Here is a 288,358-nt window from a genome sequence, read left to right as displayed (position 1 = left end):
CTCCAAGATCTTCTTCTTTAGATGTTCCAAAGCAGTTTCAGGAGATGATCTTCAGGTGGTATGCTCTCGAGAATTGCGGTTCTAATAAGAATGAAAAGTACTGCAATCATACTATGCAAAATCTCTACCACAATGCTAGGAGTTCTTCAGTCCTTGGTGATCATGGTATCTCCCCTGCCAGGTACGACTCTGCATCAACTATGTAATTTTTCCATGGGAGTTTTGCCATGGATCCCCCTCCGGCATGCCACAGTCCAGGTGTTAGTCCCCTTGAAACAACTTTTCCATCACTATTGTGGCCAGAAAGAGTCCCTGTGGGTTTTAAAATTTGCCTGCCTATTGAAGTCTATGGCGGTTCGCCCGTTTCGCATGTTCGCGAACATTTGCGGAAATTTGCGATTGCCATTCGCGAATGGAAAATTTTATGTTCGCGACATCTCTAGTGCCAGGACATGTGAAAGAGTAGTGGCAGAGGCTTAAATTTATCAGGCAGAGGTTGCAGCAGACTAGGGGCGAGCGGCAGCAGGAGTCGCAGCGAGAGGCCTGAGCTCCCGGTATAAGCTAGCCGTCTTGTCTCGACCACGGTCATCCACTTCATCACAAGTAACATCTGACACCCCCAGTCAACAATTGGTGGGTTCCTCAGACACAATCCTTAGTTGGCATGGCCTTGCAGCAGTCCCTGTCCTCCCATTGCCTCTCTCCTATGCTGTTCCCTACCCCACAGAAGTATCTTATGCTGTGGGTTCAGCTCCACTATTTAGTAAGGAGGATCTACTAGAAGACAGTCAGCAGCTAATGCCCAGCCAAGAAGTGGAGGAGACCTCCGCAGTGTCTTCCACTAGGCGTGCAAGTAGTGATGAGGAGAGTGGCATGGGGGGTGGTGTTGCGAGCATTCGGGCTCCTGAAGCAGACACTGTTGAGGAACCTATGGAGGACATCAGTGACGTGCAGACACAACTTGATGATGATGAAGCCAATCGCACTTGGGAGCCGGGTGCAGAAGGGGCTTCATCATCATCAGGAGAATAGGGTTGCAGGTTGCCTGTGAGGCAGCAGTTGAGCCAGCAAGGTGGTAGCAAGGTTGGCAGTCAGCATGGTGGCAGAAATGGAATGTCAGGAGCCAAACTTGCCTGGAGTAGACCACCTGCTTCACTGCAGCCTACCATCCTGGGAGGTGGTGAAACAGGGGTTCCTGGAGTTGGCAGGAGAAGCAGTCAATCAGTGAAGACTGTTGGTGGGAAAATCAGCTACTCGGTGGTGTGGCAGTTATTCATCAAGCATCCAGAGGATGTTAATCTGGCCACATGCAAGATGTGTCGGCAGAAGGGGAAGTATGGCCAGGATCCCAATGTTAGCATCACGACCCTGCATCAGCATATGCAGCATCACCATAAAGCAGCCTGGGAGAACCGTGGTTGTAATGTGGTCGTCCAGCCTGCTGCATCACCTAGTGGCACACCACTCCTTGTTTCAGCAAGCTAAAGCTACACCACCTTAGCCAAAGGGAACATTGTGTCATACCCATCTTCTGTCGCTCCAGATGCTCCTACTCCTCCTACTTTGAGTCAACAGTATGCGCCCACTCATCCAATGGCGCAGAAGCTGAATGTGTTCCTGTCCAAGTTGCTGATGCTGCAGTCCCTCCCTTTTCAAGTGGTGGACTCTGCACCTTTCAAAGAACTGATGGCTTGTGGAGAGTCCCAAGCCATCATTTCTTTGCGACAGAGGCATTACCAGCCCTGCACAATTTTGTGGAACAGAAGGTGGGCTAGTCCTTGAGCCTGTTGGTGTGTTACAAAGTGAACCGCAGCACCGACATGTGGAGCTGTAACTACGGTCAGGGACAATACATGTCCTTTACAGCCCACTGTTTGAATGTGGTTCCTGCACCACCACATCAGCAACTTGGACAGGTCACGCCTCTTCCGCCTCCACACTCTCAGGCCGTTGGTCCTGTGACAGTGTGTGACCTCCTCATCCTCCACCATGTCCTCAGCATCCTCTGCACGGACAAGTCTCAGTGCCCCTCCAGCATATCATGGGTCCAAGGCACGGTGGTGTCACACTGTTCTTCACATGGTTTTCCATGGCAAGGGGAGGAACTGCAAATAGTCATTTATTAAGAAATCGAATCATGGCTTACTCCGCGAAAACTGGAAATGGGAACCATGGTGACCAACAACGGGAAGAACATCTTGTCTGTGCTGCGACAAGGAAGCCTGAGACATGAGCCCTGCATGGCAAATGTGTTCAATCTGGTTGACAAGCGGTTCCTGAAGTGTTCCCGCCATCTGCAAGACATCCTAACAATGGGAAGGAAACTTTGCATGCACTTCAGCCACTCGTACGCTGCAAAGCACACCCTCCTTGAGCTGCAGGGTCAGAATGGTATCCCCCAACATTGATTTGCGACATTTCCACATCCCTCCATATGTTGGACCGCCTATACGAACAGAGAAAAGCCATCACAGATTTCTTGATGATCCAAGCAGATGGGGGGACTCCCCTGTGTAACTTGAATGTCAACTAGTGGCAGCTCATACGTGACACATTATTAGTCAGTCGCTAGGATTACAGAATGAACAATGTCATTCCACTGCTTCATCTAATACAACACGTGTTGGAAACAATATCTGATCAGAACACTGTAGACGTGGCGCCTACATCTCATGGCCACATGAGCCTTGTGGGGGCTGAACTGGAGGAGTAGTAGGAGGGGGAGGGGCACAGTGGAACACAGCTTAGGTTTCTTGAGATGGGCGGTTTTTCTAGTCATCTGACAGGAGAGAAGGAGCAGGAGCAGCCAGAGGAGCTAGAGGATTATGAGGAAGGCGAGACAGAGAACCCAGACACACCGTGGCAGTATGCAGTGGAGATGGAGGCAGGGAGTCCCTCCGAGTCACTTGCACAAATGGCATGATGAATGCTCACTTGCTTGCGTAGTGACCACAGAATTGTCACCATTCGGCAGGGGGATGACTTGTGGCTCGCCACCTTATTGGACTCTCGCTACCAGCACAAAATGGGGGCCTGTTTTACACCCACTGAGAGGAAGGACAAACTGACCTTCCACAGAGACATCCTACGTAGTCAGTTGGCAGACGCCTATCTGCACCATCGTCCATCGTCTCGCAAGTCTGACTCAGGGGGCCCTCTGCGCTCACCTTCCACTGCCATGACTGCTTGGGAGGGGTGGGGTGGCAGGAGCAGTACCAGCTCCATTAGCAGCAGCCTGAGTCTACAGTCGCCGATGAGTAACTTTCATCACCCGCATAGTGAAGCAACTCATCAGCAGCAGGTAGACCTAGAGCAAGACCTGAACCAGGAGGTGGTGCCAAACCTTGTCATGACCATGCCACACCTTGATGATCTGCTGGACTTCTGGGCAGCCAAACTTGATTTGTGGCTGCAACTAGCAGAGTTTGCTCTGGAAAAGCTGTCCTGCCCATCCAGTAGTGTACCATCAGAGTGGGTGTTTATTCTTAGGATAAAATATATGTACAATTTTGTTTTTAAATCAAATAAAAGGAAAGGTTTGCAAAAAACACCATATGCCACCTACACCACCAAGTATTGATGTTCTACAAATACCTCTAAAAGATGGAAGGGAACGTATGGTCCATTATAACCAGTGGGGGGTAAAAACTTCCCCTGTAAGGCCCAACTCTGGCATTATTTATTCCCTTCTTGGCAAGTGTTACTCACCCTAAAAAGGGCGGCCCAACACAAGAACCTCTCCCTATTTCCACCTACAAACACTGCCATTTCCCAGGGTTTTTAGGTGGAAATAAAGAGAGTTTTCTGTGTAGGACCACACTTTTTAGGGCGAGTAACACTTGCCAAGAAGGGAATTAATGATGCGAGAGTATGGCCTAACAGAGGAAGTTTTTACCCCCACTGGTTACAATGGACCATATGCTGTTCCCTTCCACCTTTTAGAGGTCTTTACATCACATCAATACTTGGTGCTGTAGGTGGCACAAACCTCTCCTGTTCTGGACAGTTCCTGACATGGACTGAGGTGTCAGCAGAGAGCACTGTGGACAGACAAAAAAAGAAATTCAAAAAGAAATGAACTTCCTCTGTATTATACAGCAGCTGATAAGTTCTGGAAGGATTATGATTTGTTAACAGAAGTAATTTACAAATCTGTTTAACTTTCTGGCACCAGTTGATTAAAAAAAAAAAAAAATGTTTTTCACCTGAGTACCCCTTTAAGAATCGTTGAGAGAAATACATAGAACATGTCTAATTCACTTATGTTTTCTTTACATCTTCCTCCCTTCCCAGCCATTCAGTCTTCTTAGTGTAAATGACAACGGAGAGCTTAAAATATGCCCTTTATCACAGTGGCTTTGGGTAGAGTAACAGGAAGGGCATCCGCAGCGCATTTCACTCTGCGGATGCGCTTACAGCAGTCACAAGAGCGAGCTCTGTGCTGCGGCTGAGTAGCTTTGTGTGTCTGCTTGTAGCGACAGATTTCCTGCTTTAGGCACAGTGCCTGCCCATAGATAATGGGCAGCGGGACACACAGAGCTACCCGGTCGCAGGGAGCTTGCTCTTGTGACTGCTGTTAGCGCATCTGCAGAGTTGCATAGTTAGTATGGTTGAAAAAAGACATACGTCCATCAAGTCCAACCAGGGAATAAAAGGAAGAGTGAAGTATGCTTCAGATGCTCTCCATGTGACCCTAACCTTAAACTAAAATTTGGTAACTCTTTAGTCTGTCTATGTTAAAACCAACTATTATTTGGCTTACTTTATGCTCTGCATCACATGTAAGCCTTCCTCCTTTGCCAGAGATGCCCCACCCATTTCTGGTATGCCACATCCCATTGTTGGACAATGTGTAAAAGTGCACATGAAAAATGTGGTGTTTTTGTTATAAAAAGGGTGTTTGAATTTTGGCACATAGGGTTTGCAAACCTTTTACATACCATACACCTTGGTGCACCACACAGCAAGACATGGAGTAACAGTTATGGTACAGTTTTTTTTTTATTACAGTTCCATTTATTGTCAAAAAGGTGTGGGTGTTGGGGAGGGAAGGCATTCCATCCTGACTTTACATGGGGACCTATACATTCTAGTAATCTTCCATCCTTACAGATTGTATGCCCTCAGTACTGATTGGCCAGAAAGAAAGAGGAAACGGGGAGACCTGTTACAAGCACTCTAATTTGCCTAAACATTTCTGCTTGGTTCAAACTTTCCTATCTAACTAACAGACTAAAAAGCATGTTGGGCAGACTGACTGTGTTCTGTGACTGAGTGAGTTGTGGTGTCAATGGGAAATTAGAGTAATGCCCCTACTGTTCACTATATGGAGAATAAGAAACTAGAGAGAACTAGGCATTTCTTTCTCTAGACTATCAGTTTTTTTGTTTTTTTTTACTTTTCACTCTATTGTTTAGTTAAAGATAGTATTGGATAATGGATTTCACTGTATCAGAAGTAACTTCACACGCCCTGCAGATAAAGTGAATGCTGACTCCTGGCCGTGCCACCACTAAATGTACAGTAAGTCCCAGATTCAGGGGCATAACTATAAGGGTGCAGAGGTAGTTGCACTGGGTCCCTGGTGCCTAAGGGGGCCAAATGCACATCTGTCCCATAAGAGACCAGTATCATAAGTGGCACATACAAATGTCCTGTTGCAGATTTTGCATTGGTGTCCAGAAGCTGCAAGTTATGCCTTTGCCCAGATTTACCAATCTGTTGGAGACATAACTGAACTGACCAATCACCAGTGACTAATTCAGTTTGTATAGAGCTTGTTAAGATATGAAAGCTAAGCCGCAATTGGTTGCTATGGGAAAAATATTCACATTAATAAATGTAACCTAAGTTTATAATTTTTTTTATTTTCTTTTTAATTTTTTTTTAGAGCTCATTCATTTAAAAAGTACCTGTCACCAAATTAACTGTTCTGAACTCACTCAGACTATGTTCCCTAACTACCCCTAACACCCCTTCAGCCCTTAAAAAATGTCTGAGCTTTAAAAAGCTGTGCATCTTACCTTTTTTCTTGCTCACATAGTGCAATTTCTCAGCGGGAGAAAGTGGACATTTCCCAGCAGGCATGACATCACTGAAGCCTGCTGGAGGATCACTTCCGCCCTCATATGGTTGCAGAGCTGTGATTAATAGAAGACCTCAGGCTCTGTGCATGTTTTAGTCTGTGTTGTTATCAGTGAGGCTCTACTGCAGGTTTCAGTCTGATCAGCTTTCTGTGAGAATCTGTGGAGCTTTCACTTTCTGTGCAGCTGTCAATCAAGCTCAGTGCAGAGAAGCACATACTGAGTTTGGTCTCCTGCCAGGCCGGGAGGAGACCAAACTCACTGTATTAATTGTGTCAGGGAAAAGAACAGAGCCATCTAGTGGCCATTTTTCATATTACATTTTAAACATATTGATGTTGATAATTTTAAAAGCAAGTGAATGGAAAAGTGTCTGCTAATTACAAAAGGAACACTATAGTAAAAGTTTTATTTGGTGACAGGTTCTCTTTAAATTAAGTTGGAATTTTTTTTTACACTTTGCTAATCCCCTTGAAATACAAAGAAATGCAGTTGTAGTGTATGTATCTGCTTAGAGAAAGGTATTTATGAGAATTGTAAAGCTATAAGTAAGTTCCATATGGTAGGGGGTGCAAGCTTACAGATTGGGCTCTGACAGTTCTTAAAGGGCCATCTTCTCGTCTATTTAGTGGGGTCTGTGGTCTCATGGACATTTCACTCATTATTCCTGATTATTATCTAGTGTTTAGCACTGAATGATGTCTCATTACATGTAGCGGTTATTCCTGCCCTGACTTTCCGACACAATGTTATGTGCCAATTTATTTGTACATTGTTACACTTTTCTATGTGATACTTGGGGTTGTTATGTTATGCGCTCCGGACGTGAGCGAATGGTTCCGTTACCTGCTGCTGCCGGCGGGGCTGGGACCACTTACTATATTCCTGACTACGCTACTGTGCCACCTGCCCTGACCTTCTGCTATCCTGACCACGAGTTGCTGTATCCTACATGTGCCTTGAATTCCTTAGCCGCCTGTGTGGTCGAGCCATGCCAGGGGTAGCGACCTGGGTGCCCCTGCCGCAGCAAGTCCATCTCGCTTCGTGGCGGACTCTGGTGAAAACCAGCGGCACCTTAGCCTTTGCTCACTGGTACAGTCCGTGTCATCTGCCACACAGGTCCAGCAGATCCACATCCACCGGTGTTCCTGTCTGCGGAAATGTGTGTGTTACAGAGGTGTTATTATTATTTGCAAGCCTTATGACCATTTTGAAGGTTGGTGCATATGGACTTGTACAAATGGTGGACTATGGATGGCTTTGTTGGTGGGAGGGGTGGGGTAGGATTCTGGAAGAGGAGGGTTGTGTTTTTTTATTTTGATGTTAAAATGTAATGATGACATTTTTTTTTATATGTATCAAAATGTCCACCACAATTGTTGTCATATGTTATTTCACGGTTTACATATTATATTTGAAATAGTACTTTCTCACTACTAATAGTTTAGCTTTTTTCAGTGTTTAGTACATATATGATTGTTTATTGTATGCATTGTGTTTAACTTATAAATCAGGGTAAAAAGAAGTTGCTTTCTATTTGCAATGAAATAAATTAACCATGTAATGTATTGCAGAGTGTAAGCCGCTATGGGTCAGTTCACATTTATCACAATAGGAAGGGCAAAAACAACTGAACAGTAGTAGACAATGTGGCCGACATTTATCATTGTCTTTAGACTCTATTTTGTGTCTAGAAAAGGTGCAAAAAAAGGCACAAGCAGGGTTTATTTGCGCCTTTTTTGCGCCTTTTGGTTTACACATTTCTGCTGATTTTGAGTTGCAATCCACTGATTTTGGCAATACACATGATATGGAAGAGTTTTATGAACTGAGCCTTTTTGTGAAACGGTGCAAAAAAGGCGCAAAGCCACTGAAAATGTTATCAAATACTCTGTTACCCTTTAATAAATGTGGTGCTTCTACACATTACCACCTACAATGATAAATGCCGGCCTGTATATTTTAATATTTTATCTACTGCTTTATCTTCATTAGAAAGGTGTCAGAGAAGGATAGTAGTACTAGGGCATGTGAATTACTGTTATTCGTTAGTACTACTAACCCCTCACTGATTTTTCTCTAACTCACAGAGGCAGAGCTGTCATAATGTGCCAAAACGCTATGAAAGTGTGACCTGATACATTATATGTATTTTCATGTGGGAATAAAAGCAGTGTAAGCTATATGATAATTAAGTTGCTCCCATCACTTTTATTTGCACACTACTCTAAGTATCACTAGCCTTGTTCTTAAAGTGGTACTCCAGTAAAAAACATTTTTTTTAATCAACTGGGGTCAGAAAGTTAAACAGATTTGTAAATTACTAAAGTTCTGTTCTTTTTGAATTTCCTTTCTGTCTAACCACAGTGCTCTCTACTGACAGGTCCATGTCAGGTACTTTCCAGAGCAGGAGCAAATCCTCATAGCAACCCTATCCTGCTCTGGACACCTGACACGGAGGATCGGTTTGCCGCCATGAAATCCCCAGGTAAGGTGAAGGTGGAGGTGGATGAAGGAGAGAGTAGTGGCAGCGAAGAAAGTGAGGATGGTGGTGAAGAAGTAAAGGAGGAGGAGAGGGTTGCAGGAGATGCTTTGCCTGTAGCTGCTCCATGTGACAACCAGACCACCAAGACCACCCAGGACAGCTACATTGAGCCGCCCCAGGTGGCACTTCCTTCGAGTGAGAGCGAGGAGGATGATGTGGAGAGTGAGGCTGGGGGCTTATTGAGGGCTATAATCATGCAGGAGTCCCCAGCCCACCTCCAGAATTTCACCTTTGGTGATGATCTATGTAAGGATGTGGCAGTGAAGAGGAAAGCTAGAAAGCAAAAGACACATGAATCCATACAATATGTGTTTGTTCCTTTCCAGCAGTCTGGGCCAGCAGCAAAGCTGGTTCAGGCTTCTGGGTCCCAAAGACTGCCAGACCCCGTTTCTGTGGTGGAACGGGGCCAGCATGGGGGATACAGCATGGTGTCAGAAAAGGCTGCAGATGCAATAGATGTGAAGCCCACCCATCCTGCCGGTAGGGAGGGTCAGGAGGGGCTCATGGGGAGCAGTGGCCAGGTGAGTTATGTTGCCGTGTGCTCGGGGGGCAGTTCCCCGAGTGCTGTGAGCATTAACGGCACTGCAGGTCACTCCCCTCTAAGGGGGGTGGGGAGTGTCCTGGTGCCAGTGGCGGAGAGCGGAGTGTCTGTGTGCACGGGGGGGGGTCCCCCGAGTACTGTGTGTTCTGCGGGCGCTGCGGAGCACTACTCTGTGTGGAAGGGGTGTGTCCGGGCACCGGGATCACCTGCAGAGCCTGTGCGGTCAGGCAAAAAAGCAATGGCGCTGAAGGAGGAGCTGGGGTACGCTTGGAGGGGCAGCCCCAGACTCAGGAGGTGTCATCGTCAGCGTCGACCCCAGCAGCAACAGCGTCGACCCCAGCACAGAAAAGCATAATAAGACCAGCAGTACTACAAATCTTAGTCAGCCCAGAATGTGTTAGGCAGGTTTCTAAGGGTGCAAGATGTGTGAATGCAGGGTGTAGTGTTGTGGATGAGAGGAGTGTAAGTGGGAGAGTCAGTGGAGTGAATGTTGGTGGGAGTAGTAGTGGTATGAATGGGAAGTCTGGTTTGGATGGAGAAAAAGATGATGGGAGTAGTGGTGTGAATGGTGGTTCTAGGTCTGCTTCTGGGTCTCGTCTGGGTCTCCCCCCGGTAGTGACTGCTCCTAGGAGCTCTGCTTATGTCACTGCCGGGGGTTCTGGGGGGGGTTCCCGTCTCCGTCCGGCTCTGGAGGCCATTTGCAACAGCGCATTCCGTCAGCTGCCTTCCTTGGATGTGATAGGATCCAGGTCTTCTACCAGGGGCAGCCTGTACTGTTCAGGTCTGTGCTTTGTGTGGTGGGGTGGGTCATCTGGCCTGTGTGGTGTCCTCGGGCACCCTTTTAGCCGTTGTCCTAGCGCCTTTGCCCATGCAGCGGCCACTCCAGCTGAGGAGAGCTGTGAAGTTGCCTTGGCTGGGGAGGGTACGGGCAGGGATGGGGGTGCAACAGGGCTAGTGAGGAGGAAAAAGGGCCCTGCCAAACTAAGGCAGGAGGAAAATCAGTGAAGGAGTAGGGAGCTGGAGAGTGCCCAGGTGGCGGGGTAGCTTCGGTCCCTGCTCCTGAAGCTGGCCCTGTAACTGCTGAAGCCCTGGAGGAGAATGTGCTGGATGAGGAGATCAGGAGACTTCACAGAGAGGATGGCAATATGGCCGACCCTTCCGATTCCTCCCACTATGAAAGTGTTGATGAGGAGAGTGGGGTGAATCCCAAAAAGCAAGTTAAGGGAAAAAGGAAAGGTAGAAAGAAGAGGTCAGAGCCCTCTGAAGCTCCTGGTACTACGGGCCAGGTCCAAAATGGAAGCCTGGCTGCCCCCCCTCTGAATTACCTGTCAAACCGGTACCTTGTCCTCGATACCATCTCATCCCCCTCCTGGGGGGAACTGGGACCTGTCCTGTTGAGGCACCTTCCTCAGAGCGCAGGGCTACACCGGGGCCGGACGGAGACGGGGATAATATTGATCTATCTGAATAGAAAGAGTGGTCCTGCCCTCTCATCTTCTTCAGGGGAAGGGGGGCGAAAATGAAGGGAAAACAAAAGTAAAGGGTGTGGCCGTCGAATTTAATCACCCTGTATGGCGGCAGTCACCCCATTGAAGCTGGCATCTATTAATTGTGCCAGCATAAAGTCTGAAATGGCTAGATTTGCAGCCTTTGATTTTCTCGGCCACGTTAAAGCCAGAAGAGAGTGGAGGTGCGGTCCCTTCCACTGGTTTCTTGCAGCTGAGCCGTATAGTAGGGTGGCGGTCCTTGTTACTGCTCCTGTTGAATGCCGACAGGTTATTGAATTAGAAATGGGGAGGTGCCTGATCTTAGATGTCTTCATGAAGGGACAAAAGCTCCGGCTCATTAACATCTACGCCCCACAAGCTAAGCAGGGCCGTAAAGATCTCTTTATGAGGATTAAGCCCTTTCTTTTTACAAGTCGGCAAGTGATCTTTGGAGGGGACTTCAATAATGTCACGAGGTCCCAAGATAGGAGAGGCTCCAATGGTCCGCTGACTTGCGATAGTGGGGTGCTGAGTGCTGATTAGCATAGCTAGAGAAGCTTGCCTTGAGGATGCCCACATCCGGAGCCCCTCGGGCCACGCGGGTTTCCCCTATCATCAAGGTAGTCGCAGGTCTAGGATAGATAGGTTTTATTTAAAGGAGGAAGCCGTCTTTTCTGCAGTGTCCGTGGTTGAGGGGAGTTCTCTAATCACTGTATGATTTAGTTTTTCCAGAATGTTTCAGGGACCCCCCTCATGGGTAAAAGGTTACTTGTAGCTGAATTCGTCCCTCCTGAAGGAAGTGGATGTAAGACAGTGCTTTGAGTATTTTCTTCAGAGTCGGGTACCTTGGATCTTTGTAGTAATAAGCTGGAGTGGTGGGAGATATTCAAGAAGAGGCTTGCAGGGTTGTTCCGCCAGCTCTCGAGCCTCAGGTCGCTGAACAGGTACCGCTTTTATCAGGGTCTGAGGAGGAAACTCAAGCTTCTCGTTTCGACTGGAGGTATCCGAGAGGATATGTCCAGAGTGAAATCCTTGCTGATGAGGTGTCAGTACGATAGGCACACATCTTTAGTTTTTGAGAGGGATTACGGGAAGTACCGCTCGCCCGACCCTTACAGAAACTGTAAGATGTCAGTGAGTAGTAAAATCCCGTATCATATCGCGCCGGTCCCGGCGCTCATCAACGGGCGGGACCCGCGGCTAATACCACACATCGCCGATCGCGGCGATGTGCTGTATTAACCCTTTAGAAGCGGCGGTCAAAGCTGACCTCCGCTTCTAAAGTGAAAGTGAAAGTGACCCGGCTGCTCAGTCGGGCTGTTCGGGACCGCCGCGGTGAAATCGCAGTGTCCCGAACAGCTTGCAGGACACCGGGAGGGCCCTTACCTGCCTCCTCTGTGTCCGATCAGCGAATGACTGCTCCGTGCCTGAGATCCAGGCAGGAGCAGTCAAGCGCCGATAACACTGATCATGGGCGTGTTAATGCACGCCTGTGATCTGTGTAAATGATCAGTGTGTGCAGTGTTATAGGTCCCTATGGGACCTATAACAATGCAAAAAAAACGTAAAAAAAGGTGTTAATAAAGGTCATTTAACCCCTTCCCTAATAAAAGTTTGAATCACCCCCCTTTTCCCATAAAAAAATAAAACAGTGTAAAAAAAAAAAACATATGTGGTATTGCCGCGTGTGTAAATGTCCGAATTATAAAAATATATCATTAATTAAACCGCACGGTCAATGGCGTATGCGCAAAAAAAAACATTTTTGGTCATTTTTTATACCATTAAAAAATGAATAAAAAGTGATCAAAAAGACCAATCAAAACAAAAATCATACCAATAAAAACTTCAGATCACGGCGCAAAAAAATGAGTCCCCATACCGCCCCGTACGTGGAAAAATAAAAAAGTTATAGGGGTCAGAAGATGACATTTTTAAACATATAAATTTTCCTGCATGTAGTTATGATTTTTTCCAGAAGTGCGACAAAATCAAACCTATATAAGTAGGGTATCATTTTAACCATATGGACCTACAGAATAATCATAAGGTGTAATTTTTACCGAAATATGCACTGCTTAGCAACGGAAGCCCCCAAAAGTTACAAAATGGCATTTTTTCTTCGATTTTGTCGCACAATGATTTTTTTTTCCTTTTTGCCGTGCATTTTTGGGTAAAATGACTAATGTCACTGCAAAGTAGAATTGGTGACGCAAAAAATAAGCCATAATATGGATTTTTAGGTGGAAAATTGAAAGGGTTATAATTTTTAAAAGGTAAGGAGGAAAAAATGAAAGTGCAAAAACTGAAAAACCCTGAGTCCTTAAGGGGTTAAGGAGTCTTCATCTCTTTGATCTCCCGGACACCATTCCAGGGCCCCAAGAATCAGCAAATGTCTTAGGCATCACATTCGGTCTGGATGATTATCCCTCCAAAAACTGGGATGGTAAGCTCCAGCGTGCCGCTCAGAAGGTGGACCAGTGGAAGGGTTGGTCTATGACCATCAGGGAAAGGGTACACCTGATCAAATCATACCTGCTCCCCTTGTTTATCTTTCTGGTCAGCGTATGTGTCTTGCCGGAGGCTTACTATACTAGGATCTACAGCCTGTTTTTCCAACTGTTATGGGGGAACAGGATGAACCTAGTCAAGAGGGAGGTTACGTACCGCACAAGTAGACTAGGGGGTTTATCTATGGTAAACCCTGTGGTGTTCTAAATGAACACCTTTTTGAAAGCTAACATTTCAAACCTCTGGAAAGAGAGGGCTCCTCCGTGGGTAATGTCCTACAGGGAATGGTTTCGGCCTTTCTTCCAGGAATGGGAGAGAGGAGGGCGAGTGAAGGACCTCCGTACACCCCATGGACATCTTCCGGCTTACGCTATCTTGACTCTGAAGGCGATACGTCCGTGGAAGTCTGGGAATGTGGGAGATCAGGACCCAGTCAAGGCAGTTCCTTGACAAAAGGGTTCTGTTGACCCACTTCCAGAAGCCTCTGGGGCTCAGGGACTGCCCAGGTTGGGATCTGAGGTTGGGGTTGTATCTTTTAAACATGAAAAGGATCCCCCAGAAGTTTTGGGACTTGGCCTGGCGCTGCTTTCAGGGGAAGCTATATGTAAGGGACAACCTGAAATACAGGAACTCTGATGACTGGGGATGTCCCCGAGAAGAGTGTGGGAACACGCTGGAAAGCATGGACCACTTCCTGCTTCATTGTCCCTTTAATATAGTGATCTACAACCGGGTGGTGCTTCCATAGGCTGGAGTCAACTTGCCGGCCTTACCTACCCAGAGTGGGCTTATGGGGCATTTAGGAACTTGGGTTTCCGAGACCGGGGCAATTTATTCTTAGTTAGCTTAGTGGTTAGGTACTACACATGGAATGCACAGTGTTTAGTGTCGACCCAGCAGAAAATCCTTTCCTAGGTGAAGGTCTGTAGGAATATCAGCGGTGACCTCGGGAAGATCAGGTCTTTGGAGTATGGCAGTCTTGGTACCAGTAGGGCTTCTCTCCTGTGGAGAGGGTTTTCTTTTGATGTGCCCTAGGTATTAGACCTTTTGGGTAGAGTACCTTATTTTGGATGGGGGAAGTGTTATAGGGATAGAGATAGGGTGAGAGTAGGGTTAGTTTTAATGGAGGGATAGAATATCGGGAGAATTGTAGGGGAAGTTAGGGAAAGAGTTAAAAATTATTTTTGATGTATCAAGTCTGCCATCCTTCTTCCCGGTGGTGGGCTAATGTATGGGCACGCATGATAACAATAAATACAAAAAAATTGATAAAAATGTATAAATATAAAGGTGACTAAAAATAAGTTAGTTGAAGTGCATGTGCAAAGCACTAAACAATGATAAAAATTATAATCAATGATAAAACCATTTAATCATGTGCAAATTCTGCAAAAAATATATAAAACGTGCAAATACATACAATCTAGACCATAATCTTATAAATTGTAAAAAGTCATTATGTGAATAAAAGGAAAAAAAAAACACACAACATTATTGCATCTTGATCTTCACATCTTAGCAACTGTTGTCCCAATAAAAGCTGGTAAAGATGGAACACACTTCATCATCAACGGCCAGAGCATGTTCTAAAAAAAACAATAATAGCAAAAAAAAAAAAAAACACAGTAAGTAATTCATTCCAAATGAACCATTGTTACTTGAATTTATCGTATGTTGAGGGCTCCGTGCAATAATAATATACAATGTTATACTCACGTGTCCCCGTTACTCCGGACCGTCACTGCTGTCCTGGATCGTCGCTCTCAATCACCGTCACCACGTCCCTGGGATGTCCTCGCCACTCCGGACCGTCACCGTTGTCCTGGATCGTTGCTCTCCATCGCCGTCATCACGTTGCTGCACACGCCGCTCCTATTGGATGACGGGACGGCGTGCATGGCGACGTGATGACAACGAAGGAGAGCGAGAGCCGGAGCACATGGTGCATATTAAACGCTATCCGGCGGCAGCTGAAGCAGTCTGTTCTGCCAGATAGCAGTTTATGCGATGGCCTCGACATACAAAAGCATTGTATGTTGATGCTGCCTGCTACATACAATTGCCTCTGAGAGGCCATCGCATGTTGAAATGATCGTATATCAGGGCCATCGTAGGTCGGGAGATCATTGTATAAAATATAGCTTCCTCATAGCTATAACTATATAGCTATAACTATATATCCAATCAAACAATGTGTGAATAAAAAAAAAAAAAAAAAAAAAAAAAAAAAAATATATATATATATATATATATATATATACTGAAAGTGGTAAATCTAAAGAACAGGGAAATCTACATAAACCATGAAAAACTGGTAATTTCATTCAGTCCCCAGGGTGATGTGGTTTTCAATTTAAAAATCCACTTACATTCCTTTTGGCCAAGCATTTTCATGATGTCACCTCCTCTGATCCCCATATGGACATGAACAATCCCTCTAATGGTAAATTGTTTCCATTGGTAACCATGTACAAGCCTAAAGTGCTGAAGGAGAGACTCAGCCTCATGCAGAGCTTAATTGGCCTCCATAGCCATGACAACAAAGTCCATTGTCAGACCTCCATTTGCCATGGCTACTGTCGAGGTTAGAAGCGTTGATGAGAAGCAAAGGGAGCCTATTCACTCTGTCACCCTGATAGATGCTGCAGTCACACTGAATTAAAAGCGTTAACTCCTCTTTCAACCCCTTCACTGAGTGACGCATGTGAGGAGACACAACTCCTGGGCACACATTTAATTTCCATTGGTCTGTGATCGGCCTATTGGTTGCTGCCCGGCTTCAGGAATACTGGGCTGTGCAGCCGTGCAGTGGCAGTGTATGAAAAAGACATACATGTATCTCCTCTGCGGCAGGACAGCCTCATCCAGGATGTACATGTACGTCATTTTGCATGAAGGGGTTAGTGCAGGAAAGTCATTATGCACCACAGACTTTTAAGAGGATTCCAAAGAGTGTTTTAGAGCAATATGAATCTGTAGTAATGATGACATTAGTTGACAAACTCATACAGAATGGTTCTGATATTGATATAGTCATAAAGGTTGGAGTAAAAGTAGAGATATCACCTAAAGAGGAGACAATTAAAGCTAAGGAAAAAAATTTGCTAAATTTGAAGAACAAGGAACAAAGAAAATAAAAAGAAATTGGGGATACATGAATGGCCAAACATTTTCATGGGTCATAAAGTGTATGCTTTGAAATGGTGTGTGCTAGAGATGGTATATAGGATAATTGATAAGGAAATAAAGAAAGAAAACTGTTGCATAAAGTAGTTTTTAGTACAGTATATACTCTAAAATCACCAAGCCCAAATGGTTAACCCCTTAAGGACCAGGCCATTTTACACCTTAGGACCAGAGCGTTTTTTTGCACATCTGAACACTGTCACTTTAAACATTAATAACTCTGGAATGCTTTTAGTTATCATTCTGATTCCGAGATTGCTTTTTCGTGACATATTCTACTTTAACATAGTGGTAACATTTTGTGGTAACTTGCATCCTTTCTTGGTGAAAAATTTGAAAATTTAGCATTTTTCTAACTTTGAAGAAAAATAGTTATTCCCCCCAAAAAATTTTATTCTCATTTCCGATATGTCTACTTTATGATTGAATCATAAAATTGACGTGTTTTTACTTTTGGAAGACACCAGAGAGCTTCAAAGTTCAGCAGCAATTTTCCAATTTTCCACAAAATTTTCAAACTCACTATTTTTCAGGGACCAGTTCAGGTTTGAAGTGGATTTGAAGGGTCTCCATATTAGAAAAACTCCACAAATGACCCCATTATAAAAACTGCACCCCCCAAAGTATTCAAAATGACATTCAGTCAGCATTTCAACCCTTCAGATGTTTCACAGAAATAGCAGCAAAGTGAAGGAGAAAATTCACAATCTTCATTTTTTACACTCGCATGTTCTTGTAAACCCAATTTTTTAATTTTTACAAGGGGTAAAAGGAGAAAATGTATACTTATATTTGTAGCCCAATTTCTCTCGAGTAAGGACATACCTCATATGTAGAGGGCTCAGAAGCTAAGGAGCGACAAGGGGATTTTGGAGAGTACGTTTTTCTGAAATGGTTTTTGTGGGGCATGTTGCATTTAGGAAGCCCCTATGGTGCCAGAACAGAAAAAAAACAAAAAAAAAAAAAAAACACATGGCATACCAATTTGGAAACTAGACCCCTTGAGGAACATAACAAGAAATTAAGTGAGCCTTAATACCCCACAGGTGTTTCACGACTTTTGCATATGTGAAAAAAAAAAAATGTGTTTCCCCCCCAAATTTCACATTTTGCAAGGGTTAATAGCAGAAAATACCCCCCAAAATGTGTAACCCCATCTCTTCTGAGTATGGAGGAACCCCATAAGTTGGTCTGAAGTGCACTACGGGCGAACTACAATGCTCCGAAGAGAAGGAGTCATATTTGGCTTTTTGAGAGCAAATTTTGCTCAGGGGGCATGTTGCATTTAGGAAGCCCCTATGGTGACAGAACAGCAAAAAAAAAAAAACACATGGCATACCATTTTGGAAACTAGACCCCTTGAGGAATCTAACAAGAAATTAAGTGAGCCTTAATACTCCACAGGGGTTTCACGACTTTTGCATATGTAAAAAAAAAAATGTTTAATAAGTGGTGCAGTGAGCATTTACACCCCACTGGCGTTTCACAGATCTTTGGAACAGTGGGCTGTGCAAATGGAAAATTACATTTTTAATTTTCACGGATCACTGTTCCAAAAATCTGTCAGACACCTTTGGTGAGTAAATACTCACTGTAGCCCTTATTACATTCTGTGAAGGGTGTAGTTTCCAAAATGGGGTCACATGTGGGTATTTTTTTTTGCGTTTATGTCAGAACCACTGTAAAATCAGCCACTCCTGTGCAAATCATTTAGACCTCAAATGTACATAGTGCACTCTCACTCCTGAGCCTTGTTGTGCGTCCGTATAACATTTTACGCCCACATCTGGGGTATTTCCGTACTCAGGAGAAATTGCGTTACAAATTTGGAGGTCTTTTTTTGCTTTTACCGCTTGTGAAAATAAAAAGTATGGGTCAACACCAGCATGATAGTGTAAAAAATAAAAAATAAATTATACCAACAGGCTGGTATAGACCCCAACTTTTCCTTTTCATAACCGGATAAAAGGATAAAAAGCCCCCCAAATTTGCAGTGCAATTTCTCCTGAGTACGGAAATACCCCATATGTGGCCCTAAACTGTTTCCTTGAAATACGACCGGGCTCTGAAGTGAGAGAGCGCCATGCGCATTTGATGACTTCATAGGGATTGCATAGGGGTGGACATAGGGGGATTTTACACCAGTGATTCCCAAACAGGGTGCCTCCAGCTGTTGCTAAACTCCCAGCAAGCCTGGACAGTCAGTTGCAGTCCAGAAATCCTGGGAGTTGTTGTTTTGCAACAGCAGGAGGCACCATTTTGGAAACACTGCCGTACGATACATTTTTCATTTTTATTGGGGGGGGGGACAGTGTAAGGGGGTGTTTATGTAGTGTTTTCCCCTTTATTATGTGTTAGTGTAGTGTAGTGTAGTGTTTTTAGGGTACATTCACTCTGGCGGAGGTTTACAGTGAGTTTACCGCTAGGGGTTTGTGCTGCGGCGACAAATTTGCTGCAGCCCAAACTTGAAGCAGAAAACTAACTGTAAAACTGCCTGTGTGAATGTACCCTGTACTGACAGACCGTGCATGCTGGGAGTTGTACTTTTGCAACAGCTGGAGGCACACTGGTTGGAAAACCTTCAGTTACCTAACTCAGTATTTTCCAACCAGTGTGCCTCCAGCTGTTGCATAACTTCAACTCCCAGCATGTACTGATCACCGAAAGGCATGCTGGAAGATGTAGTTATGCAACAGCTGGAGGTACGCAACTACAAGTCCCAGCATGCAGAGACATGCTGTTTTTGCGCCGTGTTCTGAAGTTTTTATCGGTACCATTTTTGTATTGATAGGTATTTTTGATTGCTTTTTACTTATTTTTCCATGATATAAAAAATGACCTAAAATACGCTATTTTGGAATTCTTTTGCGCGTACGCCATTGACCGTGCGATTTAATTAACAATATATTTTTATAGTTCGGACATTTACGTACACGACAAAACCACATATGTTTATTTTTATTTTGATTTACATTGTTTTTTTTTATGGGAAAAGGGGGGTGATTCAAACTTTTATTAGGGAAGGGGTTAAATGACCTTTGTTAACTTTTTTTTTAAACTTTTTTTTTGCAGTGCTATTGCTCCCATAGGGACCTATAACACTGCACACACTGATCTCTTTAGCTGATCCCTGTAAAGCCCTGGCTTTGCAGGGATCAGTGAAATAAGGGCTCGATTGCTCAAGCCTGTAGCTCAGGCTTGGAGCAATCAAACCCCTATCGGATGCCACGGAGACAGGTAAGAAGACCTCCGCCTGCGTCCCAGTTGATCAGAACATCGCAATTTTATTGCGATGTCCCGATCAGCCCGACTGAGCTGCCGGGAAGCGTTTACTTTCACTTTCAGACGCAATTTTGACCGCCACGTCTGAAGGGTTAATAGCGCGCGGCACAACGATTGCCGCGCGCTGTTAACCCAGGGTCCCGGCTATGAATAGCAGCCGGGACCGACCCGGTGTGATGCGGGGTCACGGCGTGACCCCATTTTAAACACCGGGACTGGGCTCAGGGCGTACAGGTACGCCCTGAGTCCTTAGGAGGTTAAAATATAATGCCATGGACAGTCCAGATCTACAAAACATGTAAATAGCTGGAAGAACTGATCAGAATGGACATTTCACTGATGCATGCACTGACTGAATGTCTGGTAGCGCCTCATACAGTACAGGGAGGTACTACATGTTCTGTACTACTCTTTACCTGGGCCAGGGTAATCTGCTCCTTTGGTGTCCAGGTTAGGGACACTCCCATAGACTTTCATTGGGGGGGGCGTACCGGTGACATCACGAGTGGGGCGTGACAGTGACGTCGCAAGCCTCCACCCTGCATCGCCAGTCATCTGGCACAGAGCAATCAGACAACTTATCCCTTATCCTTTGGATTCTGTGTATTCTGACCATCAGGAGGATCAGTGCAAGTGATAAACACATTAGTAGCGATCCAAAGATTAATGGAGCAAACTTTTTTCTATGTCTTTACAATTCTCTTTGTGTATTTTAGGAATTTTCTATTATGTTTCTATGGAGTTGGGAGCTCCCAGCTAGCTTTATGTTTTGCTTGCATGCTCAGTGTACAACTCCATTGTGCCCATAGGAAAGTACTGGGCTCAATAGAAGGGAGAGGTCACAAGTTATTTCTGATGACACTGGGCACTCTAAAAAAAAAAAAAACTTTAACTAGTGTAGATAAGGAAATAAAATATATTAAAAGGTTTACAGTGTTTTTTTTGTTTTTTGTTTTTTTTTAAAGAATGCAAGAAGTAATTGCCACCTGCCAATGTTGGATTTATGAGCTGCTCATTATGCATTATTATTATATGTATGTATGTTGAGTGGAATTAGCTGTACAACTGTATTCTTTGTAAAGGAACATTGCTAGTACTTTAATTATATTCTTTAAATAGTTTTTAATGTCCTTTAATGCTTTAAGTGATTCTCTATTCAGAATGTATTGACTGTAAAATGATTCTAAATTGCTAGGTATTTAATATAATGTCCTTACTCTACCGATATTTTCATTTCCACTATCATCTCACAATGGTTTCAATATCAGCAGTACACCAAACGTCTTCATGAAACTACCAAGGCACAAAATGAATACTTCATAAGGGAAAGCAGAGTTGGTGCATAATATTTTAAAAGGAAAACTGTCAGCCAGATGGGTCTCTTGCTAAATTCTGCCCACTTCTTGCAGAGATATGCACTGCAGAAGTCCCGCTGCTCAATTCAGGGAATTGCGCACAGGAGACATGCACCGAGTCAGCTCGTAATGCCGGTCACTTGAGCACTGTGCTCTGTCGGTAGAGTGCATGCCTTGACAGATTACATACAGTTCTCAGGTCCTGAGAATGTCAGAGCTGTATATGATCTGCAGGCACATGCGCTCTACCGACAGAGCGCAGCACTCATGTGACCAGCAACTCAGCTGTAGCCGCAGAAAATGAACATGCAAATTCCAGGCGTGGCGTTACAAACTGACGGATGAAGGCAGGGGCAGCTGCCTCCTCTGTGAAATTCCCTGAAGCGAGCAGCAGGACTTCTGCATTGTAAGTGGGCATAATTTAGTAAGTTACCCATCTGTGCACTTCTGGTCACCCACTCTATAACCCATTGTTTTGGGTTTAGAGTTAGAGTGGGTGATCAGGCTGACAGTTTTTCTTTAAGCAGATAGAAGAGTCCAAAGCTCTATACAATTTTATATCATTATTATAAATATAATGCAAATATATACAAGAAAATGAAAGCCTGTTGTAGTGTCACAAATGGCTAACTGCATAAGATAGGAAGTCCTTGACCGGAGGTACACTTGGTGAGGTGTCTGAAGGGGTGTAACCATGACGTTGTATCTAGTTTACACACAGGTAACAAACTAGGGATACTTGGGATAAACTTTACTTAAATTCACCATGCAAAATGAAGACAACAAGTTTTCCTTACAGCACAGGGTTGCAAAGTCACATGTTTGAGGATAAATACATTTGGGCTACAGATCAGTTGGAGTTGATATGAAAGCACTTACAGAAAGTATATAAATATGTTTTACACACTTTAGTATTGCTATAGATGATGTATGTATAGTTCAATTAGAAGACTGTCTACTGAAGAAGGCCTACACAGGTTGTCTAACTGTGGTGTACATAGTTAAAGGGTAGCTCACACCATCCTATTTTTTTTTTTGCTAGCCCGTTCCCCCCCCCCCCCCCGCTACGGCATTAGCCCGCTCCCTCCTACCACCCCCCGCCCCGCATACCCCGCTCCCTCATTACACTTGCAGTTACTGCAGAGTCCGGCAGCGGACGTGCAGGGACAGCAGCGGCAACGAGGCATCAGCGATGTGCGGGAGGAGTGGCCTCTCAGCCAGTGGCCGGGGAGCCAATGCGCTCGCTCCCGCCTGTCTGATTGACAAGCAGGGAGCGAATGCAGCCTAACTGAAAAAGGACTGATTGCCACTCCAAAATCAGTCCTTTTTCAGTGGCCGGTTTTTAAATGTAAATTAAACCTTTTTAATGAAAAAAAAAAATAATAAAAGTATATTAGAGATATGTTGTAGTACATAAGTATTACAACATATCAAAAAATAAAGTTGGTGACAGTGCCCATTTAAGAAAAATGTACCCACAGTTAAGTGTTATATCCTATTGCAGGGTGTATGCTAAAGATGATCACAACAAGCCATACATCACTAACTCCAGAAAGAAGACGACAAAGAGTTAAGTGTTTGCAAAAGAGTTCTTGTTCAGTTATTCCCTCTTCTGACTAGACAATTCTAGTCAGAAGATGAGCAGGTACAGGATTTTAAAAATTAATGTCCTCTCAGCAAGGACTGGAGACAGTTTTGGGTAATACTTCCTGAAATGACACACAAGGCTGTGATAACCACGGCCAACCCATATCTCACTCAGCTTAGACTCTATTACCTGCAACTTGAGGTAGATTTACTGGCAAAGCCAAGGATTGGTTAGGTACTTGTAGCTTTAATTGGAAACAGGTCACTATTGCCTTAAAGGGGTACTCAGCCCACAGACATTTTATCCATTAAGCACCCATACCACACCGGGAATTTTAAAAAGTATGTTTAGAATGCTGGGTTTCCATGGCCAAGGACGTGATGTCACGGCCCATTCATTCATATCTATGGGCAGGGACATGACTCATGGACAAGGCTGCATGAGCAGACACACCAACCACCTCCCACCACCACAAGGTAAGGAAATACCCCTTTCCCTGAGAGAGTTTCTAACACTGTGATGTAATGAAAAGTAGGATTTTTATAAAAAATATAGGTGACAGGGGCATAAAAATTAGATGTACATGGTCAGGATTAGGTACTGAGTAACATTATGGCCCTCATGTACTAACAAGATTCCAACTCTTTTTGTCGGATTTTGCGCCTAAATTCTGTTGCACGGAAAGTGCAACAGATTATGCGACAGAAAAAACCCGACAGAATCTGAATCACTCTGAAGAACCTACAAAATGGGCATTGTTTTCGAGAAAGGGAGCGTGTTCTCTGCATTTTATCCAAAATCACTGAAAATCATGTGAATTTTCTGGGAAGAAAACCCTACACTTGAAAGCATGTTTAAAGTTTCAGATAGCAGAGTAAATTCTCTGACTGTTTGCTCCTTTGCCTGCCTCGTCTTTTTCAAGCAATTCTTACTTTTTTATTTTTTGCACAATTTAATTTTTTTGAGTCTTTTAACCTCTTCAGGACATAGGGCGTATGGATACGCCCTGCATCCCAAGTCCTTAAGGACCGAGGGCGTATCCATACGCCCGTGGGAATTCCGGCCCCCACCGCTAGCCGGTTGGGGACTGGAGCCGGATGCCTGATGAAATCATTCAGCAGGCATCCCTGCATATCGCCCAGGGGGGTCATTATGCCCCCCCATGTCGGCGATCGCCGCAGATCGCTGGACAATTCAGTCCAGCGATCTGCGGCGATTCCGGGTCAATCGGGTCTCCAATGACCCGGTGACCCGGAATTAATGGCTGTTCGGGGCCGTCTCTGACGGCCCCGAACAGCCAGAGCCTGCAGGGGTGAGGTGGCACTGGTGCCACCTCATGATCGCCCTGATTCGTCGGCCGGATTACCGGCCGACCAATCAGGGCGCCTGCTGCGGGTGTCACTCCCGCACCCGCTCCGCCCCTCTTCCGGAGGACGTGTGCGGGTGCGTGCACCCCGGGTGCTGGGGACCACGATCCCCGGTGTCAATGTTGGGATCGGGGCCCCAGGAGCAGCGGCGGCGGCGGCGGAACTGACACCATGCGGCTGGATCGTTGGAGGTGAGTGACAGCCTCCTGCTGTTGCTTAGCAACAGCTCCCAGCATGCAAAAAGGGCATGCTGGGAGCTGTAGTTATGCAACAGGAGGCAGGAGGCAGACCACCACAACTCCCAGCATTCCCTTATGGGCATGCTGGGACTTATGGTTTTGCAACAGCTGGAGGCACATTTTTTCTATGGAAAAGTGTACCTTCAGCTGTTGTATAACTACAACTCCCAGCTTGCACAAACAGCTAAAGTGCATGCTGGGAGTTGTAGTGGTGCATCTGCTGGTTGCATAACTACAACTCCCAGCATGCCCGTTGGCTGTCGGTGACTGCTGAGAGTTGTAGTTTTGCAACAGCTGAAGACACACTGGTTGTGAAACTCAGAGTTTTTTTTTTTTTACCTAACTCAGTGTTTCACGACCGGTGTGCCTCCAGCTGTTGCAAACTACAACTCAGCAGTCACCGTACACCATGCACCGTACATGCTGGGAGTTGTAGTTTTGCAACAGCTGGAGGCACACTGGTTGTGAAACACTGAGTTGGGTCACAAACTCAGTGATACATAACCAGTGTGCCTACAGTTGGTGCAAAACTACAACTCTCAGCAGTCACCGACAGCCAACGGGCATGCTGGGAGTTGTAGTTATGCAACAGCTGGATGTCCCCCCCCAATGTGAATGTACAGGGTACACTCACATGGGCGGAGGATTACAGTAAGTATCTGGCTGCAAGTTTGAGCTGCCGCAAACTTTCTGCTGCAGCTCAAACTGCCAGCGAAAAACTACTGTGAACCCCCGCCCAGGCGACTGTACCCTAAAAACACTACACTACCACAAAAAATAAAATAAAAAGTAAAAAACACTACGTATACACATACCCCTATACAACCCCCCTCCCCTCCCCAATAAAAATGAAAAACGTCTGGTACGCCACTGTTTCCAGAACGGAGCCTCCAGCTGTTGCAAAACAACTCCCAGTATTGTCGGACAGCCGTTGACTGTCCAGGCATGCTGGGAGTTTTGTAACAGCTGGAGGCACCCTGTTTGGGAATCACTGGCGTAGAATTCCCCTATGTCCACCCCTATGCAAGTCCCTAATTTAGGCCTCAAATGCGCATGGCGCTCTCACTTTGGAGCCCTGTCGTATTTCAAGGCAACAGTTTAGGGTCACATATGGGGTATCGCCGTACTCGGGAGAAATTGTGTTACAAATTTTGGGGGGTATTTCTGCTTTTACCCTTTTTAAAAATGTAAAATTTTTGGGAAAACAAGCATTTTAGGTAAAAAAATATTTTTTTTTACATATGCAAAAGTCGTGAAACACCTGTGGGGTATAAAGGTTCACTTAACCCCTTGTTACATTCCCCGAGGGGTCTAGTTTCCAAAATGATATGCCATGTGTTTTTTTTTTGCTGTCCTGGCACCATAGGGGCTTCCTAAATGTGGCATGCCCCCAGAGAAAAATTTGCTTTCAAAAAGCCAAATGTGACTCCTTCTCTTCCGAGACCTGTAGTGCGCCAGCAGAGCACTTTTCACCCCCATATGGGGTGTTTTCTGAATCAGGAGAAATTGGGCTTCAAATTTTTAGGGGTATTTTCTGCTATTACCCTTTTTGAAAATTAAAAATTTTGGGAAAAACAAGCATTTTAGGTAAAATATTTTTTTTTTTTTTTTTTTTTTACATTTGCAAAAGTCGTGAAACACCTGTGGGGTAATAAGGTTCACTTTATCCCATGTTACATTCCCCGAGGGGTCTAGTTTCCAAAATGGTATGCCATGTGTTTTTTTTTTGCTGTTCTGGCACCATAAGGGCTTCCTAAATGCAACATGCCCCCCAAAAACCATTTCAGAAAAACATACTCTCCAAAATCCCCTTGTCGCTCCTTCGCTTCTGATTCCTCTACTGCGCCCGCCGAACACTTTACATAGACATATGAGGTATGTCCTTACTCGAGAGAAATTGGGCTACAAATACAAGTAAAAATTTTGTCCTTTTACCCCTTGTAAAAATTCAAAAATTGGGTCTACAAGAACATGTGAGTGTAAAAAATGAAGATTGTGAATTTTCTCCTTCACTTTGCTGCTATTCGTGAGAAACACCTAAAGGGTTAAAACACTTACTGAATGTCATTTTGAATACTTTGGGGGGTGTAGTTTTTATAATGGGGTCATTTATGGGGTATTTCTAATATGAAGACCCTTCAAATCCACTTCAAACCTGAACTGGTCCCTGAAAAATACTGAGTTTGAAAATTTTGTGAAAAATCGGAAAATTGATGCTGACCTTTGAAGCCCTCTGGTGTCTTCCAAAAGTAAAAACACGTAAATTTTATGATGCAAACATAAAGTAGACATATTGTATATGTTAACCAAAAAAAAAATGTATTCGTAATATCCATTTTCCTTACAAAGCTTCAAAGTTAGAAAAATGCAAAATTTTCAAATTTTTCATCAAATTTACGGATTTTTCACCAAGAAAGGATGCAAGTATTGACAAAAAGTTACCACTATGTTAAAGTAGAATATGTCACGAAAAAACAATCTCGGAATCAGAATGATAACTAAAAGCATCCCAGAGTTATTAATGTTTAAAGTGACAGTGGTCAGATGTGCAAAAAACGCTCCGGTCCTTAAGGCCGAAATGGGCTCCGTCCTGAAGGGGTTAAATACAGTCATGGACATAAATGTTGGCACCCCTGGTTATTTTTTGAAAATTAAGTATTTATCACAGAAAATAATTTCAGTAACACATGTTTTGCTATACACATGCTTATTCCCTTTGTGTGTATTGGAACTAAACCAAAAAAAGGGAAGAAAAAAAGGAAATTGGACATAATGTCACACCAAACTCCAAAAATTGGCTTAAAAAAATTATTGGCATCCTTTTAAAATTGTGGAAAAATAAGATTGTTTCAAGCATGTGATGGTCCTTTACCTGGGGCAGGTAACAAGTGTGGGCAATATAAAAATCACACCTGAGACATATCTAGTACCTATTTGCACCCTTATCTATCTCCCTAACCTCCTCTCTCTTCACTTCTTCTCCCCTATTCTACTATCATTTCTCCCACTATGTCTTCCACTCATTTCTCTACTCATCGCCTCGTTCCATCCCTTTTGACACCAACCTTAACGGGTCTAGGAAATAGCATGACCTAGAGTTCTTCTTCCCATACATATAGTAATTGATAGGTTTTGTTACCACATATCTTTGTCCCCACAGATATTTGGTCCTCTCCCTATGCTGGATTATTGCAATTGGTTATTGATAGGGTGCGTACCCGTATCCGGTTGATACATGGGACGAAGTCAAGAGATGTGATAGTTTTTATGTACTTTTTGTGCTCTAGTTTATTGTAATCTAGATCCTGCTTCACTTTGATTTCAATATGCATACTATTCTGACACACCGTTAGGGTCATATTTTCATGGGTTGTTCATATGACAGTTGCACATCTCTTGCCTGTGTCCCTATACAATATCATTTACCACTGTTATGGAATTGTAGGTGATGACCTGTTTGACATCTGTTGTTGACTACTGTTTGAAACTTAATAACATTTTACCTTGAAAAAAATCACACCTGAAAGCAGATAAAAAAGGAGAGAAGTTCACTTAGTCTTTGCATTGTGTGTCTGTGTGTGCCATACTAAGCATGGACAACAGAAAGAGGAGAAGAGAACTGTCTGAGGACTTAAGAACCAAAACTGTTGAAAAATATCAGCAATCTCATGGTTACAAGTCCATCTCCAGAGATCTAGATTTGCCTTTCTCCACAGTGTGCAACACTATCAAGAAGTTTGCATCCCATGGCACTGTAGCTAATCTCCCTGGGCGTGGACGGAAGAGAAAAAATAAGGTGTCAATGCAGGATAGTCCAGATGGTGGATAAGAAGCCCCAAACAAGTTCCAAAGATATTCAAGCTGTCCTGCAGGCTCAGGGAGCATCAGTGTCAGCGCAAACTATCTGTCCACATTTAAATGAAATGACACCCCATGGCAGGAGACCCAGGAGGACCCCACTGCTGACACAGAGACATAAAAAGCAAGTCTACATTTTGCCAAAATGAACTTGAGTAAGCCAAAATCCTTCTGGGAAAAAGTCTTGTGGACAGATGAGACAAATATAGAGCTTTTTGGTAAAGCACATAATTCTACTGTTAACCAAGGCCTACTGAGGCCTACAAAGAAAAGAACACAGTGCCTACAGTGAAATATGGTGGAGGTTTAATGATGTTTTGGGGTTGTTTTGCTGCCTCTGGCACTGGGTGCCTTGAATGTGTGCATGATTACCAACGGATTTTGGATCGCACTGTACAGCCCAGTGTCAGAAAGCTGAAGTTGCATCCGAGATCTTGGGTGTTCCAGCAGGACAATGACCCCAAACATATGTCAAAAAGCTCCCAGAAATGTATGGCAACAAAGCGCTGGAGTCCAAATCTAAATCTTATTGAACACATGTGGAGAGATCTTAAAATTGCTGTTGGGAAAAGGTGCCCTTCCAATAAGAGAGACCTGGAGCAGTTTGCAACGGAAGAGTGGTCCAACATTCTGCTGAGAGGAGTAAGAAGCTTATTGATGGTTATAGGAAGTGTCACGTACAGCCCTCACGATCTAGCGTACGGACACGTCCACGCCTCTCTGAAACGAGTGAGTGGACAAAAAAACAAAACACAAAACCAGCAAAATATTTGCTCTAATATTCTAACTCTAAGCTGCCAACTTGGCACGTTCACTCTCGGCTCCCTTGAGCACGCTCTGCTCCCTTATGAGCCAGTGACACAACTTAAATACACATTGTTTGTAGGTCCCCGTGCCTTTCCTGCACACGTGACCTCGGCTGGGAAGGTATAGGGGTACTCTGCTTCCACGCTCACTTTCACACACACCTACCACAATAGGCCCTAGAAATTAGCTAAACACACCCCAAAACCAGTCCACACACCCACACACCAATACGCTGCCACCATTTATCAGTAGGCCGATAGAACGCCTCCGATCATACACAGATTCTTACACTCTGCCCTTTCACAGCAAAACTATGGTAACGGCACGAGCCACACTTATGCACTAATACAACTATATAAGCTATACGGCTATAGGTTCGTTAGAGCATACAAGGCTACGAATTAAAGTTATGGCTTTAATGTACATAAAGGGTACAGTACTTAATTACAAAAATAGTTAAAGAAATAGACATACAAAATGTGCAAAACAGTTATACAAAATAAAAGGGGAATAAAAATCAGAAGAGTTCCATTCTTAACGTCAGTAAGTAAAGTTCTAATCTTTCCTGGGGCCAAGGAAGAAAATAGCGGCACAAGTCCATACAGAATGGGCCCCGAACTTGTAACAACTAGAGGGGTTGGCCCATCACTTTTATGGGTGCAGCAGAGGGTTGGGTTAGAAGGGAGGTCTCCAGTTTCTTCTTAGATCAGCCCACATTATCCAACCTCTCAAATGTCCCAACCTCCTCTCAAACACAAACTCCTCTCGGACACAAAAGATGTGACATAGATAGCAGAACACTTATTGATATGGTGACATTATAATGCACATTTTGATAGGATACATGAAGGGGTTATACATAGGTATAGGATGCATACAGCTTAGGGATACATACAGCTTAATCTATGGGAACAATGGGGTCATGCTTGGGTTCTACATACAGCCTAATATTGAGGGATCATGATTCTGGGGAATTTTTCCCCCAAAAATGATATCCTCAGTTTATATTCACTACAGGAAGCCACTGATTTTTTCCAAAGGGTATGCAACCAAATATTAAGTTAAGGGTGCCAATAATTTAGTTATATGTTTCTATACATATATATTTTCACACACATATATATATATATATATATATATATATATATATATATATACACACCGTATTTATTGGCGTATAACACGCACCCCCATTCTAACAGGGAAATTTAAGTAAAAAAAAAAAAAAATTTAAATAAATGACTTGGATTAAATGCCACATCATCCCCCCAACTTTGATTTCTTCTGAACCTCAGTTTGGTCCCGTCCCCTCCAGTGCCACATCATTCCTTCCCTTTTATCACTCCCTGTGCCACATTTACCCCTCTCATCGCCACCCCCATGTCTCATCATCCCCCCATGTCTCATCATTTCCCCCTGTCATAGACCACCACTAGCCATACAGACATTAAGCATTTAGTGCCTCCCCACCATAATTTCCCCTGTCTCATCATCCCCCACCCTGTCTCATCATCCCCCACACTATCTCATCATGTCCCCCCTCATTCCCGCCCTGTCTCATCATGTCCCCCACCATCATTTCCCCCTGTCTCATCATGTCCCCCATCATTCCCCCCTCATCATCCCCCCACCCTGTCTCATCATCCCCCACCCTGTCTCATCATGTCCCTCATCATTCCCCCCTCATCATCCCCCCACCCTGTCTCATCATGTCCTTCATCATTCCCCCCCTCATCATCCCCCCCACCCTGTCTCATCATCCCCCATCCTGTCTCATCATCCCCCCACCCTGTCTCATCATGTCCCTCATCATTCCCCCTCATCATCCCCGCACCCTGTCTCATCATGTCCCCCATCATCCCCACCCTGTCTCATCATGTCCCCCATCATTCCCCCCTCATAATCCCCCCACCCTGTCTCATCCCTCCATCATTCCCCCCTCATCATCTCTCCACCCTGTCTCATCATGTCCCCCATCATTCCCCCCTCATCATCCCCCCACCCTGTCTCATCATCCCCCCCTCATCCCCCCTCATCATTTCCCCCTGTCTCATCCCCCCATCACCCCCCTCATCATTTCCCCCTGTCTCATCCCCCCATCATCCCCCTCATAATTTCCCCCTGTCTCATCCCCCCATCATCCCCCCCCCTCATCATTTCCCTGTCTCATCATCCCCCCATCATGTTCCTCCTATGGCATCCAGTGGTCTTCAACCTGCGGACCTCTAGACGTTGCAAAACTACAACTCCCAGCATGCCCGCACAGCCAACTGCTGTCCGGGCATGCTGGGAATTGTAGTTTTGCAACATCTGGAGGTCCGCAGGTTGAAAACCACTCTTCCCCTTTCCTTACATGGCTGCTCTTCGGCTGTCTTGTGGGCTGTGGGGTCAGTGAAGCAGATGAGTTACGTCCTCTCCCGGCTTCTCTGTGCGGCATCAGGGATGTCACTTTTCGGCGGCGACTGCAGGAAATGAAAAGTGACGTCAGTGATGCCGCACAGAGAAGCTGGTAGAGGACATCTGCTTCACTGACCCCGCAAGACCCGCCACCTGACCTGAGCTGCCGAGGTGCAGACAGGTAAGGAAAATAAACAAAACTATAAAAAGCAGGGAAAAGGGGGAATGATGAGGGAGGTAGGGAAAATGAAAATTAAAACTCACTTGTTTTCTCCCGCACTGTCCACAGGTACTGGTGGATAGTGCGGGAGACGCTGATTAAAAGGACAGATCCGGACAAGGTAGGGCTCATTTTAATCAGCGTCTCCCGTACTATCCACCACACCAGTACCTGTGGATAGTGCAGGAGAAAACAAGTGACAGAACGAGGAGGAGACGCCGCTGGTCACTGATTTAAAGGTTTATCGGCGTATAACACGCAGGCAGACTTTTTGCCTGAAATTTAAGTTTTAAAAGTGTGTGTAATACGCCGATAAATACGGTGTGGGTATACATATATATATATATATATATATATATATATATATATATATACATATATATATATATATATATATATATATATATATATATATATACATATATATATATATATATATATATATATATACATATATATACATATATATATATATATATATATATACATATATATATATATATATATATATTTTTTTTTTTTTTTTTTTTTATCTGTTGCACTGTGATAAAATTTTCATTGCAACAGATTTATGCATGTGCCAGATTTTTATGTGCAACAGTATTAACCCTGCAACAGATTTTACCATGCAACAGATGAACCCTGCAACAGAAATTACCATGCGACAGATCGGGAAAAGTGCGACAAAATAGAAAATACCCTAGAGAAAAAAACGTCAGAAAAGCAAAAATTTTATGCAAACCGACACTCTACTCTTAGTAAATGAGGGCCTTTTTTGTGGTGTGGGTCTGACAGGTACGCTTTAACATTGCACACTAAAGCTGGCTATGAGAATTAAATAAAAAATGGTGAATGGGTGAATGAATATTTGTCTGGTAAATGTTACTAATTCCAATAGAAGCATGTTAGATGATACTGGTTATTACAGTTGTTCAAAGAGGCCATGCATGTTCTATTACACCAGTGCATTGTTGGAAATGACATTGTGATAATGGAGTTGAATTTATTACTCTTGGAAATGTTCATCATAGAAGAAATCTTAAATATGCCATAACTATAGTTTAACACTCACAGTTAGGAAGGCAGGAACACTGGAGGTAGTGGATCCACTGAACCTGTGTGGCTGATGTCACAGGCCATATCGGGGAGCAGAGACTAAGGTGCCGCTGGTTTTCACCAGAGCCTGTTGCAAAGCGGGATGGTCTTGCTGCGGCAGGCGGCACAAAGGTCGCTACCCCTGGCACAACTCGACCACACAGATGGCTGCAGAGATTCGAGGCACAGGAGGGATGCAAAAACTCATAGTCAGGATAGCAGAAGGTCAGGTCAGGTGATACTGGTGCATAGTCGGGAATGTAGCAGGAGGTCAGTAGGCAGGCGGCACAGGAGCAAGGTCAAGACACAGAGCAAAGGGGTCAGAAACACGGCAAGGCAAATCACAGTAATGCGTTAACAATGGCACAAGGCAACAAAGATCCCGCAGGGAAGTATGGGAGGAGCAGGAATTTATAAGTGAGTGACAGGTGCTTAAAACTAATTATTGGCACACTGGCCCTTTAAACCTTAAAGCTCTGGCGCGCGCCCTAGGAGAGGGCGACACATGCGCCGGAGCTGAGAAGCAGAAGAGGAGACAGCAGAGGACCGAAGTGGGTGACGGGCTGGGACTCACATGTGGGCACGTCCCATGATGTGAATCCCAGTCCCGATGGCGGCCGAAACTTGGATCATAACAGTACCCCCCCCCCTTTGGTCTCCCCCTCTTTTTGTGGTGCAGAAATTTCTTGAGAAGGTCATGGTCCAGGATATTCTCCTCCGGCTCCCAAGATCCTTTCTTTTAGACCATAACCTTCCCAATCAACCAAGAAAAATTGTTTACCTCTCACGGTCTTGGTGGCAAGAATCTCTCTGACCTTGTAGGCATCAGAAGAGCCGGAGACAGGCGAGGGGACAAGATTCTTCAGAGAAAACCGGTTGATGACTAGAGGTTTGAGGAGGGAAACATAGAAAGAGTTAGGAATGCGTAAAGTAGCAGGTAAACAGAGTTTGTAGGAGACTAGATTAATTTTTTTGCAACACATGGAAAAACCTAGAAAGCGAGGACCAAGCTTGTAGCAGGGAATCCTGAACCAAATGTATTTAGTGGAAAGCCAAACCTTATCACCAGGAGAGAAGGACAGAGGAGGTCTTCTACACTTATCAGCCTGTGCCTTCATTCGTGTGAAAGCTTGTGATAATGATTGTCAAGTTTTTTTGCCAGATGGAAGAAAAGTCACGGACAAGGTCATCAACAGCTGGCACATCGGAAGAAACTGGAAGTGGAAGAGGAGGAGGGAGAGGGAGTCCATAAACAACAAAGAAGGGTGAAGACCTCATGGACTCGGTATCCTTGTGATTATCCTTAAGAATTCTGCCCAAGGACTAGGCAGAAAGAGGCCAAGCAAGTTATAAGAACTTCTAAAGCACAAGCAGAAGAAAAACTAGCTCAGTCTGTGAAAAAAGGGGATAAGACATTCTTCAGATATATAAATGAAAAAAGGAAATCAAAACAAGGAATAACTAAATTAAAAACAAAGTAAGGAAGGTATGTAGAAGAGAATAAGGGGCTAGCCGACTGCCTTAATGAATACTTCTGTTCAGTTTTTACAGAAAGAAAAAGAAGGAAAAGGACCTCCATTAGAGAGAAAAACTAAGGAATCGTTTGATGCATGTGTCTTTACAGAGGAAGAGGTTCTACGTTTGCTTTCTAAAGTGAAGACAAATGAATCACAGGGGGCTGACGGGATACACCCAAAATAATTAAAAGAGTTTAGTGGTGAGCTAGCAAAACCGTTAGCAGATTTATTTAACCAATCAATGGTAACAGGAGCAGTCCCGGAAGATTGGAAATGAGCAAATGTTGTGCCCATTCACAAGAAAGGTAGCAAGGAGGAATCAAGCAACTATAGGCCAGTAAGTCTGACATCAATAGTGGGGAAATTAATGGAAACCCTACTAAAGTATAGGATTGTGGAACATCTAAAATCCCATGGATTGCAAGATGATAAACAACATGGGTTTACTTCAGGGAGATCATGTCAAACAAATCTTATTGATTTTTTGACTGGGAGACTAAAATAATACATGGCGGAGGGGCAGTAGACATAGAAAATCTAGATTTTAGTAAGGCTTTTGACACTGTCCCACATAGAAGACTTATTAATAAACTACAGTCATTGAGCTTGGACTCCAATATTGTTGAGTGGATTAGGCAGTGGCTGAGTAACAGACAACAGAGGGTTGTAGTCAATGGAGAATATTCAGAGCAAGGTCTTGTCACCAGTGGGATACCTCAGGGATCTGTACCAATATTGTTTAATATCTTCATTAGCGATATTACATAAGGTCTCGATAGTAAGGTATGTCTTTTTGCTGATGACACAAAGATATGTAACAGGGTTGAGGTTCCTGGAGGGATCCGCCAAATGGAAAAGGATTTAGGCAAACTAGAAGAATGGTCAGAACTCTGGCAACTGAAATTTAATGTGGATAAGTGCAAGATAATGCACCTGGGGCGTAAAAACCCTCAGGCAGAATATAGATTATTTGACACAGCCCTGACCTCAGTATATGAGGAGAGGGATTTAGAAGTAATTATTTCAGAATACTTAAAGGTAGGAAGACAATGTAATAGAGCAGCAGGAAACGCTAGCAGAATGCTTGGATGTATAGGGAGAGGTATAAGCAGTAGAAAGAGAGAAGTGCTCATGCCGCTGTACAGAACACTGGTGAGACCTCAATTGGAGTATTGTGCGCAGTACTGGAGGCCGTATCTCCAGAAGGATATAGATACTCTAGAGAGAGTTCAAAGAAGAAATACTAAACTAGTACATGGATTGCAGGATAAAACGTACCAGGAAAGGTTAAAGGACCTTAACATGTATAGCTTGGAAGAAAGAAGAGACAGAGGGGATATGATAGAGATTTTTAAATACATAAAGGGAATCAACATGGTAAAGGAGGAGAGCATATTTAAAAGAAGAAAAACTACCGCAAGAGGACATAGTTTTAAATTAGAGGGGCAAAGGTTTAAAAGTAATATCAGGAAGTATTACTTTACTGAGAGAGTAGTGGATTCATAGAATAGCCTTCCTGCAGAAGTGGTCGCTGCAAATACAGTGAAGGAGTTTAAACATGCATGGGATAAGCATAAGGCTATCCTTCATATAAGATAGGGCCAGGTACTATTCATAGTATTCAGATTATTGGGCAGACTAGATGGGCCAAATGGTTCTTATCTGCCGACACATTCTATGTTTCTACGGAAGAAGGTCCACCCAATCGTCTTGGCGAGCAGAGACAAAATGACGAACATGAGTCTCCAGAATTTGATTAACCCTCTCCACTTGAGGGTGGTAGAAGTCCAGTTTTATGTCTAGACGGGTACAGAGAGCTCTGCAGAACTTAGAAACAAACTGAACTCCGCGGTCCAAAGCGATCTGTTGTGGAAGATCATGTAGACGGAAGATATTAAGCAAAAAGTACTTCGCCATCTGTGGAGCTGATGGGAGACCAGGTAGAAGAATGAAACAAACCATCTTGGAGAACCGTTCAACCACGACCCAATTGACTAAGTTAGTAAAGGATGGTGGCAGATCAGTGATAAAATCCATAGCGATATGGGACCAAGGTGTCTTTGGAATGGGCAAAGGCTGTAAGAGTCCAGCAGGTTTCTGTCAGGGAGTCTTGTCTCTGGCAAAAGTGATACAAGAACTAACAAAATCGGAGACATCACGTTCTAGTTGCGGCCACAAGTATCCTGACTATGAGTTTCTGCATCCCTCCTGTGCCTCGAATCTCCTTAGCCATCTGTTTGGTCGAGTCGTGCCAGGGGTAGCGACCTTGGTGCCGCCTGCCACAGCAAGACCATCCCACTTTGCGGCAGGCTCTAGTGACAACCAGCGGCACCTTAGACTCTGCTCTCTGGTACAGCCTGTGACATCGGGGCAATGCGTTCACAGCCAGCGTGAGCAGCCGGAGTGCGGATGATAACATATACATTACATATGCCATAAATATAATATAACTACTACTCTCTTTGTAGACAGGTCTCACAAAACTATCTTTCTTGTATGTATGAATATTGGACAATTATTGGTAATTTTGTGCTGGAAATTTACCTGAAGGTCTTTTTGACCCTTTTTAAAAAGTATGAATATTAAATCTTAGTTAAGGCTTGCATTCTGACCCTATTATATCAAAAAGTACAAATAATTAATAACATTTTCTATTTGGGATTTTTTAGTCTGTTATAGGATTTTCAGAATTCAAAGAGAATAGCACCATATTGTCTTATGACATCATTTTCTTCATAAGATTAAACCAGTTATTACTTTCAATATAATAGATCTCAAAGAGAACCTGTGCCTATTTTAGTGAATTAGCTATTAATTCTGAGAACTCTTTTCTTATGTATATCTGCATTGTGCTATTCCTCTTTTCTCTTCACTAGAGATGAGCAAATTTTTGAAAAATTTGATTCAGCCAATTCGCCGATTTTTCCGAGAAAATTTGATTCGGTCCGAATTTATTTGTGGCAAATCACTATTAAAAAACAGCTATTTCTGGCCTACAGAGAGGATCAATAAGGGTGTAGAACACTTTTCCTTGTCCTAACACACATAGGGAGTGTGCTGTGTTAGTGATCATGTGATAGCCCTGATCACATGACCGGAACCCGGCCATGGCGCCGGTGCACGGCGTGTGCTATGTGCCGGCGTACTTATAGTATTGTGACCCTACACCATGACATGCGTAGTACTGGGCCCGCCAAGCCACTAACTACCTTGATGCACAACTGACAGGTATCTGATTAATAATTTGGGGGTATTCAAGACACCATGTTTTTGTTTAGCACTACACCCCTGAGGAAGTCACATTTGGTGACAGAATGCATGGGGTTCTCCCCTGTGGACATGGGCTGATCGGGATATCGTCCCTACTTTGCATATCCACCATTGAAAAAGGGGACGTGGCTCCCCGAAACGCGTCTGGTCCAAGACTGCCTTTGCACAAGAAGTCGGGACTATTTGGATCATTTGTCCACCACCACTGGTCTTTTGCTGCCTTCTCAGCTTCTCCCCGCGCCATTGGGGTAGAGAGGGATCCAACACCAAAGACCTCCAGCGCTGCCATACGCTACAGACTAACATCACCTTTAACAGCGGACCCCGCACTAACCATCTGTACTGGACATCTTCACCTCTCCTACGCCTTCCCTGCGCTGCCGGGGCAGAGAGGCATCAATCCGGATCATCGATAAGTGCTGCCATGCACATGTAACTATTTTCGCCAGAGCCGGTAAGAGGCACTAAGTGCCTGATCTAATATCCCTCTTGTACTTTGTCCCCGTGCCGTTGGGGTAAAGAGGATAGATCTTTAGCGCTATAGCGCATATAAGTATACTCAGTAAGCTCGTAACTGCGAGCCTCCAGCCCTACCAAAAACTGTTTATTGGACATACCCTATTACATATATTGGAATATAAACCCCCACCATTGTCCCACCGTTTAAGTGCAATACCATTTTAACATCATGTTTTAAATGTTTATTACTAATTTTTAACATTCAATTTAGTGAGTAGCCTGCGGCAAGGGCCTTGCCCCAGATCTCACATTATTATTCAATAAATGTAATTGTATTTTACATCTATATGTTACGCCGAGCGCTCCGGGTCCCCGTTCCTCCCCGGAGCGCTCGCCTCATCCTCGTTGCTGCAGCGCCCCGGTCAGATCCACTGACCGGGTGCGCTGCGGTCCCACCTCCAGCCGGGATGCGATTCGCGATGCGGGTGGCGCCCGCTCGCGATGCGCACCCCGGTCCCCGTACCTGACTCGCTCTCCATCGGTCCTGTCCCGGCGCGCGTGGCCCGGCTCCCTAGGGCGCGCGCGCGCCGGGTCTCTGCGATTTAAAGGGCCAGTGCACCTATGATGGTGCCTGGCCCAATCTTCCAATTAGCTTAATTAGTTTCCACCTGTGCACTTCCCTATATCACCTCACTTCCCCTGCACTCCCTTGCCGGATCTTGTTGCCTTAGTGCCTAGTGAAAGCGTTCCCTTGTCTGTTCCTAGCCCGTGTTCCTGACCTCCTGCCGTTGCCCCTGACTACGATCCTTGCTGCCTGCCTCGACCTTCTGCTACGTCCGACCTTGCTTCTGCCTACTCCCTTGTACCTCGCCTATCTTCAGCAGTCAGAGAGGTGAGCCGTTGCTAGTGGATACGACCTGGTCACTACCGCCGCTGCAAGACCATCCCGCTTTGCGGCGGGCTCTGGTGAAAACCTGTAGTGGCTTAGAACCGGTCCACTAGCGCGGTCCTCGCCATCCCTCTCTGGCACAGAGGATCCACTACCTGCCAGCCGGCATCGTGACAGTAGATCCGGCCATGGATCCCGCTGAAGTTCCTCTGCCAGTTGTCACCGACCTTCCTACACTGGTCGCCCAGCAAGCCCTAAAGATCGCCCAACGAAATCAACAGCTGGCATACTTGACCTCCGTGACACTGCATCTTCAGTCACAGATACAGCAAATTCAGTCACAGCTACAGCTGCAACAACCATCTCCTCCGCCGGCTCCTGCAACTCCTCCGCAGCAACCGGCCGCTCCTAACCCCTGCTTGTCCCTGCCGGACAAATTTGATGGGGTCCGCAATGATCCTGCCACAGCCACAGTCCAGTCCTACTTCGCTGAGGTCCGTGGTGTCTTCGAGGAGCCTGCCCGAGCCTCTTCTGCCAAGACTGCCCTGCTGAACCTGGTCCAGGGTGTTTCTTCCGTTGGCGAGTACGCCATTCAGTTCCGTGCTCTTGCTTCCGAGTTGTCCTGGAATAGTGAGATTCTCTGCGCGACCTTTAAAAAAGGCCTATCCAGCAACATTAAAGATGTTCTGGCCGCACGAGAAACTCCTGCTAACCTGCATGAACTCATTCATCTTGCCACTCGCATTGACATGCGTTCTTCCGGATGGCGTCTGGAGCTCCGCCTGGATATGGACTTTGTTCGCACGAGGCGTTTTTTCTCCCCGGCTCCTCTCTCCTCTGGTCCTCTGCAATCCGTTCCTGTGCTTCCCGCCGCGGAGGCTATGCAAGTTGACCGGTCTCGCTTGACACCTCAAGAGAGGACACGACGCCGCATGGAGAATCTTTGCCTGTACTATGCCGGTACCGAACACTTCCTGAAGGATTGTCCTATCCGTCCTCCCCGCCTGGAAAGACGTACGCTGACTCCGCACAAAGGTGACACAGTTCTTGATGTCAACTCTGCTTCTCCACGCCTTACTGTGCCTGTGCGGACATCTGCCTCTACCTTCTCCTTCTCTACTATGGTCTTCTTGGATTCCGGATCTGCAGGAAAATTTTTTTTGGCCTCTCTTATCAACAGGTTCTACGTCCCTGTGACCAGTCTCGCCAGACCCCTCTACATCTATTGTATTAACAATGAAAGATTGGACTGTCTCATGTGTTTCCGCACAGAACCCCTCCTAATGTGCATCGGACCTCATCACAGAAAAATCGACTTTTTTTTCCTCAGGTTCTTTGGCCCCAAGAAGAGGGGGAGACCCAAGGGGGGGGGGTACTGTTACGCCGAGCGCTCCGGGTCCCCGTTCCTCCCCGGAGCGCTCGCCTCATCCTCGTTGCTGCAGCGCCCCGGTCAGATCCACTGACCGGGTGCGCTGCGGTCCCACCTCCAGCCGGGATGCGATTCGCGATGCGGGTGGCGCCCGCTCGCGATGCGCACCCCGGTCCCCGTACCTGACTCGCTCTCCATCGGTCCTGTCCCGGCGCGCGTGGCCCGGCTCCCTAGGGCGCGCGCGCGCCGGGTCTCTGCGATTTAAAGGGCCAGTGCACCTATGATGGTGCCTGGCCCAATCTTCCAATTAGCTTAATTAGTTTCCACCTGTGCACTTCCCTATATCACCTCACTTCCCCTGCACTCCCTTGCCGGATCTTGTTGCCTTAGTGCCTAGTGAAAGCGTTCCCTTGTCTGTTCCTAGCCCGTGTTCCTGACCTCCTGCCGTTGCCCCTGACTACGATCCTTGCTGCCTGCCTCGACCTTCTGCTACGTCCGACCTTGCTTCTGCCTACTCCCTTGTACCTCGCCTATCTTCAGCAGTCAGAGAGGTGAGCCGTTGCTAGTGGATACGACCTGGTCACTACCGCCGCTGCAAGACCATCCCGCTTTGCGGCGGGCTCTGGTGAAAACCTGTAGTGGCTTAGAACCGGTCCACTAGCGCGGTCCTCGCCATCCCTCTCTGGCACAGAGGATCCACTACCTGCCAGCCGGCATCGTGACACTATATTTTCAGACACTTCCTTTCTTATTTATTTCTATTTATTCTGCTTTATTCTAAATCTTCTTCCTAGTAGGACTGCTATTTTTCTCTTTTTTTTGAATCAGTATCTATTTTGGCACATGGGTATGTGCAACTCAGTATTCTCGGTTTAGGTTTCTTGTATTTTATGTAGAACTCTCACATTTGTATATTATATTCCTTGTTTTATACACCTACCATGTGGATGTTGGGTCAGTGCTGCATAAAACCAGCTATCCTTACAGGAATACAGGTGTCAGCAGAGAGCACTGTGGTCAGACAGAAAGGAAATTCAAAAAGAAAAGAACTTCCTCTGGAGCATACAGCAGCTGTACTGGAAGTATTATGATTCCTTTAATAGAAGTAATTTACAAATCTGTTTAAGTTTCTGGCATTTTCCACTGGAGTACCCCTTTAAGATTGCAGAGAAATTCCAATTACATTCCAGGAAAAGAGCTGCTTATGCCTGGCATCAAGTACAGCATTCACAGCAAACAGTTCTAACACATTCACATATATTCTTTTTACAGCTTCCTAAAATAACACCTTAATATATTGGAAATACTCTTTTAAGTTGAAATCAGGCATGAAGTAACAAAGAATGCTTTCCTGGGCTCTATAACAGACAAGGTGTGATCTCCTTTAATCAAAGACATTGACACATCTTGTCACCACTCATTTATTTGAAAGTTGTTCAAATCGGTTTAAATTATACTGTCACATAAGTTGAATTGAATAGACACAGCGGATGGAATGTCATTAACGCTATTATAACGGGTGTTTTTGACAAGGTACTGATTAGTTATTCATTTCATAAACAAAAGAAAGATTCCCTTTTTCTTTTTTTTACTTTTTTTTTTGCCTCGAGCTTGACAGCCCTACTGGGAGACAAAAGTTGAAATAATTTGTCTGCTATTGTATTTGGAATTTCATACTGTGCAAATGCAGAGAAATGTCGGTTATGGCAATTTAGCAGTTAATGAGTCTTGTACTACACACAGGCTGCATCTAAGCTTCCTCTGTGCAGTATAACTGGCATAAGACTGGAGCTATTCATGCAGTTTGCTGGATAAGCAGCCTTCTGAGAAATGGCAGACTTGGACCGAAAATATTATGCTTGAGGCTGGATTTCTGGTGTATTTGTCACAAAGCAAAACACTATACTTACAAATTGTTTTGATATCATGAAAACCTACAGTCTTTCTCAGTCTCTTGAAAGTCTGGCTCTCCCGTAAAAGTATATCACTAAATAACAGACGATATCCTTGCAGTTGACGTCTTTCATTTATTACAGGTTGTTGAGAAGCAGTGACAGCTGTAACTGAGGTCAACTATTGCTTGATTTAATACCCCGGTCCTCTGATTATATTGATAATCCTGGCACCATGTGAAGGACATTATCTGCATTTTCAGCTGATACAATAAATGGATGACAGAAAACAGTTACGTTTTTAATTGATAACATCATTAGTTAAAAAGAACTTAACTTTGGCAATATGATTAGTGAAGAAAACAAAACGTATAACCTACAGAAAAATGCCATTGCATCTTAAGTGATGGATGGTAGAGAAATAATAAAGGTCATGTACCAAATATCAATTATGTGAACCCACAAACTATAAATTGTGTTTTCTTTGTTATATTCTATTGTGTTCATTTAGTTAAAGAGATTGCTTTAGCACAACAAGCGCTGTCCATTGACACATATGGATATCCATTCCTTAAAGGCGTGATTTGTAACAAATGCAAATATCGCCGCGATTCGATCGCACAAATAGCTTCATTAAACCCCATTTAGTGCAGTCCAGGCTCCAGGGGCCAGGCATCTAAAATGGCGGATTCACATGTGAGGACATAGGGCAAGGAATCCTGGGAAGGCGGGAACAAGGGTCGGCAGGATGACCCTGAATCAGCCAGCCAGCCCTGTGATGTCACAGCCCTATATAATCGGCAGCCATCTTGCGGCCAGTCACATCAGCGTTCTATTAGAGAGAGAGAAGGACAGACAGCAGTGTGTGTTTCACAGAAAAGCATTTTTACAGCAGCGATTCACCTCCCAGTCACATCAGCGTTCTATTGCAGAGAGAGAGAGGGATATAGAGCAGTATAATGCACATAAAAGTTTTTATACAGCAGTGATTCACCTCAAGCCCAAATCCAGCCTAGAAGCACTGATAGGGAAGGGAGTGAGATTTAGAGAGAAAGTGCAATTTTGGGTGTAGTACACAGTGACTGTGTGCTGCAGCACTGTTGTGTACAACAATTGAAAAGCTTATAGTAGCCAGCCAGTTAGGGTGAGCAGAGCACTAAAGCATATTATCCTCTATTAAGTGTAACCTGTGCATACATCTAAGTGGTGTACCATTTTGTTCCTGTTAAAGTCTAAAGGGCCTAGATACTGTAAAACGCCAGCCAAAAGTACACACCTGCTGGAGTTGTAGACAAATGCTGTTTTAAGCTCAGTGGAGCATATTGTACTCCCCTCACATACACACGCATGTCAATCAGAGAAGTACCAGGATGTGCACAGAGGAGTCTCAGAGGCCTAAATTCATCAGGCTGAGGTCGCAGCAGACTAGGAGCGAGTGACAGCAGTAATTGCAGTGAGAGGCTTGAGCTCCCGGTATCAGCTAGCGATCGTGTCTCAACCAGCAACCTATCTGCCATCATCGATTGGTTAACGCGGTCATCCACTTCATCACAAGTGACATATGACACCCCTAGTCAACAGTCGGTGTGTTCCTCAGACACAACCCTCAGTTGGCATGGCCTGGGAGCAGTCCCTGTCCTCCCATTGCCTCTGTCCTATGCTTTTCCCTTCCCCACAGAAGTATCTTATGCTGTGGATTCAGCTCCACTATTTGGTGAGGAGGATCTACTAGAGGACAGTCAGCAGCTACTGCCCAGCCAAGAAGTGTAGGAGATGTCCGCCGTTTCCTCCACTAGGCGGGCAAGTAGTGATGAGAAGAATGGCGTGGGACATGGTGTTGTGAGCATTCAGGCTCCTGAAGCAGATACTATTAAGGAACCTGTGAAGGACATCGGTGACGGTAAGACACAACTCGATGATGATGAAGCCGATCGCATTTGGGAGCCGGTTGCAGAAGGAGCTTCATCATCACCTGGAGAAGAGCGTTGCAGGTTGCCCGTGAGGCAGCAGCTGAGCCAGCAAAGTGGTAGCATGGTTGACAGTCAGAATGATGGCAGAAGTGGAAAGTCTGGAGCCAAACGTGTCGGGGGTAGACCACCTGCTTTGCGGAAGCCTAACTTCCCGGGAGGTAGTGGAACAGGGGTTCCTTGAGTCGGTGGCAGTAGCAGTCAATCAGTGCGGACTGTTGGTGGGAAAATCAGCTGTGGCACATGCAAGATGTGTCGGCAGAAGGTGAAGCGTGACCAGGCTCCCAATGTTGGCACCACGGCACTGCGTCAACACATGCAGCGTCACCATAAGAGGTCTGGGGGAACCATGTCTCCGATGTGGCGGGCCAATCTGCTGCATCACCCAGTGTCAAGCTGCTCTCTATTTCAGAAAAACCAAGGCTAAACCACCTCAGCCAAAGGGAGCTGTCTGTCATACCCATCTTCTGTCACTCGAGATGTTCCTGCTCCTCCTACTTTTAGTCAGTCATTCCACCAGCAGTCCATCGGCAAAGCCATGTCCAAGAGACAACAGTATGTGCCCACTAATCCAATGGTGCAGAAGCTTAATGTGCTTCCGTACAAGTTGCTGGTGCTGTAGTCCCTTCCTTTTCCAGTGGTGGACACTGCACCTTTCAGAGAACTGATGGCTTCTGCCGAGTCGGGGTAAAGAGTCCCAAGCCGTCATTTAATTTCAATTTAAATGTTAAATAATATCTTTAATCTTTTCAATTGTGAGGTCCTATGGTCTTGACAGGCTGTTGCCACCTCCAGGCTGGGTCATTCAGCCACTATATGGTCTCCCCATGCTGCCGCCACCTCCAGGCTGTGTCATTCAGCCACTATGTGGTCTCCTCATGCTGCCACCAACTACAGGCTGTGTCATTCAGCCACTATATTGTCTCCTCATGCTTCTGCCACCTTCAGGCTGTGTCACTGTACTGCCATGTGGTCTCCTCATGCTGCTGGCACATTAATTAAAACTTTTTAGGTTCATCTATTTGAAATCTTCATTTTAAATATTAAAAATATGCCGAACCTCACTTACCTTCTTCGCTTCCAAGTTATTTCTGGACGTTACCTCCCCGAATTCCAAGGTATATCTAATCTATGCCTCTGAATTTGAACAAATTCCACTGCCCATTCTGTGCAATTCAAAAATGACGAGGAATAGGTTTTAGCTTTTGCATACAATCATAATCTATCAAATCGATCCTCATTGCGGCTCTAACATCCCACAGATGTTCCTGAATCTTTACCCTTATTTGTCTTGAAGTCATGCCAACATAGATAAGGCCACAGGGACAAGTCACATAGTATATCAAAGTCAATGTTTTACAGTTAATGTGATGCACTATCCGAAATTGTTTCACACCACTCGAGTCAACAAACACATCCGTTCTTACAAAGTGATAACAGATTGAACAATCTCCATCTGGGGCCTGTTAAAGAAAAGATATATGATGACCTTGGAGAAATGTAATGGCTCTTAACCAACATGTCCCTCAGTGGCTTGCAACGTTTAGCCGTAACTTGAGGTTGTGAAGGCACTACCTTACAAAGATCAGGATTCTGTCATAATATCGGCCTTTTTCAATGAGCACATCATATCCTGTGGTAATCTGCTGTGGTAATCGGTTATCATTCTGATGTCTGTGGAATCTCTTTTCTTCAGTCTTTAATGGAGTAATTGTGATCGTTGCTGTGTTTTGGCCCTCACATACCCGTACCAACTTCACGCTGTGTCATTAAACCACTATATGGTCTCCTCATATTGATGCCACCTCCAAGCTCTGTCATTGTGCCGCTCTGCGACAGTGATCCTAATAGAGACGCCTCTAATCTGCATGTCATACTGAATAACAGTATTATTTCACTAACCCAGCACACACCCTACGTGTATTACAGCAAGGAAAAGTGTTCTATGCCCCTATTGAGGCTCTCTGTAGTCCAGAAATAGGCATTTTTAATACAGATTTGCCGCAAATAAATTCGGACCGACCAAAATATTTTCGGAAAGTGGGGCAAATTGAATAAAAAAAAATAAATAAATATATATATATATATACATATATATATATATTGTTAGGATAATCTCTATTCTGTCCTGCCCAGTGGGTGAACTAAATTTTGTTATTATTTTGAGCAAAAAGGGATCTTAGTGTTTTTAAAAGTGCTTTAAAATATGGTGTTTGGCTTGAACTTTTGACATAGTGGCCCTGATTTACTAATGTCAACTCTTTTTCTCAAGTTGTGAGAACAAGTTTGTGTCGCATAGCCTATGCAACACTTTGTGCAAAAGAATCCTAGATCTGAATGAATAAACTAATCGTATGAAATACTTTTGTCTTTATATAGTTGAATGTGCTGACAACAAAATCACACAAAAATTATCAATGGAAATCAAATTTATCAACCCATGGAGGTCTGGATATGGAGTCACACTCAAAATCAAAGTGGAAAACCACACTACAGGCTGATACAACTTTGATGTAATGTCCTTTAAAAAAAGTCAAAATGAGGCTTGGTAGTGTGTGTGGCCTCCATGTGCCCGTATGACCTCCCTACAATGCCTGGCCAATGCTCCTGATGAGGTGGCGGATGGTCTCCTAAGGGATGTCATCCAAGACCTGGACTAAAGCATCCGCCGATGGAGCGAGACATGATGTTCCAGATGTGCTCAATTGGATTCAGGTCTGGGGAACGGGCCGGCCAGTCCATGGCATCAATGCCTTCCTCTTGCAGGAACTGCTGACACACTCCAGCCACATGAGGTCTAGCATTGTATTGCATTAGGAGGAACCCAGGGCCAACCGCACCAGCATATGGTCTCACAAGGGGTCTGAGGATATCATCTTGGTACCTAATGGCAGTCAGGCTACCTCTGGCAAGCACATGGAGGGCTGGGCGGCCCCCCAAAGAAATGCCAACCCACCCCATTACTGACCCACCACCAAACCGGTCATGCTGGAGGATGTTGCAGGCAGCAGAACATTCTCCATGGTGTCTCCAGACTCTTTTACATCTGTCATATGTGCTTAATGGGAACCTGCTTTCATCTGTGAAGAGCACAGGGTGCCAGTGGCGAATTTGCAAACCTTGGTGTTCTCTGGCAAATGCCAAATGTCCTGCACAGTGTTGGGCTGTAAGCACAACCCCCACCTCTGGACATCGGGCCCTCATACCCCCCTCATGGAGTCTGTTTCTGACCGGTTGAATTGAAACATACACAGGAAGCATAGGAACTGAGAAGCATAGGAACTGAGAAGTGGTCTGTGGTTACCACCTGCAGAACCACTCCTTTATTGGGGGTGTCTTGCTAATTATCTATAATTTCCACCTGTTGTCTGTTACATTTGCACTACAGCATGTGAAATTGATTGTCAATCAGTGTTGCTTCCTGAGTGGACAGTAGCATTTCACAGAAGTGTGATTGACTTGGAGTTACATTGTGTTGTTTAAGTGTTCCCTTTATTTTGTTGAGCAGTGTATATTAAGTTAGGAGGTGAGTAGAAGGCATTTTTCTTTAACCAGGATGGGCACAATAAATATTTACAATGCTCCTGCCATCTTTTAGCAGTTGATTTTTTCATCCTTCTGGAAAAAATCATAACTACATGCATGAAAATTAATATGTTTAATATTGTCATATTCTGACCCCTATAACTTTTTTATTTTTCTTCTTATGGGGCAGTATGAGGGTTAATTTTTTGTGCCTTGATCTGAAGTTTTTATCGGTACCATTTTTGTATTGATCGGACTTTTTGATCGCTTTTTATAACATTTTTCAAGATATAAAAAGTTACCAAAATTACGCTATTTTGGACTTTGGAATTTTTTTGCGCCTACGCCATTGACCTTGTGGTTCAATTAACGATATATTTTTATAATTCGTACATTTCCACACACGGCGATACCACATGTTTATTTTTATTTACACAGGTTTTTTTTAACCCCTTAAGGACCCAGGGCATATGGATACGCCCTGGGTTTTTGATCGTTAAGGACCCAGGGCGTACCCAGGGCGTATCATTCAGCAGAAATCCCGTGCAAATGCCCAGGGGGGCCCTGAAACCCCCCCCCCCCCATGTCGGCGATCATTTCACACAGGCGATTTGCTCCGATTCTGGGTCATACGGGTCTATGGTGACCCAGTGACCCGGAATATAAGGGGGATCGAGGTTGTCCACGACACCCATGATCCCCCAGAAGGGATAGGAGTGAGGTGGGAGGGGTGCCACTCCTCCCAATCCTGCTATTGGTCATCAAGAGGTGATGACCAATAGCAGATCGGGGGCGGGGGGGTTAACATTCGGTTCCCCTGTTCTGCCCACCCACAATAGTGGGGGCAGAATGGGGGAACCGTACTGTGACCGGCGGCGGAGATCACTTACCCATCGGCGGCGGCGATGAGGTGCGGCTGGCTCCCTGCTGCAGACTTCGGAAGCCGGTGAGTTGCCTAGTAACTCTAAACTGTAGCCCACCAGATGTTGCAAAACTACAACTCCAAGCATGCCCAAACGGCTGTTTGCTGTTAGGCCATGCTGGGATTATTAGTTTTGCAACAGCTGGAGGGCTACAGTTTGGAGATCACTCTGCAGTGATCTCTAAACTGTGGTCCTCTAGATCTTGCAAAATTACAACTCCTAGCATGCCCACACAGCAGTTTGCTGTCTGGGCATGCTGGGATTTGTAGTTTTGCAACATCTGGAGGGCCACAGTTTGGAGATCACTGTGCAGTTGTCTCTAAACTGTAGCCCTCCAGATGTTGCAAAACAGCAAATCCCAGCATGCCCAAACAGCTGTCTCGGCATGCTGGGAGTTGTAGTTGCGTACCTCCAGCTGTTGCATAACTACATCTCTCAGCATGCCCTTCGGCGATCAGCTGGCAGTTGTAGTTTTGCAACAGCTGGAGGCACACTGGTTGGAAAATACTGAGTTAGGTAACAGAACCTAACTGAAGGTTTTCCAACCAGTGTGTCTCCAGCTGTTGCAAATGTACAACTCCCAGCATGCACGGTCTGTCAGTACATGCTGGGAGTTCTGGTTTTGAAACAGCTGCAGGTTTGCCCCCCTATGTGAATGTACAGGGTACATTCACACAAGCGAGTTTACAGTGATTTTTCTGCTTCAAGTTTGAGCTGCTTCAAATTTTTTGCTGCATCGCAAACTCCTAGCGGGAAACTCACTGTAAATGCCCGCCAGTCTGAATGTACCCTAAAAACATTACACTACACTAACACATAATGAAGGGTAAAACACTACATATACACTGCACCCCCCCCCCCCAATAAAAATTAAAAACGTATTGTACGGCAGTGTTTCCAAAACGGAGCCTCCAGCTGTTGCAAAACAACAACTCTGCATTTCCGGAGAAATTGCACTTCAAATTTTGGTGGGCTTTTTCTCCTTTTACCCCATATGAAAAGGAAAAGTTTGGGGCTACACCAGCCTCTTAGTGTAAAAAGAATTTAAAATGCTACACTAACATGCTGGTGTTGCCCCATACTTTTTATTTTCACAATTGGTAAAAGGAAAAAAAGACCCCCAAAATTTGTAACACAATTTTCTCTTGAGCACGGAAATACCCCATATGTGGGCGTAAAATGCTCTGCGGGCACACAACAAGGCTCAGGAGTGAGAGCGCACTATGTACATTTGAGGCCTATATTGGTGATTTGCACAGGGGTGGCGGATTTTACAGCGGTTCTGACATAAATGCAAAAAAACATACCCACATGTGACCCCATTTTGGAAACTATACCCCTACGGAATGTAACAAGGGGTATAGTGAGCCTTAACAACCCACAGGTGTTCGAAGAATTTTCATAAAAGTTGGATGGGAAAATGAAAAAAATAATTAAATAAATCACTAAAATGCTGGTGTTACCGTAAATTTTTCATTTTCACAAGGGGAAATAGGAAAAAAAAAAAATTGTAACCCCATTTCTTCTGAGTATATAAATACCCCATATGTGGATGTAAAGTGCTCTGTGGGTAAACTACAATGCTCAGAAGAGAGGGAGCACTATTGGGTTTTTGAAGAAAAATTTTGTCTGGAATTGAAGGCCACTTGTGTTTATAAAGCCCCCATAGTGCCTGAACAATGTGACCCCATTTTGGAAACTACACCCGTCACGTAATGTAATAAGGGGTATAGTGAGCATTTATGCCCCACAGGTGTCTGACAGATTTTTGGAATAGTGGTCCATGAAAATTTAAAATGTAATTTTTCATTTGCACAGCCTACTGTTCCAAAGATCTGTCAAACACCAGTGGGGTGTAAATACTCACTGCACCCCTTATTTAATTCTGTGAGGGGTGTAGTTTCCAAAATGGGGTCATATGTGGGGGGGGGGGGGTCCACTGTTCTGGCACCACTGGGAGCTTTGTAAACGCACATGGCCCCTGACTTCCAATCCAAACAAATTCTCTCTCCATAAGCTCAATGGCGCTCCTTCTCTTCTGAGCATTGTAGTGTGCCAGCAGAGAACTTGACGTCCACACATGGGGTATTTCCATACTCAGAAGAAATGGGGTTACATATTTTGGGGGTCATTTTCTCCTATTACCCCTTGTAAAAATAAAAAAAATTGGGGAAAAACCAGCATTTTAGTGATTTTTTTTTTCATTTACACATCAGACCTTAACAAAAAGTCGTCAAACACCTGTGAGGTGTTAAGGCTCACTGTACCCCTTGTTACGTTCCTTAGGGGGTTTAGTTTCCAAAATAGTATGCCCTGTGTTTTTTTTTTGCTGTTCTGACACCATAGGGGCTTCCTAAATGTGACATGCCCCCCAAAAACCATTTGAGCAAAATTTGCTTTCCAAAAGCCAAATGTGACTGCTTCTCTTATGAGCATTGTAGTTCGTCTGCAGAGCATTTTACGTCCTAACATGGGGTATTTCCATACTCGGAAGAGATGGGGTTACAAATTTTGGGGGACATTTTCTCCCATTACCCTTTGTAAAAATTGTAAATTTGGGAAAAATCTGCACTTTAGTGATATTTTTTTTTTTCATTTACACATCCAAATTTAACTAAAAGTGTTCAAACACCTGTGGGGTGTTAAGGCTCACTGGACCCCTTGCTACATGCCTTGAGGGGTGAAGTTTCCAAAATGGTATGCCATGTGGGGGTTTTCTGCTGTTTTGGCACACAGGGGCTTCCTAAATGTGGCATGCCCCCAAAAACCATTTCAGCAAAATTCACTCTGCAAAATCCCTTTGTTGCTCCTTCCCTTCTGAGCCCTCTACTGTGCCCGCCGAACACTTTACATACACATATGAGGTATTTCCTTACTCGAATGAAATTGGGTTACAAATTTTGGGGGGCTTTTTCTCCTATTACCCCTTGTAAAAATTCAAAAACTGGGTCTACAAGAACATGCAAGTGTAAAAAATGAAGATTTTGAATTTTCTCCTTCACTTTGCTGCTATTCCTGTGAAACACCTAAAGGGTTAACACACTTATTGAATGTCATTTTGGATACTTTGAGGGGTGCAGTTTTTATAATGGGTCATTTGTGGGGTATTTCTAATATGAAGGCCCTTCAAATCCACTACAAAACTGAATTGGTCCCTGAAAAATGCCGATTTTGAAAATTTTGGGAAAAATTGGAAAATTGCTGCTGAACTTTGAAGCCCTCTGATGTCTTCCAAAAGTAAAAACATGTTAACTTGATAATACCAACATAAAGTAGACATATGGTATAAGGTAATCAATATATAATTTATTTGGAATGTATGTTTTCCTTACAAGCAGAGAGATTCAAAATTAGAAAAATGCTAAATTTTGCAAGTATCGTCACAAATTTACTACTAACATGAAGTAGAATATGTCACGAAAAAACATTCTCGGAATCAGAATGAAAAGTAAAAGCATCCCAGAGTTATTAATGCTTAAAGTGACCGTGGGTAGATGTGCAAAAAATGGCCGTGCCCTTAAGGTGAAAATGGGCTGGGTCCTTAAGGGGTTAAATGGTAAAAGGGGGTTGATTCAAACTTTTATTAGGGAAGGAATTAAATAATGTTTATTAACTTTTTTTTGCAATGTTACAGCCCCCATAGGAAGCTATAACACTGCACACACTGATCTTTTACATTGATCATTGTTATCCCATAGCATAACACTGATCAATGATACTGCCGCTTGACTGCTCATGCCTGGATCTCAGGCACTGAGCAGTCATACGGCGATCGGACACACAGGAGGAAGGTAGGGGCCCTCCTTGTGTGTTCCAGCTGTTTGGGATGCCACGATTTCACCGCAGCAGCCCTGAACAGCCGACTGGGCTAGCCAGGATATGTTTACTTTCACTTTAGACGCGGCGATCAACTTTGAACGCCGTGTCTAAAGGGTTAATAGCACGCTATTGTCCATGGGTCCCATGGCCCTGTGTTATAGAAAGGGAGCGAACTGAGGTCATACAGGTACCCCCTGAGTCCTTTAGTGGTTAAACAGGATTTCTGCTGGTAAAGAAACATCCTTATCCTGACCTCAGCTTTCTTACTGAATTTACTTCTGAATTGTTTTTCCGCGCTATCTGGTACCCGTTGTTCTACTTCCAATTCCAACTTTTACTGCCTAACTACATTACTATTAGGCTTTAACTTGTCTAATTATAATTGTTCTCCCGGTGATGTTCCTGACTTTGTGACTGCTTCTTCAGCACTACTGTTAATCCATGACTTTTCTGTGGTATGTAAACAGGGACCATATTTTCTTGCAAAGCATAAGGGAGGGATTTACTTAGACTTTGCATCTCTGTCTACACTGCATCCAAAAGATGGTGGCTTAGAGAATCCACATTCCATTATGTGACTGTAAAACTAACATTATCCTGTTGCACCACTTACAAAATAGAATTGAAGTAAAATATTGCAACAAAACACTGGGAACATTTATAACTTTGGTCAAACGAAAACCGGTATATACTCTCAGCAGTGTTCATGTTTTCAGCCTTTCTTCTTGAAGCCTATTATTTACATTCCTGTTGGCATGGTAGGATGATCACCCTAGTACCCTTGAGAAAGCATAGTCTTTTTCAATTTTTTTAAATTCAGATGAGGATTTTGAAGGTTTTTTCATTACACAAAGCTTCTACATTCTGGCAATACTTTTAAATGCCCCAGAGGCAGGCACTGAATAAATTCAATGAAGATAGAGTTGAGGAAATGAAATGATGTTAAACAAAAGAACAAACGTATTGTTGATAAGCTGAAAACTCATACATTTTTTGGAGTTTACATATTGCCACATCGTTGAATTATGCAAAATTTTTTTTTTTTTTATTACAAAGGATTTATCAAGGCAAAATTTGTAACACAATATAGAATAGGTTTAAATTGTTGAGGCTAAAAAAAGTGTCATGTTACCCTTTCTAGAAGTATTCAAACCCTATCTGTACAGCAATCAGTCAGTCAGACTGGCCCACCATGGGTAGGCAGGACCAATCGGAAAGCCTGCGAAACTGATTAGACTCCCACCAGCTCCGCAGAGCTACTATGATCTGTGTTAATGAAAGAAAGAAATAAAGCTAAAAGGGTAAGTACTGTACAACTATTTTTCTCTTAGCAATAGACTGGCCCACCAAAGCACCATGTTGGAGATTTATCAAAACCTGTCCAGAGAAAAAGTGACCCAGTTGCCAATAGCAACCAATCAGATCGCTTCTTTCACTTTTAACAAGGCCTCAGCAAAATGAAAGAAGCAATCTGATTGGTTGCTATGGGCAACTGGGCAACTTTTCCTCCTGACAGGTTTTGATAAATCTTCCCCCAAAAAGATTCTCTGATAAGCCCAGATTTCAGAGCCAAAGTCAAAATATGAAGATCAAATGGAATGCTAGGAACTGGAGTAAACCTCTTCCACTGGCAAACTGTCTTATATACCTAGCAACACAGGTGAGGCCTCAGCATGGTCAGCTGACCACAACCCAGATTGGCTAGGGCATAGCCACAGCAACCAAGCAGAGCCAGAAACCAGGTAAGTTTAAAGCTTCAGACCAGACCTTACACTATCCCTTTTCACTAAGACATATTTACTATGTGCAAATATGTCCTATATGCACAGCAATAGCAAAATATTCATTGTACTATTTCATTTTTACCTATATTATTGTAATTCTTTACTGACCCATCCTCATAATTAGAGATGAGCGAACTGTTCAAAAATTTGATTCGGCCGATTCGCCAAATTTTCCAAAACAGTTTGTTTTGATCCAAATTTTTTCATGGCAAATCTATATTAAAAAAGGCTATTTCTAGCCTACAGAAAGCCTCAATAGGGGTATAGAACACTTTGCTGTGTTCTAAAACGCATATGGAGTGTGCTGGGGTAGTGAAATAATACTATTATTCAGAATAACATGCAGATTACCGGCATCGCACAGCAGCACAATGACAGAGCCTGGTGGTGTCATCAGTGTGAGGAGACCATATAGTGGCTGAATGACACCGCTTGGATGAAGCTGAAGCATGAGGACACCATATAGTGGCTGAATGACACAGCCTGGAGGGGTTGGCAGCATGAGGAGACCATATAGTGGCTGAATGACACAGCGTGGAGGTGTTGGCAGCATGAGGAGACCATATAGTGGCTGAATGACAAAGTGTGGAGGTGTTGGGAGCATGAGGCCACCATATAGTGGCTGAATGACACAGCGTGGAGGTGTTGGCAGCATTAGGAGACCATATAGTCGCTGAATGACAAAGCATGGAGGTGTTGGCAGCATGAGGAGACCATATAGTGGCTGAATGACAAAGCATGGAGGTGTTGGCAGCAAGAGGAGACCATATAGTGCCTGAATGACACAGCGTTGAGGTGTTGGCAGCACGAGGAGACCATATAGTGGCTGAATGAAACAGCGTGGAAGTGCTGGCAGCATGAGTAGGCAGTAGGTATTCACAATCCCTAAGATTAAAAGATGAATTTAGAAATTTAAGCCGAAGATTTTGGATAGTGGGTGCTGCCTATGATAACATTTGAATTTCCCAGACCCTGGCCCAGCAGCGGCATCAGTAAACCATATATTGCCTAAATGACACAGCCTGGAGTTGGCTGATGCACGAGTACACACCAGGCCTTCACAATCCCAAAAATAAAACACAACAATTTCTGAAATTTTTGTTGAAGATTTTGGATAGCGAGTGCTACCTGTAATAAAATTTGAATTTCCCAGACCCAGGCCCAGCAGCGGCATCAGTAAACCATATATTGCCTGAATGACACAGCCTGGAATTGGCTGATGCATGAGTACACACCAGGGCTTCACAATCCCTAAGAAAAAACACAACAATTTTTGAAATTTTTGAAGAAGATTTTGGATAGCAGGTGCTACCTATGATAAAATTTGAATTCCCAGGCCCTGCAGCGGCATCAGTAAACCATATATTGCCTGAAGGACACAGCCTGGATTTGGCTGATTCACGAGTACACACCAGGGCTTCATGATCCCAAAAAAAACACACAACAATTTTTTAATTTTTTTGAAGAAGATTTTGGATAGCGGGTGCTACCTATGATAAAATTTGAATTTCCCAGACCCAGGCCCAGCAGCGGCATCAGGAAACCATATATTGCCTGAATGACACAGCCTGGAGTTGGCTGATGCATGAGTACACACCAGGGCTTCACAAAACCTAAGAAAAAACATAATTTTTGAAATTTTTGAAGAACATTTTGGATAGCGAGTGCTACCTGTAATAAAATTTGAATTTCCCAGACCCAGGCCCAGCAGCGGCATCAGTAAACCATATATTGCCTGAATGACACAGCCTGGAGTTGGCTGATGCATGAGTACACACCAGGGCTTCACAATCCCTAAGAAAAAACACAACAATTTTTGAAATTTTTGAAGAAGATTTTGGATAGCAGGTGCTACCTATGATAAAATTTGAATTCCCAGGCACTGCAGCGGCATCAGTAAACCATATATTGCCTGAAGGACACAGCCTGGATTTGGCTGATTCACGAGTACACACCAGGGCTTCATGATCCCAAAAAAAACACACAACAATTTTTTAATTTTTTTGAAGAAGATTTTGGATAGCGGGTGCTACCTATGATAAAATTTGAATTTCCCAGACCCAGGACCAGCAGCGGCATCAGGAAACCATACATTGCCTGAATGACACAGCCTGGAGTTGGCTGATGCATGAGTACACACCAGGGCTTCACAAAACCTAAGAAAAAACATAACAATTTTTGAAATTTTTGAAGAACATTTTGGATAGTGGGTGCTACCTATGATAAAATTTGAATTCCCAGACCCAGGCCGAGCAGCGGCATCAGTAAAACCCTATCTTGCCTGAATGACACAGCCTGGAGTTGGCTAATGCATGAGTACACACCAGGCCTTCACAATCCCACCCAAAAAACACAACAATTGTAGAAATTTATGAAGAAGACTTTTGGATAGCAGGTGCTACCTATGATAAAATTTGAATTCCCAGACCCAGGCCCCGTAGCGGCATCAGTAAACCCTATCTTGCCTGAATGACACAGCCTGGAGTTGGCTGATGCATGAGGAGACAATTGAAATGTCTTTTTTTATGTGAAATTTAAATAAACTTTGAGTGTCCCGGACCCCAGAGTGTGGGTACAAAGGACCAAATCCAACAAGCCCCCACAGGGCTCATGTGGTCGTGAGATGTAGGCGCAACGTCTCCATTGCCCTGACCGGCCATTATTTCCAAGACTTTTCGCCAAGGCAAACCATGTGAAGAACAGCGTGACACCGCAGTGCCCTGCACACATGGTATGCTGAAGGGCCACTGAGACTTGTCCGGGCAGTAGAGGCTTAGGACACATTGGAGAATGTGGAGGCGGAGTCACACATTGTCACAGGACCAACAGGCTGACAGAGTGGAGCAGGAAGCAGTATGAGTACACAAGAGGGGTTCACAACCACTAAAATTAAAAGGTGAACTTTGAAATCTCTATTGAAGATGCATGTTAGGTAGTGTTACCATCCAAAAATGTAAGGCCCAAGCCCAGAAGCATCAGTAAGCCAAGTAATTCCTGAAAGACACAGGCGCAGGCATCAGCAGTACACCCGAGGGTTTCATAACCCCTTTACATTGCAAGATCAATGTTGAAATTTCAATTAAGCTGGTGCTAAATATCATAAAATTTGAGAGCCAAGGCCAGAAGCAGCATTAAGTAAATTAGTTCCGGATAAAAAACAGTCAGGAAAAGGCATCTGCAGTACACCGGGGGAATTAATAAGCAATAAGATTGAAATATCAATTAATTCGAGGATTTTAATTATTTAACTCAAGATCACCTGATGGCAGATTCTAGACAATATGGTGTCTGAATCCCACATCCTTTAGGTGGCTGAAACAATGGGAAGCCATTATGGCTCACACACATAGAAAATAGGTACACCCAAAGAAGCAACAAGTAATTAATTAGAGGATTTTAATTAATTAACTCAAGATCACCTCATAGCAAGATTCTAGACTATACGGTGTCTGAATGCCACATCCTTGAGGTGGCTGAAGCAATGGGAAGCCAGTATGGCTCACACACATAGGAAATTGGTACATCCAAAGAAGCAACAAGTAATTAGAGGATTTTAATTATTTAACTCAAGATCACCTGATAGCAGATTCTAGACTATACAGTGTCTGAATGCCACATCCTTCAGGTGGCTGAAGCAATGGGAAGCCATTATGGCTCACACACATAGGAAATAGGTACATCCAAAGAAGCAACAAGTAATTAATTAGAGGATTTTAATTATTTAATTCAGGATCATCTGATAGCAGATTCTAGAATATACGGTGTCTGAATGCCACATCCTTGAGGTGGCTGAAGCAATGGGAAGCCATTATGGCTCACACACATAGGAAATAGGTACATCCAAAGAAGCAACAAGTAATTAATTTGAGGATTTTAATTATGTAACTCAAGATCAACTGATAGCAGATTCTAGACTGTACGATGTCTGAATGCCACATCATTGAGGTGGCTGAAGCAATGGGAAACCACTATGGCTCACACACATAGGAAATAGGTCCATCCAAAGAAGCAAAAAGTAAATCCTTCGAGGATTTTAATTATTTAACTCGAGATCAGAAAGTAAAAATGATAACCTTTAGACACTCTCATTAAAAGTGAATAACATTGTTGAGTCACATGACACAGCAGTTAGCTGCAGCCCAGTTACATCAAATAAAGGCTTGCACAAAATTGAGATTCCCACAATACAGAATAGACTTAAAGGGGTACTCCGCCCCCAGACATCTTATCCCCTATCCAAAGGATAGGGGATAAGATGTCAGATCGCCGGGGTCCCGCTGCTGGGGACCCCGGGGATCGCTGCTGCAGCACCCCGCTATCATTACTGCGCAGAGCGAGTTCGCTCTGCACGTAATGACGGGCAATACAGGGGCCGGAGCATTGTTATGTCACTGCTCTGCCCCTCGTGACGTCACGGCCCGCCCCGTCAATGCAAATCTATGGGAGGGGGCGTGGCGGTCAGCACGCCCCCTGCCATAGACTTGCATTAAGGGGACGGGCCGTGATGTCATGAGGGGCGGAGCCATGACGTCACGCTGCTCCAGCCCCTGTATCGCCCGTAATTACGCACAGAGCGAACTCGCTCTGTGCAGTAATGATGGCGGGGTGCCGCAGTGGCGATCCCTGGGGTCCCCAGCAGCGGAACCGCAGCGATGTAACATCTTATTCCCTATCCTTTGGATAGGGGATAAGATGCCAGAGGCGGAGTACCCCTTTAATAAAAAAAGGCTAACTTCAGTGTTTATTAAAAGGTGTACTAGAAGAATTCAATAGTTCTCTAAGTCAGAAGAAAATGTTAAAGGTGTTTTAGGTATGTTGTCTGACGAAATACCTGTGTTAGAACAAGTGCATATCCAAGAGTCCAGAAGACTCTATAATGCATGACAGTGGACCAAAAAAACACATTCTTCTCTAAAGTAATGTGTTCTGACATAAAGAAGCAGAGTTCATCCCTCACCGTGTTATTTTGCGAACATTTTTATTAAAAAATCACACACAACAAGCATTCCATGGTGTCATGGTTAGTACTCTGGAAAATTCAAGATTACTTCTGAGAAAATTATCAGAAAAAAAAATAAATAAACAGAACCCAAGAGGGTTTAATAACCCCTTATATTGCACAATAAATTTTGAAATTTAAATTATCATGTATGTATCTAGTCCAAAAATCCCAAAATTTAAGGCCCAAGCCCAGAAGCATCAGTAATCAAAATAGTTCCTGAAAGACACAGTCAGGAAAAGGCATAAGCAGTACACAAGAAGATTTCATTACACCTAAGATTGAAAGATCAATGTTGAAATCTCAATTAAGCATGTATGTAAGCTAGTGCAAAACATCCAAATTTTATTCCCAAGCCCAGAAGCATCAATAGGCCAAGTAGTTCCTGAAACACACAGTCAATAGCAGGCATCAGCAGTACACAAGAGGGCTTCATAACCCCTTACATTGAAAGATCAAAGTTGAAATTTCTATTAAGCATGTATTTATCTTGTGCTAAACATCCAAAAATTTAAGGCCCAAGCCCAGAAGCATCAGAAAGCCAAGTAATTCCTGAAAGACACAATAGCAGGCATCAACAGTATATCCGAGGGTTTCATAACCCCTTTACATTGCAAGATCAATGTTGAAATTAACATTAAGCATGTATTTGGTTACTGCTACACATCCAAAAAATAAAGGCACAAGGCCACAAGCATCAGTGAGGCAAGAAGCTCCTGAAAGAAACACAGGATGAGTAAGGAGCAGGCATTCGCAGTACCCAAGAGGGTTTCATAACCCATTACATTTAAAGATCAATGTTGAAATTTGCATTAAGCATGCATTTGGCTACTGCTAAACATCCAAAAATTAAAGGCCCAAGACCTGAAGCATCCGTGAGGCAAGTATTTCCTGAAAGACACAGGATGAGTCAGGAGCAGGCATTCGCAGAACCCAAGAAGGTTTCATAACCCTAATTGATAGCCCAAGAGGGTTTCATAACCATAATTGTGAAGTGTTGGTGTAGCAGCATGGTCAATCTACTCTGAGGCATCTGGCATTGGTGGCTGGAAATCCTGGCTGATCCATCCCTGATTCATCCTAACAAAGGTCAGTCTCTCGACATTTTTCGTGGCCAGACGAGTTTGCCTTGGGGTGACTATGGCCCCAGCCAAACTAAACACCCGCTCTGATGGCACACTACTGGCCGGGCAAGACAGCTTTTCCAGGGCAAACTCTGCTAGTTGCGGCCATAAATCAAGTTTGGCTGCCCAGAAGTCCAGCGGATCTTCAATGTTTGTTGGCATGGCCATGTCAAGGTATGCCACCACCTGCTGGTTCAGGTCCTGCTCCATGTCTTTCTGCTGCTGATGAGTTGCTTCACTATGCGGGAGAAGAAAGCTTCTCATCAGCGACTGTAGACTCAGGCTGCTGCTGATGGAGCTGGTACTCCTGCCACCCCTCCCCTCCCCAGCAGCCATGGCAGTGGAAGGTGAGTGCAGAGGGCCCCAAGAGTCAGACCTGCGAGTGGATGGACCATGTCGCCGATAGGCATCGGCCAACTGACTATGTAGGATCTCTCTGCAGTAGGTCAGTTTGTCCTTTCTCTCAGTGGGTGTAAAAAAGGCCCCCATTCTGGGACGGTAGCGAGGGTCCAATAAGGTGGGGAGCCAGAAGTCATCCAGCTGACAAATTTTGACAATTCGGGGGTCACTATGCAAGCAACTGAGCATGCATCGTGCCATTTGCACCAGTGACTCGGAGGGACTACCTGCCTCCATCTCCACTGCATACTGCCACGGTGTGTCTGGGTCCTCTGTCTCTCCTTCCTCATAACCCTCTAGCTCCTCTGCCTGCTCCTACTCCTCCTCTCCTGTCCGATGACTAGAAACACCGGCCATCTCATCAAACCTAAACTGTGCTCCACTCTGCCCCTCATCCTCCTCCACAAGTTCAGCCCCCACAGGGCTCATGTAGCCTTGAGATGTAGGCGCAACTTCTCCATTGCCATCACCAGCCATCTTTACAATCAATTGTTGTAGGAAATGTAGGAGTGGAATTATGTCGCTCATGCCATAATCCAGGCAACTTACAAATCATTTGGCTTCCTCAAAGGGCCTCAGCAAACGGCAGGTGTCATGTACGAGCTGCCACTGGTTCACATTTAAGTTACAGAGGGGAGTATTCCTATCTGCTTGGAACGTAGAGAAATCTGTGATGGCTTTTCTTTGTTCGTAAAATCTGTCCAACATACGGAGGGTGGAATTTCAACGTGTGGCAACGTCACAAATAAAACTATGTTGTGGGATCCCATTCTGATGCTGCAGCTCATGGAGGGTGTGCTTTGCAGTGTACGAGTGGCTGAATTGCTTGCACAGTTTCCTTGCCATTGTCAGGATGTTTTGCAAATGGGGTGAAGACTTCAGGAAGTGCTTGACAACCAGATTCAACATGTGTGCCATGCAGTGCGCATGTTTCACACTTCCTTGTCGCAGCGCGGACACGATGTTCTTCCCGTTGTCGGTCACCATGGTTCCCATTTCCATATTTCGTGTAGTAGGCCATACTCGGATTTCTTGACGAATGAATTTTAGCAGTTCCACCCTTGTGTGACTCCGTTCGCCAAGGCAAACCATGTGAAGAACAACTTGACACTGCCGTGCCCTACACACATGGTACGATGAAGGGCCACCGAGATTTGGACATGCAGTGGAGGCCGAGGACACGGGGGAGGATGAGAAGGCGGAGTCACACATGTCACACGACCAACTGCCTGAGAGTGAAAGCATGGAGGAGGAAGCGGTGTGATCTGTTGAAGTTGCTGTTGTGGCTGTTCAGGAACCACATTTACTCAGTGGGCCATAAAAGACAAGTATTGTCCCTACCCGTAATTACAGCTTCACACGTCGGCGCTGCTGTGCACTTTTGAACACACCGACAGGCTCAAGGACTGGCCCACCTTCTCTTGTACAAACTTATGCAGGGCTGGTACTGCCTTATTCGCAAATAAATGACGGCTTGGGACTCTCCACCTCGGCTTGGCACAAGCAATCAATTCTCTGAAAGGGGCAGAGTCCACCACTTGAAAAAGGAGGGACTGCAGCACCACCAACTTGGACAGGAGCACATTCAACTTCTGCGTCGTTGGATGAGTGGGCGCATACTGTTGTCTCTTGGACATGGCTTTGCCGATGGATTGTTGGCAGAATGGCTGACTAAAAGCGGGAGAAGCAGGAGCATCTGGAGCGACAGAAGGAGGGTTTGACACACAGCTCCCTTCGGCTGAGGTGGTGGAGCCTTGGCTGGATGAAGGAGGGAGCGAATGGCCACTGGGTGATGCAGCAGACTGGATCACTACATCGTATCCACGGTTCTAACAGGCCGCTTTATGGTGGCAAAGCATGTATTGACGCAGGGCCATGGTGCCAACATTGGGACCCTGGCCATGCTTCACCTGCCGACATATCTTGCATGTGGCTATGTGAACATCCCCCGGATGCTTGATGAAAAACTGCCACACTGCCGAGTAGCTGATTTTCCCCCCAACAGTCTGCACTAATTGACTGCTACCGCCACTGTCACCAGGAACCCCTTTTCCTTCACCTCCAGGGAAGGTAGGCTGGCGCAAAGAAGGTGGTCTCCCCCCGGGCATGTTTGGCTCCAGACTTTCCACTTCTGCCACCATGCTGATTGCCAACTATGCTACCACCTTGCTGGTTCAGCTGCTGCCTCACGGGCAACCTGCAACTCTTTTCTCCTGATGATGATGATGAAGCACCTTCTGCTCCCGTCTCTCAATTGTGATCGGCTTCATCATTATCAACAAGTGTCTGCACGTCACTGATGTCTTCCTCAGGTTCCTCAACAGTGTCTGCTTCAGGACCATGAACGCTGGCAACACCACCTCCCACGTCACTCTACTCATCACTACTTGCCCGCCTAGTGGAGGAAGCGGTGGATGTCTCCTCCACTTGTTGGCTGGGCAGTGGCTGCTGACTGTCCCCTATTAGATCATCCAAAGTAAATAGTGGAGCTGAACACATAGCTTAAGATACTTCTGTAGCGAAGGGAACAGCATAGGACCGAGGCAATGGGAGGAATCCACCAACTGTTGACTGGGGGTATCAGATGTCACTTGTGATGAAGTGGATGACCGTGTAAACCAATTGATGCAGCAGATGGGTTGCTGGTCGAGACACGACCGCTAGGTGATATCGGGAGCTCAGGCCTCTCGCTGCGACTCCTGCTGCCACTCGCCCCTAGTCTGCTGCGACCTCTGCCATATGAACTTAGGCCTCTGCCACTCCTCTGTGCACATCCTGGCACTTCTCTGCCTTACATACTTACTGCGTATAGGAGGAGAGTACAATACGCTTCACTATATTTAAAACAGTATTTGTCCAGAACAGCTGGTGAGTAGTTTTGTCTGGACTTTCACAGTATCTAGTTCCTTGACAGATTACCAGGTTTAAAATAGTACACTACTTAGTTGTAGGTATGTGGTATGCTCTTATGAGGGCAGAAGAATGCGCTACTGTAAGCTTAATAAACGTATTGGTTTAAAACACCAGCTGGGGATTTTTTTGACTGTCCTTTCACAGTATGTAGGCCCTTGACAGATTAGCAGGCACAAAATTGTATACCACTTAGATGTAGGCATGTGGTATGCACTTATGAGGGCAGAAAAATGCGGTACATTACGCTTAAAAAAACTTATTTTAGTAAAACACCAGCTGGTGATTACTTTGCGCTGGACTTTAACAGTATCTAGGCCCTTGACAGATTAACAGGTACAAAATAGTACACCACTTAGATGTAGGTATGTGGTATATACTTATGAGGGAGGAAAAATGCGCTACTTTACGCTTAAAAAAATTATTTTAGTAAAACACCAGGCGGTGAATACTTTTGGCTGTCCTTTCACAGTATGTAGGCCCTTGACAGATTAACAGGTATAAAATAGTACACTACTTAGATGTACGTATGCAGTATGCACTTATGAGGGCAGAAAAATGCAGTACAGTACGCTTAAATTTTTTTTATTTTTGCACCACACCAGCAGAACTCAACAGTGCTGCAGCACAAAAAAGCTATGTACTAAGCACAAAATTGCACTCTGTCAAAGACTATTAGGAATGGGCTACTGGGTATTATACCGTCTACAGACTAGTATAACCAGCAGATGAGTTGTTGTTGAACAAAGACACAGAATTGCGCTGAAAAATTCGTCCTGCCTCCTCTGCTAAGGTTTATGAATGTATGAGGCAACACACAGCTATCTGCCTCTCTCTGTAATACAATGCTGAAGAAAGTAACTGGGAGGTTAATGGCTGCAGTAAAAATCATTTTCAGTGAAAAAAGCACTGCTCTCTGTCAACCAGAACACTGATGTGACTGGGATGTGAAACACTGCTGGAATTAACTTTTCTGTGTAACGCACAAACAGCGATGCCCCTCCTATCTGTATGCATTGTAATGAATGATATGATGAGCCACAAAATGGCTGCCAATTATATAGGGCTGTGACATTACAGGGGTGACTGGCTTCTGATAGGCTGCATCCTGCGTGTGATTCAGGGTCATCCAGTCTACTTCCCTTCCCAACTTGCCTTCCCACCTTCCCTTGCCCCATGATCTGACATGTGAATTAGCCATTAAAGATGCCCTGGAGCCTGGACCGCAGTAAATTGAGTTTAATTAAGAGATTTGCGCAGTAGAATCGCGTCGATATAATCGCATTTGTTGTGAATCGAATATTTAATTAAATTCGTAACGAATTCGGGTTTGTCAGATTTGTATTCGCTCATCTCTAATATTGAGGATATGCAGTATGTAAAACTTAACTTTTAATAATAATATTCTTAGAATAAAATATATGTACCCAAATTCTTTTTTAAATAAAACAAAAGGAAAGGTGTGCAAAAAATACCATGTGCCATCTACACCACCAAGTAATGATGTGATGCAAAGACCTCTAAAAGGTGGAAGGAAACAATGTATGGTACACTGTAACCGGTGGGGTTAAAAACCTCCCCTTTAAGGCCTTACTCTCACATTATTAATTCCCTTCTTGGCAAAAAGGGCGGCCCCACACAGGATACTCTCCCTATTTCCTCCTACAAACACTGCCATTTCCCAGGGTTTTTAGGTGGAAATAGGGATTAGTTCCTGTGTGGGGCTGCCCTTTCTAAGATGAGTAACACTTTCCTCAAAAAGGTGTAAGGGAATAAGATATTGTCCATTGTAGCAGGTGGGGGTAAAAAAATTCCCCTGTAAGGCTCTACTCTCGACCTAATAATTCCCTTCTTGGCAAGTGTTAGGTTTTAGCTTTTGCATATCCTCAATACTTACTTGTTGTCTGATGCGGAGGAATGTCTGTAACTGGGGAGCAGCACCATAAATGTTTTGCACTATCCATATTTGTGAAGTGTTGGTGTGGCACCATGGTCAACCTACTCTCATGCATCAGGCATTGGTGGGTGGAAATCCTGGCTGGTCCATGCCTGATTCATCTTCAAAAAGGTCAGTCACTCCACATTTTTTGTGGACAGATGAGTTCTCCTTGGGGTTACTTTGGCCCCCGCCGCACTAAACACCCACTCTGATGGCACACTACTGGCCGGGCAGGATGGATTTTCCAGGGCAAACTCTGCTAGTTGCGACCACAAATCAAGTTTGGCTGCCCAGAAGTCCAGTGTATCTTCAAAATGTGTTGCCATGGTCATGTCAAGGTATGCCATCACCTGCTGGTTCAGGTGCTGCTCCAGGTCTACCTGCTGCGGATGAGCTGCTTCACTATGCGGGAGAAGAAAGGTACTCAACAGCGACTGTAGACTCAGGCTGCTGCTTATGGAGCTGGTACTGCTACTGCTACTCCACCCCTCCCCAGTAGCCATGGCAGTGGAAGGTGAGCCCAGAGGGCCCTCCGAGTCAGACCTGCCAGAGGATAGACAATGGCTAAGATAGACATTGGCCAACTAACTACGTAGGCTGTCTCTATGGTAGGTCAGTTTTTCTCAGTGGGTGTAAAAAAGGCCCCCATTTTGTGCCGGTAGTGAGGGTTCAATAAGGTGGAGAGCCAGAAGTCATCCCTCTGCCGTATGGTGACAATTCGGCAGTCACTATGCAAGCAAGTGAGCATACATTGTGTCATTTGTGCAAGAGACTCGGAGGGACTCCCTGCCTCCATCTCCACTGCATACTGCCACGGTGTGTCTGGGTCCTCTGTCTTGCCTCCCTCATAACCCAATAGCTCCTCTTGCTGCTCCTCCTCTCCTGTCAGATGACTAGAAAAAGCACCCATCTCGCTAAACCTAAACTGTGCTCCACTGTGCTCCTCCTCCTCCAGTTCAGCCCCCACAGGACTCATATGGCCGTAAGATGTAGGCACCACATCTCCAGTGTCCTGAGCAGCCATTGTTTCCAACACACGTTGAAGTAAATGTAGTGGAATGACATTGTTCATCCCGTAATCCTAGCGACTGACTAATAAGGTGACTTTTTCAAAGGGCCTCAGCAAACGGCAGGTGTCACATATGAGCTACCACTGGTTGACATTGAAGTTACACAGGGGAGCCCCCCTATCGGCTTGGATCATCAAGAAATCGGTGATGGCTTTTCTCTGTTCACATAGTCGGTCCAACATATGGAGGGTGGAATTCCAACGTGTGGAAACGTTGCAGATCAGACTATGTTGGGGGATACTGTTCTGACACTGCAGCTCAAGGAGGGTGCTTTGCGGTGTATGATTGGCTGAAGTGCATGCAAAGTTTCCTTCCCATTGTTAGGATGTCCTTCAGATGGGGGAACACTTCAGGAACCGCTTGAAAACCAGAATGTGTATGCCATGAACATGTATGCCATGCAGGGTGAATGTCTCAGGTTTCCTTGTCGCACCGTGGTTCCCATTTCCAGTTTTCATGAAGTAAGCCATGATTTGATTTCTTGATGAATGACTTTTAACAGTTCCTCCCCTGTCTGACTCAGTTCGCCAAGGCAAACCATTTGAAGACCAGTGTGACACCGCCATGCCCTGCACACATGGTATGCTGGAGTGACACTGAGACTTGTCCGTGCAGTGGAGGCTGAGGACACAGTGGAGGATGAGGAGGTCGAGTTGCACATTGTCACAGGACCAACATCCAGAGAGCGTGCAGGCAGAAGCAGCGCGACCTGTCCAAGTTGCTGTTGTGGCTGTGCAGTAACCACATTTACCCAGTGGGCCATAAAAGACATGTATTGTCCCTGACCGTAGTTACAGCTCCACATGTCGGCGCTGCCGTGCAGTTTGGTACACACTGACAGGCTTAAGGACTGGCCCACCTTCTGTTCCACAAAATTGTGCAGGGCTGGTACTGCCTTCTTCACAAATAAATGACGGCTTGGCACTCTCCACCTTAGCTCGGCACAAGCCATCAGTTCTCTGAAAGGTGCAGAGTCCACCACATGAAAAGGGAGGGACTGCAGCACCAGCAACTTGGACAGGAGCACATTCAGCTTCTGTGCCATTGGATGAGGGGGCACATACTGTTGTCTCTTGGACATGGCTTCACCGATGGATTGCTGGCAGAAGGACTGACTCGAAGTAGGAGGAGCAGGAGCCTCTGGAGCGACAAAAGAGGGGTATGACAGACAGCTCCCTTCGGCTCAGGTGGTGGACAGCCTTGGCAGGCTGAAACAGGGAACGGCGTGCCACTGGGTAATGCAGCAGGCTGGACCACCACATCGGGGCCACCGTTCTTCCAGGCTGCTTTATGGTGAAGCTGCATATGTTGATGCAGGGTCGTGGTGCCAACATTGGGACCATGGCCACACTTCACCTTCTGCTCACACAACTTGCATGTAGCCAGGTTAACATCCTCCTGATGTTTGATTAAAAAATTGCCACACTGCCAAGTAGCTGATTTTTCCACCAACAGTCTGCACTGATTGACTGCTACTGCTGCCGACTCCAGAAACCCCTGTTCCACTACCTCCTGGGAAGATAGGCTGCCGCAAAGCAGGTAGTCTCCCCCGGAAGTTTTGTCAAAAAAATTCTCCTTCTGCCACCATGCTGACTGCCAATCATGCTACCACCTTGCTTACTCAACTGCTGCCTCCCAGGCAACCTGCAACCCTCTTCGTCTGATGATCAAGCCCCTTCTGCACCCGGCTCCTGAACGCTGGCAACACCGCCTCCCACGTCACTCTCCTCATCACTACTTGCCCAGTGAGGGTCGTGTCTGAGGAACCCACAAACTGTTGACTGGGGGGTATCAGATGTCACTTGTGATGAAGTGGATGACCGTGTTAACCAATTGATGACAGCAGATGGGTTGCGGGTCGGGACACGACCGCTAGCTGATTCCAGGAGCTCAGTCCTCCTGCTGCCACTCGCCCCTAGTCTGCTGCGACCTCTTCCTGATGAATTTAGGCCTCTGCCACTCCTCTGTGCATGTCCTGGTACTTCTCTACCTGACATACTTAGTGCATTTATGAGGGGGATACATTATGCTTCACAACGCTTAAAACAGTATTTGTCTAGAAAAGCAGCAGGTGTGTACTTTTGCCTGTCCTTTCACAGTATCTAGGCCCTTGACAGATTAACGGGTACAAAATAGTACACTACTTAAATGTAGGTATGTGGTATGCAATGTGCTACAGTACGCTTAACCCCTTCCCGACCTATGACATACCAGTACGTCATGAGTGGGAAGGTGTTCACGACCCATGACATACAGGTACGTCATGAACATTTTTGCCGCTACTCGCGGCATCCCGCAGCGCCCGGTAAGATGGTGGCTATCACTGATAGCCAGCCATCTTACCATGCGACCACGGGGGGTTTCATCCCCCCCCCCCCCCCAGTGATCGCTGCTATCAGCTAGTCAAATCTGAACTATCAGAATACTTAGCAGCGCGGTGTGTGAGTCCCGATCACGGGCATCGGGACACACACGGCTCTGCTAAGTGTCCCTTACCCGTCCCCCAGCGTCACTTACCTGGCCATGCGGTGTCCCGAGTGGTCCCAGCGCGAGCGGCGTCCTCCAGGCTGTCGCGGAGGTGGTGCGTCCCGGCGGTGAGTTTCCGGCAGCAGGGCGGCATCTTCATTGGCAGCAGTGAGATCGCCGTAAAGCGATCTCACTGCTGCCTCTGGGAGTTTCAAAACTGCAACTCCCAGCATGCCCAGACAGCCTTTGGCTTTCTGGGAATGCTGGGAGTTGTAGTTTTGCAACATCTGGAGGTCCACAGTTTGGAGACCACTGTATAATGGTCTCCAATCTGTGCTCTTCCAGATGTTGCAAAACTGCTCAGTCTGTCCAGGCATGCTGGGAGTTGTAGTTCTGTAACATCTGGAAGAGCACAGATTGGAGACCATTATACAGTGGTCTCCAAACTGTGGACCTCCATATGTTGCAAAACTACAACTCCCAGCATACCAGACTGCCCAGGCATGCTGGAAGTTGTAGTTCGGCAACATCTGATCCTTCTGATATTGCCGAAGTACAACTTCCAGCATACCTGGGCAGTCTGGGCATGCTGGGAGTTGTAGTTTTGCAACAACTGGAGGCATACTAGTTGGGAAACATTGTCCGTTTCCTACCTCAGTGCCTCCAGCTGTTGCAATTGTTGCAAAACTATAACTCCCAGCATGCACTGACAGACCATGCATGCTGGTAGTTGTAGTTTTGCAACAGCTGGAGGCACACTGGTTTGGAAACACTAAGTTTGGTTGCAAAACACTTGAAAGTTTATCACTTAACTTAGTGTTTCCAAACCAGTGTGCCTCCAGCTGTTGCAAAACTACAACTCCCAGCATGCACGGACAGCCAAAGGGCATGCTCGGAGTTTGCAACAGTTGGATGTTTGCCCCCTCCCCCCAATGTGAATGTACAGGGTACACTCACATGGGCGGAGGTTTACAGTGAGTGCTGCAAGTTTGAGATGGTGCAAATTTTGAGCTGCAGCTCAAACTCCCAGCGGCAAACTTGCTGTGAACCTCTGCCCATGTGACTGTACCCTAAAAAAGCTACACTACACTTACACTAACCTAAAATAAAAAGTAAAAAACACTACATATACACATACCCCTACACAGCCTCCCTCCCCTCCCCCAAAAAAATGAAAAACGTCTGGTACGCTACTGTTTCCAAAACGGAGCCTCCAGCTGTTGCAAAACAACAACTCTTAATATTGCCGGACAGCCATTGACTGTCCAGGCATGCTGGGAGTTTTGCAACAGCTGGAGGCACCCTGTTTGGGAATCATTGGCATAGAATACCCCTATGCAAATCCCTAATTTAGGCCTCAAATGCGCATGGCGCTCTCTCTCTTTGGAGCCCTGTCGTATTTCAGGGCAACAGTTTTGGGACACATATGGGGTATCTCCGTACTCGGGAGAAATTGCCTTACAAATTTTGGGGGTCTTTTTCTTCTTTAACCCCTTATGAAAAGGTGAAGTTTGGGTCTACACCAGCATGTTAGTGTATAAAAATTTTATTTTTTACACTGACATGCTGGTGTTGCCCTATACTTTTCATTTTCACAAGAGGTAAAAGGGAAAAAAAAAACTCAAAATTTGTAATGCAATTTCTCCCGACTACGGAGATACCCCATATGTGGGCGCAAAGTGCTCTGGGGGCGCACAACAAGGCCCAGAAGGGAGAGTGCGCCATGTACATTTGAGTTGATTTGCACAGGGGTGGCTGATTGTTACAGCAGTTCTGACATAAACGCAAAACAATAACTATCCATATGTGACCCCATTTTGGAAACAACACCCCTCATGGAATTTAATAAGGGGTGCAGTGAGCATTTACACCCGACTGGTGTATGATAGATTTTTGGAACAGTGGTCTGTGAAAATGAAAAATAAAATTTTTATGAAATTCCATGAGGGGTGTAGTTTCCAAAATGGGGTCACATGTGAGGGGGTCCACTATTCTGGCACCATAGGGGCTTCCTAAATGAGACATGCCCCCCAAAAACCCTTTCAGAAAAACTCACTCTCCAAAATCCCATTGTCGCTCCTTCCCTTCTGAGCCCTCTACTGCGCCCGCCAAACACTTGACATACACATATGAGGTATTTCCTTACTCAAGAGAAATTGGGTTACATATTTTAGGGTGATTTCTCTCCTTTTACCCCTTGTAAAAATTCAAAAATTGGGTCTACACGAACATGCGAGTGTAAAAAATGAAGATTTAGAATTTTCTCCTTCACTTTGCTGCTATTCCTGTGAAACACCTAAAGGGTTAAAACACTTACTGAATGTCATTTTGAATACTTTGGGGGTGCAGTTTTTATAATGGGGTAATTTATATGGTATTTCTAATATGAAGACCCTTCAAATCCACTTCCAACCTGAACTGGTCCCTGAAAAAGTACGATTTTGAAAATCTTGTGAAAAATTGGAAAATTGCTGCAGAACTTTGAAGCCCTCTGGTGTCTTCCAAAAGTAAAAACTTGTAAATTTTATGATGCAAACATAAAGTAGACATATTGCATATGTGAATCAATATGTAATTTATTTGGAATATCTATTTTCCTTACAAGCAGAGACTTTCAAAGTTAGAAAAATGCAAAATTTTCAAAATTTTCATGACATTTTTTGATTTTTTACCAAGAAAGGATGCAAATATCAGTGAAATTTTACCAATAACATAAAGTAGAATATGTCACGAAAAAACAATCTTGGAATCTGAATGATAAGTAAAAGCATCCCAGAGTTATTAATGTTTAAAGTAACAGTGGTCAGATTTTCAAAAAATGCCCAGTTCCTGAAGGTGAAAATGGGCTGGGTCATGAAGGGGTTAAAAAAATATTTAAGTACAACACCAGCCGGTGAGTACTTTTTTTTTTTACCTAGCATTTCACAGCATCTAGGTCCATGACAGATTGACGGGTACAAAATAGTACACTACATCGATGTAGGTATGTGGTCTGCACTTATGTGGGCACAAAAATGTGCTACTATACGCTTAAAAAATTTATTTTTGCAGCAGAACACAACAGTGCTGCAGCACACAGTCACTGTGTATGAATCCCAAAATTGCACATCAGGAATGGATTGCTGGGTGTGTATTATACCATCTACAGATTAGTATAACCAGAAGAGCATTTGTGGTGGAACAAAGAGGGCAGAAAAATGCACTTTGGTACGCTTTAAAAAGTATTGAAGTAAACCACCAGCCGGTGATTACTTTTGCCAGGCCTTTCACAGTATCTAGGCCCTTGACAGATTAGTAGGTACAAAATAGTACACTACTTAGTTGAGGGTAGAAAAATGTGCTACAGTACGCTTAAAAATTTTATTTTTGCACAACATCAGCAGTACACAACAGTGCTGCAGCACACTGTTATTGTGTACTAAACCCAAATTTTCACTCTCTCAAAGACTATTAGCAATGGACTGCTGGGTATTACACCATCTACAGACTAGTATATCCAGCAGACCATTCATTGTGGAACAAAGACGCAGCTCTCTCTGTAATACACTGCTGTAGAAAGGGACTGGGAGGTTAATGGCTGCAGTAAAAAAAAAAAAATCATACATTTTTTTCAACAATTCACTGCTCTCTGTCCACCATGAGGTGAAACACTGCTGTAATTGTTGTATCTTATTTACACAATAATTAATTTTTTTTATCCATATGACCTCTGGAGTATAAATGGAAAACCGTTGTTCTTAAATTGAATTTACAAAGATCATAGATAGTTGTTTTAAGCCTTTATTTAAAATGTAGCATTGGTTAGAAAAACAGCAACAATCACTACAATGTGAGCGGGCTCAGCCACATCAATTAGAAAAGGGGTGCTGCTATACGTATCAATGTAATACAATATCCAGAAAGAAAAAGAAACACGCAAAACAGCGCACACCCATAAATATCAGAAAAGGTACTCTTTATTAATACATGAATCAAAAAGACAGACAAGATTCTTAAAAACATTTAAAACAGGCCTAAAGCAGCCAAAGCACAAAACAGGGTGAGCCCCCCTCAACAAGGGAACCCCACCCAGGGCACATGCCTATTACAGTACATCAATATCGTCCCTATGTCATACAAATAAGCTACCACATAGCACTAAATTCATCACAACAGCCCATATACAACCTGTATTCCCATGTAGCAAGTAGTGGTGAAGTGACACAGGACGGTTAATGGAGGTGTTACCAGGCAAGTGCCCCCCTAAAGACCCTTTCGGGTCTTTAGGGGGGCACTTGCCTGGTAACACCTCCATTAACCGTCCTGTGTCACTTCACCACTACTTGCTACATGGGAATACAGGTTGTATATGGGCTGTTGTGATGAATTTAGTGCTATGTGGTAGCTTATTTGTATGACATAGGGACGATATTGATGTACTGTAATAGGCATGTGCCCTGGGTGGGGTTCCCTTGTTGAGGGGGGCTCACCCTGTTTTGTGCTTTGGCTGCTTTAGGCCTGTTTTAAATGTTTTTAAGAATCTTGTCTGTCTTTTTGATTCATGTATTAATAAAGAGTACCTTTTCTGATATTTATGGGTGTGCGCTGTTTTGCGTGTTTCTTTTTCTTTCTGGATATAGAAAAACAGCAAGTCACGACAATGGATTCTATAAATACTTTTAAATAGAACCTCAAAAACCTTAGCAGAAAATTTATTGAAATTCTTTTTGGACCTGATTCTCTCAATTTGTATGCCCCTTTAGAGTCATAGTAAATAGCCATTTGTGTTAAAAGTATAAAAAAAATAAAAAAATAAAAAGCTGGGAAATGAATATTTCATTTCCTTTAACCCCTTAAGGACTGAGTCCTTTTTCGCCTTAAATGGGCACTGTCAGATACAAAAACTTTTGTAAATGAACAATTGGATCGCCCGCAGCGCTGCTGCGGGGATCCGATCATTCATAATGCCGCACGGAGGTCCCCTCTCCTTCCTCCGTGCGGCTCCCGGCGTCTCCTGCTCTGGTCTGTGATCGAGCAGACCAGAGCAGGAGATGACCGAAAACACTGATCTGTTCTATGTCCTATACATAGAACAGATCAGTATTAGCAATCATGGTATTGCTATGAATAGTCCCCTATGGGGACTATTCAAGTGTAAAAAAAAATGTAAAAAAATGTAAAAGTAAAAGTAAAAAAAAAGTGAAAAATCCCCTCCCCCAATAAAAAAGTAAAACGTCCGTTTTTTCCTATTTTACCCCCAAAAAGCGTAAAAAACTTTTTTTATAGACATATTTGGTATCGCCGTGTGCATAAATGTCCGAACTATTAAAATAAAATGTTAATGATCCCGTACGGTGAACGGCGTGAACGAAAAAAAATAAAAAAGTCCAAAATTCCTACTTTTTAATACATTTTATAAAAAAAAAATTATAAAAAATGTATTAAAAGTTTTTTATATGTAAATGTGGTATCAAAAAAAAGTACAGATCATGGCGCAAAAAATGAGCCCCTATACCGCCGCTTATACGGAAAAATAAAAAAGTTAGAGGTCATCAAAATAAAGGGATTATAAACGTACTAATTTGGTTAAAAAGTTTGTGATTTTTTTTAAGCGCAACAATAATATAAAAGTATATAATAATGGGTATCATTTTAATCGTATTGACCCTCAGAATAAAGAACACATGTCACTTTTACCATAAATTGTACGGCGTGAAAACAAAACCTTCCAAAATTAGCAAAATTGCGTTTTTCGTTTTAATTTCCCCACAAAAATAGTGTTTTTTGGTTGCGCCATACATTTTATGATATAATGAGTTATATCATTACAAAGGACAACTGGTCGCGCAAAAAACAAGCCCTCATACTAGTCCGTGGATGAAAATATAAAAGAGTTATGATTTTTAGAAGGCGAGGAGGAAAAAATGAAAACGTAAAAATTAAATTGTCTGAGTCCTTAAGGCCAAAATGGGCTGAGTCCTTAAGGGGTTAGAGCGCATAGCAAGGACATGTCAGTCTATTCCCGCTGCTCATCTTTGTCAGATACGGGAATGAGCACTGGGAAATAGACTGACATGTCCCCAGTGTGCGCTCTAATTTAAAAATTAAAGTAAAACACACTATATACATTGTGGGGATGCCGAGCATGCTGCCCACTCCCCTGGTTAATAACTTCTGATTGCATAGGGTGTCAGAAGTGAGACCCAATGCGACTCTGTTCCATGATGGAGGTAGTAATACAAACAATAATGTAGCCCTTTCCAGCCACCCACAGACTCTGGCAGCCAGGGGAACTACTGTTTCCATCATGAAAACAAGTCAATTCCATGATGGGAACAGTAGTAGTCGCACAGCACTGCAGGAGTCTGCTGATTTCATCTCTTCTGAGCATGTTTGTGAGACTCACCGCAGACGACAGGTACCCAGGGAGTAGAAGACCCGTAATACCATGGTAGTCTGGAGAAGGTGAAATAGTAGATCCGCTGGACCTGTGTGGCAGATGACGCTGGCCGTGCCAGGGAGCGGAGTCTAAGGTGCCGCTGGTTTTCACCAGAGCCCGCCGCAAGACGGGTTGGACTTGCTGGTCAGGCGACGCCCAGGTCGCTACCCCTGGCACGACTCAACCACACAGGCTGTGGAGGTGAAGCGTGGTACCAAAGGAATAGGCAAGACGTAGTCGGGCAGGCTAGAGGTCAGGGCAGGCGGCACAGGAGAGTAGTCAGTAAGGTAGCAGAAGCTCAATAGGATGGCGGCTAGAAACACAGTCAGGTCACAGAATACAGAGGTCTGGTACACGGCAAGGAAATAACTAGAAGTGCTTTCTCTAAGGCGCAGGGCAAACAAAGATCTGGCAGGGGTGTTAAGGAGGAGCTAGAACTTATAAAAAAAAGGTGCATGTGCAATTACAAATTACGGGCGCACTGGCCCTTTAATTTCACAGCTCCGGCACGTGCTCTAGAAGGCGGGAGGGCGCGTGTCGGAGCTGAGTGACAAAGGCCGGGGATGGAGGTGAGTGATGGGCTGGGACTCGCATGCGGGGACTGGGACACAGGGGAAGAATTGCTCATGGCCGGAATGTCCGTCCAGAGTGCCGATTGTGAAAGCACCCCCCCCCTTTGGTCTTCCCCTCTTCTTGGGGGACAAACATTTTTGGAGGAGATTACGGTCCAATATGTTTTCCTCAGGCTCCCAGGACCTCTCCTCAGGAGCAAAACCCCTCCAGTCAACCCAAAACATTTTTTTGCCACGTACAATTTTAGAGGCCAGGATTTCTTTAACTTGAGGAACCGGAGACAGGAGTTGGAGCGGAATATTTTCTTTGAAAATAACGGTTGATAACCAAAGATTTGAGGAGAGAAACATGAAAGGAGTTAGGAATGCGTAAAGAAGGTGGCAAGCAGAGTTTGTATGAAACTGGATTGATTTTTTGTAATACCTCGAATGGACCCAGGAAACGAGGACCAAGTTTGTAACTTGGGATTTTTAAACCGGGTGAATTTAGAAGATAACCAAATTTTATCACCAAGAGAGAAGGATGGATGAGATCTTCTTTTTTTGTCTGCCTGAGTCTTCATCCGGGAGGATGCCAGAGATAAAGATTGCCGAGTCTGTCACCAAATGGAGGCAAAATCTCTGACAAGTTCATCTACAGCAAGGAGACTGGAAGAGACTGGGACCGGAAGAGGAAACCTAGGATGATGACCCAAAACAATAAATAACGGAGATGTCTTTGTGGACTCAGAGTCCTTCTGATTGTAGGAAAATTCGGCCCAGGGAAGAAGATCTACCCAGTCGTCCTGACAGGCAGACACAAAATGGCGTAAATAAGTCTCCAAAATTTGATTTATCCTTTCCACCTGACCATTGGACTGAGGGTGGTAGGCAGAGGAGAAATCCAAACTGATACCAAGACAGGAACAGAGGGCTCACCAGAATTTGGACATAAACAGCACTCCGCGGTCCGAGACGATGTTTTCTGGAAGACTATGAAGACGGAAGATAAGAAGTAAGAAGTGCTTGGCCAGTTGTGGAGCAGATGGGAGTCCGGGAAGAGGAATTAAATTAGCCATTTTAGAAAACCGGTCTACCACAACCCAGATCGCTGTGTTATTGTGTGATGATGGAAGGTAGGTAATAAAATCCATAGCAATGTGAGTCCATGGAATCTCAGGGATGGGCAAAGGCTGCAAAAGTCCCGCGGGTCTCTGTCGGGAGGTCTTGTCTCGAGCACAAAAGGTACAGGAACACACAAATTCAGAGACATCCTGTTCCAGACGTGGCCACCAATAGCGTCGGGAGATAAGAAGAAGTGTCTTGCGTATTCCAGGATGGCCAGCCAATAAGGAAGAATTACCCCAGTTTAGAACTTTGCGTCTCAATCTGACTGGTACAAAAGTTTTACCAGGAGGCTGCTGTAGAAGATCGTCAAGGGCTGCAGAAATCAGACGATCAGGAGGGATAAAATGTCTTGGAGTTGGATCCAAACCCACCACATCAGAAGATCTGGAGAGGTCATCAGCTCCAATATTCTTATTAGCTGGACGGAAATGAATGAAAAGATTTAACCGCGAGAAGAACAAGGACCACCTTGCCTGACGTGGGTTCAAACGTTGGGCTGACTGAAGGTACAGGTGGTTCTTGTGGTCAGAATAAATACTGATTGGATGAGGTGATCCTTCCAACAGGTGTCGCTACTCCTCTAAGGCGAGCTTTATAGCAAGCAGTTCACGATCTCCGAGTCCAAAAATGCAGTATCGAAGAAAGAAGTCTAAGCAGAAATGTGGACATGTATGGAAATATTCAAACGAGAAGAGACGGTGCACACACCCAGAGTTCGGACGTTTTCCTGGATTCTGAGAACGGGCAGGGCAGTCTTTGAGGAAATGCTCCGGACTGGCACAGTATAGGGACAAATTCTTGCTGCGACGTTGGAATCTTTCCTCCTGGGTGAGGTGAGTAGGATCCTCTGGCATAGCCTTTTCAGAAAATCCACTTTCTTTAAGTAGCTTCTCCTGTCTTTCGGACAAACGTACATCAATTTGTGCGGCCAAATGGATCAGCTCACACAGGTTAGACGGAAGATCTCGAGCAGCAAGAGCGTCATTTATGCTACTAGAAAGTCCTTTTTTAAATATAGCACAAAAGGCCTCGTCGTTCCATGCCAATTCAGAAGCAAGGATATGAAACTGGACTGCATAGTCTCCCACAGAGGAAGTCCCTTGACTCAGGTTAAGAAGCGCAAACTCGGCAGAGGAAACACTTGTGGGTTCTTCAAAAACGCTGCGGAATTCAGCCAGGAAAGCCATAAGGTTGAAGGTAATTGGGTCGCTACGATCCCAGAGTGGAGTAGCCCAGGTCAGGGCCTTCCCTGACACGAGACTGATCACAAAGGCCACCATAGCACGCTCCGTAGGAAACTGATCCGCCATGAGCTCCAGGTGCAAGGAGCACTGCATCACAAAGCCTCTACATTGCTTAGAATCTCAGTCAAACTTAATGGGAAGGGGAAGACGAAGCTTTGAAGCTGAAGGAACTGCAGAGACCGGTAGAGGCTGCTGCTGCATAGACAGAAGTAACTGCGCAATGGTGGACAATTGATTTAATTGCTGCGACTGGTGGGCCAACTGCTGCGACTCATGGACCACTTCGGAGGAGAGATCCGAATCCTCAGGCTAGGGTACCTCAGCGGGATCCATGGCCGGATCTTATTGTGAGACTCCCCGCAGACGTCAGGTACCCAGGGAGTAGAAGACCCGTAATACCACGGTAGTCTGGAGCAGTTGAAGTAGTAGATCCGCTGGACCTGTGTGGCAGATGATGCAGGCTGTGCCAGGGAGCGAAGTCTAAGGTGCCGCTGGTTTTCACCAGAGCCCGCCGCAAGGTGGGTTGGACTTGCTGATGCAGGCGACACCCAAGTCGCTACCCCTGGCACTACTCAACCATACAGGCGGCTGAGGTGAAGCGTGGTACCAAAGGAATAGGCAAGACATAGTCGGGCAGGCTAGAGGTCAGGGCAGGTGGCACAGGAGCATAGTCAGTAGGGTAGCAGAAGGTCAATAGGCTGGCGGCTAGAAACAAGGTCGGGTCACGGAATACAGAGGTCTGGAACACGGCAAGGAAATAACAAGAAGTGCTTTCTCTAAGGCGCAGGGCAAATAAAGATCCAGCAGGTGTGCTAAGGAGGAGCTAGAATTTATAAAAAAAAAGTGCAGGTGCAATTACTAATTACGGGCGCACTGGCCCTTAAATTTTACAGCTCCGGCGCGCACTAGAAGGCAAGGGCGCGTGTCGGAGCTGAGGGACAGAGCCTGGGGACAGAGGTGAGTGACGGGCTGGGACTCGCATGCGGGCACGTCCTGCGATGCAAATCCCAGCCCCGCCAGGTGTCGGGACACAGGGGAAGATGCGCTCACAGCCGGAATGTCCGTCCGGAGCGCCACTTCAAAAAGAGATAACCATTCAAAAAGAGATATTAAAAACCGGTTGCAAAGGGATGACATTAAATGCTCATCCGTTTGCCATAGACTTCAATGTAAAATTTATAAAAATACGTTTCTATTCCATTATTTTTTACATAAAAAAAATACTGCATGCAATGTCTTTTGCCATAAAAAAATAACGGATTAGGAACCAAAGGGGTGCAAACAGCTTCCAAAGGACTGTAAAAAAAATCTCATTGACATCAATGGGATTCATTTACAGCCGCTTGCAAGCCGATTTTTTTTTTATCTCTGTGTGTAATTAACCCCTTAAGGACCAGGCCATTTTATACCTTATGGACTGGAGCGTTTTTTGCAATTCTGACCACTGTCACTTTAAACATTAATAACTCTGGAATGCTTTTAGTTATTCTGATTCCCAGATTGTTTTTTCGTGACATATTCTACTTTAACTTAGTGGTAAAATTTTATGGTAACTTGCATCCTTTCTTGGTGAAAAATCCCAAAATTTTATGAAAAAAATGCAAATTTTGCATTTTTCTAACATTGAAGGAAAATGAATATTCAAAATATATTTTTTTTGAGTTCACATATACAATATGTCTACTTTATGTTTGCTTCATAAAATTTATGAGTTTTTACTTTTGGAAGACACCAGAGGGCTTCAAAGTTCAGCAGCAATTTTGAAATTTTTCACAAAATTTTCAAACTCACTATTTTTCAGGGACCAGTTCAGTTTTGAAGTGGATTTGAAGGGTCTTCATATTAGAAATACCCCATAAAAGACCCCATTATAAAAACTACACCCCCCAAAGTATTCAAAATGACATTCAGTAAGTGTATTAACCCTTTAGGTGTTTCACAGGAATAGCAGCAAAGTGAAGGAGAAAATTCAAAATCTTCATTTTTTACACTCACATGTTCTTGTAGACCCAATTTTTGAATTTTTGCAAGGGGTAAAAAGGAGAACATTTTTACTTGGATTTGAAACCCAATTTCTCTCGAGTAAGCATATGCCTCATATGTCTATGTTAATTGTTCGGCGGGCGCAGTAGAGGGCTCAGAAGGGAAGGAGCGACAAATGGTTTTTGGGGGGCATGCCGCATTTAGGAAGCCCCTATGGTGCCAGGACAGCAAAAAAAACACATGGCATACCATTTTGGAAACTAGACCTCTCAGGGAACGTAACAAGGGGTAAAGTGAACTTTAATACCCTACAGGTGATTCACGACTTTTGCATATGTAAAATCTATATATATATATATATATATATATATATATATATATTTATATATATATATATATTTTACCTAAAATGCTTGGTTTCCCAAAAATTTTACATTTTTAAAAAGGGTAATAGCGGAAAATACCCCCCAAAATTTGAAGCCCAATTTCTCCTGATTCAGAAAACACCCCATATGGGGGTGAAAAGTGCTCTGCTGGCGCACTACAGGTCTCAGAAGAGAAGGAGTCACATTTGGCTTTTTGAAAGCGAATTTTGCTCTGGGGGCATGCCGCATTTAGGAAGCCCCTATGGTGCCAGGACAGCAAAAAAAAAACACATTTTTCTAACTTTGAAGGAAAATGGATATTCAAAATATATTTTTTTTGAGTTCACATATACAATATGTCTACTTTATGTTTGCTTCATAAAATTTATGAGTTTTTACTTTTGGAAGACACCAGAGGGCTTCAAAGTTCAGCAGCAATTTAGAAATTTTTCACAAAATTTTCAAACTCACTATTTTTCAGGGACCAGTTCAGTTTTGAAGTGGATTTGAAGGGTCTTCATATTAGAAATACCCCATAAAAGACCCCATTATAAAAACTACACCCCCCAAAGTATTCAAAATGACATTCAGTAAGTGTATTAACCCTTTAGGTGTTTCACAGGAATAGCAGCAAAGTGAAGGAGAAAATTCAAAATCTTCATTTTTTACACTCACATGTTCTTGTAGACCCAATTTTTGAATTTTTGCAAGGGGTAAAAAGGAGAACATTTTTACTTGGATTTGAAACCCAATTTCTCTTGAGTAAGCATATACCTCATATGTCTATGTTAATTGTTCGGCGGGCGCAGTAGAGGGCTCAGAAGGGAAGGAGCGACAAATGGTTTTTGGGGGGCATGCCGCATTTAGGAAGCCCCTATGGTGCCAGGACAGCAAAAAAAAAAACACATGGCATACCATTTTGGAAACTAGACCCCTCAGGGAACGTAAAAAGGGGTAAAGTGAATTTTAATACCCTACAGGTGATTCCCGACTTTTGCATATGTAAAATCTATATATATATATATATATATATATATATATATATATATATATATTTTTTTTTTATTTTTATTTTTTTTACCTAAAATGCTTGGTTTCCCAAAAATGTTACATTTTTAAAAAGGGTAATAGCGGAAAATACCCCCCCAAAATTTGAAGCCCAATTTCTCCCGATTCAGAAAACACCCCATATGGGGGTGAAAAGTGCTCTGCTGGCGCACTACAGGTCTCAGAAGAGAAGGAGTCATATTTGGCTTTTTGAAAGCGAATTTTGCTCTGGGGGCATGCCGCATTTAGGAAGCCCCTATAGTGCCAGGACAGCAAAAAAAAAACACATGGCATACCATTTTGGAAACTAGACCCCTCGGGGAACGTAACAAGGGGTAATTTGAACCTTAATACCCTACAGGTGTTTCACGACTTTTGCATATGTAAAAAAATATATATTTTTTTAACCTAAAATGCTTGTTTTCCCAAAAATTTTACATTTTTTAAAAGGGTAATAGCAGAAAATACCCCCCAAAATTTGTAACACAATTTCTCCCGAGTAAGGCGATACCCCATATGTGACCCTAAACTGTTGCCTTGAAATACGACAGGGCTCCAAAGTGAGAGTGCCATGCTCATTTGAGGCCTAAATTAGGGACTTGCATAGGGGTGGACATAGGGGTATTCTACGCCAGTGATTCCCAAACAGGGTGCCTCCAGCTGTTGTAAAACTCCCAGCATGCCTAGACAATCAACGGCTATCTGGCAATACTGGGAGTAGTTGTTTTGCAACAGCTGGAGGCTCCGTTTTGGAAACAGTGGCGTACCAGACGTTTTTCATTTTTATTGGGGAGGGGGGCTGTGTAGGGGTATGTGTATACGTAGTGTTTTTTACTTTTTATTTTATTGTGTGTTAGTGTAGTGTAGTGTTTTTAGGGTACAGTCGCACGGGCGGGGGTTCACAGTAGTTTCTCGCTAGCAGTTTGAGCTGCGGCAGAAATTTTGCCGCACCTCAAACTTGCAGCCGGATACTTACTGTAATCCTCCGCCCATGTGAGTGTACCCTGTACATTCACATTGGGGGGGGGGGGGGGGACATCCAGCTGTTGCAAAACTACAACTCCCAGCATGTACGGTCTATCAGTGCATGCTGGGAGTTGTAGTTTTGCAACAGCTGGAGACACAGGTTGTGAAACACCAAGTTTGGTAACAAACTCAGTGTTTTGCAACCAGTGTGCCTTCAGCTGTTGCAAAAGCTACAACCCCCAGCATGTACGGACAGCGGAAGGGCATGCTGGGTGTTGTAGTTATGCAACAGCTGGAGGCATACTACTTTGGCTGGGGATGCTGGGGATTGTAGTTATGCAACAGCTGGAGACACACTGGTTTGCTACTTAACTGTGCCTTCAGCTGTTGCAAAACTACAACTCTCAGCAGTCACCGACAGCCAACGGGCATGCTGGGAGTTGTAGTTATGCAACCACCAGATGCACCACTACAACTCCCAGCATGCACTTTAGCTGATTGTGCAAGCTGGGAGTTGTAGTTATACAACAGCTGAAGGTACACTTTTCCATAGAAAGAATGTGCCTCTAGCTGTTGCAAAACTACAAGTCCCAGCATGCCCATAAGGGAATGCTGGGAGTTGTGGTGGTCTGCCTCCTGCTGTTGCATAACTACAGCTCCCAGCATGCCCTTTTTGCATGCTGGGAGCTGTTGCTAAGCAACAGCAGGAGGCTGTCACTCACCTCCAGCGATCCTCGCCGCACAGGTCAGTCCCTCGTCGCCGCCGCTGCTCCTGGGGCCCCGATCCCAACATTGACGCCGGGGATCGGGGTCCCCAGCACCTGGGGTGCACGTCCCGCACCCGCTCACGTCCTCCGGAAGAGGGGCGGAGCGGGTTGCGGGAGTGACACCCGCAGCAGGTGCCCTGATTGGTCGGCCGACGAATCAGGGCGATCGTGAGGTGGCACCAGTGCCACCTTACCCCTGCTGGGTCTGGCTGTTCAGAGACGGCCCCGATCAGAGACGGCCCCGATCAGCCAATAATTCCGGGTCACCGGGTCACTGGAGACCCGATTGACCCGGAATACGCCGCAGATCGCTGGACTAAATTGTCCAGCGATCTGCGGCCATCGTCGACATGGGGGGTCATAATGACCCCCCTGGGCGATATGCCCCGATGCCTGCTGAACGATTTCAGCAGGCATCGGGCACCGGCTCCGCTCCAGATGGTTGCGGGGGGCCGGTAAAACACATGATGTTCTCATACGTCATGTGTCCTTAAGGACTCGGAAATGGAGACGTATGAGAACGTCATGTGTCCTTAAGGGGTTAAAGAAGGGGAAATTTACCCCCTGATTGTGTCTTGCTTTTTATCCTTATTTTAATCTTTATTTTACTTTGTTTTATTTTATTTTTTTCTTGTACACATCATTGTCAATAAGTTGGATCCTTTCATGGTAGTGCCTTGCATAGCAGTTACACTTTTTCTCTGGTTACGAGCATGAACGTGCATGAATTAACGGGGACAGACGTTAATGTGAACGAGCCCTAAATCTTAATAATAGCATGCAGCATCCTTTTGACCAATCACGATTCTGTAACCACAATTTGAATGAATTCTATGAACCTGTTTGGTGACAGTTTGCATTATTTTATCCCTATTTCTGTCCAATTTTATGCTCTGGCAGTTGCCTTAACCTTTAATACACCTACAAGATACTGCTGAAAAATAATCCTCATAAACAAGGTAATGAAAAATACCTCAATTTTATAAACATTTAAAAAAAACATAAAAATAAATAATTAATAAAGAAACCAAAAAACATAAACACATGGGACACATTAAAACATCACAATTTATCAATATATACATCCTAATGAATACTAATACAAAAATTGGACCTGATGCACCCTGCCCACAATTGGATGGGTCAGAAAACCCCTATTAGAGAGAGTCACAAAAATGGCTGCTGAGAACATGTTCTGCCCTATATAGGTAAATTGGGCAAATATTTAAAATTTACAACTACTGATAATACATAGAGAATACAAAAAGTGAAGGATTTAAATGCCTTCCAATGACAGCAATTGATAAGATTAAAATCTGAGAATAAATGAAGTGCAAGTGCCAATAGTATGTAAACTCAATAGTTGATATCTGGCCCCAGGGTCAGATAGGAGCAGCAATTAATATAAATGAACAATGCAAAAATAACACAAGTAAAAATGTGGATTTTTACTTGTGTTACTTTGCCTTAGTCCATTCATATTTATGCATTGAGTTAGTCTCTACTGGGCTACCTCAAACTAAAGTCAAGGCAAGGTACTGCCACCCATATCTGAGCATCAGGATAAGGAGGACCTACAAGTCATTGTGTAATCTATTTGAGATATATCTAGAGATCTTTCAGATCATCATTGTTATAATAATAAAGAGAAAATAGCAATTGGGGGAAAAAAGTGTAAATAATAACTAATACCATTCCCTAAAACCTTTAAGATATTTGGTATACTGTGCTTCCTTTTGATATCACAAGGCTGTAAGTGCATTTCGTACTGAACTAAACAATAAAGTCAGAATGGCACATCATCCTAGCTGAACAGTTATAAATCCTTTCAGTAATGGGAACCCTAAAGGCTTTCACTCCGATTCCCTAGAAACAGATATAACTCTTAATAAATTACATTTTAGCGTGATGGATCTGTTTTGGGGAACTGCTCTGTTATTTTGGTCACTTTTATTCTCTTTTAGAACTATTCAGTTTTGGATTTAAAATTATATATGTTTTCCTGTTTTCCACTTGGGGACATGAAGTGAATATAATTTAGGAATATCACTAAAGTAATGGACACCTATAAATATTTTTCAGTTTTATCTTCACAGACCAAATGCACTTATGCAAGTTGCAAAAGTGTGACTATTTACATACTGTAGGTGTAATACTTTACTTGCCTTACTAAGCAGTTCTGTTTATCATCAATTGCTCAGACATCAACTTGGGCAAGTCATCTTTTCTTTAATTGATTTTCCATTTATTTTGATTATCTTGGAGCACAGGCAGCACCTAGCACATGATGCTACTGCAGATAGTAGTCTGGGACTCTGGAGGATGTAAAAAAAATTTATTTGGTGTGTAAGTACCACATTTTAGCCAAATGCGGCAACTTAGATCATATAATACATTTAGGTTGTTAACATTTCTGAGAAAATAAAAAATTTTCCAGTGCTACTTAATGCACTATAAATATGTTCCTCTGTGAAATAAAATGTCCATGGTCCTTTGAACAGTAAAATGTTTTAATAATTGCAGAAATGGGAAAAAAAAGCTCTAAAAGTCCAATGACAACTGTGTAAAAAACCAATTAAGTCAGGTTTGACAATTTTCCTTTTTGGTCTTTGCACAGTTTTTGTCAATTTGTTGACACAAAGAGGGAGATTTATCAAAACATGTGTAGAGGAAAAATTGACCAGTCCCCCTTAGCAACCAATCAGATTGATTCTTTTATTTTTTAACCCCTTAAGGACTGACCCATTTTTTTACCTTGATGGCCAGGCTCTTTTTTTAAAAATTTGACATGTGTCTCTTTGAATGGTAATAACTAGAGATGAGCGAATCGAAGCTGATGAATCCGAATTAGTTACGAATTTCATGAAAAATTTGGTTGTCAACAAATGCGAATATCACCGCGATTCTATCACGCGAAGCGCTTCATTAAACTCCATTTAGTGAGGTCCAGGCTCCAGGGCATCTAAAATGGCGGATCCACATGTGAGGACATCGGGCACGGAACTCTGGGAAGGCGGAAACAACGGTAGGCAGGATGACCCTGAATCACATGCAGAAGGCAGCCTATCAGCAGCCAGTCACCACTGTGATGTCACAGCCCTATATAACTAAGAGCCATATTGCGGCCAGTCACTTCATTCATTACACTGCAGAGAGATAGGACACACAGACTGTGTGCGTGTGTGTGTTACATAGAAAAGCTTTTTCCAGCAGTGTTTCACCTCCTAGTCCCATCAGCCTTCTGGTGGACAAAGAGCAGTGCTTTTTTTCACTAAAAAGGATTTTTACTGCAGCCATTAAAGGGGTATTTCAGGAATAATTTTTATTTGACTGTGCTAAAGGGGCTGTAAAATTAGTGCAGTTCATAATATAGTGTCTGTACCTGTGTGTGATTTTTTTTCTCACAATTCTTATGTAATTTTCATCCCAATATTTATTTTTAAGAGCATACAAAATGATTGCTGTCTCAGATTTTTCCAAGGTTGCAATGTTTCCGAGACCTTACTCACTAGTCAGCTGATGACGGGGAGCCTGTCTGCTTCAATGTGTGGAGTGATCACTTGGTGGGAGAGAGATCAATCTGCAACTAATGCAACAGCTGTAGACACCCTGATTGAAAACCACAGGTCTTTTGAATGAATACAGCTTATTGATGTTTGAATGGGTAGGGTTGCTGATGTGTGGGAGGGAGGAAAATGGAATTGTGGTATTTGTAGTCAAAAACAGAAAAGTCAAACAGGAAATACCAGTTCACAAAAAGCTAGCCACAGTGTTAAGTCAATCTCACAACATAGCCATTTAGCCCCAAGACAAGCACAAATCCTTCCTAAGCATGTCCACTACTGTCTGCCAGGTACGTACTAAAATCCCCCTATGGTGGATAACCCCTTTAACATCCAAGTCACTTTCGACAGCATTGTATTACAGAGAGGGGCAGAGAGCTGTGTGATGCCTCATACATTTTAACAAGTTGCCTCAACTTCATAAACCTTAGCAGAGGAGGCAGGAATAATTTTTCAGCGCAATTCTGTGCCTTTGTTCCACAACAAATCATCTGCTGGTTATACTAGTCTGTAGACGGTATAATTCCCAGCAGCCCATTCCTAATAGTCTTTGACAGAGTGCGATTTTGGGTTTAGTACACAGCTTGTGTGTGCTTCAGCACTTTTGTGAACTGCTGATGTTGTGCAAAAATTCCTTTTTATAAGTGTACTGTAGCACATTTTACTGACCTCATAAGTGCATACCACATACTTACATCTAAGTAGTGTACTATTATGTAACTGTTCATCTGTCAAGGGCCTAGATACTGTGAATGGAGAGCCAAAAGTAATCACCAGCTGGTGTTTTACTCCAATATGTACTTTTAAGTGTACTGTAGTGCATTTTTATGCCCTCATATGTGCATACCACATACCTACATCTAAGTAGTGCACTATTGTGTACCTGTTAATCTGTCAATGGCATAGATACTGTGAAAGTCCAGGCAAAAGTAATCACCAGCTAGTGTTTTACTGCACTACTTCTTTAAGCGTACTATAACATATTTTTGTGCCCACATAAGTGCATACTATATACCTACATCTAAGTAGTATACTATTTTGTACCTGTCAAACTGTACAAGGACCTAGATACTGTGAAAGTCCAGGCAAAAATAATCCCTGGCTAGTGTTTTACTCCAATACGTTTTTTTTAAGTGTACTGTAGCACATTTTTCTGCCCTCATAAGTGCATACCACATACGTACATCTAATTGGAGGACTATTTTCTACCTGTTAATCTGTCAAGGGCCTAGATACTGTGAAAGGACAGCCAAAAATACACAGCTGCTGCTGTTCTAGACAAATACAGGTCATGCCTGCTGCATCACCCAGTGGAAAGCCACTCCCTGTTTCAGCCAGCCAAGGCTCCACCACCTCAGCCGAAGGGTGCTGTGTGTCATACCCTCTTTCTGTCGCTCCAGATGCTCCTGCTCGACTTACTTTGAGTCAGTCATTATGCCCACAAAGTCCATCGGCGAAGCCATGTCCAAGAGACAACAGTTTGCGCCCACTCATCCAACGGTGCAGAAGCTGGATGTTCTCCTGTCTAAGTTGCTGGTGCTGCAGTCCCTCCCTTTTCAAGTGGTGGATTCTGCACCTTTCAGAGAACTGATGGCTTGGGATAAGCCGAGGAGGAGAGTAACAAGACGTAATTTTTTTGCGAAGAAGGCATTACCAGCCCTGCACAATTTTGTGGAAGGGAAGGTGGGCCAGTCCTTGAGCCTGTCAGTGTGTACCAAAGTGCACGGCAGCGCTGACGTCTGGAGCTGTAACTATGGTCAGGGGCAATACATGTCCTTTACCGCTCATTGGGTGAATGTGGTTCCTGCACAGCCACAACACCAACTTGGACAGGTCACCCCACTTCCTCCTCCACGCTCTCAGGCCATTGGTCCTGTAATAGTGTGTGACTCTGCCTCCTCATCCTCCACCATTTCCTCAGCCTCCACTGCTCAGACAAGTCTCAGTGCCCCTTCAGCATACCATGTGTGCAGGGCACGGCGGTGTTACGCTGTTCTTCACATGATTTACCTTGGCGAACAGAGTCACACAGGGGAGGAACTGCTAAAAGTAATTCATAAAGAAATCAGAGCATGGCTTACTCCACAAAAACTGGAAATGGGAACCATGGTGACCGAGAAAGGGATTAACATCTTGTCTGTGCTGCGACTGGGAAGGCTGAGCCAATGGGCCCTGCATGGCACATGCGTTCAATTTTGTTTTCCAGTGGTTCCTAAAGTGTTTTCCCAATTTGCAAGGCATCCTACCAATGGGAAGGAAATTTTGCATGCACTTCAGCCACTCATACACCGCAAAGCACATCCTCCTTGAGCTGCAGTGTTAGAACAGTGTCCCCCCACCTATTCTGATTTGAAAGGTTGCCACGTGTTGGAAATCCACCCTCCATATGTTGGACCGACTATATGAACAGAGAAAAGCCATCATCGATTTCTTGATGATCCAAGTGGATAGGGTTACTCCCCTGTGTAACTTCAATGTCAACCATTGGCAGCTCATGAGTGACACCTGCCGTTTGCTCAGGCCCTTTGAGGAAGCCACATTATTAGTAAATCGCCAGGATTACAGGATGAACAACTTCATTCCACTGCTTCAGTTGTCACAACACGTGTTGGAAACAATGGCTGGTCAGGGCAATGGAGACGTGGCACCTACACCTCACGGCCACATGAGCCCTGTGGGGGCTGAACTTGAGGTTGAGGAGTAGGGGGAGGGGCACAATGGAGCACAGTTTAGGTTTCGCCAAATGGGCAGGTTTTCTAGTAATCTAACAGGAGAGGGGGAGCAAGAGCAACCAGAGGATATAGAGGATTATGAGGAAGGCGAGACAGAGGACCCAGGCACACTGTGGCATTATGCAGTGGAGATGGAGGCTGGGAGTCCATCTGAGTCACTTGCACAAGTGGCACAATGCATGCTCACTTGCTTGCCGAGTGACAGCCGAATTTTCACCATTTTTATTGTCACCATTGTCACGCTATTGGACCATCGCTACCAGCACAAAATGGGGGCCTTTTTCACACCCACTGAGAGGGAGGACAAGCTGACCTACTACAGAGACATCCTACATAGTCAGTTGGCCGATGCCTATCGGCATTATCGTCCATCCTCTCGCATGTCCGACTCAAAGGGCCCTCTGCATCCACCTTCCACTGCCATGGCTGCTGGGGAGGAGTGGGGTGGCAGGAGCAGTACTAGCTCCATCAGCAGCAGCCTGAGTCTACAGTCATTGATGAGTACCTTTCTTCACCCGCATAGTGAATCAACTCATCAGCAGCAGGTAGACCTGGAGCAGGACCTGAACCAGCAGGTGGTGGCATACCTTGACATGCCCATGCAAACACACCTTGAAGATCCGCTGGACTTTTGGGCAGCCAAACTTAATTTGTGGCCGCAACAGAGAGGGTGTTTAGTGCGGCGGGGGCCATAGTCACCCAAAGGAGAACTTGACTGTCTACAAAAAATGTGGAGAGACTGACCTTTGTGAAGATGAATCAGGCATAATTCAGCCAAGATATCCACCCACCAATGCCTTATACATCAGAATAGATTGACCATGGCGGCACACCAACACTTCACAAATCTGGATAGTGCCAAACAGATTTAAGGTGCTGCTCGCCAGTTACAAATATTCCTCCGCATGAGCCCTTTTTTCACCCACCTTCGTCACTGGGTACTGGTATTGCCACCCACCGAAACACTGTCACCAGGTCACTTTCAGGACTCCTGATTCTGCTGCTTCCACCTCCAGGCTGTCACATTCAGCCACTACATCACCTCTTCATGCTTCAGTCAACTCCATGCTGTGCCATTTAGCCACTATATGGTCTCCTCATGCCTCAGCCAACTGCAGGCTGTGCTATTCAGCCACTATATGGCCTACTCATGCCTCAGCTAACTCCAGGCTGTGCCATTCAGCCACTGTATGGTCTCCTCATGCTTCCGCCTACTCCAGGCTGTGCCATTCAGCCACTATATGGTCTCCTCATGCTTTAGACACCTCCAGGCTGTGCCATTCAGACACTATTTGGTCTTTTCATGCTTCACCACCTCCAGGCTGTGCCATTCAGCCACTATATGGTCTCCTCATGCTTCAGCCACCTCCAGGCTGTGCCATTCAGACACGATATAGTCTCCTCATGCTGCCACAAACTCCAGGCTGTGCAATTGAGCCACTATATGTTCTATTCATGATGCCTATAACTCCAGGCTTTGCCATTCAGCCACTATATGGTTTCCTCATGCTGCCACAAACTCCAGGTTGTCATTCAGCCATTATATGGTCTCCTCATACTGATGCTACCTCCAGGCTTTGTCATTGTGCAGCAGTGTGACGTGTGACTCCTTGTTAGATTTGGTCCTTTGTAACCACACGCTGGGGCCCGGGACATTAAAACCATGGAGTGTCATCTTAACTTTAAATTTTGAAATCTTTAATTTAAATTTAAAAATTCATCTTTTAATCTTAGGGATTGTGAAGCCCTATTATCTACTCATGCTGCTGCCAGCTCCAGGCTGTGCCATTCAGCCACTATATGGTTTACTGATGCTGCTGGGCCTGGGACATTACCTAAAAATATTTTATGGTAGCAATAGCTACCATAAATCTTCAATTTCCTTTAACCACTTTAGGACTCAGGGTGTACCTGTAAACCCTGAGTCCGTTCCCTTTCTATAACGGGGGGCCACGGCAACGGCCAGGACCCGTGGCTAATAGCGCATGGTACTGATCGCAGTGCCGCACGCTATTAACTTTTTTAGACGTGGTGTTCAAAGTTGATCTAAAGTGAAACTAAACTACTCCCGGCTAGTTCAGTCGGCTGTTCGGGACTGCTGCTGCGAAATCGTGGCATCCTGAACAGTTGGAACACACAAGGAAGGCCCCTACCTGCCTCCTGCGTGTTCAATCGCCGAATGACTGCTCAGTGCCTCAGAGATCCAGGCATGAGCAGTCAAGTGTCAGAATCATTGATCAATATTCTCCTATGGGATAACAACGATTAGTGTAAAAGATCAGTGTGTGCAGTGTTATAGTCCCCTATGGGGCTATAACATTGCAAAATAAAGTTAAAAAAAAGTTAATAAATATCATTTAACCCCTTCCCTAATAAAAGTTTGAATCACCCCCCTTTTCCCATTAAAAAAATGTGTAAATAAAGATAAACATATGTGCAATTGAATTGATTATATAATGAAAAAATTAATAAAAAGCAATCAAAAATGTTGATCAATACAAAAATGGTATCGCTAAAATCGTCAGATCACCGAACAAAAAATGAGCCCTCATACCGCCCCTATGCGGAAAAATAAAAAAAAGTTATAAGGTTCTGAAGATGACAATTTTAAACGTATACATTTTTTCCAGAAGTACGACAAAATCAAACCTATATAAGTAGCATATCATTTTAATTTTATGAACCTATAGAATAAAGAGAAAGTGTCATTTTTACCGGAAAAAAAATTCCGCGCAGAAATGGAAGCCCCGAAAAGTTACAAAATGCCTTTTTTTTTCTTCAATTTTGTCGCACAATGATTTTTCTTCCATTTCGCCGTAGATTTTTGGGTAAAATGACTGATGTCATTACAAAGTAGAATTCGTAGTGCAAAAAATATGCCATTATATGGATTTTTAGGAGCAAAATTCTAAGAATTATGATTTTTTAAAGGTAGGGAGGAAAAAACGAAAGTGCAAAAACAGAAAAAACCTTAGTCCTTAGGCTAGGTTTCCACTTGTTTTTTTTTCTGGCAGTTTTTGGAAAAATGCCACTGCAGTTTTTAAGCCAAAGCCAGAAATGTATTCAAAAGGAATAGGACATATAAAGGAAGGACTTACACTTCTCCTTCCTTATGGATCCACTTCTGACTTTGGCTCAAAAACTGCAGTGGCAACTTAGCCTCAAGGGGTTAAGGTTCACAGACCAAATATTTGGGGAACTATGTTTAAACTATTTTACAAATAAAGTAAAGCTGATAATACATATTGTGCTTTGTGAAATGTTCTTGCAAACCAAATATACATATTTATAAACCCAGAACTATATTAACTTCATTTAACATCCCCCTTTCCCCCCAAAAAAAGAATAAATAAATAAAACATAAATAAATAAAAGAACTGATGCAGTTTACTAAGAATGGGACTTAAAAAAGGCCATGTATGAATTTCTTCATGCAGATTAAAATTAGAAAGTGTTAGGGAGAGATTTTAATGGCTCCTTGAGGGCAATACATGAACAGCCCATTTCCTTTCTGGAGACCTGATTTCTCTGAAATGCAATTTTCTGTTTATAGCAGTTGCGATAGTCACTGCTTTACCCAAGGGGCATTTGGAGCATGACACAAGATAGTACTGATACAGACTGTGTGTAGGTGGGAATTATGTATCAGCAGTAGACTGTGTCATTATGGATAACCCATGAGTATAAAAGTGTTGCAAAGGTCTGCTATATAAATTATATTTCACAAAGGCTTGCTCTGCTCATTGGGACTGACCTATTTCCATGGCGTGCAACATGATTCTTATCTTAGAATGTTATTTTGTGATTTGAGTTCTTAATCATTATAGTTTCATACAATGTGAGAGTGCCATAAGGTTCTAATTAGAATCTATTTATACTTGCATACGCAAATATAGCTGTAATAAGCATCGGTATACAAATGAATCATAAGTTAAATCTCTTCTCTAATGAAAGTATACTTAAATTATATCATAGTCGTAATTCTAGATGCTAGTGAAATTTAGTATGCAAGCTGCCACACATTGTTTATGGATCTCTTATGTTTTCCCAGTCCTGTTGGAGCTTTCTCCGATGCCCAGTAATTGATTGTTAAACTGCTGTAGTCGGCACAATGTGAGCGGTGCACTACAGTGAGTAGCTGATAATTACCCAGCCATGCAGCTGACAATTATGAACATGGAGACAAGTATAAAGCTGAAGTTAATGTTGGAGATTTAATGGAGGATGAAGGACACTAACGTATGCCATTCATCAACGCTCTACTTCTTACTGCCATGTTTTTTTTTATACCATTTAAGCATCATTTCTATTCCTCTTGCCAATGTCCATGTAATGCACTTATCAATTGTCCAAAGTAGTTCTCTGTTAGGATGTCAAGCATTAATGAGCTTGAATACGTAACGCACTGTAGCCAGTCTGCTAGTAATAACAAAAATGTGTGTTTTATTAAAATTCCCACCAAGCTCTATACTCATCCCATCTGCTTTGTGTCAGTCAAACGTACAGAGTTCTCCACCACTGACTTAAATAAATGCAAATGTCTATTTCTAGCACATGAATTCCATTTCACTCATTACAACTGGCTGATGGTTGATTCCATCACACTAAAAGGAATGGTAATGAGATGGATTTGGTCTTATATATGTTATTGAAAAACATCACCGCTGGTTTATAGGACTCATCATGAATCTGTACTGCGTGCACACTGACTTCTAATGTTTTTCATAAGCAGATTTCTAGGTGAAATGTCTGTGTGTAAATTATGATTTGTGGTCCATGTGTGATTGAATCATATTTATTTTGTTTACTATTCATAAACTAGATTTTTGAAAATAGGCAATTTCAAATGGCTGGAATATAGTACAATCCCATCTATCTAGGGATGCACATATGTAATGCACATGGGGAGGAAAAATCCAGGCTGGGATTATATATTAAATGGGAAAACACTTGGGACGACTGACGTGGAAAAGGACTTAGGAGTCTTATTTAACAGTAAAGTTAGCTGTAGTGACCAGTGTCGGGCAGCTGCTGCAAAGGCAAATAAAATCATGGGGTCCATCAATAGGGGCATAGATGCCCATGACAAGGAAATAATTCTACCACTGTACAAATCACTAATCAGACCACACATGTAATACTGTGTACAGTATTGGGCACCAGTGTACAAGAAAGATATAGTGGAGCTGGAGAGGGATCAAAGACGAGCAACCAGGGTAATATGGGGAATGGAAGGACTACAGTACCCAGAAATTTTACCAGAATTGGGGTTATTTATTTAAGAAAAAAGAAGACTTAGGAGAGACCTAATAACTACGTATAAATATATCAGGGGACCTTACAGATATCTCTCCCATGATCTATTTATACCCAGGACTGTATCCATAACAAGGGGGCATCCCCTACGTTTAGAGGAATGAAGGTTTCTACACCAGCACAGACAGGGGTTCTTTACTGTTAGAGCAGTGAGACTATGGAACTTTCTACCAGAGGAGGTGGTCATGGTGAACTCTGTAAAAGAGTTCAAAAGGAGTCTGAATGCATTATTTGAGAGTAATAACATTACAGGTTATGGATATTTGTAGGGATAGAACGTTGATCCAGGGATTTATTCTGACTGCCATATTTGGAGTCGGAAAGGAATTTTTACCTCTAGTATGAGGGTTTTTTGCCTTCCTTTGGATCAACTTAGTAGGGACTCATTAGGGTTATAGGTTGACCTTGGTGGACTATGTTACTGTTACTATGTTGCTAGGTTACTAGGGAAGCTAATATACCAAGACATCAACTGGCTCTTCTGTGTGAAATCTACGATATTAGCTACTACAAGTAGTTGGTCAAAGAACTCCTGTTAAAGCTTAATTCCATTTGGGTACTTTGGCTTCAACAGGTATGTAAAAACGTAATTTCACTTACTAAATTATTTCTACTGCAGGTGGGTGCACTCACCAAAAGGGGGGGGGGGAGGGGGAGGTGGGCTTCATCCGTCACCTCCTAAGCATTGATATCCAAATTAATGCTCTCTAATTGTTGCATAGCTTCAACTTATTTACAACACATATTGACACATATGCTAGAGTGTGAACTTAAATATGGTATATTTAGTGTAAGGTAATTAGAAGAAATACATAGTAACGAGGCAAAACATTTATATTTATAAATCATAATAAGATCACTAGGGATGAGCGAATAGAATCTGACAAATCCTAATTTGTTACAAATTTCAGGAAAAATTTGATTCACAAGGAATATCGGCGTGATTTGATTGTGCAAATCGCTTCATTAAACTACATTTAAAGCGGTCCAGGCTACAAAGAATCTAAAATGGCGTATCCACATGTGAGGACATGGGGCAAGGAATCCTGGCTACAAGGGTAGGCGGGATGACCCTTAATCACATGCAGCATGCAGCCTATCAGCAGTCAGTCACAGCCCTTTATAATCGGCAGCCGTATTTTTTCCAGCAGCGATTCACCTCCCAGTCACAGCAGCGTTCTATTGCAGAGAGAGAGAAAAAGAGGGACAGAGAGCAGTGTGTGTTGCACAGAAAAGCATTTTTACAGCAGCAATTCCCCTCCCAGTCACATCAGCATTCTGTTGCAGAGAGGGACAGAGAGCAGTGTGTGTTGCACAGAAAAGCATTCTTACAGCAGTGATTCACCTCCCATTCACTACAGCGTTCTATTACAGAGAGGGACAGAGAGCACTGTGTTGTTGTGTTGCACAGTGTGTTGCACAGAACAGCAGCTTAATTCCATTTGGGTACTTTGGCTTCAACAGGTATGTACAAACGTAATTTTACTTACTAAATTATTCCTACTGCAGGCAGGAACACTCACCAAAAGGGGGGTGGGTGGGGGGGGGATGGAAGCTTCAGTGAAAGAATCCAAGTTGCCCAATTGCACATCAGTCAACTTCTGAGCATTGGTATCCAAACTAATGCTCTCACTGTTGCACAACTTCAATTTATTTTCAACACATATTGACACAAATGCTACAATGTGAACTTAAGTATGGTATATTTAGTTTAAGGTAATTAGAAGAAATACATAGTAACGAGGCAAAACATTTGTATTTATAAATCATAATAAGATCACTAGGGATGAGCGAATCGAATCTGACAAATCTGAATTTGTTAAAATTTCAGGAAAAATTTGATTCACAATGAATATCGTCATGATTCGATCGTGCAAATTGCTTCATTAAACTCCATTTAGTGTGGTCCAGGCTCCAGGGCATCTAAAATGGTGGATCCACATGTGAGGACATGGGGCAAGGAATCCTGGGAAGGCAGGAACAAGGGTAGGTGGGATGACCCTTAATCACATGCAGCATGCAGCCTATCAGCAGCCAGTCACCCCTGTGATATCACCGCCCTATATAATCGGCAGCCATATTGCAGCCAGTCACTTCAGCCTTTCATCGCAGAGAGATAGATAGGGACAAACAATGCTGTGTGTTGGTCAAAAAAGCTTTTTTCCAGCAGTGATTCCCATCCTAGTCACTTCAGCGTTCTGTTGCACAGAGAGAGGGAGAGAAAGCAGTGTGTGTTGCACAGAAAAGCATTCTTACTGCAGCGATTCACCTCCCAGTCACTACGGCGTTCTATTACAGAGAGGGACAGAGAGCACTGTGTTACACAGTGTGTTGCACAGAACAGCAGCGATTCAGCTCAAGCAAAAATCCTGCCTAGAAGCACTGATAGGGGAGGGGGTGAGATTAAGAAAGTGCAATTTTGGGTGTAGTACAGACTGTGTGCTGCAACACTGAATTGTACTGCTGGTGTTGTACACAAAGGCTTTTTTAAGCATACTGGAGCACATTGTCCTCCCCTCATAAGTGCATACCACATACGTAGATCTAAGTGGTGTACTATTTTGTTCCTGTTAAAGTCTCAAGGGCCTAGATACTGTGAAAGGCAAGGCAAAAGTACTCACTGGCTGGTGTTGTACACAAATGCTTTTTTAAGCATAGTGGAGCCTATTGTACTCCGCTCATATACACACTAAATATTTAAGGCAGAGAAGTGCGAAGACATGTACAGAGGAGTGGCAGAAGCCTAAATTCATCAGGCAGAGGTTGCAGCAGACTAGGGGCGAGTGGCAGCAGGAGTCGCGGCGAGAGGCCTGATCTCCCGGTATCAGCTGGCGGTCGTGTCTCGACCAGCAACCCATCTGCCATCATCAATGGGTTAATATGGTTATCCACTTCATCGCAAGTGAAATCTGACACCCCCCAGTCAAGAGTTGGTGGGTTCCTCAGAGCATTCCCTGTCCTCCCATTGCCTCTGTCCTATGTTGTTCCCTCCCCCATAGAAGTATCTTATGCTGTGGGTTCAGCTCCGCTATTTAGTGAGGACGATCTAGCGGACAGTCAGCAGCTACTGCCCAGCCAAGAAGTGGAGGAGACATCGGCCGCTTCCTCCGCTGGGCAGATAAGTAGTGATGAGGAGAGTGGCATGGGAGGCGGTGTTGCGAGCGTTCAGGCTCCTAAAGCAGACACTGTTGAGGGACCTGAGGAGGACATCAATAACGTGCAGACTCAACTCGATGATAATGTTGAAGCCGATCGCACTTGGGAGCCGGGTGCAGAAGGGCCTTCATCATCATCAGGAGAAGAGGGTTGCAGGTTTCCCGTGAGGCAGAAGCTTAGCCAGCTAGGTGGTAGCAGGGTTGGCAGTCAGCATGATGGCTGAAGTAGAAAGTCTGGAGCCAAACGTTCCATGGGTAGACCATCTGCTTTGCGGCAGCCTACCTTCCCGGGAGGTAGTGAAACAGGGGTTCCTGGACCTCAACTGAAGGGAGCTGTGTGTCATACCCATCTTCTTTCGCTCCAGATGCTCCTCCTGCTTCGACACAGTAATTCCGGCAGCAATCCATTGGCAAAGCCATGTCCAAGAGACAACAGTATGCTCCAACGCATCCAACGGCGCAGAAGCTGAATGTGCTCCTGTCTAAGTTGCTGGTGCTGCAGTCCCTCCCATCTCAAGTGGTGGACTCTGCACCTTTCAGAGAACTGATGGCTTGTGCCAAGCCGAGGTGGAGTCTCCCGAGCCATCATTTCTTTGTGAAGAAGGTAGTACCAGCTTTGCAAAATTTTGTGGAACAGAAGGGGGCCAGTACCAAAGTGCATGGCAGCACCGACGTGTGGAGCTGTAACTATGGTCAGAGACAATATACGTCCTTTACGGCCCACTGGGTGAATGTGGTTCCTGCACAGCCATAAGAGCAACTTGGATAGGTCACGACGCTTCCGTCTTCACACTCTTAGGCTGTTGGTCCTGTGACAGTGTGCGACTCCGCCTCCTCATCCTCCACCATGTCCTCACCCTTCACTGCACGGATAAGTCTCAGTGCCCCTTAAGCATACCATGTGTGCAGGGCCCGGCGGTGTCACGCTGTTCTTCACATGGTTTGCCTAGGCGATCAAAGTCACACAAGGGGGAAACTGCTAAAAGTAATTAATAAAGAAATTGAATCATGGCTTACTCCACGAAAACTGGAAATGGGAACCATGGTGACCGACAACGGGAAGAACATCTTGTCTGCACTGCGACTAGAAAGCCTCAGCGATGTGCATTGCATGGCACACATGTTCAATATAGCTGTCAAGCGGTTCCTTAAGTGTTCCCCCCATCTGAAAGACATTATAGCAATAGGAAGGAAACATTACATGCACGTCAGCCAATCGTCAACGCAAAGCACACCCTCCTTGAGCTGCTGTGTCAGAACAGCATCCCCCAACATAGTCTGATTTGCGACATTTCCACACGTTGGAATTCTACTCTCCATATATTGGACCAACTATACGAACAGAGAAAAGCCATCACCGATGTTTTGATGATCCAAGGGGATAGGGGGACTCCCCTGTGTATCTTCAATGTCAACTAAGGGCAGCTCATACGTGGCAACTGCCATTTGCTCAGGCCCTGTGAGGAAGCCACATTATTAGTCAGTAACTAGGATTACGGGCTGAACAACTTCATTCCACTGCTTCATCTACTACAACACCAACACGTGTTGGAAACAATGGCTGGTCATGGCACTGGAGACATAGCACCTAAATCTCACAGCCACATGAGCCCGGTGGGGGCTGAACTGGTGGAGAAGGAGGAGGGGGGGGCACGGTGGAGCACAGTTTAGGTTTTGCGAGATGGGCAGTTTCATTCATCTGACATAAGGGGAAGAACAGGAGCAGCTAGAGGAGATAGAGGGTTATGAGGAGGGTGAGACGAAGTACCCAGACACACTGCGGCAGTATGCAGTGGAGATGGAGGCAGGGAGTCCCTCCGAGTCACTTAAAGTGTACCTCTCATGAAACAAACTTTTTATTTATTGAAGATAAAGCCCTTCTGAACAACTTTTTAATTGCTTTTATTTAAAAAATCATGTTTTTTTTTTACTTTAAAAACTTCTCCACTAGGGGTCTCCCTAGCAATCCTGTCAGCAAGTATTTCAGACTCAGTGAGTGAGAATGAAATCAGCTAAGTGCAGCTCCTGCCTGTCAGACAGGCAGGAGGGAGGGAGGGAGGGAGCAATGAGCTGTACACAAGCATGGAGCGAACAGAGATGATACATTACATCTTCTCTTTTTCATGTTCCTCTCCCCTCTGTCCACTTTCCACATGGCTAATTATATATGCACTGCTTATCTCGCTCTCTCCACAGACTGTTGCTATTACAACCTCCCGCTCTGTGCCTACAACTGAGCTACTGAAGTGCATAGAAAAAAGGTATTTTTATGGGTTTTTAAAGCAAAATAAATGCAGGGATAGACTTTGTCAGAGTCAGGGACATATGGGGAGGGGGATTAGGGAACGTTTAGATGGTGATAGGTACTCTTTAAATAAATGGCACGATGAATGATAACTTGCTGGTGTAGTTACCCCCGAATTGTAGACTTCTGGCTCTCCACCTTATAGGACCCTTGCTACCAGCACAAAATGGTGGCCTTTTTTTACACCCAATGAGAGGGAGGACAAACTGGCCTACTACAGAGACATCCTACGTAGTCAGTTGGTCGATGCCTATATGCGCCATCGTCCATCCTTTCTCAGGTCTGACTTGGGGGGCCCTCTGTGCTCACCTTCCACTGCCATGGCTGCTGGGGATGGGTGGGGTGGAAGGAGCGGTACCAGCTCCAGCAGCAGAAGCCTGAGTCTACAGTCGCTGATGAGTAGCTTTCTTCACACGCATAGTGAAACAACTCACCAGCAGCAGGTAGACCTGGAGCAGGACCTGAACCAGCAGGTGATGGAATACCTTGACATGACCATGCCAACACACCTTGAAGATCCGCTGGACTTCTGGACAGCCAAACTTGATTTGTGGCCGCAACTAGCAGAGTTTGCCCTGGAAAAGCTGTCCTGCCCGGCCAGTAGTGTACCATCAGAGCGAGCATTTAGTGCAGCAGGGGCCATAGTCACCCCAAGAAGAACCCAAATGTAGAAAAAAACAGCGCTCAGAGTAGGAGAAATGACAGTGTTATTAAATAGTGTCATAGGAAGCAGAGAAGTAGCTCACTTACTACACATGGGGGGAGTGTAAGACCAAGTCTCACATACTATCCCCCCTCCAGGAAGGCATAAAGATAATAACCAAAAGAGATCCTCACATATCATATGGTTTTTAATGGCAACGCGTTTCGGATGTCATATATACAGCCTCCTTCTTCAGGCATACAATACATGTAAAATGGCAAACTTATATACTCACACATACTGTCCATATGGATGATGGCGTCCAATCCTACTGCATGTACCGGTAATTCCTCTTCCGGGGAGGACCCCCCGGGGCCACGCAATCCCAGCCGGACCACATGATCATATGCCACATGATATCGGTATTGGGAACACGTCACCTAAGGCCCCCCCCCGGAAGCCAGCACCGTCATTATAGACTTCCGACCATGTGACCATCCAGGCCACATGATTGGACAACAGTATGCGCATGTGCGGCACCCGTGCGGCCCAATGTGGAACGCACAAGGGTACCGCGCACGCGCACACTGCTTGAAAGGCGCTATGCGTTCCACAATGGAGCGCACCGCCATAATTATCTCAGAGGTGGGCTTCCATGCGATGTCGGCAAGTCCCAGACTGGAACGCACACGCCTACACTAGTACTGAGCGATAATGTACATAGTCAAATATAATATATATTCAAATTTAAGAGGCATTGGTCTTCTCTCTTAGGTCCATTCATCCCCTGGACATACAGTACATTACATTAATAACAATAGATAAAAATACACAACATTTCTCAATAATTCATATAAATAGTGGACAACTATATATAAAAAACAAACATAAAAAATACAAATACATATATAAATACTCATAAAATTACACATAAATAGAGTACACCTATAATATTTTAAAAATGACCTAAAATTCATTAATATACATGCTCTAAAGATTCATTAAGACCCTGTGGTGACAACGTGTTTAGCTTAAAAATCCAGAACATCTCCTTGTTACATAATAATTTTACATTTTAAATTATTATGTAACAAGGAGATGTTCTGGATTTTTAAGATAAATACGTTGTCACCGCAGGGTCACTATTTATATGAATTATTGAGAAATTTTGTGTATTTTTATCTATTGTTGTTAATGTAATGTACTGTATGTCCAGGGGATGAATGAACCTAAGAGAGAAGACCAATGCCTCTTAAATTTGAATATATATTATATTTGACTATGTACATTATCGCTCAGTACTAGTGTAGGCGTGTGCGTTCCAGTCTGGGACACGCCGACATCGCATGGAAGCCCACCTCTGAGATAATTATGGCGGTGCGCTCCATTGTGGAACGCATAGCGCCTTCCAAGCAGTGTGCGCGTGCGCAGTACCCTTGTGCGTTCCACATTGGGACGCACGGGTGCCGCGCTTGCGCATACTGTTGTCCGATCATGTGGCCTGGATGGTCACGTGGTCAGAAGTCTATAATGACAGTGCTGGCTTCCGGGGGGGGGGGGGGCGATTTGGGTGACGTGTTCCCAATACCGGTATCATGTGGCATATGATCATGTGGTCCAGCTGGGATTGCGTGGCCTCGGGGGGTCCTCCCCGGAAGAGGAATTAACGGTACATGCAGTAGGATTGGACGCCATCATCCATATGGACAGTATGTGTGAGTATATAAGTTTGCCATTTTACATGTATTGTATGCCTGAAGAAGGAGGCTGTATATATGACCTCCGAAACACGTTGCCATTAAAAATCATATGATATGCGAGGATCTCTTCTGGTTATTATCTTCATGCCTTTCTGGAGGGGGGATAGTATGTGAGACTTGGTCTTACACTCCCCCCATGTGAAGTAAGTGACCTACTTCTTTGCTTCCTATGACACTATTTAATAACACTGTAATTTCTCCTACTCTGAGTGCTGGTTTTTTTCTACTTTTGTTTTTATATTGCTACGGATTCCATATGGGTTTTCCGGAATACCTTGCACACTCCTGAAAGGGATGTCCTTGTGTCAGAGACTGGGAGATAAATTTTATGTTTGAAGAGGACCCAGGGTGTTTGTGGGGGAATACACATCTAGTGTGACCCCCACTCACATCGGGTGAGTAACACACACCTCATTTCCTATACTTTGGGATTAGAGCGCTTCCATCTTTTGCTAATATATTGTATCTTCCCAAGAAGAACCCGTCTGTCCACAAAAATGTGGAGAGACTGACCTTTGCAAAGATGAATCAGGCTTGGATCAGCCAGGATTTCCACTCACCAATGCCAGATGCATCAGAATAGATTGACCATGGTGCCACACCAACACTTCACAAATATGGATAGTTCAAAAGGAAAAAATGTATTGTCCATTGTAACCTTTTATTATTAATTCCCTTCTTTGAAAGTGTTACTCGCCCTAAAAAGCCATTATGTGGTCTCCTCATGCTGCCGCAAACTCCAGGCTGTCATTCAGCCACTACATAGTCTCCTCATGCTTCCGCCTCCTCCAGGCTCTGTCATTCAGCCACTACATGGTCTCCTCATGCTTCTGCCACCTCCAGTCTGTATCATTCAGCCACTATATGTTCACCTCGTGCTGCCGCCACCTCTACACTGTGTCATTTAGCCACTATATGGTCTCCTCATGCTGCCGCCACCTACGTGCTGTGTCATTCAGCCACTCTATGTTCTGCTCATGCTACCACCATCTCCACACTTTGTCATTCAGTCACTATGTGGTCTTCTAATGCTGCTGCCAACTCCAGGCTGTGTCATTCAGCTACTCTATGCTGCCGCCAACTCCAGTCTTTCATTCTGCCACTATGTTGTCTCCTCATGCTGTCGCCACCTCCACGCTGTGTCATTCAGCCACTATATAGTCTTCTCATGCTGCCACAAACTCCAGACTGTGTCTTTCAGCCACTATATGGTACTGCGAATCCAAGCTTTGTCATTCAGCCAATATGTGGTCTCCTCATGCTGACGCCAACTCCAGCCTGTGTCATTGAGCCACTATATGGTCTTGTCATGCTGCTGCAAACTCCAGGCTTCGTCATTCAGCCACAATATGCTGCCGCCAACTCCAGGCTTTCATTCAGCCACTATGTGGTCTCCTCATGCTGCCATCAACTCCAGGCTGTGTCATTTAGCCACTATATGGTCTCCTCATGCTGCTGCAAACTCCAGGCTGTGTCACACAGCCACTACATGCTGCTGCCAACTCCAGGATTTGTCATTCAGCCAATATGTGGTCTCCTCATGCTGACGCCAACTCCAGCCTGTGTCATTGAGCCACTATATGGTCTTGTCATGCTGCTGCAAACTCCGGGCTTCGTCATTCAGCCACAATATGCTGCCGCCAACTCCAGGCTTTCATTCAGCCACTATGTGTTCTCCTCATGCTGCCATCAACTCCAGGCTGTGTCATTTAGCCACTATATGGTCTCCTCATGCTGCTGCAAACTCCAAGCTGTGTCACACAGCCACTACATGCTGCTGCCAACTCCAGGATTTGTCATTCAGTCAATATGTGGTCTCCTCATGCTGACGCCAACTCCAGCCTGTGTCATTGAGCCACTATATGGTCTTGTCATGCTGCTGCAAACTCCAGGCTTCGTCATTCAGCCACAATATGCTGCCGCCAACTCCAGGCTTTCATTCAGCCACTATGTGTTCTCCTCATGCTGCCGCCACCTCCACTCTGTGTCATTCAGCCACTATATGGTCTCCTCACGCTGTCACAAACTCCAGTCTGTGTCTTTCAGCCACTATATGCTGCCGCCAACTCCAGGATTTGTCATTCAGCCAATATGTGGTCTCCTCATGCTACTGCCAACTCCAGCCTGTGTCATTCAGCCACTATATGGTCTCCTCATGCTGCCGCCAACTCCAGTCTTTCATTCTGCCACTATGTTGTCTCCTCATGCTGCCGTCAACTCCAGTCTTTCATTCTGCCACTATGTGTTCTCCTCATGCTGCCGCCACCTCCACACTGTGTCATTCAGCCACTATATGGTCTCCTCACGCTGTCACAAACTCCAGGCTGTGTCTTTCAGCCACTATATGCTGCCGCCAACTCCAGGCTTTGTCATTCAGCCAATATGTGGTCTCCTCATGCTGCCACCAACTCCAGCCTGTGTCATTCAGCCACTATATGGTCTTCTCATGCTGCCGCCAACTTCACGCTGTGTCATTCAGCCACTATATGGTCTCCTCATTCAACTCTAGGCTGTGTCATGAACTCTAGGCTGTGTCATTCAGCCACTATATGCTGCCGCTAATTCAGCCACTATATGTTCTCCTCGTGCTGCCGCCACCTCCACGCTGTGTAATTCAGCACCTATATGGTCTCCTCATGCTGCCGCCAACTCCAGCCTGTTTCATTCAGCCACTATATGGTCTCCTCATGCTGCCGCCAACTCCAGCCTGTCTCATTCAGCCACTATATGGTCTCCTCATGCTGCCGTCTCCTCCATACTGTGTCAGTCAGCCACTCTATGTTCTCCTCATGCTGCCGCCACCTCCACACTGTGTCATTCAGCCACTATATGGTCTCCTCACGCTGTCACAAACTCCAGGCTGTGTCTTTCAGCCACTATATGCTGCCGCCAACTCCAGGCTTTGTCATTCAGCCAATATGTGGTCTCCTCATGCTGCCATCAACTCCAGGCTGTGTCATTTAGCCACTATATGGTCTCCTCATGCTGCTGCAAACTCCAGGCTGTGTCACACAGCCACTACATGCTGCTGCCAACTCCAGGATTTGTCATTCAGCCAATATGTGGTCTCCTCATGCTGACGCCAACTCCAGCCTGTGTCATTGAGCCACTATATGGTCTTGTCATGCTGCTGCAAACTCCAGGCTTCGTCATTCAGCCACAATATGCTGCCGCCAACTCCAGGCTTTCATTCAGCCACTATGTGTTCTCCTCATGCTGCCGCCACCTCCACACTGTGTCATTCAGCCACTATATGGTCTCCTCACGCTGTCACAAACTCCAGTCTGTGTCTTTCAGCCACTATATGCTGCCGCCAACTCCAGGATTTGTCATTCAGCCAATATGTGGTCTCCTCATGCTACTGCCAACTCCAGCCTGTGTCATTCAGCCACTATATGGTCTCCTCATGCTGCCGCCAACTCCAGTCTTTCATTCTGCCACTATGTTGTCTCCTCATGCTGCCGTCAACTCCAGTCTTTCATTCTGCCACTATGTGTTCTCCTCATGCTGCCGCCACCTCCACACTGTGTCATTCAGCCACTATATGGTCTCCTCACGCTGTCACAAACTTCAGCCACTATATGCTGCCGCCAACTCCAGGCTTTGTCATTCAGCCAATATGTGGTCTCCTCATGCTGCCGCCAACTCCAGCCTGTGTCATTCAGCCACTATATGGTCTTCTCATGCTGCCGCCAACTTCACGCTGTGTCATTCAGCCACTATATGGTCTCCTCATTCAACTCTAGGCTGTGTCATGAACTCTAGGCTGTGTCATTCAGCCACTATATGCTGCCGCTAATTCAGCCACTATATGTTCTCCTCGTGCTGCCGCCACCTCAACACTGTGTAATTCAACACCTATATGGTCTCCTCATGCTGCCGCCAACTTCAGCCTGTTTCATTCAGCCACTATATGGTCTCCTCATGCTGCCGCCAACTCCAGCCTGTCTCATTCAGCCACTATATGGTCTCCTCATGCTGCCGCCTCCTCCATACTGTGTCAGTCAGCCACTCTATGGTCTCCTCATGCTGCCGCAAACTCAAGGCTGTGTCATTCAGCCACTATATTGTCTCCTCATGATGCCGCCAACTCCAGGCTCCGTCATTCAGCCACAATGAGGTCTTCTCATGCTGCCGCCACCTCCATGCTGTGTGATTCAGCCACTATATGGTCTCCTCATGCTGCCGCAAACTTCAGGCTGTCTCATTCAGCCACTATATGCTTTCGCCAACTCCAGGCTGTCATTCAGCCACTATATGGTCTCCTCATGCTGCTGCCACCTCCACTCTGTGTCATTCAGCCACTATATGTTCTCCTCATGCTGCTGCCACCTCCACGCTGTGTATTCAGCCACTATATGGTATTGTCATGGTGCTGCAAACTCCAGGCTGTGTCTTTCAGCCATTATATGCTGCCGCCATCTCCAGGCTGTCATTCGGCCACTATGTGGTCTCCCCATGCTGCCGCCAACTCCAGGCTGTGTCATTCAGCAACTATATGGTCTCCTCATGCTGTCGCAAACTCCAGGCTGTGTCACACAGCCACTATATGCTGCGGACAATTCAGCCACTATATGTTCTCCTCATACTGCCGTCACCTCCACGCTGTGTCATTCAGCCACTATATGGTCTCCTCATGCTGCCACAAACTTCAGACTGTGTCTTTCAGCCACTATATTGTTACGCCGAGCGCTCCGGGTCCCCGTTCCTCCCTGTAGTGCTCGCAGCGTTTACCTGCTTGCAGCGTCCCAGTCAGACCCGCTGGCGGGGATGCGACCCGCGATGCGGGATGCGCCCGCTCGCGGTTCGCATCCCAGCCTGCTTACCCCATCTGTTCCCGGTTCATCCAGTCCCGGCGCGCGCGGCCCTGCACTCTAGGGCGCGCGCGCGCCGGCTCTCTGCGATTTAAAGGGCCAGTGCGCCGCTGATTGGCGCCTGGCCCAAATTACTAACTTCACCTGTGCCTTGGTCTATATAACCTCACTTCCCCTTCCCTGTATTGCCGGATCTTGTTGCCATTGTGCCAGTGAAAGTGTTCCTTGTATGTCCCAAGCCAGTGTTCCAGACCTCCTGCTGTTGCCCCTGACTACGATCCTTGCTGCCTGCCCTGACCTTCTGCTATGTCTGACCTTGCTCTTGCCTAATCCCTTGTACCGCGCCTATCTCAGCCGTCAATCGGGGTTGAATCGCTATCGGGTTCAACGACCTGGGGGTTACCTGCCGCAGCAAGTCCATCCCACTTTGCGGCGGTCTCTGCTGAATACCAGTAACCCCTTAGACTCCGTTCCCCTGGTACGGCCCACGTCATCACCCCACTGACACAGAGGATCCACCACCATTATCCTCACAGTACCCGGATCCTGACATATATGCTGCTACCAACTCCAGGCTTTATTATTCAGGCAATATATATGGTCTCCTCATGCTGCCGCCATCTCCAACCTGTGTCATTCAGCCACTATATGGTCTCCTCCTGCTGCCGTCAACTCCACGCAGTGTCATTCAGCCATTATATGGTCTTGTCATGCTGCCGCAAACTCCAGGCTGTGTCATTCAGCCACTATATGCTGCCGCCAACTCCAGGCTGTCATTCAGCCACTATGTGGTCTCCTCATGCTGCTGTCAACTCCAGGCTGTGTCATTCAGCCAGTATATGGTCTCCTAATGCTGCCGCAAACTCCAGGCTGTGTCACACAGCCACTACATACTGCTGCCAATTCAGCCACTATATGTTCTCCTCATGCTGCCGCCACCTCCACGCTGTGTCATTCAGCCACTATATGGTTTCCGCATGCTGCCACAAACTCCAGGCTGTGTCTTTCAGCCACTATATGCTGCTGCCAACTCCAGGATTTGTCATTCAGCCAATATATGGTCTCCTCATGCTGCCGCCAACTCCAGCCTGTGTCATACAACCACTATATGGTCTCCTCATGCTGCCGCCAACTCCAGCCTGTGTCATTCAGCCACTATACGGTCTCCTCATGCTGCCGCCTCCTCCAAACTGTGTCAGCCGCTATATGTTCTCCTTATGCTACCGCCAACTCTACGCTGTGTCATTCAACCACTATATGGTCTCCCCATGCTGCCCGCAACTCCAGGCTCCGTCGTTCAGCCACTATGAGGTCTCCTCATGCGGCTGTCACCTCCATGCTGTGTGATTCAGACACTATATGGTCTCCTCATGCTGCCGCAAACTCCAGGCTGTGTCATTCAGCCACTATATGGTCTCCTCATGCTGCCGCCAACTCCAGGCTGTGTCATTCAGACACTATGTGGTCTCCTCATGCTGCGGCCACCTCCATGCTGTGTGATTCAGCCACTATATGCCGCCGCCAACATCAGCCACTGTGTTGTCTCCTCATGCTTTTGCAAACTCCAGGCTGTGTCATTCCAGCACTATATGTTCTCCTCATGATTCAGTCACCTACGTGCTGTGTCATTCAGCCACTCTATGTTCTGCTCATGCTACCACCATCTCCACACTTTGTCATTCAGTCACTATGTGGTCTTCTAATGCTGCTGCCAACTCCAGGCTGTGTCATTCAGCTACTCTATGCTGCCGCCAACTCCAGTCTTTCATTCTGCCACTATGTTGTCTCCTCATGCTGTCGCCACCTCCACGCTGTGTCATTCAGCCACTATATGGTCTCCTCATGCTGCCGCAAATTCCAGGCTGTGTCATTCAGCCACTATATGCTGCCGCCAACTCCAGGCTGTGTCATTCAGCTACTACATGTTCTCCTCATGCTGCCGCCACCTCTACGCTGTGTCCTTCAGCCACTATATGGTCTCCTCATGCTTCCGCCACCTCCAGGCTGTAAGTAAGGCACCATATGTTCTCTTCATGCTACCGAAAAACTCCAGGCTGTGTATTCAGCCACTATATTCTACCGCCACCTCCATGCATTGTCATTCAGACACTATATGGTCTCCTTATGCCGCACCTCCATCCTGTGTCATTCAGACACAATATGGTCTCCTCATACTGATGCCACCTTCAGGCTCTGTCATTGTGCTGCTCAGATCTGCATGTCTTACTGAATAACAGTATTATTTCACTAACCCAGCACACATCCTATGCATGTCACCACAAACAAATTGAGACCTAACCAATTTTGGGGGGGAAATTTGGCAAATAAAAATTTTTCAAAAATGGATAACAGTGATCATGCTGATGTCTGCTATTAACGCTTCATAGGGGCATTGCTAGGTCTTCAAAAGACCTTGGGCTAGAGAATCTAAAGAATCCAAATTCATTACGGATTTCAGGAAAAAATTGCTTTGCAACGAATCTGAATATCTCCGCAATTTGATCGCACAAATTGCTTCATTAAACTCCATTTAGTGCGGTCCAGGCTCCAGGGCATCTAAAATGGCGGATCCACATGTGAGGACATGGGGCAAGGAACTCTGGGAAGGTAGAAAGGCATGTAGGTTGGATGACCCTGAATCACATACAGCATGCAGCCTATCAGCAGCCACCACCCCTGTGATGCCACAGCCCTATATAATCAGCAGCCATCTTGCGGCCAGGCATTGCAGTGTTTAATTTCAGAGAGATCGTTTCATTGCAGGGAGAGATAGAGCAGAGTGTGTGTTGCACAGAAAAACAGCTTGACAGCAGAGATTCAGCACAAGCCAAAATCACTGCAGAAAAGCACTGACAGGGAACTGAGAGAGAAAGTACACTTTTGTGTGTAATACATAGCAACTCTATTGCTGCAGTGGTGTACAGCAACTCTAAAGCTTATAGGGGCCAGTTAGGCTGAGCACAAAAAGTCATTGTCACTTGCTATTAGTGCCTAATAATACCGTACTGGGCTCTACTACACAGCAATTCTGTACTGCTGCAGTTGGTTGTTCCACATATATAAAGCTAACAGGAGCCAATTAGGCTGAGCACAAAAAGCCATAGTCACCTGAATACAGTGCCTAATACAGGTTGCGTAGTGGAGCTTATAGTCCTCTCATAAGTGAAACCTGTGTGTAAAACTAATTTGTACCTAGTTACTGAGAAAGGCCAGCCAAAGCTACACCCTTGTTTTTGTAGCTTAATACAGTGTTAAGCGGAGCGTATTGTCCACCTCTCATAAGTGTAACCTGTACGTACACCTACGTGGTGTCGTTTTTTTTTTTTCCTGAAAAAATGTTTTGGCCTAGTTACTGTGAAAGACCAGACAAAGATATCCACTTTTGTCTGTAGCCTTCTACAGTTTGTAGTGGAGCGCATAGTCCTCCTCTCATAAGTTTAAACTGTAATTGCACCTACGTTGTGTCCTTTATATATTTTCCTGTTAAACTAATTTGGGACTAGTTACTGTGAAAGGCCAGACAAAGCTACACACTTGTTTTCATAGGCTAATACAGTTTTAAGCATAGTGGAGTGCATTGTCCTCCTCTCATAGGTGTAACATACGCGCACTTAGCTGGTGTATAAGTATGTCAGGCAGAGAAGTGCCAGGACATGCACAGAGGAGTGGCAAAGGCCTAAATTCATCAGGTGCAGGCAGAGGCCGCAGCAAAATAGGGGTGTGTGAAAGCCGGAGTCGCAGCGAGAGGTCTGAGGTAACGGTGTCAGCTAGCAGTCGTGTCTCGACAAGCAACCCAGCAGTCGTGATTGATTGGTTCACTTGGTCATCCACTTCATCCCAAGTGACGTCTGACATCCCCAGTCAACAATCGGTGGGTTCCTTAGACTTAACCCTCAGTTGGAATGGCCCTCATTCTGATGCTGCCACCTCCAGGCCCTCTTATTGTGCTGCCATATGGTCTCCTCATGCTGCCACCTCCAGACTCTGTCATTGTGCTGCCATATGGTCTCCTTATGCTGATGCTGCCACCTCCAGGCTCTCTCATTGTGCTGCTATATGGTCTCCTCATGCGGATGCTGCCACCTCCAGGCTCTCTCATTGTGCAACCATATGGTTTCCTCATGCTGATGCTGCCACCTCCAGGCTCTGTCATTGTGCCGACATATGGTCTCCTCATGCTGATGCTGCCACCTTCAGATTCTCTCATTGTATTGCCATGGATAATGCAAAACTTAATTAAGGTGCTGGTCCCCAGTTACAGACAATCCTCCCCATCAGACCTCAAGCCAGTATTGAGGATATGCATTAGCTAAAACTTTACTTTTCTTCAGATAAACTAGATTTTTTGAAATCTAACAAATGGAAAGGTGTGAAAAAAACACCATGTGCCACCTACACCACCAAGTATTGATGCGATGCAAAGAACTCTAAAAGGTTGAAGGGAATGTATGGTCTATTGTAACAGGCTGGGGTAAAAACTTCCTCTGAAAAAGGGCAGCCCCAAACAGGAACCACTCCTTATTTCCACCTAAAAACACTGCCATTTCCCAGGGTTTTTAGGTGGAAATAGGGAGAGGTTCCTGTGTGGGGCCACCCTTTTAAGGGAGAGTAACACTAGCCAAAAAGAGAATTAATAGGGAGAGAGTACGGCCTTACAGGTGAATTTTTTACCCCCACCTGCTACAAGGGACAATACATTGTTCCCTTACACCTTTTGGAGTCAAGTGTTATCGTCCTAAAAAGGGCAGCCCCCCATAGGAACCTCTCCCTGTTTCCAAATAAATACCCTGGGAAATGTCAGTGTTTTTTGGTGGAAATAGGGAGAGGTTCCTGTGTGGGGCCACCCTTTTAAGGACGAATAACACTTGCCAATAAGGGAATTAATAGTGCGAGAGTAGGGCCTTACAGGGAAAGTTTTTACCCCCAGCTGTTACAATGGACCATACATTGTTCCCTTCCACCTTTTAGAGGTCATCAATACTTGGTGGTGAAGGTTTTACATGGTATTTATTGAACACCTTTCCTTTTGTTAGATGTCAAAAAAAAATTTGGGTCCATGTATTTTATCCTAAGAATAATATTAAAAGTTAAGTTTTACGTAATGCATATCATCTATACTTACTCATGCACACCAACACTTTGACAAAAGAGATCATATTCTTCTGCCTAGCTGCCTCAGCTACTATTCTGATCCTGCCACCCGCCTGATGCCACACATCTGATGCCAAGTTCTCCTTCTTTCACCCACTTTCGTCACCAGGTACTGGTACACCGCAAAGCACACCCTCCTTGAGCTGCAGCGTCAGAACGGCATCCCCCAACATATTCTGATTTGCAACATTTCCACATGTTTGAATCCCACCCTCCATATGCTGGATCAACTATATGAACAGAGAAAAGCCATCACCAATTTCTTGATAATCCAAGCGGATAGGGGAACTCCCCTGTGTAACTTCAATGTGAACCAGTGGCAGCTCATACGTGACACCTGCTGTTTGCTCAGGCCCTTTGAGGAAGCCACATTATTAGTCAGTCGCCAGGATTGCGGGATGAACGACGTCATTCCACTGCTTTATTTCCTACTACATGTGTTGAAAATGATGGCTGGTCAGGGCACTGGAGACGTGGCGCCTACATCTAACTGCTATATGAGCCTTGTGTGGGCTGAACTGGAGGAGGAGGGGGACAGTGGTGTTTTTTCTAGTCATCTGACAAGAGGAGCAGGCTGTGGAGCTACAGGGTGATGAGGAAGACAAGACAGAGGACCCATGCACAACATGGCCATGTGGTCTCCTCATGCTGCTGGCACATTAAATGAAACGTAAAAAATGTAAGTCTATATAAAATCTTCGATTAAATTTTAGAAAATATATTTATTAAATAGCTTTTCAATTGTGAGGCCCTATGGTCTCTTCCGGCTGTTGCCACCTCCAGGCTTGGTCATTCTGCCACATTATGGTCTCATCATGCTGCTGCCACCTCCAGGCTGTGTCATTGTGCCACCATATGGTCTCATGCTGTTGGCACATTAAATAAAACTTAAAAAATGTTAAATCTATATAAAATCTTCAATTTAAATTTTACATAATATCTTTAATCTTTTCAATTGTGAGGCCCTATGGTCTCGTCGGGCTTCTGAAACCTCTAGGCTCTGTTATTGTACCACCATATGACTCCTTGTTATAATGGGTTTCATGGTCATACAGTATTAGTTCAAAGTAATTGCTTTGGGCACCCGGGACATTAAACTTGTGAATTTAATCAAAATCTTAAAATAAAATTTAAAAAAATCTCTTCATTCTCTTTAAATTGTGAAGCCCTATGGTCATTATCATATATTACCTGTGGAATTACCACAGTAATCCAATGAAACAGGTTGGAGCGATAACTATGAACCAAAACTGATTAAATGAAACATTCGCACTTTCACAGTTGGGGGGGGGGGGGGTGCTGATTGGTAGGGCCTGGAACAGGTGGTAGCTCGCCTCGTGGCAGACCACCAGCTCGATGCTCACCAGAATGGTCCCTCAAAAAGGATTTAAAAAAATTAAAATAAATTCAAAGTAAATTAAGTAAAGATTACATTAAAAAATCTCTTTAATCCCTTCAATTGTAACGCCATATGGTCTCCCGACCCTTTTGCCACATCCAGTCGCTCTGCGGCAGTTATTCTTATAGCGAGGCCTATAATCTGTATGTCATACTAAATAACTGTATTATTTCACTAACAGGACACTACCTATTCGTGTTACAACAAGGCAAAGTGTTCTACACCCCTATTAAATAAATTTGGGCCGAACCAAATTTTTTGGGGTAAATTTGGTGAACCGGTTGAATCAAATTTCGCAAAAATTCGCTCAGTGCAAACCCCAATCATTAACACCACAGACCATATACTATATATATATATATATATATACACATACACATATCTAGCATTTCTTTTAATTGCCACGCGCAACAGAAGTGTTATTACGTGATGTCATAGGCAGTGAGGAACTCTGGATAGACACTGTAGGAGACTATTACAAACTCTGGACAGGATAATAGGACCTAGGTGAAACATCGACTGCGGCACTGAGTTCATATGAAATATAGAATCCAATACAAGTCCAAAACAGTGCAGGCAGGGAGAGAAAGCAGCCAAAACCGCAAGCAGGAGCGCAGCAAAGGAACGACAATCTGTTTTGCATCAGTGACACTTTTTTACCTTTGTGATCGAGCCCTATTTTTTAAAGCTGACCTGTTTCTCTTTAATTGGTAATAACTATGAAATGTTTTTTCTGAGTGAAGCGTTTTCTGTGACATCTTTTACTTTATATTAGTGGTACATCTTTGTTGCTACAGTTTTTTTTTTTTTTTTTTTTTTATGACATTCACTGTGCGGTAAAAATAATGTTATCTTAATTCTATGGGGCATTATGATAATGTCAATTATTACGATCATGCAATACCCAATTTATACAGCATTTTATGTTTTTCCTTTTCCCAATAAAGTCTTTCTCTTTTTTTTGAGTAGCAATCTTTCGGTAGCCATAACTTTACTGATTGCAATGTGTCAGGGCTTTTTTTTGTTTTTGCTCAAGTTGTACTTTTATTGGTAAGCATGATTCCAATGTCCCCAAACTTTTATGGATTAAAAAAAATTTTAAACGAAAAAAAAAGTACTTTGTTCAATGACGTGTTCTGAACAATATTAGAAATCTAAGGATTGCTAATAGTCCCCTATGTAAAAAATAAAATAAAAATAAAAATAGCCAGCACAACTACCCAATACACGGGTGCACGCTGCTGTGGCAAATACAAAGTATACAAAAAGAGGGTTGCAGCAGCACTCTTGGTAAAAAAAAATGGAGGCTTTTAGCGCACTTTTTGATCAAAACATGTCCCCTATCCACCACGTGGAGGTGGCCTCATTTCGGATGGGACCCTAACATGCTTATTCTAATCACCTCTGCTGGGCATATGGCCTCTGACTGAGGGACATGATGGATCCACTATTAATTTAAAAAACCTCTTGTGAAACAGGAAGGGGTGCACGGCTAAAGAGAGTGCAACTCCCCCTAAATTGCACAGCAAAAAGAAAAATAGCAAGCACAAATCTGATCAAAAAGTGCACTAAGAGCCTCCATTTTTTGACCAAGGGTGCTGCTGCTGCAGCCTTCTTTTTATATACTTTGTATTTGCCACAGCAGCGTGCACCCATGTATTAGGTAGTAATGCTGGCTACTTTTCTTTTTGTTTTTGCTGTGCAATTTAGGGGGAGTGGCACCCTCTGTAGCTGTGCCCCCCTCCCTGTTTCACAGGAGGTTTTTTACATTGATAGTGGATCCAGAATGTGTATGTTGTTGGCTGACTGAAGAACTCATATCCAGATGTATCAGAAGTTAATTTATCAAAGTAAAACTCAAACTCAACTCTGTTTTACTTTTATTTAACCTAATACATTGCGTAACATTTGCTTAAACTTGAGCTTTCCGAATGTCTCTATTTCACCTTTTGTGAATCTAGCTTGTAGATTTAATTTGTTATGGCAATGCATATTGTTAACAAATAAGCACATTCAATGAAGTGTAACCCACTTGCACACTGTTGAAGGTCAGCTGCCAAATATAATTGTTTTAAATTTTATGAGGATGTTCATATTCCGAAAGGCCTGAGGACAGTTAACTACATGGAATGCTGAACATGCTACACAAGTTCATTGATTTTTATTTAATTTTATTCTGCAAGTTTCATGTACAGAATGCCTAGATTAGTGAATAATTCATGCATAACTGCACAACACCTTTCCTAAGGTGAAACACATGTTCATATTTCTTTAACGCTTTCCCACATCCAGTGGCATAGTGTGGGTTGCCAACACCTTGGGCAAGACAAAGTATTTGCCCCACCCCACCCCAACACACCATGTGAATGTAGGAAAGTGGCAATGTACACAGTGTATGCATTGCTGCTCTCCAGGTACATTTACAAGCTTTTCTTAAGAGTTGGGATCTTAAATGATATCATAATTTAATTTACACCAGCACAACAGATAACTTATGTACTGAATACTACCATTATGTGATGTTAGGAAATAAAAAATACTTTACACAGACCAATATCACCATTAACACCACTATACAAGAGACAACCACCATATAGTAACTGAATAATACAGTAAAATATCCCTTAGCATATCCCAAAACGGGACACTTCTCAAGAGCGGACAGTTTTTTTTATTCCCCAGCAGAGGGAACTTAATGTATTTGCTCCCTCCAAATAGGGGACACACCCAATAGGGAACAAAACACTCCCAATAGGGGACAACCAGACTTCCCCTACCTTGTTCACAGGGCCACCATCAGGGGGTTACAGCCAATACCACAGTAAAGGGCCTGGGCTCCCAGGCGGCCCTGGCCCCCACTGCACCTCCCTGCAGCAGCCCCAGCACAGAAGCAGAAGACTGTTTAAACAGTGGTCTCCTGCTTCTGTACATCTGCCAGCCACATCATTACCTCCTTCCATCCCTCTGATCCTTCCATGCCACTTTATTTCCCCAGTGCCAAATCATTCCTCCTTTATTACCCCCTGTGCCAAATCATTTTCCATTGACCCCCCCCCCTGCCATTTCATTACCCTCTGTGCAAATTTATCACCCACTTTTTACCACCACCCGTGCCATTTCTTTGCCTCCCTTTATACCACCGGTGCCATTCCCCCCCCCCCCCCACTTACCACATGTGCCACATCCTTGCAGGGGCTCTCAGAGGGTTTGATGTTCTCCTGATGTCCTCTGGCTGCGGGCACTGACTGGATGAAATATTTTTGGGGACACTATGGGCCTCATTTACTAAGGGTTTTCCAAGTAGATTTTGTACAGTCCCGCTATTTTCCAAGCTGTTTGTCACAGATGGGTGAATAAACTATACTTTTGCTTTGTGGAGTGCTGCTTTCCTCTTTGGGTTTGGATTTGACTCTCTAAAGAGTGGGTCTGGTCCTGGAGCTGAGCACCCCTAATTTGGACTAAAAGTCCTTACCAGTGAACTACAAGTTCCAGCACTGTGCCCTTCCAATTTTCTGTTGATGCAGCCCTGGCAGTAGGTATCCATTCAAATTTTTTGCAAAGGACTGGATATATGGGACCCTTCTAACCGCTCATATGTGCATTCAATTTTAAAATTAACCAAGTAATAGTTACATTTGAGATCTACAGTATGTGATATCTGCTTAATGTTGACAACTTGCCAAATGTGATTCTTTATAATATTATATCTTATTAATTATGTGATAGTAATATCTGAATAAAAATAACCCTCCCGGGTTTTACTCCAATCAAATTAATGTTGTATTCGACAACCAACCCGGATTTGGTCCTATACCTGCTGGGTCAGGTGCAAGAGCTCCAAGCCAAGCGAGAGGCTCCAATAGTTTCTATAAAGCATTGTGCTCAACACCCTTTATTTTTCCCATTCATTAAACGTTACTACGAATGCATTTTTGCTTATTTTTTTTAGTGCATTTACCCATAGTGTTTCCTACTTCACAGCAAGAATTGTAGCGTTTCAGCTCAGCTTCTCTTAAATTCTAAAAATTCCCCTTCATTTCCCAGTGTAGTAATGTATTACTCCTGTCTCTCCCTTGGCTTTTTCCACTGTACACATTTAATTTATTTGAAATAAATGTACAAAAAATAATCATGTTTTGGACAAATTCATTGCTTGTCCTTAATATTCGATACAGTTTAAATTCCCTGGGAGGGATCTTTTATTCTTACCTTAGAAAACAGACTGAAAGAAGTAGATAATTGTGTGATATCACTCACTATTCTCTTCCGTGCCATTTTTCATTCTAGAATAATAAAACATTGCTTTTTTGTACCATATTTAAAGAAATTGTTTTTCAGCATGGTGTGTAGATGATCTGTCCTAGAGGGAAACAATGTGTTCTGTAAAACCTATATTTGATTTCCATATCTTAATCTGCATGAGCCTTCACGCAGCACTGTGCACACACATCGGCATTAGTCTTTGTTTGACATTATCTTTCTGAATTTTTCATGAAATTCATTCCTTTCCTCATGCATAAAATATCAGAGTATGTGATACAATTAGTGTAACCTCATAAATATCTATTCTCTGGAAACAAAACTTCCCTGGTAATAATCTATAACATACCTGTGGGCAGGGCCAGATTAGGCAGCCTACAGCATGGAGCATTTTATCACGATGCCCCCCCCCCCCCCATCTTCAATGCCGTGAGAATATTTTTACATATTAAAGCTTTGCCTCACAAAATAGAAATGTTAAACATTAAAAGGCGACTCACATATGGAGTCTTCGACCATGCTTATTGCTATATACTTGGTGGCATGTAGTGCGCAGCATGGTTATCTATACAATAAATACTTAAATTAAAATTTTTTAAACAAAGTTGTATTCCTAAAGTCAGTAAAGGGGTTTTGGTGTTATTAGGATTGATGGCTTCTTTTGACATGTCAGAAAAATCATCGCTTATCGGCCACACATGTCCCCATGTAATAAGCTGATGAGTGATAGCAGTAAGGGGCCACATGAACCATCCAGCGATTATTCATACTGCCCTCCCTACCTGATTTTTGAGCCTTGTAATAGGCTCTGTAAACAAATGCCTATTTATGAGATTGGGGCTTGTTTACATTAAGCATTGGGTTGGCTAATAGGGCCTTACGACAGGATGTAACAGCAGAATAGGGAGTTCAGCTCTGGAGGTGACAATGTTTATGGTTTTTCAGGTAGACTGAAAAATGTGGTCGGCCACACCATTGGCCATGCCATCGGCCATGAGTACCACATAAAAAAATGGTCTATACTGACATAACTGGTGCAGCTTGCTTGTTTCCCTCTTCCTGGTCAAGTGATTCATCAGAAGGTCCTAAACCCCTTAAGGACCCAGCCCATTTTCACCTTAAAGGGGTTGTGCGCTGCCCTGACTTTTGGAGCTCCGCTCACAGCGTCCGGATGTTCATTACTCCGAACGCTGTGTGCGGGCTTCAATGTTCGCGGCCGCCGGGCGAGACATCACGCCCGGCCCCTCGTGACGTCTCGCTCGCCCCCTCGTGACGTCACGCCCGCCCCCTCTACCAAAGTCTATGGGAAGGGGGCGTGATGGCGGTCGAGCCCCCTTCCCATAGACTTTCGCTGAGAGGGCGGGCGAGACGTCACGAGACCTGCGATTTGCCGCGATCCTAAGCATGATCGGAGCTGTCAGAGACAGCTCCTACCAGAGTAAAGGATAGGAGCGAGGTGGCAGTTTTGCCACCCCCTCCTATCCCCTGCCATTGGTCGGTCAGGCTGACCACCAATGGCAGGAGGGGGGTGGGGGGTTAGAGTTCATTCTCCGCCGCTCTGCCCACCGATCGAAGTCAGTACAGAGAGGGGGGAACATGGGCGGCGAGGGGGGGGGAACATGGCCCCGCTTACGCGGACCTGCGGCGGCAGAGGCGGCGGCATCCCGGAGCAGCGGCGTCATCATCTGAGCGGCGGCCGGAAAGTGCGTCGGAGAAGGCTGCAGTGAAGATCGCAATAAGTGATCTTCACTGTGGCCTTCTAAAAGCTGCAAAACTACAACTCCCAGCATGCCCAGACAGCCAAAGGCTGTCTGGGCATGCTGGGAGTTGTAATTTTGCAACATCTGGAGGGTCACAGTTTGGAGACCCCTGTGTAGTGGTCTCTAAACTGTGGTCCTCCAGATGTTGCAAAACTACAACTTTCAGCATGCACTGACTGTCTAGGCATGCTGGGAGTTGTAGTTTTGCAACATCTGAAATGGCACAGTTTGGAGACCACTATATGGTGCTCTCCAAACTGTAGCCCTCCAGATGTTGCAAAACTACAACTCCCAGCATGGCCAGACAGTCAGGGATGCTGGGCATGTAGTTCTGCAATATCTGGCCCTTCAGATGTTGCAGAACTACAACTCCCAGCATGCCTGGACAGTCTAGGCATGCTTGGAGTTGTAGTTTTGCAACATCTGGAGGGCTACAGTTTGGAGGCCACTACTTAGCGGTGTCCAAACTGTTCTTCCCCAGTTGTTGCATAACTACAACTCCTAGCATGCCCAGACTGTCCAGGCATGCTGGGAATTGTAGTTCTGCAACATCTGAAGGGCCAGATATTGCAGAACTACACACCCAGCATCCCTGGCTGTCTGGCCGTGCTGGGAATTGTAGTTTTGCAACAGCTGTAGGCACACTGGTTGGGAAACACTGAGCTAGAGTCTGTTTCCTAACTCAGTGATTCCAACCCGTGTGCCTCCAGCTGTTGCAAAACTACAACTCCCAGAGTGATCTGACAGACCGTACATGCTGAGAGTTGTAGTCTTGCAACAGCTGGAGGTACATGGGTTGGAATCACTGAGCTAGAGTCTGATTTCTAACTCAGTGGTTCCCCACCATTGTGCCTACAGCTGTTGTAAAACTACAACTCCCAGCATGTACGGTCTGCCAGTCCATTCTGGAGTTGTCATTGTGCCACAGCTGAAGGTTTGGGTGCCCCCCCCCCACCCCACCCCTGTGAATGTACAGGGAACATTCACACGGGCGGGTTTACATTGGGTTTCCTTCAAGGAACTTACTGTGAACCCCTGCCTGTGTGAATGTACCCTAAAAACACTACACTACACTAACAAATAATAAAAAGTTAAACACTACACATACACCCCCTTACACGTCGCCCCCCCCCCCCCCCCCCCCCAATAAAAATGAAAAACGTCTCATACGGCAGTGTTTCCTATACGGCGCTACCAGCTGTTGCAAAACCACAACTCCCAGTGTTGACGGACAGCCATAGACTGTCCTGGCAGGCTTGCAACAGCTGTAGGCACCCTGTTTGGGAAACACTGCTGTAGGGTTTTGGAGGAGACAAGCCCCATCCTTGTAATCGGGTCCACCCCTATTGCAAATTCCTAATTTAGGCCTCAAATGCGCATGGTGCTCTCTTACTTCAGAGCCCTGTCGTACTTCAAGGCAACAGTTTAGGGCCACATATGGGGTATCTCCGTACTCGGGAGAAATTGCGTTACAAATTTTGGGGGGATTTTTCTCCCATTACCCTTTGTAGAAATGGTAAATTTTGGAAAAAAAACTGCACTTTAGTGAAAAATGTAGTCAGAATTTAACGAAAAGTCGTCAAACACCTGTGGGGTGTTAAGGCTCACCGGACCCCTTGTTAAGTGCCTTGAGGGGTGTAGCTTCTAAAAAAGTATGCCATTGCATTTTTCTTTTGCTGTTCTGGCACCATAAGGGCTTCCTAAATGTGACATGCCCCCAAAAACCATTTCAGCAAAATTCACTCTCCAAAATCGCGTTGTCGCTCCTTCCCTTCTGAGCCCTCTACTGCGCCCGTCGAACACTTGACATACACATACAAGGTATTTCCTTACTCGAGAGAAATTGGGTTACAAATTTTGGGGGGCTTTTTCTCCTATTACCCCTTTTAAACTGGGTCTACAAGAACATGCAAGTGTAAAAAATGAAGATTTTGAATTTTCTCCTTCACTTTGCTGCTATTCCTGTGAAACACCTAAAGGGTTAACACACTTTTTGAATGTCATTTTGAATACTTTGAGGGGTGCAGTTTTTATAATGGGGTAATTTATGGGGTATTTCTAATATGAAGGCCCTTCAAATCCACTTCAAAACTGAACTGGTCCCTGAAAAATTCAGATTTTGGAAATTTTCTGAAAAATTGGAAAATTGCTTCTGAACTTTGAAGCCCTCTGATGTCTTCCAAAAGTAAAAACATGTCAAATTTATGATGCAAACATAAAGTAGACATATTGTATTTGTGAATCAATATATAATTTATTTGGAATGTCTGTTTTCCTTACAAGCAGAGAGCTACAAAGTTTGAAAAATGCAAAATTTTCAATTTTTTCATCAAAAACATTCTCGGAATCAGAATGAAAATGAAAAGCATCCCAGAGTTATTAACGCTTAAAGTAACAGTGGTCAGAATTGCAAAAAATGCTCCCGTCCTTAGGGTTATAATGGGCTCCGTCCCCAAGAAGTTAAGGACCCAGCCATTTTTTGCACATCTGACCACTTTGCTTTTACTTTTCATTCTGATTCCGAGACAGTTTTTTCGTGACATATTCTACTTTATGTTAGTGATAAAATTTTGTCGATACTTACATAATTTCTCAGTGAAAAATTCCAAAACTTTGTGAAAAATTTGAAGATTTATGAAAAATTTGAAAATTTTGCTTTTTTTTTTTTTTACTTTGAAACTTTCTTCTAATAGGGAAAATTGACATCCTAAATAAATTATATATAGATTCACATAAACAATTGGGGAGATTTATCAAAACCTGTCCAGAGGAAAAGTTGCTGGGTTGCCCATAGCAACCAATCAGGTCACTTCTTTCATTTTCCAGAGGCCTTGTCAAAAATGAAAGAAGTGATCTGATTGGTTGCTATGGGCAACTCAGCAACTTTTCCTCTGGACAGGTTTTGATGAATCTCCCCCAATATGTCTACTTTAGGACTGCTTCAAAGTTCAGCAGCAATTTTCCACATTTTCAAAATCTGAATTTTTCAGGGACCAGTTCAGTTTTGAAGTGGATTTGAGGGCCTTCATATTAAAAATACCCCATAAATGACCTCATAATAAAAACTGCACCCCTCAGAGTATTGAAAATGACATTCAGTAAGGGTGTTAACCCTTTAGGTGTTTCACAGGAATAGCAGCAAAGTGAAGGAGAAAATTCAAAATATTCAGTTTTTTACATTTGCATGTTCTTGTAGACCCAGTTTTTTAATTTTTACAAGGGGTAAAAGGAGAGAAATCACCATAAAATTTGTAACCCAATTTCTTTTGAGTAAGGAAATATGTCATATGTGTATGTCAAGCGCTCTGTTGGTGCACTAGAGGGCTCTCAGAAGGGAAGGAGCAATAAGGGTAATTTTGGAGAGTGAGTTTTTTCTGAAATGGTTCTTGGGGGCATGTCACATTTAGAAAGCCCCTATGGTGCCAGAACAAAAAAACAAACAAACAAAAAAACAACCACATGGCATACTATTTTGGAAACTACACCCCTCAGGGTCACATGTTGGGGGGGGGTCCATTGTTCTGGCACTATGGGGGCTTTGTAAACACACGTGGCCTTCAATTCCTAACAAATTTTCTCACCAAAAGGCCAATGGCGCTCCTTCTCTTCTGAGCATTGTAGTTCGCCCGCAGAGCACTTTACATCCACATATGGGGTATTTACATACTCAGTTGAAATGGGGTTACAAATTTTGGAGTTTTTTTTTCCCTATTTTCCCTTGTGAAAATGAAAAATTTAAGGTAACACCAGCATTTTAGTTAAAAATAAATATTTTTTGTTTTTTCATCCAACTTTAATAATGAAAATTTGTCAAGCACCTGTGGGGTGTTCAGGCTCACTATACCCCTTGTTACGTTCCATGAGGGGTGTAGTTTCCAAAATAGGGTCACATGTGGGTATTTATATTTTTGTGTTTATGTCACAACCGCTGTAAAATCAGCCACCGCTATGCAAATCACCAATTTAGGCCTCAAATGTACATAGTGCGCTATCACTCCTGAGCCTTGTTGTACGCCCGCAGAGAATTTTACACCCCCAATTTGTGGGGTATTTCCGTACTCAGGAGAAATTGCGTTAAAAATTTTAGGAGGTCTTTTTTTTCCTTTTACCTCTTGTGAAAATAAAAAGCATGGGGCAACACCAGCTTGTTAGTGGATTTTTTTTTTTACACTAACAGGCTGGTGTAGACCGCAACTTTTCCTTTTCATAAGGGGTAAAAGGAGGAAAAGACCCCCAAAATTTGTAGCGCAATTTCTTCCGAGTACAGAAATACCCCATACATGGCCCTAAACTGTTTCCTTGAAATATGACAGGGCTCCAAAGTGAGAGAGCACCATGCTCATTTGAGGACTAAATTTGGGATTGCATAGGGGTATTCTACGCCAGTGATTTTCAAACAGAGTGCCTCCAGCTGTTGCTAAACTCCCAGCATGCCTGGACAGTCAGTGGCTGTCCGGAAATGCTGGGAGTTGTTGTTTTGCAACAGCTGGAGGCTCCATTTTGGAAACACTACCGTACAATACGTTTTTCATTTTTATTGGGGAGGGACAGTGTTAGGGGGTGTATATGTAGTGTTTTACCCTTTATTTTGTGTTAGTGTAGTGTAGGGTACATTCACACAGGCGGGGGTTTATGGTGAGTTTTCTAGAAGTTTGCTCTGCGGCGGAAAATTTGTCGCAGCTCAAACTTGAAGCAGGAAACTCACTGTAAACCCGCCCATGTGAATGTATCCTGTACATTCACATGGGGGGCAAACCTCCAGCTGTTGCAAAACTACAACTCCCAACATGCTTTGACAGACCGTGCATGCTGGGAGATGTACTTTTGCAACAGCTGGAGGCACACTGGTTGGAAAACCTTCAGTTAGGTTGTTAGTACTATTTGTTAATATTTTCCAACTAGTGTGCCTCCAGCTGTTGCAAAACTACAACTCCCAGCATGTACTGATCACATAAGGGCATGCTGGGAGATGTAGTTATGTAACAGCTGAAAGTAAGCAACTACAACTCCCAGCATGGAGAGAAAGCCGTTTGCTGTTTGTGCATGCTGGGAGTTGTAGTTTTGCAAGATTTAGAGGGCCATGGTTTAGAAACCATAGCACAGTGATCTTCAAACTATGGCCCTCCAGATGTTGCAAAACTACAAATCCCAGCACGCCCAAAAAGCAAACAGCTGTCTTGGCATGCTGGGAGTTAAAGTTTTGCAAGATGTAGAGGGCCACAGTTTAGAGATCACTGCACAGTGATCTCCAAACTGTAGCCCTCCAGCTGTTGCAAAGCTACAAATCCCAGCATGCCCAAAAAACAAACAGCTGTCTGGGCATGCTGAGAGCTGTAGTTTTGCAACATCTGGAGGGTTACAGTTTAGAGACCGCTGTATAGGCAACTCACCGGCTGAAGTTACATTCACAGGGGCATTTTTACAGCAAGTTTTCTGCTGCAAGTTTGAGATGCGGCACATTTTCCGCTGCAGCTCAAACTCCCAGTGAGAAACTCACTGTAAACCCACCCGTGTGAATGTTCCCTAAAAACACTACACTACACTACACGAAATAAAAAGTAAATCACTACATATACACATCCCCCCCCCCACAAAAAAAAAGAAAAAAAAAACAAACAGAGCCTCCAGCTGTTGAAAAACAACAACTCCCAGTATTGCCGGACAGCCACTGACTGTCCAGGCATGCTAGGAGTTTTGGTACAGCTGGAGACACCCTGTTTGGGAAACACTGCCTTAGGGTATTTTTGTGGCGCATTCAAATCCCCAATGTAGGCCTCAAATGCGCATATCGCTCTTTTGCTTTGGAGCCCTGTCGTATTTCAAGGAAACAGTTTAGGGCCACATATGGGGTATCTCCATACTCGGGAGAAATTGCGTAAAAAATGTTGGGGACTTTTTCTCCTTTTATCCATTATGAAAAGGTAAAGTTGGGGTCTACACCATCATGTTAGTGATGATAATTTTTTTTTTTTTTACAATAACATGCTGGTGTTGCCCCATACTTTTAATTTTCACAAGCGTTAAAAGGGAAAAAAAGACAGAATGTAACAAGGGGTATAGTGAGCCTTAACACCTGACAGGTGTTTGACGAATTTTCATTAAATTTGGATGTGCAAATGGAAAAAAAAATTCACTAAAATGCTGGTGTTACCTTACATTTTTCATTTTCACAAGGGAGAATAGGAAAAAATTTGTAGCACCATTTCTGCTGAGCAAGAACATACCCCATATGTTGATGTAAAGTGCTCTGCGGGTAAACTACAATGCTCAGAAGAGAAGGAGCGCCATTGGGCTTTTGGAGAGAGAATGTGTCCGAAATTGAAGGCCATGTGTTTACAAAGCCCCCATAGTGACAAAACAAAGCCCCCATAGTGCCCCCACATGTGACCAGATTTTGGAAACAACATTCCTCACATAATGTAATAAGGGGTATAGTGATAATTTACACCCCACAGGTGTCTGACAGATTTTTGGAACAGTATTCCGTGAAAATGAAAAATTTAATTTTTCATTTGCACAGCCCACTGTTCAAAAGATCTGTCAAACACCAGTGGGGTGTAAATGTTCACTGCACCCCTAATTAAATGATGTGAGGGGTTTAGTTTCCAAAATGGGGTCACATGTGGGGGGTCCACTGTTCTGGCACTACGGGGGCTTTGTAAACGCACATGGCCTCCCACTTCAACTCCAATCAAATTAGTGAAAAAATCGAATTTTTCATTTTCACGTACAACTTTAGCAGAAATTTGTCAAGCACATGTGGGGTGTTAAGGCACACTTTACCCCTTCTTACGTTCCTTGAGGGGTGTAGTTTCCAAAATAGCATGCCATGTGTTTTTTTTTTTTTGCTGTTCTGGCACCATAGGGGCTTCCTAAATGCGACATGCCCCCCGAAAACCATTTCAGCAAAATATGCTTTCAAAAAGCCAAATGTGACTTCTTCTCTTCTGAGCATTGTTGTGTGCGCTTGAAGTCCACACATGGGGTGATTCCAAACTCATAAGAGGTGGGGTTACAAATTTTGGAAGGCATTTTCTCCTATAACCCCTTGTAGAAATGTAAAATTTGGGGGAAAACCAGCAATTAAGGGAAAAAATATATAATTTACACAAAAGGTGTTAAGGCTCACTGTACCCCTTGTTACATTCCCTGAGGGGTGTGGTTTCCAAGATTTTTGCTGTTCTGGCTTCCTAAATGTGACATGCCCGCCAAAAATTATTTCAGAAAAACTCTCCAAAATCCCATTGTCGCTCCTTCCCTTCTGAGCCTTGTGGTGCACCCACAGAGCATTTGAAATCCACATATGAGGTATTTCCAGACTCAAGAGAAATTGGGTTACAAATTTTGGGGGGCTTTTCCTCCTTTTACCAGTTGTAAAATTTCAAAAACTGGGTCTACAAGAACATGTGAGTGTAAAAAATTTTGATTTTGAATTATCTCTTTGCTGCTATTCCTGTGAAACACCTAAAGGGTTAACACACTTTCTGAATGTCATTTTGAATACTCTGGGGGGTGCAGTTTTTATAATGGGGTAATTTATGGGGTATTTCTAATATAAAGACCCCTCAAATCCATTTCAAAACTCTACTGGGCCCTGATTTTGAAAATTTTTTGAAAAATTGGAATTGCTGCTCAATTCTGAAGCCCCCTGATGTCTTCCAAAAGTAAAAACTTTATGATGCAATTATAAAGTAGACATATTGTATATGTGAATCAATATATAATGTATTTGGTATGTCTAATTTCCTTATAAACAGAGAGTTTCAAAGTAAAAAAAAAAAAGCTAAATATTCATATTTTTCATGAAATTTGGGGATTTTTCACCAAGAAAGGATGCAAGAGCGCCGAAAATTTACCACTAACATAAAGTAGAATACTTCACAAAAAAACATTCTCGGAATCAGAATGAAAAGTAAAAGCATTCCAGAGTTATTAATGCTTAAAGTAACAGTGGTCAGATGTGCAAAAAACGCTCTGGTCCTTAAGGTGTAAATGGGCTTGGTCCTTAAGGGGTTAAAGGAGTGTTGGCATCTCCTGATTTCACCTTCATAGAGCAATGCAGGGAAGAGTTCCTGCAGAGAAGTGAAAATTCTGTGGATGCCTTTCCTCAGTCCTACTGCTCCCCCTCCAGCTACTCTTCTGCATTAGATGCATGCCACCAGCTGTGTATATGTTCGCCCCAGGACTTGCTGCTTTTTAACCTCAGGAAGCATGCATGTCCTGGGTGGGCAGTTGCCAACCCATTTGACAAGGAGCTTGGCTAGAACTGGAGCTCCAATGGCTTCAAATATAATCCAGCCCTGCCTTTAGGACCTTTTTAAACCTGCAATCTTAAAAAAAAAGTAAATAAAACCCAACAGTGTGCTAACAAAATATCTTTCTTTTGAAAGAGCTCGGTACTTTTATCTTGTCTTGAAAAAGCATGTTTCATCTTTGATGAATACAAATGTGGTTGGGTAGAAATGATGTGCCAGCTACCAGGTATCTCTAGAGGAAAAATGGAACAATGTGCGTGCAGCTAAAGTATGATTAAAAGTATCTGAATCAACTCAAAATTACAGGCGCATGAGGTCTAGAAACATAGCTTGTAATACTGAATGAAAGAAACCAAAGAAAGGGACACATTCTTTTGTTTTCTTTAGCTTTGTCTATTACAACTCAAAAATGTAAATATTTTCAAACACAATAGTCCAGATTTATCAATCTACATGAAACAAAAATGTGTCCACAACAACCATTCACAGATCAGCTTTCATTTTATCTGAGTTTATTAAGATATAAAAGTTGAGGGGTTAGTCCAGGATAGGGGATAAATGTGTGATCGCTGGGGGTCCCCGTGGTCTCTTGCCCTCTCTGAGATGAGTGCGTGTTACAGATGGCGTGCGCTCAATTCAAATCAATGGGAGCGCCAAGGAGACCTGAATGCTGTACTCAGTCATCTTCAATGTTCCCATGAATAAATGGAACACATGCCATCTGTAGAACATGCTCCTGTCATAGACCTGGAACATCAAGCACGAGATTTCTGGGTGTCCCAGTGGTCGAAACCCCTGTGATCCTGTGGATAGGGAATAAATTGTTTTATGCCAGACTACCCTTTTAAGTTGAAATTAGGCAAACCAGACACATTTTTTTTGTCTCAAGATGATTGATAAACCTGGACCTGTACATGAAATGCATTACATATGGCTTTCTTGCAGATTTTCTTTGGATCTAGATTACTTTACCCATCTGAAAGCACATAAGGGAAAACTTATCTTTGCATGTAGACAATATTTTTGCTCCAAATTTGTCCTTAAATTTGGCACAGTTTGTAACTTTTTTGCTGCTTTTTTTGTGAGTATGTAGGAGAATTAGGTTGCAATGACATTGCAAAAAAAATGAGCACACAGGGGAGCCCAGGCACATTATTGGTTATAGTAAAAAGATAGCAGTTTTTAGAGGGGTTTCTGTTCCTATAGAGTGTGGAGATGGCTGTAGATATGAGGGGTCAAAATTATTCAGGTATCCACTTTTCAGTCATCAGAAAACATTGTCATATTGATCTGAGGGAGATAAAGAAGACAAGGAAATGAGCATCTACAATTAAAGAATTGACATGTGATTCACGGGTTGTTGTAGTTATGTATTCTGTGACTGTATCATATCAGTTCAGAACTTAATGTGTACCTGTTATTAACGAAAACTTTTTATATAATGTAGAAAATAACATTATATGTAGATTTGTAATATACATTTGTTAAAAATTTGTATATTTTTGTCCCTGCAGCTATTGCCTGTGTGTTTCTGTAAAGAGACCAAATATAAAAAGCGTGGGTAGACAAGCTGGGCTCTGTACACTAAGGACATGCAGGGCTCTGTACACTGAGGACAAGCAGAATTCTGTACACTGAGGACAAGCAGGGCTCTGTGCACCAAGGACAAGCAGGGCTCGGTCCACTGAGGACAAGCGGGGTTCTGTGCACTGAGGACAAGCAGGACTCTGTACACTGAGGACAAGTAGGGCTCTGTACACTGAGGACATGCAGGGCTCTGTACACTGAGGACAAGCAGAGTTCTGTACACTGAGGACAAGCAGGGCTCTGTGCACTAAAGACAAGCAGGGCTTTGTATACTGAGGACAAGCAGGGCTCTGTGTACTGAGGAAAAGCGGGGGTCTGTGTACTGAGGACAAGCAGGGCTCTGTATACTGAGGACAAGCAGGGCTCTGTATACTGAGGACAAGCAGGGCTCTCTACACTGAGGACAAGCAGGGCTCTGTATACTGAGGACAAGCAGGGCTCTGTCCACTGAGGACAAGCGGGATTCTGCGCACTGAGGACAAGCAGTGCTCTGTCCACTAAGGACAAGCAGGGCTCTCTACACTGAGGACAAGCAGGGCTCTGTGCACTGAGGACAAGCAGGGCTCTGTGCACTAAGGACAAGCAGGGCTTTGTATACTGAGGACAAGCAGGGCTCTGTGTACTGAGGACAAGCGGGGTTCTGTATACTGAGGACAAGCAGGGCTCTGTATACTGAGGATAAGCAGGGCTCTGTATACTGAGGACAAGCAGGGCTCTCTACACTGAGGACAAGCAGGGCTCTGTATACTGAGGACAAGCGGAGTTCTGTACACTGAGGACAAGCAGGGCTCTTTACACTGAGGACAAGCAGGGCTCTGTACACTGAGGACAAGCAGGGCTCTGTACACTGAGGACAAGCAGGGCTCTGTACACTAAGGACAAGCAGGGCTCTGTACACTGAGGACAAGCAGGGCTCTGTACACTGAGGACAAGCAGAGCTCTGTGCACTAAGGACAAGCAGGGCCATGTTTACTGAGGACAAGCAAGGCTCTCTACACTGAGGACAAACACTGCTCTGTGCACTGAGGACAAGCAGGGCTCTGTGCACTTAGGACAAGCAGGGCTCTGTGCACTGAGGACAAGCAGGGCTCTGTACACTGAGGACAAGCAGGGCTCTGTACACTGAGGACAAACAGTGCTCTGTGCACTGAGGACAAGCAGGGCTCTTTGCACTGAGGACAAGCAGGGCTCTGTACGCTGAGGACAAGCAGGGCTCTGTGACACGCTCCCGACTCACACAATAGAATGATTGACTAGCCAGGAGCCTGCACAGAGCCTTAGTTTTCACACCCACACTTCCTGTAATTGTTCAATGGACAGTGATAGTATGTCTCATCAGACCCATGGACTTTAATAATATCCCGTCATAATTGATAAGAGATCATTTAATTTATCAATTGTCTTAGGTAAGCTGCAACAAAGTAACCAAATAAATCTTCCAACGCAATGCCACCAGCATTTGCCAAATATTGGAGAAATTTAACCCCTTAAGGACCCAGCCATTTTACACCATTTTTTGCACATCTGACCACTGTCACTTTAAACATTAATAACTCTGGAATGCTTTTAGTTATCATTCTGATTCTAAGATAGTTTTTTCGTGACATATTCTACTTTAACATAGTGGCAAAATTTTGTGGTAACTTGCATCCTTTCTTGGTGAAAAATCCCAAAATTTGATGAAAAATTTGAAAATGTTGCATTTTTCTAACTTTGAAGCTCTCTGCTTATAAGGAAAATGGATATTCCAAATAATTTGTTTTATTCACATATACAATATGTCTACTTTATGTTTGCATCATAAAATTGACGTGTTTTTACTTTTGGAAGACACCAGACGGCTTTAAAGTTCAGCATCAATTTTCCAATTTTTCACAAAATTTCCAAACTCACTATTTTTCAGGGACCAGTTAAGGTTTGAAGTGGATTTGAAGGGTCTTCATCTTAGAAATACCACACAAATGATCCCATTATAAAAACTGCACCCCCCAAAGTATTAAAAATGTCATTCAGTCAGCGTTTTAACCCTTTAGATGTTTCACAGGAATAGCAGCAAAGTGAAGGAGAAAATTCACAATCTTCAATTTTTACACTCGCATGTTCTTGTAGACCCATTTTTTTTATTTTTACAAGGGGTAAAAGTAGAAAATGTATACTTATATTTGTAGCCCAATTTCTCTCGAGTAAGCACATACCTCATATGTCTATGTAAAGTGTTCGGCGGGCGCAGTAGAGGGCTCAGAAGGGAAAGAGCGACAAGGGGATTTTGGAGAGTACGTTTTTCTGAAATGGTTTTTGGGGGGCATGTTGGATTTAGGAAGCCCCTATGGTGCCAGAACAGCAAAAAAAAAAAACACATGGCATACCATTTTGGAAACTAGACCCCTTGAGGAATGTAACAAGGAATTAAGTGAGCCTTAATACCCCACAGGTGTATCACGACTTTTGCATATGTAAAAAAAAATTAAATAAAATTCACTAAAATGTGTGTTTCCCCCCAAATTTCACATTTTTGCAAGGGTTAATAGCAGAAAATACCTCCCAAAATTTGTAACCCCATTTCTTCTGAGTATGGAGGTACCCCATAAGTTGACCTGAAATGCACTACGGGCGAACTACAATGCTCAGAAGAGAAAGAGTCATATTTGGCTTTTTGAGAGCAAATTTTGCTTTGGGGCATGTCGCATTTAGGAAGCACCTATGGTGCCAGGACAGCAAAAAAAAAAAAAAAAAAAAAAAACGCCACATGGCCTACCATTTTGGAAACAAGACCCCTTGAGGAACGTAACAAGGGGCACAGTGAGCATTTACCCCCCCCCCCCCCCACTGGTGTCTGTCAGATCTTTGGAACAGTGGGCTGTACACATTTTCTTATTTGCACAGCCCACTGTTCCAAAGATCTGTCAGACACCAATGGGGTGTAAATTCTCACTGCACCCCTAATTACATTTCATGAGGGGTGTAGTTTCCGAAATGGGTTCACATGTCAGGTTTTTTTTTTTTTTTGCGTTTGTCAAAACCGCTGTAACAATCAGCCACCCCTGTGCAAATCACCTCAAATGTACATGGCGCACTCTCCCTTCTGGGCCTTGTTGTGCGCCCCCAGAGAACTTTGCACCCACATATGGGGTATCTCCGCAGTCGGGAGAAATTGCATTACAAATTTTAGGGGGCTTTTTTCCCTTTTAACTCTTGTCAAAATGAAAAGTATAGGGCAACACCAGCAAGTTAGTGTAAAAAAATTATTTTTTTACACTAACATGCTGGTGTAGATCCCAACTTCACCTTTTCATAAGGGGTGAAAGGAGAAAAAAAAAAAAACATTTGTTAGGCAATTTCTCTTGAGTACGGCGATACCCCATATGTGGCCCTAAACTGTTGCCTTGAAATACGACAGGGCTCCGAAGTGAAAGAGCGCCATGTGCATTTGAGGCCTGAATTAGGGATTTGCATAGGGGTGGACATAGGGGTATTCTACGCCAAACAGGGTACAAACAGGGTACATCCAGCTGTTGCAAAACTCCCAGCATGCTTGGACAGTCAACGGCTGTCCGACAATACTGGGAGTTGTTGTTTTGCAACAGCTGGAGGCTCCATTTTGGAAACAGTGGCGTACCAGACATTTTTCATTTTTATTGGGGAGGGGAAGGGGGCTGTGTAGGGTATGTGTTTATGTAGTGTTTTTTTACTTTTTATTTTATTTTGTGTTAGTGTAGTGTAGTGTAGTGTTTTTAGGGTACAGTCACACAGGCGGGGGATTACAGCGAGTTTCCCGCTGCAAGTTTGTGCTGCCACGCAAAATTTGCTGCATTGCAAACTTGCAGCTTGATACTCACTGTAAGCCCCCTGCCTATGTGAATGTACCCTGTACATTCACAAGGGGGGGGGGGGGAACCTCCAGTTGTTGCAAAACTACAACTCCCAGCATGCACATTCTATCAGTGCATGCTGATAGTTATAGTTTTGCAACAGCTGGAGGCACACGGGTTGGGAAACACTGAGTTAAGAAACAGACAATGTTTCCCAACCAGTGGGCCTCCAGTTGTTGCAAAACCACTACTCCCAAACATTCTCAGGCATGCTGGAAGTAGTAGTTTGTCAACATCTTTAGAGCCAGATGTTGCCGAACTACAACTCCCAGCATGCTTGGAGTTGTAGTTTTGCAACATCTGGAGGACTACAGTTTGCAGACCACTAATACAGTGGTTCCCAATCTGTGCCCTTCCAGATGTTGCAAAACTACAACTCCCAGTATGCCAAAACTGTCCTGGCATGCTGGGAGTTGTAGTTCTGCAACATCTGAAGGGCCAGATGTTACATAACTACAACTCCCAGCATGCCTGGACAGTAAGGGCATGCTGAGGATGTGTAGTTTTGCTACATCTGGAAGGGTACAGTGGTCTCCAAACTGTGGACCTCCACATGTTGCAAAACTGCAACTCCCAGCATGCCCAGACGCCAAGGGCTGTCTGGGCATGCTGGGAGTTGTAGTGTAAGGGGACCAGATGGAGCAGTCCAGATCGCTTTACGGCAACGCCGCAGAAGATCCACTCACCTGTCGCCACCTCCGCCGTCTGCGCCACCGGGATTCGGGTCTTCAGGGACGAGGTAAGTATCGGGCAGGGCCCTGTCCCCCGCCTCGTCCTCCGGTCTTCCTCCCGTTCTCTCCGGACTTTCAGTGGCTGGGCAGGGCGGGAGGAAGTAATGCCCCCCCCTGCGATTGGTTGGTTAGCTAACCGAGAAATCGCAGGGGATAGGAGGAGGTGGCAGGCTAGCCACCTCGCTCTTATACTTCAGAATGGTCCTGGCTGTCTGTGACAACCAGGATCATGCAAAATTACCGGGCGGTCGGGTCCCAGAGACCTGATCAGCCCGGTAACGCCGCAGATCGCAGGGATGATTTCCCTCGCGATTTGCGATGATCGCCGACATGGGAGACCGACATGGCCCCCCTCGGCGTTTGCCCTGGATGCCTGCTGAAGCATTTCAGCAGGCATCCGCTTCCGATCTCTGCCCGGCGTGCTGCAGGTACCGAAAAATGCCAGGATGTGCTGGGACGTCCTGGGTCCTTAAAGCCCAGGGTGCGGGGATGTCCCCGTACGTCCTGGGTCCTTAAGGGGTTAACCCCTTAAGGACTCAGCCCATTTTGGCCTTAAGGACTTAGACAATTAAATTTTTACGTTTCCATTTTTTCCTCCTCGCCTTCTAAAAATCAGAACTCTTTTATATTTTCATCCACAGACTAGTATGAGGGCTTGTCTTGCGTGACCAGTTGTTCTTTGTAATGACATAACTTATTATATCATAAAATGTATGGCGCAACCAAAAAACACAATTTTTGTTGGGAAATTAAAACAAAAAACGCAATTTTGCTAATTTTGGAAGGTTTCTTTTTCAAGCCGTACAATTTATGGTAAAAATGACATGTGTTCTTTATTCTGAGGGTCAATACGATTAAAATGATACCCATTATCACATACTTTTCTATTATTGTTGCGCTTAAAAAAAATCACAAACTTTTTAACCAAATGAGTACGTTTATAATCCCTTTATTTTGATGACCTCTAACTTTTTTATTTTTCCGTATAAGCGGCGGTATGGGGGCTCATTTTTTGCGCCATGATCTGTACTTTTTTTTGATACCACATTTGCATATAAAAAACTTTTAATACATTTTTTATAATTTTTTTTATATAAAATGTATTAAAAAAGTAGGAATTTTGGAATTTTTTTTTTATTCACGTCGTTCACCGTATGGGATCATTAACATTTTATTTTAATAGTTCGGACATTTACGCATGCAGAGATACCAAATATGTCTATTAAAAAAAATTTACGCTTTTTGGGGGTAAAATAGGAAAAAACGGACGTTTTACTTTTTTATTGGGGGAGGGGATTTTCACTTTTTTTTACTTTTACTTTTACATTTTTTTTCATTTTTTTTTACACTTGAATAGTCCCCATAGGGGACTATTCATAGCAATACCATGATTGCTAATACTGATCTGTTCTATGTATAGGACATAGAACAGATCAGTGTTATCGGCGATCTTCTGCTCTGGTCTGCTCGATCACAGACCAGAGCAGGAGATGCCGGGAGCCGGACGGAGGAAGGAGAGGGGACCTCCATGCGGCGTTCTGAATGATCGGATCCCTGCAGCAGCGCTGCAGGCGATCCGATCATTCATTCAAATCGCGCACTGCCGCAGATGCCGGGATCTGTATTGATCCCGGCACCTGAGGGGTTAATGGCGGACGCCCGCGAGATCGCGGGCGTCGGCCATTGCCGGCGGGTCCCTGGCTGCGATCAGCAGCCGGGATCAGCCGCGCATGGCACGGGCATCGCTCCGATGCCCGCGGTTATGCACAGGACGTAAATGTACGTCCTGGTGCGTTAAGTACCTCCGCACCAGGACGTACATTTATGTCCTGCGTCCTTAAGGGGTTAAAGGGGTACTACCGTGGAAAACTTGAACAGATTTGTAAATGACTTCTATTAAAAAATCTTAATCCTTCCAGTACTTTTTAGGGGCTACTACATATACTGTATACTACAGAGTCAATGTTTTTTCTTTTTGGATTTCTCTTATGTCACGACCACGGTGCTCTCTGCTTACCTCTGCTGTTCATTTTAGGGACTGTACAGAGCAGGAGAAAATCCCCACAGCAAACATATGCTGCTCTGGACAGTTCCTAAAATGGACAGCAGAGGTAAGCAGAGAACACTGTGGTCATGACATAAGAGAAATTCCAAAAAGATAAACATTTCCTCTGTAGTATACAGCCCCTAAAATGTACTGGAAGGATTAAGATTTTTTAATAGATTGAATTTACTAATCTGTTTAACTTTCTTGCACCAGTTAATAAAAAAAAAAAAAAAAAGAAATATATATATATATATATATATATATATATATATATATATATATATTTCCACGGTAGTACCCCTTTAAGTTTTAGGTTGTCTACTCCTGTATAAAAGTGTTTAAAATATTTTTAAACTTATCTACAAATAATTCAGGGAATCAGAAGAAAGACTCAGCAGGAACTTCTTTATTCCATTAGGAATCATGCAGGGGAGGGCATGGTACGAGGCAGGGGGTGCGGGTAGGACAGCGCAGTTACATGCTAGTCTGGCACTTCCTCAAGCTACATGTAGTTGATTAATTTCAATATTTTTTTTCCCCAACTTTACCATATAAATCCCACAATATTACTGTGTTGGCTTATTGCTGCAGCCAGCAGCTAACATCAAAGTAAATAATAATGCCTTTACCTGTACATTAGAGGTCCATTTACATATACAGTATCCTGCCCATTTTTGATGCACAGGAGTTGAAGTTGCAGATTTGATGCTGTATTCAATCATTTAGTTTACATTGAAATCTGCAGCATATCTTCTGCAGCTTCAAATCCTGCGCATAAAATATGTGCAGGATACTGTATGTCTAAATAGACCCTAAAAGGCTTAGCGTTATGCCTACCAACAAAAAAATGAGCAGTTGGCTCAAATATAAAAATGTTATCCATTTCACATATGTTTTCTCAAATCTAAACTGGGCCACAAAAATCCCACATTTTCTTAAGGCATCCAAAGACAAATTTTTTTTTTTTTTTTTTAACTCAGGCATGATGGTTCCCCTGAACATGTATATAAAATCACTGCAACAAATTAAAAAAATATATATATAAACTAAAAAAAAATATATTAGTTAAAGGGGTATTCCAGGCAAAGTTTTTTTTATCCCTTATCCAAAGGATAGGGGATAAGATGTCTGATCGCTGGGGACCCGCTGCTGAGACCCCCTGCAATCTCCCTGCAGCACCCACATTCTATGCGGGGACTGCGTCTCTAATTTCGGAAACCTCCGGGTTTCCGGGACTGGGGATATGATGTCACGCCACGCCTCCTCCATTCATGTCTATGGGAGGGCGCATGATGGCCGTCACGCCCCCTCCCATAGACAAGAATGGAGGGGGGCATGGCGTGAAGTCACGTCCCCAGTCCTGGAAACCTGGAGGTTTCCGAAACTGGAGATTGAGCGCCCGCATAGAATGCGGGTGCTGCAGGGAGATCGCGGGGGGTCTCAGCAGCGGGTCCCCAGCGATCAGACACCTTATCCCCTATCCTTTGGATAGGGGATAAAATATTTTTGCCCGGAATACCCCTTTAAGTAATCCCACCTGGAGAATTTATACAAAAAGCCATTTTCATTTCCTGCATTATAATTGGACATTCAGTATCTAACTCTGGTCTAGGTCCATTGATGATACGCCCGTAGGCTTGTTCATAGTCTCATAATAATTTACAAATACAGATAGAATCTGCAATTCACAATAAGTCAATTTTCTCTCAGTATTCTCAATTACAGCTATATTCTGCAGACCTCTTTGGTAATGTATAATTTACAGTGTAGATACCAAGATCTTACCAGGAATGCTGGCATATAGAACTTGTGTCTGATCAGAAATAGAGATTGTAAGATTTGCTATGAACTCTGACACCATATTTGTAGAAATAAAATTTCTTTTAACTCAACAGCATGTTATAGTTCTAACATGAGTTCTTCCTGCTCAGAACTTCCTTGAGGAATATGACCCGAGAAAGGCTTTAAAAGCACCTCACTACCACCAAGACATCACATAAACTAATCATTGTAAATCGTTCACTCTATGGGTATGTTCACACTACAGAATTTCTGTCTACACTGCTATCGCTCTTACAGTCTTTACTATTATCTAAGAACCAATTTAATTGCGCAACTATTAACAATGCATACAGTGGGTCAGATGTCATGGATTTTTTTGTGTTTGATATCACAGTTGGGATGGGAGGAGTTATGTAAATAAGTACAATTACCCATTGTTTTCATTGCCCTTTTTTATTAGTAGTTAAGGATTCTCCATCTTAATATCAATGTAAATTAGTATATAAACTGCCTTTAAAGAGAAACTGACAGCTGTTAACTCACACTAAACCCAGTACACTGGCTAATAGTTAAGAGCTTTAAAATGAAGGGTGACAAATTTTTACATTAGGTATTTCTATAGTTCTGCCCATTACAAGGTCCCTGCTATTGTGCTCCAGCGTGCATTAGAGGCAGGGAGCCAGCTTGCACAGCTGCCCTGCCTCATTAATATAACAAACCCGGCCCGCCTCCTTCTGTGACATGAGAGTCAGGTTTAACGGGAAGCAGAGTGCTCATCCCCCTCTCTTCCTGGCTCTCACATCACAGAAGGGAACAGTCTGAAATATTAATAAGGCAAGGTAGCTGTGCAAGCTGGCTCCCCGCCTCCAATATGCGCTGGAGCGCAAGGACCTTGTAACGGGCAGAACTATGGAAATACCTAACATAAAATTGTTACCCTTTATTTTAAAGGATGGGATAGGAGGTCGAGATAGGAGGACGGGATAGGAGGTCGAGATAGGAGGACGGGATAGGAGGACGGGATAGGAGGTTGAGATAGGAGGTTGAGATAGGAGGTTGAGATAGGAGGTGGAGATAGGAGGTGGAGATAGGAGATTGGGATAGGAGACTGGGATAGGAGGTCGAGATAGGAGGATGGGATAGGAGGTTTAGATAGAAGGTCGGGATAGGAGGTCGAGATAGGAGGACGGGATAGGAGGTCGAGATAGAAGGTCGAGATAGGAGGACGGGATAGGAGGACGGGATAGGAGGTCGAGATAGGAGGTTGAGATAGGAGGTTGAGATAGGAGGTGGAGATAGGAGGTGGAGATAGGAGATCGGGATAGGAGGCTGGGATAGGAGGTCGAGATAGGAGGATGGGATAGGAGGTTTAGATAGGAGATCGGGATAGGAGGTCGGCATAGGAGGTGGAGATAGGAGGACAGGATAGGGGGTTGAGATAGGAGGACGGGATAGGAGGTTGAGGTAGGAGGACAGGATAGGAGGTTGAGATAGGAGGATGGGATAGAAGGACGGGATAGGAGGTCGAGATAGGAGGACGGGATAGGATGTTGGCATAGGAGGTCGAGATAGGAGGTCAAGATAGGAGGACAGGATGGTCGGGATAGGAGGTCGGGATATGAGGACGGGTTATGAGGAATGGATATGAGGACGGGATAGGAGGACGGGATAGGAGGACGGGATAGGAGGACGGTATAGGAGGTGGAGATAGGAGGTGGAGATAGGAGGTCGGAATAGGCGGCCGGGATAGGAGGTCGAGATAGGAGGACGGGATAGGAGGTCGAGATAGGAGGACGGGATAGGAGGTCGAGATAGGAGGACGGGATAGATGGACGGGATAGGAGGTCGAGATAGGAGGAGGGGATAGGAGGTCGAGATAGGAGGTCGAGATAGGAGGTCGAGATAGGAGGACGAGATAGGAGGACGAGATAGGAGGACGGGATAGGAGGTCGGGATAGGAGGTCAGGGTATGAGGACGGGATATGAGGACGGGATATGGGGTTGGGATATGACAACAATATATGGGGATGGGATTTGAAGTCGAGATAGGAGGTCAAGATAGGAGAACGGGATATGAGGACGGGATAGGAGGATGGATTAGGAGAATGGGATAGGGGGACGGGATAGGAGGTCGAGATAGGAGGACGGGATGGGAGGTCGAGATGGGAGGTCGAGATAGGAGGTCAGGATAGGAGGACGGTATGGTCGGGATAGGAGGTCGGGATATGAGGACGGGATAGGAGGACGGGATAGGAGGTGTAGATAGGAGGTCGGGATAGGAGGCCGGGATAGGAGGCTGGGATAGGAGGTCAAGATAGGAGGATGGGATAGGAGGTTGAGATAGGAGGTCGGGATAGGAGGTTGAGATAGGAGGTCGGGATAGGAGGTCGGCATAGGAGGTGGAGATAGGAGGACAGGATAGGGGGTTGAGATAGGAGGAAGGGATAGAAGGACGGGATAGGAGGTCGAGATAGGAGGACGGGATAGGAGGTCGAGATAGGAGGTCGAGATAGGAGGACGGAATAGAAGGATGGGATAGGAGGACGGGATAGGAGGTCGAGATAGGAGGTTGAGATAGGAGGTTGAGATAGGAGGTGGAGATAGGAGGTGGAGATAGGAGGTGGAGATAGGAGGTCGGAATAGAAGGCCGGGATAGGAGGTCGAGATAGGAGGACGGGATAGGAGGTTAAGATAGGAGGTCGGGATAGGAGGTCGGCATAGGAGGTGGAGATGGGAGGACAGGATAGGGGGTTGAGATAGGAGGACGGGATAGGAGGTTGAGATAGGAGGACGGGATAGGAGGACGGGATAGGAGGTCGAGATAGGAGGACGGGATAGAAGGACGGGATAGGAGGTCGAGGTAGGAGGATGGGATAGGAGGTTGGGATAGGAGGTAGAGATAGGAGGTCAAGATAAGAGGACAGGATGGTCGGGATAGGAGGTCGGGATATGAGGACGGGATAGGAGGACGGGATAGGAGGATGGGATAGGAGGTGGAGATAGGAGGTGGAGATAGAAGGTCGGGATAGGTGGCCGGTATAGGAGGTCGAGATAGGAGGACGGGATAGAAGGTCGAGATAGGAGGACGGGATAGGAGGACGGGATAGGAGGTCGAGATAGGAGGACGGGATAGAAGGACAGGATAGGAGGTCGAGATAGGAGGACGGGATAGGAGGTCGAGATAGGAGGTCGAGATAGGAGGTCGAGATAGGAGGACGAGATAGGAGGACGGAATAGGAGGACGGGATAGGAGGTCGGGATAGGAGGTCGGGGTATGAGGACTGGATATGAGGACGGGATATGGGGTTGGGAAATGACAACAATATATGGGGATGGGATTTGAAGTCAAAAGCTTCCTCCTTTGTTGATTTTCCTCCCCAACAAGGATGAGGAAGGAAAAACCAGGCAACGCCGGGTACTCAGCTAGTTTATTATAAAAATACCTATTATCATTAGCTCACAGTGATAGAGACGGGGGCCTGTCCCTCTCTTGTGGTGGTGGGAGGTGATTGGTGTGTCTGCTCATGCAGCCTTGTCCATGAGTCACATCTTGTCTATGACTCATGGTGCCTGATGCTGCTGCAGGACTGGTTAGTGTCCCAGTATGTATGGGGAACCCTAGTGGTGGGATTTTCAGGAGCCATTTTCTTTATCAAAAATGCAAAAACAACTCTGTTACAAAAGGTCTTTAATTTTCATCAGTAACAACATATAAAAAGTTTTCGGATCTGACAGTGTTTATCTAAATGGGGCACATTGGGGTGCCGTTCAGTACAGCCCAGGGTGGCACGGGATTTTGCCGTCCATGCTTAACCCTCTGTCACCCATGTTCACCCCCTGTCCACCCCCCCAGTCAACCCCCTTTCACCAATGTCCATCCCCCTATTCCCCCTTCTTTCAATTTGTCACCCCAGTCCACCCCTCTGCCACTCCTGTTCACCCCTCTTTTTCTCCCTTGTCACCCTTGTCCACCCCTCTGATCCCCTGTCTCCCATGTCCACCCTCCTGTAATCCATGTCCATATTGGCCACCCCTCTGTAACCCCTGTCCATCCCCCTGTCACCCATGTTCACCCCCTCCTTCCCACCCCTCTAACCACCCCCCAGTCTACCCCTCTGTCACCCATGTCCACCTCTATTCACCCCTGTCCCTTTGTCACCTCTGTCCACCCCTCAGTGTCACTCCTGTCCACCCCTCTTTTACCCCCTTGTCACCCCAGTCCATTCCTCTGACCCAATGTCACCCCTGTTACCCCCCCCCCCCGTCTCCCATGTCTACCTTGGCCACCCCTGTCCACCCCTCAGTGTCACTCCTTTCCACCCATCTTTTACCCCCTTCTCACCCCAGTCCACCCCTCTGACCCACTGTCACCCCTGTACACCCCCCCCTGTCTCCGATGTCTACCTTGGCCACCCCTGTCCATCCCCCGTCACCCATGTTCACCCCCTCCTTCCCACCCCTCTAACCACCCCCAGTCTACATCTCTGTTACGCATGTCCACCCTCCTATTCACCCCTCTGTCCATTTGTCACCCCAGTCCACCCCTCTCTGTCACTCCTGTCCACCTCTTTTTTACCCTCTTGTCACCCTTGTCCTCCCCTTTGAGCCCCTGTCTCCCATGTCCACTCTCCGGTCATCCATGTCCACCTTGGCCACCCCACTATCCTCCCCTCTGTCACCCCTGTCCATTCCCCTGTCACCCATGTTCACCCCCCATTGTCCACCCCTCTGACCACATCCTTGTCACCCATGCCCCCCTCTGTCCCTTTGTTAACCCGTCCACCCCTCTGTCACCATCTTGTCACTCCTGTCCACCCCTGTGTCACCCCCTATGACCTCCTGTCACCCATGTACACTCTTCTACACCCCTCTGTCACCCCCTACACCCCTCTGTCACCCCTACGACCCCCTGTCACCCATGTACAGTCTTCTACACCCCTCTGTCACCCATGAACACTCCTCTACACGCCCCTGCCACCCATGTACACCCCTCTGTCACCCATGTAAACTCCTCTTCCACCCATGTACATTCCTCTACACCCCTCAGTCACCCATGTAAACCCCTCTGACACCAATGTACACTCTACACTTCTGTCACCCATGTACACTTCTCTGCAATCCTCGGTCAACCATGTAAACTACTCTACACCCCTCTGCCACCCATCTACACCCATCTGTCAACCATCTACACCCCTCTGTCACATATGTACACCCTTCTACACTCCTATGTCACACATGTACAACCCTCTATCACCCCCTACAACCCTCTGTCACCCATGTACACCTCTCTGTCACCCCCTACGCCCCCACTGTCACCCATGTACACACTTCTACACCCCTCTGTCACCCATGTGCACCCCTCTGTCACCCATGTACACTCCTCTGTCACCCATTTACACTCCTCTTTCACCCATTTACACTCCTTTACACTTCCCTACACCCCTTTGTCATCCATGTACACCCCTCTGTCACCCATGTACACTCCTATACACCCCTCTGCCACCCATGTACAAAACTCTGTCACCCATGTACACTCCTCTACACCCCTCTTTCACACATGTACACTCCTCTACACCCCTTTACCACCCCCACCCATGTACACAAATCTACACCCCTCTGTCACCCATGTACACCCTCTGTCACCCATGTACACTCCTCTACACCCCTGCCTGTGTCACCCATGTACACTCCTCTACACCCCTCTGTCACCCATGTACACTCCTCTACACCCCTCTGTCATCCATGTATACTCCTCTAAACCCCTCTGTCACCCATGTACACTCCTCTACACCCCTCTGTCACCCATGTACCCTCCTCACAACCCCTCTATCACCCATGTACACTCCTTTACACCCCTCTTTCACCCATGTACACTCCTTTACACCCCTCTGCCACACATGTACACTCTTCTACACCCATCTGTCACCCCTCTTGAACCCTCTGTCACCAATGTACACTTCTCTCTCACCCATGTACACTCCTCTACACCCCCAACACCCCTCTGTCACCCATATACACCCCTATATTACCCATCTGTCACCCATGTACACCCCTCTGTCAACCAGTTACAGCAATCTATCACCCATGTACACTCCTCTACACCCCTCTGCCACCCATGTACACTCTTCTACACCTCTCTGCCACCTATGTACACTCTTCTACACCCAACTGTCACCCATGTACACTTCTCTACACCCCTCTGTCACCCATGTACACCCCCCTACACCCCTCTGTTACCCATGTACACTCCTCTACATTCCTCTGTCACACATGTACACTCCTCTACACCCCAAACACCCCTCTGTCACCCATGTACACTGTTCTACACCCCTCTGTCACCCATGTACACCCTTCTATCACACATGTACACCACTCTGTCACCCATATACACTCTTATACACTCTTCTACACTCCTCTGTCACCCATGCACACTCCTCTACACCCCTATGTCACCCAGGTACACCTCTCTGTCACCCATGTACACTTCTCTACACCGCTCTGTCACCCATGTACACTCCTCTACACCTATCTATCATCCATGTACACTCCTCTAGACCCCTCAGTCACCCATGTACACCTCTTTCTCACCAATGTACACTCCTCTACACCTTTCTGTCACCCATGTACACTCCTCCACACCCCTCTGTCACCCATGTACACCTCTTTGTCATCCATGTACACTCCTCTACACCCCTCTCTCATCCATGTACACTCATCTAAACCCCTCTGTAACCCATGTACACTCCTCTACACCCGTCTGTTACCCATGTACACTCCTCTACACCCCTCTGCTACCCATGTACACTCTTCTACACCCATCTGTCACCCATGTACACCCCTTTGTCACCCACATACACTCCTCTGTCATCCATGTACACTCCTCTGGACCCCAAACACCCCCCTGTCACCCATGTGCACCCCTCTATCACTACTTACACCCTTCTGTCACCCCCTATGCCCTCTGACACCCATGTACACTCTTCTACACCCACCTGTCACCCATGAACACCCCTCTACACCCAACTGTCACCCCCAAAGACCCCCTGTCACCAATAAACACTCTTCTACACCCCTCTGTCACCCATGTACAGCCATCTATCATCAAAGTACACTCCTCTACGCCCCTATGCCACCCATGTGCACTCTTCTACACCCCTATGTCACCCATGTACACCCCTCTACACCCCTCTGTTACCCATGTAAACTCCACTACACTAATGTCACCCATGTACACTCCTCTGCACCCCAAACAACCCTCTGTCACCTATGTGCACCCCTCTATCACCCCCACACCCCTCTGTCACCCCCATGCCCCCTGTCGCCCATGTCGACTCTTCTACACCTCTCTTTCACCCATCTCTAACCCATGTACATTCCTTTACACCCCTCTGCCACCCATGTACACTCCTTTACACCCCTCTGCCACCCATGTACACTCCTCTACACCCCTTTGTCATCCATGTTCACCCCTCTTTCACCCATGTACACTCCTCTACACACCTGTCACCCATGTTCAACTTTCTACACCCCTCTGTTACCCCTTTACACCTATACACCCCTGTATTCCTCTTCACTAGTAAAAGGGGAATTTGGAGGCTGATGCCAGAAAAGTGTGGAGCCTAATAGGTTTGTTTTGTAGGTTTAACGGTGAAGAATCACGGATGAAAGAAATTTCATGATGGCCCGGACCAGATGGAGAAGAAAAGGGAAGGATGATGATTAGAGAAGGCGTCATTCGTGAGTTGCTCTATAAAGCTGCACTGTAATCTACATACTCACAGATAAATAGACATTGTGCATTGTGGCTTTTTTTATTTTTTTTATTTTTTTGCTCATCAACATCGGTAGGGGTGCCCCACAAAAAAAAAAAAAACTAAATTTGTGGGGTGCCCCGAGCTAAATAAAAGTTGGGAAACACTGACCTAATTGCTACAAAGCAGTGAATAATAATAGATGGTAAAAGACTACATAAGCCAAAACAATAAGCTAGTCACTTAGGAACAACAATTCTCTAGGACTCACATGAAAGTTCATTAGGCTGTTATTCCATTGGCATCAACATATGGTGATTGGTAAAGACCGAATCATGAATATTAATTTACAGCGGTGGAAAATACAATTGAAAAGAGAAAACCTAAGGGAAATGATAGACATGTCATTTTACATTGCACTTACATTTTTTAATAGAAAAGCAGTAACAAATTCAATAGAGAAAAGAATATAAAAATGCATAAAATGTCATGTCTGTCACAGCCCTTAGAATTCTCATTGTAAAGAATAGTATATTGGGGTTTGTTAAAATGTATGTATCTGCTGTGTTTAAATCTTAATAGCATTCACATAGCATGCATGCAAATATATACACAGTGTGTAATGCTCTGGAAATTAATATCCATTCCCAGAATTTGATATTTGGCTTGGCGATGGAAGGGGATTGTTTATTTACAAAACAGGTTTAGCAGGTCCACAATGTGTTCTTTTTTTATATTTTAGTAGTGTCCAAATGATGGACCTCCAGCTGTTGCAAAACTACAACTCCCAGCATGGCTACACAGTCAACGGCTGGGAGTAGTAGTTTTGCAACAGCTATAGATCACTACTATATATATATATATATATATATATATATATATATATATGTATATATATATATATATATATATATATATATATCTGTGTGTGTGTGTGTGTGTGTGTGCGTGAATTAAACATCATACAGTGGGGATCAAAGGTTTGGGCACCCCAGGTAAAAAAATGTTATTAATGTGCAGAAAGAAGCCTAGGAAAGATGGAAAAATCTCCAAAATGCATCAAATTACAGATTAGACATTCTTATAATATGTCAACAAAAGTTAGATTTTATTTCCATCATTTACACTTTCAAAATAACAGAAAACAAAAAAATGGCATCTGCAAAAGTTTGGGAACCCTGCAGAATTTATAACATGCATTGCCCCCTTTGCAAAGATGAGACCTGACAGTGTCATGGATTGTTCTCAATCATCACCTGGGAAGACCAGGTGATGTCAATCTCAAAGGTTTTAAATGCCTAGACTCATCTGACCTTGCCCCAACAATCAGCACCATGGGTTCTTCTAAGAAGTTGTCTAGAAATCTGAAACTGAAAATAGTTGATGCTCACAAAGCTGGAGAAGGCTATAAGAAGATAGCAAAACGTTTTCAGATGTCAATATCCTCTGTTCGGAATGTAATTAAGAAACAGTAGTCATCAGGAACAGTGGAAGTTAAAGCAAGATCTGGAAGACCAAGAAAAGACAGAACAGCACGCAGGATTGTGAGAAAAACATTTCAAAACCCACATTTGACTGCACAATCCCTCCAGAAAGATCTGTCAGACACTGGAGTTGTGGTACACTATTCCACTATAAAGAGATACTTGTGCAAATATGGTCTTCATGGAAGAGTCATCAGAAGAAGACCTCTTCTACGTCCTCACCACAAAAATCAGCGTTTGAACTTTGCAAATGAACATATAGACTAGCCTGATGCATTTTGGAAACAAGTTCTGTGGACCGATGAGGTTAAAATTTAACTTTTTGGTCGGAATGAGCAAAGGTACATTTGGATAAGAAGGGGAGCAGAATTTAATTAAAAGAATCTCTGTCCAACTGTTAAGCATGGGGGTTGATCAATCATGCTTTGGGGTTGTATTGCAGCCAGTGGCACAGGGAACATCTCACGAGTAGAAGGAAAAATGGATTCAATACAATTTCAGCAAATTTTGGATGCTAACTTGATGCCATCTGTGAAAAAGATGAAGTTAAAGAGAGGATGGCTTCTACAAATGGATAGTGATCCTAAACACACCTCAAAATCCACGGGGGATTACATCAAGGGGCGTAAACTGAAGGTTTTGCCATGGCCTTCACAATCTCCTGACCTCAACATAATTGAAAATCTATGATTAGACTTTAAAAGAGCAGTGCGTGACAGACAGCCCAGAAATCTCAAAGAAATGGAAGACTTTTGTAACAAAGAATGGGCAAAGATACCACAACCAAGAATTGAAAGACTCTTGGCTGGCTACAAAAAGCGCTTACAAGCTGTGATACTTGCCAAAGGGTGCAGTAAAAGATATTAACTCTGCAGGGTCCCCAAAGTTTTGCAAACACCATTTTTTTGTTTTCTGTAATTTTGAAAATGTAAATGTAAATAAAATTTAACTTTTGTTGACATATTATAAGAATGTCTAATCTGTAATTTGATGTCTTTTGGAGATTTTTCCATCTTCCCTTAGCTTCTTTCTGCACATTAATACAAATTTTTACCTGGGGTGCCCAAACTTTTGATCTCCACCGTATAGAGGTTTGCTTTACATCAGGCATCTGCACGTAAAAGAAAATGTCTTCCTTCTCTGGTCCAGTTTTGTGAATGTGCAAGATGAGCTCTCTTTTAAATGATGCAGACCTATTGGTTGAACAGTTATACAGTGGTACAGCTTAACTTAGCAGTCATATAAGGCTGCATTCACACTTCGTTTTTACATTACGGGTGCCATATCTGGCTGGGGGAGGGGCAAATCGGGCTCTCCCATACCCCAGCCGGACCAGGGCTGAACTCCATTTACTTTAATGAGCCGACCGGAGTCAAACGGTGACTCCGGTCGGCTCATTAAAGTAAATGGAGTTCAGCGCTTGTCCGGCTGGGGTATGGGAGAGCCCGGTTTGCCCCTCCCCCCACCGGCACCCGTAATGTAAAAACAAAGTGTGAATGCAGCTTAACTGTGGTCTAGGACATCAACTCTATCATTGATCCTTCCTAGTTGGGTCGCACCAAAGTGACCCTATTCTATCAGCCCTTCCAGGAAAGGACTGGGACAAAAAATAGGCCCGGGCATTGAAGACTATGCAGCTCATTTCGGTCATGAGCGTGGTGAACTTGTAAAAAGTTCAGTTCGCTGGACTCACCAAACTTTTCGGAAGTCACGACTTTGGTTCAGCTCGGTTCGATTCAAATCGGCCCCTAATAAGCCCCTAAATATTGATAGCATTGCCTAACAGCTCTAAATCCCTGTCTTACAATGTAAGGAGTGTATTCAAGTAGCTTTAAAGTGTTTTAAAGGCTTAGTTATGATGACAAAATAAAGCGGCATTAAGTATCCCAGGTTGTCGGTAGATGGCTGCTGGTATATGTGCACAGAGGCATAGGAAGATGCCGTGGCTTTATCCCAGCGTGCCAAAAAGGATCACATTTTTGGGAGTAGCAACAGGTTTTTAGTCTATCGAGTGAAGAGACGACATAGATTTTTCGCAAGTGTTCCAAAAATGTTTCCTTTTTTGGGAGTAGCAACAGAATTGACGTTCTAAAATAGTGAAGACTGGAGAAGAAATAGCGCTTGTATGAAAAGCCGAAAAATTATCCCTGCTCTGGGGATGATGGGTTGTGTTGGAAATAGGGTGATGGTGGATTTGTGTTTCTAGTAGTAGCCCGCGTATAACAGGTGGTGGCTAGTGATGTCGCGAACAAAACATTTTCGGTTCGCGAACGGCAAACGCAAATTTCCGCGAACGTGCGAACCGGGCGAACCGCCATAGACTTCAATAGGCAGGCGAATTTTAAAACCCACAGGGACTCTTTCTGGCCACAATAGTGATGGAAAAGTTGTTTCAAGGGGACTAACACCTGGACTGTGGCATGCCGGAGGGGGATCCATGGCAAAACTCCCATGGAAAATTACATAGTTGATGCAGAGTCTGGTTTTAATCCATAAAGGGCATAAATCACCTAACATTCCCAAATGTTTGGAATAACGGGCTTTAAACATCAGGCGTGATGTTATATCGATCAGGTAGTGTAGGTCTCCAGAGCAACCCCTGCTCCTCCAGCTGCTGGGACAGTGGGGCTCTCGTGCTGAGGAAGTGTCCTGGCTGCAGGACTTGCTGGAGCCTGAGTGGTGCTGACAGTTGATCCTGCTGCTGCTCTATTAACCCCTTCTCTGCTGGCCTGTGCTGAGACTTCAGCTCAACATCGCAGCGGAGGAGAGTGTCTCCCCTGCTTACGTGGTCAGCCTGGATATCTATAAGGCTTTTGATTTCGTTGAGTGGCAATATATGGTGCCTGATGCGGATCCTCCGCTTCGGACCAGTTTTTCGAAAATGATGCCCCCCCCCCCCGCCACCGTTTGCAGGGCCATCACCCGGACTGTGTTTCGCTTCATCTGGGGCAAAATGGACAGAGTTAAATGGACTGTTATGTACAAGGAGCCCAACAAGGCTGGGAAGGGAGTCCCCGATATCCCCACTCTGCTGCGGGCTTCTTTTGCATGTGTCAGCGTGCAGAGGACTTTGGTCGAAAAGAAAGTCTCCGCAGGCAGGTCCATGTCCCACCTGTTTCTCCTGCCCCACTGGAAGAGGATCGGCTTGGACAAGTGGGACAGCTCCATCCCTTACAACTGGTACACTCCCTGGTACTATGGGTATATTGTCCGGTTCATAGGGGAACACCATCTGGAGGGACTCAAGCCCGATTTTTGGAAGCCTAAGATTGTTTACAAGCTCATCAGAGCTAAGGACTTGCTGGAGCCAGTTCCAGGGCTCCCTAAGGCCACAACAGAGATTGTTTGGGACAATGTAGCCTCTGCAAGGTTAATCAATGGACACAAGGACTTGTAGTGGATGGCATTCAGGGGGGACTATCTCTGAGGTCATTTATGCATGTCAATGGCCTGTGCAAAACCAGGTACTGCCCCAGGGGCCCCTATGTGGAAGAAACATCTATGCACATCTTTTGGCAGTGCCCCTTTGCGCAGGGCCTATTGAACGCCCTGGAACCTGAATTTAGAGACTCAGTACCCAGGAACTACCTATCGTACCATTTGGTGCTTTACGCTTTGTGCCATGGCCGTGTAGGAATGCCTGAAATGGTCACACACCTTCCGATACCCAAGTTGTAAATACAGAGTACTTCCAGTCAGCCTTGTTCGTGTATCACCGAATGGCGCTTACCATGGGTTAGAAGTTACAATTTTACGGGACATCCCTGAATGCTTAATGTGGAGCTGCTCATTTAAATTATCACAACACATTAGAGTATATTGTGTATCCCTTATCTTGTTATGTGGCTATAGTAAGTTTTCATTTACTCTTGATTTATATGTGGGCATGAGTTCTCCAAAATGAAATGCTGAATAGAGAAATACAAAGAAAACCACTACATTGTTTCTCTCATCAGTATGTACATTAAGACTCACTTAAGACTTAAGACTTGAGACTTGTATTTGCACTCACAGTATATATTAAAAAGGAAAGTGTAACAATGTTAATACACTATACTGTTTTTTTTTTTTTTTTTTCTTTAATCGGATGAAAAGCCTAAGTTGTATTGGAATTGATGGGGATTTTTTTAATTTTCTGCATTATTTCTAATAAACTATTAAGAGACTTAAAAAAAAGTGTGAAGTGAACTGACTGATTTTATTTCACAGCCAAAAAAGTTTTTTTTTTTTTTATTTACACTACTGTTACACCAGATATGAATTGCTCTAGTGTGACACAGAGTCCTGGCAGGCCCCAAAACACCCAAGTGTGAAGTAAACTGACTGATATTATTTCACAGCCCAAAAAGTTTTTTTTTTGTTAAATGTACACTACTGTTACACCATATATGAGTAGCACTGGTGTAACACTGAGCCCTTGCAGGCCCTGAAACGCTCTTGTGTGATGGAAACTGACTGTTATTATTTCACAGTCAAAAAAGTTTTTTGTTTTTTTTTAATGCAAGCTATTGTGACACCAGATATCAGTGGTGGCACTGGGCAAGTGGGCACAATATACACTGTAAGCTAGCCTGGCACGCACAATGCCAAGCAGGCAAATGCTATTAGACACAGGGGAAAAAATGCACACTGATGTTTGAGCCCTAGAAAGGGCTTTTTTTGGGTGCTGTCCTTACTGCAGAGATCAGATGAGTCCTTCAGGACTTTAGTGGACACTGAATACTGTAGTTCATTGAAAGAAAACAAGCTTTCCACCAGAGTACCCCTTTAAAACAGTTCCCACCAGGGTGCCTCCAGCTGTTGCAAAAAAGAAGTGTGAAAGAAACTGACTGCTATGTCACTACTATATTGCAAGCTTCTGTGAGACAAGATATCAGTGGTGCCACGGGGCAAGTGGGCACAATATAAGCTGTGAGCGAGCCTGCCACAGACACTGCAAGGCAGGCAAATGCTATTAGATTACAGACACAGGGGGAAAAAAATGCAGACTGATGTTTGAGCCCCAAAAAGGGCTTTTTTGGGTGCTGTCCTTATAGCACCCTGAATAAACCACTTAGCTATTACTTTACCAATTAAATCAGCAGCAGGTTCACTATCCCTCCTCTCTGTAACCATGCAGCTTCAGAATGAAGTAAAAATGGAGTCCGTGCAGGAGGTGGGAGGTTCTGGAAGGGAGGGTCTGCTGCTGATTGGCTGTATTGTGTCTGCTGACTGTGACACACAGGGTCAAAGTTTACTGCAATGATGACAAATAAGAGGCGGATCGTATATGTTCGCACGTCGCGGCGAACGCAAACAAGCTATGTTCAAAGGGAACCGTTCGCCGGCGAACAATTCGCGACATCTCTAGTGGTGGCTGAGTGATGTTTATAGCGTCCAACATGAGATGGCAGACAGATGTCACTAGTACTGTATACAGCATGAGATGGACGGACTGGTAGTGGCAGTAAGGCTGGTAGCTGACTGATGTTACTACTGTACAGCATGAGATGGTGAACAGATGTCACTAGCGTACAACATGAGATGGCAAACAGATGTCACTAGCGTACAGCATGAGATGGCCAACAGATGTCACTAGTGTACACCATGAGATGGCAGACTGATGTCACTAGCGTACAGCATGAAATGGCGGACAGATGTAACCAGCATACAGCATGAGATGGTGGACTGATGTCACTAGCGTTCAGCATGAGGTGGTGGACTGATGTCACTAGCATCCAGCAGGGGCGGTTGAAGTATTGCCTAATCAGTGGCATCTGGCACAGGAGGTTTAAATTCCTCACTGATCCATGCCTGATTCATTTAAGTAAAAGTCAGTTTTTTCCTCGCTGCTGGCTGACAATATTGTTCGCCACATTGATGCCACACTAGAGGCTGGATAAGATAGAACACTCTTGGCAAACTGGGCATGTTCTTGCCAATGGTCTAATCTGGTGATACAGAAGAATGGGGTCTGGGCTCATGGTGTCTGTGAGAAAAAGGGCACTGCTAAAGTAGGCCTCAACCTGGTTGTTAAAGGGGTACTCTGGTGCTAAACATCTTACCCCTTAACAAAAGGATTGGGGATAAGATGTTAGATTGCGGAGATCCTGCTGCTGGAGACCCTCACGATCTCTCCTGCAGCACCCCCATATTTCAGCTGCACAGAGCGAGGATCTCTCTGTGGCTGATGATGGGCGTAGCAGGTGATGGACTATTGTATCAGACCAGCAGCCCAATATCTGTTATGTTTTACAGGTTTTCTTTCCCTACCTTGACTATGCGCTTCTTCGCTGACATTGACACTACCCTCCTGCTCTGAACGCATCTGCTCATGACCAGAGCCCACATCCTGTCCAACACCATTATCATCAATGTAAAACTCCTCATCATAAAGATGCCCTACTGCCCCCTTTAGACAGTAGTAACAAAAAAAACTCACCTCAACTCTCCCACACCAGTCCATTACATGGCGTCTCTTCTCCTTTTTTTTCTCGGTTATGTGCTTCAGCCCATGATGACGTTCCGATGTGTCGGAACACAGAGAAAGTATGTTTATCCTTTAGCATTATGCAGGCAGCCACAAAAGTAATTGACAGGATGAGAGCCAATGGCTCTTCACTTTGTCAAACAGCCAAGCACTACTCTTAACTATAGGCATGAAAATGCGCCTATAGTGATATGCATCCTGGGCCAATTAGCCTTGTGGATGGCCTGCCCACTGGAAAATAACTCGATATGTCTGATGTTCTGTTTGTTTTGTTTATGCTTTAATATTTTTGATAGTATCTATAAAGCTCTATTTTGCTACTTTAACTCAATATGGTGCTTTTTTGGAGATTGATAATCACCCCATTTAAAAGGTCCTTGTTACGCTGAGCGCTCCGGGTCTCCGCTCCTCCCCGAAGCGCTCGCAGCGTTCTTTAATTCGCAGCGCTCCGGTCAGACCTGCTGACCGGGTGCGCTGCGATATTGCTCCCAGCCGGGATGCGATTCGCGATGCGGGACGCGCCCGCTCGCGATGCGCATCTCGGTCCCCGTACCTGACCCGTTCCCCGTCTCTGTTGTCCCTGTGCGCATGGCCCCGCTCCTTAGGGCGCGCGCGCGCCGGGTCTCTGCAATTTAAAGGGCCAGTGCACCAATGATGGTGCCTGGCCCAATCACCTTGATTAGCTTGCACCTGTGCACTCCCTACTTATACCTCACTTCCCCTGCACTCCCTGGCCGGATCTTGTTGCCCTTGTGCCAGAGAAAGCCTTTCCTTGAGTGTTCCTAGCCTGTGTTCCAGACCTCCTGCCGTTGCCCCTGACTACGATCCTTGCTGCCTGCCCTGACCTTCTGCTACGTCCGACCTTGCTCTTGCCTTATCCCTTGTACCATGCCTATCTCAGCAGTCAGAGAGGTTGAGCCGTTGCCGGTGGATGCGACCTGGTTGCTACCGCCGCTGCAAGACCATCCCGCTTTGCGGCGGGCTCTGGTGAAAACCAGTAGCTACTTAGAACCGGTCCACCGACACGGTCCACGCCAATCCCTCTCTGACACAGAGGATCCACCTCCAGCCTGCCGAACCGTGACAGTAGATCCGGCCATGGATTCCGCTGAGGTGCCGCTGTCAAGTCTTGCCGACATTTCCACGGTGATTGCCCAGCAATCCCTAATGATCACCCAACGAAATCACCAGCTGGCATACTTGACCACCGTGACACAGCAACTTAAGTCACAGATACAGCAGCTGCTGCCGCAGATACAGCAACTTCAGTCACAGACACAGCAGCTGCAACAGCAACAACCATCTCCTCCGCCGGCTCCTGCAACTCCTCCGCAGCGACCGGCCGCTCCTAACCCCTGCTTGTCCCTGCCAGACAAATTTGATGGGGACTCTAGACTCTGCCGTGGTCTCCTGCCTGGGAAGGCCCTGCCATGTGCCACACCGCTCGGAGCACCTCTCTCACAGTATCCTTTGCAATCCACCCCTGTGCCTCCCACCGAGGAGGCTATGCAAGTGGATCGGTCTCGCCTGACCCCTGAAGAGAGGACTCGCCGCAGAAAGAAAGAAGATTTACTTCTATACTGCACTGTGCGTTACCGCACAGAACCCCTGCTCTTGAGCATGGAACTTTTTGTTTTGCCCAAATGCTCCTCTGAAGTCCTCCTCGGTCTGCCATGGCTCCAACGCCACTCCTCTACCCTTGTCTGGACCACCGGGGAGATCATGAGCTGGGGTGCTTCTTGCCACAGAAAATGCCTCACGTCTGCTCCCAGTCCCGTCAGTCAAACCTCTGTGTCTCCCCCTTTACCTGGTCTCCCCAAGGCCTATATGGACTATGCTGTGTCTCCTCCTCACAGCCCCCGTCCTGTTAACACTCTGCCCCGTGCCAAGCTTGACCCTCTTCCCTCCCTCCCCACCCCCACGCCTTCTTGTGTGCCCGCTGTTGATGTGGTTTCCCGGGGCTTCGCCACCATCTGGAAAAAGACTCTAAAATCCCTCATACTAGCCTCTTCCCGGGTGAAGAAGCTTGCCGAAGAAAAAAGAAGAACTCCTCCCGTTTTTGTGTGGCTCTCCACCAAGTATATCCGCTTCTGTGTCCCCAGTTTTAATCTGGGACCACGTTATCTTGGACCCTTTGTAGTTGAGTGCTCAGAGGAGAGATCTTGGGAACCTGAGGACAACATCCTGGACAAAAGTCTTATCCTCAGGTTCTCAGGCTCCAAGAAGAGGGGGAGACCCAAGGGGGGGGTACTGTTACGCTGAGTGCTCCGGGTCTCCGCTCCTCCCCGAAGCGCTCGCAGCGTTCTTTAATTCGCAGCGCTCCGGTCAGACCTGCTGACCGGGTGCGCTGCGATATTGCTCCCAGCCGGGATGCGATTCGCGATGCGGGACGCGCCCGCTCGCGATGCGCATCTCGGTCCCCGTACCTGACCCGTTCCCCGTCTGTGTTGTCCCTGTGCGCGTGGCCCCGCTCCTTAGGGCGCGCGCGCGCCGGGTCTCTGCAATTTAAAGGGCCAGTGCACCAATGATGGTGCCTGGCCCAATCACCTTGATTAGCTTGCACCTGTGCACTCCCTACTTATACCTCACTTCCCCTGCACTCCCTGGCCGGATCTTGTTGCCCTTGTGCCAGAGAAAGCCTTTCCTTGAGTGTTCCTAGCCTGTGTTCCAGACCTCCTGCCGTTGCCCCTGACTACGATCCTTGCTGCCTGCCCTGACCTTCTGCTACGTCCGACCTTGCTCTTGCCTTATCCCTTGTACCATGCCTATCTCAGCAGTCAGAGAGGTTGAGCCGTTGCCGGTGGATACGACCTGGTTGCTACCGCCCCTGCAAGACCATCCCGCTTTGCGGCGGGCTCTGGTGAAAACCAGTAGCTACTTAGAACCGGTCCACCGACACGGTCCACGCCAATCCCTCTCTGACACAGAGGATCCACCTCCAGCCTGCCGAACCGTGACAGTCCTCTAGTCTTTTGTGAGGCCAGTGTGAGGACTGTAAAAATTATGATTAAAATGAAAATGAAAAAGATGTATATGTAATGACAAGGTTAAACTTTTCTAGCTTCTGGCTTAGCTTGTTGTTGCTTTGGCAATGCTCTAACCTATCCTGTCATGTTTTTTTCTGGCCAATTCCTGTGTCCTCTTACATTCACACTCTGCTTGTCCTGGGTGTTTAAGTCTGCCTTGTTCATTTACTTGTTGCCTGTCATAGAAGTTACTTCTAAACCTAGCATTATCTGTATTGTTTCTTATATTCTGGCATTCTGATGTTGGCTGTGTTTCCTGGTTAACTCTTCTCTTATTGATTTGGCATCTCTCTAGTCCTCTCGGTTCTAACCACGGGTTGTTCACTTTGATGTATCTCTTGTTTTGTCTCCCTCTGTATTATTTGTGTGTTAGTTTACCTGACCCGTTACTGTGTTTTGTAGTATTTTTTTATTTCGACTTAACTTCACAGCACTTTAGTTAGGACGTAACTGTCTTCATGGGTTGTGGATTTGTTGCTTAAGGCGGATACACAATAGACAGGGTGGGTGATTGCAGGGCATCCCAAATCCCCTGTCCATTCATTACATGTAGAAAAAATACAATGGAAAATTCCCACAGAAATTCTGTAAAAAAACACAGTGAAAGCCTCAGAAATTGATATTGTTGCTGCTTTACCTATACAATGCTGCTGACTGTGAAAAATAAAGGAAAAACACTGTATTTATCACCTTTGGTTAACATTTCCTTGCCCTCTACTGATCTCTGTTCACACATGTGACATCATGTCATCATCAAAGATTGGGTATACAGAGACCAGTGGGGGACCCGAAAAACCATTAAGAGCCAATAAAAGTGAGCATTGTGAATTTCTTTTATTTTAAATTTTGTGTAATTTTTTTTATTTTGGATTTATGGATCTTGCAACGGATAGACATATAATTCACAGCAAAATCTGCATCCGTTTGGATTTGTTGTGGATTTTAACTTCCTGATTAAGCTTGAAGGGGAAAATCTGCAATCCAGAGCCTCTCCGCCAGAGTGAACAATAATGTCATATACCAACCAATAGGTAAAGCTTTAAAATATAAAATATCGAAGACAAATTTAATTTAAAAAAAATCTTGTTTTTAACAATGGGTTATTTTTGGACAGTCGATTTGCTTCAATATTTGTTTTCCATTCCCAGCAAATAAAATATTCAAACAGTAGATTCTAGTTATAAAATGTTTAACTAAGTAAATGAGCTTTTATGGAGTTGATAAATTTGTATCCATATAAAAGAGGACAATGTTGATCTAGTGCTACTTGAGTTACGCAGTACAAATAAAAGGTTAACAAGGAATTCATTATGCACATCATTTTCTTTTTTTCCAGGCGGAGAACAGTTGTTAATCAGGATAAGCTTCATGTTTGTTATACAAATGCACACTCCATTTAGATAAAATTAAAAGGCAGCTGTGCATTGTTACACAGACATCTGGAGTGAGAAACCCAGGAAAAAAAAATTGATTTACTCCGCTAGCAGAAATTTATATCCGGAGCGTGCTTGTTGTTTACAATGCATCTTGTCTATTTCTGTATACTTGACATGTCTTCTAACGTCTCATCCTCTGGTGGGATTTAAGCAAACACAAAATCCCTAAGTATAATTACCAGCTCCATAGACGATTCACCCTAAGCATTTGGTAAAAGACAAACCCTCAATTATTTGAATCCGAATATGTATTAAAATGACATCAATTTTGTGAATTAAATCTAAGAGCAATTGACTCATTTTTTTACTAAAAGGATATCAGAAGTTTTTTTTCTACTTCATTAAGATCAATGGGCTTCTTTCTAATTTCAAAGTTTTATTCATGGCTTGGGAAGTCACTTGCCAATTTTAGAAACAAAAACTGTTTCCTAATCATATGTGCCTCCCATTTAACAGTTTCTGTTGTTAGTCAATAATTGATTTATTTATTCTGCAATCACTTTATTTACTAAGTATAGGCATTAGTTTCTGGAGTTCTGAAAGATGTCTCGTACTTAGCAATAGCATTATATTTACCATATCATTTTTTTAGGGGTCCCTTTGATTATTTTTATTATGTTAACTACTGATGGATTCCATGAAATTTATCAGAGGTATTGTAGCCAACAAGGAAGGTTTTCCTTTTTTAACATCTGATTTAAATATGGACAATAGGAGACATGTTTTGCGTAAATTTGCAGCTTAACAGAGATTTTTCAACCATGCACAGATTATTATGATTCAGTGGTGATCCAATCACTGGAAGCCCCCCGAGAACACTACAATAGGCAGATCGTGCTACTCCAATTTTGCAGACTTTAAGAGAGCTTTATCAAAACATGTATAGATAAAAAAAAAATTATGACTTTTAAAAAAAGTATTTATTACTCTTAAAAATGTATTACCACTGCAAAAGGCTAGCCTTAAGACTATCCTTAAACACTAAAAAAAAAAAATTATAATAATAAAAAAAAGAAAGAGCCTGAGGTGCAGCGCTGCACCAACTGGAGATAAATATACACACAAAAACAGCTCTAAAGACAGTGATAAATCACCCTGTATTTCTGTGAATGTTTATTGTAGGAGAATTTATTTGAAAAAAAGGCAATCTGACTGGATGCTATGGGCAACTCAACCACTTTTCCCCTTCACAGGTTTTGATAAATCTCCCACTTATTGTGTACAGGAACTGAGTATGGGTGGGGCCCCTTCCCTTGAAGTCTATGGAAGATTCAGGAATAGCAGAAATCACCTTGATTTTATCAAAACATAAAGATAGATAACGGAGCGCTCACCCGGTCAAACATCCAAGGCTGGCAGGCTGTCACTGACATGTAGTCATATCTTGGCAGGGAGGCAGTAGATGGTACGGGGGAGAGCTCAGATGCCAACCACGGACTGCATCACGCCCCCACCTCGTGCGACCTGACGAAGCGCCAAGCGGCATCATACGGTCCATGGCCGGCATCTGAGCTCCTCCCGGACCATCATCTACTTCCTCCCTGCCAAGATATGACTACACATCGGTGACAGCCTGCCAGCCTGGGACATTTGACCAGGTGAGTGCTCCGTAATCTATCTTTATGCTTTGTTATTCACTGGAGTCTTTTTGTTCCACGTGAGCACCTCCCAAAATCCTGGTTCATAAATCAGCACGTCCTATTAATCCCCACCTGACAAGCAAGGACAGTCAGATGTACCAGTGCTGATTCGCAATCATTTTTTTTTCTTTTTGTGTGGTGTAAAACATCTTGAGTTTTACTTGACCATCATTATATCACAGAATGTACACCAAAACATAACTTTTGATTATTATCTTAAAAGAGCTGTGGTGGGGAATTCATAATTGTAGGTGTAGGTGAAACTTTTTTGTACACCTTTATATGGTGGGCTGGTAATGTATAGGAGTACTAAATTTATTAAAGGGGTTATCCAGGAATTGAAAAGCAGACCTATTTTCTTTTAAGGACTGCTCCCGGTCTGTCTCTACTTTGGGTGTGGTATTACACCGTGGCTCCATTCACTTCAATGAAACTAATCTGCAGAACCAAACCCAACCTGCAGACAGGCAGGGAACAATCTTTGAAAGAAATTATCTATGTTTTTCAATTCCTAGATAACCCCTTTAAATGTACACAGAGCATATGATAAATGTTGTGCAGGTACACATTTCCTGGAGTTTCTCTGGTTTATTTGTGGTGCAAATATTTTTTCAACACATTCACCAAAAGGGAAAAAATGTATGACTTAAAAAAAAACTATTTATTACTCTTAAAAATGTATTACCACTGCAAAAGACTAACCTTAAGACTAACCTTAAACACTAAAAAAAAAAATATATATATATATATATATATATATATATATATATATATATATATATATATATAATAATAATATAAAAAAAAAAGTTGGAAAGAGCCTGAGGTGCAGCTCTGCACCAACTGGAGATAAATATAAACACAAAATCACCCTGTGTTTCTGTGAATGGTTATTGTAGGAGTATTTTGCCTATGGTAGAAGATAGACCCAATTGTTATGCTGAACAGAGGAAAAATCCAACTTGGCCTCAAGTAGCCCACAGAGTGCATGTCAGATATTGGATATAAACTGTACCTCTCAAATAGACACTTGGAAGCGGTAGTCCATGAAGTCAGAAGACAATACCAGGAGTGGAACAACATGAGTCATCTTTTAAAATTGTTCGAACACTACCCAAATTGCAGAACACATGAGAAGATAGGAGGTCAATAATAAAGTCAATCTCTTTGTGTAACCAGGGTAATTCAGGAATGGTCAATGGTTTTAGCAAATTGGCAGGCTTGACTCTAAAGACTTTATTTCTGGCACAAACACAAACTCCCAGATGTCCTTAGGCAGGTTGGCCACCAGTAATGGCAAGACAGTAAGTCAACTGTCTTACACACTTCAGGATGACCAGCATACTTAGCGCAATGTCCCCAGGTGAAAATTTTCTTTCTCTTAGAAAGAAAAACATAGGTATTTTCTAGAGGAATGTCCTTCACCCAGACTAGAGAGAGACTAATCGTGCAGGGTCAACAATATGTTGATTTTCTTCAACCTCATCTGTTGGCTTAAAAGATTGGGAAAGGGTATCAGCCTTAACACTCTCACCTGCCGGATGGCATTCAAAAGGAATTTGAACCTGGCAAAGAGGAGCGCCTATCTAGAAGACTTCAATAAAAAACTCTTTTGACTTATCAAGGTGATGGAGGACAATTTCAGGAAAACTGACTCTGCCTCAGGGGACCATTTCTTTGCATTCACACCTATCTTAGTTAATGCAGAAATTGGAGTAGTCAGGAAAGAGAAGTTAGGGATTAACTGACAGTAAAATTTGGGGAACCTCAGGAACTTTGGATGGCTTGAAGTGCCTCTGGGCATAGCCAGTTCAGAACCACAAACACTTTATAATGATCCATTTGCAGGCCAGTGGAGAAACCCAGTAGGGTGGATACCTCAAACACACACTTTTCTAGTTTGGCATACAGTTCATTTTCCCTCAATCACTGTAACACAAGTCGCACATGCTTAAGGTGGTTGTTCAAGTCGAGAGAGTAGATAGGGACATTGTCCAGATACACCGTCACACAGTTGTAGAAGAAATGACAGAAGATGTTTTTCACAAATTCTTGAAACACTGCAGGAGCATTGCACAGTTTGAAAGGCATGGCAAGATGTTCTTTTTGGCCATGACAAGTGTTAAAGTGTACCTGTCATCAACAAAAACTTTTGATAGAATGTAGATAATACCATTATATATATGTGTATATATATATATATATATATATATATATATATATATATATATATATATTTGTAATATACATTGGTTAAAAATTGTGCATATTTTTAGGTGAAAAAATGCTGTCCCTACAGCTATTGTCTGTGTATCTTTAAGAGGAGTCCAAAAACAGGAAGTGAGGGCAGGAGAAGCAGGGCTCTGTGCAGGCTCCTGGCTTGTCAATCATCCTGATGTATAAGCCAGGATCATGTTATATAGCCTCAGCGCACACTGTCCTGACTTTCCTTAGTGCACAGAGCCCTACTTATCCACCCTCACTTTCTGTATTTGGACTCCTCATAGCGACACACAGGCAATAGCTGCAGGAACAAAAATATACACATTTTTTAACCAAAGTATATTACAAATATACATATAATGGTATTATCTACATTATATAAAAAGTTTTTCTTAACGACAGGTACACTTTAAATGCTGTTTTCCACTCGTTGCCTTCAGGGATACGGATCAAGTCCATCTTGGTGAATATTTGTGCATCTCGGATGCAGTCAAATAATTCAGAAATTAAATACAATGGATACTTGTTCTTAATTCTGATTTTGTTCAGCCCATGCATGGGCACAGTGACCCATATTTCTTCTCAAGGAAGGAGTGGACTTCCAGGTAAATTGTCTCAAGATTTTCCTTTATGCACTTGGCCATCACGTGTGTCTTGAGCAAAAATAATGGAAAAACCCTTCCACAAGTGGATGAATTCCTGGGTAGGAGATCAATCGGGCAATCATAGAACTGATGGGGTGACAAGGTCTTATCCTTCTTTTTGTATAACATGTTCCCATATGCCACATATTGCGGAGGCAAGGAAGACAAGTTTGAAGACACCGGATAAGGATACGTCAGGCGGACTTCAGAAAAGCAGGTGATATGGCATTGATCTCTCCAGCAGAGGATATTTCCTTTATATTCCCTTAAAATGTAGGAATTTTACACATTTTTGCATTCTGTAGATCCATGCAATTATGATGATACCTAAATTATATAGGTTTCATTTTGTTTTACTGTGCAGTTTAAATAGTGTCATATGTTATTATTTTGGCATATATGAATGCAGTGATATCACGTATTTTTATGTTTATTTTTGTTTACATAATGTTTTCTAAGTAAATGGGAGAAGGGGGTTGATTCAAACTTTTATTAGGGAAGGGACTTATTTACATTTATTAAAGGGGTACCCCGGTGGAAAACTTTTTTTTTTAAATGAACTGGTGCCAGAAAGTTAAACAGATTTGTAAATTACTTCTATTTAAAAAACCCTTTTAGTACTTTTTAGCAGTTGTATGCTACAGAGGAAATTCTCTACTTTTTGATTTTCTTTTTTTGTGTTGTGGGGATTTTCTCCTGCTCGTGACAGTTCCTGATACAGGCATCAGGTGTCAGCAGAGAGCACTGTGGTCAACACAAAAAAAGATATTAAAAAAATAAAGATTTTCCTCTGTAGCAAACAGCTGCTAAAAAGTACTGAAAGGGTTAAGATTTTTTTTAATAGAAATAATTTACAAATCTGTTTAACTTTCTGGCACCAGTTCATTTAAAAAAAAGTTTTCCACCGGAGTACCTTTTCATGTACTATTTTTTAGTCCCCATCGGGGATTATTATATGTAATATTTTGATTACATACACTGAACAATGCTGTGCTATAGCACAGCACTGATCAGTGTTATCAGCGCTTCATTGCTACAGGCTACGTATTGGCCGCAGCTTCGTTGTGTGGTTGACACCACTCTCTTCTCGCAGATAACAGGGGTGCAGTATGGGAGATTGTGGGGTAGGGATCAGCGGTCAGACAACCCCCCCCCCACACACACACCCTCCTTAAAAAGAAGTGTGTCTGGCATAAATAGCCTAAAAGTTGCACATTTTGCACAATTAGGGGCAACTGGTGCAAACAGGGGCTTATTTTTTATGCCAAAACACAGAAATGGAAGTTTTAAGAATTCCTCCCAAAATGTGAGTGTACACTTAATCTGGGCTAAGTTGCAGTTACATAGTTACATAGTTAGTACGGTCGAAAAAAGACATATGTCCATCAAGTTCAACCAGGGAATTAAGGGGTAGGGGTGTGGCGCCATATTGGGGAAGGGATGAGATTTTATATTTCTTCATAAGCATTAATCTTATTTTGTTCCAGGAATGTATCTAATCCTGTTTTAAAGCTGTTAATTGTTCCTGCTGTGACCATTTCCTGAGGTAGACTGTTCCATAAGTTCACAGTTCTCATGGTAAAGAAGGCGTGTCGCCCCTTGAGACTAAACTTTTTCTTCTCCAGACGGAGGGAGTGCCCCCTCGTCCTTTGGGGGGGTTTAACCTGGAACAGTTTTTCTCCATATTTTTTGTATGGGCCATTAATATACTTATATACGTTTATCATATCCCCCCTTAAACGTCTCTTCTCAAGACTAAACAATTGTAACTCCTTTAATCGCTCCTCATAGCTAAGATGTTCCATTCCCCATATTAGTTTAGTCGCGCGTCTCTGCACCCTTTCCAACTCCGCAGTGTCCCTTTTATGGACAGGTGCCCAAAACTGAACAGCATATTCCAGGTAAGGCCGTACCAATGATTTATAAAGGGGGAGTATTATGTCCCTGTCCCTTGAGTCCATGCCTCTTTTGATACATGACAATATACTGCCGGCTTTGGAAGCAGCAGCCTGACATTGCATGCTATTCTGTAGTCTGTGATCTACAAGTACACCCAGATCCTTCTCTACCAGTGACTCTGCCAGTTTAATCCCCCCTAAGACATACGATGCATGCAGGTTATTAGTACCCAGATGCATAACTTTACATTTATCCACATTGAACCTCATTTGCCAAGTGGATGCCCAGACACTTAGTCTATCCAAGTCATCTTGTAACTTATACACATCCTCTATAGACTGTACTGTGCTACAAAGCTTGGTGTCATCTGCAAAGATAGAACTTTTTCATTTATTATGCAACACTTATACAATGTTTGCTGTATACCAAGGAGAAGCAAATGGACATCTTTCATTTCATATCGTAGCATTATAATATTTTCTTGATATTTAAGGTAAAAATAAGGTCAATTCTACTCTAATATTGCCTTAATCACATCCGGCGACATACAAGCCGTTTCCTTTTGACTGTGACAAGTCTTACATTAAATACTTTGCCAATGGCCCTATGTTCTCTTTTGCAACAGATAAAAGTATTTAATTCCCATGCTACTATCACTGTAGTTGTACCAGGCAGCATAGCTGCTTGCTTTCTCACTGCAGGCATTGTCATCAAAGGAACACAAATTTGTGACTTCCTTTAGAGCCTGTCTAGGAGGTTCTCTTGGTCAGTGTCCTTGTCACATACTTTTGAACTTGGAAAAGCATTTTGTAGTACAATGTGTGGTGAATGACAAGAAACCTTTCTGTTAAGAAGTTATGCAATCCTAAACACCCAACCAAAGTTCTACACCTCACGCTGTAGGCTATAGCCCATTTAAAGTCGTAATTTGTTACAGTAACCCCAGTTATTTGTGAAATTATGAAGTTAGTTATTTGACACTAGAAGAGGCATCATCTTGTGCCTGCCGGGTTTAAACATTTTTTTTAATTTAATTTATGATTTTCTATAGAAAACTGATATATTGGATAAACACTTCTGCTTAGGTTACCAGAGCACCTCAATTCTATATTCTGTTTTGCTGAAGTAATGATAGGGAACTAATTGTATGTTAGATCCAGGCTGTCTCCTTGACAGTCTATTTCGGGTAATGGTAACATACACAGGAATAAAGTCTATATAGGGTAAACTTTATTAAGTAGAGCCACATTAGCAGTTGGTCTTTTTTTTTATTATTGTTATTATTATTATTATTATTATTATTGTATAAAAATCTAGCAGGAGTTTAAGGGGTACTCCACTGGAAAACATTTTTATTTTTTTAAATCAACAGGTGCCATAAGTTAAACAGATTTGTAAATTACTTCTATTTAAAATCCTAATCCTTCCAGTACTTATCAGCTGCTGTATACTGCAGAGAAAGTTCTTTTCTTTTTGAATTTCCTTTCTATCTGATCACAGTGCTCTCTGCTGACACCTCTGTCCATTTTAGGAACTGTCCAGAGCAGGAGAGGTTTGCTATGGGGATTTGCTCCTACTACGGACAGTTCCTAAAATGGACAGAGGTGTCAGCAGAGAGCACTGTGGTCAGACAGAAAGGACATTTAAAAAGAAAATAACTTCCTGTGGAGCATGCAGCAGCTGATTAGTACTGGAAGAGTTAACATTTTTAAATAGAAGTAATTTGCAAAGCTGTTTAACTTTCTGGCACCAGTTGATAAAAAAAAAAAAATGTGTTCCAGTGGAGTACACCTTTAAACAAACACATTCAGCTCCAACTGAAAAAATGTATATATATATATATATATATATATATATATATATATATATATATTTTAGACCAAATCTAAATATAAGAAGCGGCATAATAACAGGTGGCATGTTTAATTGTAATTAACACAACATGCTATGAAAATGTTCTAAATATATGACTAATAATGATATATAGCCGGTAGAGATGAGCAAACCAATTATGCATAAAAAATATTTAAGCTGAATTTCGCTAAATGCTCTGATTTCAGTTAATCTAAACATTTTTTTCTTTGGCTTTATATTAATTAATCAAAATCATGGCTGGAATTTTACAGATAGAAAGAAGAAGGATCACATGACCTCCAGCAGAGGTAAGGCAGGTTTCACATTAGTTACAGCCTTTCCTGCAAGGACTTTATATTTAGGGGATTTTCCTTCTGTCTCACAGTGATGACTTATCAAGCAATTTATCCGGCAAAAGTTTGTACAGCATTAAATATCAGTCTGTGTCTAAATGACAATGTAGATCCTTTGGTAATAACACTGTGCAGTCCCTGTTAGTCATCAAAATGTCATTGTCATTGTTCTGCGTCAAGCATGTGTATGGCACCATCATAATTCAGTCTGTGCCTAAGTGACAATTTAAATAATTTTGGTGATAGCACTGTGCATTCAAAGTTTTTCATCTAAAGTTTTTCAATCGTCACTGCCACAAAAAATTTTATTGTTCTGTCTCAATCGTAAATATAATATCACTACAAATGAGCGAACTTTTGAAAAGTTTGACTCGCAGGTTTCGCCAGGAACCGGCACTAAAATAAGCCCCAAACACGTTTCTAATACTACCTAACAGCTGTGAAGCCCTCTCTAACACTGCTAAGTATGTACAAAGTAAGAAAGGAAAACAATCCCCTCCCCCTTCCAACAGCCAGAACAAGTCCAATAGTCCCGAATTGGCCAGGTGCACGGGGCGTGATAGCCACAATCACGGTGTAGGAAAGAAGCAACTCCCTGAGGGAGAAAACCAGCACTCCAGGCTCTAGTCAGGGTATACTCCTACAATGGACCTCAATCAATGAAAAAACTCATACACTATATTGAATCCAAAATTGACAATCTTTATTAAACAAAACAATTATTTTACAGTGTGACAAACAGATGAAACCCCAAATGAAATCCATAAAAACATAAGACAAAAGACTGTTTAAAAACTGCAGGGGGAGAGGAGCAGGTGACCAGAAATATTTAATCCCTTAACCCCTTAAGGACGCAGCTCATTTTCACCTTAAGGACGCAGCCCTTTTTTGCAATTCTGACCACTGTCACTTTATGCATTAATAACTCTGGGATGCTTTTACCGATTATTCTGATTCTGAGATAGTTTTTTCGTGACATATTCTACTTTATTTTAGTGGTAAATTTTTGTCGTTACTTGCATCCTTTCTTGAAAAATCCCAGTTTCATGAAAATTTTGAAAATGTTGCATTTTTCTAACTTTGAAACTCTCTGCTTGTAAGGAAAATGGATATTCCAAATAAATTTTATATTGATTCACAAATACAATATGTCTACTTTATGTTGGCATCATAAAATGGACATATTTTAACTTTTAAAATTAGAGGGCTTCAAAGTATAGCAGCAATTTTCAAAATTTTCATTAAAATTGCTAAATCTGAAGGGACAGATGTTACAGAACTACAACTCCCAGCATGCCTGGGCAGTCTAGGCATGCTGAGAGTTGTAGTTTTGCAACATCTGGAGGGCTACCATTTGGGCACCACTGTAATAGTGGTCTCCAAACTGTGACCCTCCAGATGTTGCAAAACTACAACTCCCAGCATGCCCCGACAGCCTTTGGCTGTCTGGGCATGCTGGGAGTTGCAGTTTGGCAACCACTAGAAGGGCAGCAGTAAATATCGCTTTAGTGCCACCTTCCTTCCCCCCCACCATCTCTTCCCTTCCTGCACCGCTGATCTCGGCTGCTGTCACCGATGATCGGCGGTCCCCACGGCATCTTCTCTTCAGGTACCGGCCGCCATCTTCTTCCCCTATTCTGCCCGACATCCAGGGGTGGGCAGAACGGGGGGTTTCCATGGCAACGCCCCCATCTTCCACTGCCATTGGTCAGCATTCATTGCTGACTAATGGCAGGGGATAGGAGGAGATTGCAGCACTGCAACCTCGCTCCTATCCCTCAGGATGATCGGAGTTGTCAATGACAGCCCCGATCATCCCTATTTTCCGGGCGATCGGGTCAACAGAGACTCGATCAGCCCGGAAATAGCAGAAAATTGCACGTCTGAATTGACATGCGATTTCCTGCGATCGTCGACATGGACCCTCTCGGCAACCCCCCTCGGTGATGTGCCGGGATGCCTGCTGAATGATTTCAGCAGGCATCCCGGTCCGGTCCCCAACCGGCTAGCAGCAGGGACCGGAATTCCCACGGGCGTATCCATACGCCCTACGTCCTTAAGGGCTCGGGATGCAAGGCGTATGCATACGCCCTGCATCCTGAACAGGTACGACCGTGGGATTTCCGGTCCCTGCCGCTCGCCGGCGCGGGGACCGGACTGGGGTGACTGCTGATATTTATCAGCAGGCACCCCATGCAAACCCCTGGGGGGGTCCCGAGACTGCCCCATTCACCCTTACCCAGCAGGAGTGAGGTGGCATGGGTGCCACCTCATGATCACGTGATTGATCGGTCCGACCGACCAATCACGATCCACCATTTTTTTCCAGGTCACCAGAGACCCGATTGACCTGGAATAGCCGCAAATTGACCAGCTATTTGCGGCTATTCCAGGTCAATCGGGTCTCTGGTGACCTGGAAAAAAACGGTGGATCGTGATTGGTCGGTCGGACCGATCAATCACGTGATCGTGAGGTGGCACCCGTGCCACCTCACTCCTGCTGGGTAAGGGTGAATGGGTCTGTCTCGGACAGCCCCATTCACCCTTACCCTGCAGGACTGAGGTGGCATGGGTGCCACCTCACGATCACGTGATTGATCGGTCGTTCCGACCGACCAATCACGATCCAGCTGGGCGGCGATCGGGACGGCAAAGATGGCGGCGATCTGTGCCGGCGCGGGTCTCCTACCTTGCCCTGGTCCGGCGGGAGTCCCCTCTAAATCGGTGGCGGCGACAGGAGCAGCAGGATCAGCGGCAGCAGCGGTGGCGATCCCAGCGGATGGATACAGCAGGAGGTGAGGCCTGTTCACCTCCTGCTGTTGCTTAGCAACAACTTGCAGAATGCACAGCCAAAGGCATTTGTAGTTTTGCAACAGCTGGAGTTTCAACTACAACTCCCAACATGCCCTTTGGTAGTCTGTGCATGCTGGGGATTGTAGTTATGCAACAGCTGGAGGCACACAAAAGTGTGCACCCAGCTGCTGCATGACTACAACTCCAAGCATGCACAGACTACCAAAGGGCATGCTGGGAGTTGTAGCAGTGTGCCTAAAGCTGTTGCAAAACTACAACTCCCAGCATGCCCTTCGACTGTCAATGCATGCTGATTGTTGCAGTTTTGCAACAGCTGGAAGCACATTGATAGTGAAACCGAGTTTGCTACCTAACTCAGTGTTTTGCAACCAGTGTGCCTCCAGCTATTGCAAAAATACAATTTCCAGCAAGCACTGAGAGACTGTACATGCTGGGAGTTCTAGTTTTGCAACAGCTGGAGGCACACTGGTTGCGAAACACTGAGTTTAGTAACAAACTGTGTTTCGCAACCAATGTTTGCCCCCCATGTGAATGTACAGGGGCGGGTTTACAGCGAGTTCTGCTGCAGGTTTGAGATGCGGCAAATTTTCTGCCACAGCTCATACTCCCAGCGAGAAACTCGTGGTAAACCCGCCTGTTTGAATGTACCCTAAAAACACTACACTAGACCTACACAAAATAAAAAGTAAAACACTACATATACACATACCCCTACACATACGTCCCCCCCAATAAAAAAATAAAATAATAATAAGTAAAAAAATGAATTGTACGTCAGTGTTTCCAAAACGGAGCCTCCAGCTGTTGAAAAACAACAACTCACAGTATTGCCAGACAGCCACTGACTGTCAAGGCATGCTGGGAGTTTTGCAACAGCTGGAGACACCCTGTTTGGGGAACACTGCCGTAGGGTTTTTGTGGCGGATTCAAATCCCCAATTTAGGCCTCAAATGCGCATGGCGCTCTCTCACTTCAGAGCCCTGTCATATTTCAAGGAAACAGTTTAGGGCCACATATGGGGTATCTGCGTTATCTGCGTTACAAATTTTGGGGGAATTTTTCTCCTTTTACCCCTTATGAAAAGGTAAAGTTGTGGTCTACACCAGCATGTTAGTGTAAAAAAAACTTTAAATTTTTACAAGCGGTAAAAGGAAAAAAATTTGTAACGCAATTACTCCTGAGTACAGAACTACCCCATATGTGGGTGTAAAGTGCTCTTCGGACACACAACATGGCTCAGAAGTGAGAGCGTGCCATGAACATTTGAGGTCTAAATTGGCGATTTGCACATGGGGGGCTGATTTTACAGCGGTTCTGACATAAATGCAAAACAATAAATACCCAGATGTGACCACACTTTGGAATCACAGAATGTAACAAGGGGTAAAGTGAGCCTTAACACCCCACAGGTGTTTGACAAATTTCCGTTAAAGTTGGATGTGAAAATGCTGGTGTTACCCTACATTTTTCATTTTCACAAGGGAGAATAGGAAAAAAGCCCCCCAAAATGTGTAGCCCCATATACCCCACATGTGGATGTAAAGTGCTCTGCGGGCGAACTACAATGCTCAGAAGAGAAGGAGCGCCATTGAGCTTCTGGAGAGAGAATGTGTCCGAAATTGAAGGCCATGTGTGTTTACAAAGCCCCCATAGTCCCAAAATCTAATTTTTCATTTTCACGTCCAACTTGCCCCCAAAAACCATTTCAGCAACATTTGCTTTCCAAAAGCCAAATGTGACTTCTTCTCTTCTGAGCTGTAGTTTGCCCGTAGTGCACTTGACATCCACACATGGGGTATTTCCATACTCAGAAGAGATGAGGTTACAAATTTTTGGAGGGGGGGAGGCATTTTCTCCTATAACCCGTTGTAAAAATGTAAAAATTTTGAGAAAATTTGCATTTTTGTGAAAAATAAATAAATTAATGTACACATCCAACTTTAACGAAAAGTTGTCAAACATCTGTGGAGTGTTAAGGCTCAGCGGACCATTGTTACGTTCCTCGGGGGGTCTAGTTTCCATAATGATCTGCCATGTTGTTGATTTTTTTGCTGTTCTGGCACCATAGGGGCTTCCTAAATGGGACATGCCCCCCAAAAAGCCATTTCAGAAAATCTGACTCTCCAAAACCCCATTGTCGCTCATTCCCTTCTGAGGCCTCTAGTGCACCCAGAGAGCACTTGACATACACATATGAGGTATTTCCTTACTTGAGAGAAATTCGGTTACAAATTTTGGGGGGCTTTTTCTCCTTTTAACCCTTGTAAAAATTTTAAAACTGGGTCTACAAGAACATGCGAGTGTAAAAAATGAAGATTTTGAATTTTCTTCTTTACCTTGCTGCTATTCCTGTGAAACACCTAAATGGTTAACACACTTTCTGAATGTCATTTTGAATACTTAGGGGGGGGGGGTGCAGTTTTTATAATGGGGTCATTTATGGGGTATTTCGAATATGAAGACCCCTCAAATCCACTTCAAAACTGAACTGGTCCCTGAAAAATTTCTTTTTTGAAGATTTTTTGAAAAATTAGAAAATTGCTGCTGAACTTTGAAGCCCTCTGATGTCTTCCAAAAGTAAAAAAATGTCAACTTTATGATGCAAATATAAAGAAGACATATTGTATATGTGAATCAATATAAAATGTATTTGGAATATCCATTTTCCTTACAAGCAGAGAGTTTAAAAGTTTGAAAAATGCTAAATGTTCAAAATTTTCATGACATTTTGGGATTTTTTACCAAGAAAGGATGCAAGTAACGACAAAAATTTACCACTGTGGTAAAGTAGAATATGTCACGAAAAATCTCGTAATCAGAATAATGTGTAAAAGCATTCCAGAGTTATTAATGCATAAAGTGACAGTGAACAGCTTACATTCATGTGGTCTGAAATGGCAAGAGATACTCAACCCCAGGTGTAGTTTGTGCACCTACGCTGGGGTGTAGCTCCTGCAACGGACCGTTGTTATGGGCGATCCCCAGCATAATATGCATACAATGGAGGATGTCTGCAGACGGTCACAAGTACCACAATGGCATCCTACACCTGATAAATGTGTGGATGCATGAAATTTAAACATTAAACAACTACATCAATGTGGTCTAAAATGGCAGACGATCCTCAACCCCAAGTACAGTTGTGCACTTAAGGTGGGGTGGAGGTCCTGCATTTGTGGACCACAATATAGGTTCACTACTGTGGTGGATGTAAACAATGACATTAACTAACCCTCAAAACTGATGAAAAATTTTGACATTAGCCAGTATATCCTTATATGAAGGACATACCTGAGCCCGCACACCAATGCCTAGGTTTCTCAAGTGGTACGGGACCTAACAACTAACCAACCAGGAACCAAATTACAGCAGCATTAGGTCCGACTTGTAGACTGCTCCCAGGTTAACTCCAGTGTGACTAAGCACACATACAATAGGGAGGGGGAGAGACAGGCTACAAGCCCCACCCTGGTTGAATAATATAGTGCCATTGTTTACATCCACCACAGTAGTGAACCTACATTGTGGTCCACAAATGCAGGACCTCCACCCCACCGTAAGTGCACAACTGTACTTGGGGTTGAGGATCGTCTGCCATTTTAGACCACATCAATGTAGTTGTTTAATGTTAAAATTTCATGCATCCCCACGTTTATCAGGTGTAGGATGCCATTGTGGTACTTGTGACCGTGGTCAGGTATTGTCTAGCGAATGGATTAGAAGAATCCATAAATAGCAGGGGAGGGCAAGCGAATGGTGACGGATGGTTTCGTCACTATCCACTTGCCCTTACTTTCTACTTATGGATTCTTCTAATGCATTCGCTAGACAATACCAATTCCATTTATAGTCGCCCCACCTATTTTTTCCTCTGTACTCATCATCCCCTCATCCACACAATATGACAAACCATGAATTACTCGCTCGTATCTCACCTTGACTTGAATCTTATCAACAAAAATATAATATATTTAACAAATTGCCCGAGCTTTGGATTTTTTGAATGTACCATATCCTCAGCTCTTACGCATAGTCACGTGCTTTCTACTCCTTCCTCCTCCCTTGTTTTACACGTACGCACCTTGCACACACCTTGATGTGGCTAATTCCCCACATCACTATGACAGTAGTACTCTCCCTTACTGTACTCCCCTCTCTCTTCTTTCCCTCTCTCTCACCCCTACTGCTCTACCTCTTTAAGATGCATTGCTTTGCATTGTTTTGTTATGAGGTTCTAAGACTGCTGAATGATCCTTGATGATGCCATTATCTGGCCGCCTCCTGTGCGAATGTAGTTCCTATCCCAATTCTCAACTTACCAACTTGAGAGCGCATGTGCGTTAATACTTCCCCTTTGTCAAGTGATCTGTTTGTTGACTTATGCGGTCGTTTTATTGTGGCATTTCCTTGCCAAGACAATGTCTGTTATACTTTATTTCTTGTTAAAAATTTTCTATAAAACTTGAATTTGGAAAAGATAAATAAATCAATGGATCCAAAAAATTTTTGAAATCTAACAAGGAAAGGTTTGCAAGAAACACCATGTGCCACCTACACCACTAAGTATTAATGTGATGCAAAGACCTCAAAAAGGTGGAAGGGAACAATGAATGGTCTATTGTAACAGGTGGGGGTAAAAACCTTGCCCTGTAAGGCCCTACTCTCGCCCTATTAATTCCCTTCTTGACAAGTGTTACTTGCCCTAAAAAGGGCTGCCCCACACAGGAACCTCTCCCTATTTCCACCTAAAAACACTTCCATTTCCCAGGGTTTTTAGTGGTAAATAGGGAGAGGTTCCTTTGTGGGGCTGTCCTTTTTAGGACGAGTAACACTTTCCTCCAAAAGGTGGAAGGGAACAACATATTATCCATTGTAGCAGATGGGGGTTAAAACTTCCCCTGTAAGGCCCTACTCTGACCCTATTAATTCCCTTTTTGGCAAGTGTTACTCGCCCGAAAAAGGGCGGCCCCATACAGGAACCTCTCCCTATTTCCACCTAAAAACCCTGGGAAATGGCAGAGTTTTTAGGTGGAAATAGGGAGAGGTTCCTGTGTGGGACTGCCCTTTTCAGGGCGAGTAGCACTTGCCAAGAAGGGAATTAATAGTGCGAGAATAGGGGCTTACAGGGGAAGTTTTTAGCGACACCTGTTACAATAGACCATACGTTGTTCCCTTCCACCTTTTAGGTCTTTGCATTACATTAACCCCTTAATAACCAAGCACGTATGAGTACGTCCCTGCACCCTGGGTCTTAAGGTCCAGGCATGTACTCATACGTCCGTGGGAATTTCGCATCCTGTCGCGAACAGGGCAGGTTGTGAAACCGGACGCCTGCTGAAATCGTTCAGCAGGCGTCCCAGGCAAACGCCGAGGGGGGACCCGGGACCCCCACAAGTCGGCGATCTCGGGATTCCGGTCATTGGGGTCAGTGGTGACCCGATGACCCGGAACTAGATGGTGATCGGCGGTGTACGATACACCGTCAATCACCTGCCATTGTTGAGGAGAGGTGACAATACTGTCACCTCCCCAGCAATGCTGCTATTGGCCGGCGATTGTCCAGCCAATAGCAGTGCGGCAGAGGAGGGGTTAACGGTCCCTTCCCGCTGCTGCACACGCTCTCTGTGTTCAGTCAGCGGGTGCAGCAGTGAGGAGAAGACTGTGGATCCCCCCTCGGAGCTCCGGAGCCCCCTCAGGAGCCTTAGAATAGGGACAGCGGATTGCAGGAACAGGTAGGGGTTAATAAAGTTGAAAAAGTAAAAAAAAAAAGTAAAAAAAATGTCCCCCCCGACCCCAAGGGTCCTATTAGGGTCTGATCCCTGACCCCGGGTCCTATTAGGGGTTCAGGGAGCTGCGTGCGCCAATCGTTTTTCTTTTGGTCTCAGATTTTTCTTTTTTTTTCTTGACCCCCTAATAGGTCCCCCAGGGTCCTATTAGGGTCTGATCCCTTATCCAGGGTCCTATTAGGGGCTCATGGAGCTGCGTGCACTACCCCTTTATTTTTTTTTGGCGGCAGCTTTTTTTTTTCCATTACTGTTATACACTTTTTACACCAAGCACCACACAGTACATACTTCCCCGCCACCCCCACACACTTTTTTTGTGACAGCCTGGTCAATCACATGGTGGAGCAAACGAACTTGTATGCCAAGCAGTTCATTGCCCACCACACCGATTCGCTTTTGGCCAGGCCCAATGAATTGTGCGCCATTGATGCAACGGAAAAGAGGACATTTTGGGGCCTCACGCTGCATATGGGCCTGGACAAAAAAACAAGTGCTCGTCATTTTTGGAGCGGGGACGTCCTCTATCAGACCCCGCTTTACAGTATGGCGATGACACAGAGGCGGTTTGAGGCCATTCGGAAATGCCTGCATTATGAAGATAATGCGGCATGGCCGCCCCGAGGTGATCCCGCCCATGACCGGCTTTACAAAGTGAGGCCGGTCATCGATCACTTTGGGGCCAAATTTTTGGAGGCCTACGTGCCGCTCAGGGACCTCTAGGTAGATGAGTCTCTCATCAGTTTTAAGGGGAGACTCATCTTCCGCCAGTATATTCCCTTGAAGCGGGCGCGGTATGGCGTGAAGCTCTATAAACTTTGTGAGAGTACCTCCAGGTACACTTACAAGTTTATAGTGTTTGAGGGACGAGATTCCCGTATTGAACGCCCAGAATGTCCCCCCTCTGTACCCCACCTGTATACCCCAGTTACGGCCCGTTGTCCCCCATAGTATTCCCCTATTTTAGGGCTCAGTGCTCCCCCCATTAACGCTCCTTGAGGGGGGGTCCCACATCCTCTGCTATGAAAAGCTCAAGGCCCCTGACTGACCTCATGCCTATACCAAGACCTGGTGTGCACCAGCGGAGCCAAAATCATCCAAAAATCAGGTATGTCCTTACTCCAAAGAAATGTATTTACAAATTGTGGGGTGTCTTTTCTGCTATTAACCCTTGTAAAAATTAAAAATTTTGGGGAAAACCCACATTTTAGTGAAAAAATATACATTTTTTTTTTACATATGCAAAAGTTGTGAAACCCCTGTGGGGTATTAAGGCTTTCTTTACCCATTGTTACTTTCCTCATGGGGTCTAGTTTCCAAAATGGTATGCCATGTGTTTTTTTTTTTGCTGTCCCGGCACCATAGGGGCTTCCTAAATGCGACATGCCCCCCGACCAAAATTTGCTCTCAATAAGCCAAATATGACCCCTTCTCTTCTGAGCATTGTAGTTCGCCCGTAGTGCACTTCAGGTCAACTTATGGGGTACCTCCATACTCAGAAGAGATGGGGTTACAAATTTTTGGGGGTATTTTCTGCTATTAACCCTTGCAAAAATGTGAAATTTGGGGGGAAACACACATTTTAGTGAAAAAATAGTGTTTTTAAAAAAGCAAAAGTCGTGAAACCCCTGTGGGGTATTAAGGCTCACTTAATTCCTTGTTACGTTCCTCAAGGGGTCTAGTTTCCAAAATGGTATGCCATGTGTTTTTTTTTTTGCTGTTCTGGCACCATAGGGGCTTCCTAAATGCGACATGCCCCCCCGACCAAAATTTGCTCTCAAAAAGCCAAATAGGACTCCTTCTCTTCTGAGCATTGTAGTTCGCCCGTAGTGCACTTCAGGTCAACTTATGGGGTACCTCCATACTCAGAAGAGATGGGGTTACAAATTTTGGGGGGTATTTTCTGCTATTAACCTTTGCAAAAATGAGAAATTTTGGGGGAAACACACATTTTAGTGAATTTTTTTTCTTTTACATATGCAAAAGTCGTGAAACCCCTGTGGGGTATTAAGACTCACTTTATTCCTTGTTACGTTCCTCAAGGGATCTAGTTTCCAAAATGGTATGCCATGTGTTTTTTTTTGCTGTTCTGGCACCATAGGGGCTTCCTAAATGCAACATGCTCCCAAAAACCATTTCAGAAAAACGTACTCTCCAAAATCCCCTTGTCACTCCTTCGCTTCTGAGCCCTCTAGTGCACCCGCCGAGCAATTTATATAGACACATGAGGTATGTGCTTACTCGAGAGAAATTGGGCTACAAAGACAAGTATAAATTTTCTCCTTTTACCCCTTGTAAAAATTCAAAAACTGGATCTACAAGAACATGCAAGTGTAAAAAATGAAGATTGTGAATTTTCTCCTTCACTTTGCTGCTATTCCTGTGAAACACCTTAAGGGTTAAAACGCTGACTGAATATCATTTTGAATACTTTGGGCGGTGCAGTTTTTATAATGGGGTCTTTTATGGGGCATTTCTAATATGAAGACCCTTCAAATCTCCTTCAAAACTGAACTGGTCCCTGAAAAATAGTGAGTTTGAAAATTTTGTGAAAAATTGGAAAATTGCTGCTGAACTTTGAAACCCTCTGGTGTCTTCCAAAAGTAAAAGCTTGTCAATTTTATGATGCAAACATAAAGTAGACATATTGTATATGTGAATAAAAAAAAAATATTTGGAATTTTTTACTTATACTTTTACATTTTTTCAATTTTTTTCCACTTGTTTACACAGTCTCATGTCAGAAGATCCGGATGAAGAGGGGCAAGCTGCTCGACTGATACAGTAGCCAACTTATACAGACTGGACTCCTGCCTGCAAAGGTTTTATTTGTATTATGACAGCTCAGATCGAGTGGTTTATTGCAGTAGAACTTCATTCTGCGTGTAGTCACCATATTTCCTGTCTTATATATTACATCTTTACATTACTTGGAACAAGCTTACATTTATAACTCAGCATCAACCATGGATTCTCTAATATCCTATCATGGCTCTTGAATTTTTTTTACCTTATAAGTTTAAGACAATCAGCTTCTTCGTGTTGCACTAAATTATCATTATCCATTAAAGGGGTACTCCGGTGGAAAACATTTTTTTTTTTAAATCGACTGGTGCCAGAAAGTTCAACAGATTTGCAAATGATTTCTATTAAAAAATATTTACCCTTCCAGTACTTTTTAGCAGCTGTATGCTCCACAGGAAGTTCTTTTCTTTTTGAATTTATTTTTTGTCTTGTCCACAGTGCTCTCTGAGGGACTGTCCAGAGCAGGAGAAAATCCCCATTGTAAACCTATGCTTCTCTGGACAGTTCCTGACATGGACAGAGGTGTCAGCAGAGAGCACAGAGAGCACAAGACAAAAAAATAAATTAAAAAAGAAAATAATTTCCTCTGTAGCATACAGCTGCTAAAAAGTACTGGGAGGGTAAAGATTGTTTAATAGAAGTCATTTACAAATCTGTTTAACTTTCTGGCACCAGTTAATTTAAAAAAAAAAATGTTTTCCACCGGAGTACCCTTTTAAGTTATCCACTCAAAATGGATGTTATTCAAATAAATACAATGTAGAATGTATAGGTATATCACATTTTGTATGCAGGTACTATAACACATTCAAGTTTAAACAGTAGATATGTAGTTTCCTCAATCTAATGTGACTGTGTTTCAGTAGACCAAGGCTGTTTTGTCAATCTTCCTATAAGCCCTGCCTTTCTCCTCTATGTCACTGGTCACCACCCCTTTGAGTCTGGCTTTTTGTCCTCCTTTCGGTTTGGTCATTCCTCAACAACTGTTTTAGCATCCAGTGTCTCACTGGATTTCTGTGTTACTTTACAACCAGAGACATACAAGACACATGTAACATGTAACAATACAGACATACAACACACAGGGCCCCCATTCTCACCTAAAACAAAATGTAAAAGAATAAAAATATACAGAGCTCTTTCAAAAAGTGGGGAAAAATCACCTTCAATGCACATTATTTATAATCAATAAACCATTAGCTGATTTTAAATGCTTAAGGTAATATTCATTAATTAAATAGTGATCACTCTTTAATTTATTTTACGTTTTATTTTATTCTCCTTGGCCACACTTCTCTTGTTACTCCTATAATATAATCAAACCATTAATTGCATTTCCTTATATTTTTTTTTATCCATCTTGCACTCCTGCGAAAACAAGCCTATTAAGAAATTAATAAAATATCATCAAATAGGTTCATTATGACATAAACATGTACATACACAGCTTCACCAGAAACCATTCACTGGTCATACTCCATGTATTCCTAATTCATCATACATGCTTCACTAGACTAGGTGTGTTAAAATGGCTGGTGGGGTGTGGAGGTGGGAACTAATTGGGTGAGCTAAAATGGCTGCTGGGGGAGGAACTTCACTACTGGGGGTGGTATCATGGCTGCCCTCCATAGGAGTAAGCATGTGGCAGAGACTAGCAGCCTCATGGCTATCTCCAGAGAGAGAGAGAGAGAGAGAGAGAGAGAGAGAGGGAAAGCATGGGATGAAGAAAGGTAAAATCTTAACAATGTCTGGGGTTGTGTTTTTTAGGGTGTCACTCCATAAGGGATTCTTAGATCCATAATGACAGCATTATACAGACAGTTAAATTTTCACACTCCCTAGCCCCCCCCCCCTCAATCAATCTCCATTCATGGCATCCCCCCCACCCTTATACAAAGGCTCTCTTCATTGAATATATAATAATTCTCACTATCCTATTACTAGTTTATAAAAAAAATGTATGTCTGTACATCGGTGTTAATTGCATTACCTAAATATTTTCATCATACTTTCAGCCAACAACTTCTGCCTATCTATATCCATTCAGATGACTACAATATAACTAAGTCAAATCACAATTGCTCTAAAGAATCACACTGTTGTATATTAAACTGCTATATATATAAACCTTCTTATCCTATCAACCATCACTTTATTTCAAACTTGCAACTGCCTTAATATTTAATAAATCTATAATTCATCACTTCCATTCTGAACTCACCACATGTTTTCCATCAAAACTTCATTTTTCTTTTTTCCCCCCTATACAACTCTGTGCAATTCCCTTCCCCCACTTCCTCTCAGCAATTCTATCAGTGAGGTCATGTTACATCTGCAAACTCCATAGCCCCCTCTGTCTCATATGTCTCATAGCCCACAAGCCCTGGTGGGCATCCAGCTGTTGCCAACTAAAACCCTCTCAAAACCCTCCTGTACTTTAAGGAGATATCTTTAAAACAATAATACATTAGATCTAGTATTAGAAGGGAAGGTTTCCCCCCCCCCCCCCCTTCGTGTGAATTAGCTAATTTATCAATAATCCATGGAAAACATTAAAAATTAAAAACAAAGCATAACACATATTCAATCAGTTATAATGGGACAGATCACAGGAATATTGCAGAAATTCCCCCTATCCTAGGCTCACATCCAGCGTCTATTTATAACAGCATCTGGCGTCCGGCGCCACTCCGTTCTAGACCTGCCGCCTACTTATGAAAGCCTTGTCCTAGCCATGCCATGTCTACTCATCCCAGACACGCAACTGGCTACTTACGACAATTTACTTTGCAATTCATTCCCCGATTATGACTCAGTCCCTCCCGCCAGGATCCTGCGTACTCACTCACTCACATTTCATACACTCGGGCAGTAGATAACTACTTTATGATGACAGGTATATGGGTAATTGGCTCTGGGCGAGAATTTACCTGTCTCTGCTTCGTCACAGACCAGTCATCTTAAAGCATCAAGATAAACCAAAGGAGGGGCAGGGGCACTGTGGCTAGGTACAAGAAGGTGTCCTTACCGTACTTCCGGAGATGATCCACTGCTCTCCTCTGTGCCATCTCTTGCCATCAGCGCGACTAGAGTATGATCGAAATAGCCCAGGCCCCACAGGTTGGGCGCCACCTGATGTGGATTCTATCAGTGTTCTTGTAGCTATCTTACTCCCGGCCAAATCTGTATACAGAATGTATATACCGAAATATAACAAAGTAAATCAAACAGAGCCATGTCAGTTTCAAATGCTTCTCTGCCTTTATTCAGTCCTTCACTTGGCTATATAACCTCTGTAATTAACATAAATCCCCCCCCCCCCCTACTAGGGGGAAATATATGCCATTCCTGAACTGTTTTACGGGCTTCTTTTGTTCAAAGACTTCACACGATGGTAGGGGGGAGACCGGAAGGAGCAGATGGGGGAGTAGCCTTGTCCTTGTGGCATGCTGCTTCCTCTACACGATGATAGGGGCAAGATGGGAGAGAGCAGATGGGGAGGGGGGCTCCTTAATAGTGATGTCGCGAACATAAAATTTTCGGTTCGCGAACGGCAAACGCGAACTTCCGCAAATGTTCGCGAACCGGCAAACCGGGCGAACCGCCATTGACTTTAATGGGCAGGCAAATTTTAAAACCCACAGGGACTCTTTCTGGCCACAAGAGTGATTTAAAAGTTGTTTCAAGGGGACTAATACCTGGACTGTGGCGTGTTGGAGGGGGATCCATGGCAAAACTCCCATGGAAAATTACATAGTTGATGCAGAGTCTGGTTTTAATCCATAAAAGGTATAAATCACCTATTATTCCTAAATTCTTTGGAATAACGTGCTTTAGCCCCCTTTAGGCAGCACATAGAGCCCCCATTTAGGCATCACATAGTTAGATCCCCCCTTTAGGCAGCACATAGATTCCCCCATATTAGACAGCACATAGTTAGAGCCCCCTTTTAGGCAGCACATAGAGCCCCCTTTAGGCAGCACATACTTAGCCCCCCTGTTAGGCAGCACATAGTTAGAGCCTCCCTTTAGGCAGAGTAAAGAGCCCCCTTTAGGCAGCACATATTTAGATCCCCCCTTTAGGCAGCACATAGATTCCCCCATATTAGGCAGCACATAGTTAGAGACCCCCTTTAGGCAGCACTGGTTTTATTTCACAGGCAAAAAAGGTATTTTTTTTTTTTTATTTGAACAACTGTCACACCAAATGTGATTTGCACTAGTGTGACAATGAGCAAAAAAGGTTGCCAGCGGACTTCCCCTTTTAAGCAGAGGTCCCCAACCAGGGGGCCTCCAGCAGTTGCCAGACACACCGACTGAACTTATAGCCCTTTTAATACAGTAGTTAGTTGCTTGAAGAAACTTAAGTTTTACACTGGAGTACCCCTTTTAACCAGCGACTCCCTCTCAACCAGGGTGCCTCCAGCTGTTGCAAGACACAGGGACTGAAATTTGAGCCCTAAAAAGGGCTTTGTTGGGTGCTGTCCTTAAAGCAGATCTTAGACTAGTGTTTTAGGAGTAAAGTGGACCCTGAATACACCACCTAGCAGCAACCTAGCTATCGCTTTCCCTATTACAGCAGGAGCAGCTTCTCTGTCCCTCCACTTTCTAAGCCTGCAGCATGCCGAATGAAGGTAAAATGGCGTCCGTGCAGGAGGTAGGAGGGTCTGGAAGGGAGGGACTGCTGCTGATTGGCTGTAATGTGTCTGCTGACTCGGACTCACAGGGTCAAAGTTTACCGCAATGTTAAAGTATAGGGGGCGAATCGAACTTCACATATGTTCGCCCAGCGATGCGAACACAAACATGCTAAGTTCGCCGGGAACTGTTCGCCGGTGAAAAATTTGCGACATCTCTACTCCTTAGTGAACATTTTACATTAAAAACATAGATACATTTATTACAGTAGCACTAGCTACCCAAAATCTTCAGTTTACATTTTGTCTTTTTTTCTTTGGGATTGTGAAGCCCTCTTCACGCTTCAGCCAACTCCATGCTGTGTCATTCAGCCAATAAATGGTTTACTGATGTTGCTGGACCTGGGTCTGGAAATAAAAATGTTGTTATGGTAGCACTAGCTACCCCAAATCTTTGGTTTAAATTTCAGAATTCATTTTACAATCTTAGGGATTATGAAGGCCTAGTTTCTACTCATGCTGCTGCCAACTCCAAGCTGTGCCATTCAGACAATATATGGTCTCCTCATGCTTCAGCCAACTCCAGGCTGTGTCATTCAGGCAATATATTGTTTACTGATGCTGCTGGACCTGGTTCTGGGAATAACATTTTTGTTATGGAAGCACTAGCTACCAAAAATCTTCAGTTTAAATTTCAAACTTCGTCTTTTTTTCTTAGGGATTGTGAAGCCCTGGGGCCTCCTCATGCTTTAGCCAACTCCAGGCTGTGTCATTCAGCCAATATATAGTTTACCGACGCTGCTGGACCTTGGTCTGGGAATAAAAATGTTGTTGTGGTAGCACTAGCTACCCAAAATCTTTGATTTTATTTTCAGAATTCATCTTTTAATCTTATGGATCGTGAAGGCCTAGTGTCTTCTCATGCTACTGCCAACTCCTGGCTGTGCCTTTCAGACACTATATGGTCTCCTCATGGACCTGGTTCTGGGAATAAAAAATTTGTGATGGAAGCACTAGCTACTCAAAATCTTCGGTTTGAATTTCAAACTTCATCTTTTTTTCTTAGGGATTCTGAAACCCTGGTGCATACTCATGCTGCTGCCAACTCCTGGTTGTGCCATTCAGACACCATATGGTCTCCTTATGCTTCAGCCAACTCCAGGCAGTGTTATTCAGCCAATATATGGTTTACTGATGCTGCTGGGCATGGGAATAAAAATGTTGTTATGGTAGCACTAGCTACCCAAAATCTTTGGTTTAAATTTCAGAATTTGTTTTATAATGTTAGGGATTGTGAAGGCCTAGTATCTACTCATGCTGCTGCCAACTCCTGGCTATGCCATTCAGCCACTATATGGTCTCCTCATGCTGCCATCACCTCCACACTGTGTCATCTAGCCAATATATGGTCTCCTCATGCTGCCATCACCTCCACGCTGTGTCATTCAGCCACTATATGGTCTCCTCATGCTTCAGCCTCATCCAAGCTGTGTCATTCAGACACTATATGGTCTCCTCTTGCTTCAGCCTCATCCTATCTGTGTCATTTCGCCAATATATGGTCTCCTCATGCTGCCAACACCTCCACTCTGTGTCATTTAGCCACTTTATGGTCTCCTCATGCGGCCAACACCTCTACACTGTGTCATTCAGCCACTACATGGTCTCCTCATGCTGCCAACACCTCCACGCTGTGTCATTCAGCCACTATTTGGTGTCCTCATGCTTCAGCCTCATCCACACTGTGTCATTCAGCCATTATATGGTCTCCTCATGCTGCCAACACCTCCAAGCTGTGTCATTCAGCCACTATATGGTCTCCTCATGCTGCCAATACCTCCATGCTGTGTTATTCAGCCACTATATGGTCTCCTCATGCTGCCAACACCCTGCCAAGCTGTATCATTCAGCCACTATATGATCTCATATTGATACCACCTCCAAGCTCTGTCAGTGTGCCGCTCTGCGGCAGTGATTCTAAAAGTGATGCCGGTAATCTGCATGTTATTCTGAATAACAGTATTCTTTCACTACCCCACCACATTCAATATGCATGGTAGAACACAGAAAAGTGTTCTACACTCCTATTGAGGCCCTCTGTAGGCCAGAAATAGCTGTTTTTAATATAGATTCACTGCAAATAAATTTGCATCAAAACTTTTTTTATTTTTTATTAGGCTTATCGGCCGAATCAAATTTATCAAAAGTTCAGTCATCTCTAGTGATCAGCACCATATTTATCACAATGTGTTGAAAGAAAATTACATCACAGCACTTACCCTTTAATTGCAAAATGATGTGTTGTTTATTTTTTAATTACAGCAGTACAGTGGATCGTGGAAGCAGAGCAGGAAAAATTAGCTCACATGAACCCGTGCAGCGACGATGCCGTTTCGCGGGTTTACCTCTTGGTCATGCCTTACAGACCTGTGCACAAGGTCAGGTAATAACCTCTTACACGGTTGTGTAAGCTACTACATCAATGACGATTGACAGGGGAATACCCCTCAGCTGTCTGTTGCGAACCGTAAACATAATAAGACAGCTGTCATTCTAGCAATATGAAATGGTTCATAAAACTGAGAAAGGAAGCGCAGCGAAAACACTTATAATTGTTACTGTAACATCTTTCTTGGGTACCTAGGGGAAAAAAGAAAAATAGAAAAAGAGCACACATAGGATAAATAGAAAACTGGGGTTACACTTTAGCAGATAGCTTAATATTAACAGAACGCGTTGAACTCATTTCTCTTATTAAAGCCCGCTTGATTTGTGGCATTCAGCTTTAAAATCCACCTTGCTTCTCTTTGTAATAAAGCAGTCTTTTTGGAACAACTTAGTTTAGGTAGTTTGACAGCACTGCTGGATTACCATTATGGTGTTCTTTTATATGCATGGACAATCTCGGGACTCTGGTCCCTAAGCGAGTCAATTGAAATGCTTTCTGAAGTGTACAAAGAGTGGTCTCATTGTGGTAGTAGAATTGACAAGGACACTTTATGCAGTATACAACGTGAACTATTCTGCAAGTAATGAAATATTTTACATAGACCTCAATGCCTCCCATTTGGTAGTTTTTCCCTGCTGAAAAACAGTTACAAAAATAACATCTGTTGCATTTGAAGTTCCCTTTTGGACATGCATCATTTAGCCAAGTTCTTTTTTGCTGCAGTCCCATGGACTTGTACATACAGTACTTAGTACCAGGAAATTTTTAGTGGTTGTTTTAAGGTAAGCTACTACTGGTTTGTTTTTGGCTACTTCTTATTGCCATATTAAATTTTTGAAGATTTTTTCAGTTTTTTCTTTTAGCTCTACCTAGGGCTTTATCCAATTATTTCTCTGGATAACCTCTAGATAAAAGGTGTAACTTGAGAGTATTAGCTTGGGACACAAAATCTTCCTCTTTAGTGTTAATTCAATGCAGTGGTGAAAAACATATTTATATGATTTTCCTTATTAACCCCTTAACCCCTTAAGGACGCAGGGTTTTTCAGTTTTTGCATTTTCGTTTTTTCCTCCTTACCTTTTAAAAATCATAACCCTTTCAATTTTCCACCTAAAAATCCATATTATGGCTTATTTTTTGCATCACCAATTCTACTTTGCAGTGACATTAGTCATTTTACCCAAAAATCCACAGCGAAACTGAAAAAAAAATCATTATGCGACAAAATCGAAGAAAAAATGCCTTTTTGTGACTTTTGGGGGCTTCCGTTTCTACACAGTGCATATTTGGGTAAAAATGACACCTGATCATTATTATGTAGGTCCATACGGTTAAAATGGTACCCTACTTATATAGGTTTAATTTTGGCATACTTCTGGAAAATATCATAACTACATGCAGGAAAATGTATACATTAAAAAATGTCCTCTTCTGACCCCTATAACTTTTTTATTTTTCCACGTACAGGGCGGTATGAGGTCTCATTTTTTGTGCCGTGATCTGAAGTTTTTATCGTTATAATTTTTGTTTTGATCTGACTTTTTCATCACTTTTTATACATTTTTTAATGGTATAAAAAGTGACCAAAAATACGCTTTCTTGGACTTTGGAATTTTTTACGTGTACGCCATTGACCGTGCGGTTTAATTAACAATATATTTTTATAGTTCGTACATTTACGCACGCGGTGATACCACATATGTTCATTTTTTTAAGGGAAAAGGGGGGTGACTCAAACTTTTATTAGGGAAGGGGTTAAATGATCTTTATTAACACTTTTTTTTAACTTTTTTTTTGCAATGTTATAGCCCCACAGGGGCCTATAACACTACATACACTGATCTTTTACACAGATCACTGGCGTGTATTAACACGACGGTGATTAGTATTATCGGCGCTTGACTGCTACTGCCTGGATCTCAGGCACCGAGCAGTCATTCGCCGATCGGACACCGAGGAGGCAGATAAGGTCCCTCCCGATGTCCTGTATTAGCCGCGGGTCTCGGCCATTGATGGCCGCCGGGACCGACCCGATATGAGGTGGGGTCACCGCGGCGGAGGACGTAGATATACGTCCTTCGTCGTTAAGGAGTTAAGGACCAAGCCCATTTTAACCTTAACCCCTTCAGGACCAAGCCCATTTTGGCCTTAAGGACCAGAGCGTTTTTTGCACATCTGACCACTGTCACTTTAAACATTAATAACTCTGGAATTCTTTTAGTTATCATTCTGATTCCGAGATTGTTTTTTCGTGACATATTCTACTTTAACATGGTGGTAATTTTTTGTGGTAACTTGCATCCTTTCCTTGTGAAAAATCCTAAAATTTGATGAAAAATTTGAAAATTTTGCATTTTTCTAACTTTGAAGCTCTCTGCTTGTAAGGAAAATGTATATTACAAATAAAAAAAATTTTATTCACATAAACAATATGTCTACTTTATGTCTGCATCATAAAAGTGACGAGTTTTTACTTTTGGAAGACACCAGAGGGCTTCAAAGTTCAGCAGCAATTTTCCAATTTTTCACAAAATTTTCAAACTCACTATTTTTCAGGGACCAGTTCAGGTTTGAAGTGGATTTGAAGGGTCTTCATATTAGAAATACCCCACAAAAGACCCCATTATAAAAACTGCACCCCCCAAAGTATTCAAAATGACATTCAGTCATCATTTTAACCCTTTAGGTGTTTCACAGGAATAGAAGCAAAGTGAAGGAGAAAATTCACAATCTTCATTTTTTACACTCGCATGTTCTTGTAGACCCAATTTTTGAATTTTTACAAGGGGTAAAAGGAGAAAATGTATACTTATATTTGTAGCCCGATTTCTCTCGAGTAAGGACATACCTCATATGTCTATGTAAATTGTTCGGCGGGCGCAGTAGAGGGCTCAGAAGGGAAAGAGCGATAAGGGAATTTTGGAGAGTACGTTTTTCTGAAATGGTTTTTGGGGGGCATGTTGCATTTAGGAAGCCCCTATGCTGCCAGAACAGCAAAAAACCCTCACATGGCATACCATTTTGGAAACTAGACCCCTTGAGGAACATAACAAGGAATAAAGTGAGCCTTAATACCCCACAGGTGTTTCACGACTTTTGCATATGTAAAAAAATTTTTATTTTTTTTCACTAAAATGTGTGTTTCCCCCCAAATTTCACATTTTTCCAAGGGTTAATAGCAGGAAATACCCCCCCAATATTTGTAACCCCTTCTCTTCTGAGTATGGAGGTATCCCATAAGTTGACCTGAAGTGCACTATGGGCGAACTACAATGCTCAGAAGAGAAGGAGTCATATTTGGCTTTTTGAGAGCAAATTTTGCTCGGGGGGCATGTCGCATTTAGGAAGCCCCTATGGTGCCAGAACAGCAAAAAAAAAAACACATGGCATACCATTTTGGAAACTAGACCCCTTGAGAAATGTAATAAGGAATAAAGCGAGCCTTATTACCCCACAGGTGTTTCACGGCTATTGCATATGTAAAAAAAAATAATAATTTTCCACTAAAATGTGTTTTCCCCCCCAAATTTCACATTTTTGCAAGGGTTAATAGCAGAAAATACCCCCCCAATATTTGTAACCCCTTCTATTCTGAGTATGGAGGTACCCCATAAGTTGACCTGAAGTGCACTATGGGCGAACTACAATGCTCAGAAGAGAAGGAGTCATATTTGGCTTTTTGAGAGCAAATTTTGCTCGGGGGGCATATCGCATTTAGGAAGCCCCTCTGGTGCCAGAACAGCAAAAAAAAAAAACACATGGCATACCATTTTGGAAACGAGACCCCTTGAGGAACGTAACAAGGGGTACAGTGAGCATTTGCCCCCCACTGGTGTCTGACAGATCTTTGGAACAGTGGGCTGTACAAGTTTTCATTTTCACGGACCACTGTTCCAAAGATCCGTCAGACACCTGTGGGGGGTAAATTCTCACTGCACCCCTCATTACATTCCGTGAGGGGTGTCGTTTCCGAAATGGGGTCACATGTGGGGTTTTGTTTTTTTTGCGTTTGTCAAAACCGCTGTAACAATCAGCCACCCCTGTGCAAATCACCTCAAATGTACATGGTGCGCTCTCCCTTCTGGGCCTTGTTGTGCGCCCCCAGAGCACTTTGCGCTCACATATGGGGTATCTCCGTAGTCGGGAGAAATTGCGTTACAAATTTTGGGGGGCTTTTTTCCCTTTTACCTCTTGTGAAAATGTAAAGTATAGTGCAACATCAGCATGTTAGTGTAAAAAATTTAATTTTTTTACACTAACATTCTGGTGTAGACCCCAACATTTCCTTTTCATGAAGGGTTAAAGAATAAAAAGCCCCCCAAACCTTGTAACGCAATTTCTCCCGAGTACGGCGATACCCCATATGTCGCCCTAAACTGTTGCCTTGAAATACGACAGGGCTCCAAAGTGAGAGCGCCGTGCGCATTTGAGGCCTAAATTAGGGATTTGCATAGGGGTGGACATAGGGGTATTCTACGCCAGTGATTCCCAAACATGGTGCCTCCAGCTGTTGCAAAACTCCAAGCATGCGTGGACAGTCAACGGCTGTCCGGCAATACTGGGAGTTGTTGTTTTTCAACAGCTGGAGGCTCTGCTTTGGAAACAGTGGCGTACCGGGGGATTACAGCGAGTTTCCCGACGCAAAATTTGCTGCATCTCAAGATGTGAGAAACCCACTGTAAAAGCCTCGCCCATGTGAATGTACCCTGTACATTCACAGGGGGGGGGGGGTGCACCAGCTGTTGCAAAACCACAACTCCCAGCATGCATGGTCTGTTAGTGCATGCTGGGAGTTATAGTTTTGCAACAGCTGGAGGCACACAGGTTAGGAAACACTGAGTTAGAAACAGACAATGTTTCCCAACCAGTGTGTCTCCGGTTGTTGCAAAACTACAACTCCCAGCATGCCCAGACAGCTGAAGGGCATGCTGGGAGTTGTAGTTCGGCAACATCTGAAGGGCCAGATGTTGCTGAACTAAAACTCCCAGCATGCCTGGACAGTCAGTGCATACTGGGAGTTGTAGTTTTGCAACAGCTGGAAGAGCACAGATTGGAGACCATTATACAATGGTCTCCAAACTGGGGCCCTCCAGATGTTGCAAAACTACAACTCCCAGCATGCCCAGACAGCCAAAGGCTGTCTAGGCATGCTGGGAGTTGTAGTTTTCAGACTCCTAGAAGCAGCAGTGAAGATCTTCACTGCTGCTTCTGAGGACCATATACTTACCTGCCGGTCCCGTCGCTGCTCGTCCACGTGGCCGGTCCTGCCGCTGCTCCTCGGTCCCGCCAGGTAAGGCCGCCGGTCCCCTGATGTTCCCCCCCTATGCCGCAGGATCCCGCGAGCCCCCGCAGCCATCGTCCCCCGTTCTGCCCGACTTCCAGGGGCGGGCAGTGCGGGGGATCTGACCTTTCACCCCAGATCACTGTGATTGGTCCACAGGGACCAATCACAGTGATCGCTGACCAGGACCATCAATGGATGGTCCTGGGGGTGAAGCAGAAGTTGTCCCCTGCTGGAAACAGCGGGACTTCTGCCAGTTAACCCATGCGATGCTGCGCATCGCCGGGTTAACTGAATGTCATTTATAAACGCCGGGATGCGCAAACGCACTGCACAACCCGGCGTTTATATATGACATTCTGCGGGAAGGGGTTAAAGGGGTTATCCAGGAAAAAAACTTTTTTTTATATATATCAACTGGCTCCAGAAAGTTAAACAGATTTGTAAATTACTTCCATTAAAAAATCTTAATCCTTTCAGTATCTATGAGCTTCTGAAGTTAAGGCTGTTCTTTTCTGTCTAAGTGCTCTCTGATGACACGTGTCTCGGGAACCGGCCAGTTGAGAAGAGGTTTGCTATGGGTATTTGCTTCTAAACTGGGCGGTTCCCGAGACATCAGAGTGTAAAGTAAGTTACAAATCTGTTTAACTTTCAGGAGCCAGTTGATATATATAAAAAAGTTTTTTCCTGGATAACCCCTTTAAGGACCAGGCCAATTTTCTTTTTGTGTTTTTCTTTTTTTCCTCCTCGCCTTCAAAAATCCGTAACTCTCTTTTATATTTCTATCTACACACCCATATAACGGCTTGCTTTTTTGCATGACCAATTGTACTTTGTAATGAAACCTCTCATTTTACTCTAAAATGTACAACGAACCCAGAAAATTATTTTTTTTAGGGAAATTTAAATGAAAACCACAATTTTGCAAATTTTAGAGGGTTTTGTTTTCACACTGTACACTTTACAGTAAAAATAACATGTGTATTCTGTGGGTCAATACGATTCAAATGATTCCCATGGCTAGATACTTCTATATTTTTGTATTGCTTAAAAAAAATCTAAAACTTTTTGTGCAAAATCAGTAATCTAAAATCGTCCTATTTTGACCAACTATAACTTTTTATTTTTTCAGTATATAGGGCGGTATGAGAGCTAATTTTTTGTGCTGTCATCTGTACTTTTTATCGATACCACATTTGCATATATAAAACTTTTAGATAATTTTTTATAAATTTTTTGGGAATAAAATGTATCTAAAAAGCAGCATTTTTGGACTTTTTTTTTTACGTTTAAGCCGTTCACCGCATGGGATTATTAACATTATATTTTGATAGTTTGGACATTACCAAATATGTTTATTAAAAAAATTATATGCTTTTTGGCAGTAAAATGGGGAAAATGGACAAATGGGGAGGGAATTTTTCACTTTTTTTTACTTTTTATTTTTACATTTTTCTACTTTTTTAACACTTTTTAGGGGACTATCTATAGCAATCATTTGATTGATAATACTGTTCAGTGCTTTGCATAGGGCATACCACTGATCAGTATTATCGGTGATCTTCTGCTCTGGTCTGCTCGATCTCAGACCAGAGCAGGAGACGACGGAAAACAGACAGAGGCAGATGAGGGGACCTCTGTCCGCCATTACAGAGGATCGCCCCCCCACCCCCCACAGCGCGATCGCCGCAGGCGGCTATTAACCCTTTAGATCGCCGCTGTCCACTTCTGAGGTAGCCTGAGGGCTTAGCTCTCCTTCACTGCTGGCTCCTGCGCTGAGAATGATAAAGCCTGTCAGGACAAGGCTTTATCAATCCAGCGCAGAGCACACAGATCAATGTGGTTTTAAGGAACCACATTGATCTGTATGAGGAATAAAATTATTGCTCCTAAAAGTCCCCTAAGGGGACTAAAAGTATAAAAAAAAAAGTTTAAAAAAAGTTTAAAAACGCACACATTAACCCCTTCCTTATTAAAAGTTTAAATCATCCCCCTTTTCCCAAACTCCATATAAAAAATTTATAAACATAATAAAAATAAACATATGTGGTATTGCTGCGTGTGTAAATGTCGGAACTACAAAAATATATAATTATTCAAAACGCACGGTCAATGGCGTATGCCCAAAAAGATTCCAAAATAGTGTATTTTAGGTCACTTTCTATACCATAAAAATGAATAAAAAGTGATCAAAAAGTCAGATCAAAACAAATGGTACCGATAAAAACTTCAGATCAGGGGGCAAAATATGAGCCCTCAAACAGCCCCGTACGCGAAAAAAATTTAAAAGTTATAGGGTTTAGAAGAGGACAATTTTACATGTATTAATTTTTGTGCATGTAGTCATGATTTTTTCCACAAGTACGACAAAATCAAACCTATATAAGCAGGGTATTAGTTTAATCCTATGGACCTACAGAATAAAGACAAAGTGTCATTTTTACAGAACAATGTACTGCGTAGAAATAGAAGTCCCCAAAATTGACAAAAGGGCGTATTTTTTTTTTTCAATTTTGTCGTACAATTATTTATTTTCCATTTTGCTGTAGATTTTTAGGTAAAATGGCTGATGTCATTACAAAGTAGAATTGGTGGCGCAAAAAACCCCTCAAATTTAACCTCTTCAGGACATAGGGCGTATGGATACGCCCTGAATCCCGAGTCCTTAAGGACCGAGGGCGTATCCATACGCCCGTGGGAATTCCGGCCCCCACCGCTAGCCGGTTGGGGACCGGAGCCGGATGCCTGCTGAAATCGTTCAGCAGGCATCCCGGCATATCGCCCAGGGGGGTCATTATGCCCCCCCATGTCGTCGATCGCCGCAGATCGCTGGACAATTCAGTCCAGCGATCTGCGGCGATTCCGGGTCAATCGGGTCTCCAGTGACCCGATGACCCGGAATTACTGGCTGTTCGGGGCCGTCTCTGACGGCCCCGAACAGCCAGAGCCTGCAGGGGTGAGGTGGCACTGGTGCCACCTCACGATCGCCCTGATTCGTCGGCCGGATTACCGGCCGACCAATCAGGGCGCCTGCTGCGGGTGTCACTCCCGCACCCGCTCCGCCCCTCTTCTGGAGGACGTGAGCGGGTGCGGGACGTGCACCCCGGGTGCTGGGGACCCCGATCCCCGGTGCCCCTGTTGGGATCGGGGCCCCAGGAGCAGCTGCGGCGGCGAGGGACTGACCTGCAGTGTCTGGATCGTTGGAGGTGAGTGACAGCCTCCTGCTGTTGCTTAGCAACAGCTCCCAGCATGCAAAAAGGGCATGCTGGGAGCTTTAGTTATGCAACAGCAGGAGGCAGACCACCACAACTCCCAGCATTCCCTTATGGGCATGCTGGGACTTATGGTTTTGCAACAGCTGGAGGCACATTCTTTCTATGGAAAAGTGTACCTTCAGCTGTTGTCTAACTACAACTCCCAGCTTGCACAAACAGCTAAAGTGCATGCTGGGAGTTGTAGTGGTGCATCTGCTGGTTGCATCACTACAACTCCCAGCATGCCCGTTGGCTGTCGGTGACTGCTGAGAGTTGTAGTTTTGCAACAGCTGAAGGCACACTGGTTGTGAAACTCAGAGTTTTTTTTTACCTAACTCAGTGTTTCACGACCGGTGTGCCTCCAGCTGTTGCAAAACTACAACTCCCAGCATGTACGGTGCATGGTGTACGGTGACTGCTGAGAGTTGTAGTTTGCAACAGCTGGAGGCACACTGGTTGTGAAACACTGAGTTAGGTCACAAACTCAGTGATACATAACCAGTGTGCCTACAGTTGTTGCAAAACTGCAACTCTCAGCAGTCACCGACAGCCAACGGGCATGCTGGGAGTTGTAGTTATGCAACAGCTGGATGTCCCCCCCCCAATGTGAACGTACAGGGTACACTCACATGGGCGGAGGATTACAGTAAGTATCTGGCTGCAAATTTGAGCTGCCGCAAACTTTCTGCTGCAGCTCAAATTGCCAGCGAGAAACTACTGTGAACCCCCGCCCGTGCGACTGTACCCTAAAAACACTACACTACACTAACACAAAATAAAATAAAAAGTAAAAAACACTACATATACACATACCCCTACACAGCCCCCCTCCCCTCCCCAATAAAAATGAAAAACGTCTGGTACGCCACTGTTTCCAGAACGGAGCCTCCAGCTGTTGCAAAACAACTCCCAGTATTGTCGGACAGCCGTTGACTGTCCAGGCATGCTGGGATTTTTACAACAGCTGGAGGCACCCTGTTTGGGAATCACTGGCGTAGAATACCCCTATGTCCACCCCTATGCAATCCCTAATTTAGGCCTCAAATGCGCATGGCGCTCTCACTTTGGAGCCCTGTCGTATTTCAAGGCAACAGTTTAGGGTCACATATGGGGTATCGCCGTACTCGGGAGAAATTGTGTTACAAATTTTGGGGGGTATTTTCTGCTTTTACCCTTTTTAAAAATGTAAAATTTTTGGGAAAACAAGCATTTTAGGTAAAAAAAATATTTTTTTTTTACATATGCAAAAGTCGTGAAACACCTGTGGGGTATAAAGGTTCACTTAACCCCTTGTTACGTTCCCCGAGGGGTCTAGTTTCCAAAATGGTATGCCATGTGGGTTTTTTTTTTGCTATCCTGGCACCATAGGGGCTTCCTAAATGCGGCATGCCCCCAGAGAAAAATTTGCGTTCAAAAAGCCAAATGTGACTCCTTCTCTTCTGAGACCTGTAGTGCGCCAGCAGAGCACTTTTCACCCCCATATGGGGTGTTTTCTGAATCGGGAGAAATTGGGCTTCAAATTTTTAGGGGTATTTTCTGCTATTACCCTTTTTAAAAATAAAACATTTTTGGGAAAACAAGCATTTTAGGTAAAATTTTTTTTTTTTTTTTTACATTAGCAAAAGTCGTGAAACACCTGTGGGGTATTAAGGTTCACTTTATCCCATGTTACATTCCCCGAGGGGTCTAGTTTCCAAAATGGTATGCCATGTGTTTTTTTTTTGCTGTTCTGGCACCATAAGGGCTTCCTAAAGGTAACATGCCCCCCAAAAACCATTTCAGAAAAACGTACTCTCCAAAATCCCCTTGTCGCTCCTTCCCTTCTGAGCCCTCTACTGCGCCCGCCGAACACTTTACATAGACATATGAGATATGTGCTTACTCGAGAGAAATTGGGCTACAAATATAAGTAAAAATTTTGTCCTTTTACCCCTTGTAAAAATTCAAAAATTGGGTCTACAAGAACATGTGAGTGTAAAAAATGAAGATTGTGAATTTTCTCCTTCACTTTGCTGCTATTCGTGTGAAACAACTAAAGGGTTAAAACGCTGACTGAATGTCATTTTGAATACTTTGGGGGGTGTAGTTTTTATAATGGGGTCATTTATGGGGTATTTCTAATATGAAGACCCTTCAAATCCACTTCAAACCTGAACTGGTCCCTGAAAAATACTGAGTTTGAAAATTTTGTGAAAAATCGGAAAATTGCTGCTGACCGTTGAAGCCCTCTGATGTCTTCCAAAAGTAAAAACACGTCAATTTTATGATGCAAACATAAAGTAGACATATTGTATATGTGAACCAAAAAAAATGTATTCGTAATATCCATTTTCCTTACAAGCAGAGAGCTTCAAAGTTAGAAAAATGCTAAATTTTTAAATTTTTCATCAAATTTACGGATTTTTCACCAAGAAAGGATGCAAGTATCGACAAAAATTTACCACTATGTTAAAGTAGAATATGTCACGAAAAAACAATCTCGGAATCAGAATGATAACTAAAAGCATTCCAGAGTTATTAATGTTTAAAGTGACAGTGGTCAGATGTGCAAAAAACGCTCCGGTCCTTAAGGCCAAAATGGGCTCCGTCCTGAAGGGGTTAAAAGGTGAGGAGGAAAAAACGAAAGTGCAAAAACAGAAAAACGCTTGGTCCTTAATGGGTTAAATTAAAAAAGGTTAAAAAATTGACATTACTAATGCTGTCTTGGCTTCAATGAGATTAAAAGTGGTTGGATACGATCTTACGAGTTTTCAAAGCGTCATATATGATTTCTCTGGGCCATTTGGGCACTTTCTGAATCGGCATACGACTCCAAATTAAACTGGATGACCGATTCGCTCAAATCAGATCTGAAGTGAATGTCTAAAAATTCTTTGATCTCTAGCTGATTTCAGTGGGACTGACTGACAACCTAATGTATATGTGGGTGTTTCACTTATCGTAATGGAAGGTAAAAGGGGGATAAAGGATTGGACACTTTGGATTTCAACACACCAGATCCATTGTTCTCATGGAAACTTGCATTTTATTCCCTTATCCCTAGTTGAGAACAAAGGCATGCTCAGCCAATCTGAGCATTAGTGTGTGGGCACTGTGTGCTCGGCCTTTCCCGAATGTCAGAAGCTGCAGTAGCTTGCACAGAATTCTGTATGTAAACATTGATTGTAGACAAGGGATACATTCTTTCTTCCCTTAAATGTACTGTTATGTCTTAATTGTAATTGGATATAATGGTACATTCAGTAGATTGAATTTGTAGAAGTTTAGCCCCTTAGATGCAATGGTCAATAACAACCCAGTTATCTAAACAATTTGAGGGTGGGAAGGGGTTTCTGTTGACCATGCATTGCTTCCCTGTGACTTGATCAGGAATTGTCAATGTAGTTCCATATTGAATAGAAGTCTGACAAAAGTATGACTAAAGGAAAATGGTCACCCTGTTCACCCACACTAAACCCAATACATTGGGTTATAGAGTGGGTAAACAGGAGACCAATGAGGGGTCAATGGGTTAAATACATTGATTTACTCTGGAGATCTGTCCCTCCGAAGATCTGCTTCCATCTTTAGTGAATTGAGCACTGGAGGTGGGCCCGCTGGATCAATTCATGGTCGCTGGTTACTTGAGCACTTAGTAGGTGCAACACTCATGTTTCCAGCGACAATTAATATTCAAATTAAGTCAACGGTCCCACCTCCAGTGCGCAATTTACAGAAGATTGAAGCAGATCATAGGAGGGCAGACCTCTGGAATAAAGGTATATATAGGAGTCAGTGACCCCTCATCGGTCTGCTGTTCACCCACACTATAACCCAGTGTATTGGGATTTAGTGTGGTAAACAGATGACCGTTTTCCTATAACCCATGTCACAGGTGTGGTCTATATACAGTGAAACTTGTAAAGACTTAAAAAGACCAAAAATGCATTGAAATGTGGTCTAGTAACATAGTCACATAATTAGTATGGTTGAAAAAGACATATGTCCATCAAGTTCAACCAAGGAGGTGAAGGGAAGGGGCATGGGAGTTTATTATAAAGGTGGTCTTCTCAAAGAAAATGGTCACTATGCATATTGTATAGTGGACTGAAACAAATTCTTTACATGACACACACACGTATATGTGTGTAATATATGCTGAAACAAATAAAGGAATTGTTATTTAAATTTAATAAAGTTAAGAAGCAGTGTACGGAATTAATCTGGGCAGATGTAAATGTGAGAGTTTTAAATTAATTTTGGAATACTATTTATAAAGTCTAAGCTTTGTACATACAACAATTAAAATCTCCAGATAAATCAAATATACAAATTGTCTGGTTTATTTACAATCTTCTTCTCATTACTGAAGCTTGATCGCCTTGTCATATCCTCGAAAATGTCACGGGCTTTGGAGTTTACAAACTTCTTCATTGTTGAAAAGGTCAAACACTTCTCAGAAGTCATTTCATTTCCATGACATGCATCAGCAGATTTGGCAGTGACTCCTCCAATCCATAAGTAAGGGTGGTTTTGGCTGCTTCAGGCGAAAGACCTCATGTCTGTCAGTGATAGGATTTTTGCCTGCAGCCACAGTGTTCAGCTGCTCCATTGCATATAAAATACATTCAGTTCAGGACATTAAACTCAATGGTTTGATACCATTTACTTTTAAACAACATTCAAATACAATTTAGTAGATACAAGTTACCAGCTACATTTAAACTTTTTGGCAAATTAGCTTGAAGCCCTGCATCTAGTTAAGAAATTCTGAATATGTTAAGTAAAATGTCTTTTTTTATATAAGTAACGCCACATGGAGCACCCATTGGGGGAATGAGACACAGCCATGGTGCAACTGAATACCCTGTCTGGATGTAGTATGGCCTGAAATTACTGCAGTGTCCAATATATTGGTAATGGATGAATATTCATGCAGCCATTATACGAAAAAATGTGAAAACTGCTTCTTGGCATGGATTTTGGCCACAATATGTCGGGTCTTGGCTGCCCGCCATCTGTTCTGTATGGCCAGTTTCACAAGGCAGAATGTCCGTGTATAATTCTGCATGAATCTCCTGCACAGACGTTCTGTAGCAGCAGATTTTAATGGGATTCTGCTGCTCTGTTAACACAGCAGAATTTCTGCTGCAGCAACATCTGCCGCAGAAATCCTAATTCCAATATCTGCAAAAAGTTTAACTTGTTCAATGTTTTTGCAGATTCAGCAAGGAAATGCATTGCCGTCTAAGGGTATGTTCACACAGTATGAATTTGCTGCAGATCAGTAGCAAAAATGTGCATTCTTTCTGTGCCAAAATCAATGTGAACATACCCTTAAATTGAGCTGCAACTATAATTCATTTTTAATAATTGTGTCTGCCCTGCTCATAAACGAAAAAAAAATAAAAATAAGGCTTGCTTGCGAAATGTTTATTCTTTCATAAAGTCTGGAATAGTGATGAGCGGCAGGGGGCATATTCAAATCTGCAATATTTCGCGAATATATGAACGAATATTTGGCCTATGTTTGTTCCCTTTTCAATGCGAAAACTCGTATGCACTATTATATGTTTCACCTAAAAGAAGGGAGGGATCAGTGTCCTCTGGAAGTGCCGATATTCATCAATATTTGAATATTTCCATCGCACAGTAAATATTATTAAAGCCTTCTTTGAACATCAAGCTGGAAGCAGGGAGAGATGATCACTTTTATTTTTACATGGTACACATCATTGTTGTGATGTGTACTGTGAAGAAAAAAAAAGGGTGTTTCTGTTCAGAATAGCAAAGGGCACTGTTAACCCTTGTCACTCGTGACGCCAGGGTGAGGGCCAAATTCTGCAATCTTGATAGGCTTATTGCCACCCCTCCCAAGATCAATAGGTGAATGTAGAACAAAGGATTGTCCACAACCACTGTTAACTGAAAACTTGCAGGAACCTTCACTGAAAAATCTCTGTACAAGCAGCAATAGTAACAGTCCAGATAACAGAGTTTCTATACATATAGCTGAGCAGCGATTGACAGTTGGTTGGGATCAGATAAGCTCAATTTAGCTTCTTAGGGATTTTGTAGCAAAGATCCGCTGGATTTAAGGGTGCGTTTAGGTCCAGTGATCTTGCGGAGGGTAGCGGGGAATTGCTTAGTATAACCGCTTTGATATAGGCCGAGGCCGCAAGGCTTTGGCCTAGTAAATTGTCTTGTAAGCTGCGGGGGTCCTACCTCTTCCAGAAACAGCAACCCAAGAGAGCGATCAAAATGGTGCAGCTCCCTTAAGTGGGCAGGGGCTGGCCGTTTTGGATTGGTCCATAACAACTGTCACTCACTGTTACATTGCATTGTGGGTGAACACGTCATGGGAACCTCCAAAGGTCCTGTAGCAAAACCATAGAGTTCTAAACCTAATCACATGACCCGCAGGTTCTGCTACGCTGAACAGGTAGGCAATTAAATATATACATATTTATACTTATATTTATATGAATTTCGATACTAATATAAACTAACAGAGGGGTGACAAGGGGATTACTATAGAAGAGGGACCCCGACGTTCCTAGGGACTCTGACTGCTGCCAGCGGGGCTGGGACTTGCATCGCGGGACGCGCCCGCATGCGAGCTCCAGTCTGTCACTCACCTGGTGCTTCTCCTGCCCCTGCCTCTGCCTCTCTGCTCCGGCGTGCGTGTCCCTGTCCCCTGGGGCGTGCGCTCTGGAGCATTGAGATTTAAAGGGCCAGTGTGCTCATTAGTGTAATTCACCTGTGGCTCATTGATAAATTCCTCCAACCTCCTCACTTCCCTGCCGGGTCTTTGTTGCCTTGTGCCTGAGAGAAAGCATTTCTGAGTATTGTCTTGCCGTGTATCTGACCCTTTGCTCTGTGACTTGCCGCCTGCCTACTGACCTCCTGCTACATCCTGACTACGCTACTGTGCCACCTGCTTTGACCTTCTGCTAATCTGACTACAAGCTGCCTTATCCCTCCTGTGCCTCGCATGTCCTCAGCCACCTGTGTGGTCGAGCCGTGCCAGGGGTAGCGACCTTGGTGCCGCCTGCTGCAGCAAGTCCATCCCGCTTAGCGGCAGGCTCTGGTGAAAACCAGCGGCACCTTAGACTCCGCTCCCTGGTACAGTCCGAGCCATCTGCCACACAGGTCCAACGGATCCACATCCACTGGAATTCCTGTCTTCTTAAACGTGAGTGTTACAATGTGCCAACGCAAGACACTAGATATGGTATCATGCATTCACAAAGATACATGGTGTAAGGTTTAGTGGGTCTGAACTGACTCATGTAAATTAATTGTATGGCATGTAAAGCCCCCAAAATAGGTCTCTTTAGCATTCTGCTGCTTAAAGTATGGAGAAATGTTTTGATCTTTAACTTGAAAGACATCCGCTACTCTCAGACAGACAATCAAGAATGAAAAGTGAATTATTTATAGGCAGTACAGTTCATTTCAGAATTGTATGACATTCTCTTCAAGTAGAAAAAACATGACCTTGAAGAGTGCCCTACATGATGAATAGTGTTACCTCAATGTCACATACTTTGAGCTCCTACTGTCCAATCGCACACTGGTAATCTTCCCATTAAATCTCAGGCATTGCCAAATAAAAATGTCAATATTGGCTTATCCAGTATCTGTTTTGACATATTACCTGCTTGAAGACTAAAGCCTGCAATTATTGGAATTAGATCAAACTCCTCTGGCTGCTGAGACATTTATCTGTATGGCAGCAGCAGCAGCTGCAGTTACTTTATTATCCTGCTTATTTTCTCAGATAAGACCTTTTTTACCTCGGCGATAATTTTATTGTGAATGATTAAATAATGATTACTATTTTCTCAAGACTCAAGTCTTCTGAGCAACAAGAGCTTTCAAAGTCATGTTCTTTCTTCACACTTTGTGATTGCAATAATATTCTGCAAAAGGGAAATTATGATGTGATTTCCTGGCAGCTTTGATTATGATTTTAAATAGTGTATAATAAACATAGTTCTGAAGCATGTATTATTATCCTATAGAATACAAAAGTATCCAGCATTGTCCAGTCTCCCTACCTAAACCTTGTGAGGGAGGACAAGCTATAATGAGGTTCTGGTACTCATATTACATCCTCATATTCCAAGCTCATATCCTGTCCTCATATCCCAACCTTATATCCTGTCCTCATATCCTGACCTGAAATCACATCTTCATATCCTGTCCTCATATTCTGACCTCGTATCCCATCCTCATGTCCTGTCCTCATTTCTGTCCTGATATCCTGAGCTCATATTCCATCCTCAGGGGAAGCTGAGCTACAATGAAGAGATTAGGCGCAGAAAATAGATGGGTGTGGCTTTGTGGGGAAGTGTGGCTTGTGTGAGGGGGCATGGCTTGCAAGCTGGACCAACACATTCCACGGAGATGCAGAACTTGTGGAGTAAGGTGAGCTTGAGCTTTGCTGAAGAGATTGTTGTTAAAGGACGTGTGATGTGGGTTTATCAAGTGAAAATAGTGTTTGCAGCCTTGAGTCAAAACAAAAAAAAGAGCAGAAAACATAAGTGATTTAGCTTGTGGGATGGCATGGTCTGCAGTAGGGGGCATGACTTGCAAGCCGGACCAACACACTCTCTAGGAGATGCAGAGCGGAGCTTGTGGAGTAAAGTACCAAAGTCCCATAGACTTGCATGGAACTTTAGACAATAAAAAAAAACTGACCCTAACAAATTGGAGTGGGTTAGGGTTAATTTAACTATCAGGGGTGTATTTCAGTCTTGGTGTATTGTTTTTTTTTATTTTATTCAGGAGGAACTAAAGTGTATGTGGATGTCTTGGGATGGATAGGCTCTGTGGGATTTGATCATACCAGATCTCTCCCTATGGAAAACATATAATCATTTGTACTGTACATGTATATAAAGTCAGAACATTCTGTCAAACAAAGTGTATGTGCAGCTTAACAAATTGAAGAGGTTGTTTGGGGATGAACTTCTTTTAAGTAATGCCCCTGGGTGCTGCCAAGTCAACTGGTCATGCTACTCTAGGCTATCCCACTGATCAAACTGGACTTATTCCAATTAAAACACATGTCTGGGAAAATGAAGAATAAATGATTGTTGAGCAACATGAATAGTCTTAATGAGTAGCTGCTAACCAATAGGTATAGAATAAATAAAAAAATGTATTCTGGTGTTGCTAGGGCTTTTCAGAGCATCAATGGCAGAGTTGCTTGATATCACCCTTTTTAGGGCGAATATTCCATCGGGGTGCATTAGGGAAAGATAATTATTTTCCTCTACAGTCTCGAGACGTAGATTACACAAGATATCTTCCCTAACAAGTTTGGCCTGAGCAACCACTATATGCCAACCCTCTTGGACATCTACCTTGATTTTCTCTGAGGGAACAATTGAGAGCCATGCTAGAAGTGGGCAACAGTGTCATGAAATCTGCATAGTAACTTTCACCTAAAAAAATTGGGCCCGACTTATGACTGGATTACCTCCAGCACTCCTATTGACCTCTGTGGGGTTATGAGTCTTCGCTTTAAGCAAATTGCTCTATTGGTTTGTTTGGTAGCACTTCTTGCACAATCACTGTGGGTTGAACTTTACCTGACAGAATATCTTCTTAGATCGATCATAAACTTGGGACAATTTTTTTCTTTTTGGTTTTGTTCTTATAGAAAAACAAAGGTTTAGCCCTATTGATTACATTGAGGCCAATATTTGCACTGATCTGTGGTGCATTTTTAACAAATCTATATAATCTTGGACTTATGCTGTAAATTGGTCTATGTCTAATCTGTGTGAAGTGTGGACAATGTTAGTCAAACAGGAGAACACAGGAGCAGTCTATGGACTTTCTGTAAATTTGTACACAACTAGCACTGCTCTTCAAGCATTATATCAAGCCCGCCAGCTTTCTGGCATACAATGACCAAGCCTCATTTTTGCATAATTTACTTATTTTGCATTACTCCTGGCACCTTTTCAAAAAGGAAGGTATGTAGCCTTTTGTGGCTTGATGCATCTATCTAAATTCCCTCCAGAAAACTGGCTTGAATTATAGCAGAAAACTACATAGGCAAGGGTCCTTTAACAATTTTCTGGCATCTCACTCCAGATTCTTCCTTTAAACAGGCATATAAAATGCTAGTCTATGATATATTTACCCCAATGTGTCATATATGTTTTATGGCGAGAATTTTTTTTTTATACACAACTGACCCTACAAAATAAAAGTTCTAATATGTCAATGGAAAAGTTAATAGTAGTTATGGCTCTTAGAAGACCGGCATGAAGAAAACAAAAACACCATTGCTAAGTTGGGAACATTTCCCAAGTGACCCTCCACATCTAAGTCGTTCCTTTTTTTTAAAAAGCTTTACATTTTCCACATTCAGTTTTCTAGATATCTTCAGAGATGGTAAACATATCTATTGTCCCTTGTAATTGTTTAGCTGCATCCCGGGAGATTTATTTATATTCTCACATCATAAGTGGTTTATTTGTCATGCAGCTGTATTAATAATATATTACCTTCTTGTATTTTTTAAATGTTTGTCTTTTGTCTCGGCTTATCTTTCTGTGTCTGCTTGTCAAGGTAGAAAAGACATTCTGTCTAAGGCAAATAAACATTAATCATTGGAAGGAAACATTCTGCAACTTTTCCATGGGCTATAATTTCTCACCATTTTCAAGAAATCTGCTCTCTGTTAAGGAGTTGAAACCTTCCTGTAACATATTAACATAATAACATAGTTCATAAGGTTGAAAAAAGACCAGAGTCTGTCAAGTTCAACCTATAACCCTAATGAGTATCTTCTGAGTTAATCCAGAGGAAGGCAAAAAAACATCATATTAGAGGTAAAAATTCCTTCCTGACTGCAAATATGGCATCAGAATAAATTCCTGGTTCAACCTTCTGTCCTATAAATCTAGAATCCATAACCTGTAATGTTATTACTCTCCAAAAATGCATCCAGCCCCTTTATTATTATTTTACCGAGTTTACCATGACCAGCTCCTCAGGCAGAGAATTCCACAGTCTCATTGCTCTTACAGTAAAGAACCCCCGTCTGTGCTGGTGTAGAAACCTTCTTTCCTCTAGATGTAGAGGATGTCCCCTTGTCATAGATACAGTCCTGGGTATAAATAGATCATGGGAGAGATCTCTGTACAGTCCCCTGCTATATTTATACATAGTTATTAGGTCACCCCTAAGCCTTCTTTTTTTCTAAACTAAATAACCCTAATTCTGATAATCTTTCTGGGTACTGAAGTCCTCCCATTCCCCGTATTACTCTGGCTGCCCGCCTTTGAACCCTCTCCAGCTTCCACTATATTTTTCTTGTACACTGGTGCCCAGTACTTTACACAGTATTCTATGTATGGTCTGACTAGTGATTTGTACAGCGGTAAAATTATTTCCTTGCCATGGGCATCTATGTTCCTTTGACGCACCCCATTATTTTATTTGCTTCGGCAGCAGCTGCCCGACACTGGTCACTACAGCTAAATTTATTATTAACTAAGACTCCCAAGTCATTTTCCACATCAGTCGTCCCAAGTGTTCTCACACTTAATACATAATCCCAGCCCTGATTTTTCCTCCTCGTGTGCATTACCTTACATTTATCAGTGTTGAACTTCATCTGCCACTTCCCAGCCCAAACCTCCAACCTATCCAGATCCATTTGTAACAGTGCACTGTCCTCTATGGTGTTTACCGCTTTAAAGAGTTTAGTATCATCTGCAAAAAATTGCTACTTTACTATTCAACCCTTCTACAAGGTCATTAATAAATATATTAAACAGAAAAGGACCCAAGACTGACCCCTGTGGTACCCCACTAGTAACAGTGACTCAATCAGAATAAGTACCATTAACCCCTTAAGGACTGAGCCCCTTTTCCCCTTAAGGACTGAGCCCTTTTTTGCAATTCTGACCACTGTCACTTTATGCATTAATAACTCTGGGATGCTTTTACTGTTTATTCTGATTCTGAGACAGTTTTTTCATGACATATTTTACTTTAACATAGTGGTAAATTTTCGTTGTTACTTGCATCCTTTCTTGGTGAAAAATCCCAAAATTTCATGAAAATTTTGAATTTTTCTAATTTTGAAGCTCCCTGCTTGTAAGGAAAAAGGAAATTCCAAATAAATTATATATTGAATCACAAATGCAATATGTCTACTTTATGTCGGAATCATAAAGTTGCGAGGTTTCTACTTTTGGAAGACATCAGAGGACTTCAAAGTTCAGCAGCAATATTCCAATTTTTCACGAAAATTTCAAAATCTGAATTTTTCAAGAACCAGTTCAGTTTTGAGGTACATTTGAGGGGCTTTTATATTAGAAATACCCCATTAATTACCCTATAAAAACTGCACCCCTCAAAGTATTCAAAAGGACATTCAGAAAGTTTGTAAACCCTTTAGGTGTTTCACAGGAATAGCAGAAAAGTGAAGGAGAAAATTCAAAATCTTCATTTTTTACACTCGCATGTTCTTGCAGAGCCATTTATTTTTTATTTTTACAAGGGGTAAAAGGAGAAAATTCCCCCCAAAATGTGTAACCCCATTTCTCTCGAGTAAGGAAATATCTGATATGTGGATGTTAAGGAGCGACAATGGGATTTTGGAGAGTGAATTTTGCTGAAATGGTTTTTGGGGGGCATGTCGCATTTAAGAAGCCCCTATGGTGCCAAAACAGCAAAAAGAAAACCCACATGACATACTATTTTAGAAACTGCACCCCTCAAGGAACGTAAAAAGGGGTACAGTGAGCCTTAACACTCCACAGGTGTTTGACGACTTTTTGTTAAAGTCGGATGTGTAAATGAAATTATTATTTTTTTCACTAATGTCCATTGTTCTGGCACTATGGGGGCTTTGTAATCACTCGTGGCCTTCAATTCTGGACAAATTTTCTCTCCAAAAGCACACTGGCGCTACTTTTCTTCTGAGCATTGTAGTTCACCCCAGAGCACTTTACATCCACATATGGGGTATGATCTTAAAATGGGGTTAAAAATTTTGGGGGGCTTTTTTTCTATTTTACCTTGTGAAAATGAAAAATTTAGGGTAACACAAGCATTTTAGTTAAAAAAAATATTTTTTTTTCATTTTCCCATTAAACTTTAATCTAAAATCTGTCAATCACCTGTGGGGTGTTCATGCTCACTATACCCCTTGTTACGTTCCGTGAGGGGTGTAGTTTCCAAAATGGGCTCACATGTGGGTATTTAATTTTTGCGTTTATGTCAGAACCGCTGTAAAGTCAGCCACCCCTGTGCAAATCACCAATTCAGGTCTCAAATGTACATAGTGCGCTCTCACTCCTGAGCCCTGCTGTGCGTCCGCAGAGCATTTTGCGCCCACATATGAGGTATTTCCGTACTCAGGAGAAATTGTGTTACAAATTTTGGGGGTCTTTTTTGTCCTTTTACCTCTTGTGAAAATAAAATGTATAAGGCAACACCAGCATGTTAGTGTAATTTTTTTTTTTTTTTACACCAACAGGCTGGTGTAGAACCCAACTTTTCCTTTTCATTAGGGGTAAAAGGAGAAAAAGCCCTCCAAAATTTGTAGTGCAATTGCCCCCGAGTACGGAAATACCCCATATGTGGCCCTAAACATTTTCCCCCTAGTCCAAGCATTCTCATTTTATGCACCAACCTTTTATGTGGCACCGTATAAAATTCTTTGGAAAAATCCAGATACATGACATCCAGCGATTGCTCTGTTCTGGAGCTCACCTCCTTATAAAAGCTGATCAGGTTAGTTTGACAGGACCGATCCCTCATAAAGCCATGCTGATATGGGGTCATACATTTATTTTTATCAAGATACTCCAAAATAGCATCTCCTAGAAAACCCTCAAACAATTTACATACAACAGAGGTTAAACTAACAGTCTATAATTCCCGGGGTCACCTTTTGACCCCTTTTTAAATATTGGCACCACATTTGCCATGCGCAAGTCCTGGGGAACAGTCCCTTTTTCTATAGAGTCCCTGAATGTTAAATATAGGGGTCTGTCTATTTCATTACTTTATTCCTTTAGAAAACGGGGGTGAATGCCATCTGGACCTGGTGATTTGTCTATTTAGTTTTTTGTAGGCGGCACTGTACTTCTTCCTGGGTTAAACAGGTGACCTGTACTGGGGAGTTTACTTTATCTCGCTGTATTTCACCTGGCATTTCATTTTCCTTGGTGAATACAGTGGAGAAGAATTTGTTTAATATATTAGCTTTTTCTTGATCTCATTTATAATTTCTTCTTTGTCATTTTTTAAAGGGCCAACACTTTCATTTTTAACCTTTTGCTATTTATATAGTTAAAGAACATTTTGGGGTTAGTTTTACTCTCTTTGGCAATGAGTCTTTCTGTCTCTATTTTTGCAGCTTTTATCAGATTTTTTACATATTTTATATTTTTTTCTAAAGCTTTTTAATGCTTCTTCACTGCCGTCCTGTTTTAGTAGTTGAAATGCTAAATTTTTTGTCATTTATTGCCCCCTTAACATTTTTATTCATCCATATTGGTTTTCTTTTATTTCTGACCCTTTTATTCCCATAAGATATATACATCTTACAGTGAGAATTTAAGATATTTTTAAAAGTCTCCCATTTAGTGTCGGTATTCTTGTTCTTGATGACATTATCCCATTTTATATTAAGGGCTTCTCTGAGTTGATCAAACTTTGACTTCCTCATGTCCATTGTTTTTGTGGCCCCTCGAGAGATTCCCTTATTGAAGAACAAGTTATTGTGTATTATATCATGATCACTATTTCATAGGTGCCCTACTTCCACATTAGTTACTCTATCAGGTCTGTTGGTTAATATTAAGTCCAGTAGGGTGCCCCCTCTGGTCGGGCCCTGCACCATTTGGGACAGATAATTGTCTTTAGCTATAGTCAGAAACCTGTTTCCTTTATTAGATTCACAGGTCTCAGTCTCCCAGTTTATATCTGAATAGTTAAAGTCCCCCATTATTATCACCTCGTTCTGATTTGCTGCCATGTTTATTTGGCTCAGTAATTGATCTTTTGGCTCTTCCATTATGTTTGGTGGCTTATAGCAAACCCCTATCAGATTTTTTTTTTCATCTCCACATATTTCTACCCATAATGACTCCACATTATTGTTTCCCTCCCATGTATCCTTCCGCAGTGCGGCTTTCAGACTCAATTTCACATAAAGACAAACTCCTCCCCCTTTCCGTTTTGTCCGATCCTTCCTGAATAGACTATTGCCCTGTATGTTGACCGCCCAGTCACAGCAATCGTCCAACCAAGTCTCTGTTATACCCTGTATGTCATCATTTTTCTCAGACATCAACCACTCCAGTTCCTTTGTTTTCTTGGACAGACTTCTGGCATTAGTCAACATGCAATTCAATGGGGTATGTTTTTTCTTCCTATGAAGCCTATCCCGATTAACTATTCTAACCCCTCCCTCTGCTCCACCACCAGGTACAGTTATAAGTCCCCCCTCTCTATCTACACTATCTTCCCCCTCTATGTTGTAGGTTCCCTCCCCCCCGTCCCTAGTTTAAACACTCCTCCACCCTTCTAGTCATCTTCTCCCCAAGCACAGCTACACCCTTCCCATTGAGGTGCAGCCCATCCTTACAGTAGAGCCAGTATCCGACAGCCCAGTTCTCCATGAACACAAACCCCTCCTTCCTACACCAGTTCTGAGCCACTTGTTTACCTTCCTAATCTCCCGCTACCTCTCTGGTGTGGCTTTTGGTACAGGTAATATTTCAGAAAATATGGAGGTCCTTGCCTTAGGCTTGCGGCCCAAGTGCCTGAAATAATTTTTAAGGACACTCTACCTACCTCTTACTTTGTCATTGGTGCCAATATGTACCATGACTGCTGGGTCCTCTCCAGCCCCACCCAGCAACCTTTCAACCCGATCCGCGATGTGCCGAACTTGAGCGCCAGTTCTCCGGTGATAGTTTGCTACAATGTAAACAGTCCAAGAAACTCTCCTTGAGCATAAAGCTGGCTTCACATTAGTGTAATACAGACATATTTGTTGTGTCCATATTTCAGCCACAAGTCCTGGTCTGACCATGGGTCTGATGACCTGAACTGATATCGTTCACATGTTTTAGCATCTTTCTTATGGTTGCAGAACCCTGACCTTCTCCTGTTCTACTAAACCAGTCTTAAATCACCATAAGATCATAGGATCAGGGGCGTACCTAGAGCATTTGGCACCCGGGGGGACCCTTTGTTTGGACCCCCACACACACACACACGCACCCCCCCTTAATTACACCCCCTCCCTCCCCTCCCCCCAGGGGCTGACAACGACCGGGGCCCCCGGACCAAAAGAAAAGGCAAGGGCCCCTGCTAGTCTCTGCAGCTAGTCAATCTTCTGCCACTCCCCTATTCCACCCAAATCCCACACACAATAAACAAAAATTTATATATGTAAGAAACACTTTAACGTAGGTAAATTTCCATGACCAATAATACTGGTATACAAGGAATAAATATATACCACCACACAATAACTGGATAATACCGCCATACTGTACTGAATAAAACCACTATACACATACCAGTATATTATAAAGGATCTGTATACAATATAAGTGATTATCCCCTTCAGGACCAAGCCCATTTTGGCCTTAAAGGACAAGTCTCACAGTAAACAATTGTTCAGCTTTTAGTGCAGAAGGTAAAAGTTATATAGGTTTGTAAATCACTTCCATTACCAATGCTGCTTAGAAACAAGCTTTATCTGCATTCTTCTGTCTGACAGGACATTCAGCTGTTCCAGGTTTTCATGACTTTCGACCCCCTATTCAGGCTGTTATCAGCAGCATCCAGGGGCCGTGACGTGACAATTACCCAGAAAACCCCTGTGCTGCAGAGAGCTCCCTGAGCTCAGGCTTAGCCCCTCCCATCTGATGAATATTCACACTGTCCTCCCTCTGTTCTGCAGTGATTGGCTGAGCAGCACTGCCTATATGCCGGCTGATTCAGATCATAGCAGAGTCAGCAAACAGGCTGATTCTCTCCCCTCTCCTTGCTAATGTTTATACACTGAGAACGGAGGAGAGGGGGGAGGGGAGGGAGCTGTCACACTGAGCACTGGGGAGAGAGGAGTGCAGGGTAGAGGAGGGGGGAGGTGATTGTGCCACTGTAAAGCTGTTTCATTGAGAGGAGGAGGGGGAGGGAGTGATTTTACAGTGTAAAACTGCAGCTTCTACTCCAGGGTCCCTCTCTCTGAGCACTGAGATTACATTTTGTTTCCTCGTGGCCACCCTGCTGTATAGGGCTATGATTGGAGCTCAGTGTTATGTGGGAGTGAGCTAGCAGAGCTGTGGGAGGGACTAACATAAATTAGGGGTGGTAACAAGCTCTCTGCTCAGGCAGCTGAGAGCAGGAAATGTGAGCAGTGCATGCAGGGAAATGTAGTCTTTGAGATCACAGGCATAGCCACCATAACCAGGAAGTAACTGGAATTTATGAGCTGAATAGCTGGTGAATGGGGGGCGGAAAAAAAAATCACAAACATGTCAGAGAGGTGGTAGGTGAATATACTATGGAATGGCTAGGTATTTTTTTTTTCTTTGCTGCATGGGATATCTTCTTTAAGGACCAGAGCGTTTTTTGCACATCTGACCACTGTCACTTTAAACATTAATAACTTTGGAATGCTTTTAGTTATCATTCTGATTCCGAGATAGTTTTTTAGTGACATATTCTACTTTAACATGGTGGTAAATTTTAGTGGTAACTTGCATCCTTTCCTTGTGAAAAATCCTAAAATTTGATGAAAAATTTGAAAATTTTGCATTTTTCTAACTTTGAAGCTCTCTGCTTGTAAGGAAAATGTATATTACAAATAAAAAAAATTTTTATTCACATATACAATATGTCTACTTTATGTTTGCATCATCAAAGTGACGAGTTTTTACTTTTGGAAGACACCAGAGGGCTTCAGAGTTCAGCAGCAATTTTCCAATTTTTCACAAAATTTTCAAACTCACTATTTTTCAGGGACCAGTTCAGGTTTGAAGTGGATTTGAAGGGTCTTCATATTAGAAATACCCCACAAAAGACCCCATTATAAAAACTGCACCCCCCAAAGTATTCAAAATGACATTCAGTCATCATTTTAACCCTTTAGATGTTTCACAGGAATAGAAGCAAAGTGAAGGAGAAAATTCACAATCTTCATTTTTTACACTCGAATGTTCTTGTAGACCCAATTTTTGAATTTTTACAAGGGGTAAAAGGAGAAAATGTATACTTATATTTGTAGCCCAATTTCTCTCGAGTAAGCACATACCTCACATGTCTATGTAAATTGTTCGGCGGGCGCAGTAGAGGGCTCAGAAGGGAAAGAGCGACAAGGGGATTTTGGAGAGTACGTTTTTCTGAAATGGTTTTTGGGGGGCATGTTGCATTTAGGAAGCCCCTATGGTGCCAGAACAGCAAAAACCCCTCACATGTCATACCATTTTGGAAACTAGACCCCTTGAGGAACATAACAAGGAATAAAGTGAGCCTTAATACCCCACAGGTGTTTCACGACTTTGGCATATGTAAAAAAAAATTATTTTTTTTCACTAAAATGTGTATTTCCCCCCAAATTTCAAATTTTTCCAAGGGTTAATAGCAGGAAATACCCCCCAATATTTGTAACCCCTTCTCTTCTGAGTATGGAGGTACCCCATAAGTTGACCTGAAGTGCACTATGGGCGAACTACAATGCTCAGAAGAGAAGGAGTCATATTTGGCTTTCTGAGAGCAAATTTTGCTCGGGGGGCATGTCGCATTTAGGAAGCCCCTATGGTCCCAGAACAGCAAAAAAAAAACACATGGCATACCATTTTGGAAACTAGACCCCTTGAGGAATGTAACAAGGAATAAAGTGAGCCTTATTACCCCACAGGTGTTTCACGACTTTTGCATATGTAAAAAAAATAATAATAATTTCCACTAAATGTGTGTTTCCCCCTAAATTTCACATTTTTGCAAGGGTTAATAGCAGGAAATACTCCCCAATATTTGTAACCCCTTCTCTTCTGAGTATGAAGGTACCCCATAAGTGGACCTGAAGCGCACTATGGGCGAACTACAATGCTCAGAAGAGAAGGAGTCATATTTGGCTTTTTGAGAGCAAATTTTGCTCGGGGGCATATCGCATTTAGGAAGCCCCTATGGTGCCAGAACAGCAAAAAAAAAACACATGGCATACCATTTTGGAAACGAGACCCCTTGAGGAACGTAACAAGGGATACAGTGAGCATTTGCCCCCCACTGGTGTCTGACAGATCTTTGGAACAGTGGGCTGTACAAGTTTTCATTTTCACGGACCACTGTTCCAAAGATCCGTCAGACACCTGTGGGGGGTAAATTCTCACTGCACCCCTCATTACATTCCGTGAGGGGTGTAGTTTCCGAAATGGGGTCACATGTGTTTTTTTTTTTTTTTTTGCGTTTGTCAAAACCGCTGTAACAATCAGCCACCCCTGTGCAAATCACCTCAAATGTACATGGCGCACTCTCCCTTCTGGGCCTTGTTGTGCGCCCCCAGAGCACTTTGCGCTCACATATGGGGTATCTCTGTAGTCGGGAGAAATTGCGTTACAAATTTGGGGGGGCTTTTTTCCCTTTTACCTCTTGTGAAGATGTAAAGTATAGGGCAACATCAGCATGTTAGTGTAAAAAATTTAATTTTTTTACACTAACATTCTGGTGTAGACCCCAACATTTCCTTTTCATGAAGGGTTAAAGAAGAAAAAGCCCCCCAAACCTTTTAACGCAATTTCTCCCGAGTATGGCGATACCCCATATGTCGCCCTAAACTGTTGCCTTGAAATACGACAGGGCTCCAAAGTGAGAGCGCCGTGCGCATTTGAGGCCTAAATTAGGGATTTGCATAGGGGTGGACATAGGGGTATTCTACGCCAGTGATTCCCAAACAGGGTGCCTCCAGTTGTTGCAAAACTCCCAGCATGCGTGGACAGTCAACGGCTGTCCGGCAATACTGGGAGTTGTTGTTTTTCAACAGCTGGAGGCTCTGCTTTGGAAACAGTGGTGTACCGGACGTTCTTATTGGGGGAGGGGGGCTGTGTAGGGGTATGTGTATATGTAGTGTTTTTAACTTTTTATTTTATTTTGTGTTAGTGTAGTGTAGTGTTTTTAGGGTACAGTCACATGGGCGGGGGGTTACAGCGAGTTTCCCAGCGCAAAATTTGCTGCATCTCAAGATGCGAGAAACCCACTGTAAAAGCCTCGCCCATGTGAATGTACCCTGTACATTCACAGGGGGGGGGGGGGGGGGGTGCACCAGCTGTTGCAAAACCACAACTCCCAGCATGCATGGTCTGTTAGTGCATGCTTGGAGTTATAGTTTTGCAACAGCTGGAGGCACACAGGTTAGGAAACACTGAGTTAGAAACAGACAATGTTTCCCAACCAGTGTGTCTCCAGTTGTTGCAAAACTACAACTCCCAGCATGCCCAGACAGCTGAAGGGCATGCTGGGAGTTGTAGTTCGGCAACATCTGAAGGGCCATATGTTGCTGAACTAAAACTCCCAGCATGCCTGGACAGTCAGTGCATACTGGGAGTTGTAGTTTTGCAACAGCTGGAAGAGCACAGATTGGAGACCATTATACAATGGTCTCCAAACTGGGGCCCTCCAGATGTTGCAAAGCTACAACTCCCAGCATGCATGGTCTGTTAGTGCATGCTGGGAGTTATAGTTTTGCAACAGCTGGAGGCACACAGGTTAGGAAACACTGAGTTAGAAACAATGTTTCCCAACCAGTGTGTCTCCAGTTGTTGCAAAACTACAACTCCCAGCATGCCCAGACAGCTGATGGGCATGCTGGGAGTTGTAGTTCGGCAACATCTGAAGGGCCAGATGTTGCTGAACTAAAACTCCCAGCATGCCTGGACAGTCAGTGCATGCTGGGAGTTGTAGTTTTGCAACAGCTGGAAGAGCACAGATTGGAGACCATTATACAATGGTCTCCAAACGGGGCCCTCCAGATGTTGAAAAACTACAACTCCCAGCATGCCCAGACAGCCAAAGGCTGTCTAGGCATGCTGGGAGTTGTAGTTTTCAGACTCCTAGAAGCAGCAGTGAAGATCTTCACTGCTGCCTCTGAGGACCACGTACTTACCCGTCGCTGCTCGTCCACGTGGCCGGTCCCGCGCTGCTCCTCGGTCCCGCCGCTGGATCAGGTAAGTCCGCCGGTCCCCACGTGTTCCCCCCGAATGCCGCAGGTCCCCGCGAGCCCCCGCAGCCTTCGTCCCCCGTTCTGCCCGACTTCCAGGGGCGGGCAGTGCGGGGGATCTGAACTTTCACCCCAGATCACTGTGATTGGTCCACAGGGACCAATCACAGTGATCGCTGACCAGGACCATCAATGGATGGTCCTGGGGGTGAAGCAGAAGTTGTCCCCTGCTGGAAACAGTGGGACTTCTGCCAGTTAACCCGTGCAATGCTGCGCATCGCCAGGTTAACTGAATGTCATTTATAAACGCCGGGATGCGCGAACGCACTGCACAACCCGGCGTTTATATATGCCATTCTGCGGGAAGGGGTTATATACAGGACCATATGGCGGTAGATATCAGGTGTACACAGGATGTGTATACCATATAAGTGATTACAGTTACATTTTGGGACTCACAATTACGTCTTTTCTGATTAGCGGCGTCCTGTTTCCTTTTCTTCTCCGTTCGGATAAGACCCCCATGTAGATCTCTTAACATCTGCAGGAAAAACATGTCAGACTGCATTTTTTCAGAGCCCTCCTCTACACAATCTTTCTATTTATAGGCCCACAAACTGTAATGATGCCCTCCATGGTGTCCTGCACAGTAAAATGGCAGGTAGGTAGGTAACCAGGTAACCCCCTCTTTCCCATAGGTATATGCCGAGTTACACCCCCCTTTCCCATAGGTATTTGCAGAGTTACACCCGCCTCTTTCCCATAGGTATATGCAGAGTTACACCCCCCCTCTTTCCCACAGGTATATGCAGAGCTACACCCCCCCTCTTTCCCATACGTATATGCAGAGTTATACCCCCCTCTTTCCCATAGGTATATGCAGTTACACCCCCCCTCTTTCCCTTAGGCATATGCAGAGTTACACCCCACCTCTTTCCCATAGGTATATGCAGAGTTACACCCCCCCCCTCTTTCCCACAGGTATATGCAGAGCTACACCCCCCCTCTTTCCCATACGTATATGCAGAGTTATACCCCCCTCTTTCCCATAGGTATATGCAGTTACACCCCCTCTTTCCCATAGGCATATGCAGAGTTACACCCCACCTCTTTCCCATAGGCATATGCAGAGTTACACCCCTCCTCTTTCCCATAAGCATATGCAGAGCTACACCCCCCTCTTTCCCATAGGTATATGCAGAGTTATACCCCCCTCTTTCCCATAGGTATATGCAGTTACACCCCCCTCTTTCCCATAGGAATATTCAGAGTTACACCCCCCTCTTTCCCATAGGAATATGCAGCGTTACACCCCCCCCTCTTTCCCATAGGTATATGCAGACCTACACCCCCTCCTCCCATCCCCATAGGTATATGCAGACCTACACCCCCCTCCCCTCCCCATAGATATATGCAGACCTACACCCCCCTCCCCTCCCCATAGGTATATGCAGACCTACACCCCCCTTCCCTCCCCATAGGTATATGCAGACCTACACCCCCCCTCCCCTCCCCATAGGTATATGCAGACCTACACCCCCTCCCCTCCCCATAGGTATATGCAGACCTACACCCCCCTACTTAGGTATATGCAGGGTTTAAAAATAAAATAAAAAAGGATGCTCACCTGATATCCCACGCAGCGATCTCCTCAGCAGCAGGAGCCCATGTCTTCTCCCCTCCACAGTACAGGCGCCGGATGAGTGACGTCACCGGCGCCTGTACTGCGTGCTGCGTGGGGGCGGAGGTCACGTCTCCTCTGTGTAAGCTGCAGATGCGGCTCACACTGAGGGGACGCCTTCTCCTGTATGTGCGTGTATCGCACATACAAGAGAATGTAGCGCTGTCTGCTGGGGATTTGGGACGAGTGTACCAGATCCTCAGTAGTGGCGGCGGCAGGTCTGTCCGCCCCTGGCACCCCCCTTGAGAGTGGCACCCAGGGCGGTTTTATTAGTTTTTGCGATGCAATCCAAAGAAAGTGCACAATGTTGCTTGGGAAAAAAGACAACCATGGGCCCCTTCGGTCAAAAATGCAGGCACACTGGCACAAGGGCTCCCATGGCTTTGCCCCATGCTTTTCTGGTTGGCATAGTGAAAAAGGGGCCGAACAAGTGGTATAGAAGGCAAATGTGCCCCTGGGGCACACACTATGAAGTTTCCAGCTGGATGGAATGTGCTGTGCAGAAAGGAAGCCAGACACTGGAGTAGTGAAGATGCCACTCAGTCTTAACTTAATCAATATGAGAGGTACATTCTCTTTGAAATATAGCAGAAGAAAATAACTTGGGCAGGGATTACCCTTTCTAAAGCTAGGTAGAATATTGGGGTTCCAGAAACTTATTTGCTCTACCCCAAACCTTATCGCCAGTCCCACATTTTTTCCCTGAAGTTCATACTACAATTGGTTGACTCCTAGTGATTTGCAAAAAACAGGATTTACTTACTTCTGAGCAACATTGTCTACCAAGGGGTCAGATCCCCTAAAGAAGTATAGCTGCGGTAGCCATGTAATTTCAAGGCCCAGTGTGAGACCTCTTATAGTTGCTATGGGACATGTGTCCAACTTCCCCCACAGAACCTCTTTCTGTAAATTCTACAGAAGTAAATCAGGATAAATTTCCCTTTGTGCCCCATATAGCAGTTTGCACCCCTCTCAGAATGGCCATATAGTATTAGGTCTTTTCACAGTGCCCCCATATATCATAAAGCCCCCTTACAATGCCCCCATATAAAATTAGGTCCCCATAATGCAGGCCCCATGAAAAAAAATAACACATCTCCATCATTCCCTCACAGCTCCAGGTGGCTCTGTTCCCTGCATCTTCTCTTTGAGCTTACAATGTCAGTCAGCCTGCATTGGAAGTTCTGTCATGGCTGCAACATACATTTAACTCTGTGTGTGCCTTTAAGACACACACACACTGTTAAAAACTGCTCTCTGCTTCCCCCTTACCTGCCAGGAATTTTCCTGGTTTCCCTATTGGCCTGTCTAGCCCTGGCCTTGGCGCCCTCATCTAATGAGGTGCATTTCCTCATGCTCATAGTCCTGCTCAAACAACCTCTTTATTTTCTTCCATGATCGAGTTTTCTAATGTTATTTATAGAATGAATCCTGTTTACATTGGCATGTTGGATACATTTTCTCCTCTTTGATGTTCTTCTTGAATCTTCACAATCTTTCATTCTGTGTCTATATATCCTATCTGGCCTTGCTGTAGTGAAGACTTTGTATAACTGTCTTTCCTAAGCCTTTTACCTAGAGATCTTGGATCATATGTATAAGTCTCATTACCGTTTGACTTCATCAATAGTCTGTTATTCTTTTACATTATATATTTATTTTCCAGCTGTAGGTATAATTGGAGCGTTCACACTCCAGATTGGAGCCGTCATCTGTATTACAAATGACACCTTCCGCAGTTCACACCTGACAACTCTGTACAGGTTCATGTGTGTTGTGACATTGTGGGGCCGAATCTTTTGCAGAGCTCTTCTCACATGGTTTTCTGTGTTAACAGCTGTGACAAGGTCTCCAGTTTTTATGTATTACATGAAATGACATTTACAATGTGCGCACATTGTTGTTATTGCTTTCAGAGCGGTTTCATATGCATCGTTTCGATCTTGCTGCTATTATAGTTTTTTATGTATTGGCCTTGCTGAAGAGCATTTCTCACTAAAATCAATAAACAAAAGGAAATACTTAGAGGTGCAAGGTCTTTGTTCTATTTTGATGCTTCTCACTTGTTTCAGACTCCTACAATTGGTAAAGTGGGCCATATGCCTTTAACATCTGCCTGTTGAACATTCGGCAGACAGCTATCTCTTTTGTTCCAAATGGGGAGAGGGAAGTTAAGCCACTGCTTGAGCCAGTATTTCCCAACTAGCTGTTGCAAAACTAAAACTTCCAGAATGCCAAACACCCTTACAGCTATTCTAACAATGCCAATGCAATTAAAGTGCTGAAAGGGGCAAAAGAGTGCAACGCTCCCTGTCCTGACACTCACACCTGCTGCGTGGTGCCGGTGACATTGGTGCTGCCTTTATTTCAAAGCATCCAGAGGAGCCAGAGCAGCACAGGAGCTGGAGTATCAGTTTGGTGGTCACATTTGGCTGCAAGGCACAGTTTCCTTTACTACATCGGGACAGGTAAGTAATTGCAGGGGGACAGGTCATTAAAAAGTACCTGTCACCAAATAAACTGTTCTCAACTTCCTCAGGCTATGTTCCCTAACTACTCCTAACACCTCTCCTGCCCTTAAAAACAATTTCAGAGATTTAAAAAGCTGTCTATCTTACCATTCTTCTTGCTCGCATGGTGCAATTTCCCAGCAGGAGAAAGTGGGTGTTTCCAAGCAGGCCTGACATCACTGAAACCTGCTAGGGGACCAATTCTGCCCTCACATTGTTGCAGCATTGTGATGAATAGAAGATCTCAAGCTCTGTGCATGCTTCAGTGAGGCGCTCCTTCAGCAGTCAGTCGGTGCAGCTTTCTGTGAGAATCTGTGGAGCTTTTACTTTCTGTGCGGCTGACAATCAAGCTCTGTGCAGAGGAACAATTCCTGAGCTTGGACTCCTGCCAGGCCGAGAGGAGACTGAACTCACTGTATTAATTGTAGAAGGGAACAGAACAGAGCCACCTAGTGGCCACTTTTTATATAACATTTTAAACATATTTATGTTCCAGTTGTTGCAAAATTACAACTGCCATCCAGTATTGCTGTCAGTGCATGATGGGAGATGTAGTTTTTAAACAGCCGGAGAACAACAGGTTCTCAATTATTCTAAATGATTTATGGGATAAGATGGTGTAGTTCTTAAGGGGAATGGTGGTGCAGTGTATTAGGGTATGTGACACACTTAATTAGGGCACACTGGCACAGTTTATTTGGATATGGTTGTATAGGGTATTAGGCCATGGTGGTACAGTGTATTAGAGCATAATGGCACAATGTATTAGGGCATGATGGCACAGTGTATTAGGGGCACAGTTCTGAGGGCAATGTGGCACAGTTTATTAGGGCATGGTGTCACAAATCTTTAGGGGGCATTGACACAGTTTATTAGAGGATGGTGGAACATAATCAAAAAAACATGTTTTGTATCACCGTGTGTGAAAATGTCCAAACAAGTTAAATATAATGTTAATGAAACTGCACGGTCAATTGTAAATGTGAGAAAATGCAAAAGTACAAAATTGCAGATTTTTGGTCACTTCATATACCAGAAAAAGTTATCAAAAGTCTCATCCAAACAATAACTGTAAAAACTACAGATCACGGCGCACAAAAATAGGTCCTCATGCATCCCCGTATATATGGAAAAATAAAAGTGTTATATGGGTCAGAAGAAAGCAATTTTAAAACATACAAATTTTCTTATGAAAAGACTATAATTTTTTATAAGTAGTAAAATAGAACAAAAACTGTATAATTTGGGTATCACTGTAATTATATGGACCTACGGAATAGGTGTAATTGTTATCGAAAAGTGCACTGGGTAGATACGAAACCCCTCAAAAGTTGCTAAATTGCTTTTGCAATCCCTCAATCCCTCCCCCACAAATATTTATTTTCCCATTTAGCTGTAGAGTTGATAATAAAATGAGTGATTTCATTAAAAAGTAAAATTGGTGGCATACAAAACAAGCCTCTTATGGGTCTGCAGGTGAAGAAATGAAAGCATTATGGCTATTAGAAGGTGAGGAGGAAAAAAATATCTACTTGATGCTGTGTTGCCCAACTGAGAGGGAATAGTGCCCTAATTCCTATGTGCCCTGATCACTGGATACAAAGGCTTAGAGATATCACTGCCAGTAATGTAGTTTAAAGTAGAAAAAATAGACCTTCATTATTTTTCCTGCTAAAAATGATGCATATGTAAATGTACGTTGTGTTACAATCACAAGAACAATAAATCACATGATCTGTATGGGTAAAAATGCCACATTAAAAATGCAACCAACAAAATCTCATGGACATGTTTTTTTTAAAAATACTATAAACATTTATTCTAATAATAATAATAATAATAATAATAATAATAATACAATAAAATATCTTTATTAAATCTTGAGTTTTTTTTAAACCCAAAAATAGTTATAAAAAATGTGTGTGAAGGAATCCTAAAAGTACAAGGCATAATATGTACAAGCTGTGTATAGTGTTGCGGAATATGCCGGTGCTTAATAAATAAATAATTATCTTTATTATTACTACATACTGATCAGAGGATCACTGTAAGTTTGATTCAAAGCAAGAGATTGGAAAGTGCTTCTCCCGTTTTATGGAAACTGTGTAAAATGTGGCCACATTATAGCTGTCTGAAACTGGCTTTATAGTCTAACAACTTTAATTATAAATAATTTTTATTTATTTGCAGTAAATATATATAATTTTGATATGATATACACAAATGGGCTTCTTCTCATAGATTTACTATGAATGAAATAATTCAAATATCCACTAGATGGCAGTACAACTGAACTAATCAACATGAGGAAAATCCAGGAGGCAGACTGCAACATTAGCGTTCTGAAATTGTCCATTATATTATACAGCTTCTACATATATTGCTGGATATAAGCAGAATGTATGTGCATGTGACCATGTTTGATACATTTGGCTCCTATGATTACTAAATAAAAAAAATAAAAAAAAAATAAAAAAAATAAAGGGCTATTGAGTCATAAACGTCTATTGGTTGGAAGGTTCAATCATATGTAAACATCCTTTTTAGTGGATATGCAACACATTTTGTGCTATATAAAACTGGTAATGAGGAAGAAATCATTACAAACACAGCGGCTTCTCACGTGTCTGTTATGTTTAATTTCCCTATATTGTTATCATATTAATTTATGTCCCAAACTGTTAAACCTATTGGCACTGCAATCACCACTATGGTTGTTATCACAGCATTAGATTCTGTCCCTCCATGAATTTTCATAACATGTCTCAATCTACAAATGCATGTTTGTTTCAAATGCATTAAAAACTAGGTGCACTTTTACAATCAAAAAATTCCAATCGCTTCAATACAATACAAAATAATGAAAAATGCAGCAACTTCTCAAATCTTCATTAAAAATCTTCTACCGTTTTGTCATGTATATCAGAAACCAGCACTATGTGTCTGAACAATGCCCACAGTAGGTGCGGTTGATTGAGGGAACCAACGTTATTAATTTTATTAAGGGTACGTTCAAATAAGCTGATCCCCAGTGCGTATTACGCTGCAGATCCTCCACTAAAGGAAAGCTGTGTGCTGCCTTTACAGGTGCCTGCTTGGAGCAGCAATACGCCGATACAAGCAGACACACTGAAACGCCGTGCAAGTCGCTGCGCATGCCCGGTGTACACGCACACATCGCGGACGCTCCCCCTGCTCTATGAGCTAGGCCGAGAGCTGCCGCGATGTGTGAGTATACTGTGCATGCCTATGGCAACTCGCACTTCACAGTGTGTCTGCTCGTAGCGGTTTATTGCCGCTCCAAGCAGGCACCTGTAAAGGCTGCATACAGTGGTCCTTCAGTGGCGGATCCACTGCGTAATACGCGCTGAGGATCCGCTCGTGTGAACGTACTCTAAGGCCGAGGATCACACTTGAGAAGCTGTGGACGGAGAACTTCCATCTGGAGCTTCCAAGCATGGCCAGCACTGACTGAAACAGTCAGGGCTAGGACTGCGCAGACCTTGCTGTCAATATCCTGGCTAGGGTTGTCACCTTTCTTGCAAAAAAATACCGGCCATGCTAATTTGCATAATTTATTATATATGCGTGACATCACAGGAAGCTCTGCCCATGCTAAGGTTGCTACCTTTCTTGCAAAAAAAAAAAAAAAAGGCCATGCTAGTTTGGATCATTAATTATAAATGCGTGACATATATGTGTCACACATATATAATTATACAGAATATGTGTTAGTGATGAGCAAATCGAAGTTGACGAACCCGTATTCGTTACGAATTTCATGAAAAATTCGATTTGCAACTAATGCGAATATCGCCGAAATTCTATCACGCGAATCGCTTCATTAAACTCCATTTTACAGCGTTCCAGGATATTGGAGAGCTAAGATGGTGAATCCACAAGTCAGTACATGGGGCAGGGGATTATGGGAGGGCGGGAAACAGCGGCGGGAATGAAGGTAGGCGGGCTGACCCTGAACCACATGTGAGATGCAGCCTATCAGTGTTCACTGACCCCTGTGATGTCACAGGCCCTATATAATTGGCGGCCATCTTGCCTTTCTTCATTTCATCTATGCACTCAGATAGAGAGGACAGGACTGCGTGTGTGCGAATAGCTCATACCACAGAGTTACACTGCAACTGCTAGTCCCATCAGCATTAGGGAAAGGCAGGAGTGCAGAGTGCTGTGCTGTTACACTGAGAAGGATCATTGATAGCTAAACCTCCTATTCACGTTATTGAGCATTGCAGCAGAGAGGAGCAGATAGCTGTCAGCTGCCTCATACAGATCTCCAAGCTGCCTGAACTCTCTGAAGCATCTTATCTCCTCATTTTTCAGCCCAATTGAGTTTATTTTTATTTGCTCCACAAATCTTCTGCTGCTCAGAATTGTGTGACAGAGTGCATTTTTGGCTTTAATCCCTGGACTTATTTTTTTTGTGGTGCTGCACTGTTGGGTCCTTCTGCTGTTCAGAAATACGTGATTGTTCAGTGGACTGTAGTGCATTTGTACCATTTTGTACCTGTTCATCTATCAAGGGGCAAGTCCAAACAATACTATTCACTGGCTGTATTTTTTTTTTTAAATAGTTTTTTGTGTGTATAGTTACGCATATATAACTGCCCTCATCAGTGCATACCTCATAGCTACATGCAAGTATTGTACCATATAGTACCTGTTAAGCTGTCAAGGTGCTCCATACCGTCAAAGTCCAAACAATAGTATCCACCGGCTGGTGTTTTTCAAAAATACAGAGTTTTTTCTGCTAATAGTTAGTCATATTACTGCCCTCATCAGTACATCCAAGTATTGTACCATTTTGTACATGTTAATCTGTCAAGGGGCTGGCTACATACTGTGCAAGTCTAAACAATACTATTCACTGTCTTTTTTTTTTATAGTTTTTTCTGCGTATTGTTACGCATATATAACTGCCCTCATCAGTGCATACTGCATAGGTACATGCAAGTATTGTACCATTTAGTACCTGTTAAGCTGTCCAGGTGGTCCATACCGTCAAAGTCCAAACCATAGTATCCACCGGCTGGTGTTTTTAAAAATTACAGAGTATTTTCTGCTAATAGTTAGGCATATTACTGCCCAGCATTTGTCCTATGCTGTTCCCTCTCCTAAAGAAGTATCTTATGCTGTGGGTTCAGCTCCACTATTTACTGAGGACGATCTAATAGAGCACAGTCAGCAGCAACTGGACAGCCAAGAAGGGGAGGAGACATGCGCTGCTTGCTCCGCTAGGTGGCCAAGTAGTGATGCGGAGAGTGACGTGGGAGGTGGTGTTGCAAGTGTTCAGGGTCCTGAAGCAGACACTGTTGGGGAACCTGAGGAGGACATCAGTGATGTGCACACAACTGTTGATGATGATGAAGCCGATCGCAATTGGGAGCCAGGTGCAGAAGGGGCTTCATCATCATCAGGAGAAGAGAGTTGCAGGTTGCCCTTGAGGCAGCAAGGCGGTAGCACGGTTGGCAGTCAGAGTGGTGGCAGTAGTGGAAATTCAGGAGCCAAACGTGCCCGGGGGAGACCACCTGATTCGCGGCAGCCTACCTTTCCGGGAGGTAGTGGAACAGGGGTTCCTGGAGACGGCGCCAGTACCAGTCCATTAGTGCAAACTGCGGGTGGGAAAATCATAGCTATTCGGCGGTGTGGAAGTTTTTCATCAGGCATCCGGAGGAGGTTCACGTAGCCACATGCAAGATCTGTCGGCAGAAGGTGAAGCATGGCCAGGGTCCCAATGTCGGCACCACGGCCCTGCGTCAACACATGCTTCGCCACCATAAAGCGGCCTGGGAGAACCGTAGCTCCGATGTAGTGGTCCAGCCTGCTGCATCACCAAGTGGCATTCCACTCCCTTCTTCATCCAGCCAAGGCTCCACCACCTCAGCCGAAGGGAGCTGTGTGTCAAACCCTCCTTCTGTAGCTCCTGCTTCTCCCACTTTTAGTCAGCCATTCCGCCAACAATCCATCGGCGAAGCCATGTCCAAGAGACAACAGTATGCGCCCACTCATCCAGCGGAGAAGAAGTTGAATGTGCTCCTGTCCAAGTTGCTGGTGTTGCAGTCCCTCCCTTTTCAAGTGGTGGACTCTGGACCTTTCAGAGAATTGATGGCTTGTGCAGAGCCGAGGCGGAGAGTCCCAAGCCGTCATTTCTTTGGGAAGAAGGCAGTAACAGCCCTGCATAAGTTTGTACAAGAGAAGGTGGGCCAGTCCTTGAGCCTGTCGGTGTGTTCAAAAGTGCACAGCAGCGCCGACGTGTGGAGCTGTAACTACGGGCAGGGACAATACTTGACTTTTACGGCTCACTGGGTAAATGTGGTTCCTGCACAGCCACAACAGCAACTTGGACAGGTCACACAGCTTCCTCCTCCATGCTCTCGCTCACAGGCAGTTGGTCCTGTTACAGTGCGATGCCGCCTCCTCATCCTCCACAGTGTCCTCGGCCTCCACTGCACGGCCAAATCTCGGTGACCCTTCATCGTACCATGTGTGTAGGGCACGGCGGTGTCAGGCTGTTCTTCACATGGTTTGCCTTGGCGAAGAGAGTCACACAGGGGAGGAACTGCTAAAGTTCATTCATAAAGAAATCCGAGTATGGCTTACTCCACGAAATCTGGAACCATGGTCACCAACAACGGGAAGAACATCGTGTCCGCGCTGCGACAAGGAAGTGTGAAACATGCGCCCTGCATGGCACACGTGTTGAATCTGGTTGTCAAGCGCTTCCTCAAGTCTTCACCCCATTTGCAAAACATCCTGAAAATGGCAAGGAAACTGTGCATGCACTTCAGCCACTCGTACACCGCCAAGCACACCTTCCTTGAGCTGCAGCGTCAGAACGGTATCCCACAACATAGTCTTATTTGTGACGTTGCCACACGTTGGAATTCCACCCTCCATATGTTGGACAGACTATGCGAACAAAGAAAAGCCATCACTGATTTCTTGATGATCCAAGCAGATAGGAGTACTCCCCTGTGTAACTTCAATGTGAACCAGTGGCAGCTCATACGTGACACCTGCCATTTTCTGAGGCCCTTTGAGGAAGCCACATTATTTGTGAGTCGCCTGGATTACGCCATGAACAAAGTAATTCCACTCCTACATTTCCTACAACAAATGATTGAAACCATGGCTGGTCACGGCAATGGAGACGTTGCCCCTACATCTCAAGGCTACATGGGCCCTGTGGGGGCTGAACTGGAGGAGGAGGATGATGAGGGGCAGAGCGGAGCACAGTTTAGGTTGGATGAGATGGTCGGTGTTTCTAGTCTTCGCACAGGAGAGGAGGAGCAGGAGCAGCCAGAGGAGCTGGAGGGTTATGAGGAAGTTGAGACAGAGGACCCAGACACACCGTGGCAGTATGCAGTGGAGATGGAGGCAGGTAGACCCTCCGAGTCACTGGTGCAAATGGCACGATGCATGCTCAGTTGCTTGCGTAGTGACCCCCAAATTGTCAATATTCGTCAGCGCGATGACTTCTGGATCTCCACCTTATTAGACGCTCGCTACCGGCCCAGAATGGTGGCCTTTTTTACACCCACTGAGAGGGAGGACAAACTGACCTACTACAGAGAGTTTCTACGCAGTCAGTTGGCTGATGCCTATCGGCCACATGGTCCATCCACTCGCAGGTCTGACTCGGGGGGCCCTCTGCGCTCACCTTCCACTGCCATGGCTGCTGGGGAGGGGAGGGGTGGCAGGAGCAGTACCAGCTCAATCAGCAGCAGCCCGAGTCTACAGTCACTGATGAGTAGCTTTCTTCACCCGCTTAGTGAAGCAGCTCATCAGCAGCAGGTAGACATGGAGCAGGACCTGAACCAGCAGGTGGTGGCATACCTTGACATGGCCATGCCAACAATCATTGGAGATCCGCTGGACTTCTAGGCAGCCAAACTTGATTTATGGCCACAACTAGCAGAGTTTACCCTGGAAAAGCTGTTTTGCCCGGCCAGTAGTGTGCCATCAGAGCGGGTGTTTAGTGCGGCTGGGGCCATAGTCACCCCAAGGCGAACTCGTCTGTCCACTAAAAATGTGGAGTGACTGACGTTTGTCAAGATGAATCAGGGATGGATCAGCCAGGATTTCCAGCCACCAATGCCAGATGGCTCGGAGTAGATTGACCATGCTCCTACAACAAAATTTTCTCTATTATGGTTGGTTATGAAACGGCCCTTTGATTGGCTCTGACTGGCCCGCGCTGACTGGGGGACAACTATGCTGCCTAATTTGGGGGACATCTATGCTGCCTAATCTGGGGGACATCTATGCTGCCTAATCTGGGGGACAAGTATGTTCCTAATCTGGGGGGCATCTATGCTGCCTAATCTGGGGGACATCTATGCTGCCTAATCTGGGGGACATCTATGCTGCCTAATCTGGGGGACAAGTATGTTCCTAATCTGGGGGGCATCTATGCTGCCTAATCTGGGGGACATCTATGCTGCCTAATCTGGGGGACATCTATGCTGCCTAATCTGTGGGACATCTATGCTGCCTAATCTGGGGGACAAGTATGCTCCTAATCTGGAGGACATCTATGCTGCCTAATCTGGGGGACATCTATGCTGCCTAATCTGGGGGACATCTATGCTGCCTAATCTGGGGGACATCTATGCTGCCTAATCTGGGGGACATCTATGCTGCCTAATCTGGGGGACTACTATGCTGCCTAATCTGGGGGACATCTATGCTGCCTAATCTGGGGGACATCTATGCTGCCTAATCTGGGGCACAACTATGCTCCTAATCTGGGGGACAACTATGCTGTCTAATCTGGGGGACATCTATGCTGTCTAATCTGGGGGACAAGTATGCTCCTAATCTGGGGGACATCTATGCTGTCTAATCTGGGGGACAAGTATGCTCCTAATCTGGGGGACATCTATGCTGCCTAATCTGGGGGACAACTATGCTCCTAATCTGGGTGACATCTATGCTGCCTAATCTGGGGGACAACTATGCTCCTAATCTGGGGGACATCTATGCTGCCTAATCTGGGGGACATCTATGCTGCCTAATCTGGGGGACATCTATGCTGCCTAATCTGGGGGACAACTATGCTCCTAATCTGGGGGACAACTATGCTCCTAATCTGGGGGACATCTATGCTGCCTAATCTGGGGGACATCTATGCTGCCTAATCTGGGGGACATTTATGCTGCCTAATCTGGGAGACAAGTATGCTCCTAATCTGGGGGACATCTATGCTGCCTAATCTGGGGGACAACTATGCTCCTAATATGGGGGAAACTGATGCTTCTGGCCTTGGGCCTATAATTTTTTGAAGTTTAGCAGTAGCTAAATACATGCTTAATGCAAATGTCAACATTGATCTTTAAATGTAAGGGGTTATGAAACCCTCTTGGGTACTGCGAATGACTGCTCTAGAATCATTCTGTGTCTTTCAGGAACTACTTGCCTCCCTGGTGCCTCAGGCCTTGGGCCTATAATTTTTTGAAGTTTAGCAGTAGCTAAATACATGCTTAATGCAAATGTCAACATTGATCTTTAAATGTAAGGGGTTATGAAACCCTCTTGGGTACTGCGAATGACTGCTCTAGAATCATTCTGTGTCTTTCAGGAACTAATTGCCTCCCTGGTGCCTCAGGCCTTGGGCCTATCATTTTTTGAAGTTTAGCAGCAGCTAAATACATACTTAATGCAAATGTTAACATTGATCTTTAAATGTAAGGGGTTATGAAACCCTCTTGGGTACTGCGAATGACTGCTCTAGAATCATTCTGTGTCTTTCAGGAACTACTTGCCTCCCTGGTGCCTCAGGCCTTGGGCCTATAATTTTTTGAAGTTTAGCAGTAGCTAAATACATGCTTAATGCAAATGTCAACATTGATCTTTAAATGTAAGGGGTTATGAAACCCTCTTGGGTACTGCGAATGACTGCTCTAGAATCATTCTGTGTCTTTCAGGAACTAATTGCCTCCCTGGTGCCTCAGGCCTTGGGCCTATCATTTTTTGAAGTTTAGCAGCAGCTAAATACATACTTAATGCAAATGTTAACATTGATCTTTAAATGTAAGGGGTTATGAAACCCTCTTGGGTACTGCGAATGACTGCTCTAGAATCATTCTGAGTCTTTCAGGAACTACTTGCCTCCCTGGTGCCTCAGGCCTTGGGCCAATAATTTTTTGAAGTTTAGCAGCAGCTAAATACATGCTTAATGCAAATGTCAACATTGATCTTTAAATGTAAGGGGTTAGGAAACCCTCTTGGGTACTGCGAATGACTGCTCCAGGATCATTCTGTGTCTTTCAGGAACTATTTGCCTCCCTTGCGCCTCAGGCCTTGGGCCTATAATTTTTTTGAAGTTTAGAAGTAGCTAAATACATGCTTAATGCAAATGTCAACATTGATTTTTAAATGTAAGGGGTTATGAAACCCTTTTGGGTACTGCGAATGACTGCTCCAGAATCATTCTGTGTCTTTCAGGAACTACTTGCCTCCCTGGCGCCTCAGGCCTTGGGCCTATAATTTTTTTAAGTTTAGCAGCAGCTAAATACATGCTTAATGCAAATTTCAACAATGATCGTTAAATTCTCGGCACTCTGCCAGGGCCTTCTCCTACCCCGCTGGGGCCGATCCGAGGACCTCACTAAACCATCCAATTGTAAGTAGAGACACGCGGTGTGTACAAGGGGCAGGGACTTAATGAACCCTAGCTTATGACCAGCACTTAGTTGTGATTCTTCTTTCCTGGCAAAAATGATCCCTAATGGGAGTCGGGTGCAGAAGGGGCTTAATCATCATCAGGAGAAGAGAGTTGCAGGTTGCCCTTGAGTCAGCAAGGCAGTAGCATGGTTGGCAGTCAGCGTGGTGTGGCAGTAGTGGAAATTCAGGAGACAAACGTGCCCGGGGGAGACCACCTGCTTCGAGGCAGCTTACCTTTCAGAGAGGTAGTGGGTTACCCGCACCTGTCGGTGAAAGATAGAGACACGCTAATCCGTTCAGTGGAGCGCTAGTGCGGCCCAGACATCTGAGGCCATAACACACCTGTTATTGCTCGATCTCGCAATTGATTGTGCAATGTAAGGGGTTATTGAAGCCTCTTGGGTACTGCTGAGGTCTACTCCTGACTGTTCCTGGTGCAATAAATGGGGTAATTAAACACTCTTGGGTAGTGTTATTTTTAAATTTACTGATAATTTTATCAGTAATAAAATTGAATTTTATAAATGATAAACGTTACACAACGGAACGCTTGTTGCGTGTGATTTTTGAATGAAAATTAAAAATACGGAGAGGGATTAACTCTGCTTAATCATTTTTTGCGAAAAAAACTCCTTTGGTGATCTGATCTTTTGGAGACAGATGTGCTTACACACATATGACATAATTATTATTTTTTTATTTCAAACATTGTGGTTTATTATTTTTGAGAAGAAAGTCTTTGGGTGGTCCACCGTCCTGCATTATAGAGTCTTCTGAACTGTTGGATATGCGCTTGTTTTTACACAAAGGTATATATATATTTTTTTTTTTATTATACAATTTTGTTGATTTTGAGGGGGATTGTGAAGCCCTGTGTGTACTGGTGCATCAACCAACTCCAGGCTGTGTCCTTGAGCCAATATATGGGTTACTGATGCCGCTGTGGTGGGGCCTGGGTCTGGTAGCACCCGCTATCCAAAATCTTTTTCAAAAATTTCTAAAAATGTTGTGTTTTTTGGGGGGATTGTGAAGCCCTATTGTGTACTCAGGAATCAGCCAACTCCAGGCTGTGTCATTCAGCCAATATATGGTTTACTGATGCCGCTCTTGGGACTGGGTCTGGGAATTTCAAATTTTCTCATAGGTAGCACCCGCTATCCAAAATCTTTACCAAAATTTTTTTTAAATTGTGGTGTTTTTTGGGGGGGGATTGTGAAGCCCTGGTGTGTACTCGTGCATCAGGCAACTCCAGGCTGTGTCATTCAGGCAATATAGGGGTTACTGATGCTGCTGTTGGGCCTGGGTCTGGGAATTTCAAATTTTCTCATAGGTAGCACCCGCTATCCAAAATCTTCAGTTTAAATTTCTTAATTCATCTTTTAAACTTAGGGATTGTGTAGGCCTAGTGCCTACTCATGCTGCTGGCAACTCCGGGCTGTGCCATTCATTCACTATATGGTGTCCTCCTGCTGCCAACACCTCCATGCTGCATCATTCAGCCACTATATGGTCTCCTCATGCTGCCAACACCTCCACACTGTGTCATTTAGCCACTATATGGTGTTCTCCTGCTGCCAACACCTCCATGCTGCGTCATTCAGCCACTATATGGTGTCCTCATGCTGCCAACACCTCCACACTGTGTCATTTAGCCACTATATGGTGTCCTCATGCTGCCAACACATCCACGCTGTGTCATTCAGCCACTATATGGTGTCCTCATGCTCCCAACACCTCCACGCTGTGCCATTCAGCCAGTATATGGTGTCCTCATGCTGCCAAAACCTCCACGCTGTGCCATTCAGCCACTAAATGGTCTCCTCATGCTGCCAACACCTCCACGCTGTGTCATTCAGTCACTAAATGGTCTCCTGACACTGATGCCACCACCAGGCTCTGTAATTGTGCTGCTGTGCAGCAGTGATTCTAAAAGCGAAGCCAGTAATCTGCATGTTATTCTGAATAACAGTATTATTTCACTAACCCAACACACTCCATATGCGTTTTAGAACACAGCAAAGTGTTCTATACCCCTATAAAGGCTGTATGTAGGCAAAAAATAGCCTTTTTTAATATAGATTTTCCGCAAAGAAATTCGAAACAAAACAAACTTTTTGGGAAAATTCTGCGAAACGGCCGAATCGAATTTTTGAAAAGTTTGCTCATCTCTAGTTACAATACATATGCTGGGGAAATTGGAGTGGAGAACTGAAATAAGAAATGTGATCAGCACCATATTTTTTACATGTCCTGCATGGTGCAGGTACACAGATTCCACCACATGAATTAATGGAGTACAAAGATGTTTACCACTTTTCATAAATACCCCCTATTGTGGATTTAAATGTCACCTTACTCAAAGGTCTCTGCTTCCCTGCTGACAATTATACTGTATACTTATGCATGATATGTAGGAATCAGGGGTGGGATTTCACATTTCTACAGTAACAAGTGACTACGGCACCGATAGGAAAATCAGGTAGAATACACATTGGTATAAATAACTTACAGGTGAGGTCTTCTCTGTTGTCTTTTCTTTTCTTCTTCATTTGGTTTAGACTGCCAGGGCTTTTCTCAGCTGCAGAGTTTGATGCTCGGACATCATTGGGTCCTCACTTTGTCAGCAGATCCACATTCTCTATATGAAGACAATAATCATGATAATCCTGCCAGAAACTGTACCCTCCGAATATAATCCAGTCACACAGTGTGCCCTGAATATAACTCTATCAGGCACTGTGCCCCCTGAATATAACCCTACCAGACACTGTGCCCTCTGAGTATAATATTGCCACACACACACTGTGCCATCTGAATATAACCCTGACACACTGTACCCCCTGATATAATACTGCCACACACTGTACCCTCTGAATATAATCCTGCCACAAACTGTATACTGTACCATCTGAATATAGCACTTCACAATATACACCATATCCCTGAAATTGAAGAACACACTGTGCCCCATTAAATCTTATAAAATATACTGTGCTCCACAAATGAATTAATTATACATGGTATACTATTAATGAACTATATTCTGGACCCCTTTATCAACTATATACAGTGCCCCCTTAGTGAACTACACACTGTACCTCCATTAATAAGCTACATAATGTGCCACCATTCATTTTTAATATATACTGGGCCTCCCTTTATGATCTATATATGCTGTGCAAAACTTTATTTTCTCTATATTCTGTGCCTTTATTTAATTAGATATTCCGCTGCCACATACATTAATTAGATATTTTGCCGCACATGCATTAGATACTCTGCCCCTACATACATTAATTAGATAATCTGCCACTACATACATTAGATACTCTGCCCCTACATAAATTAATTAGATACTCTGCTGCCACATACATTAATTAGATAATCTGCCTCCACATACAATGAGATAATCTGCCCCCACATGCAATAATTAGATATTCTGCCCCTACATACACTAGATATTCTGCCCCCACATACAATAATTAGATATTCTGCCCCATATACATTAATTAGATATTCTGCCGCCACATACAATACATACTATACCGTCACATACATTATTTAGATACTCTGGCGCGATATACATTAATTTGATACTCTGCCCCTACATACATTAATTAAATATTTGGCCTCTACATACATTAATTACACACTCTGCCGCCACATACATTAATTAGCTACTCTGCCACCACATACAATAATTAGATACTCTGTCGCCACATACATTAGTTAGATACTCTGCCCCTAATATGCTCATATTATACTTACCTGTACCTCTGTTCCATGTGGCTCCCACGCTATCCTCACAGCCTGCTGATCTCACCTCAGCTAACCAAGCCTGGCACTGAGATGCATGCAGCGTGACAATGCAATCACGCTACCTACGTAGGAAAGAAAGTGCCGAGCAGTGGTTCAGGATCCTAGGGCTCCTGTCCAGTGATTTCTGGCCATCGGCTGCAGTAACCATCAAATACAGACAGGGGGATACCATCAGATGGCAGAGGGCCAGTTGAGATAGCAGAGGGGCAGTAGACATCGCATATGTTGATTTTAGTAAGGCTTTTGACGCTGTCCCACATAGAAGACTTATCAATAAACTACAGTCATTGAGCTTGGACTCCCATATTGTTGAGTGGAATAGACAGTGGCTGAATGATAGACAACAGAGGGTGGTAGTCAATGGAGTATATTCAGAGCAAGGTCTTGTTACCAGTGGGGACCTCAGGGATCTGTACTGAGACCAATATTGTTTAATATCTTCATTAGGCATATTGCAAAAGGTCTTGATGGTAAGGTATGTCTTTTTGCTGATGACACAAAATGTGTAACAGGGTTGATGTTCCTGGAGGGATACTCCAAATAGAAAATAATTTAGGAAAACTTATCTTTTACTGGTCAGAACTCTGGCAACTGAAATTTATTGTGGATAAGTGCAAGATAATGCACCTGGGGTGTAAAAATCCTTGGGCAGAATATAGAATATTTGTCACAGTCCTGACCTCAATATCTGAGGAAAGGGATTTGGAAGTGATTCTTTCAGAAGACGTATAGGTAGGAAGACAATGTAATAAAGCAGCAGGAAACACTAGCAGAATGCTTGGATGTATAGGGAGAGGTATAAGCAGTAGAAAGAGAGAAGTGCTCATGTACAGAACACTGGCGAGACCTCACTTGGAGTATTGTGCGCAGTACTGGAGGCCATATCTCCAAAAGGATATAGATACTCTTGCTCTAGAGAGAGTTCAGAGAATAGCTACTAAACTAGTACTTGGATTATAGGATAAAACTTACAGGAAAGGTTAAAGGACCTTAACATGTATAGTTGGGAAGAAAGAAGAGACAGAGGAGCTATGATAGAAACTTCTAAATACATAAAGGGAATCAACACGGTAAAGTAGGAGAGCATATTTAAAAGAAGAAAAACTACCAAAAGAAGGCATAGTTTTAACCTGATCAGGACCCAAGACGTATGCATACGTCTTGGGACCCTGGTACTTAAGGACCCAGGACATATGCATACGTCCTGAGTCATTCCGGTCTCCGACGCTTGCCGGGCGGAGATCGGAACTGCATGCCTGCTGAAATCGTTCAGCAGGCATGCTGTGCAAATGCCGAGGGGGGTCCCGGGACCCCCACATATCGGCGATCGGCGCAGATCGCAAGCGAATTCACGCCAGCGATCTGCGCCGATTCCGGTCATTCGGGTCAATTGTGACCCGATGACCCGGTAATAAATGGTGATCGGCGGTGTACGATACACTGCCAATCACCTGCCGTTGCTGGGGAGAGGTGACAATACTGTCACCTCCCCAGCAACGCTGCTATTGGCTGGCGATCGTCCAGCCAATAGCAGTGCGGCAGAGGAGGGGTTAACGGCTCCTTCTCCCCGCTCTGCGACTGATTTCAGTCAGCGGGCAGTGCAGGAAGATAAGGACCGGGATCCCCCCTCGGAGCATCGGAGACCCTCAGGAAGAAGAGGACCCCATTAGATCAGGGTGAGCTTTTTCCAGGGACAGGTAGGGAATCAAAATAAAGTAAAAGTGAAAAAACAGTAAAAGTGGTAACTCCCCCCCCCGACTCCCTAATAGGTCCCCAAGGGTCCGCTGTCACCTGATCTGTGTGACCCAGGGCCTTATTAGGGGTTCACGGTGCTGCAAGTGCCACCCATTTTTTTTTTTTTTGGGGCCGCAGCTTTTTTTGTTCCTGTAAGTTTACACCAAGCACCACACACTACACACTTCCCTGCCCCCCCCCCCCCCCCCGCACACACACCCTCCCCACTGCCCTACCCCTGCCACGGGGGAGAAAAAAGGCGATGGCCCGCCGGGCATTTTCACAGCGGAGGCTTACGCTTTTTTAGCCTCCGACTCCGAATCTGCCAGTGAGGACGAGGAAGATCCTACTTTTTTGTGTGGTCTTCCTCATCCTCCTCATCATCTAGCAGTGATGATGAGCCCCCTGCACGGCGTCGAAGATGCCGCCAGGCGAGGCCACACACCCCCCCATGAGAGTGACCCAGGGATGTCCTTATACTCACCATTATTCATGGGAACGGCAGCACCCCTGTCCCTGTGCGAGGTACCGTGGGACCGTTCTTCAAACCCGATTGTATTCTGTACTACAATCGGTATATGGGGGGAGTTGATCTCTCAGATCAAGTCCTCAAGCCATATAACGCTATGCGGAAAATACGGGCATGGTACAAAAAAGTTGCGGTCTACATGGTACAGGTTGCCATCTACAACGCTTTTGTACTGTCCCAGTACGCTGGCAACACAGGGACATTCCTCCAGTACCAAGAAGAAATCCTAAGGTTCCTGATCTTTGCTGACCAGGAAAGATCAGGCCGAACTTCCCAAGGGTCTGGAGTTATAGGCGCCAGGATCGTCCCAGGCCAACACTTTCCAGGTGTGATCCCCCCCACTGGAAAGAAGGGACAAACCCAGAAAAAATGCAGAGTGTGTTTTAGGAGGGGGATTCGGAAGGACACCACATATCAATGTGACACTTGCCCAGATAATCCAGGCCTCTACATAGGCTGCTTCAAGGAGTATCACACTTCCATGGAGCCCTAAATTTTCCCTTTTTATGTTAATTTTCCATAATTTGACCAATGTACCAAGTCTTATGTTGCCTCAAATGTGCAGCGCTCTCTCTCCACCTGAGCGGGTGCGTATTTGAGGCAACAGGTTAGGGACGGCCACACACATCACATTCCCATAATGATGCTTCAGAGCATAGGGTTTGGGGCGGGCATATTTTTTTAGTTTTGGCTATGCTCTGGGTCATCATTCTGGGAATATATCATTTTTTATTATAATTTTCTGGCCCACTGTACCCCATATTACGAGCTTCTGTACCCCACCTGTATACCCCAGTTACGGCCCGTTGTCCCCCATAGTGTTCCCCTATTTTAGGGCTCAGTGCTCCCCCATTAATGCTCCTTGAGGGGGGGTCCCATATCCTGGCTCCATATGAAGCTCAAGGCCCCTGACTACCCTCCCAATCCAGCAAGACCTGCTGTGCATCTGCCGAGCCATTATCATCAAAAAATAAGGTATGTTCTTACTCCAAAGAAATATATTTACAAATTGTGGGGGGTCTTTTCTGCTATTAACCCTTGTAAAAATGAAACATTTTGGGGACAACTCACATTTTAGTTTAAAAAAATAATTTTTTTTACATATGCAAAAGTCGTGAAACCCCTGTGGGGTATTAAGGCTTACTTTACCCCTTGTTATGCTCCTCAAGGGGTCTAGTTTCCAAAATGGTATGCCATGTGTTTTTTTTTCTGTCCTGGCACCATAGGGGCTTCCTAAATGTGACATGTCCCCCGAACAAAATTTGCTCTCAAAAAGCCAAATATGACTCCTTCTCTTCTGAGCATTGTAGTTCGCCCGTAGTGCAATTCAGGTCAACTTATGGGGTACCTCTATGCTCGGAAGAGATGGGGTTACAAATTTTGGTGGGTATTTTCTGCTATAAACCCTTGCAAAAATGAAACACACATTTTAGTGAAAAAATATTTTTTTTTTACATATGCAAAAGTTGTGAAACCCCTGTGGGGTAATAAGACTCACTTCATTCCTTGTTACGTTCCTCAAGGGGTCTAGTTTCCAAAATGGTATGCCATGTGTTTTTTTTTTGCTATTCTGGCACCATAGGGGCTTCCTAAATGCGACATGCCCCCCAAGCAAAATTTGCTCTCAAAAAGCCAAATATGACTCCTTCTCTTCTGAGCATTGTAGTTTGCCCCTAGTGCAATTCAGGTCAACTTATGGGGTACCTCCATACTTAGAAGAGATGGGGTTACACATTTTGGGGGTATTTCTGCTATTACCCTTTCAAAAAATGTGACACTTGGGGGGAAACCCACATTTTAGTGAAAATTTTTTTTTTTTTTACATATGCAAAAGTCGTGAAACCCCTGTGGGGTATTAAGGCTTACTTTACCCCTTGTTATGCTCCTCAAGGGGTCTAGTTTCCAAAATGGTATGCCATGTGTTTTTTTTTTTTTTCTGTCCTGGCACCATAGGGGCTTTCTTAATGTGACATGTCCCCCGCATTTCAGAAAAGTTTGCAAATGTGACTCCTTCTATTCTGAGCATTGTAGCGCCCCTGCAGTACAGTTCAGGTCAACTTATGGGGTTCTTCCATACTCAGAAGACATGGGGTTACAAATTTTGGGGGGTATTTTCTGCTATTAACCCTTGCAAAAATGTGAAGTTATGGGGGAAAACCCACATTTTAGTAAATATTTTTTTTTTTACATATGCAAAAGTCGTAAACCCCCTGTGGGGTATTTAGGCTCACTTTATTCCTTGTTACGTTCCTTAAGGGGTCTAGTTTCCAAAATGGTATGCCATGTTTTTTTTTTTTGTTTTTTTTTTTTTGCTGTCCTGGCACTATAGGGGCTTCCTAAATGCGACATGCCCCCCAAGCAAAATTTGCTCTCAAAAAGCCAAATATGACTCCTTCTCTTCTGAGCATTGTAGTTCGCCCGTAGTGCACTTCAGGTCAACTTATGGGGTACCTCCATACTCAGAAGAGATTGGGTTACAAATTTTGGGGGGTATTTTCTGCTATTAACCCTTGCAAAAATGTGAAATTTGGGGGGAAACACATTTTAGTGAATTTTTTTTTTTTACATATGCAAAAGTCGTGAAACCCCTGTGGGGTATTAAGGCTCACTTAATTCCTTGTTACGTTCCTCAAGGGGTCTAGTTTCCAAAATGGTATGCCATGTGAGGCTTTTTGGTGTTCTGGCACCATAGGGGCTTCCTAAATGCAACATGCCCCCCAAAAACCATTTCAGAAAAACGTACTCTCCAAAATCCCCTTGTCGCTCCTTCGCTTCTGAGCCCTCTACTGCGTCCGCCGAACAATTTACATAGACATATGAGGTATGTGCTTACTCGAGAGAAATTGGGCTACAAAGAAGTATAAATTTTCTCCTTTTACCCCTTGTAAAAATTCAAAAATTGGGTCTACAAAAACATGCAAGTGTAAAAAATGAAGATTGTGAATTTTCTCCTTCATTTTGCTGCTAGTCCTGTGAAACACCTAAAGGGTTAAAATGCTGACTGAATGTCATTTTGAATACTTTGGGGGTGCAGTTTTTATAATGGAGTCATTTGTGGGGCATTTCTAAGATGAAGACCCTTCAAATCTACTTCAAACCTGAACTGGTCCCTGAAAAATAGTGAGTTTGAAAATTTTGTGAAAAATTGGAACATTGCTGCTGAACTTTGAAGCCCTCTGGTGTCTTCCAAAAGTAAATACACGTCAATTTTATGATGCAAACATAAAGTAGACATATTGGAAATGTGAATAAAAAAAATGTATTTGGAATATCCATTTTCCTTACAAGCAGAGAGGTTCAAAATTAGAAAAATGCTGAATTTTTACATTTTTCATCAAATTTGGGGATTTTTCACCAAGAAAGGATGCAAGTTACCATAAAATGTTACCACTATGTTAAAATAGAATTGTCAGGCCCAAGGCCTGATTATGGAAACATACATGTGTTTTATAATTGTATCTGTGTATAAACTAAGACCTGGGGGTGAGGGTTATTCAGACTGTGTGTTTGTGTATTGCATTTTATTTATTGGGGGTCTGGCTGTTTGGTATCTCCTGTGAAGTCATGCACTCTGGTCCCATCATATAATCAAACAGATAAGGGGTCAGGAAGAGAGATGCCCCACCTGGTGGGATCAGAGGGGAGGGGGGAATGGAGTTTCCCTCCAAAGAAGCAGTTAAGACTTAAAATGCTGGACTCAACTGATGTTCAGGGGCTGTGCCAAAAGTTGACAAGAGCTGGACTCTCACTGACAAGGACGGCTATACCATCATGCTGTAAGAACTTCATCTTTTGTTTTGTAAACTTGCCTTGCTAAACTCTTTCATATTTTTATAACTGTATGTCATTTGTTTATATATATATATATATATATATATATATATATATATATATATAGCACTGTGATACCTTTTATCAGATTAAATCTTTCATTAATCAGCTCTGGTCTTTGATCTCTAGGAGCTCACCTTTCTGAAGGAAGCTCTGGTGAAACACATTTATCTAAGGGTTAATTTGGTGACTTGCTGGGACTAGTAGTGGATACCCAGAGGTCTGGTGGCCTTAACCCTTGCACCATCACACTCTCTCTAGCGTCTTAGCTGGACCGATAGGGTGTGATCGTGACAAGAATATGTCACGAAAAAACAATCTCGGAATCAGAATGATAACTAAAAGCATTCCAGAATTATTAATGTTTAAAGCGACAGTGGTCAGATGTTCAAAAAATGGCCGGGTCCTAAGGTGTAAAATGGCTGGGCCCTTAAGGGGTTAAATTATAGGGGCAAAGGTTTAAAAGTAATATCAGGAAGTATTACTTTATAGAGAGAGTAGTGGATGCATGGAATAACCTTCCCTCATATCGGGGAGCAGAGTCTAAGGTGCCGCTGGTCTTCCCCAGAGCCTGCTACAAGGGAGGATGAGCTTGCTGCGGCAGGCGACACCCAGGTCGCTACCCCTGACACGGCTCGACCACACAGGTAGCTGAACAAGGCGAGATACCAGAGGATAAGGCAGTAATGTAGTCATCATAGCAGAAGGTCAATGCAGGAGTCAAATAACATAGCGGGAAGGTCTGGATACACGGGCAAGACAACAGGCAAAATGGAATGCTTAATCTCAGGCTAGGGGCACTGAAGATCCAGGTGTCAGGTGGAAACAGTAATTATGGGCGGTGCGGCCCTTTAAATTTCAGAGCTCCAAAGCACGTACTCTAGGAGACGGGGACGCGGGCACTGGAGCTGAGACACAGAGGCAGCGGAGCGTGGTGAGTGACGGGCTGGGATTTGCATGCGGGCGCGACCCGCGATGCGAATACCAGCCCCGCCGGCAGACAGAGACACAGAGACACTGCGCTCACGGCCGGAGCGCAGAGTGTAACAGGCTGCATGCTGCATCCCGCCTACCCGTGTTCCCGCCTTTCTAGCATTCCTTGCCCCATGTCCTGACTGGTGGAGCCACCATCTTAGATGCCCTGGTGCCTGGACCGCACTAAGTGGAGTTTAATGAAGCGATTTTTGCGATCGAATAGCGGAGATATTCGGATTCGGTGCAAAGCAAATTTTTCCTGAAATTTATAATCAATTTGGATTTGTCAGATTTGATTCTGTCTTCCCTAGTTAGCAACTACAAACAATTCCCTGAGTAGTCTTATTCTGCAATAATGTGTTATTTTATCTTTCTTATTTTTCTACCAAATTTAGGTTACTAAGATAAGGGGGGAGAAGACATTGGCCCTGATTTACTAAGAGTATTGTGTAGTTTTCTTTGTGCATTTTTATTCCCTACATTTTTTTCCATGGTATTTGCCAAAGTGTCCCTACGTTTTGCTTTTTTTTTTTTTTTACATATGCTCTGATCTGTCGGGTTTTCCTCAGCTCAAATCCACGACATTTTCTATGGAAACCTTAGTAAATATGTTCGTTTTTTTGTTTGTTTTTTTTCCTTTTATTTATTTTTTTTTATGTCAGGGCCACGCCCCCTTTTTGGCGACCATGCCTTTTCCGGGTGGCCACGTCCCTTTTTGCAGGTTTTCTCAGTAAAAGGGAGAGTTATTCATTTTTTTTTTCAATTCTGCCACAAATTCTGGTGCACATTTTGGCGCAGACAGAATTTCTATTTATTCTATTTTCTATTATTTTTGAAAAGCCCTCTGAAAAATGAAATAAGTAATCTAGGTTCTTATGGGCAACTGGTCAACATTTCCTCTACACAGGTCTTGATGAATTTCCATTATCATCCCAGCTGCCTTGATATCATTGACAACTTCCTCCTGTTCCGGCCTGATTCCTCACCATTCTCACAGTTACTGAAACTCCACGAGGTGAGATCTTGCATGAGGCCCCAACCGGAGGAGATTACCAGTTATTTTGTGTTTCTTCCATTTACGAATAATCACATCCACTGTTGTAAACTTCTCACAAAGCTGCTTGGTGAGGGTCTTGTAGTCTATTCCAGCCTTGTGTAGGTCTACAACTCATCCCTGACATCCTTGCACAGCTCTTTGGTCTTGGTCATGGTGAAGAATTTGGAACATGCTTCATTGCTTCTCGGACAGGTGTGACAGGTAACAAGCTGAGATTAAGAGCACTTCCAGAAAGTTTATTGCCTGTATAACAGCCTTGGGAGCCAACAATCTTGCTGATTGATAGGAAATCAAATACATTTTTCTCTAAGTGAAATGCAAATCAATTAATAATTTATTTTACATGCTTTTTTTCTGTGTTTTTATTTTTGCACTGACTTGCATCAAAGTTATTATCTAATTTTGCACTTTTTTTATGTCTTCACTTTCATGTTGCTTGCCCTGGCTGAGGAAATTTTCTTACTGTGCGTTTGCAAGGGACATTGTGACATTGTTTAACAGATGCACCTGTTGATATATTGGATTTATCATTTACTCACCAATTATTTAAATTTTTTTGGCACCAGTTGTTGTCCAAATCCCCCCCCCCCCCCCCCCCAAAAAAAAAAAAAAAAAAAATTGGTAAATTCCACCCAATTCTTCTTCTTTTTTTTTTTCTAACACAACACGTGCACAATCCTCAGATTTGGTTCAGAATTTACTGGAGGTTTTCTGCTGATTTTCCCTTCCCCATTGAAGTAAATGAAGAAAATCATATTTAATACCAAAATTTTGATGCTGCATATTCAAAATCTGTAACTCGGGTCAATTGTATGTGGTTGAGATTTTAGAAATTTGCTGTAAACATTGTAGATTTTTTTGTGTGGAGTCTGCAGCGTCCTTTTCACATGTGACCCTACAGACATAGTTTTTCAGAATTTGATGAACCGTCACCGAATATGATCTCACTGCTGTTAATATATGTAAATCCCTTACTTACAATGTTTCTCTAGCGGCAGACAGAGCAGTAGAATACATATTAATCTTATCCTTACTGAAGATGTTTATTTTAGCTTGAAGATGCAATACAGCTCACGGAAGGCAGATGGCAGCAAAGAACTTCAGATATTTCAGCTCTTTCATTGCACTGCGCCATTCTCTAATCAAGTCCCAAATTGGGGATTTTCAGCTGCACTGAGACACATTTGCAAAAAACAATGAATAACAGAGAAACGCTCATATCATTAGAATTATTCCATGAAATCTGTGTCGGGAATACATGTTCTATTATCATATTTGGAAGGCTTGCATCTTATGTATTGGTTACATGCTCCATATTAATATGAGATTGTTACAGTGACAAGATCCTAAGCTATGGTCCATAAAGACAATTTATTTGTATAATCTATTACAACAAGAAATATTTTCTAACCAATAATTCATATCACTATTCACTTCCTAATATCATGTGGTGTGCCAAAACCACTGTAAGCCTAAAGGTCTTGTCTTGAATGCCCTGTTGTCTATTTGTGTATTATAATGCCTTAGACCATAATGGTTACAATGGTTCTGTAAACTTTGGATGCTAAGGTGTCAGGGCTTAGTTTAATTCCTACACCCATAGCTCTGACACCTACTCTACAGGATGGGCCATTTCTATGGATACACCTTAATAAAATAGGAATGGTTGGTGATATTAACTTCCTGTTTATGGAACATTAGTATATGTGAGGGGGGGAAACTTTTCAAGATGGGTGGTGACCATGGCGGTCATTTTGAAGTCGTCCTTTTTAATCCAACTTTTGTTTTTTCAATAGGAAGAGGGTCATGTGACACAAACTTATCGGGAATTTCACAAGAAAAACAATGATATGCTTGGTTTTAACGTAACTTTATTCTTTCATGAGTTATTTACAAGTTTCTGACCACTTATAAAATGTGTTCAATGTGCTGCCCATTGTGTTGGATTATGAATGCAACCGTCTTCTCCCACTCTTCACACACTGATAACAACACCACAGGAGAAATGCTAGCACAGGCTTCCAGTATCCCTAGTTTCAGGTGCTGCAGAAAAGGCAAAACAAAAATTGGAACAGGACCCTCAGTTTACGCAGAAGATTTTGTTCAGTGATGAGGCAAACTTTTATGTGAATGGTGAAGTTAAAAACAAAACCACGGCTATTGGTCTGACACTAACCCACATTGGATAGATCCCTCCAAGACTGTTGGAACACAAAAATTGATGGTATGGTGTGGTATATGGGGTATAAAGATAGTGGGGCCATTCTTCATCAATGGAAACCTCAAGGCCACTGGATATGTGAAATTGCTACATGATGATGTGTTTCCCTCTTTATGCACTGAAGCTGGCACGTTCCCTGAGTTTTTCCAGCAAGATGGTGCACCACCACATAATGGGTGTCAGGTCCGAGCATTCCTAGATGAACAGTTTCCTGGAAAGTGGATTGGTCTTTGTGGGCCAGTTGAATGGCCCCCAAGGTCTCCCGATCTGACCCCATTAGACTTTAATCTTTGGGGTCATCTGAAGGCAATTGTCTATGCTGTGAAGATACGAAATGTGCAGCAACTGAAAATACGGATACTGGAAGCCTGTGCTAGCATTTCTCCTGCGGTGTTGCTATCAGTGTGTGAAGAGTGGGAGAAGAGGGTTGCATTGACAATCCAACACAATGGGCAGCACATTGAACTCATTTTATAAGTGGTCAGAAACTTGTAAATAACTCATGAAAGAAAAAAGTTACATTAAAACCAAGCAGATCATTGTTTTTCTTGTGAAATTCCCAAGAAGTTTGATGTGTCACATGACCCTCTTCCTATTGAAAAAAAAGTTGGTTTCAAAATGGCCAACTTCAAAATGGCCGCCATGGTCACCACCCATCTTGAAAAGTTTCCCCCCTCACATATATTAATGTGCCACAAACAGGTAGTTAATATCACCAACCATTCCCATTTTATTAAGGTGTATCTATATAAATGGCCCACCCTGTACTTAGTAACCCTTCCTACCACTATGTTAATACACTCTCTAAATTGGATTACCCAAAACACATCTCCTATTCATAAGAACTATCAAAGTATATGGACATCCTACAAGGGGATTCTAAGCTCAACCACGCCTCATCTATAAGTCATTATTATGAACTGCCTATGCTTCTTCCAGATCCTAGACACTAAAGTATTAGTTCTCATTTCTGTTGTAGACTGAGGGTATGTGGACATGGTAAAACTTATTTGTGGATTCCGATGTAGACTCTGCATAAAGAATGTGCCTTACCAATTTCAATTGAAATTTACAGTGTAGATTTCTTTGCAAAAAAGGCAGTATCAGCCCTGCACAATTTTGTGGAACAGAAGGTGGGCGAGTCCTTGAGCCTGTCGGTGTGTACCAAAGTGCATGGCAGCACAGACATCTGGAGCTGTAACTTTGGTCAGGGACAATGGGGGGGATTTATCAAAACCTGTCCAGATGAAAAGTTGACCAGTTGCCCATAGCAACCAATCAGATCACTTCTTTCATTTTTAACAAGGCCTCTGCAAAATGAAAGAAGCAATCTGATTGGTTGCTATGGGCAACTGGGCAACTTTTCCTCTGAACAGGTTTTGATAAATTTCCCCCACTGTCCTGTACGGCTCACTGGGTGAATGTGGTTCCTGCACAACAGCAACTTGGACAGGTCACTCCTGTTTATGTATGTTAAACATAGGTAGAAATACAGTTGTTGTTGTATTTCTTTTTTAGTTTTTTTTGTTAACTGGGCACTGTCAGATCCAAAAACTCTTTATTTGTTATTACTGATAAAACAGTCTATCTGGGTATGATGGGAGTTGTAGTTAAGCAACACTGAGCCTCCAGTTTAGCCAGAGGCGCGCTGTTGCTAAACTGTTACCCCCATCATTCCCAGACAGCCTTTGACTGTCTGGTAATAATGGCGGCTATAGTTTAAAAACTGTTGGAGGCTCCCTGTTTGGAAACACAAGGGCCTGTTCACATTATACAATTTTAACATGTCTTTTAAAAACTAAAAATGCTAATGCTAAAAATGCATAATGTGAATGCACCTCATACTTACCTGATTTCTAGGTCTAGGGCTCTTCTGTAGCTCTGCCTCTAATGGCGTCATTATTAGCGGCAGGGCTACAGAAAAAGACAGGGACCAAGAAAAAGACAAACATTGATGAGCTCCTAGGCCGGGAGAGAGATCTGCTGGCCGGGGAACTAAGAGCAATGCCGCTCACTTCCTGTCATTCAGGATCATCACAGCGCGTCTCAGGATTGACACCAGCTGTAATCGAAACAACTTTTGACAAGTCTGATTGACATGACAAAAGTTGTTTTAATTTCAGTAGCCCTAGCTCCTTGCTGGGCTGAGCGCATAGCACTCAGCACAGCAAGGGGTTAAAGCATGAGCTGTGCTCGCAGCTGTCTAGCTGCAGTCACAGCTCAGGCCTAAAATTGACAGGTTTGGCCAAGCCGAACCTGGCAATGTTTGAAAGTTCAGATCGAATGTGGGTTTGGGGGCTCAGCTCACTCAACTTTTATCTCCACCGTTGTCAGGCTCGTGTGAGCCAAACATGGCAATGTCCAAAAGTTCGGCAGTCTGCTGTCACCCCAAAGTTTGGAGTTCATCGGGTAGTTTCTTATTAACTGCTTCCCTAGTATTTCCAAATACTTCTCAGGGTGGTTGCCCTGCCAGTCATCTCTAAATTCTTATATTCATTAAATCTTCCAGTTTTAGCATGCTAAGGGGGTATTTTCCTGGAAGTCAGCTTATGGGACATTGAGGAGAAGAGAGAGAGAGAGCATCTAAAGACTATGGAGGAGATTTTTTAAAACCTGTCTGGAGGAAAAGTTGCCCATAGCAACCAATCAGATCACTTCTTTCATTTTGCAGAAGCCTTGTTAAAAATGAAATAAGCGATCTGATTGGTTGCTGTGGGAAACTTTTCCTCTGGATAGGTTTTGATAAATCTCCCCCCAAGTCATCAAATACATGATAGAGCAGGGCAGAATATCTTGCAATATGTGTGAACACATGCAGGCTGCAGAACATAAATTGTGTTATCATTAAACTAAATTACAGCTTAACCCCTTAACGACCATTTTTTTGTTGCTTTCTGCTTTTAAGAGCCAATACTATTTTATTTTTTCATTTACAGAGAAATATTAAGGTTTGTTATTTGTAACACCAACTTTATATTGTAATTATATCTTTCATTTACCCGTGAATATATCATCAAACCAGAAAAAAATTGTGATTTGTCAGTAACTATTACAATTTATATGATTTTTGTTTTATCTTACTACTTTAAATATAAATAATATACTGAAAATCATCCTAGTCTGATCCCTATTTATTTATTTAATTTTTTTCTGTCTATGGGGCTGCACTGTTATCTGAAGTTTGTCAGTACTATTTTGGAATAGATGGGACTTTTTAATTGTTTTTTATTTATTTGTTTACTGATTTATGATGTAATCAAAAACTGTATTTTTGGCATTTGATATTTCTTGTTAACATTTGCCATGTTTCTAGAGCAGATTCAATAACATTATATTTGAACAATTTGGACATTTCTGCGTGCAGCCATACCAAATATGTTTAATTTGAAAAATAGAACCAATTAAAATTTTTATTATTGGCTCTCTAAATTGGCGCTTTGCTAGCACAGCCCTGGGCTGTAACAACAGATTTACTATGGCAGGCATGGATGCCTTAAAGGGGTACTCTGGCCCTAATATATCTTATCCCCTTTGGGCCGGAGTACCTCTTTAAGCAGAGCTCTGGCAGCCATGGTACCCAATTTGCACCCATCCCACACCCCCAGTCACATTTAAAATGTAAATGATGGGTGTGTTATGAGGAGTGCAGTGGAAAGGTGTTAATTTACATGTGTATGAAGATAAACAAACAAAACTGTTTTAATCTATAGTTTTTTTCACTGGCCTGGGGGTCCGAATAGAGCCTTCAGACAAACAAATGCTATCTAGTAATGATCCTAGAAATCTTGCTGGTAACTTCATTTACATAGGATCTAAAAAAATACCTAGTTCTGAATATCAAACTACTAATTAAACCTACAGAATAATGGATGAACCATACCCGACATGTACTACAGTCCTGTACCCACCTGCACAAATAAAGAAGGCAAGCAATTGTTTGTAGAAAAGTCTGGCTGTTTTCTCTGAGGTGCTTTGAGGCTAAGTTTCCTTCTTGTTTATTTGGGGTGAAAACGCAGAAAAAAATGCCAAATCTGCCACATGGCGTTTTTTAGGCCAAAAAAACGCTGCGGACAGATGTTAGCTGTGAATCAATGAGAAATCTCTAAATTCTTTTTCCACTTGGCATTTTTCAGTTTGTTCTTTTTTTTTTTTTTTTTTTTTAGCTCCTTGGCGGTTTTGCAAAGTCCCAGCATATTGAGCTAATGGTGTTTTTTTCCCCATGAAATCTTGGCGTTTTTCTCCCATAGAAGTATATGGGAGTAAAACAAACAGGCCAAGAAAAACGACATGTGGGTTTTAACCTCTTCAGGACATAGGGTGTATGGATACGCCCTGTATTCTGAGTCTTTAAGGACCGAGGGCGTATCCATACGCCCGTGGGAATTCCGGTCCCCACCGCTAGCCGGTTGGGGACCGGAGCCGGATGCCTGCTGAAATCGTTCAGCAGGCATCCCGGCATATTGCTCAGGGGGGTCATTATGCCCCCCATGTCGGCGATGGCCGCAGATCGCTGGACAATTCAGTCCAGCGATCTGCAGCGATTCTGTGTCAATCGGGTCTCCAGTGACCCGGTGACCCAGAGTTACTGGCTGATCGGGGCCGTCTCTGACGGCCCCAAACAGCCATAACCTGCAGGGGTGAGCTGGCACTGGTGCCACCTCACGATCACCCTGATTCGTCGGCCGGTAAACCGGCCGACCAATCAGGGTGCCTGCTGCGGGTGTCACTCCTGCAACCCGCTCCGCCCCGATCCCCGGCGTCAATGTTGGGATCGGGGCCCCAGGAGCGGCGGCGGCGAGGAACTGACATGTGTCCCGGAGCAGCAGCAGGAGGTGAGTGACAGCCTCCTGCTGTTGCTTAGCAACAGCTCCCAGCACGCAAAAAGGGCATGCTGGGAGCTGTAGTTATGCAACAGCAGGAGACAGACAACCACAACTCCCAGCATTCCATTATGGGCATGCTGGAACTTATGGTTTTGCAACAGCTGGAGGCACATTTTTTCTATGGAAAAGTGTACCTTCAGCTGTTGTATAACTACAACTCCCAGCTTGCACAAACAGCTAAAGTGCATGCTGGGAGTTATAGTGGTGCATCTGCTGGTTGCATAACTACAACTCCCAGCATGCCCGTTGGCTGTTGGTGACTGCTGAGAGTTGTAGTTTTGCAACAGCTGAAGGCACAATGGTTGTGAAACTCAGAGTTTTTTTTTTACCTAACTCAGTGTTTCACGACCGGTGTGCCTCCAGCTGTTGCAAAATACAACTCTCAGCAGTCACCGTACACCATGCACCGTACATGCTGGGAGTTGTAGTTTTGCAGCAGCTGGAGGTACACTGGTTGTGAAACACTGAGTTAGGTCACAAACTCAGTGATACATAACCATTGTGCCTACAGCTATTGCAAAACTAAAACTCTCAGCAAGTACAGTCTGGCAGTGCATGCTGGGAGTTGTAGTTTTGCAACAGCTGAATGTTCCCCCCTCCCCCCCCCCCCCCAATGTGAACGTACAGGGTACACTCACATGGGCGGAGGTTTACAGTAAGTATCAGGCTGCAAGTTTGAGCTGCGGCAAATTTTCTGCCGCAGCTCAAACTGCCAGCGAGAAACTACTGTGAACCCCCGCCCGTGCGACTGTACCCTAAAAACACTACACTACACTAACAAAAAATAAAATAAAAAGTAAAAAAACACTACATATACACATACCCCCACACAGCCCCCCTCCCCTCCCCAATAAAAATGAAAAACGTCTGGTACGCCACTGTTTCCAAAACGGAGCCTCCAGCTGTTGCAAAACAACAACTCCCAGTATTGTCGGACAGCCGTTGACTGTCCAGGCATGCTGGGAGTTTTGCAACAGCTGGAGGCACCCTGTTTGGGAATCACTGGCGTAGAATTCCCCTATGTCCACCCCTATGCAAGTCCCTAATTTAGGCCTCAAATGCGCATGGCGCTCTCACTTTGGAGCCCTGTCGTATTTCAAGGCAACAGTTTAGGGTCACATATGGAGTATCGCCGTACTCGGGAGAAATTGTGTTACAAATTTTGGGGGGTATTTTCTGCTTTTACCCTTTTTAAAAATGTAACATTTTTGGGAAAACAAGCATTTTAGGTAAAAATTTTTTTTTTTTTTTTTTACATATGCAAAAGTCATGAAACACCTGTGGGGTATAAAGGTTCACTTAACCTCTTGTTACATTCCCCGAGGGGTCTAGTTTCCAAAATGGTATGCCATGTGGGTTTTTTTTTTTTGCTGTCCTGGCACCATAGGGGCTTCCTAAATGCAGCATGCCCCCAGAGCAAAATTTGCTTCCAAAAAGCCAAATGTGACTACTCCTCTTCTGAGACCTGTAGTGCGTCAGCAGAGCACTTTTCACCCCCATATGGGTTGTTTTCTGAATCGGGAGAAATTGGTCTTCAAATTTTGAGAGGTATTTTCTGCTATTACCCTTTTTAAAAATGTAAAATTTTTGGGAAAACAAGCATTTTAGGTAAAAAATTTATTTTTTCACATTTGCAAAAGTCACGAAACACCTGTGGGGTATTAAGGCTCACTTTATCCCATGTTATATTCCCCGAGGGGTCTAGTTTCCAAAATGGTATGCCATGTGTTTTTTTTTTTTTTTTTTTGCTGTTCTGGCACCATAGGGGCTTCCTAAATGCAACATGCCCCCCAAAAACCATTTCAGAAAAACATACTCTCCAAAATCCCCTTGGCGCTCCTTCCCTTCTGAGCCCTCTACTGCGCCCGCCGAACACTTTACATAGACATATGATGTATGTGCTTACTCAAGAGAAATTGGGCTACAAATACAAGTAAAAATGTTCACCTTTTACCCCTTGCAAAAATTAAAAAATTGGGTCTACAAGAACATGCGAGTGTAAAAAATGAAGATATTGAATTTTCTCCTTCACTTTGCTGCTATTCCTGTGAAACACCTAAAGGGTTAAAACACTGACTGAATTTCATTTTGAATACTTTGGGGGGTTTAGTTTTTATAATGGGGTCATTTATGGGGTATTTCTAATATGAAGACCCTTCAAATCCACTTCAAAACTGAACTGGTCCCTGAAAAATATCGAGTTTGAAAATTTTGTGAAAAATTGGAAAATTGCTGCTGAACTTTGAAGCCCTCTGGTGTCTTTCAAAAGTAAAAACTTGTCAATTTTATGATGCAAACATAAAGTAGACATATTGTATATGTGAATTTAAAAAAATGTATTCGTAATATCCATTTTCCTTACAAGCAGAAAGCTTCAAAGTTAGAAAATGCAAAATTTTAAAATTTTTCATCAAATTTACGGATTTTTCACCAAGAAAGGATGCAAGTTACCACAAAAATTTACCACTATGTTAAAGAAGAATATGTCACGAAAAAACTATCTCGGAATCAGAATGATAACTAAAAGCATTCCAGAGTTATTAATGTTTAAAGTGACAGTGGTCAGATGTGCAAAAAACACTCCGGTCCTTAAGGCCAAAATGGGCTTGGTCCTGAAGGGGTTAAATTTGGCATTTTTGCAGGCGTTTTTTTTTTTCTTTTTTCAGGGCACTGAAAATGTAGCCGACAATAATAAAAGTGTAGTGTGTGTGTTTTTTTCCCTTTTCTTTTTCTTTTTTTTTAGATAGTACTACTACTTCCAGCATGAAACACATTGTTCCATGATGGGAGTAGTAGTACCTGTACTAATTAACAGATTGCCCCAGGTCTGTTCCGATCCTCCTGTAGAATGTATTGATGCGGTCGGCCGCTATTCTATGGTCCCCTGCACTGATATATATATATATATATATATCTAGCAAAGCAAAACAGCAGCACTCCGGTTTAGATGAAAGCGTGTCAGGCTTTATTCATCAGATGCCACAACGTTTCAACCGTCTCTCACGGTCTTTGTCAAGCCTTGAGAGACGGTTGAAACGTCGTGGCATCTGATGAATAAAGCCTGACACGCTTTCATCTAAACCGGAGTGCTGCTGTTTTGCTTTGCTGGCTGTTTGTGGGGGCTCTTGACCTGGGCCCGACCAGCTTGCACCCGTGGACACCCCTGGGAGTGCGGTCCTTTTTGCTGAACTCTATATATATATATATCTGTATATATAGATAATGGGAGATTTTAACTATCCAGATATAGATTGGGGTCCGGGGTTGGCTAAAACTACAAAAGGGCGACAATTCCTAAATTTATTGCAGGATAATTTTCTGGGCCAGTTTGTGGAGGACCCAACAAGAAGTGATGCCTTGTTGGATCTGATCATTTCCAACAACGCAGAGCTGGTTGGTAATGTAACTGTGCGGGAAAACCTTGGTAATAGCGACCACAATATAGTTACTTTTGACTTAAAATGTAGAAAACAAAGACAGGCGGGGAAGGCAAAAACATATAACTTTAAAAAGGCAAACTTCCCTGGGCTGAGGGCTGCACTACAGAACATAGACTGGGGGGAGGTGTTGTCAAATACTGATACAGAAGGTAAATGGGACATCTTTAAATCAACTCTAAATAACTATACAGCTAAATATATACCAAAGGGGAACAAATATAAACGATTAAAACTAAATCCTACATGGCTGACAAATGATGTTAAAAGAGCAATAAACAACAAAAAAATAGCCTTCAAAAAGTACAAATCTGATGGGTCAGCGATAACATTTAAACAGTACAAAGAGCTTAATAAAATCTGTAAAAATCTAATAAAAACAGCAAAAATTCTAAACGAGAGACAGGTGGCCAAAGAAAGCAAAACTAATCCTAAATATTTTTTTAGATATATAAATGCAAAAAAAACAAGGACAGAGCATGTAGGACCCCTTAATAATGATAATGGGGAGGTTGTCACAGGCGATCAAGAGAAAGCGGAGCTACTGAATGGGTTCTTTAGTTCTGTATACACTATGGAAAAAGGAGCTGACATTGGACAGGTCAGTGCTGGTAACACATCATGTAATCTACTGAACTGGCCTAATGTAGAGATGGTACAAGGTAAGTTAAGTGATATAAATGTAAGCAAATCTCCAGGGCCAGATGGATTGCACCCAAGAGTTCTTAGAGAGGTAAGTTCAGTAATATCTGTACCCCTGTTCATGATATTTAGAGATTCTATGGTGTCTGGTATTGTGCCAAGGGACTGGCGCAAGGCGAATGTGGTGCCAATCTTCAAAAAGGGCTCTAGGTCTTCCCCAGGAAACTATAGACCGGTAAGTTTAACGTGCATTGTGGGTAAATTGTTTGAAGGACTTATAAGGGATTACATACAGGAATACATAGGGGATAATTGTATTATAAGTGATAGCCAGCATGGGTTTACTAAGGATAGAAGTTGTCAAACCAATCTAATTTGCTTTTATGAAGAGGTGAGTAGAAGCCTTGACAGAGGAATGGCTGTGGATATAGTGTTTCTGGATTTTGCTAAAGCATTTGATACTGTCCCTCATAGACGTCTGACAGGTAAGTTAAGGTCTTTGGGTTTGGAAATTTTAGTTTGTAACTGGATTGAACACTGGCTCATGGATCGTACCCAGAGAGTGGTGGTCAATGATTTGTACTCTGATTGGTCCCCGGTTATTAGTGGTGTACCCCAAGGTTCAGTACTCGGCCCGCTGTTGTTTAATTTATTTATCAATGATATAGAGGATGGTATTAACAGCTCTGTTTCTATCTTTGCAGATGACACCAAGCTTTGTAGCATGGTACAGTTTATAGAGGATGTGCATAAGTTACAAGATGACTTGGATAGACTAAGTGTCTGGGCATCCACTTGGCAAATGAGGTTCAATGTGGATAAATGTAAAGTTATGCATCTGGGTACTAATAACCTGCATGCATCGTATGTCTTAGGGGGGATTAAACTGTCAGAGTCACTGGTAGAGAAGGATCTGGGTGTACTTGTAGATCACAGACTACAGAATAGCATGCAATGTCAGGCTGCTGCTTCCAAAGCCGGCAGGATATTGTCATGTATCAAAAGAGGCATGGACTCAAGGGACAAGGACATAATACTCCCCCTTTATAAAGTATTGGTACGGCCTCACCTGGAATATGCCGTTCAGTTTTGGGCACCTGTCCATAAAAGGGACACTGCGGAGTTGGAAAGGGTGCAGAGACGCGCGACTAAACTAATATGGGGCATGGATCATCTTAGCTATGAGGAGCGATTAAAGGAGTTACAATTGTTTAGTCTTGAGAAGAGACGTTTAAGGGGGGATATGATAAACGTATATAAGTATATTAATGGCCCATACAAAAAATATGGAGAAAAACTGTTCCAGGTTAAACCCCCCCAAAGGACGAGGGGGCACTACCTCCGTCTGGAGAAGAAAAAGTTTAGTCTCAAGTGGCGACACGCCTTCTTTACCATGACTACTGTGAATTTATGGAACGGTCTACCTCAGGAACTGGTCACAGCAGGAACAATTAACAGCTTTAAAACAGGATTAGATACATTCCTGGAACAAAATAACATTAATGCTTATGAAGAAATATAAAATCCCATCCCTTCCCCAATATCGCGCCACACCCCTACCCCCTAATTCCCTGGTTGAACTTGATGGACATATGTCTTTTTTCGACCGTACTAACTATGTAACTATGTAACTATATATATATATATATATATATATATATATATATATATATATATATATATATATATATATACTAAAGGGGATGAGTATTTATCTCAGGGAGAGATTACCACTCCTGGTATAACAGAGCTTCATAATGCCATTGTCACGATGCCGGCTGGCAGGAGGTGGATCCTCTGTGCCAGAGAGGGATTGGCGTGGACCGTGCTAGTGGACCGGTTCTAAGTCACTACTGGTGTTCACCAGAGCCCGCCGCAAAGCGGGATGGTCTTGCTGCGGCGGTAGTAACCAGGTCGTATCCACTAGCAACGGCTCAACCTCTCTGACTGCTGAAGATAGGCGCGGTACAAGGGAGTAGACAAAAGCAAGGTCGGACGTAGCAGAAGGTCGGGGCAGGCAGCAAGGATCGTAGTCAGGGGCAACGGCAGGAGGTCTGGAACACAGGCTAGGAACACACAAGGGAACGCTTTCACTAGGCACAAGGGCAACAAGATCCGGCGAGGGAGTGCACAGGTGAACACACTAATTAGAACCACTGCGCCAATCAGCGGCGCAGTGGCCCTTTAAATCGCAGAGACCCGGCGCGCGCGCGCCCTAGGGAGCGGGGCCGCGCGCACCGGGACAGGACCGACGGAGAGCGAGTCAGGTACGGGAGCCGGGGTGCGCATCGCGAGCGGGCGCCACCCGCATCGCGAATCGCATCCCGGCTGGAGGCGGTATCGCAGCGCACCCGGTCAGTGGATCTGACTGGGGCGCTGCAGTAGCGAGAGTGTAGCGAGCGCTCCGGGGAGGAGCGGGGACCCGGAGCGCTCGGCGTAACAGTACCCCCCCCCTTGGGTCTCCCCCTCTTCTTTGAGCCTGAGAACCTGAGGACCAGACTTTTATCTAGGATATTGTCCTCAGGTTCCCAGGATCTCTCTTCAGGGCCACAGCCCTCCCAGTCAACCAAAAAAAAGGTTTTCCCTCTGACCTTTTTGGAGGCCAGTATCTCCTTTACAGGAAAGATGTCCGAAGAACCGGAGACAGGAGTGGGAGAAATAAGTTTAGGAGAGAAACGGTTGATGATGAGTGGTTTAAGAAGAGAGACATGAAAGGCATTAGGAATACGAAGAGAAGGAGGAAGAAGAAGTTTGGAAGAGACAGGATTAATCTGGCACAAAACTTTGAAAGGACCAAGATAGCGTGGTCCCAATTTGTAGCTGGGAACACGGAAGCGGACATATTTAGCGGAGAGCCATACCTTGTCTCCGGGAGAAAAAATGGGGGGAGCTCTTCTTTTCTTATCAGCAAACTTCTTCATGCGTGATGAAGCCTGTAAGAGAGAATTTTGGGTCTCTTTCCATATGGTGGAAAGATCACGAGTTATTTCATCCACAGCGGGCAAACCAGAGGGCAAGGGAGTAGGGAGGGGGGGAAGAGGGTGACGGCCGTACACCACGAAAAATGGGGATTTGGAAGAAGATTCAGAGACTCTGAAGTTGTACGAGAATTCGGCCCATGGTAGAAGATCTGCCCAGTCATCCTGGCGGGAGGAAACAAAATGCCGTAAATAATCACCCAGGACCTGGTTAATTCTTTCTACTTGCCCATTGGATTGAGGATGATAAGCAGAAGAAAAGTTTAATTTGATCTTGAGTTGTTAACAGAGAGCCCTCCAGAATTTAGACACGAATTGGACGCCTCTATCCGAGACGATCTGCGTGGGCAACCCGTGAAGACGAAAAATGTGTACAAAAAATTGTTTTGCCAACTGAGGCGCTGAAGGAAGACCAGGAAGAGGAATAAAATGTGCCATCTTGGAAAATCGATCAACGACCACCCAAACAACAGTGTTGCCACGGGATGGGGGTAAGTCTGTAATAAAGTCCATACCAATCAGAGACCAAGGCTGTTCGGGGACAGGCAGAGGATGAAGGAGACCAGCAGGCTTCTGGCGAGGAGTCTTATCCCGGGCACAGATAGTGCAGGCCCGCACAAAATCAACAACATCCGTCTCCAGAGTCGGCCACCAATAGAAACGAGAGATGAGTTGCAAGGATTTCTTGATGCCCGCATGGCCTGCGAGATGGGAGGAGTGACCCCATTTGAGGATTCCGAGGCGTTGGCGTGGAGAGACGAAGGTCTTCCCTGGAGGAGTTTGCCTGATGGAGGCTGGAGAGGTGGAGATCAGGCAGTCAGGAGGAATGATGTGTTGCGGAGAGAGCTCTACTTCCGAGGCATCCGAGGAACGAGAGAGAGCATCGGCCCTAATGTTCTTGTCGGCAGGGCGAAAGTGAATTTCAAAATTAAACCGGGCAAAGAACAGAGACCACCTGGCCTGGCGAGGGTTCAGCCGTTGGGCAGACTGGAGATAGGAGAGATTCTTGTGATCGGTGTAAATAATAACTGGAAATTTTGATCCCTCCAGCAGATGCCTCCATTCCTCAAGTGCTAATTTAATGGCCAGTAGCTCTCGATCCCCGATGGAGTAGTTCCTCTCCGCCGGAGAGAAGGTCCTAGAAAAAAACCCACAAGTAACAGCATGCCCAGAAGAATTTTTTTGTAGAAGAACCACTCCAGCTCCTACTGAGGAGGCATCAACCTCCAATAGGAAGGGTTTAGATGGGTCAGGTCTGGAGAGCACGGGAGCAGAAGAAAAGGCAGACTTGAGCCGTTTAAAGGCGTCTTCCGCTTGAGGAGGCCATGACTTAGGATTGGCATTCTTCTTGGTTAAAGCCACGATAGGAGCCACAATGGTGGAAAAATGTGGAATAAATTGTCTGTAATAATTGGCGAACCCCAAAAAACGTTGGATAGCACGGAGTCCGGAGGGGCGTGGCCAATCTAAGACGGCAGAGAGTTTGTCTGGGTCCATTTGTAGTCCCTGGCCAGAGACCAAATATCCTTGGAAAGGAAGAGATTGACATTCAAACAGACATTTCTCCATTTTGGCATAAAGTTGATTGTCTCGAAGTCTCTGAAGAACCATGCGGACATGCTGGCGGTGTTCTTCTAGGTTGGCAGAAAAAATCAGAATATCGTCCAGATACACAACAACACAGGAATATAAGAGATCACGAAAAATTTCATTAACAAAGTCTTGGAAGACGGCAGGGGCGTTGCACAGGCCAAAGGGCATGACCAGATACTCAAAGTGTCCATCTCTAGTGTTAAATGCCGTTTTCCATTCGTCTCCCTCCCTGATGCGGATGAGATTATAAGCACCTCTTAAGTCCAGTTTGGTAAAGATGTGGGCACCTTGGAGGCGATCAAAGAGTTCAGAGATAAGAGGTAGAGGGTAGCGGTTCTTTACCGTGATTTTATTAAGTCCGCGGTAGTCAATGCAAGGACGCAGGGAGCCATCTTTTTTGGACACAAAGAAAAATCCAGCTCCGGCAGGAGAGGAGGATTTGCGGATAAACCCCTTTTTTAAATTTTCCTGGATGTACTCAGACATAGCAAGAGTCTCTGGGGCGGACAGAGGATAAATTCTGCCCCGGGGTGGAGTAGTGCCCGGAAGGAGGTCAATAGGACAGTCATAAGGCCTGTGAGGAGGTAGAGTCTCAGCTTGTTTTTTGCAAAATACGTCAGCATAGTCCATATAGGCCTTAGGGAGACCGGTTACAGGGGGAACCACAGGGTCACGGAAGGGAGTATTGGGAACCGGTTTAAGGCAGTCTTTGAAACAAGAGGTACCCCAGCTCTTGATCTCTCCTGTGGACCAATCAAGGGTTGGGGAATGGCGTTGAAGCCATGGTAGTCCAAGGAGAATTTCGGAAGTGCAATTGGAGAGGACCAAAAACTCAATTTTTTCGTGATGAGGTCCGATGCACATTAGGAGGGGTTCCGTGCGGTAACGCACGGCACAGTCCAATCTTTCATTGTTAACGCAATTGATGTAGAGGGGTCTGGCAAGACTGGTCACTGGGATGTTGAACCTGTTGATGAGAGAGGCCAAAATAAAGTTTCCTGCAGATCCGGAATCCAAGAAGGCCTTAGTGGAGAAGGAGAAGGTAGAGGCAGATATCCGCACAGGCACAGTAAGACGTGGAGAAGCAGAGTTGACATCAAGGACTGTTTCACCTTTGTGCGGAGTCAGCGTACGTCTTTCCAGGCGGGGAGGACGGATAGGACAATCCTTCAGGAAGTGTTCGGTACCGGCACAGTACAGGCAGAGATTCTCCATGCGGCGTCGTGTCCTCTCTTGAGGTGTCAGACGAGACCGGTCAACTTGCATAGCCTCCACGGCGGGAGGCACAGGAACGGATTGCAGAGGACCAGAGGAGAGAGGAGCCGGGGAGAAAAAACGCCTCGTGCGAACAAAGTCCATATCCTGGCGGAGCTCCTGACGCCTTTCGGAAAAACGCATGTCAATGCGAGTGGCTAGATGAATGAGTTCATGTAGGTTAGCAGGAATTTCTCGTGCGGCCAGAACATCTTTAATGTTGCTGGATAGGCCTTTTTTAAAGGTCGCGCAGAGGGCCTCATCATTCCAGGACAATTCAGAAGCAAGAGTACGGAATTGTATGGCGTACTCGCCAACGGAAGAATTACCCTGGACCAGGTTCAGCAGGGCAGTCTCAGCAGAAGAGGCTCGGGCAGGTTCCTCAAAGACACTTCGAATTTCCGAGAAGAAGGAGTGTACAGAGGCAGTGACGGGGTCATTGCGGTCCCAGAGCGGTGTGGCCCATGACAGAGCTTTTCCAGACAGAAGGCTGACTACGAAAGCCACCTTAGACCTTTCAGTAGGAAACTGGTCCGACATCATCTCCAAGTGCAGGGAACATTGTGAAAGAAAGCCACGGCAAAACTTAGAGTCCCCATCAAATTTATCCGGCAAGGATAGTCGTAGGCTGGAAGCGGCCACTCGCTGCGGAGGAGGTGCAGGAGCTGGCGGAGGAGATGATTGCTGAAGCTGTGGTAGTAGCTGCTGTAGCATCACGGTCAGTTGAGACAGCTGATGGCCTTGTTGCGCTATCTGTTGTGACTGCTGGGCGACCACCGTGGTGAGGTCGGCGACAACTGGCAGAGGAACTTCAGCGGGATCCATGGCCGGATCTACTGTCACGATGCCGGCTGGCAGGAGGTGGATCCTCTGTGCCAGAGAGGGATTGGCGTGGACCGTGCTAGTGGACCGGTTCTAAGTCACTACTGGTGTTCACCAGAGCCCACCGCAAAGCGGGATGGTCTTGCTGCGGCGGTAGTAACCAGGTCGTATCCACTAGCAACGGCTCAACCTCTCTGACTGCTGAAGATAGGCGCGGTACAAGGGAGTAGACAAAAGCAAGGTCGGACGTAGCAGAAGGTCGGGGCAGGCAGCAAGGATTGTAGTCAGGGGCAACGGCAGGAGGTCTGGAACACAGGCTAGGAACACACAAGGGAACGCTTTCACTAGGCACAAGGGCAACAAGATCCGGCGAGGGAGTGCACAGGTGATCACACTAATTAGAACCACTGTGCCAATCAGCGGCGCAGTGGCCCTTTAAATCGCAGAGACCCGGCGCGCGCGCGCCCTAGGGAGCGGGGCCGCGCGCGCCGGGACAGGACCGACGGAGAGCGAGTCAGGTACGGGAGCCGGGGTGCGCATCGCGAGCGGGCGCCACCCGCATCGCGAATCGCATCCCGGCTGGAGGCGGTATCGCAGCGCACCCGGTCAGTGGATCTGACCGGGGCGCTGCAGTAGCGAGAGTGTAGCGAGCGCTCCGGGGAGGAGCGGGGACCCGGAGCGCTCGGCGTAACAGCCATTTTGCACTCCGCGGGCATTCTGGGTAGGGGAATATGCAAAGCAGCTAATTACACCACATTATTCAGGGATTTTTCACTGGTATCTGCTTAGCTCCTGCGGAGTGCATAATGCCCGAGGAGTGCAAAATGGCCTTATGAAGCCTTTTAGGAAGTAGTCTGGCTTGGCATAAATCCTGATTAGCTTTTCATATTCCTTAACAGGAGCTAAGCTGATACCAGGGAACACTACCTGAATAAGGTGGTGTAATGAGCTGCTTTGCATATTCCCATATATATACACCTATTCATATTTCCCGAAGATAGCTGTGATTGGCTAGATGGTTCCAGGCAATCACAACTCTCTGTGGGAAATATGAATAGGTGTATATATATACGTCAGTGCAGGGGACCATAAAAGAGCGGCTGACTACATCTATACTTTATACGGGAGGATCACAGTGGGTGAGGAGTGACACCCACTGTGATCTTTCCTTAATTTGCAGGTACTACTGGTCCCAACATGGAGCACACTCTGTTTCATTCTGGGAGCTGTAGAACCTGCATTAATAGACAGATCGCAACAGATGTCAGAAGTTACACTCGCTGTGATCTGTCTATTAATGCAGATACTACAGCTCCCAGCATGGAGCAGAGTGTGCTCCATGTTGGGAGTAGTAGTACCTGCAATTAAGGACAGATCACAGCGGGTGTCACTCCTGACACCCAATGCGATCGTCCTATCTATTGCAGAGATTCGGAGCAGCTCTATACAGCGCTCGCATCTCTGCACTATACTCTTGCCAGTGATGTGAATAAAACATTCATATTTCCTTCTGAGAGCTGTGATTGGCTGCCACAATCCGGCCAATCCTCACTCTGGGCGGAAAATATGAATGATGTGAATTTCTATTCACATCACTTGATGGACGGAGTACAAAGCAGAGATGCGAGCGCTGTATAGAACGGCTCCGCATCTCTGCTATATTATGGATGATCGCATCCAGTGTCACTGCACCTGGGGCGATCAGTCTATTAATACAGGTACTACTACTCCCATCATAGAACAGTCTGTTCCATGCTAGGAGTAGTAGCACTACCTAGAAAATTTAAAAAATAGAGAAAAAAAAGTGAAACACACTTTATTAACCTCTTAAGGACCCATGACGTACCGGTACGCCAAGGAGAAATCGCGGCATCCCGAACAGCTTACAAGACAGCCGGAGGATCCCTACCTGCCTTCATGCTGTCCGATCGCTAAATGACTGCTCATTGCCTGAGATCCAGGCATGAGCAGTCAAGCGGCAGAATCATCGATCACTGGTTTCTTATGAGAAACCAGTGATCAATGTAAAAGATCAGTGTGTGCAGTGTTATAGGTCCCTATGGGAGCTATAACATTGCAAATAAAAAGTGGGGAAAAAAAGTGAATAAAGATCATTTAACCCTTTCCCTAATAAAAGTTTGAATCACCCCCCTTTTCCCATTAAAAAAAGACCAGTGTAAATAAAAATAAACACATGTGGTATCGCCGTGTGCGGAAATGTTCAAATGATAAAAATATATTGTTAATTAAACCGCACGGTCAATGGTGTACGCGCAAAAAAATTCCAAAGTCCAAAAGAGTGCATTTTTGGTCACTTTTTATATCATGAAAAAAATAAAAAGCGATGACTAAGTCCTATTAATGCAAAAATGGTACCACTAAAAACTTCAGATCACGGCACAAAAAATTAGCCCTCATACCGCCCCATACGCGGAAAAATAAAAAAGTTATAGGGGTCAGAAAATGACAATTTTAAACGTATAAATTTTCCTGCATGTAGTTATGATTTTTTCCAGAAGTACGACACAATCAAACCTACATAAGTAGGGTATCATTTTAATTGTATGGACCTACAGAATAAAAAAAAGGTGTAATTTTTACCGAAAAATGTACTGTGTAGAAACGTTAGCCCCCAAAAGTTACAAAATGTTTTTTTTTTTTTTCAATTTTGTCTCACAATGATCTTTTTTTTCAGTTTTCCCGTTGATTTTTTGGTAAAGTGACTAATGTCACTGCAAAGTAGAATTGGTGGCGCAACAAATAAGCCATCATATGGATTTTTAGGTGCAATATTGAAAGAGTTATGATTTTTTAAAGGTAAGGAGGAAAAAACTAAAATGCAAAAATGGAAAACCCCGGGTCCTTAAGGGGTTAAAAATGTATACATTTTTTTTCCCATTACGGAAAAGGGGCCAAAAATGCAATTTCTACTCAAATGCAAAAAACACCAGAAAAAATGCAAGAAAAAAACACCAAACACAGGAAAATGTTGTGGCGTTTTTTCTTGCGTTTTTGGCCCTTAAGTGGAAACTTAGCCTAAGGCTGGAACTCCACTGAAGTTTTTTTTGTTTTTTTGCAAAAATGCCATTATAAACGCAAATTTTCCCGCACAGCGTTTTTTCAGTGAAAAAACGCCGCATCCAGATGTTAGCTGCAAGTCAATAGTAAACTGCAAAATGCCAGATTCACTTGGCGTTTTTCAGTTTGGCGTTTTTTTTTTATCCTTTTGGCGTTTTTCAGCAATTTCGGGCTCAGAGGCTGGATTTTCAAATCGCCAGACAAAACCTAGTTTGGCATTTTTTGCCCTGAAATCGTGGCATTTTCATCCCATAGAAGTCTATGGGAGAGCAAAAACGCCAAGAAAAATACCGTGTTGGTTTTAAATTTTGCATTTTTGAAGGCGGTTTTTATTCTTTTTTGGACTTTAGCGATCCAAAAAAATTATAGAGATACCTTTTTTATTAACATTTTGTAGGGTACCATAAAAAGAAATTAATAAAAAAGATACAGTAGTGATGGAAAACATTTTATCTAACGAAATGTATCTTTTTTTATCACGAAATGTTTATTCATTTTTAAACAGGGATCAATTTATGTGAGCGGGTAAAGCACAAAAAATGTAGCCGACATTAGTAAAAATGTATTGTGTGCGTGTGTTTATCACTTAAAAAAAAATATATAAAATTCGGTAGTGTTACTACTCCCAACATGGAACACACTGTTCCTTGATGGGAGTAGGAGTACCTGTACTTATTGACAGATCACCCGAGTCTGTTGTGATCCTTCTTTATAATGTATAGATGTGGCGGCCGCTCTTCTATGGTCCCCTGCACTGACGTATATATACACATATTCATATTTCCCCCAGAGCTGTGATTGGCCAGATGGTTCCAGCCAATCACAGCTCTCTGTGAGAAATAGGAACATGTGTACATATACGGCCGTGCAGGGGACCATAGAAGCGAGCCGGCTGCATCTATACATTGTACAGGAGGATCACAGCGGGTGTCAGGAGTGATCCCCGCAGTGATCTTTCCTTAACTACAAGTACTACTACTCCCAACATGGAGTACACTCTGCTTAATGCTGGGAGCTGTAGTACCTGCATTAATAGACAGATCGAAGCGGGAGTCAGAAGTTACACTCACTGCAATCTGTCTATTAATGCAGGTACTACAGCTCTCAGCATGTGTGCTCCATGTTGGGAGTATTAGTGCCTGCTTAAGGACACATCACAGCAGGGGTCACTACTGACACCCGCTGTGATCGTCCTGTCTATAGCAGAGATGCAGAGCGGCTCTATACATCGCTCGCATCCCTGCTCTGCACTGTAGTCTGGGCCGGCCACTCATTCATTCATCTTTTCCTCAGAGCTGTGATTGGCTGCAACCATCCAGCCAATCACAGCTCTGGACGGAAAATATGAACGGCCAGTGATGTGAATAGAGCAGAGATGTGAGTGCTGTATAGAGCCACATCTCTGCTATATTATGGACAATCACATCGGGTGTCAGACTGACACCTGGGGCGATATGTCTATAGTAGAGGTACTACTACTCACAGCATGGAAGTAGTAGTACTACATAAAAAATGTGGAAAAAAAAGTTAAACACACTCACTTTACTAAAAAATGAATTAAAATTTTGTTATAAAAAATAAACATTTAGTTAAATACATTTTTATATCCCTACCCATCCTTTTTTATTTTTTTTATTTTTTTGGTAACTACCTATTTTGTAAAAAAAACAACACAATAGGGGCCAAAAAAAAGGCAAATTCCACACAAAGGTAAAAACACCAGAAAAAATGCCAAAACGCAGGGGAAAACTGTGGCAGTTTTTCTGGCGTTTTCTCTGGTGTTTTTATGCCACAAAAATCGCAGGGCAAAAATCTCAGTGGAGTCCTAGCCTTACTGGTATGAAATCAGGCAACAATTTTAACTTGGATTCCTGATACACCTTTGGCTTTGGTTATTTGTTTTGTTCACATCTCGTGGTATCAACCCTTATTTATGATTTGTTTTCAACCTCTCCAGCTTTTCACCATGATTGGGGTAATGATCCCTGTGTGTATATTCTTGATGCTTAGGCTAAAATTCCACAGAGATTTTTGCCCTGCAATTTTTTTGGCATAAAAACGCCAGAAAAAAACCATAAAAACTGCCACAATTTTTCCCTGCGTTTTTGCGTTTTTTCTTGCGTTTTTACTTTTGTGTGGAATTTGCCTTTTTTGGCCCCTTTGGCGTTTTTTTTTTTACAAAATAGTTGGGTACCAAAAAAAGCATACAGTAGGGATGTAAAAATGTATTTAACTAAATGTTTATTTTTTATGACAAAATTGTAATAATTTGTTTTTATAAAGTGTGTGTTTAACTTTTTTTTATCTTTTGTTTTCCACATTTTTTATGTAGTACTACTACTCCCAGCATGGAACACACTGTTCCATGATGGGAGTAGTAGTACCTGAACTATAGACATATCGCCCCGGGTGTCAGTCCTGACACCCGATGCAATCGTCCTTAATATAGCAGAGATGGAGCGGCTCTATACAGCGCTCGCATCTCTGCTCTGTACTCTGAGTGATGTTCTATTCACATCACTGGCCGTTCATATTTTCCACCCAGAGCTGTGATTGGCCGGATGGTTGCAGCCAATCTCAGCTCTGAGGAAAATATGAATGAGTGAGTGGCCGTCCCGGAGTCTAGTGCAGAGATGCGAGCGCTGTATAGAGCCGCTCTGCATCTCTGCTATAGACAGGACGATCACAGCTGGTGTCAGTAGTGATACCCACTGTGATCTGTCCTTAACTGCAGGTACTACTACTCCCAACATGGAGTACACTCTGCTCCATGCTGGGAGCTGTAGTACCTGCATTAATAGACAGATCGCAGCGAGTGTAATTTCTGACACATGATGCGATTTGTCTATTAATGCCGGTACTACAGCTCCCAGCATTGAGCAGAGTGTGCTCCATGTTAGAAGTAGTAGTACTTGTAGTTAAGGAAAGATCACAGCGGGTATCACTACAGACACCTGCTGTGATTCTCCTGTATAATGTATAGATGCAGCGACTCTTCTCTGGTCCCCTGCACTGACATATGTAAACACATATTTATATATCCCACAGAGTTGTGATTGGCCGGAACCATCTGGCCAATCACAGTTCTCTGTGGGAAATATGAATATGTATATATATATATATATATATATATATATACGTCAGTGCAGAGGACCATAGAAGAGCGGCCACATCTGTACATTATACAGGAGGATCGCAACAGGTTATCTGTCAATTAGTACAGGTACTACTACTCCCATCATGGAACAGTGTGTTCCTTACTGAGAGTAGTAGTACTACCTAAAAAATGTAATTAAAAATAAAGGGGGAAAAACACGCACACAATACATTTTTATTAATGTCAGCTAAATTTTTAGTGCTTTACCCGCCCACATAAATTGATACCTGTTTAAAAATGTATAAGCATTTCTTAATAAAAAAGATACATTTCCTTAGACACAATTTTTCCCATCACTACTGTATCTTTTTTATAATTTTTTTTTGTACCCTATAAAATTTTAATAAAAAAGGTATCTCCATCACTTTTTTGGATCCCTGAAGTCCAAAAAAAGAATAAAAACCGCCTGCAAAAACACAAAATTTAAAACCAACATGGTGTTTTTCATGGCGTTTTTGCTCTCCCATAGACTATGGGAGGAAAGCGCCACGATTTCAGGGCAAAAAACGCCAAACTAGGTTTTGTCAGGCATTTTGAAAATCCAGCCTCTGAGCCCGAAAGGATTAAAAAAAACACCAAACTGAAAAACGCCAAGTGAATCTGGTATTTTGCAGTTTACTATTGACTTGCAGCTAACATCTAGACACAACGTCTTTTCACAGAAAAAACGCTGTGCGGGAAAATTGGCATTTTTTACAGTGTTTTTGCAAAAAAAAACCTCAGTAGAATTCCAGCCTTATGCTTTCTGTCAAAATCGGCAGAAATCAGTGAAGAAAAGGATCGTACAGCAGATAGCTTAAGCTGAACATTCTCTTTGGCCTTTTCTAAAAATTTCCCCCAACACACATTCAGGCTATGTGCACACACACACTATTGTGGTCATCTGTGTGGCATATTTGTTAGCATTTTTACCAAACCAGGTGTGGGTCCAAGAATAATGTGCAAACCTTTTCATTATAGATTTACTCTTGGTTTTGGTAAAAAATACAGACTAAAATGAGAACCAAAATGAGGACCAAATGAGAACCATAGCCATTCTTCATGTGTTCTTTTTTTATTAGGCCACAGCCAGACAGCTGTGCAGACTTTTTAATTTTACCTGAGACAAAAAGGATGAGCATGTTAAGATCCAAATGCCTGACTCTTTAAAACTGCTTCCAGGTAAGAGCCAGAAGACACATAGATAGATGGTTGAGTGCTTCAGCCTACATTTCTCTAATGTTTATGTCCATCTTTTATTTTTCTCATGTCCTATCCTTTTGTTCTCACGGGAGATAATACTTCCCTTCTCCCCATTCAGGACACAGGTACACTGGGCCGAGTATTTGGAGCACTTAGGCAGGAGCGTTAAAGTGGGGATCAAAAGTTTGGGCACCCCAGGTAAAAATTTGTATTAATGTGCATAAAGAAGCCAAGGAAAGATGGAAAAATCTCCAAAAGGCATCAGATTACAGATTAGACATTCTTATAATATGTCAACAAAAGTTAGATTTTATTTCCATCATTTACACTTTCAAAATAACAGAAAACTAAAAAATGGTGTCTGCAAAAGTTTGGGCACCCTGCAGAGTTAATATCTTGTACTGCCCCCTTTGGCAAGTATCACAGCTTGTAAACGCTTTTTGTAGCCAGCCAAGAGTCTTTCAATTCTTGTTTGAGGTATCTTTGCCCATTCTTCCTTACAAAAGTCTTCCAGTTCTTTGAGATTTCTGCGCTGTCTGTCATGCACTGCTCTTTTAAAGAGGCACTGTCATTGTTGAAAAATTTTCATATATTGCAGGACTCAAATTTTTTTTACATTTTCACCTGAAATTAAAGCTCAAAATAGCCGCCACAAGGGGTTGCATGTCTTTTAGCCAGACAGACCAGTCTAGATTTTACAGCATACTGGATATGCCGTAAGGCATACCGGTATCCAGTATAGGAGATTTCTATTCAGTGTATGTGCGGGCACAGGGAGCGTGCTCACACAGGCATTCACTCACCCCCACCCCCTCTCTGCCTTCAGACAAGCAGTTCACAAGGTCAGTTCACAATTCAGCCCCTGCAGAGCGCATTGAGAGGCCTTACCTTAAAAGTTGCCACTATGTAAAACCTGCTGTGGCCCCTGCTGCTGTCCCGTGCTCTGGCCTCTGTGTTGTTACGTGCTGCAGCCCCTGCTGTTGTCCCGTGCGGCGGCCCTGTGTCCCGTGCGGCTGCCCCTGTGTTGTCCCATGCGGCAGCCCCTGCATTGTACCGTGCGGCGGCCCTGTGTCCTGTGCGGCGCCCCTGAGTTGTCCCATGCAGCGCCCCTGTGTTGTCTAATGCGGCGGCCCTGTGTCCCGTGTGGCAGCACTGTGTCCCATGAAGCGGCCCCTACATTGTCCCGTCCGGCGGCCCTGTGTCCCGTGCGGCACACTGCGTTGTCCCATGCGGCGGCCCTGTGTCCCGTGCGGCGACCCATGCATTTTCCCGTGCGGCGGCGCTGTGTCCCGTGCGGCAGCCCCGGCTGGGTCTCTAAGTATCTTAGCTATCCGCCCAGCCAGGGCCTCTGCACATGGGGCTAGGTGCGCTGCAGAACATTGCACCCTGGTGTCTTCCACAGCTCCAAGGGTGCAATGCTCTGCAGTATGCAACCCCCCCCCCATGTGTATAGCAGTGTGTGTATGAACATTCCTATACAGGTGGGGGTATGTGCAGAGCACTGCACCCTAGGGCCTTCTACAGACACTAGGGTGCAATGCTCTGCAGTATGCACATACCCCTCCATGTGTATAGTAGTGTGCGCATGAACATTTCTCTACAGGTGGAGGTATGTGCATAGCCTTGCACCCTTGTCTGTAGTGCACTAGGGTGCACTACTCAGCAGTATGCACATACCCCCACCTGTATAGGAATGTTCATACACACTTCTATACACAATATGGGGTGTGTGCATACTGCAGAGCATTGTACCCTAGTGTCTGTAGAAGGCCCTAGAGTGTGATATTCTGCACATACCCCCCCATGTGTATAGTAGTGTGTATGTACACTTCTATACAGGTGGGCATATGTGCACTCTAGTCTGTACTACAGACAAGGATGCAATGCTCTGCACATACCCGCACCTGTATAGGAATGCTCATATGGACACTGCTATACACATGGTGGGGTATGTGCAGAGCATTGCACCCTTGTCTGTAGTACAGACTAGGGTGCAATGCTCTGCACATACCCCCACCTGTATAGGAGTGTTCATACACACACTGCTATACACATGTAAGGGTATGTGCATACTGCAGAGCATTGCACCCTAGTGTCTGTAGAAGGCCCTAGAGTTCAATGCTCTGCAAATACCCCCACCTGTATAGGAGTGTACATACACACTCTGCTATACACATGGGGGGTATGTGCGGAGCATTACACCCTAGGGTTTTCTACAGACACTAGGGTTCAATGCTCTGCAGTATGCACATATCCCTCCATGTGTATAGCAGTGTGTGTATGAGCATTCCAAAACAGGTGGGGGTATGTGCAGATCATTGCACCCTTGTCTGTACAATGTTCTGCAGTCACCTAATGTGGCGAGCTATACTGCACCTAATGTGGGGGAACTATACTGCACCTAATGTGGGGGAACTATACTGCACTTAATGTGGGGAAACTGTACTGCACCTAATGTGGGGGAACTATACTGCACCTAATGTGGGGAACTATACGGCATCTAATGTGGGGGAACTATACGGCATCTAATGTGGGGGAACTATACTGCACCTAATGTGGGGGAGCAATACTGCACCTAATGTGGGGGGAAATATACTGCACCTAATGTAGGGGAACTATACTGCACCTAATGTGGGGAACTATACTGCACCTAATGTGGGGGAACTATACTGCATTTAATGTGGGGGAACGATACTGCACCTAATGTGGGGGAAATATACTGCACCTAATGTGGAGAACTATGCTGCACTTAATGTGGGGGAAATATACTGCACCTAATGTGGGGAAACTAACTCACCTAATGTGGGGGAACTATACTGCATCTAATGTGGGGGAACTATACTTCACCTAATGTGGGGGAAATATACTGCACCTTATGTCGGGGAACTATACTGCACCTAATGTGGGGGAACTATACTGCACCTAATGTGAGGGAACTATACTGCACCTAATGTGGGGAACTATACTGCACCTAATGTGGGGAACTATACAGCATCTAATGTGTGGGAACTATACTGCATCTAATGTGGGGGAACTATACTGCACCTAATGTGGGGGAACTATACTTTACCATATGTGGGGGAACTATACTGCACCTAATGTGGGGGAACTCTACTGCACCTAATGTGGGGGAGCAATACTGCACCTAATGTGGAGAACTATACTGCACCTAATGTGGGGGAACTATACTGCACCTAATGTGGGGGAGCAATACTGCACCTAATGTGGAGAACTATATTGCACCTAATGTGGGGGAACTATACTGCAACTAATGTGGGGGAACTATACTGCACCTAATGTGGGGGAACTATACTGCACCTAATGTGGGGAACTATGCGGCATCTAATGTGGGGGAACTATACTGCACCTAATGTGGTGGAGCAACACTGCACCTAATGTGGAGAACTATACTGCACCTAATGTGGAGGAACTATACTGCACCTAATGTGGGGTACTATACTGCACCTAATGTGGGGGAACTGTACTGCACCTAATGTGGGTGAACTATACTGGACCTAATGTGGGGGAACTACAACCTAATATGGGGGGGAACTATACTGCCAATCTAATGTGGGGAAGCTATACTGGCAACCTAATGTGGGGGAACAATACAGCCAACCTAATGTGGAGGAACTATACTGTCAACCTAATGTGGGGGAACTATACAAAAATATAAAATTGTACTATTCTGATCCCTATAACTCTTTTATTTTTCTGCATATGGGGATGTATGAGGGTCATTTTTTGCGCTTTAATTTGTAGTTTTTATCGGTACTATTTTTGTTTTGACTATACTGCCAACCTAATCATGGGAAACTATACTGGCAACCTAATGTGGGGGAACTATACAGCCAACCTAATGTGGGGGAACTATACTGCACCTAATGTGGGGGAACTATACGGCATCAAATGTGTGGAAACTATACTGCACCTAATGTGGGGGAAGTATACTGCACCATATGTGGGGGAACTATGCTGCACCTAATGTGGGGGAACTATATTGCACCTAATGTGGGGAAACTACTGCACCTAATGTGGGGGAACTACACTGCATCTAATGTGGGGGAACTATATTGCACCTAATGTGGGGGAAATATACTGCACCTTATGTCGGGGAACTATACTGCACCTAATGTGGAGAACTATGCTGCACCTAATGTGGGGGAAATATACTGCACCTAATGTAGGGAAACTATACTGCATCTAATGTGGGGGAACTATACTGCATCTAATGTGGGGGAACTATACTGCACCTAATGTGGGGGAAATATACTGCACCTTATGTCGGGAAACTATACTGCACCTAATGTGGGGGAACTATACCGCACCTAATGTGGGGGAACTATACTGCACCTAATGTGGGGGAACTGTACTGCTCCTAATGTGGGTGAACTATACTGCACCTAATGTGGGGGAACTACAACCTAATCTGGGGGGAACTATACTGCCAACCTAATGTGAGGAAGCTATACTGGCAACCTAATGTGGGGGAGCAATACAGCCAACCTAATGTGGAGGAACTATACTGTCAACCTAATGTGGGGGAACTATACAAAAATATAAAATTGTACTATTCTGATCATTCCAAAACAGGTGGGGGTATGTGCAGATCATTGCACCCTTGTCTGTACAATGTTCTGCAGTCACCTAATGTGGGGAGCTATACTGCACATAATGTGGGGGAACTATACTGCACCTAATGTGGGGGAACTATACTGCACTTAATGTGGGGAAACTGTACTGCACCTAATGTGGGGGAACTATACTGCACCTAATGTGGGGAACTATACGGCATCTAATGTGGGGGAACTATACGGCATCTAATGTGGGGGAACTATACTGCACCTAATGTGGGGGAGCAATACTGCACCTAATGTGGGGGGAAATATACTGCACCTAATGTAGGGGAACTATACTGCACCTAATGTGGGGAACTATACTGCACCTAATGTGGGGGAACTATACTGCATTTAATGTGGGGGAACGATACTGCACCTAATGTGGGGGAAATATACTGCACCTTATGTCGGGGAACTATACTGCACCTAATGTGGGGGAACTGTACTGCACCTAATGTGGGGGATCTATACTGCACCTAATGTGGGGGAAATGTACTGCACCTAATGTGGGTGGACTATACTGCACCTAATGTGGGGGAACTACAACCTAATCTGGGGGGAACTACATTTCATACCTAAAGGGGGGAAGCTATACTGGCAACCTAATGTGGGGAACAATACAGCCAACCTAATGTGGAGGAACTATACTGTCAACCTAATGTGGGGGAACTATACAAAAATATAAAATTGTACTATTATGATCCCTTTAACTCTTTTTTTTTTTTTTTTCAAATTACAAAATTACAATAATGCATTTCAAAATTCGCTTTACACAATATAAATAATCCCACCCACACCCCTATCCCCCCACCCACTACCAGCTAGGATGCCTCATCCCATTACTTCCACTCGTTTTCAACTTTTTGGCCTATCTTTTTCCTCTCATAGTAAATAGCTTCAAATCTTCTCATTTGTTGAACTTCCCTCTGCCACTCAACCCAACATGGGCCCTGGGGAGCACCTAATGTGGGGGAACTACAACCTAATCTGGGGGGAACTATACTGCCAACCTAATGCGGGGAAGCTATACTGGCAACCTAATGCGGGGGAACAATACAGGCAACCTAATGTGGAGGAACTATACTGTCAACCTAATGTGGGGGAACTATACAAAAATATAAAATTGTACTATTCTGATCCCTTTAACTCTTTTATTTTTCTGTGTATGGGGATGTATGAGGGTCATTTTTTGCGCTTTGATTTGTAGTTTTTATCGGTACTATTTTTGATTTGACTATACTGCCAACCTAATCTTGGGAAACTATACTGGCAACCTAATGTGGGGGAACTATACGGCCAACCTAATGTGGGGGAACTATACTGCCCCTAATGTGGGGGAACTATACTGCACCTAATGTGGGGAACTATACTGCACCTAATGTGGGGGAACTATACTGCACCTAATGTGGGGGAACTATACTGCACCTAATGTGGGGGAACTATACTGCACCTAATGTGGGGAACTATACTGCACCTAATGTGGGGGAACTATACTGCACCTAATGTGGGGGAACTATACTGCACCTAATGTGGGGAACTATACTGCACCTAATGTGGGGAACTATACAGCATCTAATGTGTGGGAACTATACTGCATCTAATGTGGGGGAACTATACTGCACCTAATGTGGGGGAACTATACTGTACCATATGTGGGGGAACTATACTGCACCTAATTTGGGGGAACTATACTGCACCTAATGTGGGGGAACTATACAGCACCTAATGTGGGGAAGCAATACTGCACCTAATGTGGAGAACTATACTGCACCTAATGTGGGAGAACTATACTGCAACTAATGTGGGGGAACTATACTGCACCTAATGTGGGTGAACTATACTGCACCTAATGTGGGGAACTATGCGGCATCTAATGTGGGGGAACTATACTGCACCTAATGTGGTGGAGCAACACTGCACCTAATGTGGAGAACTATACTGCACCTAATGTGGGGAAATATACTGCACCTAATGTGGGGGAACTATACTGCACCTAATGTGGGGTACTATACTGCACCTAATGTGGGGGAACTGTACTGCACCTAATGTGGGTGAACTATACTGGACCTAATGTGGGGGAACTACAACCTAATATGGGGGGGGGGGGGAACTATACTGCCAATCTAATGTGAGAAAGCTATATTGGCAACCTAATGTGGGGGAACAATACAGCCAACCTAATGTGGAGGAACTATACTGTCAACCTAATGTGGGGGAACTATCCAAAAATATAAAATTGTACTATTCTGATTTGACTATACTGCCAACCTAATCTTGGGAAACTATACTGGCAACCTAATGTGGGGGAACTATACGGCCAACCTAATGTGGGGGAACTATACTGCCCCTAATGTGGGGGAACTATACTGCACCTAATGTGGGGAACTATACTGCACCTAATGTGGGAGAACTATACTGCACCTAATGTGGGGGAACTATACTGCACCTAATGTGGGGGAACTATACTGCACCTAATGTGGGGAACTATACTGCACCTAATGTGGGGGAACTATACTGCACCTAATGTGGGGGAACTATACTGCACCTAATGTGGGGAACTATACTGCACCTAATGTGGGGAACTATACAGCATCTAATGTGTGGGAACTATACTGCATCTAATGTGGGGGAACTATACTGCACCTAATGTGGGGGAACTATACTGTACCATATGTGGGGGAACTATACTGCACCTAATTTGGGGGAACTATACTGCACCTAATGTGGGGGAACTATACTGCACCTAATGTGGGGAAGCAATACTGCACCTAATGTGGAGAACTATACTGCACCTAATGTGGGAGAACTATACTGCAACTAATGTGGGGGAACTATACTGCACCTAATGTGGGTGAACTATACTGCACCTAATGTGGGGAACTATGCGGCATCTAATGTGGGGGAACTATACTGCACCTAATGTGGTGGAGCAACACTGCACCTAATGTGGAGAACTATACTGCACCTAATGTGGGGGAAATATACTGCACCTAATGTGGGGGAACTATACTGCACCTAATGTGGGGTACTATACTGCACCTAATGTGGGGGAACTGTACTGCACCTAATGTGGGTGAACTATACTGGACCTAATGTGGGGGAACTACAACCTAATATGGGGGGGGGAACTATACTGCCAATCTAATGTGAGAAAGCTATATTGGCAACCTAATGTGGGGGAACAATACAGCCAACCTAATGTGGAGGAACTATACTGTCAACCTAATGTGGGGGAACTATACAAAAATATAAAATTGTACTATTCTGATCCCTATAACTCTTTTATTTTTCTGCATATGGGGATGTATGAGGGTCCTTTTTTGCGCTTTGATTTGTAGTTTTTATCGGTACCTATTTTTGTTTTGACTATACTGCCAACCTAATCTTGGGAAACTATACTGGCAACCTAATGTGGGGGAACTATACAGCCAACCTAATGTGGGGGAACTATACTGCACCTAATGTGGGGGAACTATACGGCATCAAATGTGTGGGAACTATACTGCACCTAATGTGGGGGAACTATACTGCACCTAATGTGGGGGAACTATACTGCACCTAATGTGGAGAACTATGCTGCACTTAATGTGGGGGAAATATACTGCACCTAATGTGGGGAAACTAACTCACCTAATGTGGGGGAACTATACTGCATCTAATGTGGGGGAACTATACTTCACCTAATGTGGGGGAAATATACTGCACCTTATGTCGGGGAACTATACTGCACCTAATGTGGGGGAACTATACTGCACTTAATGTGAGGGAACTATACTGCACCTAATGTGGGGAACTATACTGCACCTAATGTGGGGAACTATACAGCATCTAATGTGTGGGAACTATACTGCATCTAATGTGGGGGAACTATACTGCACCTAATGTGGGGGAACTATACTTTACCATATGTGGGGGAACTATACTGCACCTAATGTGGGGGAACTCTACTGCACCTAATGTGGGGGAGCAATACTGCACCTAATGTGGAGAACTATACTGCACCTAATGTGGGGGAACTATACTGCACCTAATGTGGGGGAGCAATACTGCACCTAATGTGGAGAACTATATTGCACCTAATGTGGGGGAACTATACTGCAACTAATGTGGGGGAACTATACTGCACCTAATGTGGGGGAACTATACTGCACCTAATGTGGGGAACTATGCGGCATCTAATGTGGGGGAACTATACTGCACCTAATGTGGTGGAGCAACACTGCACCTACTGTGGAGAACTATACTGCACCTAATGTGGAGGAACTATACTGCACCTAATGTGGGGTACTATACTGCACCTAATGTGGGGGAACTGTACTGCACCTAATGTGGGTGAACTATACTGGACCCAATGTGGGGGAACTACAACCTAATATGGGGGGGAACTATACTGCCAATCTAATGTGGGGAAGCTATACTGGCAACCTAATGTGGGGGAACAATACAGCCAACCTAATGTGGAGGAACTATACTGTCAACCTAATGTGGGGGAACTATACAAAAATATAAAATTGTACTATTCTGATCCCTATAACTCTTTTATTTTTCTGCATATGGGGATGTATGAGGGTCATTTTTTGCGCTTTAATTTGTAGTTTTTATCGGTACTATTTTTGTTTTGACTATACTGCCAACCTAATCATGGGAAACTATACTGGCAACCTAATGTGGGGGAACTATACAGCCAACCTAATGTGGGGGAACTATACTGCACCTAATGTGGGGGAACTATACGGCATCAAATGTGTGGAAACTATACTGCACCTAATGTGGGGGAAGTATACTGCACCATATGTGGGGGAACTATGCTGCACCTAATGTGGGGGAACTATATTGCACCTAATGTGGGGAAACTACTGCACCTAATGTGGGGGAACTACACTGCATCTAATGTGGGGGAACTATATTGCACCTAATGTGGGGGAAATATACTGCACCTTATGTCGGGGAACTATATTGCACCTAATGTGGAGAACTATGCTGCACCTAATGTGGGGGAAATATACTGCACCTAATGTAGGGAAACTATACTGCATCTAATGTGGGGGAACTATACTGCATCTAATGTGGGGGAACTATACTGCACCTAATGTGGGGGAAATATACTGCACCTTATGTCGGGAAACTATACTGCACCTAATGTGGGGGAACTATACCGCACCTAATGTGGGGGAACTATACTGCACCTAATGTGGGGGAACTGTACTGCTCCTAATGTGGGTGAACTATACTGCACCTAATGTGGGGGAACTACAACCTAATCTGGGGGGAACTATACTGCCAACCTAATGTGAGGAAGCTATACTGGCAACCTAATGTGGGGGAGCAATACAGCCAACCTAATGTGGAGGAACTATACTGTCAACCTAATGTGGGGGAACTATACAAAAATATAAAATTGTACTATTCTGATCCCTATAACTCTTTTATTTTTCTGTATATGGGGATGTATGAGGGTCATTTGTTGCACTTTGATTTGTAGTTTTTATCGGTACTATTTTTGTTTTTACTATACTGCCAACCTAATCTTGGGAAACTATACTGGCAACCTAATGTGGGGGAACTATACAGCCAACCTAATTTGGGGGAACTATACTACACCTAATGTGGGGGAACTATACTGCACCTAATGTGGGGAACTATACTGCACCTAATGTGGGGGAACTATACTGTACCTAATGTATAGTTCCCCCACATAAGGTGCAGTATAGTTCCCCACGATACTGCACCTAATGTGGGGGAATTATACTGCACCTAATGTGGGGGAGCAATACTGCACCTAATGTGGAGAACTATGCTGCACCTAATGTGGGGGAAATATACTGCACCTATTGTGGGTGAACTATACTGCACCTAATTTGGGGAACTATACTGCACCTAATGTGGGGGAACTATACTGCATCTAATGTGGGGGAACTATGCTGCATCTAATGTGGGGGAAATATACTGCACCTTATGTCAGGGAACTATACTGCACCTAATGTGGGGGAACTATACTGCACCTAATGTGGGGTAACTATACCGCACCTAATGTGGGGGAACTATACTGCACCTAATGTGGGGGAACTGTACTGCACCTAATGTGGGTGAACTATACTGCACCTAATGTGGGGTAACTATACCGCACCTAATGTGGGGGAACTATACTGCACCTAATGTGGGGGAACTGTACTGCACCTAATGTGGGTGAACTATACTGCACCTAATGTGGGGGAACTACAACCTAATCTTGGTGGAACTATACTGCTAACCTAATGTGGGGAAGCTATACTGGCAACCTAATGTGGGGGAACAATACAGCCAACCTAATGTGGAGGAACTATACTGTCAACCTAATGTGGGGGAACTATACAAAAATATAAAATTGTACTATACTGATCCTTATATCTCTTTTATTTTTCTGTATATGGGACTCTATGAGGGTAATTTTTTGCGCTTTGATTTGTAGTTTTTATTGGTACTATTTTTGTTTTGACTATACTGCCAACCTAATCTTGGTAAACTATACTGGCAACCTAATGTGGGGAACTATACAGCCAACCTAATGTGGGGGAACTATACTGCACCTAATGTGGGGAACTATACGGCACCTAATGTGGGGGAAATATACTGCACCTAATGTGGGGAACTATACTGCACCTAATGTGGGGTAACTATACTGTTTTCCTCTAATGTGGGCAACTACAAAATTGTTCTATTCTGATCCCTATAACTCTTTTATTTTTCTGTATATGGGGATGTATGACGGTCATTTTTGGGGCTTTGATTTGTATTTTTTATCGGTACTATTTTTGTTTTGATAGGAATTTTCAATTGCATTTTAGGTATTTTTTATTGTATTTGAAGTGACCAAAAATTTGCAAATCTGGTTAGTGCATGTGGCGAAACAAACTGTGCATTGGAGAAGCCTGGTTGCCCGCCTCCTACCTGCTGACTATGGCCCCTGGTAAATTTGTACTTTGAAATAACTGATTTGGGCATATTGTATTATATTATGCTGCTACTGACCCTTTAAGAACCATCTGGGGACATACTGTGGAGTTACTGGGTGGCCGCCATTTCATGTATCAGAAGCACATGGTGAGAACAATGGATGAAGCACATGGTGAGAACAATGGATGGCAGCCATTGTTGTGACTTTTCTACACAGTGCCATCTCACCGGTATTTGGTACACAACAACATCGTGCAGTAGTTTTAAACTATACAACAGGGGACACATTATACAGTAATTATTTTTTATATATTCTGTATATGTTCTGCAGAATCTGCATTAAACTGTATCTTCCAAACTACTGAATGGATCTAGGTGAATTTTGGATATGTGGTTCACCCAGATCCCCTGGTTCTGATGATATACTTTATCTGGGGATATGTTGCATGTATATGTTTTATGTAGTAATTGTGGCATTGTGTAGTTTTATGTCTTTTTGCAACCATCTGCTCAATGGAGTCTGCCTCTATTCCTGGGAGATAATAGGATTTCTTCGTCCTGGGAGATAATTGGATTTCTTTGTCCTGGAAAATAATTGGATTTCTTCCCAGTTGTCTGGGGTATAAAGAGGAGGGAGGTATGGGTAAAGTGTGAAGGGCTTATGTTGAAGCCACTGCGATTGGCTACTGTCCACTGTGTTCTACAGTCTTCCATCAGGTCCCCTAGGGGAGTGTCCACCTGGTGGAGACCTGCATAAATACCGGGCAGGTAGCCCCATTAAAGTCAGACCACTTCTTGACCCTCAACACAGAGCCTTGTCTCGTTCTTGGGGGGATTCACTGTAAGCTGATAGGGACTGACTGCCAGGAGTGTAAGCCGCTTGGGAGCTTTTCCTGTTCATCTGCTAGCAGCTATCCGTGAGGTTCCAGTTTGGGAGTTTGGTGCATTCACTTATATCCAATTCGTGAGTTTTGGTGATTTTACAGTAACTGTGCCTGTCTGTGAAAGGGGGATTATCGCCTAAACGGATTGTAACCCCCTGTCTGCTGAAACGGTCCGTTACAATTGGTGGCAAGCGGCGGGATCGTTCCTACAGCCAGAAGGACAGCTACAGGAGACACCATTGCTTTGGATTTTACAATTTGAGGGCAACGCATGTGGAGCATGAGGAGGGTGTCATGGATGACCGAGAAGCAGTCTGCAAAGGCATCTGGTACCAGGCACTGGGTATTGTGGAGTACCAGCGGGGCGAGAGACTCCCCAAGGAAGACCAGAGATTGCAGAAGCGACTAGCCCTGCGGATACCCTTCCTGGGAGAGCAGCCCCTGGAGGAATGGGTAAAGGAATTGGAGCTCCGGGTAGGGCAGGAGCTATGGCTGTACGATGCCTACCACGCGCTCTGGTGGTATATGGCACAGTATATACCCTGGACAGCCGAACATGACACGCCAGAGGGAGAGGAGTTTGATGGTCCTGGCTTGTTATGGGAGTCCTTTGCAGAGCCTGGCTTCGGGAGCCCTGCGCAAACCAGACTTCAGGACATTTTCTATGAGTGGGAGGCTAGGCATGAGTGGGATGACCCCCATGATGTAGAGCAAGACCTGGCTCACCTAGCATCCCTGGAGTGGGAACTGGAGCAGGACTACCGAGATCTCTTCCACTCCATTGAGAAGGTTCAGCAGGACAGTAAGGTGACAGACCCAGATCCAGACCCATTCAGCTGGGCGGATATTGTAGAGTGTTACTGGGAAGGACCCCAGGTGGCCGGTAGAGATGGGACCGAGGTCTCTCCCCCGGTCCTGCAGGGAATTGGGAGCTCAGTCTCCATTCCCCAGCGGCAGTGTGAAGTGCAGGGAGAGGAGAGCAGCGTCCTCCCTCCCCAGTGGCAAGCTGAGTTACAGGGGCAGAGGTAGTTGTTCCTGCCCCCCAGCAGCAGCGTGATTTTTTGGGAATTGGGAGCCCAGTCTCCATTCCCCAGCGGCCGAGTGATGTGCCGGGAATTGGGAGCCCAGTCTCCATTCCCAGCGGGAGATACAGCAGGGAATTGGGAGCCCAGTCTCCATTCCCCAGCGGCAGAGTGTCCAGAAGGGAATGGAGAGCCCAGTCTCCTTTCCCCAGCCCCAGGACGCGGTATTGGGAGCGGAGACAGTCGGTCTCCCTCCACAGAGGCTGGAAGTATGTACGGGAGAGGAGCTTGCTACCAGCTCTCCCCAGCGGCGGATCCGTAATGTACAGGAAATAGAGAGCCCAGTCTCCTTTCCCCAGCAGCAGAGTGTTCTATTGGGAGAGGAGCCTGTTACCCCCTCTCTCCAGTGACAGCTTGGATTATCCTAAGGGGAGACAGTCGGTCTCCCCCTACGGCAGCAGAGCTGTGCACCTAAAGGGGAGACAATCGGTCTCCCGCAACCAGGCTCCAACCAGACTACTCCCGCAGTAGTACTGGCATCAGGGCAGAGTACCGCTGGTCTCTGCCCCCTCAGCAACCCACCAAGGCAGCCTGCCAGTCCCCTACACAGCGGTGGTGAGGCACCTGGACATGGACAAGATTCTCCCTTACTCAGGTGTAGTAACCAGTTATTGTGGGTGGGCTGCTGGACTAACCAGAACACTGACTGGCAGGAGGTCAGATACCCTGTTAGTCTGTCTGGTAAAGGGGAGAAGTGTGGCAAAACCAACCTCACCACTGTGCATTGGAGAAGCCTGGTTGCCCGCCTCCTACCTGCTGACTATGGCCCCTGGTAAATTTGTACTTTGAAATAACTGATTTGGACATGTTGTATTATATTATGCTGCTACTGGCCCTGGGGGCATACTGTGGAGTTACTGGGTGGCCGCCATTTCATGTATCAGAAGCACATGGTGAGAACAATGGATGAAGCACATGGTGAGAACAATGGATGGCTGACATTTTAACTCACAGACATTGTTGTGACTTTTCTACATGGTGCCATCTCGCCGGTATTTGGTACACAACGACATCGTGCAGTAGTTTTAAACTATACAACATGGGACACATTATACAGTAATTATTTTTTATATAATCTGTATATGTTCTGCGGAATCTGCATTAAACTGTATCTTCCAAACTACTGAATGGATCTGGGTGAATTTTGGATATGTGGTTCACCCAGATCCCCTGGTTCTGATGATATACTTTATCTGGGGATATGTTGCATGTATATGTTTTATGTAGGAATTGTGGCATATGTCTTTTTGCAACCATCTACTCAATGGAGTCTGCCTCTATTCCTGGGAGATAATTGGATTTCTTCGTCCTGGGAGATAATCGGATTTCTTCCCAGTTGTCTGGGGGATAGAGAGGAGGGAGGTATGGGTAAAGTGTGAAGGGCTTATGTTGAAGCCACTGCGATTGGCTACTGTCCACTATGTTCTACAGTCTTCCATCAGGTCCCCTAGGGGAGTGTCCACCTGGTGGAGACCTGCATAAATACCGGGCAGGTAGCTCCATTAAAGTCAGACCATTGCTTGACCTTCAACACGGGGGGGATTCACTGTATGCTGATAGGGACTGACTGCCAGGAGTGTAAGCCGCTTGGGAGCTTTTCCTGTTCGTCTGCTAGCAGCTATTCGTGAGGTTCCAGTTCGGGAGTTTGGTGCATTCACTTATATCCAAATTGTGAGTTTTGGTGATTTTACAGTAGCTGCGCCTGTCTGTGAAAGAGGGATTATCGCCTAAACGGATTGTAACCCCTTGTCCGCTGAAACGGTCCGTTACAGTGCACTATTATGACTTTTGGGGCCCCTCTTTTTATTTTGCCTAGGGCCATGCTAAACCTAAAACCGGCCCTGGGAATACTGCAGGCAAGCTACAAGCATCTTCCTCTGTGTAACATGTACAGCATGAAACCAGAGAGGAAAGGGTTACAGAGTAAAGTTGGCTGACTGCCCAGGCTTGCTCCTGAGAATCAGAGCAGATGAGTAATCTCTGTGAAGGAGACAGACAGACATGCCCCCTCCAGCCAGCACAATGAAAAAGTTACTCACCATATAAAAGCATATAAATGCTTTTATCTCTGGATATATAGGTCCGAGACACATAAAAATGATAAGCACATGATCAGGATTGGGTACTGAGTAACATCACTTTTTTTTTTTCTTTTTTTGCACTATTACAGGTATGCTTTAAGGTTTATCCATAGATTTTCAATTATATTGAGGTCAGGAGATTGTGAATGCCATAGCAAAACCTTCAGTTTACGCCTCTTGATGTAATCCCCTGTGGATTTCGAGGTGTGTTTAGAATCATTATTCATTTGTAGAAGCCATCCTCTCTTTAACTTCAACTTTTTCACAGATGGCATCAAGTTAGCATCAAAAATGTATTGAATTTTTTTTAAATCAATTTTTCCTTCCACTCTTGAGATGTTCCCTGTGCCACTGGCTACAATACAACCCCAAAGCATGATTGATCCACTCCCAGGCTTAACAGTTGGACAGAGGTTCTTTTCATTAAATTTTGTTCCCCTTCTTCTCCAAACGTACCTTTGCTCATTCCGGCCAAAATAATATCATGTGGTGCATTCTACCGCTGTAAAAATCACTACTCAAACCACACTTAGAATACTGTGTACAGTACTGGGCACCAGTGTACAAGAAAGATATAGTGGAGCTGTAGAGGGTTCAAAGGCGGGCAACCAAGGTAATACTGAGGATGGGAGGACTACAGTACCCAGAAAGATTATCAGAATTAGGCTGAGTTCATATCACGTTTTTCCCCATACGTAAGCGCATACGGCAGGGGGAGCTAAAAACTTGCGCTCCCGCATCCCTGTGTATGTGGTCCCGTATGTAATTAATTTCAATAAGCTGACTGGAGTGAACCGGTCGGCTCATTTTTCCCTGTATGTGGTTTTCTACCGGACCTAAAACCGTGGTTGACTAGGGTTTTAGGTACGGTAGAAAACTGCATACGGGGAAAAATTAGCCGACCGATTCACTCCGGTCGGCTCATTAAAATGAATTATATACGGGACCGCATACACCGGGATACGGGAGCGCAAGTTTATAGCTCCCCCCTGCCTTATGCGCTCCCAGTATGGGGAAAAACATGATGTGAACCCAGCCTTAGGCTAAGTTTCCACTTGTTTTTTTTTTCTGGTGGTTTTTGGAAAACTGCCACTGCAGTTTTTGAGCAAAAGTCAGAAATGGATCCATAAGGGAGGAGAAGTGTAAGTCCTTCCTTTATATGTCCTATTCGTTTTGAATACATTTCTGTCTTTGGCTCAAAAACTGCAGTGGCAGTATTCCAAAAACTGCCAGTATAACACCAAGTGGAAACCTAGCCTAAGGGTTATTTAGTTTAGAAAAAAAGAAGGCTTAGGGGAGACCTAATAACTGTGTATAAATATATCAGGGGACAGTACAGAGATCTCTCCTATGATCTATTTATACCCAGGTCTGTATCTATAACAAGGGGGCATCCTCTACGTCTACGTCTTCTTTACTGTTCGGCTAGTTTTCCACTTGTTTATTTATTTTTTATTTTTACTTTAATTTTTTTGCAAAAATGCCAAAAAAAAGGCTCATTCTGCCACATGGCGTTTCTTTGTTAAAAAAAAAAAAAACGCTGCAGCCAGTTAGCTGCAAGTCAATAAGAAACTGCAAAATGCCATGTCCACTTGGTGTTTTTCAGTTTGGCCTTTTTTTTTTATCCTTTTAAGGTTTTTCAGCTATATTGGCTCCTTGGCAGTTTTTCAAAAACGACCTCTTTTTGAGACTTTAGCATTTTTTTTTATGGAAAATATTGGCGTTTTTCTCCCATAGGAGTCTAACACCAAGGAAGACGCCATGAGGGTTTTAACTTTGGCATTTTTGCAGGCATTTTTTATTCTTTTTTGGACTTTAGTAATTATACATTTTTAAACAGGGATCAATTTATGTTTGCGGGCAGGAAACTAAAAATGTAGCCGACAATAATACAAATTTAGAAAGGGGCCATTTAAATGTAAAAACAATATATTTGTTATAATTAATTTTTTAACACTTTATTCAACATATTATTAAAATACATTATTAGTAAAAAAAAAATTGTGTTTGTAACTTTTTTCACTTTTTCTCCTTTTTTATTTTTTTTATTTTTTAGGTAGTACTACTACTCCCAGCATGGAATACACTGTTCCATGATGGGAGTAGTAGTACATGTACTAATTGACAGATCTCCCTGGGTGTCTTCTGACACCTGTTGCAATCGTCCTGCATAATTTTTTGTTGCGTCCGGCCGGTCTTCTTTGGCCCCCTACACTGCTGTATATATACACCTATTCATATTTCCCACAGAGAGCTGCGATTGGCCGGATGGTTGCAGCTAGAGATGAGCGAACTAACATTAATTCGATTTGTCACGATATTCTCGGCTCGGCAGGTGCTGACTTTAGCCTGCAGAAATGAGTTCAGCATTCAGGTGCTCCGGTGGGCTGGAAAAGGTGGATACAATCCTAGGAGACTCTCTGCCAGCAACTGCCGAGAAGTTTGTGACGAATTGAATCACTGTAAGTTCGCTCATCTCAAGTGGCAGCCAATCCCAACTCACTGCGTAAAATATGAATAAGTGTATATATAAGTCAGTGCAAGAGACCATAAAAGAGCAGTCGACCAACCGCCTGCATCTTTACATTATACAGGAGGATTGCAATGGGTGTCAGAAGTGATCTGTATATTAACCCCTTAAGGACCACAGGCATATGGGTGTGCCCTTACTCGATGGTACTTAAGGACAGAGGGCGTACCTGTAGGCCTGTGGGAATTACGGTCCCCGCCGCGTGCCGGACGGGGACCGGACCAGGGTGACTGCTGATATCTATCAGCAGGCACCCGTGCAAATGTCCAGGGTGGTCCTGAGCCCCCCCATGTAGGCGATTGCCGCAAATCACCAGTGAAATCACACTGGCGATTTGCCGTGAATCCGGGTCACACGGGTCTACGGTGACCCGGAAAGGGATAGGAGTGAGGTGGCTGGGGTATCACCCCTCCTATCCCTGCTATTGGTGGTTCAGAAGTGACAACCAATAGCAGATCGGGGGCGGGGGGATAACGTTCGGTTCCCCCACTCTGTCCACCCACTGTAGTCCGGAAAGAGTGGGGGAACCGATGGTGACCGGCGCCAAAGGTCCACTTACCCACTTACCATGGCCAGCGGGCGGCGATCAGCGGCAGCAGATGACAGCGATGCGGCTTCCTGAATTCTTCAGAAGCCGGTGAGCTGCCTAGCAACATCTGGAGGGCTACAGTTTGGAGACCGCTATACAGTGGTCCCTAAACTGTGGCCCTCTAGATCTTGCAAAACTACAACTCCTTTCATGCCCACACAGCAGTTTGCTGTCTGGGCATGCTGGGATTTGTAATTTGGCAACATCTGGAAGGCCACAGTTTGGAGATCACTGTGCAGTGGTTTCTAAACTGTAGCCCTCCAGATGTTGCAAAACTACAAATCCAAGCATGCACAAACAGCAAACAGCTGTCTCAGTATGCTGGGAGTTGTAGTTGAGTACCTCCAGCTGTTGCATAACTACATCTCCCAGCATGCCCTTCGGCGATCAGTACATACTGGGAGTTGTAGTTTTGCAACAGCTGGAGGCACACTGGATGGAAAATACTGAGTTAGGTAACAGAACCTAACTGAAGGTTTTCCAACCAGTGTGCCTACAGCTGTTGCAAAAGTAAAACTCCCAGCATACACGGTTTGTCAGTGCATGCTGGGAGTTGTAGTTTTGAAACAGAGGGAGATTTCCCTCTGCGCCCCCCCCCCCCATCCCCCATGTGAATGTACAGGGTACATTCACATGGGTGGGTTTACAGTGAGTTTCCTGCTTCAAGTTTGAGCTGTGGCAAATTTTTTGCCACAGTGCAAACTCCTAGCAGGAGAATCATTGTAAACCCCCGCCAGTGTGAATGTACCCTAGAAACTCTACACTACACTACACTGACACAAAATAAAGGGTAAAACACTACATATACACCCTCTTACACTGCCCCCCCCCCCCAAATAAAAAATAAAAAAACATATCGTATTGCAGTGTTTCCAAAACGGAGCCTCCAGCTGTTGCAAAACAACAACTCCCAGCATTTCCGGACAGTCACTGACTGTCCTGGCATGCTGTGAGTTTAGCAAGAGCTGGAGGCACCCTGTTTGGGAATCACTGTCGTAGAATACCCCTATGTCCACCCCTCTGCAATCCCTAATTTAGTCCTCAAATGCGCATGGCGCACTCTCACTTCAGAGCCCTGTCGTATTTCAAGGAAACAGTTTAGGGCCACATATTGGGTATTTCCTTCCTCAGGAGAAATTGCACTTTAATTTTGGGGGCATTTTCTCCTTTTACCGCTTAGGAAAAGGAAAAGTTGGGGGTCACACCAGCCTGTTAGTGTAAAAAAATAAAAACATTTACACTAACATGCTGGTGTTGCCCCATACTTTTTATTTTCACAAGCGGTAAATGGAAAAAAAGACCCCCAAAATTTGTAACTCATTTCTCCTTAGTACAGAAATACCCCATATGTGGGCGTAAAATGCTCTGTGGATGCACAGCAAGACTCAGTGACAGCGCACTATGTACATTTGAGGCCTAAATTGGTGATTTGCACAGGGGTGGCTGATTTTACAGTGGTTCTGACATAAACGCAAAAAAAATGCATATCCACGTGTGACCCCATTTTGGAAACTACACCCCTCACGGAATGTAACAAGATGTATAGTGACCATTAACACCCCACAGGTGTTTGAAGAATTTTCATTTAATTTGGATAGGAAAAAGAAAAAAAATGACTAAAATGCTGGTGTTACCCTAAATTTTTCATTTTTACAAGGGAAAACAGGAAAATAGCCCACCAATATTTGTAAATCCATTTCTTCTGAGTAAGAACATACCCCATATGTGGATGTAAAGTGCTCTGCGGGCACACTACAATGCTCAGAAGAGAAGGAGCACCATTGGGCTTTTGAAGAGAAAAATCTGTCCGGAATTGAAGGCCACATGTGTTTACAAAGCCCCAAAAGTGCCAGAACTATGGACCCCCTCCACATGTGACCCCATTTTGAAAACTACACCCCTCATGTAATGTAATAAGGGGTACAGTGAGCATTTACGCCCCACAGATGTAATTTTTCATGTGCACAGCCCATTGTTCCAAAAATCTGTCAAATGCCAGTGTGGTTTAAATACTCACTGCACCCCTTATTAAATTCTGTTAGGGGAGTAGTTTCCAAAATGGGGTTAAATGTGGGGGGGGGTCACTCTTCTGGCACA

The sequence above is a fragment of the Hyla sarda genome, chromosome 2 (assembly GCF_029499605.1).
Source record: "Hyla sarda isolate aHylSar1 chromosome 2, aHylSar1.hap1, whole genome shotgun sequence".
NCBI classification, from domain to species: domain Eukaryota; kingdom Metazoa; phylum Chordata; class Amphibia; order Anura; family Hylidae; genus Hyla; species Hyla sarda.
The sequence above is the reverse complement of the archived record's forward strand: the minus strand, read 5'-3'. Positions refer to the sequence as shown.